General features: G+C 39.2%; 2 protein-coding genes, 2 non-coding genes and 1 pseudogene across 7 annotated transcripts; 3 read left to right on the plus strand and 2 right to left on the minus strand.

Annotated features, from left to right (window-relative positions):
• Positions 1-15,638: 15,638 nt before the first annotated feature.
• MFSD4B (major facilitator superfamily domain containing 4B) lies at positions 15,639-32,589 on the plus strand. The gene is made up of 4 exons (XM_066247768.1): positions 15,639-16,000; positions 18,019-18,187; positions 19,608-19,724; positions 21,683-32,589. The coding sequence occupies exons 1-4, from the start codon at positions 15,953-15,955 to the stop codon at positions 22,894-22,896; spliced, it is 1,548 nt and encodes a 515-aa protein (XP_066103865.1). The 5' UTR covers positions 15,639-15,952; the 3' UTR covers positions 22,897-32,589.
• A 13,056-nt stretch (positions 32,590-45,645) lies between these two features.
• On the minus strand, positions 45,646-232,840 carry REV3L (REV3 like, DNA directed polymerase zeta catalytic subunit). 4 transcript variants are annotated; one of them, XM_066247759.1, is made up of 33 exons: positions 232,379-232,515; positions 221,831-221,958; positions 183,075-183,264; positions 177,823-177,897; positions 171,218-171,378; positions 168,510-168,606; positions 162,826-162,920; positions 162,169-162,273; positions 160,494-160,578; positions 160,259-160,410; positions 150,476-150,595; positions 146,074-146,311; positions 141,134-141,273; positions 135,200-139,361; positions 123,349-124,262; positions 121,362-121,441; positions 119,987-120,112; positions 114,433-114,625; positions 112,775-112,886; positions 104,717-104,832; positions 101,852-101,970; positions 91,753-91,871; positions 82,389-82,530; positions 80,077-80,321; positions 78,383-78,491; positions 76,412-76,618; positions 70,972-71,081; positions 65,715-65,829; positions 58,301-58,438; positions 57,288-57,478; positions 56,035-56,281; positions 53,495-53,704; positions 45,646-46,754 (listed from the first exon to the last, which is right to left on the minus strand). In XM_066247759.1, the coding sequence occupies exons 3-33, from the start codon at positions 183,167-183,169 to the stop codon at positions 46,614-46,616; spliced, it is 9,159 nt and encodes a 3,052-aa protein (XP_066103856.1). In that variant the 5' UTR covers positions 183,170-183,264; positions 221,831-221,958; positions 232,379-232,515; the 3' UTR covers positions 45,646-46,613. The 4 variants fall into 4 exon arrangements, with proteins under 4 accessions (XP_066103856.1, XP_066103857.1, XP_066103855.1 ...); XM_066247760.1 differs by lacking the exon at positions 232,379-232,515 and adding an exon at positions 232,006-232,123; XM_066247758.1 differs by lacking the exon at positions 221,831-221,958 and having other exon boundaries at positions 160,259-160,407; positions 232,379-232,840.
• TRNAS-GGA (transfer RNA serine (anticodon GGA)) lies at positions 152,285-152,360 on the plus strand. The gene has a single exon. It is a non-coding gene; the product is annotated as a tRNA-Ser (tRNA).
• Positions 169,272-169,407, minus strand: LOC136316522 (small nucleolar RNA SNORA5). The gene has a single exon (XR_010727752.1). It is a non-coding gene; the product is annotated as a small nucleolar RNA SNORA5 (small nucleolar RNA).
• LOC136316281 (small ribosomal subunit protein eS6-like) lies at positions 213,570-214,509 on the plus strand (annotated as a pseudogene).
• Positions 232,841-288,358: the final 55,518 nt, after the last annotated feature.

Consider the following 288,358-nt stretch of genomic DNA (forward strand, 5'->3'; position numbering starts at 1 on the left):
CTTCGAGTTTTGGAAAGATCACTACAACGTCGTGATATGTTTACACATTATTGTCTTGGCATGGCAAGAGGTTACAAGAGGAACCTTGAACTCGGCATGGAAAACATTATGAATTGATGTTGCAGACAGGGACTTCGAAGGATTCAAACCAGAGACCGAGGTAGAAGTGTTGGAGGAGATTCTGTCCCTTGGAAAGTCGATGGGTCTGGAGGTAGATGAGGGTGATGTAAATGAGCTTGTCAAGAAACATGAGGAGGAACTCTCAGCTGAGGAGTTGAAGTAGCTACAGGTGATGCAACTTACAGAGCTTCTGCAAGAGATTAGTAGTGAGAAGGAGGTAGAGTCTGAGGAAGTGATTTTTTTTTTTTTCACAGAGACAGAGAGAGAGTCAGAGAGAGGGACAGATAGGAACAGACAGACAGGAATGGAGAGAGACGAGAAGCATCAATCATTAGTTTTTCTTTGCAACACCTTAGTTGTTCATTGATTACCCTCTCATATGTGCCTTGACTGTGGGCCTTCAGCAGACCGAGTAACCCCTTGCTCAAGCCAGTGACCTTGGGTCTAAGCTGGTGAATTTTGCTCAAACCAGATGAGCCCGCGCTCAAGCTGGCAACCTCAGGGTCTGAAACCTGGGTCCTCCGCATCCCAGTCCGACGCTCTATCCACTGTGCCACTGCCTGGTCAGGCCGGAGGAAAGATTTCTACAAGTGAAATTAAAGACATGCTGGCAATGTGGGAGAAGCTTTCAAGTTTCATTGAGAAGAAACACCCAGAAAAAGTTTCAACTGGTCATGCTTCAGCACTTTTTAATGACACTTGTTTGTCACATTTCCGTAACATTTTAAAAGGCAGGCAAAAGCAAACCTCTTTGGATAGATTTTTATTCAAAAGTCCTGCAAGTGAAAGTGCCGAAAGTGCAGCCAAAAAGGCAAAAACAGGTGATGATTAAATGAAAATACATAATGTTAAGCTTAGTTTAAGTTTAAAGTTAAGAAAGTGCATTTTTGCCTGATCAGGCAGTGGCGCAGTGGATAGAGCGTCGGACTGGGATGCAGAGGACCCTGGTTCAAGACCCCAAGATCGCCAGCTTGAGTGAGGGCTCATCTGGTTTGAGGAAAACCCCACCAGCTTGAACCCAAGGTCGCTGGCTCCAGCAAGGGGTTACTCGGTCTGCTGAAAGCCTGCGGTCAAGGCACGTATGAGAAAGCAATCAATGAACAACTAAGGTGTTGCAATGCGCAATGAAAAACTAATGATTGATGCTTCTCATCTCTCTCCGTTCCTGTCTGTCTGTCCCTGTCTATCCCTCTCTCTGACTCACTCTCTGTCTCTGTAAAAAATAAATAAAAATTAAAAAAAAATAAAGTGCATTTTTTTTACAATTAAGTTTTTGTGGTTGCATTTTAAGTAAAGAAAGTGCAGTTTTAGTTTTGTTTAAATAAAGAAAATGCAGTTTTAGTTTACATTTAGTGTTAAGAAAGTGCAGTTTTAGTTTACGTTTCTACAGTGCCTGCATCCCTTCCTCCCTCCCGCCTCCTCCACCATTCACCCTCGTTACCCACACTCGTCAGTCTTCAAGGTAAGAATACAGTACTAAATAACACTTTTTTCTTTTACTTCATATATTTTGTTATGCATTGGTAAAGTATACATGTGTGTTTCTTAATTAAAAACATGTCTTTTTTCATAATTTAGGATGGTTTGGGGATGTTTCATGGGGCTGGAACGAATTAAATTTATTTCAGTTATTTTATTTTTTTAATTTTTTTTTTTTTTTGTATTTTTTTCTGAAGCTGGAAATGGGGAGAGATAGTCAGACAGTGTTTGCTAATGGACTGGGTATATAAGAGAAAGAATATAAAAAACTGACTTCGCCTGACCTGGTGGTGGTGCAGTGGATAGAGCATCGGACTGGGATGTGGAGAACCCAGGTTCGAAGACCCCGAGGTCACCAGCTTGAGCATTGGCTCATCTGGTTTGAGCAAAGCTCACCAGCTTGGACCCAAGATCGCTGGATCGAGCAAGGGATTACTCGGTCTGCTGAAGGCCTGCAGTCAAGGCACATATGAGAAAGCAATCTATGAACAACTAAGGTGTTGCAACAAAAAAATAATGATTGATGCTTCTCATCTCTCTCCGTTCCTGTCTGTCTGTCCCTATCTATCCCTCTCTCTGACTCTCTCTCTCTGTCTCTGTAAAATAAATAAATAAATTCTTAAAAAAAAAACAAAAACAAAACTGACTTCAAGGATTTTGACCAATGTCAAAGAAAGACCAGAAACTATCGTGCTAGAGGAAAAGAAACATCAGTATAGAACTGGGTTCAATTTGAATACCACAAGGGAAGTGGGAATTGATAGCCAAGGAGCAAGGCTGGGGTTGGGGAAGGCAGTCAGTGGATAGAAAATTGTTAAGAGGAAATATCAGAGATGAGGGGAATTCTGGCTACACTGGCCTAACACAATTCTTGCTAAAGGCAGGCAAGGGGATCAGATATCACCAGAGGGAGAGCTGAAGATGAGGAATCCAATCAATCTATCAAGGGTGATCAGATGTTGAGGGTGGGGAATTCTGGCTAAATTAACTTACTAGGATTCTTGCTAAAATTAGGCACTGAATGTGGAAGTCCAAAAGTCAAGGCCTTGTTGGGAAGAGGATTTAGAAGAGCCTGACTACACAATGGTTAGAGCGTTGGCCTGGGATGCTGAGGAACCAGGTTCAAAACCCCAAGGTCATCGGCTTCAGTGTGGGGCCACTGGCTTGAGCATGGGATCATAGACATGACCCCATGGTCACTGGCTTGAAGCCCAACATTTCTGGCTTGAGCCCAAGGTTGCTGGCTTGAGCAAGGGGTCACTCACTCTGCTGTAGCCCCCTAGTCAAGGCACATAGGAGAAAGCAATCAATGAACTACTAAGGTGCTGCAATGAAAAATTGATGCTTCTCATCTCTCTCCCTTCCAGCATGTCTGTCCCTGTCAGTCCCTCTTTCTCTCACTAAATAATAATAATAATAATAATAATAAGAAGAAGAAGAAGAAGAAGAAGAAAAAGAACCTGACTAAAGTTTGGTCAAGACAAGATTCTTTGTCACCTAAACAGCTGGTAAATAGTCATCCCATTTATTCAAATGGAAAAGGAAGAAGCATGAATTCTCCTGGAAAATGGAAAAAAATAAAGGATTCAGGTTGAATGTATTAAGATTATAATATTAGATTCTTTTTTTTTTTTTTTTGAGCAAGACAGAGGCAGAGAGAGAGGGACAGATAGGGACAGGCAGGAAGGGAGAGAGATGAGAAGCATTAGCTCTTAGTTGTGGCACCTTAGTTGTTCATTGATTGCTTTCTCATATGTGCCTTGACTGGGGGACTGCAGCCAAGCCAGTGACCCCTTACTCAAGCCAGCACCCTTGGGCTTCAAGCCAGCAACTTTTGGGCTCAAACCAGTGACCATTGGTTCATGTCTATGATCCCAAACTCAAGCCACAACCCAGTGCTCAAGCTGGTGAGCCCATGCTCAAGCCAGCGACCTCAGGGTTTTGAACCTGGGTCCTTAGTGTCCCAGGCCAATGCTCTATCCACTGCACCACCACCTGATCAGGCATGATATTAGATAATTAAATGATGGCATCAAGTGGGAGGCTGGATAGTCAGTTCAGTGGAAGGATCAGACTCTAGTAGATATAAACTGGGAGCTATCAGTGCATAGATGGTATTTAATACTGTGTAACTGGGTGAGATCAGCTATATATTAAGTATAGGTTAAAGAGGGCCAAGGACTGAGCCCTGGGGGCATCCCACATGCAAAGATGGGGGGAAATAACAGTATTCTGCAAAAGGCACTAAGATGAAAATCAGGAAAGTATACAGCTTCAGAAGCCAAGAAAATGAAAATTCAACATATTTCCCAAATCTGACCACTCTCACCACCTATACAAATCTGACCTAATCAAATAACCTAATTAGACCTCTGTTCTTTCTGCTCTCCATCCTGCTTCTCTCTTATTATTCCAACATATCCACAAAGTACAATCAGGAACCCTGCTTGCTCTCTGCCCTTATTTTCTACCAACTTTCCCTTCACTGATACTGCTCTTATTTCATTTTTCCAATATACTGAACTCATCCCTGCTCTGGGATCCGTATACCTGTTCTCTTCAGAATGCTCTTCCTGCATGGCTGGTTCCCTCACTTCAGTTGGGGTCCTGTTCAAATGTCACTCACAGGAGCCTTCCCTAATACAGCCTTACAAAATAGCCGCCTTCTATTATGCTATCCACTTTATTCTGCTTTATTTTTCTTTAGAGTACTTATCACTATCTGATATAATACAAATGCATTTGTTCTTTGTCTATCATGCCCATGAGGGAAGGAATTTTTGCCCTTTTTTTCATTGTTAGAACGTCTGGCACATACTAGGTAATTAATAACTATATATTTAACAACTAAATAAAGGTTGGGTTTTATATAATTTGCATAGAAATGGAAAGGAAATATTGTTACTGATGTTTCCTCGTTTAAGAACACAATAGTCCTTGTCATTATGGGGATTTCTGCAGAGGTTTTGAAAAATTTCCAAGCAGACAGTAATTAGTAACCTGTGGTAATAGATGACAATGATGCAACAAGAATGGTTAAAAGCCATCTGTAATTTCCAGCTTTTCTTTGTTCCAGGGCAGATCACTATCTAGCTCCATCCAGATAAGTGGCCTCTGTGTAGAACTGAAGGAAGATCAGAGGGCCTGAAGTGGTTCTTTTTTATTTTTTTTTAATGCAGATGACCCTAATTGCTTCTGAAGCACTTAGTACTTTAAGAAACATTAGTCTATTTTTGTTTTCTGCAGAGCCTACAGTAGCTATGCTCTCATTTTTGGTTGCTTTGTATTTATTCTCCTGATAAATTGATTTTGGCTAATAGTACAGCATAGCAAATACTCTATTGATCAATACAGTACAGGAGACTATTACAGTGGGAGAGTGAAAGAGCCTGCAGTCTTAAAATGTCACAATGAATTCAGTTAAAGGAAGTTCTATATTTACTTTAAAAAAAAAAGAAAATGTAATTTAAAAATCAGTGTTTATTTTTAGTAGGAAAATAATCAAATACACTGATGCACTGATGTCAGAACTTTTGAATATTTTTTCTAGTTTTTCAAAGTATAAGGTCTACTGGAAAGTTCTGTCTGTTTTTGGATGACTTGATCATCCAAATTCTTCTGACTTAATTCATGTGGCACCCATCTTGAATATTTCCACACCAATCCTATCTTCCAAATATGGTCCAAAATGGTTTGCTGAGCTGAATTAAGCCTTTCTGCGATCTCCGATGTTGTCAGAAAAGCATCTTTTTTTTTTTTTAATCTTTTTATTATGTATATTTGCAGTTTTTCTTTTTTTTTTTTTTTTATAATTTTATTTTTTTAATGGGGTGACATCAATAAATCAGGATACATATATTCAAAGATAACAAGTCCAGGTTATCTTGTCGTTCAATTATGTTGCATACCCACCACCCAAACAGAAAAGCATCTTGCTCCAACATGGTCTTAACAACATTGTCATCGATCAAAAATGGTCGCCCAGAACGTGGCTTATCAGAAAGGTCAAAATCACCTGTTTCAAATTTTTCGAACCATCTTCTGCATGTCCTATCAAAAACTGTACCTTCACCAAACACTTTCAATAAATTTCTATATGCTTCTGTAGCATTTATTCCTTGTTGAAATTCGTAAAAATTACAGTGGCGTAAATGAACTTTTTCAGTAGCCATGGGTACACTATTGCTTCGCACATAAGACTAACGTAAATCAACTTTGTTTTAGTTAATTTGCTATGTCAGTATGTATACATTAAGTGATAAAAATAGAGAGGCACACATGCGCCAAATAAACATGTGCTTACATGTTGAAACCTGTTGTGATAGAAACGGACAGAACTTTCCGGGACACCTTATATATAGCACAAGTATAAAAGTTATCTCACTGAATTTAAATCTTGTGAGAGTTGGTTTTAATAGACTGGGATTTTAGTGATGAGGTTACAAAATGATCATTTAATTGTTGTAAGGTATGAAAAGTTACAGAATTAATATTAATATTTTAGGAAGCTTAAAGAACATTTTATTAATTTGAGCTAGGCATGCAGAAAGATTTTATAAGTGTGATTTCTATGCTTGTGTGATTAGCATCAAAACTAAGATGGCCGATAGCATTGTACTGTAAATGCAGAGGGGAAGGAGAGTTGGATTCTCTGACCTCCCTCCACGCCTGTAAGGAAGCGAGTGAATAGCTAGCCAGATGCAGGAAGAGAAAAGATTAAACCTTTTCTGATATTGATGGGCCATTTACAGGCATTTGTCCCCATGGAAACAAACTACCCTTTTCCTCCTGAAAGCGTGTAGTAAATGTATTATATATATCTCTGAACAAAGGTTATGAGCTTATGCCATGACGCCCGGCTTTCCCCCCTCCCATGTATAATTAAGAGTATATAACCAGCCCCTAGAATATTAATGAGACACGATTTGGGACTGCTGCCCCATGTAAGATCTGTGCGGCTGGCATATTTAATACATTTCCTCCTTTAATAAAAGTCTTTAAAAACTAATTTGGACTTGGGGCCTCTATGAAAACCTGCGGAATTGTGGATTGGGTACTTTATAACATAATATACTGATGGAGAGATTTATGACACCTCGTTTTTCCATGATAAACTTTAAGTACTAATTAGACATTGATAAGTTAAGAAAATGGTTCCCCCAGACAATAAAGATTGAATAGGTAGGTCCCCAAGAATGATCCATTTAACTTCTCAAACTCACCCAAAGTAATGTTTCAAGTTGGAAGATGAAAAATCTGCCTCCTTCTTGCCATTCCACAAATATGTCAAGATGGTACCATATTAGTGACTAAGATCCAGACATTTTTCTTTTAGACAAACTGTCATATCACTTGTAAAATGGATCCATTTTCTTTCTTTTTTTTTGTATTTTTCTGAAGTTGGAAACGGGGAGACAGATAAACTCCCGCATGCGCCCGACCGGGATCCACCCGGCATGCCCACCAGGGGCGATGCTCTGCCCATCTTGGGGCATTGCTGTGTTGCAACCAGAGCCATTCTAGCGCCTGAGGCAGAGGCCACAGAGCCATCCTCAGTGCCCGGGCCAACTTTTGCTCCAATGAAGCCTTGGCTGCGGGAGGGGAAGAGAGAGACAGAGAAGAAGGAGAGGGGGAGGGGTGGAGAAACAGATGGGCACTTCTCCTGTGTGTCCTGGCCGGGAATCAAACCCGGGACTCCTGCAAGCCAGGCTGATGCTCTACCACTGAGCCAACCGGCCAGGGCCTTAAAATGGATCCATTTTCTTTTTTTTATTTTTATGTTTTTGGGTTTTTTGTATTTTTCCTAAGCTGGAAACGGGGAGAGACAGTCAGACAGACTCCCGCATGCGCTCGGCCGGGATCCACCCACGGGCATGCCCACCAGGGGCAACGTTCTGCCCACCGGGGGCGACGCTCTGCCCCTCCGGCGTGTCGCTCCGCCGCGACCAGAGCCACTCTAGCGCGTGGGGCAGAGGCCAAGGAACCATCCCCAGCACCCTGGCCATCCTTGCTCCAATGGAGCCCTGGCTGCGAGAGGGGAAGAGAGAGACAGAGAGGAAGGAGGGGGGGTGGAGAAACAAATGGGCGCCTCTCCTATGTGCCCTGGCCGGGAATTGAACCTGGGTCCCCCGCATGCCAGGCCGAGGTTCCATTGCTGAGCCAACTGGCCAGGGCCTTAAAATGGATCCATTTTCTTTTTTTTTTTGGTATTTTTCTGAAGCTGGAAATGGGGAGACAGTCAGACAGACTCCTGCATGCGCCCGACGGAGATCCACCTGGCACACCCACCAGGGGGCGATGCTCTGCCCCTCTGGGGCTTCACTCTGTTGCGACCAGAGCCATTCTAGTGCCTGAGGCAGAGGCCAAGGAGCCATCCCCAGCGCCCGGGCCATCTTTGCTCCAATGGAGCCTCGGCTGCGGGAGGGGAAGAGAGAGAGAGGAAGGAGAGGGGGAGGGGTGGAGAAGCAGATGGGTGCCTCTCCTGTGTGCCCTGGCCGGGAATCGAACCCAGGACTTCCACACGCCAGGCCGACGCCTTACCACTGAGCCAGCCGGCCAGGGCCTGGATCCATTTTCAAGGTATCAATAAACCTATATATATTTTCAATTTAAAAACTAGATCATTGTTGGGCAGATAAAATCTATTATGCTCACTTTGTTAAAGATGGCGCTGCCCACGTGGAAGCCCGTCGCCCAGGTGATAATATTATTTGCCCTTCTTGCTTGGGATGGGCATGATTATATTAATGTGTGTTGGGGGAGGGCTTATGCGCCAAAAGGTTTTAAAAGGAGAGATCACGTTGTTCCAGGGGAAAACCGATTACTCCATGCTGTAGGAGAGCAGAATAAGGCCATATGGAGGAGAGGAGAAGCAGCCAAGATGGAGGAGTGCTGAAGAAGCCAGTTTGTGCAGAGAAAAGGAGATGGGAAACAGAGGTGAGTAAGGCTAGTGAGCTAGAAACCTTTGATTCTAGGAAACTCGGATAAGTCAGTAGCTTTGTGAGCACTGAATGTGAGTGGGTTTTGGAGCCCCGTGTATGTTTTTACTTGCCTGCTGGGTGCAAGCTAGGATTAAAGGTAATGGCCCACCAGTTCTTGGCTCCATTGTTTCATCCATCTGTCCGAATAAAATGTGAACCTGCATTGGCCAGGCGGCTGTGATGGTGGCTGTGGGTATTGGCTTTACAATCATCAACATTTTTATTTCTCCTGAATTGCCTTACGAAAAAAATGCATCCTTACTATAGCCCTAAAGAGAAGCCTGCAGGAAGTAACGCATGGTTTAAGCAACCACCTCCCACCTTTTTAAAAGGAGGTGAGTGACCTCTAGAGGCAATTGGAAAAAGTACTGTATCTTGCTGCTTTCAGGAGTCAAGTGGGGAGAATTAGAAAGTGGATCTTCCCATTTAAAGAAGGGTTGTGTTTGGTTTTTTTTTAGTTTAATCAGGGTCAATTACAACATTAAATTAAAAAGAACTTAAATGGCTTTATTCAACAATTCATGAATTGGGTTGTATCCTATCTAGTTAATAGAAAGGTGCTCCTAAAACATTTAATTTTAAAATTAGTTTACTGAACCTCGAGTAAGTATTATTATACTTAATAAATAAAGTAATATTTATTAAGTATATAATCCAGTCCTGTAGGGGGACAGAAATATTAAGACCCGTTGTTTGCCATCTCACTGAGCTTACAACCTACTAGAGAACTAAATATAAGGGCTAAAATAACCATAATTAACAAGCCAGAATGTGTGAGAAAATTTAGGAGTAGCCTAACTACATAGGGATTCAGATTTCTTGGCTAGGGTGTTCAGAAAAACATGAAACAAACATTTATTGAAGACCCACATGCTAAAGGATAAATAAGACACAGCAGCTTCCCATTGGCCCTCTCAGCATGGTAGGGAAACTTCTATGAAGTAGTAGGTGGACTATGAGAATTAGGCATAAAGGAGGAAAACTAAAACAGCCTCAAGGCTGGAAAGAGGATCTGAAAAAGCTTCCTAGAGGAAATAACTCCAAAGCCCATTCTTAAAAGATGGGTAGGAGTAGTTCTGGTTCAGCTCTGGCATCATAAGCCTACTTGAGCCCATATCCCACTGATTACAATGGAAAACTCATGACAAAATGTAAACAACAACTGCCTGAGGACTCTGAAAAGTAAAAAAAAGGTGGTGGTGGTGGTGGTGGGGTTAACCTTTGGAAAAGAAACCTGCAAGGAGATATGTTTCCTGGCTTTTCTTCTTCTTCCTCTTTTTCTTTTTTATTCTTATGGCAGAGAGGCCCCATTTGGCAGCAAGTCTGACAGAAACCCCATCCTTCTGGTCCAGGGAACTGAGGAAAGAAGCCTCTGTGAGCTGAAAACTGATTGAGGCTGGGGACGGGGAAAGAGAGAGAGGTAGGGGTGGATGATCCCTAATTTTCTGTATGAACCACTGTTGAGCAGATAAAATCTATTATGCTCACTTTGTTAAAGATGGTGCTGCGCATGTGGAAGCCCGTTGCCCAGGTGATGGTATTGGTTGCCCTTCTTGCTTGGGATGGGCATGTGTAAAGCCAGGAGCTACGGCCAGGGCCACCACTACAGCAGCCACCTGGCCCATGCAGGTTCGCATTGGATTCGGACAGTCGGTAAAGAAACAACGGAGCCACAAACTGGTGGGCCATAGTCTTTAATCCTAGCTTGCACCCGGCGAGCAAGTAAAAACACACACTGGGCTCCAAAACCCACTCACAGTCAGTGCTCACAAAGCCACTGACTTATCCGAGTTTCCTAGAATCAAAGGTTTCTAGCTCACCAGCCTTATTCTCCTCAGTTCCTTATTACCTTCCTTATCCCAGATACAAACTCTGCACAAACTGGCATCTCACTCAGCACTCTGCCATCTTGGCTGCTTCTCCTGGCCACATGGCTTCTTTCTGCTCTCTGCTCTGCTCTCTCCTCTAATGATAATCTCAGGAACCAAGAGCGCAAGCTCCCTCTCTGTCCCCATTTTATAGTGTAGAAATCCAAACCCTTAATCCAATATACAAAATAGGGAAGTCTCTAATACAAAGTCACTTCTCTGAGGCATGATTGGATTGTACCACCCCACATCAAAAAAGGGTAGGAAAGGCTTAATCCCAAAACCAAGCCCCAGGCTACAAGGATTCTGCCTGCCTTTAGCCCACCCCCAACACACATTAATATCACCTGGGTGACGGCCTCCTCGTGGGCAGCGTAACAAAGTGAGCATAATACATTTTATCTGCCCAACAGCATGATTATATTAATGTGTGTTGGGGGTGAGCTGTGGGCAGGCAGGATCCTTGTAGCCTGGGACTTGGTTTTAGGACTAAGCCTTTCTCACCCTTTTTAATGTGGGGTGGTGCACTCTCATGAGGAATCTCATTATGCCTCAAATAAGTGACTTTGTATCAGAGACTTCCTTGTTTGTATATTGGAGTAAAGGTTTTGAATCTACACTATAAAATGTGGGCAGACCGGGAGCTTGCTCTCTCTTGGTTCCTGAGATTAGCATTAGAAGAGAGAGCAGAGAGGGGAGAGCAGAGCAAGGCCACTTGGAGGAGGCCAGGAGAAGCAGCCAAGATGGTAAAGTGTTGAAGGAGAAGCCAGTTTGTGCAGAAAGAAGGAGATGGGAAATAGAGGTGAATAAGGCTGGTGAGGTTAGAAACCTTTGATTCTAGGAAACTCGGATGAGTCAGTGGCTTTGGGAGCCCTGAATGGAAAGGGAAGTGTTTTCCCATTGTGTGTATTTCTTGCCTGCTGGGTGCAAGCTAGGATTAAAGGTAATGGCCCACCAGTTCTTGGCTCCGTTGTTTCATTACCACCTGTCTGAATCTAATGCAAACCTGCATGGGCACGGCGGCTGTGATGGTGGCCACGGCTACTGGCTTTACAACCACACAAGTCTTGGGTTCACTCCTGAGTTGCACTTGTATGCAGGAGACCCAAAGCAGTCTAGCAAAGGCTTGGACAATGGATCTAATAGTCGAACCATGGCCCAAGTCCCAGATTAACCCGAGTGGTGCATGTTTAAGACAGACCCAGAACATATGGAGGCTTTGAAAACTGAACTGAGGTTGAAACCATCAACCATGAAGGTGGTACAAAACTCATGGTAAGTTTGACCAGGTTGACTGCCTGTTTAAGCAAACATACATTCTCCAGAGGAGGATTTTTTTTAGACTTTATTTATTCATTTTAGAGAGGAGAGAGAGAGAGAGAGAAGAGGGGAGGAGCAGGAAGCATCAACTCCCATATGTGCCTTGACTGGGTAATCTCAGGGTTTTGAACCAGTGACCTCAGCATTCCAGGTTGACGCTTTATCCACTGTGCCACCACAGGTCAGGCCCAGAGGAGGATTTTAATAGGATCCCAAGTCTCCACAGTGGAACTGTCACAATGTCCAGGATACAACAGAAAACACAAAGAACCAGTATATGGCCAGTATCTGTGGCCACCATCACAACCACCTGGCCAACGCAGGTTCCGGTTTGATTCGAATCGATTGAAAGGAAACAACTGAGCCAAAAGCTGGTGATTCACTTTCCTTTATTCTAGACTCACACTCGGCAAGCGAGTAAAAATTAACACACTGGGCTCCAAAGCCCACTCCATTCAGCGCTCACAAAGCTACTGACTCATCCGAGTTTTCCTAGAATCAAAGGCTTCTACCTCATCAGTCTTACTTACTTCTGTTCCCCATCTCCTTCTCCATGAACTGTCTTCTCCTTCCCCCATTCTGCCATTTTGGCTGCCTCCTCCACGTAGCTTCACTGCCCTGCTACACCAAGGGCTCTTCCTCTCTACAAGAAAATGATCACTCTCAGGCCCTGGCCAGTTGGCTCAGTGGTGGAGCATTGGCCTGGTGTGCAGGAGTCCCGGGTTCGATTCCCGGCCAGGGCACACAGGACAAGCGCCCATCTGCTCCTCCACCTCTCCCCCTCTCCTTCCTCTCTGTCTCTCTCTTCCCCTCCCGCAGCTGAGGCTCCATTGGAGCAAGGATGGCCCAGCGCTGAGGATGGCTCTGTGGCCTCTGCCTCAGACTAGGATGGCTCTGGATGCAACGGAGCGATGCCCCAGATGGGCAGAGCATCGCCCCCTGGTGGGCATGCCGGGTGGATCCCGGTCGGGCGCATGCGGGAGTCTGTCTGCCTGCCTCCCCGTTTCCAGCTTCGGAAAAATGAGAAAAAAAAAAAGATCACTCTCTCTGGAAATGGCCTCCTAGCTCCACCTTTTAAAACCTTTTGGCACAGAAAGCCCTCCCAACACACATTAGCATAACCACGCTCCTTTCTAAGCAAGAAGACAATCAGCCACCCCACGTGGGCAGCGGCAATCTTTAACAGGTTGAGCAAAATATCATATATCTTACCTGCTGGGCAGCAAGGAAACTGTGACCAAATCCCAAGGGAAAAGACAATCAACAAATACCAACCCTGAGATAATGCAAAGACTTTAAAGCAGCCATTATATGTTCCAGGAGGTAAAGATAAACACACGTGAGATAAATGTAAAGATAGACATCTTCAGAAGAGGAACAAACTATGAAAAAAAAATCAAGTGGTAATTTCTAACTGAAACGTACAGTATCTGAAATAAATTCACTGGATAGATGCAATGACAAAATGGAGATGACAAAAAAGAAGTAGTGAACTTGAAGACAGATCAACAAATTATACAAACAGAAAAGCAGGCAGAAAAATAAATACTGGAAAAAATAAATCATATGAGCATTGTGGACTCTATGCAACAATATCAAAAAGTCTAACATACAAGTCATTAGAGTCCCAGAAAGAGAGGAGCAAGAGATTGAGGCAGAGAAATTATTTTGAAAAAGTAATGGCCACAAACTCCCCAAATTTGGTGAAAGACATATATTTACAGATTCCAGAAGCTTGGTGAACTTCAACAATTAAATGCAAAGAAAAACCATGCCTAGAAACAAACTTTAAAATCCAACTGCTATAAGACCAAGATAAAGAAGAAAACCTTGAGAGCAGCTAGAGAAAAATGAAACATTACAGCCTGACCAGGCAGCGGCACATTGGATAGAGCATTGGCCTGGGATGCTGAGGACACAAGTTTGAAGCCCCGAGGGTGCTGGCTTGAGCAAGGGGTCACTGACTCGGCTGGAGGCGAACTTCTTTCCCTCCCACTCAAGGCACATATGAGAAAGCAATCAATGAATAGCTAAAGTGTGGCAACTATGACTTAATTCTTCTGATCTCTCTCCCTTCCTGTCTGTCTCTAAAATAAAAGGTCTTTTCTTCTCTGGGGCATAACTTTACTCTGAGATTCTGCAAGTTGATGCCCCGCTCCACAATGGAATTATTTGCAGGGCTTGAGGTGGGAATGTGGTTGAACCCTCAGTTTTGGTGTGGGGAAAATAGCTGTGTTAGGCTTGCTCACAGGTTTACTAGCTACAAGCACTTTGTGCAATTAGTGCAGGAGCACATGACAGCACTATGTAAGGATATAAGTGCTTCCCCTCAGGGGCAATGGGATGAGATCGGGCCCTGCCACTGAGAGGTGCGGTTGATTTCCTGATCCCTTGGCTTCCACTGCAAAAGCAGGTTTTCCTTTCTCTTTGTATTTTCTCTCTTTTTTTTTTTTTGGCTTGCCTGTGTTTGTGAGCCTCCAATAAATTGGAATGGCCCACCATCCTCCAGCTCCACAGTTCCTTTACCATCTGCCTGAATTCAATGCGAATCTGCATGGCCAGGGCATCCCGCCTTACATCTGGTTCCAGATTTCTCCCCTGAGCTGCTGTTAACATTGTTCATGTACAGCCACTGACCTTGGGTAAGTTGTTACTTAATTCTCTATGACTTAATCCTCCTGTAAAGCCAGTAGCCACGGCCAGGGCCACTATCACAGCAGCCTCCTGGCCCATGCAGGTTCGCATTGGATTCGGACAGTCGGTAAAGAAACAATGGAGCCAAAACCTGGTGGGCCATTTTCTTTAATTCTAGCTTGCACCCGGCGGGCAAGTAAAAACACACACTGGGCTCCAAAACCCACTCACATTCAGTGCTCACAAAGCTACTGACTTATCCGAGTTTCCTAGAATCAAAGGTTTCTAGCTCACCAGACTTATTCACCTCTGTTCCATCTCCTTCCTTATCCCAGATACAAACACTACACAAACTGGCCTTTCACTCAATACTCCGCCATCTTGGCTGCTTCTCCTGGCCACATGGCCTCTTTCTGCTCTCTGCTCTGCTCCCTCTGCTCTCTCATGCTATTCATCCCAGGAACCAAAGAGAGCAAGCTCTCGTTCTGCCCCCATTTTATAGTGTAGATTCAAAACCTTTAATCCAATATACAAAACAGGGAAGTCTCTAATACAAAGTCACTTCTCTGAGGCATGATTGGATTGTACCGCCCCACATCAAAAAGGGTGGGAAAGGCTTAATCCCAAAACCAAGCCCCAGACTACAAGGATTCTGCCTGCCTAGAGAGACACACATTAATATCACCTGGGCAATGGCCTCCACGTGGGCAGCGCCACTTTAACAAAGTGAGCATAATACATTTTATCTGCCTAACACCTCCTATCTGTAAAACGAGGATAACAGGAATATGCAGTGTTGTTATGAAGGATAAATGAGAAAGTACACGTGAACACTTACTTGTGAGTTTCAACAAATGTTAAATGACAAATCAATAGGCGACAGATCTAAAGGAGCGAGGACAGGAATTCTAGGAAGTTGTTTAAAGGACAGACCTTTGGGCTCCCTTAGCCTCCTAGAGGCCCAGGAAGCGGATGCCAAGTCATACCCTTGCAATTCTTGGCCCCTATTTCCTCATAACGGTTCCAACGTGTCTTAGCTCCAGTTTGCTCCGCCAGGGGGGGCCAGCCCGCGGGCCTCTGTGGGCTCAGGTGTGCCGCGGAGAGCTGGAGAACGACATCTTGTCTCCTGGCAACCATATAAACTTCCGGTTTGCGGCGAGGCCTTGATTGGCAAGCGGCCACCTTTCCGCTCTGTGACCGCGCAGGCGCGGTATGTGCCAGAGGGCCGAGCCTGCAACCTGCAGTAGCCAGCGGAGTCTGAAGTTACAGTCGTCAGCGTTGACACGGGGCCGCCCAGAGAGGTGGCACTAGCTGGGACAACGGGTCTGGAGGCGCGAAGCCAGGCCTCAGCTGGGAGCTCCCGAGGCCTCGCTGAGAAGCAGGGCAGCAGTAAACTGCCTCTCCCGAGCCATCGAGCTGGAGTTGGAAGTAGAACTCCGCGGGGCCGGGCCCCCGGCTGCGGGGCAGCGCCTTCTCCAGGCCGAGGCCCCGGCGGAGAATGAGCCGAAGGCGGTGGCAGACTCTCGGCGGAGCGGAGGGGCGGGGAGCGTGATGCGCTGGTTCATCACCGCAATCCTCTGTGCTGCCTTCCTGGGGCTGGTGAGAGCGGGGCCGGAACAGGTGGCCTGTGGAGATTGTGGTTTTGCCTCTGCCACTTGCAAACTGTGTGACCTTGGGCGAGTTAATGTGCCCGAGCCTTAGTTTCATAATCTGGAAAATGGGCACAATTTTATTCTTGGCGGGTTATTGTCAAGTGCGAAATTTATTTTCCAGCCCCAGCAAACCTTCCTACCCCTCCTTGGTGGGGTAGGGAGATGCCAAAGGGGTTGCCAGGAAGCCACTGAATCCCCACCCCCCCACCCCCAAATTATTACACAAAGCTGCTTCTCTGGGATTTTCTCTTCCTCTTCTCGCCCTTTATTTTTGCAGATGGGGAAAGAGAGCCAGAGAGGGAGAGGAAGTAGCTTTTCCCTATGACACAGCTAGTTAAGTGGTAGAGCCAGGGATAATATATCTCTTATTTTGCCATGTAAATCCCATGTAAAACAACCCTTCAGATTCTTCAATGTTTTTCTTAGAGCTGACTGCAAGGCTAGAAGCTCCTTTTGCCAATCCCCTTGGCTCCCCGCGATTCCCTTCTTTCAGGAGGCCTATCCCAAATCACTTGTGTTTAATATTGGGATCCTGGGAGTTGGGAGGGTGCGTTCTCTGAGGACAGCCGTGCCATGCCACTTTAGCGGCTTTCTCTAAGCTATAACTGATTCTTAGAATATTTTGATTTGAAGAAAGAAACATTCTTGCAGATGCTTGATGAGCCCTGGCTGTGTCAGATCTTGTAAATGCTCTGAAGGCAGGAACTAATTTAATTACAGCTGGTGCTCAATCTTCCCTCCTTGGTGCTTCCTCTGTGCCTGTACCCAGCCTGCCCCTAGAGCCAGCTCCGGCTGGAGCAGGGAGTGCACCCAAGCGTTTAGAGCAGAGCAATGCAATTAGAATCAATTAGTCTCGACCTGTAGACCAATTAGAAACATTTTTTAAAGTGTCCACGAATTTCCTCATGAAGCCAATTGTGAATCTTATTCTGGCTAAGACTACATTGTCTTTGAGTACAAAATTTAAAGTCATTGTATACATGTGTATGTAATATTTTTGAAGAAAGCCTTATATGATATAAGGCTGTGCTGATGGCATGGAGTTTTCTTTGAAGGAAATCGTAGAAATGTTTAAATTGTTTATCTTCTGCTTTATAAGTGTAATTCAGAGGAAGGACTCCATGTGTATCCAGAAATACTGCTGTTTTAATAGCATCAAGAAATGGGGATAATATTTTGATGGTTTGATAATTGAAACTTTTAATACCTAAATTCTTGTGTTAGCTATTTGTGCATGTAGTATATTTCAAAATACAAAACTATTTCAAAAGTTATTATTGTTTTTCTTTTGGGGGGTGGTGGGGATTGGGTGGTAGTCAAAAGTTATTTTTTAATGTTACATTTTACTATTAATACAAAATAAGCCTTTTAAGGCAGTGGTCCCCAACCTTTTTTGGGCCACAGACCGGTTTAATGTCAGAAAATATTTTCACGGATCGGCCTTTAGGGTGGGACGGATAAATGTATCACGTGACCGAGACAAGCCTCTAGAGTGAGTCTTAGATGGATGTAACAGAGGGAATCTGGTCATTTTTAAAAAATAAAACATCGTTCAGACTTAAATATAAATAAAACAGAAATAATGTAAGTTATTTATTCTTTCTCTGCGGACCGGTACCAAATGGCCCACGGACCCGTATTAGTCCACGTACCAGGGGTTGGGGACCACTGTTTTAAGGTATTTCCCAAAAAGGTAACAATTGTAGCAAAAGCCCAAAGAATGAAAGAATATCTTAAAAATTGGGAGTTGCCAAAACTAGAAAAACAGTAGGAGTTGGCACACAGAAATAAGAGGTTAGCTCTAGTAGTCCAGCATTGTCATTGTTTTTCCTAACCGTGGGATTTAAAGTAATCCCCTTTATTACACTGAAATCCTTGCCTCCCTTTTTAATAGTAAAAAATGCTACCACATATATAGACATTTTAATGACTATAAATAAAACCTTTTGTCTTTTAAAACTTTAGGGCTTGAGTATTGCTATCCTGGGACCCACGTTTCCAGACTTGGCAACAAATGTGAACCGTAATATCAGCAGTCTTTCTCTCATTTTTGTGGGCCGTGCCTTTGGGTATTTGAGTGGCTCTGTGATTGGTGGAGTTCTTTTTGACAGTATGAATCATTTTGTACTTTTGGGTAAGTGAAAACTAATTTTTACCTTCTTTAGAACTTTCAAGGAATTTACAGTTTGTTTTTAAATATGAAACATCTAGTCTGTAGAGTGGTTGACAACTTCAGCGGGTGGTATTGGGTGTCCTCTTGGTCGTTGCTGGGAATCTGTGCTGGGCTGCTCTGGCACGTTAGATTAGCCCTGGAGCGTGTTAGCCGTCCTTGGCCTTCCCGACGCTCATTGTCACTTAGGCCCCATCCTTGGCTCACATACTGGTGTTCCAAGAGCTCTGCTTGTCAGAGTTCAGGGCAGATCTGGGGTCACCATAGATCATAATGAATTCCTTGAACCTGCCCAAGCTAAACCCTGCACTGAGAATGAAGGTGGGGTGGGGGTGAATGATGCACACTAAATTTTTGTCCCTGCTGTCCCATGTCAGTGATGACTCCAGACCTATCTCACCCTTAAAATAGATGGCATAGCTTTTAAGTTACTTTTTAAAGTAAATTGACATGTTTAAAGAAAGTTTGGATTAATGTAATAAAACTGCTTTGGAAGTAAGGAGAATAATTTACTATTGTTGAATAAATAGATAATCCTCTGATTTTCAAGTGGGTTGAAAGAATATACTTCTTTGATTTCCCTCCCTATCCCCAAGTAACTTATTTAATCCATTTCTTCTACAAACTACTATAGTAATTGCATTTTTTTCTTCTTTTTTTACCTCAGATTTAAAATTCTCTTTAGATTCTTAAATATGAAACATTTAAATAAATAACTTTTGAGCTGTCTGTTTTGCTCTACAACTTTGCCTTGTGTTATGGTACAGTTTGATTATTAGCAATGCTAGCAATGTATCCATATTAGAGTAACTTTTATAGTCGGTACAGATTATACAAATTTTGAAATGAAATAACCATTGGTAGAAGCTGCACATCTCAGATGTTGACTTGCTCTCTACACTTTGCACAAACATTGTTTCTTTTTTTTCTTTCTTTCTTTTTTTTTTTTTTTTTTTTGCATTTTTCTGAAGCTGGAAACAGGGAGAGACAGTCAGACAGACTCCCGCATGCGCCCGACCGGGATCCACCCGGCACGCCCACCAGGGGGCGACGCTCTGCCCACCAGGGGGCGATGCTCTGCCCATCCTGGGCGTCGCCATGTTGCGACCAGAGCCACTCTAGCGCCTGAGGCAGAGGCCACAGAGCCATCCCCAGCGCCCGGGCCATCTTTTGCTCCAGTGGAGCCTTGGCTGCGGGAGGGGAAGAGAGAGACAGAGAGGAAGGCGCGGCGGAGGGGTGGAGAAGCAAATGGGCGCTTCTCCTGTGTGCCCTGGCCGGGAATCGAAACCGGGCCCTCCGCACGCTAGGCCGACGCTCTACCGCTGAGCCAACCGGCCAGGGCCAAACATTGTTTCTTACAGCTGACTTTTCCCTTTCTTCTCAGGGGTGTCAATGTTGGCTACCACAGTTGGTCTTTATCTTGTTCCGTTTTGTAAGAGAGCAGTGCTACTGGTTGTCATGATGTCCATCTTTGGTGTTTCAATCGGCATTCTGGATACAGGTAAGTGAGCCTTTCAGTGTTATCTCTGGGAGTAGGGGCTTTCTACTAGAAAAAGTAGAGCAGATGATATTAAATTGTCATTTGCGGACACTGACCTAAGTTGGTTATGGGGTCACCCAGTCAGAACTACCCCTCTGGCAACTACTTTTCTTGTCAAGTACAGTCCCAGTACCTGTTTTTGAGCAGCTGGCCACAGAGTGAATTTAAAGAATTTTGTTCTATGAGAGTCTTGATTTACAGTATCCTAATAGCGAATCATTCCCCATCCCCCATGTGTAATTACAGTGCAGATGAGTGAGTTTTTCTTGTGGAATAGAACTTGATCGTTGTAGTATGGGAATAATTGATGGGTTAATAGGTTAAACCAAGTTTAGAGCCATTATCTGGCTGGGGAATCATAGAAGCAGCTCTTTAATTTAAAATGCACTCCGCCTTTTGAACTAAGAGAAACCTGTGCTATACATTGTTCTCCTTCTATTCCTTTTCTCTCAAAAGTTCTTGCCCTCCTGCAGAAGAGCCTCTCTATGTATCCTGCTCACAAAAACTAGGGGATCAGGGACCGTACAGATACTCCAGTACTTCCAGCCTTTGGTATAGTGCATTTTCACCAATGAAATAAAAGTTGGATGGCCCTGGCTGGTTGGCTCAGTGGTAGAGCGTCGGCCTGGCGTGCAGGAGTCCCGGCTTCGATTCCCGGCCAGGGCACACAGGAGAAGCACCCATCTGCTTCTCCACCCCTCCCCCTCTCCTTCCTCTCTGTTTCTCTCTTCCCCTCCCGCAGCTGAGGCTCCATTAGAGCCAAAGTTGGCCTGGGCACTGAGGATGGCTCTGTGGCCTCTGCCTCAGGCGCTAGAATGGCTCTGGATGCAACAGAGTGACACCCCAGAGGGGCAGAGCATCGCCCCCTGGTGGGCATGCTGGGAGGATCCCTGTCGGGCGCATGCGGGAGTCTGTCTGACTGCCTCCCCGTTTCCAGCTTTGGAAAAGTGCAAAAAAAAAAAAAAAAGTTGGTTTTGCATCTCATTTGCATAATTGAACAACTTTCTTTGACTTGTCATTTGCTTTTCTGATGTTCTTGTTTAATAAAACAATCAAGTTCTTTTTTTATGGCTTCATATTCATTTTGAAATATCCTCTAATTTTTGTGAGCAGTGTAGTATGTTTCTTGATATGTCTTAAAACCTACTAACATAGACGATCTATGTTCACCGCTAAAACTAGCTTTCTCCCCTTCTTCTCTGCTCTACTGTTATTTGAGAAGTCAGGGAAATATTTTATACTTTAGGCTTAGTTTGGTTGTAAAATTATAGGGTGGAATTTATCTGCAAATATTTTCAAAGAAAGAGAAAGAAAATTTAAGAGTCGATGCTGCTTGCCTTTCACCTTGCTAGGTGTATAGATAGTGTAAGTGCAGATGCTAGACAGTAGCCATGTTTCCTAGAATTGGCACAGCAGAATCCTGTAGTGTTCAAATTCCTGAGCATGTATTTTCTATCTGCTGTATACATAAATAATTTTCCTCAAGTGGCTACCAATTGTAAGTACAGAAAGATTTGGTAATTTGGCCATGATCTGATGGTAACATATATTTAAAATATTTATAAATAAATATTTGAGTATTCCCTTCCCCTTCAGCCTGGTGTTAGAAGTGTAGTGTAAAAACCTAGGGCAAATGTGCCTGGCGCAAGGAAGTAGTGGTTTACTAGCTTGTAGAATTTCATCTGTGAATGTTTGATGTTGCAATGCTTCGAGTTCTCTGGTGGTGGTGGTGGCGGCTTAGAGTTCTTTAATGATAGAATTGACTTAGTTGCAACATTTGATAACTTAAAATATTAGAATCCTTTTGCTATGTAAAATAGCAATCCTTTTGCTATGAAAATTACTTCTTTCCGATAGTAATGAACTATTTTTTACTAAGTTACTATGATTAAATAATTTTTCGTATCTTTCATTGGTAGGTGGTAACGTCTTAATCTTGGCTATTTGGGGGGACGAAGGAGCGCCACATATGCAGGCCTTACACTTCAGTTTTGCATTGGGTGCCTTTTTGGCTCCACTGCTGGCTAAGTTGGCATTGAGCACGACGGTGTCTGCTGGAAACCACACAGAGGCTGACTTGAACCATTCTGCCCTCAACCAGTCATCTGAAGCTGACTCAGAATCTCTGCTCGGAGTACCTGACAATATGAATTTACTGTGGGCTTATGCTGTTATTGGTACTTATATTTTTGTAGTGTCTATCTTTCTTTTTGCTCTGTTTTTAAAGAAAAACTCACAGCAGGAAAAAGCAAAAGCAACTGTTCAGAGATCTCGAAGAGCTAAATATCACAAGGCCCTGCTTTGTCTCCTTTTTTTGTTTTTCTTTTTTTACGTTGGAGCTGAGGTGACGTACGGCTCTTACGTTTTCTCGTTCGCGATCACCCATGCGGGCATGACCGAAAGTGAAGCGGCTGGTTTGAACTCCGTCTTCTGGGGGACCTTTGCAGCCTTCAGGGGCCTGGCCATCTTTTTTGCTACATGTTTATGGCCTGGAACCATGATTGTGTTGAGCAACATTGGCAGCCTAGTGTCATCATTATTTTTGGTGCTTTTCAACAAGAGCCCTACTTGTCTGTGGGTAGCAACCTCCGTGTACGGGGCCTCGATGGCAACCACGTTCCCCAGTGGCATTTCTTGGATTGAGCAGTACACGACCATCCACGGGAAAGCAGCAGCATTTTTTGTCATCGGTGCTGCCCTGGGAGAAATGGCTATTCCTGCTGTAATCGGGATTCTTCAAGGAAAATATCCCGACTTACCTGTCGTGTTGTACACCTGTTTGGGGGCAGCAGTAGCCACTGCTGTCTTGTTTCCCGTGCTCTATCAGTTAGCCACCTCACCTCTCAGTCGACAGCAGAAAGAACACAGGAAAAGTGAGGACCAGAAAGCTTTGCTTTCTAGCTCGGGGCTACACGACTATGAAGAAGACAATGAAGAGGAAGATGCAGAAAAGTGGAATGAAATGGAGTTTGAAGTGATTGAAATGAATGATGCAGTGAGGAATTCTGTAATAGAGACATCTAGAAATATCTTGATGGAGCCCGCAGCAGAAGTCTCTAACCAGTTCCACTCAAATGCATTAGTGGTTGAGTTCTCACCAGTTAGTCAGTACCAGTTAGCAAGCCCACTGTGAATCACCTTGCGAGAAACCAGGACAGAAGGGACTGACAGAGAAGATGGATTATTTACTGACTTTCTTGAATAACTGCCAGTTTTCAAGAGGCTATTCAGAGCAGAGCATTAGCAGATTTGCAACATGCTTTGGGGATCAAAATGTCTAGGTCAGAGCATGGCAAACACTAAAAAGTTCGATATGTTCTGTAATTCCCAGAGTCTGTCATAAAGACCACTGGTCTCGCACAGCAGGATCTTGTGGGGCTAGTATTTGGCATGTGGCTGATTAGGTAATATTTTATCGTCCTCACCTCTCAGAGCATGCAAAGAAGGCATTTTGGTTTTGAGAAGTTGGCTGGTGTTTTAGTAGAATGAAACCATCTAGTTGAATAAATTATCAATCAGCATTATTCTACCAGGGAAGTTGAAGAGGGTTGTTTCATAAAACAGACAGAGATTATTATTAACTATCTGTAGTGTTGGACCAAAGAATGCTAATGCCTCATTTGATTTCTGATTTCTTTGAAGAGAACAGAGGACAGGGCCCTCAAGCCTTGATTTGAGGCCTTAGGGCCTTGCGCTCAGTCGCTTAACTTTCCTAGGCCTTATTTATCTCATCTCTTGCTCCGTGATTCTATATGTGAAAATGAGACAATTTTCAAACTAGGAATATATAAATTTTAATGTCTGCTAGAAATTAATATAAGTGCCACTCCATTCTTTATTTCAAATGAGAAGTGAAACAAAATTGATAGTTTCAAGAATGTGTTAGTGATTATGAGTACATGTCAGTTTAAGAGACTCAATGTTTAATACTTTATTTGAATAATCCTCTGAAGAATACATTTTTGTCGATTCTGAGATATACCTTTTTAACATTTTTTTGTTGTATTTTTCTAAAGTTGGAAACAGGGAGACAGTCAGACTCCTGCATGCGCCTGACCGGGATACACCCGGCATGCCCACCAGGGGGCGATGCTCTGCCCATCTGGGCGTTGCTCTGTTGCAACCAGGGCCATTCTAGCGCGTGAGGCAGAGGCCACAGAGCTGTCCTCAGCGCCCAGGCCAACTTTGCTCCAATGGAGCCTTGGCTGCGGGAAGGGAGAGACAGAGAGGAAGGAGAGGGGGAGGGGTGGAGAAGCAGATGGGCTCTTCTCCTGTGTGCCCTGGCCAGGAATCGAACCCGGGACTCCTGCACACCAGGCCGACGCTCTACCACTGAGCCAACCGGCCAAGGCCCTTTTTAACATTTTTAACCTCTCTGAAATCAGAATGTCTTAAAAATTAATGGTCATTTAACATTGTGACAAACTTAATTGATAGTTTTTTTCTGTGTACACATAATGTTGCGTTTTACAATCAGTGTCTTAGATTCAGTGGAATATAGTAACTTATTCAGTTATGGAGATTATTTTTAGCCATTTTACAAAGAAAGGTTATTTTTGTATGCTAATTTTGTCTACTTTTGTTCAGATGAGATTTGGAAATGCTGTGCTCTGACTTCAAATTTGTCTCCAAGTTACTACATTAGTAGTAGGACTATGAATGTGGTCTCCTGAGGACCTTTGCCTACCTCAGTAGCAGAATCTGGGGCTGAGCCTTGCTGTTCCAGAATTTGTTTCCCATTGAGTCTGATTGGCCATCACATTGTATGCTCTGTAAAACAGGCTGCTAGTTTCACTCATCATTAGGCAGTTTCCAGTGATTGGAATACTTGTATCACCCATCTGGGGCTCCTCCTTCCTGAGTTTGAAATACCTAGGAAACCAAAGTAATGATGAGAAAGTGGTTTGGTGGCCTATGAATCAGAGGTCACCAAGGGTACTTTATATGAGAATGGCAAGGCTGGTGTGGGCTGTCCTTTGAAAAATGTCTAGCGTTAATGGCAGATTTTGTTCACTTTACCAAGTTTTATGCAGAATAACAGGTAATTTCTACCTGATTGCAGTATGTCTGCTTCTTTTAAATATACAAATTTGCCCTTGTTTTTTTCTTAAGTGAATTACAGTACTCTTCTTGACCACTGCCCATTCACCTTATATACCTGCCAATATATTAGTTATATAATATGTTAGACATGTTAATAGTCTAACAAATTTTGGAGAGGGCTGGTGGAAAAATTAGCAGTGAAAAGCCTATGCTTCTTGCTCTTCTTATTCTGTACTTTCCTCTTTGCTGGAACGTGGAGATGACCTCTGCTCCATTTATGGCTTTTCCTCGGCTTGTTGGGATTTAGGTAGTAGCAGCTCTTTGGCAGCTGGGAAGCTCACTAGACTAGGGATTCTATATTTAAGGGGAAAAAGATGCAGTTTAGGCAGAGAGGGATGGTAGCAAGAACCTGGCAGAAAATTTAGAAATCCACACTGGAGTATCCACTAGAGTTCCACAAACCAAAATGTGAATGGCCATATGAGATTATAGGCATTGTTCAAGTTTGATCATGTATTTCCATATTGGAAGGATAAGACAGTACAATCTCAAGAATTAGCACTCATCCTAATAACCAGTTTTTAAGTAAGCATCTGCTGATATACAAGTAACCAATACAAATTTTTCTATTACTGCTTTACAAATTATCACAAATTTAGCAGCTTATAATAACATGTATGTTTTTTTGTTTTAGATTTTATTTATTCATTTTTAGAGAGGGGAGAGAGAGGAGGGGGGAGAAGCAGGAAGCATCAATTCCCATACGTGCCCTGAAGCGGTGACCTCAGCATTCCATTGTTCCATCGGTGGTTGATGCTTTATATACTGCACCACCACAAGCCAGGCCAAATAACGGATTTTTTATCTCACAGAGTCCTTGGGTCAGGAATTTGGTTTCAGGAATTTTATCTCATAGAGTCCTTGGGTCAGGAATTTCAGTGTCTCGCAAGGCTGCGATCAAGCTATGGGATAGAGCTGTGTGCCTTTCTGGAGCTTGTGCTCTCTTCCAGACCTGTGTGGTCGTTGACAGTATTCAGTTCCTTGCTGTGGTGGACTGAGGTCCCCATGTTTTGCTGGCTTTCAGCTAGCACCTGAGTCCATTCTTAGGACCTCCCACAGTTCCTGGCCATGTGACCCTTTCCTGGATCCTCGCACAGCCTGGCAGCTTCTCTCTTCAAAGCTGGCAGGAGACCTCTCTCCTACCTAAGAATTTGCTAAGATGGTTTTAATGGGTAATGATGGTAGACAGTTATCTAAAAGAGAAGGTTCCTTGTGTATAAAGGAAGCAAACTGAGGCTGGCAACTTTGGTTTCAAAATCTTGGTTTTGTCAGGATTGGAGCTCTTACCTCAATGCCCTCTGGCTAATTGGCATCTGGGCTATGTTGAGCTTGAGTTGGATTTTTATTTAGGTATAAACAGTTTCATATTGAATAATTTAAAATTTTATAACACAATTTTTACTGTCAAGGAGAATTGTTCTTTATTTTCTAGCATTTTTCTGTGGTTATCTTAATTATGTCCTCTCTTTCTGCCTCATTTATTTTTTTAATTCTTTCAGAGATCAGACATATCCTTTAGCTTTTTGCACTGTGGCTGTTAATTCTTTTTTTAATTTTTTTTATTTTTTTATTTATTCATTTTAGAGAAGAGAGAGAGACAGACAGAAAGGAGGAGCAGGAAGCATCAACTCCCATATGTGCCTTGACCAGGCAAGCCCAGGGTGTTGAACCGGCGACCTCAGTGTTTCCAGGTCGACACTTTATCCACTGCGTGTGGCTGTTAATTCTTTTTTTTTTTTTTTTTTTTTGTATTTTTCTGAAGCTGGAAACGGGGAGAGACAGTCAGACAGACTCCCTCATGCGCCCGACCGGGATCCACCCAGCACGCCCACCAGGGGCGACGCTCTGCCCACCAGGGGGCGGTGCTCTGCCGCGACCAGAGCCACTCTAGCGCCTGGGGCAGAGGCCAAGGAGCCATCCCCAGTGCCCGGGCCATCTTTGCTCCAATGGAGCCTTGGCTGCGGGAGAGGAAGAGAGAGACAGAGAGGAAGGAGGGGGTGGGGGTGGAGAAGCAAATGGGCGCTTCTCCTATGTGCCCTGGCCGGGAATCGAACCCGGGTTCCCCGCACGCCAAGCCTACGCTCTACCGCTGAGCCAACTGGCCAGGGCTGTTAATTCTTGATAGTGTTTTCATGTCTTCCTTTTGGCATATATATATATATATTTTTTAATTTATTCCCCCCCCCAAAAGTGAAAGGAGGGGAGACAGATTCCTGCATGTGCCCCAACTGGGACCCACCCAGCAACCTGTCTGGGGCTGGTGCTCTACTGATCTGGGGTCATGCTTGGCAACCAAGCTATTTTTAGCACCTGAGGTGGAGGCTTCATGGAGTGCCTGGGGCTGATATGCTCAAACCATCGAGCCATGGCTGTGGGAGAGGAAGAGAGAAAGAGAAAGAGAAAGGGGGGAGGGGTAGAGAAGCAGATGGTTGCTTCTCCTGTGTGCCCTGACCAGAATTCGAGTCCAGAACATTCACATATTGGGCCGATGCTCTACCACTGAGCCTACCGGCCAGGGCTGGGCTTATATTTTTATTTTATTTTTTTGTGGCAGAGACAGAGGGACAGATAGAGACAGACAGGAAGGGAGAGAGATGAGAAGTATCAGTTCTTTTTCTTTTTTTCCCCCTTCTTTTTTTTTTTCAGAGACAGAGAAAGGGATAGCCAGGGACAGACAGACAGGAACGGAGAGATGAGAAGCATCAATCATTAGTTTTTTTTTTCGTTGCGCGTTGCAACACCTTAGTTGTTCATTGATTGCTTTCTCATATGTGCCTTGACCGCGGGCCTTCAGCAGACCGAGTAACCCCTCGCTTGAGCCAGCGACCTTGGGCTCAAGCTGGTGAGCTTTTTGCTCAAACCAGATAAACCTGCGCTCAAGCTGGCGACCTCGGGGTCTCGAACCTGGGTCTTCTGCATCCTAGTCCGACGCTCTGTCCACTGCGCCACCACCTGGTCAGGCGAGAAGCATCAGTTCTTCATTATGGTTCCTTAGTTGTTCATTGATTACTTTCTTATATGTGCCTTGATTGGGGGGCTATAGCATAGCGAGTGACTCCTTGCTCAAGCCAGCAACCTTTGGGCTCAAGGCAGTGACCATGAGGTCATGTCTATGATCTCATGTTCAAGCTAGCGACCCTGCACTCAAGCTGGTGAGCCCCGTGCTCAAGCCGGGGACCTTGGGTTTTCGTACCTGGGTCCTTTGTATTCCAGTCTGATGCTCTATCCTCTGCGCCACTGCCTAGTCAGGCCTGGCTTATATTTTTAATTGCAGAATGCTGTTAGTGTCAGGTCTCTAAATCTTGCCTTTGATGGATTTGGTTATTAGTTATTGGCTGGCCTGGAGGAATGTATTGTAGTTGTTCAATGACATGAGTAGTTTAAGGAATTGGACTTTTTAGCTTCTGAGTTTAAGCTTGTTGAGTTTATGAGGTACTTTTAAAAATTTATTTTTAATTGAGATAAAAGTTTCATAACAAAATTTATCATTTTAACCATGTTTAAGTGAAACATTAAGTCCATCCACATTATTGTGCAGCCATCACTCCGCCCTTCACAGAACAGTTTCCATCTTGTAAAACTGAAACTCTGTTCCCATTAAACAGTGACTCCCATGCCACTCTCCACGGTTCCTGACAGCAGTCATGCTACTTGTCATGACTTTTTTTAAAAATATTTTTTAGATTTTATTTGTGCATTTTTAGAGAGAGAACAGGGAGAGTGAGGGGGAGGGGAGGAGCAGGAAGCATCAACTCCCATCTGTGCCTTGACCGGGCAAGCCCAGGGTTTCGAACCAGCGACCTCAGTGTTCCAGGTTGATTTATTTATCCACTGTGCCATCACAGGTCAGGCTCTCATGACATTTTTTTTTTTATTTGAAAGACCAGTGGTGTTTAATTTGCTTTTTTAAATTTAAGTATAGTTGGTATACAATATTATATTGGTTACAGTATAGTGATTTGACATTTTTAAACCTTGCATTGTGACCACCGCACTACTTGTAGTAATCATCTTGTACTTATGAATTTGACTAATTTAAGTACATCATATACGTGGTATCATACAGTATTTGCCCTTTTATGACTGGCTTATTTCACTTAATGTAATGTCTTCAAAGTTCTTCCATGTTGTGGCATGTTAAAATTTCCGTTGTAAGTCTAACTATTATTCCATTTTATGTATATTTTGTTTATCCGTTTATCTGTTGATGGTCACTGACTTATTTCCACCTTTTGGCAATTGTGAATAATGCTGCTATGAACTATGATGTACAAACGCCTGGATCTGCGATTTCAGTTCTTTTGAGTATACCCCACACAGGTAGAATTGCTGGATCATATAGTAATTCTGTTTTTAATTTTTGGGGGTGCTTTCTTTTATTATTTGGTGTAGATTTTGTATTAATCCAGTGTTTCCAGAAGAGACCTGCTACTGGAAGAGGCTAGAGAAACAGGCTTTTGTTGGTATTGCTTCACACTCAGGCAGGCTTTGGACCTGTTATAATCAGCTCACTATCACTCGGGTACTGAGTAAATAAACTCAAAGGCTATGCGAGGCATCCACCTCAAAGCTTCATTATCTGTGCTTCCAGTTTTTGTCGTCACTGCGCGGGCGTCTTAAGAGCTTGCTCTGTCAGGTGCCGCAGACAAGTGCGAAAGGCCCTCCTCCCCTGACCTTGCAGTGCTGGCTGTTATCATCATGTATTTGGAATTTTGATCCCAGTTTTCTGCTGAACGAGTGTTTTGTGCTGTGTGCTTCTTGTTGTAAACTCTGGCCCCCTGGAAGCTGGATCGTGTGGAGTGGGGCACGTGGGCCGGGCTGGGCCTGGAGCCCTCAGGTGCCGGGCCCCATGCCGGAGCCCTCAGGTGCCGGGCTGGGCCTGGAGCCCTCAGGTGCCGGGCCCCATGCCGGAGCCCTCAGGTGCCGGGCTGGGCCTGGAGCCCTCAGGTGCCGGGCCCCATGCTGGAGCCCTCAGGTGCCGGGCTGGGCCTGGAGCCCTCAGGTGCCGGCCCGTGCCGGAGCCGGCTGCACTGTCTTTCTCACAGCAAGTCTGCTTCTCTGTGGGACTTCTTCCTGTCCCTCCTTTCTTCTGTCCCATCTTCTGCATGTCTCAAGTCTAGATTCCTGATGACCGGAGTAGCTGCCCTGGCCCTGACCGGGCAGAGCCCAGCACCAGAAGTTGCTGGTCAGCCTGTGAACTAGCCTCCCTTGGGCCGGTGCCTGCTGCCCTCATCCCGGGAGTGGCTCCCTCTACAGTCCTTCCCCCACTGTTCCGTGTCGGGAGCTGCGTGTCCGAGTGTGAAGTCCCTGTGTGCTGTACCCATAGGAGTGCTGGACTTAGTGAATGCTTGCTAACGGAGGCCCGAGTGGGGTGTTGCGGGAGCAGCTGCGCGAGCTGGAGGCTGAGGAGCGGAGGGTCACCGCGCCCGGCGGCCGTGCGGGAGGCAGTGCGGTGCAGCCGTTGGCAGAGGAGCAGAAGTGTACGGCCAGGAAGCAGCTCACTGCAGAGTGTGTGGCCAAACTTATGTTTTACTATTTCAAGTAAGATTTGCTATGACAAACTTTCTGTTAGCTTAAGAGCCACTGGCTCTTATTATGAAAGGTGTTATCCAGTTCCAGAAAAGTCAGTACAGTAGCAAGCTCTTGCTTCCATGGTGTGTGTTTCTGTTTATTTTCAGTATTTTTATGTGTAATCTTTGGGGTCATTCCTTTTTTTTTTTTTCCTGTGGCAGAGACAGAGTCAGAGAGAGGGACAGATAGGGACAGACCGACAGGAAGGGAGAGAGATGAGAAACATCAATTCTTCATTGTGGCTTAGTTGTTCATTGATTGATTTCTCATATGTGCCTTGAGCAGGGGGCTACAGCAGACCAAGTGACCCCTTGCTTGAGCCAGCGACCTTGGGCTCAAGCTGGTGAGCCTTGCTCAAACCAGATGAGCCCGTGCTCAAGCTGGCGACCTCAGGGTCTCAAACCCGGGTCCTCCTCATCCCAATCCAATGCTCTATCCACTGCGCTACTGCCTGGTCAGGCTGGGGTCATTCTTGACTTAGAGTTTTGTAGAAATTACTGAGCCCAATGCAGTTGAGATTAATATAGTGAAAACCTGCTTAAGAAGGTGACAGTACCACAGTTTGATACTAACCTGGGGGTGGTTCAGTAGTCAGAGGATATGGTGTGGTTGAGCTGCATCTAGGGTTACACCTGTGGGCTAACTGAGCAGTTCTCCTCTATCAGCCCTTTTACTTACCACTTGCAGAGAACTCTACTCTTAGGAGATTACCCCATTCTGAGTCCAAGCACTCTTTGGACCTTTACTCTTGTTGAAGACAGACTCAGAGATGGGAACATTTAGGGAAGGAAAAGTTTACCTTCAAAGAGCACGAGAAATGCTGTCTTGCCAAATGAAACACAAGTTTTTATTTGTTTGTTTGTTTTGTTTGTTTATTTATTTAAAAGAGAGAGAGAGTCAGAGAGAGGGACAGATAGGGACAGACAGACAGGAAGGGAGAGAGATGAGAAACATCAATTCTTCATTGTGGCATCTTAGTTGTTCATTGATTACTTTCTCATACGTGCCTTGACTAGGGGGCTACAGCAGACTGAGTGACCCCTTGCTCGAGCCAGTGACGTTGGGCTCAAGCTGGTGAGCCTTGCTCAAACCAGATGAGCCTGCGCTCAAGCTGGCGACCTTGAGGTTTTGAACCTGGGTCCTCCACATCCCAGTCCAACGCTCTATCTACTGCACCACCGCCTGGTCAGGCTAAAACATGTTTTTAAAAGAAAAAAGCAAGACCTACTAGGGTTTCCAAGTTTGCATTAGTCTGTTCATGGTGGAAAAGTCCCTTTCCCACGAGATTATCATATTCACAAAGGGCCTGACAAGTCTTCAGACATCAGCATAGCAAAGGATGAAACTTTTTTGCTAGGGAGTTCCAGCTTATTGGATGTGACCCTGTTACTTTGGATTTATCTCAGGGTCCGAAGTGTCCCGACTGTGATAGGGGAAGTGCTTAGTCACACTAAGCAGGGCAGAAGGCCATTTGGCTTCTACACCTTCCAGGAGGATCAAGGACCCGAGGGAGAAATGTGATTGCAACACATGTTCTTGTTCCCTGGTCAGGTGACAAGCCTTTGCTCGGGTTGTTTTCACCCTGGCTGCTGTTAGAATCACTGGGAGTGCTCAAAACCTGATGCCCAGCATTATTACTCAACTAGGAATTGATCTGGAGTAGAGCCTGAGTATTGATATTTTAAAAAGCACCCTCAGTAGTTGTAATATGCATTTGAGGTTGAGAACCACTGCTTTTAGCAGTGCAGAGAAGACGACTACTGCAGGGGTGTTAAAAGGTTAGCAGCTTGGTTAGGTCATGCTGCTTTTGCAGATGCTTAGCGTTTCCTGCACCTACCTTCCCTGAAGGAGAGGGGAGAGAAGGGGCTCTCCCATTTCCTGTCGCCTCCTCTGCTGCTCTGTCTGGAAGGAGCGGGTCACTGCTGTTTGACACCCTGCCCTGAGCAAAACCAAACCTGGACCTTTCGGGTTGCCCTTCTAGACAGTTTTCACGGATTGATTTTGATTCAGGAAGCTTAATGGGGTAGCAGTGATCTTGTAGATTTATTTCATCTGGATTTCAGACTGCTCATTGTTTTTGTGGTGGTGCACAGTGTAAAAGCTTGTTTGAATAAAATACTGAAACAAATAAACTGATGTTGGTTTAACATAAGATTCATGTCTCATTTCATGGATGTTTAAAAATTAGTTTGGCATCTTTCTGGAAATTAGTGAAGAATACTTCCAGATTTGAGATTTTGAGGGCTCCAAAATGTATACAGTCGTCCCTCGCCGTATCGCAGTTCACTTTTCACAGTCTTACTGTATTGCAGATTTTTAAATTGTATATATCTAATTTTGTATCACAGATTTTTCGTTATTTTGCGGTACATAGATACTTTTATATATTAATTATTTTTGCTGTAAAATAAGGAAAATAAGTGTGGGAAAGGTTAATGGCAGAGTGTGAAAGGTGTATAAGAGTGTAGGGAGGGTTTTAAAGCCTTAAAATATATATAAAAAAATAAATATAAGGTCGCTACTTCACAGTTTTTGCCTGTTGTGAGGTTCTGGAACCCAACCCCTGTGGTAGACGAGGGGCCGCTGTATGTTCTTCTTTGATGACATCTAACATTTCTGGCCCTTCTGCTTCTCATATGTTTATGATCTAATTTCTAAACTTACAAATTTGCCAAAGAAGCTCGCTGGGTATCTTAGTTAATGTTTTACTTTAATAATTCCCCAGTTTAGACGACTACAGAGATGTGACGGAAGGAAGGTTTCTGAATCGCGGACCCTGGACGCTACTCCCCGCTCCCCTCAGTGCTGGCCGCAGCCGAGTGCCTGGCGCTGGTGGCCGCGGCCCTGCTTGTTTTCCTGTCTTTCTAGAACAGTTATAGTGATCATCTGCTTCTCACTGTTCAGGTGTACAGCCAACTCCCCACCCCTTCACACTTCACTAAAATTTTGAGAAGATGGTTTTAGAAGCAGGAAGAGTGAAAGTGAGAGCCACTGCAGGACCACGTTCACCCTCGTCTTATCTGAGCAGTGATAAGTAACACTCCTCATGTCCCGTTGGACGGCTGCTACCTGTGCACTCAGCACAGAGTTTCTAGACTGGACTTCACTCTGGGCGGGGATCTTTTTGTACCTTTGCCTTCTGCCAGGACTGTGAGCAAGTTTGGGCTTTTCTGGCTCCTAGATACAAAACTCTAGAAGCCTTGGCATTGGGCCAGATATAGAATTTCAAGTATGACCGACTATGTGGTACCCAAGGGTCCCCAACACTTTCCATGAGGAAGCAGGGGCTTGTTCATCACCCCCCCTTCGTTTTCCGTGGATCTGGTTAGGCATGAGAGTGGCCTGAGTAACCACACGCCCTGTCCCAAGGGTCCCCTGAGCTGGAGGGGTGGGCTAAGGGACTGTGTCTCACCGGGACAGACCTGGGGACTGGCTGGGGCCCCTCTGCTGCTTCCCACTGGGAAAGATAACGGTTTCGGAGTGGGAGTTTTCAACTTGCTCACAACAGCAGCCGTTTCATCCTCTCTCCTTGGGGAAACTTGAGTAGATGCAGTAGTACACATGAAAAAACCATAAAACTCCTGTGTGGTGTGGTTAAGAGTGAGGTCTGTAGTCTATCAGCCTAGATAGAAATTTTGACTCTACTGCAGGGGTCCCCAAACTACGGCCCGCATGTGGCCCCCTGAGGCCATTTATCCGGCCCCCTCTGCACTTCTGGAAGGGGCACCTCTTTCATTGGTGGTCAGTGAGAGGAGCATAGTTCCCATTGAAATACTGGTCAGTTTGTTGATTTAAATTTACTTGTTCTTTATTTTAAATATTGTATTTGTTCCCGTTTTGTTTTTTTACTTTAAAATATGTGCAGTGTGCATAGGGATTTGTTCATAGTTTTTTTTATAGTCCGGCCCTCCAACAGTCTGAGGGACAGTGAACTGGCCCCCTGTGTAAAAAGTTTGGGGACCCCTGCTCTACTGTCTACTGCCTTGACCACATGACTTAATTTCTCTGTGCCTCAGTTTCCTTTCATGGTATCAGGAGTGAGACTAAATGAGATAATGTGTGTAAATCACTTAGCATATTGCCTTATACATCCTGTTATGGGCTAAACTGTGTCCCCCCTGAATTGGCCAGTTCATATGTTGAAGTCCTAACCCCCACCATCCCAGACTGTGACTATCAGGCGATAGGGCCTGTATAGAGGCAGTTAAGCTAAAATGAGGTCATTAGGGTGGACTGTACTCCAGTATGACTGGTGTCCTTATAAGAAGAGGAAATCTGGACACAGATAGGCACAGGAGTAATCATGTGAAGACACGGGGAGAAGAGAGCCATTGACATACAGCCGAGGGGAGAGGTTACAGAGGAAACCACCCCCCAGGGTCTTGATCTCAGACTGCTAGCCTTCAGAACTGTGGGAAAGATTTCAGTTGTTCAAGTCACCTGGTCTGTGGTACTTTTGTGGGTTTTTTTGTTTGTTTGTTTGTTTGTTTGTTTAGAGGGGAGGGAGAGAGAGAAAGACAGGAAGGGAGAAAGACGAGAAGAATTAATTCATAGTTGTGGCACCTTAGTTGTTCATTGATTGATTCTTATATGTGCCTTGACTGGTGTTGCGAACCAGCTGACTAGTAATTCCAGGTCCTGAGTGGAACAGCGCGGAATTAAGAAAATATGCTTAAAGAATTAAAGAATGGGTTCAGAAGGGCTCTACAATCACTACTGGCAAGAAGAGAGCATGCCCAAAAACTGCATCTTGCTTTATTTATAAGGCAAAGTGGGCCATTAGCAAGTCAATGAGATCTCTGATCATGTTTCTAAGGCAACTCAAGAATTTTTACCAAGTGCAGAAAACCCCCACCATACATAACATGCATTATGTTACATACATAACATTAACTTTACACAAAACAAGATAGAAGAAACTTGCCTCCAGTCTTTCCAGGAGACGTGCACCACAGCTTAACAGCCTTGAGTAACTTCACAGAACAAGTGAGGTGAGAGGTTGGGCAGACTGTCACCTTACAGCCAATTCCCTGCACCTCTGTCCCTCAAAAATCTAAACTGCAAAAACCCTGTTGGTTTTTCGGTCCCTGACAGACCAGGGGCTCCAGCTGAGCCAGTGACCCCTTACGCCAACGACCATTGCTGGGGTCCAGCCCGGGGGGAATCCAGGGGTCCCACAGGAAGAGACGGCGTCGGCGAAATCGAGTGAGAGAACCAAATTCTTTTCTTTCTCTTTATTCTCTAGTTAGCATTTACTGCCAGGCATCTCTGCCAATGGCTGGTCTAACTTTACTTTTTATGCACACACACTAAGTTACAATCACATGGTATTTTGAATACATCATTGTTTTAGTTTCACTATGGTTACATATTTCCAGATAACAGTTAATTCATATCTATAAGCTACAAATCAGGTGGTAAGTTATTCAAAGTACAGTTATACAATAGCAATAACAATATTGGTACAAACTTCTAAAAGATTAGTACTAATTAATAACTATTTTATTGTTGTTGTGAGTCAAGGGCGCAGAAAGAGATAGCAGACGAAATCATCAAGGACTAGCAAAGGACCACCGCTTGCTCAGGCAAATGGCCTTGAGTTCATGCAGTGTCCTAATTTTTTCACAAACTACAAAAAGCTTGTTTTACTGAGAAATTGGCATTACATCAAGAGTAACTTTTGCTTAAAGATATTGTACATAGAGTGCACCTGCAAGATAGCTTAGAAGCAACATAATATCAGAAGGCATTAATTGCTATTGTTGCTATGGATCCCACCACATTCCTCTCCTTATTCTTGGAAAATACAAAAATCTCATGAGAATGTTTTACTGAGAAAAGCCCAGCAACTGCCTTCAGTCACAAAACAAGTCTCTTAGCAAAACATTCTTTACTTGCCGGCTGTGCTCCCATCCAAGGCCACGCAACGGGCCACTCCGCTACACCTTACCTAAGATTCTATTGTCTAGTCAAATTTTATTTATTTACTATATTCATACACTAGTTAAGTTCTAACTTTATTCTTCTCAGAGTGTTCCACTACCTGTAGGTCAGGTATGCAAGAAGAAAGGAAAGTTTCTCTACTCTACCACATGAAAAGGCTAGGGAGGTAAAGTGATGAATTAAGTGAAGGCTGAAAGGTGCTCTGTGTATAGTTACTGTTTCCTACCTATTCATAAGTCACAATCTATTCTTTCTAACATGATTAATAAGAAGAAATTCTCCTACAAACTTAACCCTTTATGAGGGATATCATAGCCAGCCTCTTATGTTTATGAGCCCAGTTCAAGGGGCTTACAGGCTTTTCTGTGGAACTCACACCCTCTGTCTCATTTCCAAAGAAATTACTATGAATCTACAGGGAAAGCACGGTACTATTATCCCTGTGCCATAAATAATAGCACACACCCAGAAAAAGGGGGGATATAAGGCCAGATTAATTCAAAAAGGTCAAAGGGGGAAGTATCGTTGTGTCTTTCCTCTGCAGTGACTTTGTCAACCCACAGCTATTAGTCTTCACTGCGGTGACTTTATCAACCAGCAGTCATTGGTCTTCTTCTGTTGTGACTTTGTCAACCAGCAGTTGTGGATCTTCTCCTGCTGTGACCTTGTTAGCCAGCATTAGTGGATCGGCTCCCGACAGACCATGGGTTCATGTCTATGATCCTATGCTCAAGCCAGAGACCCTGCGCTCAAGCTGGTGAGCCCACGTTCAAACCAGCGACCTTGGGGTTTCGAACCTGGGACCTCAGTATTCCAGGCCGATTCTCTATCCACTGCACCACCACTGGCTGTGGTACCTTTTTATGGCAGCTCTAGCAAACTAATGTACATACTAAGTGTAAGGTATTTTTCCCACGTGGGAGATACTTAAAGGGGTCCCTCTAGGGAAGTCGGGCTAACATGACGTGGTGAAATCCCACTGGCTGGCAGACAGTCACTTTTTTCCAAAGGGTTCCTGTGAAGCCTCTTTTGGCGCACTTGGTTGTGGGCGGTCCTACCCAAAGTTCGCGGGTCTGAGTTCCCCACGTGACCATCCCCCATTATCCACCGACCTTACACTAAGTATGCAATAATATTAACTACTTTATTGTTATTATTCCAAATCACTTAGCCAAAGAAAAAAATAAAGCAGACCAAAATGGGGAACTTTGATCAGAAAATAGTGCTCACTAGTTTAGTGAAAAATACCATCTACAATAAGAGTTTTTATAACTGTTGTGGCTGGGAAGTTAATGAGGTTATGGGTCACAAGGGCACTTAGTTGTTCTGGCAAGTCAGATGTGTGACCAGGACTTGATGCACCTGGCCTGGCCACTCTCTGCCCAGGGACCCTGTGAAGGATGGACTCCTTTGGACCTGACCAAGTAGCTGAGGTAACAAACCCACTAGCAACAAGAGTGAGACTTAGGCCCTGGCTGGTTGGCTCAGTGGTAGAGCGTCGACCTGTTATGTGGATGTCCTGGGTTTGATTCCTGGTCAGGGCACACAGGAGAAGTGACCATCTGCTTCTCCCCCCCTCTCCCTTCTCTCTCTCTCTCTGTCATTTCCCTCCCACAGCTGTGTGGCTCAATTGGTTTGAGCGCATTGGCCACAGGAGCTGAGGATGGCTCCGTGGAGTCACTAAAAATAGCTTGGTTGTGAGCATGGCCCCAGATGGGCAGAGCATTGATCCCAGATGGGGGTAGTTTGGTGGGTCCCAGTTGGGACACATGCAGGAGTCTCTTTATCTCCCCTCCTCTCACTTAAATTAATTAAATAAATAAACAAATAAATAAAACAAATTTAAAAAGTGAGACTCAGCAAGAGTACATAGTTGTTTTTAATGGACAGTATATGTGTATGGTACATAATAAACTCAAACAGAACAAAGGTGAATTAAATAAATCATTCATCCTTGACCTTTACCCCAACCTTCATTTAGGCAACCATTCTTGTTATTTTTGTGCATCTTCTGGAGATGTGTACATATGTATATAAAAATGAATATAAATGAATATCCTCTGCTTGCTTGCTTGCTTTATTTATTTATTTATTTATTTTTGTATTTTTCCGAAGCCAGAAACGGGGAGGCAGTCAGACAGACTCCTGCATGCGCCCGACCGGGATCCACCTGGCACACCACCAGGGGCGTCGCTCTGTTGCGACGAGAGCCACTCTAGCACCTGAGGCAGAGGCCACAGAGCCATCCTCAGCGCCCGGGCCAACTTTGCTTCAATGGAGCCTCGGCTGTGGGAGGGGAAGAGAAAGACAGAGAGAAAAGAGAGGGGGAGGGGTGGAGAAGCAGATAGGTGCTTCTCCTGTGTGCCTTGGCCGGGAATCAAACCCGGGACTCCCGCACGCCAGGCCGACGCTTTACCACTGAGTCAACCGGCCAGGGCCACTTGCTTTATTTTTATTGAGACAGAATTGACATATAACATTGTATTACTTTTAGGTGTACAACATAATGATCCATATGTATAGTATCATGAAATGATCACAGTAGGTTTACTGAACATCCATCACTACATAGTTATAAAATTTTCTTCCTTTTGATGAGAACTTTTACGGTCTTAGCAACTTTCAAATATTTCATATTGTTAACTCAGAGTCACCCTGTTGTCCTTGAGATCCCCAGGATTCATTTATAACTGGAAGTTTATACCTTTGAGCCTCTTCACCCAATTTGCCCACCTCTGGCAACCCACCAATCTGTTCTTTGTATCTAGGGGTATAGTTTTTCTTTTTTTAGATTCCACCTATGTGATATCATACTGCTTTTCTCTGTCAGATTTATTTCACTTAGCAAAATGCCCTCAAGGTCCATCCTTGCAGTCACAAATGGCAGGATTTCCTTTTTTTTTTTTTTTTTTACAGCTAGTATTCCATCATGTGTGTATGAATGTCACATTTTCTTTACCCACTTATCTGTTGATGGGCACTTAGGTTGTTTCCATGCCTTGACTATTGCAAATGATACGGTGAACGTGGGGTTCAGATATCATTTTGAGAAAGTGATTTTGTTTCCTTCAGATAAATATCCAGAAATGAAACCTCTGGGTTATATGGTAGTTCTATTTTTCATTTTTTGAGGAACCTCCACACTGTTTCCATAGTGGCTGTCAATTTACATCCTACTAGCTTATTTATTATTTATTTATTTATTTATTTATCTATTAAGTGAAGAGAGAGAAAAAGAAGGGGGAGGAGGAGCAGGAAGCATCAACTCCCATATGTGCCTTAACCAGGTGAGCCTAGAGTTTTGAACCGGTGACCTCAGCATTCCAGGTTGATGCTTTATCCACTGTGCCACCACAGGTCAGATCTGTCTTCTTGATAATAGCCATTCTAACAGGTGTAAAGTGATATCTTACTGTGGTTTTGATTAGTGATGTTGAGTATCTTCTCATGTCTTGTCTATTTGTATGTCTTTGGAAAAATGTTTATTCAGATTCTCTGCCCATTAAAAATGTTTATTTTAGAGAGAGAGGAAGGGAGAGAGAGAGAAACATCAATTTGTTGTTCCGCTTATTTATACATCCACTCATTGATTCTTCTAGTGCCCTGACCAGGGATTGAACCTGCAACCATGGTGTATTGGGATGACATTCTAACCAACTGAGCTACCTCACCAGAGCTCTTTGCCTATTTTTTTTTTTTTTTTGTATTTTTCTGAAGCTGGAAAGGGGCAGAGACAGTCAGACAGACTCCCGCATGCGCCTGACCGGGATCCACCCGGCACGCCCACCAGGGGGCGACGCTCTGCCCACCAGGGGGTGATGCTCTGCCCCCCCGGGGGGCGTCGCTCTGTTGCGACCAGAACCACTCTAGCGCCTGGGGCAGAGGCCAAGAAACCATCCCCAGCGCCCAGGCCATCTTTATTCCAATGGAGCCTCGGCTGCGGGAGGGGAAGAAAGAGACAGAAAGGAAGGAGAAGGGGAGGGGTGGAGAAGCAGATGGGCACTTCTTCTGTGTGCCCTGGCCGGGAATTGAACCTGGGACTTCTGCATGCCAGGCCGACACTCTACCACTGAGCCAACCAGCCAGGGCTGCCTATTTTTTAATATATATTTTTTTGTTTTAATTTTTTCATTGATTTGAGAGAGGAAGGGAAATTGAGAGAGAGAATGGAGAGAGAGAGAAGCATCAACTTGTTTCTTTTTTTTTTTAATTTTTTTTAACTTTTATTAATTTCTAGAGAGGAGAGAAAATGAGAGAGAGAGAGAGAGAGAGAGAGAGAGAGAGAGAGAGAGAGAAGGGGGAGGGAGGAGCAGGAAGAATCAACTCCCATATGTGCCTTGACCAGGCAAGCCCAGGGTTTTGAACCGGCGACCTCAGCATTCCAGGTTGACGCTTTATCCACTGCGCCACCACAGGTCAGGCTCAACTTGTTTCAGTTAGTTGTTCTACTTACTGTGTTTTCCTGAAAATAAGACAGTGTTTTTTATTTTTGCTCCTAAAGACGCGCTAGGTCTTATTTTCAGGGGATGTCTTATTTTTCCATGAACAAGAATTCACATTTATTGTTGAACAAAAAAATCAACATTTATTAATATACCGTAGTCATGTCCTCACAAATATCAGCATAACCAGCCAAACTCTGAATTCCATCAAGAATTTCTTGTGACTCTATTTCCATGTACAACAATCTACCCTGTTTCCCTGAAAATAACACAGTGTCTTGTATTGATTTTTGCTTCTAAAGATGCGCTAGGTCTTATTTTCAGGGGAGGCCTTATATTTCTAAGCTTGAAAAAAAATTGTACTAGGTCTTATTTTCGGGGAAACAGGATAGTTGTGTACTGATTGATTGTTTCTCATACATACCAGGCCGGGGATCGAACCTATGATCTCTGGTGTGCTTCATAGATGCTTTATTCACTGAACCACCTGGCCAGGGCTTCTTTGCTTGTTTTAATCGGATATATATATATTTTTTTCATTTATTTTTTTGCTAGAGTTGTATGAGTTCTTTATATATTTTGAATATCAGCCTATTATGTGATTTATGATTTACAAATATTTTCTACCATTTGGTAGGTTGCTTTTTAATTTTGTTGGTTTCCTTTGGTGTACAAAAGCTTTTTAGTCTGATGTAGTCCCACTTGTTTATTTTTGCCTATGTTGCCTTTGCTTTTGACGTCCAATCCAAAAATCACTGTGAAGACCAATGTCAAGGAGCTTGCTGCCTATATTTTCTTCTAGGAGTTTTATGGTTTCAGTTCTTACATTGTCTTTAACCCATTTTGGGTGAATTTTTATGTGTGATTTAAGATAGGGGTCCAGTTTCATTCTTTTGCATATTGCCATTTAGTTTTCCCAACACCTTTTATTGAAGAAACTGTCCCTTTGTTGTAAATTAATTGACCATATATGTGTGAGTTTATTTCTGGGCTATTTTGTCCCATTGATCTATGTGTCTGTTTTTATGCCAGTACCACCCTGTTTTTAATTTGCGCTAGAGTTTAAATTGAGGACTCCAAAGCCTGAGTTCTTTTTACTATTGAGGATACAGACTTCCACTTAATCTCCCTGTTCTTAGTTGTGTACCTCATCTTGTGCTCCTCACTGCCCAAGGTCCCCAAGTACAGTGCCTTGGTGGTTCTCATTCTCTACAGAATAAGCCTAAATGAACTGTGTGTGAGGAGGGGCAGGGTAGAGTGACCTGCATATGTGGAGTCAAGCTGGTCTGTGGGACTAATTGCTCCTTTTAAGCAATCAGTTCCCACTGGGGTCTTCTATACCAAAGCCTGTCTGGAGTTCTCTAACAATGATCAATGTTTGCCTTCTTTTTCGTTTTTGCGTTTGTCCAAGAGAGGACGATGAGGTGGCAAGAAACATCTTTATTTCACTATCTTGAAACCAATGTAAATTTACTTCTCTCCCAAGATTGTGACATACTTGAGGACAGGATGATCTTGGTATTTCTAGATGAGCAAAATTTAGGGCACATATTAGATGCTCAGTAAATATTGTCATTTTTGAATGAGTAATATTTTACATTTGTGTAAATATTTTGTATTCACACACATTTCCATTCATAATGCCTCTATAGGGTAATCAGGGTAGGTGGTATTGTGTTTTCAAAGAACATGACCATTATTGAACTTATTATCTATGACCAAATTAGTTGCTTTTCCTTAGGTTGTATTCCCTTTAGTGATCAGGAGGAAGACCAGGACTTGCAGTTTCCTTATTCCTAGCCATTATTTCCTGGAAACCTCCTTATCTTTCCCTACAACAAAAGGCGCCATGATAGCATCAGTAGCAAGTCAGGTAAAAGACTCACAGGACCTGACCAGTGGTGGCGCAGTGGGTACAGCATTGACCTGGGACACTGAGGTCCCAGGTTTAGAACCCCACGGTTGCCAGCTTGAGTGTAGATTCACTGGCTTGTCACTGGCTTGATTGTGGGATCAACATGATCCCAAGGTCGCTGGCTTGAGCCCAAAAGTCACTGGCTCAGCTGGAGCCCCTGGTCAAAGCACATATGAGAAGCAGTGAATGAACAGCTAAAGTGATGCAACTATGAGTTGATGCTTCTCATCTTTCTCCCACTCTCACTGAAGAAAAATAAAGACTCACAGGCAGTAAGATTAGGTATTTTAATTTAAAAATGCCTTCATCTGTCTTCCTGGTCATATTACCCTTTCTGAAAATATACACAGAAACCTGATTTTATAAATCTGAGGTTCTTCCACAAAATATTTTGTTTTGTAAACCACTCTTGGGACTTGGCCAAAGTGACAAAAGAGCCTTGGGTGAGGGTGTGGAAATGAGACAGAGGCCGTGGATTCAATACTGTCTCTTATGACTTCCTCCTCTGATCCCAAACGCTAGAAATAATCCATGACTATTTTTCTCTATAAACCTATTCATTAAGCAGAATGCTGGGGGTATCAATGGTATCAGACTTCATTCACTTTTATAAAACTAAAAATGGTTAAAGGTAACAAGTCCCATCACATCAGGGGAAAGAGAAAAGGTATTTATTACAGGATACTAAGTACAATGTGCTTAGCAGACTATCCTTCACGGGGCAGTCTCGCTAAGAGATGGGGTCATATTCAGCCTAAAAATAGCTCTTGGTTCATAGCAGGGCACCAATAATACCATTTACAGCCAGTTTTATTTTTATTTTATAAAGTCAAATATGCAAATATTTTAATAAGTACTATATTGATGAGAAATCAATTTAAAAGCTTGATAGGCCTTAAGAAATATTGCTGTTTCAGCTATAATGAAAATGAAAATAGAGTAGATGGAAGACCAAGATGACCCAGCTACAAGACTTTGCTAGCATAAAATGCAGCTCTGGGAGGGATTTTTAGGTCGCAGGGCAACATGTACGATGGTAGGGAGTGTATCTTCTGAGACTAATGAGGGTCGGGCCTATGACCATTCTCTCTGAGTGGCCTGCTCCAGCCCTCACAAGACTACCTTCTTTAAGAACTTTTTTTGTTTTTAATTAGGAAAGAGAGAGACAGGAATGGAGATGAGAAGCATCAACTCATAGTTGCGAGACTTTAGTTGTTCATTGATTGCTTCTTGTATATGCCTGGATGGGGGTGGCGGGGCTCCAGCCAAGCCAGTGACATTGGGATCATGTCAATGAGCCCATACTCAGCTGGCAACCTTGGGGTTTTGAACCCGGGACCTTGGCATCCCAAGTCAATGCTCTATATACTGTGCCACTACCAGTCAGACACTAAGAATTTTTTTTATCTGCTTTCCCCATAAATTGGCCTTCTTCAGACACTGTTAGAAAACTGATCATAGCCTGACCGGGCGGTGGCACAGTGGATAGAGCGTTGGACTGGGATGCGGAGGACCCAGGTTTGAGACCCCAAGGTTGCCAGCTTAAGTGCGGGCTCATCTGGTTTGAGCAAAGTTCACCAGCTTGGACCCAAGGTCGCTGGCTCCAGCAAGGCGTCACTCGGTCTGCTGTAGCTCCCCCGGTCAAGGCACACATGAGAAAGCAATCAATGAACAACTAAGGCGCCACAATGAAGAATTGATGTTTCTCATCTCTCTCCCTTCCTGTCTGTTCCTATCTGTCCCTCTCTCTGTCTCTGCCACGAAAAAACCAAAACACAACAAATAAAAAACTGATCATATAGAATTGAATACTTTATGGTTATTTAGCATTTGCTGATTTCCCACTCTTTATTGGGAACTCTGGGGTAGGGAGAGGAGGCAAAGTGGTAAGTAGCTCTTGTTAATATCTCACATCTAGGGAAAGACACTGGTGGGAAGTGGGCAGAATGAGAGAAAAAGATATTTTAACAAACTTAGGATGTTTAATGAAATTATTTCTTTAGCGTTATTCAGACAATGCAGTTGTGTGTGTTGTATATATGTGTGTGCTGGGTAAAAATATAAACCTTTATTAACAGCTGATCTAAAATGGAGGGAAAATAATTATGAAAGTAACTGAAAGCTTCTTACAAAAAGTTTTTTTTGGTAGAATAGGTCCAAATTTCAATACATTCTCAGGTAACAAAAAATTGGCATTTAAATTTTTAAAAACTAAAAATGTAAATTTTGCTTTCCATCTGGAAAGTCCTAGCTTCAAGATTAATTATATCTAAATTAAAATGAACTCAAAACCTATTAACAAGAAGATTCTTAGGACTCTTAAAAAATGAGAGCTAGCCCTGGCTGGTTGGCTCAGTGGTAGAGGGTCGGCCTGGCGTGCAGGAGTCCCGGGTTTGATTCCTGGCCAGGGCACACAGGAGAAGCACCCATCTGCTTCTCCACCCCTCCCCCTCTCCTTCCTCTCTGTATCTCTCTTCCCCTCTCGCAGTCAAGGCTCCATTGGAGCAAAGTTGGCCCAGGCACTGGGGATGGCTCTGTGGCCTCTGCCTCAGGTGCTAGAATGGCTCTGATTGCGGCAGAGCAACACCCCAAGATGGGCAGAGCATTGCCCCCTGGTGGGCATGCGGGAGTCTGTCTGACTGCCTCCCTGTTTCCAACTTTGGAAAAATACAAAAAAAAAAAAAAAATGAGAGCTAAATTTTTCCTAGACAACTTTTGCTGCCGTTCACTTTAATCCTAAAGTTTTGGTAAGAGAATTTTAATACCAAGTAGGGTATAATCAGTTAAATTTACCTTATTAAAATTCAGAAAAAGTAGGGTAAGAAGTAACCAACATAAGCTTATATTATATAACAGATGAAGATAATACATGTATCATTTACAGCAAGATAAAAACCACACTCCCACATTTCAATTTTATTCAATTTTAATATGGTTTCCATTAACTTTTAAAACAAAATGATTTCCAGTTTAAAAAACAATGCACTGACCACATAATTCCTTCTTCATTTTATACAGTTATACAAATATTCTAAATACACATTTTGTGTTCAAGATGATGGCAAATAAGATTAACTGTACAGTACATAAGGAAAGAAAATATTTTAAGCATATTTAGAAGCAATAGAAATGTCTATACAAAACAAAAATGGAATAAAATTTTTTATTTTTAAAGTATTGCAACAGGCCCACAGGTTTGTAACAAAAATGTCTTTGCACAGTTCCTCACAATGCCCCATTAATAGCTAAAGCAAGACAGCGTTTTAGAAAAGAATGTTTCAAAATGCTACACATGGTACTACTGTTTGCACAGTTTGATCAGAATAACAACTCTACTCTGAGTCAAGCAAATCCTAGAGGAAATATACCAAACAACTTGAAAATCATTTGTATAAAAGTCATTGCACGTTTTACTCAGTTGTTTGAAAAGTAAAAAAGTGTATTTACAAAATATTTTGCAGTCAAAATTATAAAGTGAATGGACATCTCTACGTAACATGTCTTGATACAGACAGTTCAAGGAAAACACATGAATGGTTTTTTTAAAAGAGGTTTTCAGTGCTCTGTCCACAGGGAAGTAAACATGATCTATTCAAATGGATTTACAAGATGTTACACATACTGGAGCAGATTCCACACCGGCATTATAAAACAATATTAAAGGTGAAAGGATGAGGAATTTGTACATTGTAAGAAGTGAGCTATTCAGAGACCAACAAATACAATTTTTAATTTAGTTAGCATAAAAGTCTTCAGTTTTCAGATAACAGACAATGAACATACTTGACTCGATGAAAGTTGAAAAAGCACCATGCACAACAGTTTAGTGGTAAACACCAAAAAAAATAGCACCTGGAATTCTGGGATATTGAGAATCTAAAACTGGTCTAGTAATTGCCGGAGATATGGTGCCTTGGATAATTCTCTGTTTACTCGGGAGAGTTTGAAAAGTACAGGGCAGTTCAGAGAAACACACGGGATATGTCGATCAAAGCAACTTGTGCAATTCTTGCATATCTGAAAGTAGAAGAGAATACATAAAATGATAGGAAAATTCCTATGTAAATGTATAAAGTACAAACTTTTATAACTTCTTTCTGACCCACTAGAGATTACTGGCAGACATCTGACACATAATACGTTACAGAACATTTCATTAATTTTCATCTCATTGAAGCCTAGACTTCATTTTTTGTTGAAACATTTCTAAAGGATATTATTTCACAAAACAGCTCAAAGTTCCCTAAGGATTCAGTTCATTCCTGCCTGAGATCAACTTTCATTTACAGTAGAATGCTATTAAGATCTGCATAATAAGCTTCCCCAAATTACCACTCAAAGGCTGTCTCTTAAATGAGCTATAAACATTTTCAAGATTCTCAGTTTTATCTTTTTATATGCCAATTATAAAAAAGTTATTCATTTTCTTATTTTAGAAGAAAAAATATCTCAGTATGAGAAAAATCTAAGGATGAGAATTTGAGTGGTTCTCAACCCTGGCTATACATGAGCTTAAAAATGTACTAAATGCTTGAGCCCCAGCCTAGACCAATGAGTAGAATAGAGAATGAAATAGCCTGACCTGTGGTGGCGCAGTGGGATAAAGCGTCAACCTGGAACACTGAGGTTACAGGTTCGAAACCTTGGGCTTGTCTGGTCAAGGCACATATGGGAGTTGATGCTTCCTGCTCCTCCCCCTTCTCATGGGAGTTGATGCTTCCTGCTCCTCCCCCTTCTCATGGGAGTTGATGCTTCCTGCTCCTCCCCCTTCTCATGGGAGTTGATGCTTCCTGCTCCTCCCCCTTCTCTTTCTCCCCCCCCCCACTAAAAATCAATAAATAAAATATTAAAAAAAAAAGAGAATGAAATAAGTAGCCTAAGAATCTAAACTTTTTAGGGTTCCTAGGTGATTCTGATGTATATGAAGATCTGATCTGAAGAAAAATAATAAACTGTAAGGCTAATTTTTTTTTTTTACAGAGACAGAGAGAGAGTCAGAGAGAGAGAGAGAGAGATAGGGACAGACAGACAGGAACAGAGAGAGATGAAAAGCATCAATCATTAGTTTTTCATTGCAACACCTTAGTTGTTCATTGATTGCTTTCTCATATGTGCCTTGACCGTGGGGCTACAGCAGACCGAGTAACCCCTTGCTCAAGCCAGTGACCTTGGGTCCAAGCTGGTGAGCTTTGCTTAAACCAGATGAGCCCGCGCTCAAGTTGGCGACCCCGGGGTCTCAAACCTGGGTCCTCTGCATCCCAGTCTGATGCTCTATCCACTGCGCCGCCACCTGGTCAGGCAAACTGTAAGGCTATTTTTAAAAAAGAAGTGTTATTTATAATGATCAAGTTTTAAACAGTATGTAACATCTGAAGTCAAACATAGTTAAAAAGATTCTAAAACATTAACAAATTAACAAGGATAATACTGAGGAACCAAGGGTCAAAAAAATATAGGCTGATTTTTTTTACTTTAATAGTGTATTCAGGCCTTGGCTCGTTGGGTCAGTGGTAGAGCATTGACCCGGCATATGGACGTCCCAGGTTCGATTCCCAGTCAGGGCACACAGGAGAAGCAGCCATCTACTTCTCTCCCCTTCTCCCACAGCCATGGCCCAATTGGCTAGAGCAAGTTGGCCTGGGGTGCTGAGTAAGGCTCTGTGGCCTTCACCTCAGGTGCCAAAAAAAAAATGGCTTGGTTGCTGAGCAACAGAGCAATGGCCCAAGATGGGCAGAGCATTACCCCCTAGTGGGCTTGCCTGGTGGATCATGGTTGGGCACATGCAGAAGTCTGTCTCCTGCTTCACCTCCACTCACTAAACAAACAAACAAAAAAGTTTATAAGTCATTAAAAAAAAAGGAATACTAAAACTACTTTAGACTATCTTTTCAGTTATTTCTCTGATCTATAGCAAATAGCTCCTGTTTTAGGGATGTCTCATAGAGTGAAACATTTTTGTTCTTTGCCTTCATATCTTCCAGTCAACTGATGGCAGTTTTTCTGAGCACAATGGTTATTTTATCTAGTACTATGTACTGCCACAAGCAGACCACTGAGAAATGTGTGCTTTAGTGTGCTCTCAAGCTGTTCTGTGAAGCCTTTTGCTACATGGATCTCTGACAAGAGACTCAAATCTACTCCCAAATACAGAATTTCTGTATTACAGCTCTAAGCACTGAACTACTGCAGCCACACTCAAGTGCCAGGACAAACTGATAAATATTTATGCACTCTCTGTGCTTGTCTGGCGAATGAGCCAGGATGGAATTACTTGCTTTACTAAATTTAACTCAATGGTTAGTTCCTAGATCCTTTCTTTACTGGTGATTGAAACCCTGAGCATTATAACTCTATTCAGTTTACATTTAAAACTTGAAACACTTACTTTTTAGCTCACAAGGAGGCAGACGTTAAAAAAATTATATCTGCTTTAATCTTTATTCTTTCTTTTTGCTATCCTCTGGTTTTCTTATTTTTTCAAAAGTTTTTATCAGATGCTTAATTCATTTCTTTTTTTGTGTTTACTATTAAGTGTTTGAGGTGATGAATTTTTCTGCTATGGCTTAAATGTGGTGTTTAATAGGCAGTGTTAAAATTTCAAAGTAGAAGGATCATTTTATTTTCTGAGTTCATAATTACTAGTTTTATAGCATTGTATTGATAAAATGTTGTGTATTAATAGTTCTACTTTTTGGAATTTACTAAGGTTTTCTTTACAGACTAAGATATGGTCATATTTTTTTTAACATTCCATAAATACCTGAAAAGAAGGCGTATCTCTAACAGAGTTTGATATATAATCATAAGGTCTACCATACTATATAATGTTGTTTAAGTCTTACCTAATTGTTCTTATTTCTATCACTTGATTGGTCTTGGGCTGAGAGAAGTATATCAAAATCTATTACTAATGTTTCTCACTATTTCTCATTCTCTAATTTCTGTTTTCCTACAGGAGACACACATTTTAATTCTCTTTAAAAAAAACCCCGGCCCTGGCCGGTTGACTCAGTGGTGGAGCGTCGGCCTGGCATGTGGAGGTCCCGGGTTCGATTCCTGGCCAGGGCACACAGGAGAAGCACCCATCTGCCTCTCCACCCCTCCCCCTCTCCTTCCTCTCTGTCTCTCTCTTCCCCTCCCACGGCCATGGCTCCATTGGAACAAGGATGGCCCGGGCGCTGGGGATGGCTCCTTGGCCTATGCCCCAGGCACTGGAGTGGCTCTGGTCGCAGCAGAGCGACGCCCTGGAGGGGCAGAGCATCACTCCCTGGTGGGCAGAGCGTTGCCCCCTGGTGGGTGTGCCGGGTGGATCCAGGTTGGGCGCATGCGGGAGTCTGTCTGACTGTCTCTCCCCGTTTCCGGCTTCAGAAAAATACAAAAAAACCCAAAAACCAACAACAACAACAAAAAAACCCCTAAAGTTGGCCTGACCTGTGATGGCCCAGTGGATAAAGTGTCAACCTGGAATGCTGAGGTTGCCAGTTCGAAACCCTGGGTTTGCCTGGTCAAGGCACATATGGGAGTTGATACTTCCTGCTCCTCCCCCCTTCTCTCTCTCTGTCTCTCTCTCTCTTTCCCTCTTTCTCCCCCTCTAATGAATAAAGTCTTTAAAAAAAACAACAAAGAAAACCCTCTAAAGTTAAAAGTATATATCTGTGTGTGTGTGTGTGTGTGTGTATGTGTGTGACAGAGGCAGAGAAAGGGACAGATAGGAAGGGAGAGAGATGAGAAGCATCAATTCTTCATTGCAGCTCCTTAGTTGTTTATTGATTGATTTCTCATATGTGCTTTGACCCAGGAGGCTCTAGCCGAGCCAGTGACCCCTTGCTCAAGCCAGTGAGCGACGTTGAACTCAAGTTGGTGAGCCTACACTCAAGCAGGTGACTGGGGTTTTGAACCTGGGTCCTCTGCATCCTAGTCCAATGCTCTATCCACTGCACCACCACCTGGTCAGGCACAGTATCACTTCTTTTAGGCTGCATTTTATAGGAAATAAGTCCTAATACTGAAGGAGGGTTCTGATTAAATTGATGGCACGGCATGTCCCCAAGGTCCTGGGAAGAGACCCTCCGACGTCACTGGTGCTCCTGCTCACAGCCGCGCCTCTACTGGAAGCCAATAAGGAAGTTTCTATGAGGGCTGGTTGTTTCTCAAGCTGGGAATGCCCAGCGACTTCAGTGGTTGCTCTGACTAGAACCACAAAACTAGTACAAAGTGACTGAAAATTGGTTGGTCTTCACACCAGTGACATATTGCTTCTTTAATTGTCCATTCAGTAGGAAGTTGTTCCTTCATTTGATACATATGCACAGGCCACCAGCACAGGCTGGACCCTGTGCAAGGCAAAGCCCACTCAGCAGTGAGGAAAGCACTGGGTCTCTGGCCTCCCTGGATCCCTGCTGTCCAGTGGGGAAGACAGACACTTCATCATAGTAAAGCCGAAGGCGCTAGGGCGGGGCCTACTGCGGAGAAGGCTTCACTGGTGAGGGGTTTAAGTTTATTCCTCTTCGATGATGACTGGTGGGGACAGAGGAAAGCATTTCAGGCAGAGAGAACAGGATGTTTAAAGGCCAGGACGTGAGAGACATTAAGGTGCATTTCTGGACCTAAAAGAAGTTCAGTATCATGTGGGTGGAGGGTGAAGTGTGACAGGGAGAAGGGAAGACATGGTGATAGAGAGGTAGCAGGTAAGGGTCAGAATGGAGAAAAATATATAAATCATGCTAAGAAATTTGAATTTTATCAGAAGGGAGAGAGTGGGGAAGAGATCGATTAGGATGGTAACAGCAGAAAAGGAGAAAAGTGAAAGTATTTAAGAACCATTTAGGATATGGAAGGGAAGAGGGAAAAGTCAACTTATTTCAATAAGCTAGGCTTCTGCGGCTAAATCAAAACAGTCATACTTTTTAGAGTCTATCATCCTTAATAACATTTGTGTAATGCAGTCCAGATGACTGGCTATAGTCCCTAAAACTTAAGATCTTTCTGCCAACCAACTGTGTGGCAACTAGAATGATGCAGATGAAATAGTCTATACTTTACCAATCCTTAATCATCTTTCTATCATTTGAATTCCTAAATGCCTAGTCTCCTCAGAGATGGAGTCTCTCCCTATTCACCTGTGTGACAGCTAAAATGTCCTATTAAGAGCTGTGGATTGAGTCTGTCTTGGTTCAAAAGCTTCTTTAATTTGAGCACAAGTGGCAGAGCCTGGCCTCTCTATACTGGTGGTTGGGTTGTGTCAGGCCTGTGAGCAGAGGAGCTGCTAGGAGTGACTGCATAGAGCCTTCCCGATGTTAGAGCTAGACGGGAGTATGAAGGAGCGCTGGCTCAACGTCTGATTCTGATAATGAGGAGGCCAAGGGATGTGGCCAATATTATGAACTCTAGACTAGAATCCCGATGTCCTATCAGCATGATTCATTTGCCATTAAAGCACCTGTCTCTCAATTATCTGGTTGCTTTTAAAACATTTTAATAACTACATATTGATCTTCTAAAACAGGACAAAACAAATTCCATCTCAAAACTTTTCTAGCTTGAAAGCTGAAATTAACTTGAAATATGGTGGTATAAGATATAATCATTCTTTTTTTTTTTTTTTTGAGTGAAAGAGACAGAGAGAGGGACAGACAGGAAGGGAGATGAAAAGGATCAAGGTTCATTGATTGCTTTCTCATATGTGCCTTGAGTGGGGGACTACAGCAGAACGAGTGAGCCCTTGCTCAAGCCCGCGACCTTGGGCTTCAAGCCAGTGACCCCATACTCAAGCCAGATAAGCCTGTGCTCAAGCTGGTGACCTCAGGGTTTTGAACCTGGGTCCTCTGCTTCCCAGTCCAATGTTCTATCCCTTGCACCACTGCCTGGTCAGGTGAGATATAATCATTCTTTTAAGTAATACACTACTTTGTTTTTAAAAATGTACTCTATGATTTTTCTTTAGATATCATTTTCCAACTTATTTCAAGATATTTTTGTTGTCTATTTCTGCTAGAACTCCTACTTGAAAAATCTCTCTGCATTTTATGTCTATATCCCAGCTCAGATACTTAGTAGAAGTGTAACATTCATAGGGGTAAATTACCCCTTTGTGTTACTCATCTGTAAGAGGGCTAGAACAGTCTCTGGCACATAGTAAGATTTAATCATGTTCACTGCTAATTTTCTGCCTGGACTCCTAGAATGGCAAACCTTCCAAGCTTACTAGTCATGTGCTAGACAACCAGATTTTATAATGGAAAGTAGATATGGTAGGCACAGCAATGGGGTACTTTTCTTTTTTTTTAATTTTTAAAATTTATTTATTCATTTTAGAGAGGAGAGAGAGAGAGAGAGAGAGAGAGAGAGAGAGAGAGAGAAAGGGGAAGGAGCAAGAAGCATCAACTCCCATATGTGCCTTGACCAAGCAAGCCCAGGGTTTTGAATTGGCAACCTCAGTGTTCCAGGTCAATGCTTTATCCACTGCGCCACCACAGGTCAGGCTTTTCTTTCTTTTTTAATAATACTACTATAAAAGAAACTGAGTTCTAGGTTTTAATAAACATAATACACTATTCATTAAAAACAAAAAAATGATAAAACAAGTTATTTTTAATAAGTTTAGTTCAATTATACTTTGAGATTTTAAGAAGTTTACTAACATAGAATCCTTACTCCACTTTTCATACCAGTTTTATATCTCATACCTTGAGCCTTGACTACATTTCCCTCAATAATCAGATTGTTTAGGATTCTCGGTCTATTGAACAAGGCTGTACCTTTACAAGTTGCTCCTGTTGACGTTCCAACTCTCGAATTTCCTGGTTGAGGATGACTGCAACATGCTGAGGCTGGCTCCGACATTTACCACAGATGCCATGCTGGGTCAGGTCGTCACACACTGGGCAGTGCAAGGTGGTGAAGTACTGTGAAATCGTGCCTTTCCGCCCTTCAGGCTCACTTCGAGAGGAGCTGCTGGCTTTCTGCATCTATAACAACATCAATTCAGAAAGAAGTCTGTGCCAGCTTCATAGCGGTGCCGCTATTCTCATGCTAATGACAGGTTTTCTAAGACATCACTGCATTCATTGAAGAAACACTGAGCAGCTACATAAAAGTTATTAGGTCAGCTTACAAATGCCATTGGCTTGACATTCTTGCTGTAGATGAAATGGAAAGTAGTAATAGCTTGCTGGCATAGATCCAGGACACAGCACTGCAGATGTTGACCAGCACAGATTCTCTGAAGCACAACTTCAACCTCAGCTTACTAGCTTATTCTTTTCCTTGTGGCCCTAAGTGCTTATTGAGAAAGTGAAAATTTTTAAAAAATTTATTTATTGATTGATTTTTACAGAGAGAGGATGAGTGAAAAGCATCAACTCATAACTGCTTCACTTTAGTTGTTCATTGATTGCTTGCCGTATGTACCTTGATTGGGCAAGGCCAGGGTTTTGAACCAGTGACCTCAACATCCCAGGGAAAATAATTTTTTTTTTCTTTTTTTTTTTTTTTTTTTTTCTTTTTCTTTCTGAAGCTGGAAATGGAGAGACACAGTCAGACAGCCTCCCGCATGCGCCCGACCGGGATCCACCCGGCACGCCCACCAGGGGCGATGCTCTGCCCCTCTGGGGCGTCGCTCTGCCGCGACCAGAGCCACTCTAGCACCTCGGGCAGAGGCCAAGAAGCCATCCCCAGCGCCCGGGCCATCTTTGCTCCAATGGAGCTTTGGCTGCGGGAGGGGAAGAGAGAGACAGAGAGGAAGGAGGGGAAGGGGGTGGAGAAGCAAATGGGCGCTTCTCCTATGTGCCCTGGCCGGGAATCGAACCCGGGTCCCCCGCACGCCAGGCCGACGCTCTACCGCTGAGGAAAATAATTTGAATATCAATTTTTTTTTATATTTATTTATTTACTTATTCATTTTTTTTTTTAGGGAGGAGAGGGAGAGATAGAGAGAGAGAGAGGAGAGACAGAGAGAGAGAAGGGGGGGAGGAGCTGGAAGCATCAACTCCCATATGTGCCTTGACCAGGCAAGCCCAGGGTTTCGAACCGACGACCTCAGCATTTCCAGGTCGACGCTTTATCCACTGCGCCACCACAGGTCAGGCTGAATATCAATTTTTATCAGTTTCCCTGACTGCCATCAGACTTTCATAATCTGAAATAACAACAAATGACTGAGCAGATCTAATTTTTTTTTTTTTAACTCAGTGAGGAGAGGCAGAAACAGACTCTGGCATGTGCTCCAATGGGGGTCCACCCAGCAAGCCCATTAGGGGGCAATGCTTTGTTCATCTGGGGCATTGCTCTGTTGCTCAGCAACCAAGCTCTTCTTAGTGCCTGAGGTGGAGGCCATGTAGCCATCCTCAGCACTGGGGGCCAGCTTGCTCCAGTTGAGCCATGGAGGTAGGACGGGAGGAGAAGAGAGAGGCAGAAAGAGAGACAGAAGTGAGGGGGAGGGGTAGAGAAGCAGCCATCTGTGTGCCCTGACCGGGAATGGAATCTGGGACATCCAAACATCCAGCCAATGCTCTATCACTGAGCCAACTGGCCAGGGCCAAAGATCTAATTCTAAGCAGAAAATAAAAACTACTACTCTCCTAGAGTAATGTATCCCAACTTATTATAGTAGATCACTCCTGGCCTGGCACTGAGGATGGCTTCATGACCTTCACCTCAGGCATTAAGAAAAAATGGCTCAGGCTGCAATGGAGCAAGGGCCCTAGATGGGCAGAGCATCCCCCTAGTGGGCTTGCTGGGTGGATCCCCATTAGGGCATCTGTGGGAGTCTGTCTCTTCCTCCCCTCCTCTCACTAAAAAAAAAAAAAAAAAAAAAAAAAAAATCAGATCATTCCTTCAGGCTTCCAACGAGTCAAGATTGCTAGGACTCCACATTGCATGTTTTACTTTAGTAAAATGCTATTTTGACATTATTTCTTTAGTCTGCTTTCTTCCGGACTACATCTACATACTACATCCTATACATATGTTTCTTCAATACCCATTTTGAAGGAAATGTAGCGCTCTCTTTTTTATTAGCTAGTTTACTAAGTTATTTTGTAGTTTAGTGTTTACCACTGAAATTGTGGGAATTATTTTAATATTCTATAATATGGCCAGTGTGAAACCAGCTGGGAAGGTGTTGAGAGAAAACTTAAGTTTCTGTTAGAAAATCAGAAGGGTACAGCCCCTTTACCAGTTTAGGATGACAGTATCTGATTTGCCTCTCACAGCACATAAATAAAACATTTACTTTTACTGGAAATTTTAAGTGAATTCTCTGTATAGTCACCGCTCAGGTACTATTTAGTAGACTTACCCTTGGTAATTCATGATACCAGCTGAAGACATCAATACCAATGAGTGAGAAGACTCTTGCCAGGGGTGGAAGGATTTGCTTGGTGATATAGTAAGTGGCATTCAACCTCAGAGTTGGGTCCTGCAGGACTTCTACTGGGCGTCTTACCAGCTGGATAAGTGGTACTCCAGGGGACCCATAAATGATCACATATGGCACTCGTTCCCCAACTCGAGGCTCAGAGCGCCGATCATAAGTAAGCATTTTCCTATTTAAACCCAAATAAAATATGCATTCAAAGACTGTCATGGAAGGCACCTTTCCAGAAAATTAAATGAGAATTAAACAATAATGAAACAATAAGACATCTACTGAGTGAAATAAGTAAATCAGAAAAAGCTAAGAACTGTATGATTTCACACATGGGGGATATAAAACTGAGACTTGGGGACAGATAAAAGTGAAGTGGTTACCGGAGGAGGGGGCAGAGTAGGGAGGCAGAGGGAAGGGGGGTGTAAGAGGGACAAGTATAAGATGATGGAAAATGATCTGACTTTGGGTGATGGGTATACGATATAACCAACAGTTCAAATGCTATAGAAATGTTTACCTGAAACCTATGTACTCTTATTGATCAATGTCACCCTGTTAAAGCTCATTTTCTAAAAAAAAAAAAAATCTACAAGGGGTGCCTTTGAGTTAGAGTCACAACCTTTTTGAGAACTATATACATTTCACTTAGCTGGCACCAAGTGGATATGCTGTGAGAGTTTAAAACTTACTCTGTCAATCACTGCCAGCTGGAAGACAGTAGAGCTGGTGGGTATCAACTAGCCTAAAAATGTTTTCTATCCCCTAGGAATAAGAACTAAAAATCATAAATCTAACAATGAAAGATTAGAGAACATTTAGCTCGTTAGATAATCTGGTTAGAATGATAGCATGTAAGTGCTTTGCTAGATCAGTATTAAGGATTTCCTACTGATTCTGATGTGAGAAACAATGACTCAGGCACCATTCCAGGTTACAATTTCACTGAATTTAGTTACCCAAAGGGAGCCCAGAAGAGGAGTTCTGAGCTCTTTCTTCCTCCTCAGAGCTCCCAAGTACTGGGGAACATCCATTCACCTTTAGTGAGGCTTCATGTGGGCAGGTGAAGAAACAACTGTGTGTCTGTGCCTATGGACAAGGTGTCTTCATCTATTCTAAACGTTCAGAATCACAGGGCTACGTTTGCTAAGTATTGAGAGTTGTACTGTTGTGTACATCATTACCTTGTAAGTTCAAGGGCAGGCACACAAGCTCCAGGTTTATAAGAGAAACTTCCTCTGTATTCCTTGGCAAAGATAAAGTCCTGTATGCTGGCCTTTCCTTCCAAAAGCTTCATACACTGTCGCTGAACATACTGTTTAATCAAACTTATATCTCTTGTTTCAAATAGCAGCTTCAGAGAACGCTCAAGTATCTTTAAAATAAAAAAGGTATATGCTCATAGATAAAACATCCTCTAGTATGTCATCATTGTTATATTTTCAATTATGGAACCACTAGATTACTTAATCTATTTAAACAACCTAGATAAATAAATTATTAGAAATTGGGAAATATTTTGGATACTTTATATAGCTTGCTATTTCTAAAAATACTTTTATGTTGTTTGGGAAAAATCATATTGGAATGACAGGCAAATGAAACATTTGCTATGTGATGAGCAACATGAAACATTTATGTTTTCGCCCTGGCCGGCTGGCTCCGAGGTAGAGCGTCGGCCCAGCGTGTGGCAGTCCCAGGTTCAATTCCTGACCAGGGCACACAGGAGAAGCACCCATCTGCTTCTCCACCCTCTCCCTTTCCTCTCTCTCTATCTCTCTCTTCCCCTCCTGCAGCCAAGGCTCCACTGGAGCAAAATTGGTCCAGGTGCTGAGGATGGCTCCGTAGCCTCTGCCTCAGGCGCTAGAATGGCTCCAGCAGAAATGGAGCAACATCTCAGATGAGCAGAGCATTTCCCCCTGGTGGGCATGCCAGGTGGATCCCTGTTGGGCACATGTGGGAATCTGTCTGACTGCCTCCCTGCTTCTAACTTTGGAAAAATACAAATAAATAAATAAAATAAAGACTAAAATCAAATAAGTTGTTTTATTAGAAATGAATTCTTAAAAATCATTTAGTTCTTATTATAGTTATAGTCATATAGGCTGTAGTTCCTCCATGTTGATGTGTGCTTAATGATTTTCACCAAATTACTTAGCCACTTATTTCTTAAAGATGAAAACAAGATAAAACTTACCTTAGAAACAGCAGGGCAGGAATCTCTTCTGACTGTTTCTATTCCTTTTGCATCAAATACTGGGTCCTTTTGATCCAATGTTTCATACATGTAACCCACATACCTCTTTTTTGTTTGTAGAACACAGGGCAAATATACCTGTCATGAAATCAACAAAAATGTCTCAGTAAGCCTTTTCCCCTACATGAATATCTTATTTTTATGTCTTTTTCCTTTTTTAACCAATGTCAACCATAGGAAAATTCTACATATGGCTTAGGGCTCAACAAACTCATGATGGAATACTTGGAGGTGAAAGCACCACAATGAGCCGTCTTCACGTCTTTATCACTCACTCCTTGACTTGTACTATCAATTTTGCTCTACCTCAACTGATACTGCTTTCTCAAAAGTCATCAATCCCATATTTCTAAACAATTAAAAATTACTTTAGGTAATACCTACACATGTATTTAAAGTGGATTTCTAACAGATAGCTTAAAATAGTAAGAAGTTATGAGAATATATAATAAAAAATCCTGGTTCCCCCAAACTTCTACTTTAACCTGTTACTGATTTCCTGTATATCCTTCCAGAGATATTCTATGCAAATACATGTATTTATACATATAATGGTAGCTTACTATATATATCATTCTGCACTTTGCATATTTCATTTAATAATTTATCTTGGAGAGAGCAGTCCATTATGTGAGGGTATCACAATTTATGTAGCCAGTTACCTACTATGGGCCATTTAGAATGTTTCCAATCTTTTGGAATTATAAATAATATTCCAACAACCTTGCATGGATTAATTCATAGGCAAATTTACTGAAAGGAATTCCTAGATCAATGGGTGTGTACCCTCTCCCTTTTCTTAAGTTACCAAATTGATCCTTTCTTTGGCCCCCCAAGCTTTATTAATAATCACATTAAATGTAAATGGTCTAAACATCCCCCAAAAAGGGAAGAAATGATCATATTGGATCTAATCAAATAGTGAGGTTCAACTATAAGCTATCTACTAGAAATCCATTTTAAATACAACACAAAAAGGTTAAAAATAAAAAATGGAAAAAGATAAACATGCTAACACTAATCAAAAGAAAGCCGGAGTTGCTATTTAATATCAAAAAGATTTCAGGACAAGAAATATTATAAAAGATAAAAGTATAATGCACCAAGAAGATACATAATCGTATATGCACCTAATAAGAAAACATCAAAATGTATGAAATAGAAACTGACAGAACTAAAAGAAAAATACTAAATCCATGATTATACTTGGAGATTTTAATACCTCTCTTTATTTTTTTCCCTGTTTCTCACAGCTTTTATTGAGCAGAGGAAAAAAATTCTGTATAAGAACAAAGGCAACAGGATTACAGGGGAGGAAAGTCAGGTGATAAAAAGAAACAATGAATGAATAAGGGACTTTCTGCTGAGTGAAGAAAGGGCTAGTATGGGTCACAACATTCTTTCTGTTTTCTTTTTTGTTGTTGTTTTTTCTTTCGTATTTTTCTGAAGTTGGAAACAGGAAGGCAGTCAGACTCCCACATGCGCCCGACCAGGATCCACCTGGCATGCCCACCAGGGGGCAATGATCTGCCCATCTGGAACATTGCTCTGTTGCGACCAGAGTCATTCTAGCACCTGAGGCAGAGGCCATGGAGCCATCCTCAGTGCCCGGGCCATCTTTGTGCCAATGGAGCCTCAGCTGCGGGAGGGGAAGAGAGAGACAGAGAGGAAGAAGAGGGGGAAGGGTGGAGAAGCAGATAGGCGCTTCTCTTGTGTGCCATGGCCAGGAATTAAACCTGGGACTCCTGCATGCCAGGCTGACACTCTACCACTGAGCCAACCAGCCAGGGCCCTTTAATATCTCTCTTAACAATTGACATAAAATTAGAACATAGAAGACTTCAACAACATTACCTACTGAAGTGACATTTCTTTTTTTTTTTTTTACAGAGACAGAGTCAGAGAGAGGGATAGACAGGGACAGACAGGAACGGAGAGATGAGAAGCATCAATCATCAGTTTTTCGTTGCGACACCTTAGTTGTTCATTGATTGCTTTCTCATATGTGCCTTGACCGTGGGCCTTCAGCAGACGGAGTAACCCCTTGCTCGAGCCAGCAACCTTGGGCTCAAGCTGGTGAGCTTTTGCTCAAACCAGATAAGCCTGCATTCAAGCTGGCAACCTCAGGGTCTAGAACCTGGGTCCTTCTGCATCCCAGTCTGACGCTCTATCCACTGCGCCATCACCTGGTCAGGCTGAAGGGACATTTATAGAACATTCTACCCAATAACCAGAATACACATGGCTATTCAAGGTTACATGAGGACATTTACTAAGACAGACCATATGCTGGACCAAATAATAAATTTCAAATTCACAAAGCAGTGAAATCATAGAGTATGTTTTTTTTTTTTTATCACAATGGAATTAGAAATAATAAAAAGGTTTCTGGAATATCCTTAAATATGTGGAACTTAACACACTTCTAAATAACCTACGGGTCTTATCACCGAAGTAAATGAAAAAAATAATAAAAATATTAAAATTTGAAGCTAAAGCAGTGTTTAGAGGTAAATTTATATCTTTAAATGTTTATATTAAAAGTATTTGTTTGAAACCAATGTTTGAAAGTTTCTGAATTAAGAAGACAGGACAAGAAAAGCAATCTAAACTCAAAGTAAGTATACGGAAGAAAATAAAGAGGAAAAATTAATGATATAGTTCTCTAAAAAGTTCAATAAATGGATAAACCTCTAGTTGGAATGATCAAGGAGAAAAAGAAAATTATTAATATCAAAAGTGGAAGAAAGGATGTCACTAAAAATCTTATTGTTATCAAAATCACAAGAAACTATAAATAATTCATGTCCATATGTCAAACTTAGGAGAAATGGAGAAATTACTTGACAACCACAAGTTATCAAAACTGGCATAAGAAAACCTGAATAACTCAATATATGTGAAAGGTTTAATTTGTGATCCCACCTCCAATAAAATTTCTGGATCAGATGGCTTCACTGGTAAGTTCTATCAATCTTTAAGAAAGAATTGTACTAATTTATATACTTTTTCTTTCAGAAAATAGAAGAGGGAACACTTCCAACTCATTTTATGAGGCCAATCTGTTTTTCTTTTCATCCCCAAAGCAAAGACAATACAAGAAAAAAAAACTATAGACTAATATTTATCCTGAACAAAAGCATCACAATTCTTAACAAATGTTTGTTTTCATTGAGAAACTTTGCAGTTATTGCTTTTATGTTTAGGTCTATGACCCATTTCAGGTAAATTTTCATATCTAGTGTTATTTTCTTTTTTTTTTTTTTTTCTGAAGCTGGAAACAGGGAGAGACAGTCAGACAGACTCCCGCATGCGCCCGACCGGGATCCACCCGGCACGCCCACCAGGGCGGTGCTCTGCCCCCCAGGGGGCGATGCTCTGCCCATCCTGGGCGTCGCCATATTGCGACCAGAGCCACTCTAGCGCCTGAGGCAGAGGCCACAGAGCCATGCCCAGCGCCCGGGCCATCTTTGCTCCAATGGAGCCTTGGCTGCGGGAGGGGAAGAGAGAGACAGTGAGGAAAGCGCGGCGGAGGGGTGGAGAAGCAAATGGGCGCTTCTCCTATGTGCCCTGGCCGGGAATCGAACCCGGGTCCTCCGCACGCTAGGCCGACGCTCTACCGCTGAGCCAACCGGCCAGGGCTAGTGTTATTTTCTAAGTACTCTATGCTCTTCACTTTGCCACAGCACCACAAACATACTTCTACCACAGCACTCATTACCACTGTTTTCTTACTCTCGCCCCCCAACTCCCAATTACAGGGCTCACTCTTGCCTGACCAGGCAGTGGCGCAATGGATAGAGTATTGGAGTGGGACACAGAGGACCCAGGTTTGAAACCCCAGGTTGCTGGCTTGAGCACAGGCTCACCAGCTTGAGCATGGGATCACAGACATGACCCCATGGTCGCTGGCTTGAGCCCAAACGTCGCTGGCTTGAAGCCCAAGGTCACTGGCATGAGCCCAAGATTGCTGGCTTAAACAAGGGGTCACTCACTCTGCTGTAGCCCCCTGGTCAAGGCACATATGAGAAAACAATCAATGAACAACTAGGTGCCGCAACAAAGAATTGATGCTTCTCATCTCTCTCCCTTCCTATCTGTCTATCCCTATCTGTCTGTCTCTGTCAAAAAAATAAAAATAAAAGGCTCACTCTTCATTCAGGCAGATACCATATCCAAGTTTTCTCTGAATCTCTTCTAGCATGATTCTTTTTTCTTCTTCTTTTCCAAGTGAAAGGAGGGAAGACAGGGAGATAGACACCTGCATGTGCCATGACCGGGATACACCCGGCAACCCCTGTCTGGGGCAGATGCTCTGCCCATCTGGAGCCATGCTATTTTCAGTGCCTGAGACAAAGGTTACATGGAGCCACCCTCAGCGCTTGGGGCCAATGTGTTCGAACCAATCAAGACACGGCTGTAGGAGGAGAAAAGGGAGAAAGGGAGAGAGAGAGAGAAAGAGAGAGGGAGGGAGGGAGGGAGAGAGGGAGAAAGGAGGGGTGGAGAAGCAGATGGTAGCTTCTCCTATGTGCCCTGACCAGGAATTGAACCTGTGACTTCCACATGCTGGGCCGATGCTCTACCACTGAGACAACTGGCTAGGGCTTCTTCTAGCATAATTCTTACTTCAGAGTAGGTACATGATAAACACTGGGAGCCATCTTTGACTCTTTTCTTCCTCTTTTATCCTTCTTACACCAGTTCTCCTAACTAAATCAACTACTTCTAACTTCTACTCATTCTTCTTTCTCAGTATCTCTTGTCCTTTATTTTTGTCAGTTCATCTCACTAACTAGCTCAGGCTGTGCAGGCTGCGAGAGGTATCCTGTTTTATTCTCTTTCCAATCCCTCTCCTATACTCATATGATGCCACTCCTACCCAAAATAGCTATCCCTAAATCATGCTCTTGTTTGATAAACTTTCCCCAATAAAGTTTAAACACTTTACCTCAGCATTCAAAACACTCTACAATCTGGTTTTAATTTTATTTTTCCAGACGTTTCTCCTGCTAATTCATATTCCCACATTGAGCTTTTCCAACTCCACACCCTTTTTTACATGCTATTTTTTTCTATGAGAATGATTGCAGCCTATGGCTTCTTACTGAAATTCTAACCACTTTCCGAAACACAGTACATAATTACTTCCTACAGAGAGTGTCCCCATCCAGCCAGGAGGACAAAATACCTTTGTACTCTTATAGTGCTTAGGACAGTGGTCCTCAAAATGTGCGCCAGGGCACACTGGTGTGCCCTATGGTATTCCAGAGAAATATGTGCCTGTTGGGGACCAAAAAACCAACAGCATTTCTGGAGTTTAGATTTTTGGGGGACAGAGGTGTGGGGAACTGGCTGTAAGATGACAGTCTGCCCAACCCCCAACCTCACTTGCCTGATTAGGTTGCAAAAGGCTGTTAAGCTGTGGTGCTGGATTGTTTACACTACCCACCACCATGTTCCCCGGAAAGACTGGAGGCAAGTTTCTTCTATCCTTTGTTGGTGTCAAGTTAAGATGATATGTATGGTGGGGGTTTTCTGCACTCCATGCAATTAAGAGTGAAAAGAAAGGAATTCTTCAATGTATTGACGAGGAAATGAGAGTTTGCTTTTCAAATATATGCCCAAACATTGAAGAAATTGCTAGGACACATCAGGCTCATGTTTCTCATAAACACAAGAATGATAAAAACACATTTGTGCCGAGACCTGTCAAATTTACTAAATCTTGGCCCTGGCCGGTTGGCTCAACGGTAGAGCGTCGGCCTGGCGTGCGGGGGACCCGGGTTTGATTCCCAGCCAGGGCACACAGGAGAAGCGCCCATTTGCTTCTCCACCACCCCTCCCTCCTTCCTCTCTGTCTCTCTCTTCCCCTCCCGCAGCCAAGGCTCCATTGGAACAAAGATAGCCCGGGCGCTAGGGATGGCTCCTTGGCCTCTGCCCCAGGCGCTAGAGTGGCTCTGGTCGTGGCAGAGCAACGCCCCGGAGGGGCAGAGCGTCATCCTTGGTGGGCGTGCCGGGTGGATCCCGGTCGGGCACATGCGGGAGTCTGACTGTCTCTCCCTGTTTCCAGCTTCAGAAAAATACAAAAAAAAAAAAAAAAAAAAATTACTAAATCTTACTAAGAATGTATCTATATATATGAAAAGATAACTTTTTTGTCATTTATTTTTTTACCTCTTTTTTATGAATTCTAAAAAGCATAACAAAAAATGTAACATAAAAATGTTTTTTAATGTCAGAATAAATTTAATTTTGTCATATTTATTTCATTTAATTACCAAATTACCATAAAAGCAGCTTGGACTTGATATTTTTCTTCTTTAATATTTGACTCAATTATTATAACATATTTCTCAAAAATTTGTATATAGGGTGCCTACAATTATTTGTAGGATTTTAAATGCACCCTGACTTCAAAAAGTTTAAGAACCACTGGCTTACGGTACCTGCTCTTATGAGCTGCTATAGTTTACAATAAAAGGAATCATTTATATACACTTCTAATCTTTCCTTTTAGATTACTGTCTCTTATAAGGCAGGACTGTGTTGTAGGCTTCTTTGCATTCCACACCCCTCCTAGCTATGTATCTTTTATATAGAAAGAACTAAATACATATTTCATATCTAAAGTAAAGTAAAAATAGTCAAAGGTCCTTCTGGCAGAGTATATTTTTCAAAGAAATAATATCTCCCATTCCACCTGGTCTTTGTACAATGTGACTCTAACATTCTTTCCATTAACTGTAGATAGGATATGATGCTATGTGACTCTGAGACTAGGTCACAGAAAGCAGAACAGCTTTCGTCTGTTCCTCTTTGGGAGTTCATCATCCACGTGAACTCAGCCATCATGCTGAGGAAGAACAAGTAGCCCCAGGGAAAGGCCACGTGTAGGTGTTACAGCTGGCAGCCCTAGCTGATGTCCCAAGCAGTAGCCAGCATCAACCCCAGACATGACAGTGAACATGCCTCAGGTGAGTTCAGTCCTAGGCTTAGGCTGGGTCCCCTCCAGCCTCTTAGGTTTTCTCAGCTGATGACTTAGACACAGTGGAGCAGGATATGCCATCCCTGCTGCAACCTTTCTGAATTCCTGAGTCATAAAATCTGTCAGCATAATTAAACAGTGGTTGTTTCACACCATTACATTTTGGGTGGTCTGTTACACAGCAATAGTTAACTGAAACAATATTTTCATTTCTTTATGTAAAGGCATTACTTAAATGATTTGAGAAAATTATAACACTTTAATAGACCTGTATACTGTTACTGATTCTGAAAATATATTGAACAAATCAGAAAAGTCTAGAAGCTATGTGAATTTTATATGTTATCATTAGTGTTACATTTTTCTTACCTTTTCAAACTTCAATTTCACAGGTTTTGGATTGGTAGCAGTTACAGCTTCAGCAATTTCCTGACCAATCTTAAAGGACTGTTCCTTAGTAGCTCCTTTTAGTAGCACAAACATACTAGAGGGTTAAAAATAGAGTAGGGTAAGGAGGAAGTCATTGTAAGAAACAAGTTTCACCAAGAGTAACTTTCCTAACACACTGTTTAATACTAAAGAACCTCCCTAAACACACACATTCGTCCAATATTAAGTTGCTTCCTAAGTACTCTGGTTTTATCACACTTTCCTTATGCATCATGGTATATCTTGTTACAACTCAATATCTAATATTGCTAGTTCAGTTACACAGAGACCAACTCAGTTATCACAGCTGCCAATAAGGTCCTGGGTCATTCCTAGACATTTATGGATTTGTATGACACACAACTAGGTCAAATCGTAAAATAAGAGAAAATATGAGTATAAAGAAATAGAAAATGTCTTTGTGAAGTAGAAGAAAATTTTTCTAGAACCACCCAACCTAAAAAAGGCACACATATTATTTTGTAATACGTTTTTGAATACTTACAAAACATAAAAGGACACAAAGAAGAAAATAGCCATCAATATCATCTTACCATTCAGATAAAAGATACTCCAAACCTTTTATGTACATCTGTAAATCTTTTCTCATTTGGGGTCATAGATCATATACTATTTGGTAACGTTCTCCTTCATTTAATGGTATATTGTGAACATCTCCCATGTCATACTTAGTTCCTTTATATTATTTTAACAGTTGCACTGTCTTTCAATGTATGGATATATAGTAGTATAATTTAACCAAACTCCTATCACTGAAAATTTAGGTCATTAAAAATGTTTTCTAATATTTCATATATAATTGGTACACCTGATTGTAATCTTAGAATGAATTTCTATAAGTGAAATTCCCTTTTTTTTCTAAATTAAGTGAGAGGCGGAGAGGCAGAGAGGTAGACAAATAGACTCTCACACATGCCCCAACCAGGATCCACCTGGCAAGCCCCCTACAGGGCGATGCTCTGCCCATCTGGGGCTGCTGCTCCATTGCTTGGCAACTAAGCTATTTCAGCACCTGAGGTGAGGCCATGGAGCCATCCTCAGTGCCTGGGGCCAACTTGCTCGAACTATTCAAGCCATGGCTGCAGGAGGAAGAGAGAGAGAGAGAGAGAGAGAGAGAAAGAGAGAGACGGGGGGGGGGGGATGAGGAGGGGGGAGAAGCAGATGGCTGCTTCTCCTGTGTGCCCTAACTTGGGACTTCCACACACTGGGCTGATAAAACTGAAGCTGGAAACAGGGAGAGACAGTCAGACAGACTCCCGCATGCGCCCGACCGGGATCCACCCGGCACGCCCACCAGGGGCGGTGCTCTGCCCCCCAGGGGGTGATGCTCTGCCCATCCTGGGCGTCGCCATATTGCGACCAGAGCCACTCTAGCGCCTGAGGCAGAGGCCACAGAGCCATGCCCAGCGCCCGGGCCATCTTTGCTCCAATGGAGCCTTGGCTGCGGGAGGGGAAGAGAGAGACAGAGAGGAAAGCGCGGCGGAGGGGTGGAGAAGCAAATGAGCACTTCTCCTATGTGCCCTGGCCGGGAATCGAACCCGGGTCCTCCGCACGCTAGGCCGACGCTCTACCGCTGAGCCAACCGGCCAGGGCTGAAAAAACTGTTTTCTTAAAATTTCATGGTAAATGGTGTACACTAAAAATATTTTTTGAAAGATACTGTCAAACTGAATTCCAGAAAGATTATTCCTGAGGTAGGATCCCACCAACAACACATGCAAGTCGAGAAAAGAATTTCTAATATGGATAAAAAATACTCAAAAGTAACATAAAAAAATGTATTGGTCATTTTTTCCTAATATAATCCAGTTAACTTTAAAACAGCACTTTAGCCCTGGCCGGTTGGCTCAGCGGTAGAGCGTCGGCCTGGCGTACGGGGGACCCGGGTTCGATTCCCGGCCAGGGCACACAGGAGAAGCGCCCATTTGCTTCTTCACCCCCCCCCCTTCCTCTCTGTCTCTCTCTTCCCCTCCTGCAGCCAAGGCTCCATTGGAGCAAAGATGGCCCGGGCGCTGGGGATGGCTCCTTGGCCTCTGCCCCAGGCGCTACAGTGGCTCTGGTCGTGGCAGAGCGATGCTGTGGAGGGGCAGGGCATCGCCCCCTGGTGGGCAGAGCGTCGCCCCTGGTGGGCGTGCCGGGTGGATCCCGGTCGGGCGCATGCGGGAGTCTGTCTGACTGTCTCTCCCCGTTTCCAACTTCAGAAAAATACAAAAAAAACCCCCCAAAACAAAACAAAACAAAACAAACAGCACTTTACATTTCAGTATACACTGCAATCTGAGATTAACAGAAATAATGGCTAATAAATCTTTAATTCGAGAGATAAAGTTGATTCTCACTTATAATTGTAGTATAAATACATCAAATATGTAGTAGAAATGAACAATATCTTGAAATATGACACCTGGCAGTAGCTCCGTAGATAGAGCACTGATCTGGTGTATGGATATCTGGGGTTTGTTTCCTGGTCAGAGCACACAGGAGAAGTGACTATCTGCTCCCCCCCTTCTCTTTTCCCTCTCGCAGCCAGTGGCTCAATTGGTTCAAGCGTGGCCCTGGTTAGTCTGAGAGTGTGTTGGCCTCAGATGCTAAAAATAGCTTGTATTTGAGCATCAGCCCCAGACAGGGTTGCTGGGTGGATCCTAGTTGGGGCACATGTGGGAGTCTGCCTCTCTCTCCTCCTCTTATCTTAAAATAAAAAAAAATATATGACTTTAAGATTTTTGTTTCTAGTCTTGGAGCCAAATAAACCAACCTTTTCTTTTTTTTTTTTTTTTTCCTTTTAAGTGCAGAGGAAGGGAGATAGTGAGACAGACTCCTGCATGTGCCCCAACTGGAATCCACCCGGCAACCCCCATCTAGAGCCAATGCTTAAATCAACCGAACTATCCTCAGTGCCCAGGGCCGACACTTGCACCAGCTGAGCCACTGGCTGCGGGAAGAGGGGAGAGAGAAAGGGGAGGCGGGGGGGGGGGGGGAGAAACAGATGGTTGCATCTCCTGTGTACCCTGACGGGGAATCGAACCTGGGACATCTATACACCAGGCCAATGCTCTATCCACTGAGCCAACCAGCCAGGGCCCAATCTTAAAAGTGTTTTTATATTGGACTTGACTCTCCTTTGGTTTCTTTCTTTTTTTTTTTTTTTGTATTTTTCTGAAGCTGGAAACGGGGAGAGATAGTCAGACAGACTCCCGCATGCACCCGACCGGGATCCACCCGGCATGCCCACCAGGGGCGATGCTCTGCCCCTCCGGGGCGTCGCTCTGCTGCGACCAGAGCCACTCTAGTGCCTGGGGCAGAGGCCAAGGAGCCATCCCCAGCGCCTGGGCAATCTCCGCTCCAATGGAGCCTCGGCTGCGGGAGGGGAAGAGAGAGACAGAGAGGAAGGAGGGGGCAGGGGTGGAGAAGCAAATGTGTGCCCTGGCTGGGAATCTCCTATGTGCCCTGGCTGGGAATCGTCCTTTGGTTTCTTTAGAAAAGTTCTTTCTCTGCCAATACTGGAGGTAGTACTTGTTTTAGAGTCTGATAGGAAAAGCTGAAGAAAAGGAGTATTTAATATTCAATATTAGTTAAGGTCTTCAATGATATCAATCTGAGTTAATTTTAATATACATTAAGGCAGAACAAACAGGCCTTAGATAGTTATTTATAATATTTTCTCTTAAGATCCATCTGATATTATACCAGTATAGCCTTATTTTAAAAAATAATGTATAATATTTATTTTTGAAAACTTATTTTTAACCACAGATTTTGAGGCTTAGTAAAAAGTTAACTATTCACAGCTTTGGCAATTTTCAAAAACAGTTTATATATATATATATATTTAAATTTAAATTCAAAGAGATGTAGCTATATGAGAAATTATTCACATTAATAAGGGGTGATGGGTGTGCCCTGGCTAGTTAGCTCAGTTGGTTAAGAGTGTTGTCCTGAGCCTGACCTGTGGTGGTGCACTGGATAAAGTGTCGACCAGGAATGCTGAGGTTGCTGGTTCAAACCCTGGGTTTGCCTGGTCAAAGCACATATAGGAACTACTAAGAGTTGATGCTTCCCACTTCTCCTCCCTCTTTCTTTTTTTCTTTCTCTCCACTCCCCACCGTCCCATCTAAAAATCAACAAATTAAACAAACAAAAAAAAAGTGTTTTCCTGAAACAACAAGTTGTGGGTCTGCAGGTTCGATCCCTGGTCAGGGCACACACAGGAAGTAACCAATGAATGCACAACTGAGTGGAACAAATGAATGCTTCCCTTGGTTAGTTAGAGTGTTGTACTGGAACATGGAGGTTGCTGGTTCAATTCATCAGAAAGAGCAAATACAGGAGCAGCTCGATGTTCCTGTCTCTTTCCCTGCCTCTCTCAAAAAGAAAAAAAAGAAGGGAGGCCGGTGATGGGCACATAATGCAATCAAAGTTCAAATGCTATAGAAATTTTTACTTGAAACCTATGTACTCTTATTAATCAATGTCACCCTATTAAATTTAATTTCTTAAAAAAAAATAAAAACCTGTTTCTTTAGGCCCTGGCCAGTTGGTTCAGTGGTAGAGCGTCGGCCTGGCATGTGGGAGTCCCAGGTTCGATTCCCGGCCAGGGCTCACAGGAGAGACGCCCATCTCCACCCCACCCCCCTCCTTCCTCTCTCTCTCTTCCCCTCCCGCAGCCAAGGCTCCATTGGAGCAAAGTTGGCCCGGGTGCTGAGGATGGCTCCATGGCTTCTGCTTCAGGCACTAGAATGGCTCTAGTTGCAATGGAGCAACGCCCCAGATGGGCAGAGCATCACCCCCTGGTGGGCGTGCCGGGTGGATCCCGGTCGGGTGCATGCGGGAGTCTGTCTGACTGCCTCCCCGTTTCCAACTTCAGAAAAATACAAAAAAAAAAGCATGTTTCTTTAAATGATTAGACTCCTGTTACAGTTTTTACAGATCACTATCACTTCGCTGCCTGGAGGGATGCCATGGGAATCCCCACAGTCTTTTTGCTCAGGACACTTAAATTTTTTCTTTCTTTGGATAAATAAGGACCTGATCTAACTCTGATAATAAAATCATAAGAACCAGAAAGGACTTAGGCAGAACTCTGTTTTAGGAAGTGTTACCCTTAGGCCATTCTAAGCACTGAAATGAATATCGGAAGAGATATAAAAAGACAACTACAAAACAGAAAGTTCATTACCTGTCAGTATCACCATACACAACCCTAGCACCCCATTTCTTGGTGTCATTCACCAGTTTAATAGCTCGTTCCAAGGTCTCCCTGGCTTTGTGAACAATACTATCACCAACCTGTTGGTAAAAACACATTGGAAAGAATTTTTTAACATGGGTTAGTAAAGTCAATTAACATGTAATACTTAATTTTAATCACTAAACATTTCTAAAAATAAAGGGAAAAGAATATAAAAAAAGAAACCAAATAGTCATCAGTGTCAGAATTCTGTCTACAAGAACTCAAGAAGAAAATGAGACGAAGAATTTAAAAGAAGGAGCCCATCAACGTGCAGACTTGAGGTAGTATGTTAGTAAGTATAGGGGACTGCACTTTCACTAGGTACACAGCTCCATTCGATTCCTGGAAGAACAAATCTTGTTTATTCAAGGAATTTTAAAATATGCCTTTATTACCAATCAGGCAGGAAATTACTCTGTGGATATGCATGGGTGTGTGTATGTGCAGCTTTCAAAATTTTGTTGGAATGTTATGATGATTTCTTTCAGTATCATTAAAGTTAATGCTGAATTGAAATCTCAGTTATCTGTTACATAATTTTTAGATAATACTAAAACAAGGAAAAGTGTATATATATGATTGGGAAATATATTACAAGTATTCAATTTAAATCAAGTAGGCAGGTATATTAGTCTAACAGCAGTTCTTTCATTGGTAAGTGGTGAGTTTTTTGTGTGTTCGTGTTTGTGTGTGTGGCAGAGACAGAGAGAGGGACAGATAGGGACACACAGACAGGAAGGGAGAGAGATAAGCAATATCAATTCTTCTTAGCGGGTTCCTTAGTTGTCCATTGATTGATTTCTCCTATGTGCCTTGACCAGGGGGCTACAGCAGACCGAATGACCCCTTGCTCGAGCCAGCGACCTTAGGCTCAAGCTGGTGACCTTGGGGTCTTGAACCCGGGTCGTCCGCGTCCCAGTCCGATACTCTATCCACTGTGCCACCACCTGGTCAAGCGGTAAGTGGTGAGTTTTAACAACAATCGTGGCATAAGATGACACAGTATACAGGATTGCTGCTTCATTTATTAAACTCATTAATCTAAGAATTGTGCCCATCAGCACAAATGGAGCACTGCTTTTTAGAATTTTAAAGTAAGAATTATGTACGTTTTCTCTCATGTTAAGCAGAAAACATTATAATGATCCTTCCCCTTTCGTTGTAAGAAGAATTAAATGTATAATTAAATAGTATTAAAAAGGATGTTTGAAGTTGCTTTATAAAGAAAATATTAAGTATATGAACAAAGGAATAAATTTAAAAAAACCTATAGCAGAAACTTAAAGGTCTCTCTTGAGACCCTTGGTGCATTAAAAAAACTTGAAAATGTCAACTATAATCTAATACATTTAAAAAGTCATGTTATCTAATTGAATTTAAGTTTTGTTTTTTTATTTTTTTGGTGACAGAGACAGAAAGGGACAGATAGGGACAGGCAGACAGGAAGGGAGAGAGATGAGAAGCATTAATTCTGTTGTGGCACCTTAGTTGTTCATTGATTGCTTTTTTTTTTTTTGATTGCTTTCTCATATGTGCCTTGACCGGGGGGCTACAGCAGAGCAAATGACCCCTTGCTCAAGCCAGCGACCTCGAGGTTTCGAACCTGGGTCCTCTGTGTCCCAGTTTGATGCTCTATCCTCTGCACCCCCGTGTAGTCAGGCTGAAATTAAAGTTTTAATAAAATATTTAATCTTTCATCTGTTGCTACTTTCAAACAAGATACACTTTAAAATATGTGATGGCAAATAGTGGATAGGTAAGCCATCTAGGGTCAGAGTCAAATATACTGTTAAGATACATGCAGATAATGATCATAAATGTCTGCCTCCTGCTCTGACCCACTTAGTTAAACCTGGAAGAGTCAGAATTCTTGCAGCTACTCTTGAAGATCATGCAGTGTGAAGGATTCAGTGGCATGAGGGTGAGGGGGAAGGAGAGAGGGAAGGGAGAAAGAGTGGTAATTATAACTGAATCTGATGCTTTGTGTCATTATTTCTAATTTGGAAAATATTAGTCCAGTACAGAGCTAAGAGACTGTATTGGTTTCACAATTTAGACAATGGTTGGGATGCTGAAAAGTCATGATAAGAAAAATATTTAAAGAAAACTTCTTTGAAAAGAAATAGAGCGCAGGCCCTGGCCAGTTGGTTCAGTGGTAGAACACTGACCCAGCGTGGGGAAGTCCCAGGTTCAATTTCCAGAGAGGGCACATAGGAGAGGCAACCATCTGCTTCCCTCCCCTTTTTTTCTCTCTCTCTCCCACAGCCAAGACTCTATTGATTCAGGTGCATTGGCCTTGGGCGCTGAGGATGCCTCTGTAGAGCTCCCACCTCAGGTGCTAAAAAAATAGCTTGGTTACGAGCATGGCCCAGATGGGCACAGCCTTGGCCCTAGACAGAGTTGCTAGGAGGGTCCTGGGCACATGCAGAAGTCTGTCTCTGTATGTCTCCTCTTCTCACTTAAAAAAATAAAACAAAAGATGGAGTATACCCTGACCAGGTGGTGATACATGGCTAGATCACTGATCCAGGATGCTAAGGACCCAGGTTCGAGATCCCGAGGTGGCCAGCTTAAGCTTGGGCTCACCAGCTTGAGCACAGGATCATAGACATGACCCCATGGTCACTGGCTTGAAGTCCAAGGTTGCTGGCTTGAGCAAGAGGTCATTGGCTCAGCTGCAGCCCTCCCCCCCATCAAGGCACATATTAGAAAGCAATCAATGAACAACTAAAGTGCTGCAACAATAAACTGATGCTTCTCATTGCTCTCCCTTCCTGTCTCTCTTGCAAAAACAGAAGAGTATTTATTTTATTTTCACTTATTCCTTCTCTGATATTCTTTATTCTTTATGTAGATCTGAGTTTCTGTCTCTCTAAAGAAAGTATTTCTTACAAGGCAGGTCTACTTCTAACAAATTCCTTTAACTCTTGTTTGTCTGACAACATCTTCATTTCTCCTTTACTTTTTGACCAGGGGTAGTCAACCTTTTTATACCTACCGCCCACTTTTGTATCTCTGTTAGTAGTAAAATTTTCTAACCGCCCACTGGTTCCACAGTAGTGGTGATTTATAAAGTAGGGAAGCAACTTTACTTTATAAAATTTATAAAACAGAGTTATAGCAAGTTAAAGCATATAATACTAATTACTTACCAAGTACTTTATGTTGGATTTTCGCTAAGTTTGGCAGAATAAATCTTTATAAAACAACTTATTATAGTTAAATCTATCTTTTTATTTATACTTTGGTTGCTCCGCTACCGCCCACCATGAAAGCTGGAACGCCCACTAGTGGGTGGCAGGGACCAGGTTGACTACCACTGATTTTGACCAATAATTTTGCAGGGTACAAAATTCTAGGTTGGAGAATTTTTTTCTTAATACTACATATTTTCCTCAAGTTTTTCTTTTGTATGGTTTCTGAGAAAAAGTTGAATGTAGTTCTTATCTTTGCTTCTCTATAGGTAAGGTGTTTTAATCCTCTGGCTTCTTTCAGGATTTTAAATTAATTTTAATAAATATAATTCAAGATCATATTTGTTGATTTTCTGTGTTATAAAATGATATCCCTAGGCTTAGGGGTTTTTTTTGTTTGCTTTGGGGGGGGCATTTATCTTGCTTGGTATTCTCTGAAGTTTTTTTTTTTTTTACAGAGACAGAGAGAGAGTCAGAGAGAGGGATAAATAGGGACAGACAGACAGGAACGAAGAAAGATGAGAAGCATCAATCATCAGTTTTTCATTGCCACACCTTAGTTGTTCATTGATTGCTTTCTCACATGTGCCTTGACCGTGGGCCTTCAGCAGACCGAGTAACCCCTTGCTCAAGCCAGTGACCTTGGGCCCAAGCTGGTGAGTTTTGCTTAAACCAGATGAGCCCGTGCTCAAGCTGGCGACCTCGGGGTCTTGAACCTGGGTCCTCCACATCCCAGTCCGACGTTCTAAGCACTGCGCCACTGCCTGGTCAGGCTCTGAAGTTCTTGTATCTGTGGTTTGCTGTCTAACATTAATTTGGGGAAATTCTCAATGTGGTTTTTTCTGTTCTTTTTTCTCTTTCCTCTTCTGGAATTTCTATTACATGTATGTTATACCTTCTGTAGTTGTCCCACAGCTTTAGGACATGCTGCTTCTTTTTTTGTTCTGTTTTGTGAAAGAGACAGAGACAGAGAGAGACAGAAAGAGGGACAAATAGGGACAGACAGACAGAAAGGGAGAGAGATGAGAAGCATCAATTCTTTGTTGTGCCACTTTAGTTGTTCATTGATTGCTGTTTCATATGTGCCTTGACAGGGGACTACAGCAGACCGAGTGACCCCTTGCTCAAACCAGCAACCCTGGGCTCAAGCTGGTGAGCCTTGATTGAACTAGATGAATCTGCACTTAAGCTGGCAACGTTGGGGTTTCGAACCTGGGTCCTCTGTGTTAAAGTCCAATACTCTATCCACTGTGCCACCAGGACATGCTGCTTCTTTTGGTCTTTTTTTCTCTTTATTTTTCAGTTTTGGCAGTTTCTATTGAGTTTCTCAAGGTCAGAGATTCTCTTCTCAGCTCTGTCCAGTCTAAATAAGCCCATCAAAGACAGTCTTCTTTTCTGTTTTAGTGGGTTTTTCTTTTATCCCTAGCATTTCTTTTTCGTCCCTAGAGTTTTCATCTCTGCTTACATTGCCCATCTGGTCTTGAATGCTGTCTGCTTTATGCATTAGGGCTCTTAGCATCCTTATCATAGTTGTTTTGAATTCATAGTCTGATTATTCCAGCATCCCTGCCATATCTGAGTCTGGTTCTGATGCTTGCCTTGTCTCTTCAAACAGTGACTTTTGGCTTTTAGTATGTCTTTTAATTTTTAAAATGGTATCTGATTTTACCATTGGGTAAAAGAAGTGAGTTGAGTGCTAACTAGGCCATCAGTAATGTGGTGGTGAGGTATGGAGTGGGGAGGGGTCTATAGTCCCCATGAGCAGGTCTCAGTCTTTCAGTGAGCCTCTAGCTCTGGACTGGGGACTTCTCATGTGCTTCTTAGTCTCTCTCAGCCTGCAGCCCCTTTGGTGGGACAGCCCCAGTGGGCTGGAGAGTTTCCCTTCCTCCACACAGATGGCTAGAGCAGGTGGAGTTAGATATTCCTTTTTCCCAGGTCACTTAGCTGCTGATAAAACTCCAGCATGTTAAAAAATTAACCTCTGGTTAAATATGCGGGCAGAACTTAAGAAGAATAGAATGCTCTGGCATATTTCAAAACAAGTCCCAGTTTGAGAAAAACTGATCCTATGTCATGGACATGAAACCTTTTTCTCTAAAGTTTCAAAAGAAAACAAACAGCTTTAGTGAATAGGTTTTCATTTAATGCTGTTTTAGTCTCTTTTGAAAAAACTATAGAATTGTACCACTTACCTCAATGCATGGCATTCTCCCTGAAAAATTAGCAGCTGTATAGCCAAATGTGACGTTTGCTATAAGCTTAAGTCCTAGCTGACGTGCATTGAGCATTCGTGACAGGGCTCTGTCTTGTTTGTAAGCCTTCATTGACTGCTTCACCATGAGTCTAGTCTTCAAAATCTCTTCAAGCATTCTTGGTAGCACACCCTTTCTTACTGAAGGCTATCATAAAGGAAAAAGAATGTTTAAAATTCCTCAAACATTATATTTAGATAATTAAGAAGGAAGCACACAGTATAACAATGGCCAACTGTCATTAATTGATACATATTAACAATAGAGTGGCCACAGGACCAATGGCAGTTTATACAAAATCATCACATTTTCTTTTGCTTTGCAGACTTTTTTCCTAAAAGGTTCCTATAATCTTTATAAATCTAATGAAGTACTATTTTGTGAGTTCAAAGACCTCCAGGGAGGAGGATGTCAACCAGTGCATAAGAAGAGACCATACAACAAGTCAGAGGGAAATTTTGTTCAAAACTGATCCAAACCCCCACTCTTTCAGAAAGACACATGGGATTTGCATCACTTATAACAAACCTCAGTTTTTAAAGATCTCATCCTAATATGACCCCAGTAATCTGCATGGAACTCCATTTATCTACCTTGGAAGAATGATGAGCTGGGTTGACTCTGCTGACATTCAAACCTGTAGTTCCAGGGACTCTAGGTATTTCAAATCTGATGCTTAGACCACTAAGCCATCCCCTCCGGCCTATATTTATTAGCAATCTGGAAGAGGGGATGAATAGTGAGGTGATAAAATTTGTTGATGCCAAAAAAAAAAAAAATCATTTGTATTAATCAAGACTAGGGAGAATTTATGAGAACTCCAGTAGGAATGTAAACCACAAAACAGTATTAAGTTTAAAGATGATTCACAGACACGTGCAAGGTAATAATGCATGTTGGACTGAACAATTAAAACCTCAGGTATAGGATAATCACACTGATATTTAAAAATCTTATTTTCATTAAGCTTTATACATTGGGTCAAAATGTAGATGCAAGTTTTAAAAATGCTGAAGGGAGATAATGTAATAAGCTGCTAGAAATGTGACAATGAAAACATATTCTAACCTCTAATTCATTCTGTGTACCTTCTAAAGAAGCCATAATGCTTATGTTAGGACATAATATATGTGATAAGATGAAGACACACTATTTTCCCAAAAGGAATTATCATGAGTTATTTGGTAAAAGTTTCCCTTATATCTAAATGGCTAATTTTAGGGTACTCTTCAAACATAGCACCCTCTTTCTAGTGAAGAATGATGCTACTTTTGCTAAGTACACCAGAATGAATTTGAGGACTAGTGCTACCATCAACCACCCTACTGTCCCATGATTCTAGTACAGACTCACTGTTGAGGATATTAAAAAGGAGAGGCAATATAATATCTTCCTAGATCTCTCCTATTTGTCTTTATTCATTAAGAGGCTTTCCTCAGTCTCTTTTGAGGGGAGATAAGGGTGAGAAAAAAAGAGACCCTATTATTAGTTTGGATATCTTCTTAGAAATGCAATCAATAAACAAGAGTATCATTCCAAGATAGTCTGAATTTAAAATAATATAGAACTATTAGAGTTCATCAAAGCAATTTAAGTCTTTATAGGTTAACATCACTGTGATCATCATAGCTATTTAAGTGCCAGATTCTAACAGAGGGCCAAAGGTGTACATGTACATTTCTTTCAATATTTCGTTGAAAACAAAAATCTAACAATTAAAAGATTAAAAAAAATTTAATGAAAAACAAGATAACTTAAAAAAATGATTTCTTGGAAAATTCCTATCTTTAACTTTTTGAAATTAGTCAAGCAAACTTTTTTTTCCTCTACTATAGACCAACAACATCTAAACCATTAGCTCTCTAAAAATTAAACCATAGCTGACACCTTTCATTTACAAGAGAGTATTACCTTGACAAAAGCTATTCCATTGGGGGACACTGTGACATCATGCCTAATTTGGTAAAGTAAATCCGGAGGTACTCGTAGAGAGGTACAGCCAAACTTGAACTCATCATACCTGTTAAGAAAAAAAACATAAGCAAGTACTTTCTCAAATCACAGAATAGAGAGTCTAAGCAATTTTAGGAATCTTTCTGATTCCATTAGAGATTTATTTTCTAACATCTAAACATGATACATGTACTTAGTAATACGTTTATCTAATTATCAAAAGCAGTTCTTCAAATATTCATAATTTGTTAACAGAAATACTTCTTAAATGGCACTTTCCTAAAATTTATGGGTAAAATCTATATTGAAATACCAAATTTCATCTTAACATGTGATTACCTTACACTAAATTTCTTTCTTTCCTTTTTCTTTCTTTCCTTTTTTCTTTTCTTTTTTTCTTTCTTTCTTTTTTCTCTCTCTTTCTTCCTTTCTTTTATTTTGAGAGAGAGAGAGAAAGGACAGGGACAGCAAGGGAGAGAGGGAAGACATGGATGAGAAGTATCAACTTATAGCTGCTTCACTTTAGTTGTTCATTGATATCTTCTCACGCGTGCCCTGACTGGGGTGGGGGTGCTTAAGCCAAGCTAGTGACCCCCTTGCTCAAGCCAGTGACCTTGGGGTCATGTCTATGATCCCGTGCTCAAGCTGGTGTGTTTGCACTCAAGCCAATGAGCCTGTGTTCAAGCTGACAAGCCCATGCTCAAGACAGAGACCTTGGGGTTTCTAACTGTGACCTTGTCCCAGGTCAATGCTCTATCCACTGCACCACCACTGGTCAGGCACTTTACATTAAGTTTCTTAAGGAAAAATTTAAACCTTAAATAAAAAGACTGTAAATAACTTTCCAAATTTCTGTTCTTAATAAGATAGTATTCCCAATACAATTTCTACAAATACTTTTTAAGAAGAAGATAAAACTGTAACATTTAGTTTTAAATACACCAAAATCATTAAGGAAGACTGTCTTTTATTTTTTTTACTTATTGATTTTAGAGAGAGGGGAAGGGAGGGAACAAGGAGGGAAAGAAAGTTTGATTTGCTGTTCCACTTATTTATCGCATTCACTGGTTGATTCCTGTAGTGCCCTGTCAAACCTGCAACCTTGCTGTATCTGGACGATGCTCCAACTAAGCTCCCCGAAGGACTCAAGACTATGTTTCTTATAATATGAGAAAAATATCTACTCCTTTGAGTTGAAATGTTATTCTCACTCAGCTTATAAAATCCATTGACATGAATAGTTAAAACATTTAACAATGTACTTTAAAAAAAATCAAACTATTTCTAGGAAAAGTCAAGGGTCAAGATCATAATCCTCAAACTGACCCACTGAAAGGTGATTAGATCAACAAATTAAATATAACTAATTTAAAAAGAGAACACAGATAAACATGGGGAGTGCAACAGATAGCTACAAAGTTGTTGTGGTCACAATCTTCTTCATATGTGTCATCCATCCATGATGCTGAATTAGTCAGATGGTGATCCATGTCAATGACTAAGGAAACTAAAAATACCAAATCAGCTGTGCTACACAGACCATGCATTCATCTTGCTCATAAGGACAGTCTCAAATGCAATGAGACACTCAAAGTCTAATATCAGTAAGAAGTAAAAAGCACAATATAATTGTAAATATGAAAAAAACTTACTTTCCCAAGTTCTCCACATGGCCAAGGCAGGTGGAAAAACAGTAGTTGTATGCAATCACAATAGAAGGATATAGTGACTGGAAGTCCAAAACAAGCACAGAGTTGCTGTAGAAGCGAGATTCAGGCTCCATAATTAGGGGGACACACTGTGGGGCTCTCATCTGGGACCTCTGCTGTACACTAGGTGTTACAGGAATATAGTTCATTGGTTTGGCAATACGCAACATCATTGACTCCACACGGTACTGCGGGCAGAGAGATGAAGGTAGAAAGAAAGAAATAGTTTAAATATAAATATACTGGTCTTTCAAATATGTGATAATCATTGGGGGGATGTTTTGTTCTTCAGAAGAAAGCTGCATGACTTTCTTACAATAGAGTTACATAGTATTGGTTAGTCAGCTTTTAGGTGCCTGGAGGGAACATCATAAATCCTTTCCATATTCCTTTAATTTTTATAAAAACTGCAAAATATGTCAAAAGGCTTACATCATAAGCCAATACTGAGAAGACATATACAATTAGATTGCTTTTATATTTAAATATAGGTTGATCACAATAAATAGATGTAGGAGAAAGCTGTACTGTTTGCCAGCTTATTAAAAAAGCTGGCCAATAATTATTGAGAAACTGATTTAGGTAAATCTGAGAATGAAACTCAGGAGACTTGAGATGATAAATGTTATCCCAATTTTTCAACAGGAAACATAAGGATTCCAGAATTAAAGGCAGTCAGCTTAATACTAAAAAAATTGAATCAAGCAGTTGATTGTTTATAATAACCACTACTAAGCATTAATTTGGAATATTAGATTGAAAAGCATTTGCAAGAATTAGCATGGGTTCACTAAAATTTTCTCGTTTTTTTGTTTGTTTTATAGTTTTATTTAGAAAGTTACATTTACATTTAATGAGGTGACACTGATCAACAAGTGTACATAGGTTTCAGGTAAACATTTCTATAGCATGTGAACTGATGATTGTGTTGCGTGCCCATTCGTGTGGTTTTAAGGTATCCAACTTTTTTAAAATTACAAGCCAGTTCAAATAAATTTTTTTTTTTTTTGTATTTTTCTGAAGCCGGAAACCGGGAGAGACAGACTCCCGCATGCGCCCGACTGGGATTCACCCAGCACGCCCACCAGGGGCGACGCTCTGCCCACCAGGGGGTGATGCTCTGCCCCTCCGGGGCGTTGCTCTGCCGCGACCAGAGCCACTCTAGCGCCTGGGGCAGAGGCCAAGGAGCCATCCCCAGCGCCCGGGCCATCTTTGCTCCAATGCAGCCTTGGCTGCGGGAGGGGAAGAGAGAGAGACAGAGAGGAAGGAGGGGGGGTGTGGAGAAGCAAATGGGCGCTTCTCCTATGTGCCCTGGCTGGTAATCGAACCCGGGTCCCCCGCACACCAGGCTGACGCTCTACCGCTGAGCCAACCGGCCAGGGCCCAGTTCAAAGAATTTTTAAAACCTGTGGGGGTATAAATAAATAAAAAACATAGCACATAAGCAATAAAAGTAAATAAACAGGCAATGCCAAAGTAGTTCGAGTGCTATTTTTGCTATAATTACTGAATTCATAGATTGGGGGAATGCTATAGACATAGAGTAATTAAAATAAAAGATGAAGTTAAGGAACCTGAGTGATTTAATGTATGTAGTATCCCTGATGTCCAACACAATGTTTATTTGACACATTAAAGCTCTTCAAATAAATATTTATTAAATGAATACATGAAGGCAATTTCAGCAAGGCATGTGACAAAATCTCTCATATCCTTGGAAAATTAGAAAGATATGAATTAAATGGCTTCTAACGTCTCACTTTTCTTTAATAACATTAAAAAAATGAGAGTCCATTTATATTGATTTCCAAATCCTCCTTTTTAAAAAAATAAAGTTATTCGTTGGGAGTTAGAAAAATCCTAAATTAGGAATGTAAAACACAAGAGACATAGCCTTTCTTTGCTATTTCCTCAGTTCAAAGGGGCCTTTGAAGGCATCCTTAATCACACTAAGAATATTTAGGAACACAGTATCATCCTTAAGGGCATAGCCATTTATTTTTTTAATACCATGAAAAACTTAGCAATGGCTAGAAAGCTGATATGGAGAAAAAAAAATGAAGTGGAGCTATTCAGTGAAATTAAAAGTTTTGCAGAAAATAAAACATGATTTGATCAACCAGCTACATATATCAGTTGGTACCATATAGAAAGTTCAAAAATATAAAATCACCTCAAACATCTCAGAAGTATGTCACTCCCACAAACTTTCAAGTATACAAAAAAACAAAACACCAAACAATCAGATTTCCTACCTGTGAACCCCTTGTCAGTACATGTAAAAACTGAATGCCAAAGAGTCTAGCCATTTCACTGGTTTTTCCAATCAGGTCCAGCTGTTCTAACATTTGCAGATTTCCACGGACACGGCTGATGTAATGATCAACCATTTTCCACCTGTTAAAAGAAAACCCATTCTGTGAACATTAGGGAAAAACTGGGACACTTGAATTAGTACTGTTTTCATTCTGTCAAAACATACATATTAGTAGTGAGATTATTTAAGGAATAATGATGTATGGTACAGTATGTTAAGGAGTTAAACGTTAGACAACTTCAGATATTTCAAAGACATAAAACAGTGAAAATATGTGAAGTCTGAAATAGTGCTGTGATAAGGTGGTAAGACAAAGGATAACTATTTAAAAATTTTTTTTTGGTGTTACTCTCCTAGATGCTACTGCTGTTGATGCAGTAATTATACAATTATATATAATTTATTATATCTATAGGTTTCTTTTTTTTTAAGGACATAAAAGTTTTGGATTATTGTAAATACCAATCTAAAATATAAGCATGAACTATCTTCTCAAAGGAAGAAAGATAGTAATGTAAAGACTTAGAACAATCAGAAAAATAATTTTAATGACCATACAAGGGGTAAATGTATATACATCAAATAAGTATTTTTTATAAAACACAAATAATGTTTTCTTTGATTTAAACTAAAAAAAAAAGAACTTACCTTTCTACCCTACCATTTTGTTAATAAAACAAACAACCTTCACCAGAGCCATAAAAGGGAGCTTTGATTTAATAGTTATTAAAATGCAAAAATGATCCAAAGTTATACTATAAAGCAGTGGTTCTCAAAGTGTGCGCCAGGGTGCACTGGTGCACCCTAGAAGATTTCCAGGTGTGCCCTATGGTATTCTAGAGAAATATGTGCCTGTTGGGGACCAAAAAACCAACAGGGTATTAGGAGTTCAGATTTTGGGGGGACAGAGGTGTGGGGAATTAGCTGTAAGCTGACAGTCTGCCCAACCCCCAACCTCACTTGACTGATTAGGTTGCAAAAGGCTGTTAAGCTGTGGTGCTGGATTGTTTACACTACCCACCATGTTCCCTGGAAAGACTGGAGGCAACTTTCTTCTATCCTTTGTTTGGTGTAAAGTTAAGATGATATGTATGGTGGGGGTTTTCTGCACTCAACACAATTAAGAGTGAAAAGAGAGGAATTCTTCAATGTACTGATGAGGAAATGAGAGTTTGCCTTTCAAATATATGCCCAAACATTGAAGAAATCGCTAGGACACATCAGGCTCCTGTTTCTCATAAACACAAGAATGAAAAAACTTAACACATTCGTGCCAGGACCTGCCGAATTTACTAAATCTTACTAAGAATGTATCTATATATATAAAAAGATAACATTTTTGTCATTTTTAAATTTTTTAACCTCTTTTTTACGAATTCTAAAAAGCATAACTCAAAAAATGTAACAAAAAGTGCTTTTAATGTCAGAATAAATGTAATTGTCATATTTATTTCATTTAATTACCATAAAAGCAGCTTGGATTTTATATTTTTTTCTTTTGGATTATTGTAAATACCAATATTTGACTTAATTATTACAACATATTTCTCAGAAATTTGTATATAGTGCGCCTACAATTATTTGTAGGATTTTAAATGTGCCCCGACTTCAAAAAGTTTGAGAACCACTGCTATAAAGAATAAAATTTATTCACTTAAAGAATATTAAGGTTCAAACATATTACAACTTTTAATTATATGGTTTTTAGAACAATGCAGTCACATAACTGCTAAACATTAAAAGTTGGAAAATCTGTCCCTATGATACATGATGAATACATATAGAACAACAAAAATAAACATGAAATGAAAACAATCACCTTATAATTTAAAAGACAGATAATAACAAGTGCTAGTGAAGATGTGGAGAAATTATAACCCTCATACAATCTGGTGGGAATATAAAATAGTGTAGTTGCATTAGGAAATAGTTTGGCAATTTCTCAAATTGTTAAATATACAGTTTCTATATAACTCACCAATTCCATTCATAAATATGTATCCAAAAGTAATGAAAACATGTGCCTACATAAACTTGCACACAAATGTTTTTAACAACATTATTCAATACAGCCTCAAAGTCGGAATAACCCAGTGTTTACCAACTGATGAATGGATAAACACAAAATGTGGTATACACAGATACGAAGAAATATTATTTGTCAATAAAGGAAAATGAAGTACTGACACACGAGTGACTTTGTCACATAAGGCAACATACATTTCATTTATATAAAATGTCAAGAATAGGCAAATCTATGAGCTATAAAGATCAGTGGTTGCCTAAGGCAAGAAGGAATCGGTAGAGAAGGGAGGGTTGGAAGGTGATGACTAAGAGATGCAAGATTTCTTTTCGCGGTAATGAAAATACTCTAAAATGTATTGTAGTAATGGCTGTACAACCCTATGAATAAACTAAAAACCATTAATTGTATACTTTAAATGGGTGAATTGTATGGCATATCAACTATATATGTATAAAACTGAAAAAGAATTAAGCAAACAAAAAACAATCTACTCTATAAATACTCAATTAACAAAATAGGCAAATACTGTTTGTTTACAACATACAGTTTCAAGTGTATATATTTTTTATCGCTCTTGAGAATACCATTGTAGGGTTATAATAGTTTATTTAATGGATTTGTTCTTGAATATAATTTATTACAGGCCTATCTCAGAGATACTGTAGGGTTTGGTAACAGACTACCACAATAAAGAGAGTATAACAATAAATTGAGTTGTAATTCTACTCTACTCTATTTGAGGAGATAGATTCTCACATGCATCCTGACTGGGATTCACCTGGTGAAACCTGTCTGGAGCCTATGCTCTGGCCATCTGAGGCAATGCTCACAACTGAGCTATTTTTAGCGCCTAAGGCAGAGGCTCCATGGGGCTGTCCTCAGAGCCCTGGGCCAATGCGCTTGAATCAATCAAGCCATGGCTATGGGAGGAGGAGAGGGAGGGAGGGAAAGAGGAAGGGCGAAAGAGAAAGAGAGAAAGAAGGGGGAGAAGAGGAGAAGCAGATGGTTGCTTCTCCTGTGAGCCCTAACTGGGAATTGAACCTGGGACTTCCACATGCTGGGTCAACATTCTACCACTGAGCCAACCGGCCAGGGCCAGATTATTTGTTATAGATTATTAATATAATCCTTCAATAATACAGATTTGCCAAATGTAAATATGAGATAATGTATTATATGTGAACTCAATTAGTCCCTTTAAAATAAATCAAAATGGCCTGACCTCTGGTGGTGCAGTGGATAAAGCATTGACCTGGGAACACTGAGGTTGCTGGTTCAAAACCGTGCACTTGTCTGGTCAAGGCATATATGGGAGTTGATGCTTTCTGCTCCTCCCCCCTTTCTCTCTCTCTTTCTCTCTCCCTCCTTCCTCTCTAAAATGAATAAATAAAAATAAAAAATAAATTAAAAAAAATAAAACAAAATGGACATAATGGCTCATCCATCTATCTAAAAGTTCACTAATCCTTTCTTCTGCTTGATCTAGGCTACTGCTGAACACCTTTAGTGAATTTTTCAGCTCAATTATTGTTTTTCAGCCCCATGAGCATCTTGGTTTTTTTTTTTACAGGGACAAAGAGAGAGTCAGAGAGAAGGACAGATAGGGACAGACAGACAGGAACGAAGAGAGATGAGAAGCATCAATCATCAGTTTTTCGCTTTGACACCTTAGTTGTTAATTGATTGCTTTCTCATATATGCCTTGACCAGGCACCTTCAACAGATGGATTAACCAGCGACCTTGGGTCCAAGCTGGTGAGCTTTTTGCTCAAACCAGATGAACCCGCGCTCAAGCTGGTGAGCTTGGGCTCTCGAACCTGGGTCCTTCTGCATCCCAGTCTGATGCTCTATGTACTGCACCACCACCTGGTCAGGCTTGATGAGCATCTTTATGACAGTTATTTTTAATTTTCTATCATATAAATCATATACTTCTCTTCCATTATGATTAATTTCTGGAGATTTATCTCATTCCTTTGTTTGGAATATCTTTGCCTGATTCTTCATTTTCCTTGACTCTGTGTTGGGTGTCCTACATTAGACAAAGTTGGCACTTCTCTCAGTCTTCATGAACTAGCCTTAAATAGAAGACCTCCATCAGTCGTCCCAGCCAGAGACTGGGTAACTCTATCAACTCTTTCCCTTCTCCGGGAAAAGCAGTCAGTTGTGGTTGGTCACTCTGTGTTGAGCATGAAGGGGAGTTATGGTCTGCTAATCTAAACCACTGTGTCTCTCCCCCAGATTGTGACAGACCTGTTGAAGCTCCAACTCTGGAAAAGATGCCAGTTTTTTGGATGGTGCAGGAGGAACTGGGCACAGGGTGCATGGACCAACTCCCTAGTGGTAAGCTGAGAGTTGGGGTTTTTCATCCACCTGCTCTGTGCTGAGCAGCGGGGGAGAATCTGTGGTGTCTACTAGCTCACACCAACAGCTACACTTGGCTCTGCCAGCTAGATTCTGTCAGACCTGTCAGAGCTCCCCTGGAAAAGCAAGGGTACTAGACACACAAACCAACCCCTCCCTCTCTTGGAGAAGTTAAGAGGTAGGTACCTTTTGCTGGTCATATTGGCTCTGGACCAAGGATAGGACTCTGGCAAGAGGGTGTCCTGAATCTCCCCACCAGCTTTGGTTAGTTTGGTTCTATGTTCATGCAGGGTACAGAAAATTTTCAGTTACTCTCTGGATTTTTCACAAAGAGAACTTGTGAACTGTTGTTGAATCAGTGTGTTTGTGGTGGGAAGGAGGTTCTAGGTCTTCCTACTCTACCATCTTGCTGACATCACTCCGTATCTTTCCCAAAATTTTGTTCAAAAGTACTTAAAAAGTGGACTGTTTAAATTTTAAAAAAGTGATTATTTAAAAAAATATATCACCTTCATTCCTGGTTTCTAGTCCTATCTGGCTAGCCATGTGGTATAAAAACAGAATGGGTAATTGTGGCTTTTGGAAAAAAAATAAACATAACATGACACAGCTGAATTTTGTTAGCTAATTTGTCACTTTTATAATAAGCAAATACAAGTTTTGATTTGAGGCAGAAGAAGGAAAATATAATTATAAAATACAAGCTACTCAGAATAGGCCTGGGAAGGTGTTGAAATGATTAAACTTAAGGCATCTTCAGGACAGGGTATATTTTGGGGGATAAGGCATCTAGAAAGAGGTTAACAAAAAAGGAGATACAAGAATGCCAAGTACAAACTCCCTTATTTGAACTTTTTCTACATTTTGGCTCAACACCCAGGAAATTAAGAAGAAAACTTTTTTTTTTAAATTTTAAAAATTTATTTTTTACAGAGACAGAGAGTGAGTCAGAGAGAGGGATAAACAGGGACAGACAGACAGGAACGGAGAGAGATGAGAAGCATCAATCATTAGTTTTTCATTGCGCGTTGCAACACCTTAGTTGTTCATTGATTGCTTTCTCATATGTGCCTTGACCGCGGGCCTTCAGCAGACCAAGTAACCCCTTGCTGGAGCCAGCGACCTTGGGCTCAAGTTGGTGGGCTTCTGCTCAAACCAGATGAGCCTGTGCTCGAACCTGGGTCCTCTGCATCCCATTCCGATGCTCTATCCACTGCGCCACCGCCTGGTCAGGCTAAGAAGAAAACTTCTATCTTCTTGAGCTACCATGAAAAAGCAAATGTACCCTTTGCTACCATGACATAATATTCAATAACTATTTCTTGGACAGCAGATGAAATCAGGATGTTATTGTGAGTTCTCTAGATTAGTAATATTAGAAATTAGGAAAGGTTTTATAGGCTGATTTGGAATCTAATCTTGGCACATATAATATTTTATAGAAAAATGTGTTCTAAGTCACAAGTAATGAAACTTTGGGAACATAACTCATTCATACAACTCAGGGGCTTCCAGGAGACCCAAATCTAAATTTACAAAAACAAAATAATAATCCAGAGCACCTCTGTGCTTTACAAACAGATTTAATACAAGAAATCCTCGGCTTGCAGTTATTCTCATTTATGAGTCAAATTACAATATATATGTATAATATATGTATATATACATATTTCCTTAAAACATGTAGACAGCAAATGCAAATTAAAAAGTATGATTTACTTTCTTGGTAAGAATTCACTTATATTTAAAAATACAATTATCTGATCTTCCAAAGTATCTCCAAAAAAAGAATGCATGGTCTCTTCATGTAACATAATCTATTTAACATAAATGGTTCTAAAGTCTAGTCCAAGTCCTTTATGTAATATGTTAGGTCCTGTTCTCCATTTCACTTAGCAAAAACAGAATTACTTATCATTTTAGATAATACCTAATTAAAAGTAGCAAAATATGCATTTATAGCATTCTACGGCTCATAAACAAACCACTGAATGTAGTTTCAATGTTAAGTTTAGTATCAAGTTTTATTTTATTTATTATTATATAACTTCTCCTAAGGAGCCAGGAAAAAAATTACAGAGTTCTGCTTCAGATGTAGAAAGCTCCAAAAGAACACTACTCCAGTTTAACAATGGCAAAAAGTTGGATAACCTACAAAATTATAAGCTTTCTTGGGGTCATCAGAAAGTTAAAGGTAGAAGAGAACTAAATTTCATAGGGTGACAAACCCATTCTTCTATTTTTTTTTTATTTTTCTGAATTTGGAAACGGGGAGGCAGTCAGACAGACTCCCGCACGCACCCGACCGGGATCCACCCAGCATGCCCACCAGGGGGCGATGCTCTGCCCATCTGGGGCGTTGCTCTGCTGCAATCAGAGCCATTCTAGTGCCTGAGGCAGAGGCCATACATAGAACCATCCTCAGTGCCTGGGCCAACTTTGCTCCAATGGAGCCCTGGCTGTGGGAGGGGAAGAGAGACACAGAAAGGAAGGAGAGGGATGGAGAAGCAGATGGGTGTTTCTCTTGTGTGCCCTGGCTGGGAATCGAACCCGGGACTCCCGCATGCCAGGCCGATGCTCTACCACTGAGCCAACCGGCCAGGGCCGGTGACAAACCCATTTAAGGATAGACAGGACACACAACCTAGTTTGTGTTTGGAGAGAGAGGCAGCTGCCATAAAAGCAGGTAAGAATGAAGCAGTTAAATTTTTAATAAATTGGCCCTGGCCGGTTGGCTCAGTGGTAGAGTGTCGGCCTGGCATGCGGAAGTCCCGGGTTCGATGCCAGGGAACACAGGAGAAGCGCCCATCTGCTTCTCCATCCCTCCCCCTCTCCTTCCTCTCTGTCTCTCTCTTCCCCTCCTGCAGCCAAGGCTCCACTGGAGCAAAGATGGCCCGGGCGCTGGGGATGACTCCATGGCCTCTGCCCCAGGCACTAGAATGGCTCTGGTCACAACAGAGCAACGCCCCGGATGGGCAGAGCATCCTCCCTGGTGGGTGTGCTGGGTGGATCCCGGTCGGGCGCATGCGGGAGTCTGACTGCTTCCCCGTTTCCAGCTTCAGGGAAAAAAAAAATTTTTTTTAAATAAATCATTAAAGGTCATATATGAGCTAGCATGATAGCTAGCACTACTGGGAGCCTGGGCACTAGGGAGTCTTTTCCATGGGTCTCACCAAGTGCTTGTGAGAGACTGGTTGGTGGCAAGGCGGGGCACATAGGAATGAAACCCTGCCAACTTCCTCCACCCCTTCTCTCGTCTGAAGCAGAGCCTTGAGTTGCTGTGGGACTGGCAGGAAATGGTCCAATCTCAAGGTTTATACAAAGTTTCACTATATCTGGGGAAAAGACAGATCTAGCAGATGGTTTGCTGCTGGGAGAGGATCAGTAGTAAAATCTGTACCTCAGGGAAGGGTAGGAGACTGCTCTTGTTTCAGCCAGGGGCCTTGGACTAAGTAACAAGCTAAGTTTGTCTACCATTAAGTAAAGTAGAAAACTGTCCCAGAAACACTGCTGCTGAGGAAGGAGTAAAAGCAAAACCCACCATCCCCCAGGGAGTCAGGAAACCTGCTTGAGGCCAGGGCCGTGCAGTGGTACAAGGCAGAGGTCCAGCGCCACTGTGGGAAAGTGGGGGTGCCGGGGGAAAGCCTCAGCCTCCTACTCTGGGGACCTGGAGTGCCAACGCCAGGCTCAGACTTGGGCAGAACGGAGCAACTCTCCCTGCCTACACTATAAGCTTTACACAGAGTGACAACAGCAGTCAACTGTCCATTAAACCTGACTTTGAAAAACAAAAATGTACTGCATACAAGTGGAAAAATGAGAGTGACTACTGATTTTTCACTAGAAACAACAGAGGCCGGGAGAAAAGGGAATGTAGTCTTTAAAGTTATGAAAGAAAAATAAAATCTCAACCCCTGAATTAGACAGTGAAACTATTAAAAAATAAGGGTAAGAGAAAGTTATTTTCAGAACAACAAAGGCTGAGACAATTTGTTGCCATTAGACTTGCACTAGAATTGTCAAAAAAAAAAAATTTAGCAGTTTTGCCTGACCAGGCGGTAGCACAGTTGATAAGAGCGTTGGACTGGAACGTGGAGGACCCAGGTTCAAGACCCGAAGGTCTCCAGCTTGAGTGCGGGCTCATCTGGTTTGAGCAAGGCTCATCAGCTTGGACCCAAGGTCGCTGGCTTGAGCAAGGGATCACTTTGTCTGCTGTAGCCTCGCCGAACAAGGCACATATGAGAAAGCAATCAATGAACAACTAAGGAGCTGCAATGAAGAATTGATGCTTCTCATCTCTCTCCCTTCCTGTCTGTCTATGTGTCCCTTTCTCTGACTCTCTGTCTCTGACACACACACACACACACACACACACACACACACCAGCCATTTTTTAAAATGTGAAACAAGTAACCATATGACCTAGCAATTTCACTCCCAGAGAAATGAAAATGTATGTTCACACAAAGACTTGAATACAGTTTGATTCATAATAGCCTCAAACTAGAAACAACCCCACTGTCCATCAACAGGTGACTGGATAAACAAACTGTGGTAATTGAATATATTTACAAATAAAAAGAAAACTACTGGTTTATGCATCAGCATGGTTGAATCTCAAAAAAAAAAAAAAAAAGCCAGAAACAAAGATTGTAAATCACTACACAAAGTTCTAGAACTGCCAAAATTAATCTATAGTGATAGAAATTCAGTTTGTACTTACCCGGGCAGTTAAGGAATAGGTAGGTTGACTGCAAAGCTCTTTAAGGGAATTTTCTGATTGGGGTAGTGGATACAGGGTATCTGTATTTTTCAAAGTTATCACACAATATACTTTAAATATGTACATTTTCCTGTATATAAATTATAATTCAACAAACATATTATTCTCTTTAGAGTTATAAAACATTACCTGTATAGATCTGTCTTGTTATCAAACCAATCTGATAAGACTCGGAAGGTGAAGAGGGGAAAACGCTGATGAAGAATGTGAAAGCTCACGTTTTCAAAGGTGTAATTAGTTAGAGCCACCTAAAAAAAAAGCAAGACTCCATTATAATAATGCTGGTATTTATATACAAATTGGTTCTACAAGATTCTAAATATTACTTCTAACCTTTCATAGGAGATATGAAAGCTACTTGCAATAATGATATGTGTCTATGTACATATAGCTTATTGGACAGAAATGTTCATAATAAACTAATACTTAATTGGAAAAAAATCTGCTTTGATGATATTCAACTTGGTCATGTAATACCTACTTAATAGATCCCAATTTTTATTATTTCTTTTTATATTCTATGCCAATACAAATAAGGATAGACAGAAGCATTGTTAAGCAAGTTAATTTTTTATTCTTTCCATACTTACTGTTTGGTCCTTGATTACATGTTGATTAATGAGATCCTACAGATTCAAGGATGAACTATTTGGTTAAAGGCAGGCATTAATCCTGCTCCCAAGAATTATGTCAATACTAAGACCCAATACAAGGACGTAATGGAGTTAATTTCATCCCAAAAGCAAAAGATTAAAGGAATATAGCAGAAATGTTTTCCCATCTTCAAAATATGTAGGTAGAAGCTATGTTAATGGAAAAGGAATACTGAAAAAAAGTCCAAATACATAAAAAATACATCTAGACAGTATCTCGGAAATACCCACAAGACAGCAATTTAGACAATGGCAGGCATTTCAATGCAAAATGGAAATTAAGGAACCAGCAATCCCCATTCTTAGGTCAGCCTGGGATTGTGAGGACTAGTTAAAACAATGCTTTCCATATTTGTATATTATATTACAATTTAAATTTTTTTCTTTTGCTCAGTTGGTTAGAGCATCTTATGATACACCAAGAGTGTGGGTTCGATCCCGGGTCAGGACACACACAAGAATCAACCAATGGATGCATAGGTAAGTGGAACAACAGGTCATTGTGCCTGTCTCTCTCCCTTCCTCTTTCTCTAAAATCAATTAAAAAATATTTTCCAGGTCTACAATCCAGCAAGTACAAAACAAGGACTAAATATTAAGCTCATCTTAGTGTCTTACTTTATTTTTAATTTCTATCAATCTACAGAACAACAGCATTGGAATGTAGCATATTCACAGCATGTGCACACACACGTGTGTGCACGCACACACACACTCACACACAGTTTTAAACTCTGTAATGAGACTATTCTAGAGTCATGGGTATAAAGCAGGTACTAACCTCCTATTTTAGAAGTAAATCACCCCTCCTCCCAAAATCAGTATGGGCCTGAAATTCTTCTCTCAAAAACAAATGACTAATTCACATTATTAAATTCCCTAAGTAACTCTTTTACTTGCTAATATTTTCATTTAGTTTAAAAAAATTTCCATTTAGATTTATAGAAAATGGAGTTAAACATCTGATCTCAGGTAGTTACAAAATTACCTAATTAATAAAGATTATATTTAGACTAGATCTAAACTTCTGCTAGAGAGTATACATCTTCATTAAAACAATTAAAAACTCATACAGAAAAGATCACCTTGTCCTGCTCTCAGAAAAAATTTGAAGTTTGACATTCACAGCTTAATGTTGACCTATACAGATTAAGTAGGGGATTTTATAATCTCAAACTAAATTTAAATAAAATATATATATTTTTTGTGGCAGAGATAGAGAGAGTCAGAGAGAGGGACAGACAGGGATAGACAGACAGGAAGGGAGAGAGATGAGAAACATCAATTCTTTGTTGTAGCTCCTTAGTTGTTCATTGATTGATTTCTTATATGTGCCTTGACCGGGGGGGCTACAACAGAGTGACCCCTTGCTCAAGCCAGCGACCTTGGGCTCAAGCTGGTGAGCCTTGCTCAAACCAGATGAGCCCACACTCAAGCTGGTGACTTCAGGGTCTTGAACCTGGGTCCTCCACATCCCAGTCCAACACTGTATCCACTGCACCACTGCCTGGTCAGGCTAAACTTAAATAAAATCTTAGAAATGCATCCCAAAATCTGACGCAGATGACAAACATGTTCTGGGTTGATCTTCTAACAGAACAATTTCTTAAATTGGATTAAGACTAAACACATATTATAACCTTATATAACACTCTACTTGGAGTCTTTTTGATGTCACTGAAGCATAAAAATGCAAAACTATAATTTCAGTTATGATAAATTTAAAGGAAGGAAACAAGAACTCTTAAAATTAAGATAATCCATTTTCAAAATGTTCTAATCTTCAGAGTGATTTACTCTAGAAGTTGAAATATGAATCTAAAAACATGAATTAGGAGTTTGATACTTGTCTTAGGCAGAAATCTGGGTAAGTTAAACATTGGGTAAATGTACTTTGAAGATCAAAGTTAGAATTGATACAAATGAAGAAAGTGTTCAGTGTCCATTTGTTTTACTGATAAAGGAATAGGGTGAAAGAGATATGGCTCTACTTTTCCATTCATAGAGTTACCGTGCAAAACACAATGGTTAATCACTTCAGAAACAAACTTACTCAGCACTGGGAGAGACAGTCAGAATTAATGCAGGAGAACACAACATAAATATGAAAGAAGAAAAATGGCAGCTATAAGTAAGCACCTGTGCCTATATCCTCCACCAACTTATCCCTGCAGTTGGTCCTCATTTCCCTGGAGTCTTCAATTTCAAAAAACATTTTTATTGACATATACTTTACATAAAGAAATGTATAGCCTGGCCAGGTGGTGGTGCAGTGGATACAGCATTGACCTGGGATGCTGAAGACATAGGTTTGAAACCCTGAGCTTGCCGGCTTGAGCATGAGATCATTGACATGATCTCACTGTCACTGGCTTGAGCCCAAAGGTTGCTGGCTTGATGCCCTGCCCCCAGTCAAAGCGTATGAGAAGCAATCAATGAACAACTAAAGTGCTGCAACTACATACAAGTTGATGCTTCTCATCTCTCTCCTTTCCTTTCTGTCTGTCTGTCTCTTTCTTTCTCTCTCTCACACATACACACACACACACAAGAAACAAAAAACAGCCCTGGCCAGTTGGCTCAGTGGTAAAGCTTGGCCCAGCATGTGAAAGTCCTGGGTTCGATTCCCAGCCAGGGCACACAGGAGAGGCTCCCATCTGCTTCTCCATCTTCTCCCTCTCCTTTCTCTCTTTCTCTTCCCCTCCCACAGCCAAGGCACCACTGGAGCAAAGTTGGCTCAGACACTGAGGATGGCTCCATGGCCTCTGACTCAGGGGCTAGAATGGCTCCAGTTGCAAGGGAGCAATGCCCCAGATGGGCAGAGCATCACTCCCTAGTGGGCATGCCATGTGGATCCTGGTTGGGTGCATGCGGAGGAGTCTGTCTCTCTGCCTCCATGCTTTTCACTTCAGAAAAACAAAAACAACTGCCCCCCAAACAAAGAACACAATGTTAAAGTGAACAACTCATAAATGTTTATGTGTGTATGCACACACCACGCATGTAACCCTCTCCCATGTGAAGATAAAGAAAATTTCTAGGATATTGGGATGTTCCTTCTGTGCCCTTTCTCGGTGAATACTCACCAAAGTGAACCACTGAGATTAGTTCTGCCTATTTTTATTTGTCACATAAATGGAGCCATTTAAAATATACTGTTATCTGATTTCTTTTTCTCAACATTATGGCTGAGATTCATTTATATTGTTCAGTGTGGCACTGAACAATACATTTCATTCTTTTTCACTACTGTGTGGTACTCCTTTGTTATCGCTGCTTACTCTGTACCCTTTGTAGTCCTTCCTTTTCTCTCCTCTCTCCCTACCAGGACTGAACTTTTCCCTTTCTTTCCTTCAAATGCATATATCATTTATGTCTCATTTGGCTCTTATATGGTGCCTGTAGGGTCAATGAAGATGCCCTATCTAATCCATATAACATACTGCTCACAAAAATTAGGGGATATTTTATATTTTATACTTCATATTCATTTTGAAATATCCCCTAATTTTTGTGAGCAGTATATATGTGATACACACACACACATATGCACTCACATGAACATGCTCTCTATCCTCTAAGAACTTATTATATATTTTACTTTGTATTTTATACATAAAATACATTTGTGTGCATACATAAAAATTTATGAATTGTTCACTTTAACTTTGTGCTGTTTGTTTTTTATTTGTTTTCTGTCAGAGAGAGAGAGGGGCAGACAGACAGGAAAGGCGAGAGCATGCCCATAATGACATCTTACTGGCTATGAGGCTTTGTAGGCAAGTCACTTAACGTCTGTGAACTTTAGTTTCCTCATTTAGAATAATATCTCCTTTGTTGCCTTACTTAACTTGCAAGTTTGTATCAAAATTTAAAAATGACAAGTCTGTAAAAGTGTTATCAATGATAAAACATATGAATGCAATGAAGTGTATTATTTTACCTCTTTACATAACCTTCATTGCCCATCACATTATCTTAACTGCTCACAAAAATCAGGAGATCAGGGAACGTGCAGATAGTCCAGTATTTTCAGTCTTTTGTATAGTGCATTTTCACCAATGAAATGAAAGTTGGTTTTGCATCTCAATTGCATAATTGAACAACTTTCTTTGCTTTTCTGATGTTCTTGTTTAATTAAAAAAAATTAAATGCTTTTTTTATTGCTTCATATTCATTTTGAAATATCCCCTAATTTTTGTGAGCAGTATATTTTAAAAGCACCCGACATGCTTCTTTTTCTTTTTTTGACAGAGACAGAGAAGAGTTAGAGAGAGGGACAGATAGAGACAGACAAACGTAAGGGGGAGAGATGAGAAGCATCAGTTCTTCGTTGCAGCTCCTTACTTGTTCATTGATTGTGTTTTCATATGTGCCTTGAATGGGGTGGGGTGGGGAAGTGCGCAACAGCAGAGTGAGTGACCTCTTGTTCAAGCCAGTGCTTCAAGCCAATGACCTGTGGGTTCAAGCCAGCGACCATAGGGTCATGTCTATGATCCCACGCTCAAGCTGGTGAGCCCATGCTTAAGCCAGCGACTTTGGGGTTTAAACCTGAGCCCTCTGGGTCCACCACTCTATCCACTGCACCACCACCTGGTCAGGCTGACATTCTTATTAACAGACTGAAATTATAAGAGGGAATATTAGAACCAGATTCTGTTGCCAAACTAAGATAATGGGAGGCTTACGTGCTTGTGTGGAAGCATCTGAACTTTCTAGTGACTCTGTTGGGAGTGTTCTCTGCTGGTTCTTCCTTATCTTATCTGACTAGTCTTTCCTAGGCTCTCAATACTCTGTCTACTCCTCAAAATGTTTTTCTTCACAAAAATGTGTCTCTGGCTCAATGTTCATCACTCTCTCTGTTTGCAACTCATATTTGGAATTTTCCTATTTAAATGAATGTTGGATATCTTCACACAGATATCTGTCTGATAACTCATGCTCTATATTATTTTTTTCAATTATTGATTTTGGAGAGGGAAGGAGAGATAAAGAGGGAGAGGGAGACAGAGAAGGGGGGGAGAAGCAGGAAGCATCAACTCCCATAGGTGCCGTGACCAGGCAAGCCAGAGGTTTCGAACCAGCGACCTCAGAGTTCCAGGTTGATGCTTTATCCACTGAACCACCATGGTCAGGCCCATTCTCAAATTCTCCTAGATAATTATTTCATACTGTTCTCTCCTCTAATCCCAAAAATATTCCTTCACTATACTCTTCAGCTAAGAAAAGTGATTCTTATTTCACCGAGAAAACTGAAACAATCAGAAGTTCCAGATTCCTATTGCCACATCTACCCACCTTCCAGCATCTGTACTCATATAATCTGCCTCCCTGACTGTTACAATAGAGAGAAACCAGCTATATACTCTTACTTGATCTAACCCCAGGCCCAAATCTATGCATTAGAAATGGTACTTAATAAATATTTGTTGAACTGAAACAGATCTTTCCCCAACCTCCTTGACAAATTCTTTTAAGAATTTCTTTTTAAAAAATTATTTATTTTAGAGAGGAGAAAGAGAGGGAGAGAGGAGCAGGAAGCTTCAACTCCCATATGTGCCTTAACCAGGCAAGCCCAGATTCTGAACTGGTAACCTCAGTGTTCCAGGTTGATGCTTATCCACTGCGCCACCACAGGCCAGACCTACTTGGCAAATTCTTGAAAAGCCTGGATTAAGTTAATCTCCAGAAGGCCTCTAAATATCATTTTCAGGGGAGAGTAATATACTTTCTTTATTTTTTTTTTCATTTTTCCGAAGCTGGAAACGGAGAGGCAGTCAGACAGACTGCCGCATGTGCCCGACCGGGATCCACCCGGCATGTCCACCAGGGGGCGATGCTCTGCCCCTCTGGGGCGTTGCTCTGTTGCATCCAGAGCCATTCTAGCGTCTGAGGCAGAGGCCACAGAGCCATCCTCAGTGCCCGGGCCATCTTTGCTCCAATGGAGCCTTGGCTGCGGGAGTGGAAGAGAGAGACAGAGAGGAAGGAGAGGGGGAGGGGTGGAGAAGCAGATGGGTGCTTCTCCTGTGTGTCATGGCCGGGAATCGAACCCGGGACTCCTGCACGCCAGGCCAACGCTCTACCGCTGAGCCAACTGGCCAGGGCCGAGAGTAATATACTTTCATTAAAGTAGTCACCAAATATGGCATGAACACTATTTAATAAGAACTGTATTTGTTATTAAGGATTCAAAAATCCAGAAGATACAGCAGTAATTCTGTTGAAGTTAAGCAGAAGAATATAAACTAGCATATTAAAAAACAAACAAAAATTTAAAAACTCAAACTAGGCATAGAAAAAAATATCGATTCAACTGTAAACTATATCTGGGGGGTGCAACTACTGAGTCAATGTCTTAGAAATAATAAGATTTCAGGGGGTTACAGCAGAGCAAGTGACCCCTTGCTCAAGCCAGTGACCTTGGGCTTCAAGCCAGTGACCACGGGGTCATGTCTATGATCCCACGCTCAAGTAGGTGACCCCGTGCTCAAGCTGGTGACCTCAGGGTTTCGAACCTGGGTCCTCAGCGTCCTAGTCCGACACTCTATTCACTGCGCTACTGCCTGGTCAGGCTTACTTTTTTTCTTTTTATATACTCTTTTGCATTAATTTTTGTATAGTAAGTATGTTATTTTTAATAAAAAAATATTGTTAAAACAAACTATAAAGATTAAAAGAAAATAATAATCGAGGTTTTAAACTGCTAAGTGTCATGAGGGAGATACATATAAAAAATTAAAGATAAAAAGGATCCTTTGAAACTATAAATCCAGAAATTCTCTAGTATGAACAAAATTCTCAGGGCCAGCTTCTGTCCAAAGTTATAATCCTTAAAGTTCCAAAACAGTTTAAGATACAAGACATTAGTTCCCAAAAGTCTATTCAGGATTTCATGGAGATTTACAAATTGCAAGGAGAACTTTCAGTCAGGGAAAAATAGTGACACACTAATTTACCGGCCTGTCTAGAAGGGGAAAATTATACAACTCATAACTTTCTCACAGTTGTTCCTTACACTTACAAATAAAAATCAGACATACTATATATTTAGCCTTGAATTAGAGAAAGGCTTTGACTCTGAATTTTCAGTAAGAACTAAAGAAAGCCCTAAACTTAGGCCCTGGCTGGTTGGTTCAGTGGTAGAGCATTGGCCTAGTGCAGTGGTAGTCAACCTGGTCCCTACCACCCACTAGTGGGCATTCCAGCTTTTGTGGTGGGCGGTAGCAGAGCAACCAAAGTATAAATAAAAAGATAGATTTAACAATAGTAAGTTGTTTTATAAAGATTTATTCTGCCAAACTTAGCGAAAATCTGACATAAAGTACTTGGTAAGTAATTATTATTATATGCTTTAACTTGCTGTAACTCTGCTTTATAAGTTTTATAAAGTAAAGTTACTTCCCTACTTTATAAATCACCATTACTGTGGAACCAGTGGGCGGTTAGAAAATTTTACTACTAACAGAGATACAAAAGTGGGTGGTAGGTATAAAAAGGTTGACTACCCCTGGCCTAGTGTGTGAACATCCTGGGTTTGATTCCCAGTCAGGGCACACAGGAGAAGCACCCATCTGCTTCTCTACCCTTTCCCTTCTTGCTTCTCTCTCTGTCTGTCTCTCTCTTTTTCCCTTTCTCTCTCTCCCCCTCACCCCTCCTGGAGCCATGGCTTGGAGTGAGTTGGCCCCAGGTGCTGAGGATGGCTCCATGGCCTCTGCCTCAGGCACTAAGAAGAGTTTGGTTGCTGAGCAATAGTGCCACACCCCAGATGGGCAGAGCATCACCCCCTAGTGGTGGGCTTGCGGAAAGGATCCCTGTTGGGGTGCTTCCCCTTCTCTCACTAAATAAAAAGGAAAGAAAAAAAAATAGCCTTAAACTTTGAAAAATGTTTAATCTCTAATATTTTATTTTAAACTAATAATGGTAATTGCTACAACTGCCTCTTGGGTCTTCATGAATGAAAAGATTCCTAAGATACAATACTTTGATTCTGTGTTCATATCAGATAATATCAGAGACTGCAGTTTGAAATATATATATATTATATAATGGAATATATAATGAAATTTACAATGGAATATACAAATGAAATACACCACAGTCTCTGTGCTGTGTCACTAGAAATTATTTAAGTCATTGGGGATTCTTATGCTCTTATAATATTTTTAAAAAAACACAACAGAATAAAATTATCCTCAAAAAGATGCATATATCACATATTTTGAAAGATAAAATTTTTTTTTTTTTGTATTTTTCTGAAGCTGGAAACGGGGAGAGACAGTCAGACAGACTCCTGCATGCGCCCGACCGGGATCCACCCGGCACGCCCACCAGGGGGTGATGCTCTGCCCACCAGGGGGCGATGTCTGCCTCTCCTGGGCGTTGCTCTGCTGCGACCAGAGCCACTCTAGCACCTGGGGCAGAGGCCAAGGAGCCATCCCCAGCGCCCGGGCCATCTTTGCTCCAATGGAGCCTCGCTGCGGGAGGGGAAGAGAGAGACAGAGAGGAAGGAGAGGGGGACGGGTGGAGAAGCAGATGGGCGCTTCTCTTGTGTGCCCTGGCCGGGAATCGAACCCGGGACTTCTGCACGCCACTGAGCCAACCGGCCAGGGCCGAAAGATAAAATTTGAACAATAAACTTTAGGCTTATAGTGCAAAGAGAAAATAAGAAAAATGGGAACATCTGAATTTAATAAAAAGGATATATTTCCTTACTTGAAAGAATTACTGTATGATAATGTCCAAATAGTTACAGAGGGCATGCTTGGAAAGTCAAGTGTTTTACATAAATCTAGAAGAGCTAGCATGATCATAGTGAATAATGAGGAGCACTGATTGAAGACTAGAGCTTTCTTCTAAATATTAACATTTTATCTGATACTATACAAAGTCCCAAATTTGAGAATAGACCAATTTACAGTAGGTATTGTTTTTACATTTCAGTAAGAGAAATCGGGCAAGTATGCTATATAATCTAGAATCCAATGATCTTACATTTTTGGTGAAAATTACTTCTCTGAGTAGTTGAAAATTAATTAGACAATTTGTAGAAATTCATACTACAAAAAATTCTTACCTGGGCTCTCAAAGCCTCAACTGGGTGCCACAATCAACTATGTAGTAGTATGTTTCCAATTTACCTTTTTAGTCTGACCCAGTTTCTAAATATCTTTAGTACATAAAATTCCTTCCTCTACCTAGTCCAAATTTTCCTTACTGTAATAAATGAAAAAGGCCAACTGAATTCATCTGACCTTAACTGCAAAACTGATTTAAGTGTAAAAAATGATAAAATATTACAATTCAACACATATTATTTTATGATAGCTAGAGATTTTCTAGCTACTGCTACCTTGGACAAAAAAAAATTAAAATACATCAATAACATTAATGTTAACTACTTCTGTAGCTTTGTATTTTAGAAAGTGGTTATTTTGTAACTCTAAGTATAATAACAATAATTCACAAAGACATAGAGTTTACATAGTAAACTATACTAATACTATACTATACTGATTAAATCATTATATTGAGCTAATCTGTTATTTCCAAACATAATTTTAGCTAAAGTACCTTACCTCATTTCTCATGATTCTCCAAAGATTCAGTGTAATTCGACCAACAATATTTATCTCACTCATTGTATCTGATCCATAGTCATCTCTTTCAGATGCAAATCTGTTCTCAATTTTGTCATCTGTAGAAATGAAAAGAGATGGCATCAGGACTCATAGAAACCATATCCAAGCAAATTATGTGTAAAAAAAAAGAAAACAGAGTAAAGAGGGACAAATATATGATGGAGGAAAATTATTTGACTTTGGGCGATGGGCACACAACACAACCAACAGTTCAAATGCTATTTGAAATGTTTACCTGAAACCTATCTATCCTTTTTGACCAGTGTCACCCCATTAAATTTTTTTTTAAGTGAGATGAGGGGAGATAGAGAGACAAGAGTCCTTCATGCACCCTGACCAGATTCATTCAGCAACCCCATCTGGGGCTGATGCTCTGACCATCTTAAACCGATTTTTACAAACGAGCTATTTTTAGTGCCTGAGGCAGAGGCTCCAGGGAGCCATCCTCAGTGCTTGGGCCAAAGTGCTTGAATCAACTGAACCATGGGGGGTGGACAGGCAGATGGTTTCCTTTCCTGTGTGCCCTGACTGGAAATCGAACCTGGGACTTCCACATGTTGCGTTGACACTCTACTGCTGAGCCAACTGGCCAAGGCCTAAATTTAATTTATAAATTAAAAATAAAATCTGAAGAAAAAAAAAAAAGGTGATTGCTAGGGACTGGGGGTGGGGTTGGGGGAGGGAGGATAAGAAATTGGTAAAAAAAAGAAAATGAGAATAAAAATTAAAATGACGATTCAAGATGAAATGTAATTCAGTCTATTCTATTTAAACTTAAAGAACCATTATTTTGACTAATAAAGTCTTTTTTCTTTACTCTCTCAATTGTGAAATAAATGTATTGAAAACTCTACCTATTTTAATAATAAAAAGTGTGGACATATACACACACATTTTAAAAATAATAAACACTTTTTAAATTTGGTAATTTCTTATGCTATTTTAATGAATAAGGCTACAGCACTTGTTTGGTGCTAAAATAAAAAATGTCTATTGTTAAACTGGTCATTTCTTAGAAAAAAATAATGGAGTTTTTAATTTAAACAAGTCTTTAAAAATTTGTTAACAGTTAATGATGTTCATATTCAGGATGAAATTCTCTTAACTGTATACAGAGATAATAGAGTTCCTCTATTAGCAAAGAGAGTTCTGAGACTAGTTTCTTCTTCTTTTTTTCTCCTTTTCCAATGAGTCTAGTTTTTTATATAATGATTTTACTAGAACAGAAATTAAAATGTGTTTCTCTTATATAACATGGTATATAAATGTTGATTAGTGGCTCGAATAATAAATACATTTATCATACGTTGAATGGTTATTATGTTCTAAGAACTTTACTAACATTTATTTTAATACAACCACTTTACTATGTTAATACACTTTCACTTTGCACTGTGGTAAATTGTACTCAGAAATGTTTTATCTTGCCTCAGGTTACGTAGTAACAGAACTACACCAGGGCTACCTGATTCCAAAGACCAAGTACACATACCACCTCACCCTTCTTTGTTTTAAAGAGATAATGTTTGAAAGATTTTTTTTCCCACTCAACAAACACAATGTTTACCATGTTCTCATGCTTTAAGTACTTCACAATTGCCCTAAGTTGTATTATCAGATGAACTGAGCTATGGGTAGGTTAACTAACTTGCTTGACATCACATAGCTAGTAAGCAGTGTAGCCAGGATTTAAACCCATGCAGTCTTTCTCCATAATCCATGCTCTCTGCTGTGCTACCTCCCTCCACAGGCCCTTTCTACTGTACCATGTTGCCTCATAAAGAAGGTTTCAGCAATGATTTTAAAAGAACACAGGCTTTCATTCACTCTTCTGATCTGAACTTATATTTTACCTGTTACAACTAATTAGTAAGTGCACCTGAACACTCATGTTGCTTCTCCTAAATATTGGGATAGAAACCTATCCCAAATGAAATATTAAAAAAAATTGATATATACCACAATTCCTATCACTTGAGATATAGGAGCTATAAAAGATTCATCGCTGAAAAACTAAATTTAAAGTAGGTATCTTTTTATTCCAAACTTTCGCAAAGGTAAAAAATATTTACTGTTCTTGCATCTTTTAGTTTCAAATTTTCCTTTTTAATTTACCAACACTTAAGACATTTTATTGAAATCAACCTCTCTCAAAAGATCTCTTTATTAGTTTTTTACTAATTTTGTATTTGGTCTGTTAGCCTCCTAAAGTATATTCTACTTTGTCCTAGTCTGACTTGTGGGGAGCCTTTAAAATAAAGTTCTTAAATATTTTATAGTTACATAAAAAAAATTTTAAAGTGCTTTATAAACTTAATTTTGATATGACTCTCATTATTGCCCTTCCCCCCTTAAATCAGAAACAGACTTGGGGAACTGCCTAAAACACAGAACTAGACAAAATAAAATTATGGTACATCAAGTCAAAGAAATGCTATGTTCTTCATAATGATTACAAAGACTATCTTATAATATAGAAGAATACTTATAAGATGTTGGGTGGAGGAAGCATAATAAAAATGGGATATATGTATGATTAAAGTTACATAAAAAATAAAAACCTATATATATATAATGACAAAAAGGTAAAAAACAAATATACTAACATTATATAGATAGTAGTGAGATTGGGTGTTTTTTCTTTTACTTTTCTTGATTTAAAATTTTTTCTGTAATGGACTTATGATATACCTAGAACTTAAAAATTTAATATTAAAAATTAGGCTACAATAGTACTTTTCAACATCTTTATTTACTTTGTAATTTGTAGTTGAACTGAAAAATGTTCACAATGCTACATACCAGGCACCCGAGAGATCATCTGACATAAGTCCACACTTAGGGCAGCAGCCCTTTGTAAGAGGTAACCCCAGGAGTGCATCTGAATCTCATATCCTAGCAGAATATCAGGATCATACCTAAAGAAGGAATGAAAAATTAAACAAAGACTACACACACATTGAAGTTTTGAACCAGAATTGTTTCTTTGTGATAAAGTATAAAAATAAAAATCTATATTTCATGTTTCTCAGATGGGGAAGAGATGACACAATGGTCCTACAGAATTTCTATACAGGAAGGAATGGGGCGAATGCAGCTCTTGTTTTGAAGCTACTTTTATAAAGCAAGTAGTTTTCTCTTAGCCTGTGTATTTATTTGCTATGACTTGGGAAAGAAGATGATAGCAGTTGGGGTGGGAGGGAGGAATTACCACTGACGTGTAGGAGTGTGGGTGTGGTAGAGCATATAGTGCAGCTGGGGCACAGTGAAGCATGAGCGCATGTGTGGATACTGTATTTCTTTTGTGTGTGTGTGTGTGACATAGAGAGAGACAGAGAGGAAGGGAGAGATGAGAAGCATCAATTCTTCGTTGTGGCTCCTTAGTTGTTCATTGATTGCTTTCTCATACGTGCCTTGACTGGGAGGCTACAGCAGAGTGAGTGACCCCTTGCTCAAACCAGATGAGCCGCACTCAAGCCCACGACCTCAGATTTCGAACCTGGTTCCTCCATGTCCCAGTCCAATGCTTTATCCACTGTGCCACCGCCTGGCCAAGCTGTATTTCTTTTTTAAGATTTTATTTATTGATTTTAGAGAGAGGAGAGAGAGAGAGAAAGACGGGTGGAGGGCAAGTGGGAAGCATCAACTTGTAGTTGCTTCTTGTATGTGCCTTGACTGGACAAGCCCGAGGTTTCAAACCAGCGACCTCAGCATTGCAGGTCAATGCTTCAGCAACTGCGCCACCACAGGTCAGGCTGGACACTGTATGATGAAAAGATTCCCCCAGGTTATTCAGCTGCCACTTCTCTACCTCCCTAAACTACACTGTCCTTAATAGTTGTAAGGCTGAGAAAGAAAATGAAAATGCCTTCCATTTTTCAATTTTAGTAATGATGTGGTCCTCACATAAACTAAGGCCTCAGTAATGGTAAGAGGAAAGTCTAAACTTAAGAAGTCTAAATTTAAAAGGAACCTGACTCAGTTTAATGGAAGACTGAAATGTTAATAGGGTGAGACTAATGCAGGGAAGATAAACAACAGAAACTTGGAGAAACCAGGTGCTCATTGTGGTCAAGTTGTACTGTTAAGTTGAACTGACAATCTGCATTCGATCAACTCAGAAGGAGCCTTGTTGGGGTTCCTCTTATGACTTCCAGTGACTACCATGGAAAAATATGTGGGAAAGAGAGGAACTGATTACAGTCATAAACTGAGAGCATATACTATAGTAAAGCTATTAAATTAGATGTTCTAGATTACTCTGATTATTGTATTCAGTGGTGGGATTCAAATAATTTAACAAGTTCTCTGCCCTAATGACCGTTTTAAGTATTTAAAAACTGATATACCGAAAGGTAGTTATTTCATGCATTTAATACTTAAATAAGAATAAAAGAAATATACAAAACTAGATTATAAGAGAGTTTTAAAATGTTAATGAAAAAATATTTTAAAATACCTGACAAAAAACAAAAACAACAAAACTGTTATTTAAAGATATTTCCACCTGACCAGGAGGTGGCTCAGTGGATGGAGCACTGGACTGGGATGCGGAGAACCCAGGTTCGAGGACCTGATGGTGCCAGCTTGAGCATGAGCTCATCTGATTTGAGTACAGGCTCACCAGATTGTTCCCAAAGTCGCTGGCTTGAGCAAGGGGTCACTTGGTCTGCTGTGGCCCCCTGATCAGGGTACATGTGAGAGAGCAATCAATGAACCACTAGGGGGCCGCAACGAAGACTTGATGCTTCCAATCTCTCACCCTTCCTGTCTGCCTGTCCCTATCTGTCCCTCTCACAAAAAATAAAAAATGGTAAAAAAAAAAAAAAAAAAAATTTCCATATTGCTTCTTGATTGGCATCCTCCCTTGCAATTTTTTTCACCTATGGATGGAATAAATATTACTATGAGCGCTTAGAATATGCTGTTGCATAGATGGACGTTAAAAAAGAATAAGGAATGTAAATTTGTGATTTCCACATTGGGCGGCTGCCTAGGTGTCTACCTTAGAGAGAACCCAGATTACAAGTGCCATTTTAACAACTGGTTTGCCAAACTCAACAATTAGGTATCGGTTCTGCTGAACCGGTGTGAAAGGGCTGAATCCCACCACTGATTGTATTGTTTATAAAAGCCAAAAAACAAGTGAAAGACTCCAAAAATTTATAAATTTGGGTTTTACATAACTGATTATAAAGTCACTCTAAGTTGTGGAATTGCAGACTGTCCAGATTATGTCACTTAACGCCTGTAGAATCACCCAATGTCTGCAGTATAGAATTACAGTAATTTACTGACAGAAACTACATATAGCTACCCTGAAAGTCTGTGGTGTAACAATGGATCATGCGCTGATCACCAGATATACACTGCTCATAAAAATTGGAAGATATTTTATATTTTCATATTTATTATGGAAATATCCCCTAATTTTGTGAACAGTATATTTTAAGAATTGGTTTGCTAACAGTTTATACTTTCATAGCTACTTTCTTTCTTTTTTCATAGCTATACTTTCTTAAAATGGGTGTTGAATGGCTTTAGTTTTTATAAGAATGCTACAAAAATATCTCATTTTTAGTCCTGGAGGATTTAAGAAGCTCCTATCAAAAGAAGTAGATTTGCTTGACCAGGCGGTGGCACAGTGAATAGAGCATTGGACTGGGATGCAGAGGACCCAGGTTTGAGACCCCAAGGTCGCCAGCTTGAGCACGGGCTCATCCAGTTTGAGCAAAAGCTCACCAGCTTGGACCCAAGGTTGCTGGCTCAAGCAAGGGGTTACTGGGTCTGCTGTAGCCCCACGGTCAAGGCACAGATGAGAAAGCAATCAATGAACAACTAAGGTGTTACAACGAAAAACTAATGATGCTTCTCATCTCTCTCCGTTCCTGTCTGTCTGTCCCTATCTATCCCTCTCTCTGACTCTCTGTCTCTGTAAAAAACAAAACAAAAGAAGTAGATTTAAGCTTCGGTAATGTCATTCTTTGTATTTTTCCTATTCTTCAAATTCCCTATCAAAATACAGTTTATAATGTAAATTTTAATATCTGGTGATCTGCTTGTGATCCACTGTTATACACAGACTTAAAGAACAGCCCAGAACTTACCTGGAGAAAAAGATAACATATATAGTATTATCCATCTGCTTTTCTCTACATAAATAGAATTGAAATTTCTTGCCTGACCTGTGGTGGCGCAGTGGATAAAGCGTTGACCTGGAAATGCTGAGGTCGCCGGTTCGAAACCCTGGGCTTGCCTGGTCAAGGCACATATGGGAGTTGATGCTTCCTGCTCCTCCCCCCTTCTCTCTCTCTATCTCTCCTCTCTCTGTCTCTCCCTCTCCTCTCTAAAATGAATAAAAAAAAAAAAAAATTAAAAAAAAAAAAAAAAAAAGAAATTTCTGAGAAAATCACTTAATTTAATAAAAAATTACTGATTAATTAAAACAGTCAAATGAACCTTTTTACCAACCTATAAAAGTAAAAAGTGGCCTGACCTGTGGTGGCACAGTGGATAAAGCGTCGACCTGGAAATGCTGAGGTCGCCGGTTTGAAACACTGGGCTTGCCTGGTCAAGGCACATATGGGAGTTGATGCTTCCAGCTCCTCCCCCCTTCTCTCTCTCTGTCTCTCTCCTCTCCCTCTCTCTCTCTCCTTTCTAAAATAAATAAATAAATAAATAAATAAATAAATAAATAAATAAGTAAGTAAAAAGTACCGCATGGCTAGTAATTTTGGAACCAAGAGGAGGATTATGGCATGAGCATGAAGAAGCAATAGAAAGTGAGGCAATATGTAACAATGAGGCCAATTGTTAGTCTCAGAAATCAAAGGCTTAAAAAGGTACATTAATTCTCAAAAAGGAAGTTCAGAAAGATCCTAGGGCACTCAAGAAAATAGAAATCTCCCAACATCCTTCCAACTCATTAGTTTTTTAACAAGACATCTAATGTAACACATCATTAATAGCAACTTCACCAATTCTCATTTCCATTGAAGTTTGACTCTTCTCAGAGTAGTCAAAGATGAACTCTCTGTATGACAAGTGTATCTCCCTGTAAATCTATGTAATGTTTAAATTTGAGAAACCGGAGTATAAGGATTGTCAGGGATAGATTAGGATTCCTTTATACATACACAAAAGAACTCATGCAGTTGATTCTTGGGTAGTAAAAGTAATTTAGAACAGACATTACAAAGTGGCCACAGATAACCCTAATCTTAATTTGGAAGCTTGCTGGAGTTGTGTGTGTGTGTGTGTGTGTTTTTCCAAAGTTAGAAGTGGGGAGGCAGTCAGACAGACTCCCGCATGCACCTGACTGGGATCCACCCAGCATGCCCATCTGGGGCATTGCTCTGCCCATCTGGGGCATTGCTCCGTTGCTGCCTGAGGCAGAGGCCATGGAGCCATCCTCAGTGCCGAGGCCAACCCTGCTCCAATGGAGCCTTTGCTGTGGGAGGGAAAGAGAAAGATAGAGAAAAAGGAGAGGGGGAAGGGTGGAGAAGCAGATGGGCGCTTCTCCTGTCTGCCCTGGTCAGGAATCGAACCTGGGACTTCCACTCGCTGGGCTGACACTCTACCATTGAGCCAACTGGCCAGGGCCTTGCTGGAGTTCTTATTATATACATTTCTAGGTATAGGTTCAACAGGAAGATGATGTCAGATTACAGAGCCCTTCTGTTACAAATTTTACAAAGACAGTTCTTCTAATTTCTTCATCTGAATTTCCTGGATTCATAAAACATCTTATTATTGCAATAATTATTCCAGTTAGCTATATGCTTTGTTGTGGCAACTAATAGATAACAAAGTTAGGTTAAGTATACTTGTTTTCAATAATGTTTTTTTTTTAAATTTTATTTATTGACTTTACAGAGAGAGAGGGGAGAGAACAAGAAGTATCAAGTCATAGTTGCTTCACTTTAGTTGTTCATTGATTGCTTGTTGTATGTGCCTTGACCAGGCAAGCCCAGGGTTTTGAACCAGCAACCTCAGCATTCCAAGTCAATGCTTTATCCACCGCGCCACCACAGGTCAGGCATTCAATAATATTTTGATAAAATTTTTTCTCAATTAAAAAGTTGTCTATTTTGCCTGGTTAGTGATGGTGCAGTGGACAGTGTCAACTTGGAATACTGAGGTCCCAGGTTCAAAACCCAAAAGTCGCTGGCTTGAATGTGGGCTCACCAGCTTGAGTGTAGGATCATCAACATGAGCCTAAGGTCGCTGGCTTGAGCCCAAATATTGCTGGCTTGAAGCTCAAGGCTGCTGGTTTGAGCCAAGGCTATTGGCTTGAGCAAGGGGGTCACTGACTCAGTTTGAGCCCCTTAGTCAAGGCATGTATGAGAAGTAATCAAGTAACAACTAAAATGAGGCAACTATAAGTTGATGCTTCTCATCTCTCTCCCTAAAAAAAAAGTCTATTTTATAAACTGCTACTGCTTAGAGATGAAGGCTAAAAAAAAGTTACCTTATGCTTTTCTTAACTGATTAAATAGATTTTGTTCTTTTAGCATTATGTAGTTGTCTCAATATTTTTCAGTTCTATTATGTATACTTATTTTCTGACCTAGAGGTTGTTTAGTCTTGAGACACTTATATTTGATAAAATATTTATTTGAAGTTCAAAATTCCAATGATTCCATATATCTTCTGTGGAAACATTTGGTGACAATAACAAAAGCTTGGTAACTTGTTCTTTAATTTTTGTAAATTTTATTCAGTCCATCAGGTTTTCTTAAAGTTATGGAAAGAATAAGTTTGGGTAGATGAGATTAGAGGTGAAGAAAAAAATCAGAGAAAATGAAAGTAGCAGAAACATGAAAATGATTTTATTTGCTTAGACAAAGAAATGTTATTTCACAACTAATATTTTAAATAACCTTCTAACAACCACACAGGTAAGAGCTGAGGGGGCTCTACCTAGGGCAGTGGTAATAGACATGGAGGGAAAGGAGTGATTGTGAAAAATAACTGAGGTTAAGTGAATAGGCTATATCGTATGGATGTAGGGAAAAGAAAAGAATAAAAGCTTATATTTAAATTAGAGAGATTGTAAAAATGTAAAACTGTTAACAGTTCAAGGAAATATAAAAACAGAGAAGTGACAGTGACAAGATAAGATTTAGTTTTACTTATTTAATATCACCACTTTCTATTACTTTTTGTGTTTGCCACCTGAGGAGGTAAATATTAAAAATGTAAAAATAAAGATAATAAAACTCTCAAATAAGCATCTACATTTTATTCAATTTTATAGTTAGCATCTAGCATTGTATGTTATACACAGTGTTAACATTCAAGTACTGACCAGGCTAAGAGTTTCATGTGCATTATTTCACTTAATTCTCACATCTACTACCCATTTTACAGATGAGAAAACTAAAGCTTAGAGAAGTATATAACTTGCTCGAGACAAAAATCCAGAGCTGGCTGACTCCAAAGTCTAGCTCTTTACAATGTTAGAAGTATAAGAATGAATAAGCTTTTAGGGGATTGTTTGGACCAATATATAAAGAACATAGCAGAGTTGAAAGCTGAGATTTAAGTACTTTCTTCTCCTTGTAATAATCACATGATCTTTTAGAGTAAGAACCAAAAGTTAGTTTTATTTTGTTTACTGCATTTTTTCTTAATGACTAGTGTAATTCATGTTACAGATATTTAAGAAAGAACTACACTTGCAAATAATTGACAAAATTCTCCCTTTAATAAACTTCTTGGGAATATACCTAAAAAGGAGAAGACAAGCATACAAAGCCCAGGGACATTATTGGATTTGTGTTGGCATACAAAACAGTATTGACGGCAACTCTCATATTTTCCTTTTAAGCTGCCTGAAGACATAAAAATGTGGGCACAAAAGCATCTGACATGTTGGTGACAACCTCTGTGAGAAAATAAAAGTTAGGATAGGAAAACATCCAGTTACCAGTGCTATACATATTAAAATACATGCCTTTTTCCTTCCTAAAGTAGTGGGTAAGTAGCATGTCATTTTTGATGATCTGACATTTAATTTTGTTTTGTTGAAAACATTTACTGGTTTCTAATTTTCAGAATGGTTTATGTTAACCCCTTTTTGGATTCGATCAGATGCTGAATGCATAGCATATTTTTAATGTGGAATATTGTCACAGTTTTAAAGGCTCTATAAGAGTTCAACTATAGGAAGTTCAACTAAATTTTACAAGAGTGCAACTATCGAAAGAGTTGAGTATAACAACATGCTCAAGGGCAGCTTTTATCCACACATCAGGATCCACAGAGTATTTTCTAGGCATTTAAGAACCGAAAGCTGGCAGTGGGCAGAAATCTCAAGATCCTAGAAAAAGTGAAGCATTTAATAAGAGTCCATTGCTATCCAGAATAACACTTGAGAAAATGCAAAAGATCCACTTAATTATACATATTTTATTTTTAAATTAAATTTATGAACAGATTGCATTTCAAAGCTTTTGAAACTACTGGTTTGTTTAGAACTAAAAAACATTTTCTTAGAAAAAATTTTTTTGAAGTAGTGGCTGGTCTCCAAGGTAGAAGTCTATTTAATGAATTAGTTCACCATTATTTCCCCACCACAGAAAGATTATGCTAAAATCCAACTGGGAAAGCCAAAGGCTAAGCTAGTATTTTTCTTTCACTGAACCCACAATCTTGAGAATAGAATATTCGTTTTCTCATCCCTAACCTGATGGAGGTGGTGGGAACTGAGGCAAAAGCTTTCCAGGGATAACTCTACTTTCAAGGGCAACAGAAAGGGTTTCGTCCTCCTTTCTATCTTCATCTATATTTATCAGCAACAGCATGAAAGGATTCTCTGAACAAAAACTTGGATAATCAGAAAACACAAAACAGTACCTTTTTATTATATCTGCAATTTCTTGAAAAAGTGCCTTCTCATCAGCAGCATAGGTAACTTCTAGTCTTGTAATTCCAGATCTAATAAGTAATGGGGTCTTATATCTGATATCTAAAAAATAAACAGAATGTTTATAATATATAATTGTGTAAGTACTACTACTCCTTACTTTTAAGTGAAACTATGCTACTGAAATACTGCAAATTAAGAGAGCATTACCCAAAGTACATACAGAATTAACCCAATTTCTTGAAAAAATTCAAAAAACAAATTTCATATTTTCCATTATTTGCCTGAAAAGTCTACATTCACAAAACTCCCAGATAATGTGTCACCCAAAGAGAAATTTTCTTATGTTATTTCTGTTTTTACTCTTCCTATAGGAAGAGCTTTGCTTAGTAGAGGATATTTTAATCAGTGGTATGCTGGAAAATGTTTAAAATTACCTCTGGGTGGGTGGGTGGGGGGGCTCTGATATGTATTTCCACAATGTAAAAGACTTCTGACCATGGTTGATTTCAAACTACCCAGGTGACATCAACTAGTTCAAAATCATGAAAGTGTTATGAAAAAATTCATGGGAAAAGGTCCTGGCTGGCTGGCTGAGCGGTTGAGTGTCTGCCCCACGTGTGGAAGTCCTGGGTTCAATTCCTGGTCAGAGCACACAGAAGCACTCATCTGCTTCTCTACCCTTCCCCTTTCTCTCTCTCTCTCTCCTCCCCTCCTATAGCCATGGCTCAGAATGGTTCAAGCAATTTGTCCCTGGGCCCTGAGGATTGCTCTATGGCCTCGCCTCAGGCACTGAAATAGCTCAGATGCTGAGCAACCAAGCAGCAGCCCCAGATGGGCAGAGCATCGCACTGTAAGGGGGTTGCTGGGTGGATCCTGGTCGGGGCGCATGTGGGAGTCTGTCTCTGTCTCCCTGTTTTTCACTTAAAAAAATAAAAAGTTTCACGGGGAAAAAGAAAAGCCATGAAATATTCATTGGCTTATGAGCTGGTACAAGCCAGCTCAAGCACACCACTGATTAAAACTGCAAGTTCCTATAAAGTTTTGTTCTGTGCTAAGACTTCTTTCTCAGTTGACTGAATTCATGTACTACCATTTAGAACTGTAGAGGGACATTTGGTATTGTATAAAATGCCTTATATGGTATAATATATAAAAATAAAGGTGTATGTATTTAGAAAAAGGTATAAACAAAATTAAAGATTATATCTTAAAAAGTCTCTTATAAATCATTAACTTATAATAGTAACTTAACTTCTTAAAGCAAACAGAAACTGTATTAGCAGCAAAATACTAGCACTGCATATATAAGAAAGACTGTCCATCTAACTTAGAGGTACATAATCATTTGGTTTCGGTATCAACAATTTGTATTTTATACAATAATACTTAGAGAAAATTATTTATTCTAACAGAAAATTTTATTAAGATATTTATATTGTATTGCCTCTGACTTCTGACAATTATTGATGCAAGAATAATAAATCCAGGACAAAGCTAAACCAAACTCTTCCTACCCCCACATCTCAGCAATTTAGAAAGAAGTTCCTTATACTTGTGTGGTTTAGATTCTCCAACACAGAGATTGCCCTATTTAAAGGTTCATCCTAGGACACAAAGGTATAAAATTAATAAAAATGAACACTACCTTGACTGGAGACTGTCTTGTCTTTATCGATCACTATTACACCTGTGAGTTCTGTTTTGTCTGTATCTGGCAGTGGAGTGTCAGAAGAGATGCAGTAGAACAGAGCACAGATTGGGTCAAATTCAGGATCTGGTTCTAAGTCTCGTCTAGTTCGAGCATGTAACTCCACACTAATTAGGGTAAGATTTTGTATCTATAAAAGGAAATTAAAATATGCTTTTAAACACTTTTAAGATTTGCTGAAAAAGTATGTTTCACTAAGACTCCCAAGGAAATATGCATGTAAAATTACAAAAAAGAGCCAAAAGGGACACAGTCACAGTTTAATACTCTACAGATTAAAACTAAAGATTTCTATTTCTAAGATTAAATTAAATCAATAATTTCAAGTCAATACATATTCAAACTATTTGCTTAAAATACATGCAGTGTTTTTCAATTTTCTTAATTCCTGTTTGAAGGACTAGTCCAAGAAGTTGTATATTCAAACCAAAGTTTGTTATCTTTTACTTTCTACTCAGTTAACTATAGTGTAAACTAAAAATATATTTTTATATTTTAAACTGAAAAAAGAGATTTAAAAAATTTGGAGCTCCTACTTACTAATTCTTTACTATTGAGGGGTACTTAAATTTAGACATATATATAAAGTAGGCAGATTGTTATAGTTTTTCCTGAAAGAATAATTATAAGAATACTTTGGTATTGCCTGACCTGGGTGGCACTGTGGATAAACTGTTTACCTGGAATGCTGAGGTCACTGGTTCAAAACCATGAACTTGCCCAGTCAGGGCACATATGAGAAGCAACTACTACAAGTTGATTCTTCCTGTTCCTCCCCCCTTTCTCTTCCTCTCAAGTCAATAAATAAAAATCTTTAAAAAAAATTGTGTGGTATCAATTGTACAATAGTCAAATTTTTGCCCATTCACATTTTTCTTTGACATATAATACAAAAAATCTATTATTTTTTCTTATTTTTCCTATGCTAATAAAAACTTTTCTTATCTGTAATCCTTAGTTTTCTTACCAAAATCAATAGACAGTAAGTAAAAACCCTGGGAAAGAAAAACAAAATATAATTATACCTGGAATTATAGCCATCATTGTACCAGCAAAGTACGTACATATATCTGGTAATGAAAAATAGTAGACTACACCTGACCAGGCAGTGGCGCAGTGAATATAGCATCAGACTGGGACGCGGAGGACTCGGGTTTGAAACCCCAAGGTTGCTGGCTTGAGCCCAAGGTCGCTGGCTTGAGCAAGGGGTCACTCTGTGTGCTGTAGCCCCCCCCCCCCCCCGTCAAGGCATATATGAGAAAGCAATCAAAGAACAACTAAGGTGCCGCAGTGAAGAATTGATGCTTCTCATCTCTCTCCCTTCCTGTCAGTCTGTCCCTATCTGTCCCTCACTCTGTCTCTGTCACACACAAAAAAAGAAAAATAGTATACTATTATGATATTAATAATTATTTAGATATTTAATATTTAATAGAGGATTTGTGTTTCATATATATCTTGAATGCCAACTGTTGAAAATATGTAAGTGCAAGGCTCTCACTTATAATGCAAACAGAATTTGGTAACTCTTTTTGGAGAACAATTTAGAAATACCTCTCAAAATTAAATTAAACAGATCTTTTATGCAGCAAGTCTACTCTTGAGAATATATCCTGAAGATATACTCATACATTTAGCCAAATTATATGCACAAGAATATTTACTAAAGGTGCTATTTCCAGTCTTTTATAAACTGTAAAAGACTAAAAACCTAAAAAGTCTATCAGTTGGGAATTGGTTTCAAAAATTAGTGATATCCACAAAGACCATACACAATGGAATAATCTATAACTTTTAAAATTTTCAAAAGAATGAGCCCAATCTATTATATATGCTCTAATATGGAAAGATCACCATAAAACACGGATAAACGGAAGAAGCAAACATAACAGAATTTCTATAAAAAGAGATAAATAACATAGAACTCCTTATTGTCTGCAGGGAAGGAGACTGCTTATCTGAGGTGAAGGGGAAACTTACTTTCCATTGTAAATCTTTTTGTTCTGATTAAATTTTTCCCTATGTACATGTAACACCACATGCATTCATTGTAAATTTGTTAGTAAATTCATAAGTACTTTTTAAAATATAAAAACATTAATCATGCATGTATAAGGTATAAGAAATAATAAAAATATCCACAAGTCCACCACTTTTCTTAAGAAATATGCTGCTGTTTCTATTTAAAAAACAAAACAAAAAAAAGATGAGAAAAAAATCAAACCATTAGGGGGAGCTCAGGGAAAGAACTTTTAAATGCATCCTCTTCAGGACTGATTTTTAAAAAAATAGTAAGCATGTATTCATATAGTAACTACAAACATGTAAAATAGAAAAACTCTTCTTTAAACTGCAACAAAACAAAACCCCTCCAGTTTAATTAGAAAAATATGAACATGTACAAAGTCTATGAGGCAGACTGAAGAAATTTCAAGTTAAAATAGTCTTGGAGATTTACTTATTTACTAGGACAAATTTCACATTCAAATTTTGCTTTTTTATTCCTTGATATAAAATGTATATATTATGATCTTAAGGGACATTTTTTTAAAGCAAATATATGAGAAGAAGAGACAGAGATTTACTGAGTGTTAACTAGGAAAGAGATAGGTGAGGAATGGGGACAAGAATTACAACTCTTTTTTCTGCACTATTTATAAGAGAGAGATTAACCCAAAGTAATGGGAAACAGAAGACAAATGCTATCTATGAGCAAGCACAATTTCCTAGGAAAAGGAATAGAGCCCACTGCAGATTTTGGTTTCATTCCTAATTTGACCACCAGGTGGCTGTTCAGAGTGTGCCCTGAGATTAAGAAAGCCTGTGCTGGGTAGAAGCCTGGAGCAACTTGCCAGACCACCCAAGTGATTTTAACTTCAAGGCTCATGATTTTTTATTATTATTTTTAGATTTTTTATTTTCTTTTATTGATTTAGAGAGAAGAGACAGAGAGAAAGAGAAAGGCAGGGAGAAAGAGGAATGGGAAGCACCAATTTCACAGTTGCTTCTTATATGTGCCTTGACCGGGCAAGTCAGGGGTTTTGAACCGGCAACCTTAGCGTTCCAGTTTGACACTTTATCCACTGCGCCACCACAGGCCAGGCACTTCAAGGCTCATGATTTTGAAATGGGGTTATGTAGAATAAAGTAACAGTAGAAGAAATTTGTTTTTCAAATAAGAGTAATCAAATGTAGCAAGTCTTTTTCTAAGGTCTATCAAATTTGCTTTAATAAATACACTTTAACAAAGTATTTTAATTTTGAGTGTGTACTTGATAAAAAAAAGTATATTCCTGAGTTCATTAATTAATTTATCTGAGATTCAGAGGATAATACAGGGCCAGGTATAAAGCAGAGACAAAAAAATTGCTGTTTAATGAAAAAAATGTACAAATAAATATTTAGGAAGTTAGACTATATTCCAATCTAACTCTAAAAATGTATGATTCTTAGTTCAAACTTAGGGTAAAATGAAAACTGTATTTATGTTTTTTCTTAGTCTATGATTACTCAATCCTTAGAACAGTTTAAGGTAGAATTGACTTCAGAACAAAAGAACAAAAAATTGAAATCTCAGGGAAAAGGCATAAAACAACCGTATAAAACAGCATTATCCAATAGAAATACAATGAATGTAATTTTAAATTTTCTAGTAGTTACATTTTATTTTATTTTTTTTAATCTATTCATTTTAGAAAGGAGAGAGAGGGAAAGAGAGAGGAGAGAGACAGAGAGAGAAGGGAGGGAGGAGCAGGAAGCATCAACTCCCATATGTGCCTTGACCAGGCAAGCCCAGGGTTTCAAACCGGCGACCTCAGCATTTCCAGGTCGATGCTTTATCCACTACGCCACCACAGGTCAGGCTCTAGTAGTTACATTTTAAAAAGTAAAAACAGGTTAAATTAATTTAAAGATATTTTCATTTTATCCAATATACCTAAAATATTACACTTTTTAGGAGGTAATCAATATAAATGGTTGTGAATGAAATATTTTACATTTTTTTCTATTGAAAAATTTCTTCAAAATTTGTGTACATTTTACATTTATAGCAAATCTCAATATGGATGCTAATTTTTTTATAGAATACTTGATCTGTAGTTATGTATCATAAAATTTACAGTTAAAAAAGTAGTTTTAGGTCCTGGCCGGTTGGCTCAGTGGTAGAGCGTCGGCCTAGCGTGCGGAAGTCCCAGGTTCGATTCCTGGCCAGGGCACACAGGAGAAGTGCCCATCTGCTTCTCCACCCCTCCCCCTCTCCTTCCTCTCTGTCTCTCTCTTCCCCTCCCGCAGCCAAGGCTCCACTGGAGCAAAGTTTGCCCAGACACTGTGGATGGCTCTGTGGCCTCTGCCTCAGGCGCTAGAATGGCTCTGGTCGCAACAGAGCAACGCCCCAGATGGGCAGAGCATTGCCCCCTGGTGGGCGTGCCGGGTGGATCCCAGTCGGGCGCATGCGGGAGTCTGTTTGACTGCCTCCCCATTTCCAGCTTCAGAAAAATACAAAAAGAAAAAAAAGAAAAGAAAAAGTAGTTTTACATCCCTAAGTTGTTCCAAACATATTACTTAAATGTTTTCTAATAATGAGTTAAATATCAAGCCTTGGTCAGATAACTTGGTTGGTCAGAGCATTGTCCAGACACACAGAGGTTTCTGGTTCAATTCCTGGTTAGGACACATGCAGGAGCAGATCAATTTTTGTCTCTCTTTCTCTCTTTCCCTCCTTTCCTCTCTCTCTAAAGTCAATCAATAATTTAAAAAATAAATATAAAAAATGTATCAGTTTTTAAATATAAATTAAAATTTAAATTCCTAGACATAAGTCAAATGTTATGTTCTCCATAGCCACATTGATAGTAGCTACCATATTGATAGCACAGGTATAAACAATAAAAATATAGTCTTATTTCCACTGTACTGCCAGTCAGATATGTGCTATTGAGTACAACTATTGAGTTTTCTCTAACAGAGATAAATTTATAGTGACTCAAACATATTCTCCAGTCCATCCTATGATTGATGTACATTTAAAAGACAACCTTCCGGTCTTGGGCACATGGTTTGTACAGTGTAGGTAACTGGGTTATATAGAGACTATGTGAACAAATGAATTGTAGCAAGCACTAATCCACTGACCCAAGTAGAAAATACATGTAAATATTTGTAATGTGATATAACAGCCTAATATAACAATCTAGAATAAAATATTTTTCTAATAGTTAAAAAATTACTTTCTAATTTTAGCTTCTATAAACCGAATTTCAGTTAATAAAAGATTGAAAATTGTGAAATGACAAAGCAGCCTCAATAACTGACAGTTGCTTTAAAAATTTCTCTAACTTTACATGAATATATAAAATAGTAAGAATTATAACAGAATTAACAGGTATAGAATTCAATGTATTACTCCCTCAGTAAAAAATTTCCATACTTGCTCCAAAGCATAAAACATAGGTGTTAAACAGGGTACATGTCCTTATTGTTGCAATTTTACCTCATGTAAAGCTTTTGCATCCTGCAAGTTTTGTATGCTGACTTTGAAACCATAAGTATTGTTTAAAGATGGTCCATCGATCTGAGATGTTTCCTTCTTTGGAGTATTTACTGCTGCAAATTGATTCTATTAAAAAACAACAACACATAGCCAGAAAAAAAAAAAGAGCAATTATTTTCTTTCTTTTGTCTTCTTATTCCTACTTAAATAATATATTTTATGTGTTTGGTAATTCATGATAAACTAATATCTCTTTAAGTCTAAAAGAAACCATAAGTATTTTATTAACATTCTTTTCATACTAGTAATTCAAGATACTGGAACTGGACATATGTGGAAATATGTGGTATAATCTGTAAGCAAACCATATGTTGATCTTTGAATTTATAAGCTCCAAATACTGAAAATAATAGTCTTGTAGAGACTCGACATTTAAACACAAAGACATTTATCTTGACCTTTATTGGAAATATGACAAGCAAGCAAGTTATTATATTTACCTGCAATGAGTTTGGTTAAAGTTTATAAAAATATCTGAAATTTTGGGTTTGTATTTTACCCTAACACAACAGGTATCTAAAAGATGAGTTAAAACATAAATAATCTTTAGAAAGAATAAATCTATTTTTTTAAAATAATTTTTCTAATTTCCAAATTTAGTCATATTTATGTTCACAACACACTGCTACTTGCTTTTAATATAAATAGCTTGTAATTCAACAATACTGCTTTAAAAAGAAAAATTTTTTAAAGTATAATATAAAAATACTAAAATATGTTTTATGTAGTTTATGATATTTATGAGAAGCAGATAATATGGAAGTGATTTCTATCATATATTTCCAAGGATACATTTTTCACACAACCATATATTTTAAGTTTTACCATACTTTTAGTATTTGAATAAAGATAGTTTTGATTTTCCAGTCTCAATAGTAAATAATGTTTTTCTTTGTTACTTAGTAATACCAACTGGAAAAAAATCAATAATGTTATATTTGAGAAAAAATAAACCAAATAAAAGGATATATTTTTGGTGGGATCAAAAATCACTTACTTGAGCTCTGCTGTCATTGGACTGTTCTGATTTTGCCAGTAATCAGTTAATGAATTTGTATCCTCATAATCCACATTTTGGCTATCATATTCACTTTCTCTGTAATATTTGTATTTACATATAAGAATCTTTAGATCCCAACATTAAAAAAGACTAAAAAAAAATTAGGCAATTTCTTGTTTCAAAGACATGTAAATAAAATGATGCAAAAATATACTAAAATTTAAAAATACTGAGACACAAAGTTATCAATTATCTCACTGAAATCTAATAAGTATGGATCTTCCAGTGATCTTTAAATACGTTTAGCATAGTTACCTTTGCTTGTGTTAAGAACAGTCTTCTATGAATGTCAGTATTACTCCCTTTCTTATGACTCAATTTCTGAGTTTTGGGTTCTGTAGAAAAAAATTTCATATTTTATATATAAAAATTACGATTCTGTTTTTAAAAATATTGTTTTTCTAAATTCTTAAGTAACATTCACAAGTATTATCCTATAAATTCCCTCCAAAGACTTGTAAAACGAATTCAATTCAATCTTCTGATCCCCACCAAAGTAACTCTAAAATTTTATTATTTTAAGTAAAAATGTTTAATGAAACAACTAAGTAGAACAATGAGTTGATGCTTCTTTCTCCCTTTGCCTTTTTCTCTCTCAAATCAATGCAAAAATGAAAAACATTTAGATTTTAATTGTTGTTTCATTCCTTAGAGATTATATTAGGGAGTCATTTAATTCACTTATTCACTTATTTATCAAGTATTTATGATGATGAAGAAAAGACACAGTCTATATCCTCACAGGGTCTAGAGAGAGAATCAGATATTTATCAAATACAGATAGAAAGACAAAATTATAACTGGATAAATACAACAACATTAGTTGAGGATTTTTTATATAGTCAGGAGGCGAGGAAGGCTTTTTAAAGCTGAAATAGAAAGATGGGATAGTATTAACTAGGAACAGTGTGAAGATTTTCCGATTACTGAGTAAAAGACTTAGAAATTGCTAAGGGTAAATAAGAAGGCTAGAAGACCAGCTGAAAGACGATGACACCTTGGCCTAAGGTTATGGTGGTAATGGTAGAGGTAGAGAGATTAGTGTAATTTAGGAAACTTAATATGCAAGGAAACTAAAATGATGCGGTAATGAACTGGAAACCACAGGACGGGCGATGAGGGAGCTGGGTAGGTGTTAACAAATAAGTTTCATGTTTCTGACTTGTGTAACTCAGTCACAGAGAGATGGTGAATCATTGAAATGAGGAAAACTAAAAGAGGACCAGATAGATTTCTATGTGTGGGCATGTGTGTTAAGTGCTTGGTGGTGAATGTATGCAGTGAGATCTTGAATTGACTTTAAAAAATACTGACCTTGTGGTGTCTTTGAACCTTCAAATAGAAATGCCAAATAGGCAGCTGGATATAGTGTTCTGAGGCTTAAAAAAAAAGAGTTCTGAATGGAAATTTAAATTTGTGAGTTATCTGTAGTAATCCTGTCAGCAGGAATTATATCATTTAGAGAGAGAATATAAAGTCAAGTAAAGAAAGCTTATGGCTAAGCCGTAATAAATCCCAACATTTAGATAATAACTGAGAATGTGAGATAAACATCAAAGGAAAGCAAGTTGAAAGAAACAGAGTAGAAGGGAAACCAAGGGGAGAAGAAGCTCTAAGAAGGAAGGTGTGGTCAATAGGACAATGGCTGCTTATAGGGCATGTGATAGGAAGACTGGAAAAGCATCCATTGGCTTTAGCTACATGAAGGTTGAGAATCTTTGCAAGAGCTGGTGAAATTATGAGGGCAGAAACCAGATAGAGTAGGCTGAAAAATGAGTATGAGGAAAAAATGAAATTGTCACATTAAAGAAATCTAAAAACTCTGGCTTTAAAGAGAGGAAAAAGAATAGAAGCTGGTGGGTCTAAGGTCAGAGCACTTGTTTGGCTTTGTTTCCATTTTAAAGGGTGGGAGAGACTTGGGTACATATTAATGGGGAAATGGGAATGGAAAAAATGGACAATGGGAAGAATCAAGTTGAGAAGAAGTTTTCTTAGAGAGGTGCTATAGTTCACCCAGAAGCAAAAAGATAGGATGAAAACCAATGTAAGTATATTTCACAGCAGAAAGAAAAAAGTTTCTATGTGATGGTGTCGTTCCACATGATAAAACAACAATACTTTAATGAGGTGGGATAGAATTTCATTTAAAAAGCTGTCATTTTCACTACCATAGTTTAATATTGTTTTCATTTTTAATTTTCAAAGAACAATTATGAAGTCTTTCTGTTACTTATAAACTTACCTGTTGACACAGGACTAAGGCCAGTTGCTTCAGGAAGCCTTTCCAGAAGTTTTCTCTGTATGACTGGTGTACTATGAAGGCAAACTGATTCACATATCCCAGTTTTTGCCCTAACATGAATTGGAGATATCACTAGAGGCTCTCGAGGTTCACTGCAGGGGCTTTTCTGTATACCACCTTTTAATGGCTTTAAGAAATTCTCTACAGTCATGGAACATAGTTTCTCTACTGGTGATAAGGGTCGGTCATCTCCATTAAATGTTTTGGAATCCGGGGATGTTACTTGTTGCCAAGGCGGAATTACTGGAGAATCAGGGGAGCTGTAACTAGCATAACAGTCATCATCATCATCTTCATCTTTCTCAGGATCATTTGCAGAAACAACTGGTGGCAGCATCTGACTTTCACTTGCAGTCTGACAGCACCCTGTGGTTGGAACTTGTAAAGCAATCTGAGGATCATTAACATCTTCCTTGGTATGTGCTGCAGTGGGGAATATATGTGGGGTTGTATCCATCTGTGGAGGCACCGCAGGTTTGTCATCTGGACTAACTGAAGGGCTGAAGTTCTCAGCAGATTTTATAGCTCCAGCTAGCTCAGTTTTAGACAGTTTCTTGGAATGTTCATATTCTTCTTTGGCTTGAAGCCATACTTGAACCAGTTGTCGACTTGGGGCACATTTACAAGGCATAATCACAATTTTTTTATCTTCCACCATTTTATGGCTATTACTTGACCCTTTATTGACAAATGCTTGGCCACTGCGAAGAGGTGAACCTGGTCTTGGGTTCTGAGTCATCACTGAGAATGCTGTTTTCCACAGACGAAGTCCTTCCAAGGAAAAGTCTCCCTCAAACTCAGCTAGATCATTTGGAAGTCGAGTTTCTACCATGAGAAGCCGTCCGCCGATCTCCCTATAAACAACATATTTTAGAACTGTTTTGTCTCAAAGAGCAATTACCGAAATATTTAGTCCCTTTGGAGTCTTAAAAATGCCTATCCCTTACTTCCCTTTCCACACCCCTACATACACACATTTTATACAGGTATACAACTACTAATTTCCTTGGGAAAATCATCATTAATATCAGGAAAATAAGGCATTTTTAAATGCCCACAAAAACTTTTCTTCAATAAGATGGCACAAACTCATCAGATTCCTTTCTTCTTATTTTAAATAACTTTCCATTGTCACCACATATAAATAAAAGTGATAGAAGAATTTGTCATTGGAGGCTATCTCCCTGGATTTTAACTATAGCCTCTTTCTGCATTCTTTAGTATCTATAATAGTTTAGCAAAGCCAGCCGGTTCAAACAAATCTTAGTGTCCATCTGCCTTTTCCCCCCACCCCCTGCCCCAAATCCTTCAAACTTAAAAAAGGTCACAGTTGAGGTAAATTACCATAATTCTTTCTCCTTTTTACATGGCAAGATTTAACATTAACTAAAAAACTTAAGAGGAGTTGGCCGAGCCCACAGAATGCATAGCTTAAATGCTATTAATGTATGTGTAGGTGGGCAATCACTAATTAAAAGGTAGCCTAGTTTTGTTTCCAAAGGGTTTTTTTTTCTTCCTTTCAGTATGTCTTTCATGGATATGAAGAAAGTTCTTAATTTTCTTCAATTACTTCTCTTTGGGCATGGTTTCCCAAATGTCCTGATCATCCTCTAGATGAAACTCGATGAACTGGATTCATTTTTTCTGATTTGGAGTTGGAGGAAGAGCATCAGGGTTACCACAGTTCCTTTTCCCTTTATATGGAAAGATTTTAGCCCTTACTAGTTAACTCTAGGTGCAACAATTCAGGTAGTCTGTGAATTTTCTTAATAAATTAGTCCATTATGAATAGTTTTCATAATGATCTACTGACATAACCAGGACCTAGCACCTTCCCTGTACCTAAATAAATTAGTCCATTATGAATAGTTTTCATAATGATCTACTGACATAACCAGGACCTAGCACCTTCCCTGTACCTACCTCCCGGCTATATGAAAACAAAAGCAGAATTACTGCTACCAAAGGAAATGAGTACATATGCTGTGACCATACCCAACTTAGTATTTTGATACAGAAACCATAATGAAACCAAAAATAATAATTGATGAGGTATGGTAAATTTAGCTCTCAAGTATTTTAGCAGCATGGTAATTGCTACCACTCATGTCAAAATACATGTCAAGAATCTTAAAATTTTTCAGTAATTCTACTTTTAGGGCTATAAGAAATTCAACAAATGCTTTATAAAGAAGAAATTAATCACATAATTATCTAAATTGGCAAAATAGGAACATTTCTGTACAATAATACACATGAGAATATTATGCAGTCATTAAAATATTTAAAGAAACTCATAAATTTAGAAAATGTTTATAAACATGTTAAGTGAATAAATCTGGATACAATTCTGTGATTACAGTAACATCACTTTTCAGAAAACAGGATAAAAACTGTATACATTTAAAAAAAATCTAAGAGAACCCATTAAAATATTATTAGTAATAACAAGGTAGAGAAATTGTTTGATTTTTGTCTTCTTTTATATCTCCAAAATTTTCTATAATGAAGACAGAGCTTTATATAAAAAAACAAAACTGTTTTTCAAAAATAATGACAATCATCTTTGCTGCAGAACAAATGTCCGAAGTTAGACAACTATATAGCAAGAGTTAAGGAATAGTATATAAGTTAACTAAGAATTAAAAAGATGTTAAGGCTGAGGTAGAAAAAATACCTCAATTAAAAAATATACCATAGGATGACGTCAGAGTAATGGCGGGGTAGGAAGCGATACCGATAAATCTCCCCCAAAACTCAACAAGATCTTCAACCAGAAACAGAAAAACCTATACTTGGAGCTTCCAGATGCTTCGCAATACACCCAAAGGTATGACTGAGTGAAAAATTGGCTAAATATATAACCAAAGCCCGAAGGAAAAAGGGAGTAAGAAATGCTCCGCCTTCCTCACTAACCTAAACGGGGCGGCTTTCTCTGGTAACTGTGAATATAGAAACTGAGGCGGGCAAAGGGGGTGAATAGATCCAGGCCGCCGCGGCACAAATGGCCAAACCAGGCTGTGGCACACAGATCCAAGCCGAGGAAAATCTGATCCTGTGGCAACCCGGGCAATACAAGCTAACACTCGCCCCAAACCCAAACAAAGAAAGACAAGCGGAGCGGCCATTTTACCCGGTCTCCTGGTCGGTGCACAGTTAGTGGGCGAGAATTTCTTCCTAGGCCCCGAGAGTGGGTGCCCGTGTTGCCCCACGGAGAGGCAGGGTCAGAGGCCTTTCTGTGGGCCGAGGACAGAGTCTCTGGGCAGCCCCAGCGCCCTGGGAAAGCCACGCACGGGAGGGAGTGAGAACTACTTCCAACGGTGGAGATTTTCCGTGCTGGTGAGGGTTTCATTCAGAGGGAACCGCGGCCGGCCTCATATCCTGGTGTGCGCGCGCAGATAAGGAGTGAGCGATTCCTCCGAGTGCCTCCGCAGTGCGCGCCCGTGTTATCGCAGAGAGGGGCAGAGTCAGGGGCCTTTGTGTGGGCCAAAGCGGAATCTCGAGCCGCCCCAGCGCCTTGCAAAAGCCGCGCACGGGGACGGAGCGAGACTCAATTCCAACGCTGCAACTTTTCCCTGCGGTTGGGGGTTTCACTCAGAGCGTGAGACTGCTGGCTGGATATCCTGGTCGTAGACAGTGAGTGAGAGTTTCCTCCAAGCGCCCCCCAGAAGTGGGCGCCCGCTTGTGTTACTGGACAGAGTGGCAGAGCCAGTGGTCTTTGAGTGGGCGGAAAGCCCGCCTGATTATGCTAGCAGCTCTGACTGACTGAGCCTTACCCAGAGCCCTGTGCTGAGTGGAAATAGAGTGGGGAGTTGCCAGCTCTTTGAGCCTCTTACTATCCAGGCAGAGGCAGCAGCAACCCCATAGCTGGATTATCAGGCTACTAATTGAGGAAGGAAAGACTAGGAGAAAGGCTCCAGGAACACGGACTCTCTCACTGTCGGAGCCTATAAATGCTAATGAGCCTCGACTCCCACGAGACTAAAGCACAATACATGACATTGCCATAGAGACTTATCAACTGCAAGCCTCTACCTGAGCGTGCCAAAGGGGCAGAACCCGGGGTACAGAGTCACCGACCAGGAAGAGGGAGAGAAAAGAAAAAGCAAGAAGATAACCTCTCAAAATCAAGAATAATCTGCAGACTTTATAACCTATCACATATTATTATATTTGTTCGTTTGTTTCTCTTATCTTCATTCTTGATACTTTTTTTTCTTCCTCCAATTTGGCCGATTAACTCTCTACTGGTCTTACTCTCTCCTCTCCTTGAACTACACTACCCATAAGTGTTACATCTCCCATTATCTTTTCTCTTCTCTTCCTTTCTCTCTATGAGGGTTGCACCCCAAAACCCTTAACTCTCTCTCTCTCTCCTTTCTTTTTTCTTCTTTTAGTGGTTCCCTCTTTTTTTTCTCTCTCTTTCTTTTCTCCCTCTATATTAGTTTCTTCCTTTCTCCTTTACATCTCCTCTCATTCAAACCTCAATAACAAACAAATTATCTTATCTGGGACTCAAACCTATGTTTGTGGCATTTTGGGGGGTTTTTACTTCACCTTTTTAACTCACTAGCAGTGCTCCCATCCCTGGCTCTCCATATTATCTAGTTCTTGTTCCACTAAATACAATAGTAAGTTTTTAATTTGTCCCCCCATTTTTCCGTTTTCCTCTTATTCCTCTCATCATAACTCTTGGACAACCAACACCTAAAAGCAAATCATTTTATTCTTGACCCAAATTTTTTCCTTATTTGCTTTTTGTGGGTTCATACACTCTTTTTTTTTTTTCTTTTTTCCTTTTTTTTTTTTTTTTTCTTTTTTTCTTTTTTGCCCCTTTATTACTTTTCCCCAATTCAGGCCCTCCATCACAGGCATTGTTTGTTATAACTCACAGTCCACCACAAGATTTTCTCAAGAAAGAGGGGAGAGGAGAGGAGAGGAAAAAAGGAGGGGGGGAATAATTTCCTTTTTTTAAAAATTTTTATTTTATTTTATTTTTCTTTATTTCATTATTAATTTTTTTTTAAAAAAAACAACTCTTTTCGATTTTTTATTTCTTTTTATTTTTTTTAACTTTTTATTTTTTATTAAATCTCATTAATACTATCAACAAAACCACCCTCAGATGCCATTAAGGAAGAGAAAATCGAATATCATGGATACAAAAGAAAGAGAGGTAACACAGCTAGATGAGGAAAAATCTATGGAGAAAAAATTTAATATATTGGAAACCTTGGAGCTAAATGACAGAGAATTCAAGATAGAAATCCTAAAAATCCTCCGAGATATACAAGAAAACACAGAAAGGCAATATAGGGAGCTCAGAAAACAACTCAATGAACACAAAGAATATATGTCCAAGGAAATTGAAACTATAAAAACAAATCAAACAGAGATGAAAAACTCAATTCACAAGCTGAAAAACGAAGTAACAAGCTTAGCTAATAGAACAGGTCAGATAGAAGAGAGGATTAGTGAAATAGAAGACAAGCAACTTGAGGCACAACAGAGAGAAGAAGAAAGAGACTCAAAAATTTAAAAAAATGAGATAGCCCTACAAGAATTATCTGACTCCATCAAAAAGAATAACATAAGAATAATAGGTATATCAGAGGGAGAAGAGAGAGAAAATGGAATGGAGAACATACTCAAACAAATAATAGATGAGAACTTCCCAAGCCTATGGAAAGAACTAAAGCCTCAAGTTCAAGAAGCAAACAGAACACCGAGTTTTCTTAACCCCAACAAACCTACTCCAAGGCATATCATAATGAAATTGACACAAACCAACAGCAAAGAAAAAATTCTCAAGGCAGCCAGGGAAAAGAAGAATACAACATATAAAGGAAGGCCCATTAGATTATCATCAGATTTCTCAGCAGAAACTCTACAAGCTAGAAGAGAGTGGACCCCAATATTTAAAGTCCTGAAAGAGAGGAACTTTCAGCCACGAATACTATACCCATCAAAGCTATCCTTCAAATACGAAGGAGAAATAAAAACATTCACAGATACAGAAAAGATGAGGGAATTTATCATGAGAAAACCCCCACTCCAGGAATTACTAAAGGGGGTTCTCCAATCAGATACAAAGAACAAAAAAAAACAGAGCCACAAGTAAAAGCTCCAAGAAGAACACAATAAAACCAAATTTAAACTGTGACAACAACAAAAAGAAAGAGGGGGAGAAGACGGAGATTAACACTAGCAAAGGACGATGGAGTGCAAAAGTACTCACAAAATAGTTCGCTACAATGAACAGGGTAGGGACCCTTTTCATTACTCAAAGGTAACCACCATTGAAAAAACCACCACAGAAGCACATGAGATAAAAAAGATAGCAACAGAGGAAAGATGTATGGAATACAACCAAATAAAAACAAAAGATAGAAAAACGAAAGAGAAGGATCAAACAAGACACGAAACTAACAGAAAGCAAGATATAAAATGGCAATAGGGAACTCACAAGTATCAATAATTACACTAAATGTAAACGGATTAAACTCACCAATAAAAAGGCACAGAGTAGCAGAATGGATTAAAAAAGAAAATCCAACTGTATGCTGCCTACAGGAAACTCATCTAAGTAACAAGGATAAAAACAAAATCAAAGTGAAAGGCTGGAAAACAATACTCCAAGCAAATAACATCCAAAAAAAAGCAGGTGTAGCAATACTCATATCGGATAATGCTGACTACAAGACAGGAAAAGTACTCAGAGACAAAAATGGCCATTTCATAATGGCTAAGGGGACACTGAATCAAGAAGACATAACAATTCTTAATATATATGCACCAAACCAAGGAGCACCAAAATATATAAGACAGCTACTTATTGATCTTAAAACAAAAACTGACAAAAATACAATCATACTTGGAGACCTCAATACACCGCTGACGGCTCTAGATCGGTCATCCAAACAGAGAATCAACAAAGACATAGTGGCCTTAAACAAAACACTAGAGCACCTGGATATGATAGACATCTACAGGGCATTTCATCCCAAAGTGACTGAGTATACATTTTTCTCCAGTGTACATGGATCATTCTCAAGAATTGACCATATGTTGGGCCACAAAAACAACATCAGCAAATTCAGAAAAATTGAAGTTGTACCAAGCATATTTTCTGATCATAAAGCCTTGAAACTAGAATTCAACTGCAAAAAAGAGGAAAAAAATCCCACAAAAATGTGGAAACTAAACAACATACTTTTAAAAAATGAATGGGTCAAAGAAGAAATAAGTGCAGAGATCAAAAGATATATACAGACTAATGAAAATGACAATACGACATATCAGAATCTATGGGATGCAGCAAAAGCAGTGATAAGAGGGAAGTTCATATCGCTTCAGGCATATATGAACAAACAAGAGAGAGCCCAAGTGAACCACTTAACTTCCCACCTTAAGGAACTAGAAAAAGAAGAACAAAGACAACCCAAAACCAGCCGAAGAAAGGAAATAATAAAAATCAGAGCAGAAATAAATGAATTAGAGAACAGAAAAACTATAGAAAAAATTAATAGAACAAGGAGCTGGTTCTTTGAAAAGATCAACAAAATTGACAAACCCTTGGCAAGACCTACCAAGGAAAAAAGAGAAAGAACTCATATAAACAAAATCCAAAATGAAAGAGGAGAAATCACCACGGACACTGTAGATATACAAAGAATTATTGTAGAAAACTATGAAAAACTTTATGCCACTAAATTCAACAACCTAGAAGAAATGGATAAATTCCTAGAAAAATACAACCTTCCTAGACTGAGTCAAGAAGAAGCAGAAAGCCTAAACAGACCTATCAGTAGAGAAGAAATAGAAAAAACCATTAAAAACCTCCCCAAAAATAAAAGTCCAGGCCCTGACGGCTATACCAGCGAATTTTATCAAACATTCAAAGAAGACTTGGTTCCTATTCTACTCAAAGTCTTCCAAAAAATTGAAGAAGAAGCAATACTTCCAAACACATTTTATGAGGCCAACATAACCCTCATCCCAAAACCAGGCAAGGATGGCACAAAAAAAGAAAACTACAGACCAATATCTCTAATGAATACAGATGCTAAAATACTAAACAAAATACTAGCAAATCGAATACAACAACATATTAAAAAAATAATACATCATGATCAAGTGGGATTCATCCCAGAATCTCAAGGATGGTTCAACATACGTAAAACGGTTAATGTAATACACCATATCAACAAAACAAAGAACAAAAACCACATGATCTTATCAATAGATGCAGAAAAGGCTTTCGATAAAATACAACACAATTTTATGTTTAAGACTCTCAACAAAATGGGTATAGAAGGAAAATATCTCAACATGATAAAGGCCATATATGATAAACCATCAGCTAACATCATATTAAATGGCACTAAACTGAAGGCTTTCCCCCTTAAATCAGGAACAAGACAGGGTTGTCCACTCTCTCCACTCTTATTTAATGTGGTACTAGAGGTTCTCGCCACAGCAATCAGACAAGACAAAGAAATAAAAGGCATCCATATCGGAAAAGAAGAAGTAAAGGTATCACTTTTTGCAGATGATATGATCCTATACATCGAAAACCCCAAAGAATCCACAAAAAGACTACTAGAAACAATAAGCCAATACAGTAAGGTCGCAGGATACAAAATTAACATACAGAAGTCAATAGCCTTTCTATATGCCAACAATGAAACAACTGAGAAGGAACTCAAAAGAATAATCCCCTTCACGATTGCAACAAAAAAAATAAAATACTTAGGAATAAACATAACAAAGAATGTAAAGGACTTATATAATGAAAACTATAAACCATTGTTAAGGGAAATCGAAAAAGATATAATGAGATGGAAGAATATACCTTGTTCTTGGCTAGGAAGAATAAATATAATCAAGATGGCTATATTACCCAAAGCAATATACAAATTTAATGCAATTCCCATCAAACTTCCAATGACGTTTTTTAAAGAAATAGAGCAAAAAATCATCAGATTTATATGGAACTATAAAAAACCCCGAATAGCCAAAGCAATCCTAAAGAAAAAGAATGAAGCTGGGGGCATAACAATACCCGACTTCAAACTCTATTATAGGGCCACGACAATCAAAACAGCATGGTATTGGCAGAAAAATAGACACTCAGACCAATGGAACAGAATAGAAAGTCCAGAAATAAAACCACATATATATAGTCAAATAATTTTTGATAAAGGGGCCAACAACACACAATGGAGAAAAGAAAGCCTCTTCAATAAATGGTGCTGGGAAAACTGGAAAGCCACATGCAAAAGAATGAAACTGGACTACAGTCTCTCTCCCTGTACAAAAATTAACTCAAAATGGATCAAAGATCTAAACATAAGACCTGAAACAATTAAGTACATAGAAGAAGACATAGGTACTCAACTCATGGACCTGGGTTTTAAAGAGCATTTTATGAATTTGACTCCAATGGCAAGAGAAGTGAAGGCAAAAATTAATGAATGGGACTACATCAGACTAAGAAGTTTTTGCTCAGCAAGAGAAACTGATAACAAAATAAACAGAAAGCCAACTAAATGGGAAATGATATTTTCAAACAACAGCTCAGATAAGGGCCTAATATCCAAAATATACAAAGAACTCATAAAACTCAACAACAAACAAACAAACAATCCAATAAAAAAATGGGAAGAGGATATGAATAGACACTTCTCCCAGGAAGAAATACAAATGGCCAACAGATATATGAAAAGATGCTCATCTTCTTTAGCTATTAGAGAAATGCAAATCAAAACGGCAATGAGATACCACCTCACACCTGTTCGATTAGCTGTTATTAGCAAGTCAGGTAATAGCAAATGTTGGAGAGGCTGTGGAGAAAAAGGAACCCTCATACACTGTTGGTGGGAATGTAAAGTAGTACAACCATTATGGAAGAAAGTATGGTGGTTCCTCAAAAAACTGAAAATAGAACTACCTTATGACCCAGCAATCCCTCTACTGGGTATATATCCCCAAAACTCAGAAACATTGATACGTAAAGACACATGCAGCCCCATGTTTATTGCAGCATTGTTCACAGTGGCCAGGACATGGAAACAACCAAAAAGCCCATCAATAGATGACTGGATAAAGAAGATGTGGCACATATACACTATGGAATACTACTCAGCCATAAGAAATGATGACATCGGAACATTTACAGCAAAATGGTGGGATCTTGATAACATGATACGAAGTGAAATAAGTAAATCAGAAAAAACCAGGAACTGTATTATTCCATACGTAGGTGGGACATAATACTGAAACTAAGAGACATTGACAAGAGTGTGGTGGTTACGGGGGGGAGGGGGGAATGGGAGAGGGATAGGGGGTGGGGAGGGGCACAAAGAAAACAAGATAGAAGGTGACAGAGGACAATCTGACTTTGGGTGGTGGGTATGCAACATAATTGAACGACAAGATAACCTGGACTTGTTATCTTTGAATATATGTATCCTGATTTATTGATGTCACCCCATTAAAAAAATAAAATTATAAAAAAAAAAAAATATATACCATAACTACTGATAAAGTCAAAGCTCCCCAAATAATGGAAACAAATGTCTAAGAAACAGACATTTATATATTCTGGCAGTGAAATAAAGAATCCCATTCCTGTTAAAAGACCACATGGAGGTATTAAGCAAAACCAAGTAACAGTGTGTTGGGGGTAGGGTGGGGTGAAGTTTCTGTCCTTCACTTAAGTCCTTAGAGGTGGGATCTTCTACTCTATCAGTATATTTATGATCACATTTTCTTACCCCTTTCTTAAAGTACTCCTGCAAGAATTAGTGCTAATCTGCTGGGTAAAAGCCTGGCATTCATTGAATCTTATTCCCTAGGGTCAGGAATACAGTGCTCTAAAGGTCAGTGCATACATGCAGTGTGGCCTTTTCCCTTAGTTGGCTCTTCACATCTCTTTCTACAATTTAGACTAAGCAGGAACTGTGCCTGCAATTCTAGCCAACCTTTGCTTCTGACTGGGTGGCTGAAATGACTTGCCTCTCTCTCTGAAACTGTTTAGGTAAATGGGATCAAAGACACAGGGGACACGACTAAAAACCATCACTTAAAGCTGGTTGAAGACATGTTTCCCAACTTAGCTCTTACCAGATACACTCTATCTTGGTGACACAGGTGGTATACAAATAAACCAGTATTGTGATTCCTGCCCATTTTGTTGTTAGCTGTGTGTGTGTATATCTGTTTATCATTTTTCTGAAAAGATGCTTAAGAAAGAAGAGATAATGGGGGTTCATTCTATCTTGTACCCTTAATAACTGTACAAACTAACAACAGTAACAATATGACAAAAGATGTGGCAACAAGAAACAACTTAAACTTCATTTAGAGATATATCATAAGAGTACTTAAAATACATCTATGCTTATTTTCAAATTTTTAAAAATTATGAGTTTACCATTTTAGAAATAAATACAATTTTAAAAATAATTATAATACTTTTAAAGTATCACAAAATCCTTCTTAATGTGGCATTCACAGAGAGCCTTTTTGCATCTCTAATTCTTACTGGAGACAGTGTTAAATAGCAGTTCCCAAACCAACACTCATCAACTTAAAAGAAATTTCTCCAGGTGAAAGCATGCAGCTATTCTGTGAATTTTCTTAGTAAGTCCATAATTATGAATAGTTTTCACAATGATATACTATTTACAAATATAATAACAGTCAGAAAACTAGTAGTCAGGTACCAAATGTTATATACATTATAGTTATTCAGAGAGACCCAAGGGGAAAGTATAATTCTGATTACCTGGGCTTTTCTGGAACATCAGAAGGATTACTGCAAAATGGTTCCTTGTAAATAGTTTCTGAAAGGTCATGATCCAATAGGGTGGCCATAATTTCTTCCCTACTTGGTGGGGACATAAGTGGTTTCAGAATGTGAGCAGTTCGAGGGGTGAAACTGCCATTTTTAGATTGTGAGGGAGAGCTGGTAGACCTTGGTGAACTATCAGGAGTTGGTGTCATTATATCATTATTTCTTGAAACATACAATTCCAAATCCTCAGAGGCGGCATCCACAAGTTCACCATCAGGGGAGGACAGTATTGTAGTGAAAGTGGTATTAACTGAGTCAAGAGACTGTCCCATTTCTTTTCTGGTATGACTTTGAATCCAGTCTGAATTACCAGACTGTGAGAGGCTAAAAAACACTTCTTTGTTTACTGAACTCCTATTCAATCTGGATTTTTCATTTAGACAGTCCTCTGCCTGCTGGATACAGAAAGAATCCATTAGTGAATTAGACCGAGTCGATAGAGGATGGAAGCTATTTTTCCACTGGCTGTGGTGATGATTCTCATTGCTCTCCACGGATGATTTCTCAAATAGTTCGGGACTTAGAGTACCAGATATAATCCATGAGGGTGAGTCTGAGGCATGATGTTTGTCTTCATCACACTTCTGGTTATCATGACTTAAAAATTCAGTTTTTTCTATAGTTTGTCCCGGGAAAAGATCCTGAACTGCATCACTTAAGAACTTCTGAGGCAAATTCTGATCAGCAGGGACAAACTGACTCCCAGAATAAAAGCTACAAAATCCAGTTTGACCAATTGTATTAATGTCAAAATTATAATTATGTTCAGGAGACAAGCTATCTTCAAGTGAGTAACAACTTTCAAAACCTGGATCTGAAAAAAAGATGGGACTATCATCTGACAGGGAGTTATCCAACTGGCTAGAATTTTGTAAATTTAGGGAGTCTACTTTAAGAAGTTTGGGGATTTTTTCTTTAGGTTTTGTACTTCTGGGAGTTCGGGGTTTCCTTGGAGATGTTACTGATCGTGTTCGTTTAATTGTTTTGTTATGCTCTAAGGGAACAGAAATATTTTTGTTTGGTTGATGTTTATTAGATAATGGGTCTTGCATAATATTTGCATTTTGTGCTTTTTGCTGTCTTTTCTGTAACAATTCTTTTAGAACTGCTAGTCCAGACTGTCCTTCACCAAATGCTGAAGGTGTTGATACATTTTGACTTTTACACTGAGAAAATGCTTTGGTTTGTGAAATTGCTTCTGACAATGACTTCTGTTTTACCCTTTCAGGTTTAAAATTTGACACACCTAAAATAAAGCCCCTCTGCTTTTGTTCCCATGCTATTTGTTTGATTGGACTTCTCAGGGAAGTTACAAAGCAATTATTAGGCATTTGGCTTTCCTCTGATGCTGCATTTCCTGGAGAACAAGTGTCACTGTGCTTTGACTGTTCTGCCATGCATACAACCTGCTGCTGACTGTCTTTGCAATGTAAAAAATTAGGGGCATATGCCTGGTCTGGCTTTGATTCTAGGGAATTACGATATTCACTGAACTTTCCTAGAGATGAAAAATAATTCTTTTGTGTATTTGCATTCTCTTCTGTCTTTGGAGACATTATACCCGAAGATATCTGTGTATTCTGTGCAACCTGAGACAAATGGTTGGAAAGGTCAAATATATTTTTTTGAATCAAGGTTGACTCCTTGAGAGTAAACATAGCACTTTGATTATGAGACCTTTGAGCATTAATTTTTGAGACTTCAGATCCCAAAGAATTACAAACAACTGATGGATGCAAATCTTCTTGAGGACAGGGGAATGTCTGCAAATCTACAGGCTTCTTGTTTTCTGAGAAAGAAAAGCAGCCAGATACATTCTGTTGTGCATGAATTCCAATGGTTTGGGGAGTGGAAAGGGGATGATCTATAGCAGAGCCCATTACTGACACATCTTTCTGTTTAAAAAGTAGTTGAGAATCTCCAGAACTATGTGAGGTCTCAGACACATTCTGATGTTTCAGCAAAAACTTAACTTCGGCACCAGACTGAGATTTTAGTTTTTCATCTTTAAGTGTTATGTGCTTTCTCAATGTACTTTTCTCATTTGTTTTTTGTTTCTGTCTTGCTCTCGGTTTCTTTTTCCCATCATCTACTACTTTATTTGTCTGATTTCGTTTGTTCCTTTTCTTAGTAACTACAGAGGAATTAACAAGCTTTGTTTTTGATTTCTTCACCTGCGTTCTTGTTCGACTACTTTTTTCTATACGGGAATTACCCGTCTTACTATGATATACATTAGAACCCTTAAAAAGCATTGCTTCTTTATCTGCAGCAGCCATAATTTCTTCAGCTCTTGGATCTGTGGGAGACCAGCAGCGAGGTGGAGAAGAATTTATGGGACTTGTGCTTCTCTCAGAAAGAAAACCTAGTTTAGACATTACATCACTATAATTCAAGTCACAGTCTTCAGCTTCAGCAGTATAAGATGGTGAAGGAGGAGAAAGAATAGCATGTGAACGTTTTTTCCGGAAAGACAGAGTTCTTTTAATATTTTCACTATTTGTTCTCTGTTTACCAGGTTTTTTCTTAGCAGATTTATGTTTTGTTTTTCTTCTGTGACTTTTCTTTGGTGTTAGTGGATAAATGGGATATTTGGTTGCAGGGGAGTCAGGAACTTTTGGCCAAAAATCCTTCAAAGGTGCAAGCTTTTTATACAGTTCCATTTTTTCCTCTGTTAATATTACTTGTTTTTCTTTAGAGTCTATTTTTCCTAGCTTCACAAGCATATTTTTTCTCCCTCTAAACCTATTAATAATAATATATTTTATGATGACAGGGGGCAGCTTCTTAGACATTTTTCTTCGTTTTCGAGATTTGAGAGGTCCATCTAAACTTTCACCAATTTCCATGGGATGAGGTAGGCTAATTTTTGAGTTGTGTGTTACAAAACATGACTCACTATCTTCAGTCTCATAATTTACCTTGCGTTTGGCTCTAAGTGTGTATTTATTTCCATACAATCCAAAGGACTGCTCAGTTTCTAAGGTTCCATCTCCAAAGTGACAGTCTATATAACTATCTGTAGGTGTTTTATTTTCAAAAACTCCGTGGGTGACTTTAGTTAAATCACTGGCCAGTACATTATTCTTCTCAGAATTACTGTTACAAGGATAACTTTGTATATAATTATCTTTTGTGGATCCAGTCTCGCTAGTTTTGGTAGAAGTCTCTTGATGAACTACAAGTTTCTTTTTATTCATTTTTAATCGGGATTGTTTATTACCGGGTTGTAGTTTATAAGTAACAGGAGAGAGTTTCTGTGGTCTGCTGAGACAATTAGAAAGAACAACACTGGGAAAAAACATATAATGTGCTGCTTGCTGGCTGAGGTTTGGCTTCTCTGTTTTATGTTCTTGAAATTCTTCATATCTAATTTTAAGTTTATTTAGTCCACTTTCATCAGCAATGCTATCAAGAGAATGTACCATAGTTCTATTCTCCCCTGAGCATGACAGCAACTCACAATTTTCAGTTAATGATGAAGGAAATAAACTATTTAGAGCTGTGCTGTTTCCTTTTCCATTTGCTTCAGAAGATAATTTATTTTTTGAATGACTTAAATCAGAAAAGTTGAAAGAATTTTTGCCCAATGTACTTTCGCTAGTGTGACGGTTCATATGTATAAAAGGGGCATCCTTATCAATTTTTCTAATGTTTGTATACTTTCTACTTGGTACTTGTCTTGTAACAGATGGAATATCTTCTTCATAATCAAAAATACTACTTTCACGGGAAGATACTGGAAGGATATCTTTCTTACTACTTTCTTTATGAGAGTTTTCTGAATGGACAGTACTGCTTAAAGATCCAGGGTATTTCATAGAGTAAGTGCTTTCATTTGTAAAAGAAACAACTGAATGATCAAGACCTTTTTCTGTACTGTTTGGTTGTGAAAGGTCTTCAATTAAATCTTCCTTGTTCAAAACATGGGAAGAAAGGGCACTTGTGTGTTTACACTGAAAGGTAATCTTAGCAGAAGATGAGGGTTCTAATGTAGCAGCATCTTTGTGAAAGATGGAAGGTTTTACTGATAGCTTGCTTGTTGCAATTACAGAAGAGTGGGTTCTAGAATTTTCGTTGTCCAAAGGATTGTCTGAAATAAAGTGGAAAAATAATTTATTTTACCTCCACTCTTAACTTTTATAATATTTTCTGATACCATGATACAATCATCATAAAAGAAATTATATGTAATTAAGTTTGTATGTTTAATATGGTTATCTCAATAAAAATTACTCATGCCACTAGGATAAATTCAATGTAAGTAATAAAGAGTTAGTTACATTTGATTATTAGTCATTATTATTATTACTATTATTTTGTGAGAGAGAGAGACAGGCAGACAGAGAGGGGCAGAGAGGGACAGAGAGGAAGGGAGAGAGCTGAGAAGCATCAATTCTTCTTTGTGGCACCTTAGTTGTTCATTGATCGCTTTCTCATATGTGCCTTGACCAGGGGGCTCCAGCAGAGCAAGTAAACCCTTGCTAGCAGCCTTGGGCTCAAGCCAGTGACATTAGGCTTCAAGCCAGTGACCATTGGGTCATATCTATTCACACGCTCAAGCCAGCGACTGCAGGGTTTTGAACCTGGGTCCTCTGTGTCCCAGTCTGACGCTTTATCCACAACACCACTGCCTGGTCTGGTGGTTATTAGTCATTATTTTAAACACATATTCCTTTAATCAGGTTTTTGGAAGAATAATGGAAAAATAATGTCACCTTGAAAATTTTTCATAAAACAAAACAATATGCTTCTTTTCATTATCATTCCAAATCAGCTGAGCATATTTCTTTCTTTTTTTTTTAAGTGAGAGGAGGGGAGATACAGAGACAGACTCCCACATGCTTCCTGACCAGGATCCACCCAGCAACCCCCAGCTGGGGCTGATGTTCTGCCCATCTGGGGCCACTCGCAACCAAGCTATTTTTAGTGCCTGAGGCAGAGGTTCTACTGAGTTATCCTCAGAGCCTGGGGCCAACGTGCTTGAATCAATCAAGCAAAGGTTATGGAAAGGGGAAAAAAGAGAGAGAGAGAGAGAAAGGTGGGGGAGAAGGAGGGGAGAAGCAGATGGTTGCTTATCCTGTGTGCCCTGACTAGGAATTGAACCGGAGATGTCCACATGCTGGGTCAATGCACTACTGCTGAGCCAACCAGCCAGGGCCAGCTGAGCATATTTCTTAAAGTTTCTTATGCTAGTTAAATGTTAACATGATAAACTGATCAAAGTTTATGAAGTTTCAAATCAGTGATTAACAAATGTTACCCTTTTAAAAATGAGAAAGAGCCTGGCCGGTTGGCTCAGTGGTAGAGCGTTGGCCTGGCGTGCAGGAGTCCCAGGTTCGATTCCCGGCCAGGGCACACAGGAGAAGCGCCCATCTGCTTCTCCACCCTTCCCCCTCTTCTTCCTCTCTGTCTCTCTCTTCCCCTCCTGCAGCCAAGGCTCCATTGAAGCAAAGTTGGCCCGGGTGCTGAGGATGGCTCTGTGGCCTCTGCCTCAGGCGCTAGAATGGCTCTGGTTGCGACAGAGTGACGCCCCAGATGGGCAGAGCATTGCCACCTAGTGGGCGTGCCGGGTGGATCCTGGTCAGACGCATGCGGGAGTCTGTCTGACTGCCTCCCCATTTCCAACTTCAGAAAAGTACAAAAAATAAATAAATAAATAAATAAATAAATAAATAAAAATGAGAAAATAATTTATATACATATTCTCAAAAGAAAAAATTCTGGAGAAGGACAAAACATAACAGTATTGTTTTAGCCTCACTCAGCCAACTATACAGAAAGTGTAACTATAGTTTTAAAATAAAATATATACTATTTTAGCTTCTAAAGTACGAAATGTTCACAGTAGACTTGTTTACTTACCACTGTTTTCATCTGCAGTTCCATCTAACTGAGGTATAGAAAGATTGGCTAGAAGCAAACTGTTATTACTCCATTCCATTTCTTCTTCTGATGAATCATCTTCTTCAGTTGAGCTTCTGTGGGTATTTCGGCACAGTGATCTAGAGAATATAAGATTCGCTAGTGAGTATGACCACTAGTCATATCCTTTTTTTGTTAGAAAAACCATGACAGACTCAAATAATCTGCCTACATAGTAGTAAAACTGAATTTAAAAAGATTTGAAAACTGTAACTTTAAAAAGAAAAGCAGCTTTACTTTGCTTCAGTATCGTGTCCTACAAAAAGTTATTGTAAACAGATTTCACAACTCCTTTCATATGAGCTATACAGAAGACACTATCATGCTGGTATTTACAGCTCTACAACACCATATCTAATCACGTTTCTCCTTACAGCTTCCTCTCATTCTATCATTAGATATACACATATAACAGCTTGGGAAAGAGGAAACCCAGTAATTTCTAAAAGGGAGGTGTTTGACATACTTTAAGAAGCCTCCATAAATACATGATCATTGCATTATGAATTGGAAAGGAAAAACAAAAAGGTGAGCAAAGGTCAGGGATAAAAGACAAAAAATAACATGAATTAGAGAAGGCTAGGAAGTAGTAAAGGTGTTGTTGAGTTAATCCAGCAGTGGCTATAGTTACTGAGGAATTCAGATGGACTGTTAAATCCAGATGGATACTCTAAGTTTTACTTCATATAGATTTAAGCTTTTTCACTATATACTAGCTTGATATTTTCCCTTCTATCTGAATGGGCAAACATTCTTTCTATCCATACCTAACTTGTCCTTTTTATTATCTCAAAAATTTGAAAACATCCTTTTATTACTCATGGAATAATGTCTCCACTAAGCCGTTCCCAAATCAGTTTGTCCTAATATCATTCTTTTAAAAACTGAAAGAGTTATTAGAGGTCATCTGGCCCAACTTTCTATCCCATGCAAAAACCTTATTTTTAACAGACCCCATATAGTAACCCCTACTTTTATATTCTCAGTATGACAAGCTTGATATCTCACAGGATAATTTTTTCCATTGTTAATGGCTCCAATTGTTAGTAATTTTCTTCAAATATAGTAATTTTTCTATATTACACAAAAATCTTTATATGCAACTTCCATATAGTCTTCATGCTTTTGTCATCTATAGCCATAAACAGCAAGATCTATGCCATTTTCTACATAATAACACTTAAAATATTTGAAAGCACTTATCATTTATCCCATGATTCCTCTAATTAGACCAAACATCTATTTTTTTCTACTGTTATTCAAAAGTAAATATTCACACATTCTTCTAGTTTATTTCCTCTTCTTTCTCTTTCTCAGTATTCTTGAAATATGGCACATACTCAAGGCAGAATATACCATCTAGTATACATGTAGAATTCAGTGAATCCTTTTCTAGACATTATACTTCTATTACTCAATCTGTCTAATATACATTTATTAAATGTTTAGGTTTGTTTTCCCCAAAATTAATCTGTATGTGGTTTTCATGGAATTGGTCCAAACAACACATAAGCATTAATTAGTCATAATATAAACCATACCTTTTATTTATTTAGGTTGACACTACTGGTAGCAAGTAGTGACTTTGTAAGAATTTTATACTGTACATTTGAATGTGTATCTATCTATTTAATATATGTAAAAGAGTATAAACTAAACAAGGTATAATCTAAGATACTGTAGAAGAAAAGCTAAAGGTATACTGAAGGTAAAATCAAAAGAACAATACCAAAATAAATCAATGAGAGAACAATGAAGAGAAAAACAAATGACAATTAGAAAAAGTGAAATGCCACAAGATCAAATAGAAATATCAGTCAACCAACTTTGCTAAAATGTGAAAAAAGAATACAATTTATTATAGCAAGACTTAAATACATCAAATACTATAAAATAAAATCCTAAATCTATTAAAATAACTGATACAGCAGGTAGCCAATAATTAAATTCACCCTTTTGGTAATCATAAATAACTACAGACTTATTGTGCTTTTTTTTTTTGTTTTGTTTTGTTTTTTTTGTTTTGTTTTGTTTTGTTTATATTTTTCTGAAGCTGGAAACGGGGAGAGACAGTCAGACAGACTCCCGCATGCGCCCAACCGGGATCCACCCGGCACGCCCACCAGGGGGCAACGCTCTGCCCCCAGGGGGCGATGCTCTGCCCCTCTGGGGTGTAGCTCTGTCGCGACCAGAGCCACTCTAGCGCCTGGGGCAGAGGCCCAGGAGCCATCCCAGCGCCCGGGCCATCTTTGCTCCAATGGAGCCTCGCTGCAGGAGGGGAAGAGAGAGACAGAGAGGAAGGAGAGGGGGAGGGGTGGAGAAGCAGATGGGCGCTTCTCCTGTGTGCCCTGGCCAGGAATCAAACCCGGGACTTCTGCACGCCAGGCTGACGCTCTACCACTGAGCCAACCGGCCAGGGCTTATTGTGCTTTTAATAAAGTGAAATCCATGTTTTTCCCACAGAAATTGTTAAGCCCAGAATGAATTAAAGTTCTATCTAGTCTATATTTGTGAAGCTAAGTGATTGAATCTAAGCACATGATTCTATATACACTTTATTAGGCATCATCTATTTAGTTTCCATGTTTTTGAATCTATATTCTGTCATTCAAACCAATACCAATATCCAATATTTATGACAATCGCAATCCAATGTAGCATGATACTTGGCATACAGTAAGCATTTAAGTGGTTTGTGAATGAATGCAAAATCATGTAAATTCTCTGTGAATCCACCTAATCAGTCATTACTGCCATGTACTCATTTTATCCACACAGGTATTATGTAAGACTTTGTTAAATGTCTGGCTGAAATTAAGACTGAATACAATTATTACATTCCCCTAAGTAACCATACTTTATTTGTTTGTTTTTATTTATTTATCTTTTAACATGTCTGAGCCGAGTCCCAGAGCAAGTTCCACAGCTCAGCCAAATGCAGTGCACACAGGGGACCCACAGCTGACAGAGCACAATTCTTCACAGAGGCATGGCACTAAGCAAACATACTTTAAAAAAAATATAAAGACAGTAGAGTGTGACTTGATTTCATGAAAGGTCCTGATATTCTCTGCTTACCATTTTCAATGCCCACAAAGTATTTAATTATCATAATTATCACCCCTATTGTAGGAGAATAGAACTGGAAGCAAGGAGACCAGTTAAAAAGTTTGAATCATAGTATTCTAGATAAATGGTAATAAAGGTCTAACTGGGATATTACCTTAGAAAGGAAGGGAACAGAAGAACAGAACAGAGGCCATGGAGACAGAGTTGACTTGATAGGGCTTACCAACAAACAGGGGTGTAAAGGAGGGCAAATCAAACATGACACCGAAATTACAAACTTTCAGAACTTTGAGAAGAAAGTGGTGTCATTACAGAAATAAGGAACAAAGAAACAAGAACAAAGCTATTTTATAGTATTGTCTATTATCATTTAGGATGGCCTATGCTCCAAAAACGGGTGATGTGATTGATTCATTTCCCAACAGGATATTTCATAAAAAAATTTATCAAGTTTATTCAAAAATATCAACAAAATTTATAGAATAGCTAAAATGATTAGGTAATATTAGCAAAAGGCATTTTATGGTACCACTGAGGGTCAAATCAGTCAAGAAATCAAACACTGATTCTGTCTGGACTAGGTAAAATTAGGTCTTCGAAGGTCAAGGAGCTGAGTCTAAGGATTTATCACTGTGACAGCAAAGGGAACTGAGTATACTGTGAAAATATAAAAGAGAGTGTTCTGATTTCTACCCAGATAACAAGAAAAAGGATATAAATTTTATTTTTATATGAGCTAGTATTGAGAAACTAGAGTATATAAACTGTATGTATATATGTAATATATGTAATCAACATACAGATGAACCCATTTCACCTTTCAATAATGGCTTTGAGGGGGATGAAAATTTCGAACACAGACTTTAGATGTTTTAGTATTGCCTACAGACATTTAAATGAGACACACACTTAGTATTTCAGGCTAAGAGGCCTAATTCTTTCTACATACAGAGCATATAGCTCAGTCACAGACTCAAACCAATAAAGCTCACATGAGATTGATTTAGAAAACCACAGTGCCATCTTATTCATTTACCTTCAGAAATGAACAGTATCGAGTCTGCCTCTAAGACTTATTTTTTTTTTTTTTTTTTTTAAGTGAGAAGAGGGGAGATAGTAAAACAGACTCCTACATTTGCCCTGACTAGGACCCACCTGGCAATTCCTGTCTGGGGCTGATGCTCGGACCAACGAGCTATCCTTAGTGCCCAGGGCTGATGCTAGAACCAGTTGAGCCACTGGCTGTGGAAGGGCAAAAGGGAGAGAAGGAGGAGAGGGAGGGAGGGGGAGAGGGAAGGAGAGAGGGAGACTGAGAAGGAGAGGGAGAAAAGCAGATGGTTGCTTCTCCTGTGTGCCTTAACCATGAATTGAACCAGGACTTCCACTCACTGGGCCGACACTCTTATCCATTGAGTCAACCAGCCTGGGCCGTTATTTTTAAGATTTAATTCCTTTAGTCTAATCAGACCTAGAAGCCAATCCTTGTCTTTAGGTTGATTCTATAACTGTTGTTCCAACCCATAATGGTTTAACTCTCAGAGGGCATTCTTTTATTCAAGCTCTGGAATAAAAGGCATATCTACTTGCCCCACTTACTACTGATGCATATTAATACTGCATATATCAATAGATGATTTCTAAAAGTTAGGTTTATGGGGAAAGGAGAATTTGAGGAAGGTGGTCAAAAAGGTACAAACTTCCAGTTATAAAATAAATAAGTACTAGGAATGTAATATACAATATGATAACTATAGTTAACACTGCTGCATGATATATTATATTAAAGTTAACTAAAATAATGAAAAAGTTACCTCTTTTTGGCACAATGTTCTTCAATATTGCTGTCCCATCTCTGAGACATAACCAAACTAAGCTCCATTTCCTCTTTTTCAATCTGTGGTTCATTTTCTTCATCATCACTATTTTGGGGGTGGTTAGTGTTTCCAAAGGAAAGACATGGCGAGGGCATCCTATTTCTCTCCCCATGATATCCATCATTTTCCAGACCAGCAAGAAGATGTACCAGAGCCTCATCAGGACTACTGTCCACTATAAAACAAGTAAAATATCACCAACAAATAACTTACATTTTCTAAATAATTTAACAATTATGTCAATTATAACATATAAATAACAAAGTATTTTTATAAGATTTTTGTATCATCTGCATTAGAACTGACTGTGTTCTTATTAAAAAGAAGATTCCCAGATCCCATCTCATATTGACTAAACCAGAATTATTTTTAATTTTTAAAATATTTTTTTAAATTACAGTTTATATTCAATATTACTTTGTATTAGTTTCAGGTGTACATTTTTAATCAGAATTTCTGAGATAGGACCCAGGAATTTCCATTTTAATAAGCTGCCTAAGATCTTACTGCATAATTAAGTTTGAGGAGCACTAAACCAAAATGGTCACAATGTTCAAAATAAATACAAAATGTATAATAAATATATAAATTAATGCTAAAGAAGTGCCTTAAAAACAATACATGTAAATACCTTATCCTTTACTTAAGCTGTATTTAGCTTAAGGATAGTCAAATGAAACCTATAGTTGAATAACACAAGTAGCTTTAAAAGTGGTTAATAGATTACTTAAACACCTGAAGTTCCCGAGATACCACTTCATATGCACTAGGGTTGCTAAAATCAAAAGATAATAACAAGCATTGACAAAGATGTAAAGAAATTGGAACCCTTATATGTTGCTGATCAAAATGTAAAATAGGCCTGACCAGGTGGTGGCACAGTGGATAGAGCGTCGGACTGGGATGCGAAAGGACCCAGGTTTGAGACCCCGAGGTCGCCAGCTTGAGCGTGGGCTCATCTGGTTTGAGCAAAAAGCTCACCAGCTTGGACCCAAAGTCACTGGCTCGAGCAAAAAGCTCACCAGCTTGGACCCAAAGTCACTGGCTCGAGCGGGGGGTTACTCACTATGCTGAAGGCCCGCAGTCATGGCACATATGAGAAAGCAATCAATGAACAACTATGGTGTTGCAACGAAAAACTGATGATTGATGCTTCTCATCTCTCTCCATTCCTGTCTGTCTGTCCCTGTCTATCCCTCTATCTGACTCTCTCTGTCCCTATAAAAAAAAATAAATAATAATAATAAAAATAATGTAAAATAGGCCTGACCAGGTGGTGGCGCAGTGGATAGAGTGTCGGACTGGGATGCAGAAGGACCCGGGTTCGAGAACCCAAGGTCGCCAGCTTGAGCGCGGGCTCACCTGGCTTGAGCAAGAAAAAGCTCACCAGCTTGGACTCAAGGTCGCTGGCTCCAGCAAGGGGTTACTCGGTCTGCTGAAGGCCCGCAGTCAAGACACATATATGAGAAAGCAATCAATGAACAACTAAGAAGTCGCAACGCGCAACGAAAAGCTAATGATTGATGCTTCTCATCTCTCTCCGTTCCTGTCTGTCCCTGTCTATCTCTGCCTCTGTAAAAAAAAAAAAATCTCTCTGCACACCTAGCCCAAATTAATAAAATGTTCTTTAAAAAAAAAAAAAGTAAAATAGTACAACTGCTTTGAAAAGAATTTTGGCAGTTGGTCAAAATGTTAAACATAAAATTACCATAGGACCCAGCAACTCCATTCCTAGGTTTATAACCAGAACTGAAAACATGTCCACACAAAAACCTATACGTGAACAATCATAGCAGCATTCTTCATAATAGGCAAAAAAGTGAATATAACACAATATCCATAAATTGAAAATGGATAAACAAAATATGGCATATCTATAAGATGAAATATTATTCAGCAGTAAAAAGAAATGAAGTATTGATCCTATAACACCAATGAATCTTGAAAACATCACACTAAGTGAAAGAAGCCAGAAACACTGTATGATTCTATTTATATGAAATAACCAAAACAGGTTAATTAAGAGAAAACAGATTATTGGTTGTCAGGGGCTGAGATACAGGCAGAATGGGGAGGGACTGTTAACAGATATGAGATTGCTTTTTGGGGTGAAGAAAATGTCCTGAAATTATATAATGGTAATGGTTGCATTACTCCATGAATTTACTAAAAATCACTGACCTATACATGTTAAAAGGTCAAGTTTTCAATTATATCTTAATAAAAGCTATTATTTTTTATAAAGATCATGAAGATGGTTTGTTCTAGTCTAGTATATCTTTTTCTATGTAAAAAAGATAATGTATTCCCTATATACTAAAATATCAAGTTTCAGGTTTTCTTTGTCAACATTAAAAAAATTGGTTCTGCTCTGGCCAGTTGGCTCAGCGATAGAGCATCGGCCCAGCATGTGGAAGTCCTAGGTTTGATTCCTGGCCAGGGCACACAGGAAAAGCGCCCATCTGCTTTTCCACCCTTCCCCCTCTCCTTCCTTTTTTCTCTCTCTTCCCCTCCCGCAGCCAAGGCTCCACTGGAGCAAAGTTGGCCCGGGTGCTGAGGTTGGCTCTGTGGCCTCCACCTCAGGCACTAGAATGGCTCCAATTGCAGCAGAGCAATGCCCCAGATGGGCAGAGTATTGCCCCCTGGTAGGCATGCCGGGTGGAGCCCGGTTGGGCACATGCAGGAGTCTGTCTGCCTCCCCACCCATTCTCACTTTGGAAAAATACAAAATAAACCCCCCAAAACTTGGTTCTATCATGCTATCAGATTAAGGCAAAAAAGAAGGTATTTGTTTATAAGAGCCATTTTGGCTAGAATCTATTTCTTAAAACTAGAATTGCAGTGTTTTATTTTTCTTGCCTCATACTTAAAAAAAATTAATACTAGTAAATGGATTTTAGATATTTGACTCTCAGGTCTGTGATTAACAGAATGCATTTTTTTGTAAACTTAGGTAAGGTGAAATTATATCTGCTGATGATATATTTAATTTGTGATAAAATAAAGATATGCCTCTCCTCCTTTTCAATTTCTTAACTTTCTCAAAGTTCTTCACTTTTAACTTTATTTTTTATAACTAGAACTTAATTTAAGAATATCTATCTATCTAAATATATATATTCAGATTGAGAAATAAAACATTTTAAAGTATAAACATCAGTTCTTTTTTTTTTTTTTTTTACAGAGAGTCAGAGAGAGGGATAGACAGACAGGAACAGAGAGAGATGAGAAGCATCAATCATTAGTTTTTCATTGTGACACCTTAGTTGTTCATTGATTGCTTTCTCATAAGTGCCTTGACCGCAGGCCTTCAGCAAACTGAGTAACCCCTTGCTCGAGCCAGCGACCTTGGGTCCAAGCTGGTGAGCTTTGCACAAATTGGATGAGCCTGCGCTCAAGCTGGTGACCTTGGGGTCTCAAACCTGGGTCCTCCTCATCCCAGTCCGATGCTCTATCCACTGCGCCACCGCCTGGTCAGGCAACATCAGTTTTTTTAATGTGGTCTTTGGATCATTTCTTTCTGCATATGCCATTCATTCACATTAAAAAGAAAAACAGTTCCCTACTCCTATCTAAAACGTTCTTGAAATAATGACTATATAACTATGCGTAACACTGTAGAGAGCTATGATCACATTTGATGCTGTATCTTATTTAATAGAATAAAAATGAAAAAATAGAAAGGAAAAAAAAAAGTTACTTCACCAAGCAAAATAAGAGACATGAAGTCAAATAATACCTTATTTTCTGCAATAAAATTTTAAATAAATTTCTGGGGAAAAAAAATCAATCACTTAGACTAAATTACTGAAATGAAATCAAGAAAATGGCATTCAAACACACTCAGAAATAACTGTCATTGTGTTCATTGCTAGCCAAAAATTAATCACTTAAGAAGAACTGATCAGGAAATTTTCTGATACCAAGAAAGAATCAATTATGATAATTTATTCATATACTTAACTTTGGATAATTTTAATTCAAAATATGCCATTTCTCCCCTAAAGCATATGGCTTTCCCTCCAAACAAAGTTAAACAAATGTGCAAAAATCACTGCACATTTAAATATTCAAGGGAAAATAAAAGACAAATGGTCTTATTTAAATAATAAACTTCATTAAAAAAAGATTATTTTCTTTGACAATTGTTGAGAAAAAGCTGTGTAGAAAACAAAGCTACTTCATTTAATGAAGTTTCATCTTTATACTATGTAGTAGAGTACGAATTTATTGAACATGCAACGTTAACCTCTTCAAATCAAAGAAAAAAATAATCCCTTCACATATGCACTTTCATTGATTTAAAACACTGAAAATTTATGGTAGAATTGTTACTTACAGAAAACTGGTGACTCACTCAGCCTTTGGGTCAAAGGCTGAAAAGTCTGGCTATTTTCCATGAGGTTCAAAATTGCTTCTTCATTAATAAGAGCTTCCTCTACTCTGTGTTTAGTGTGACCTTAAGATAACAAAAATACAAAAACATTAGAGCAATGGCCTAAGTTTACTATTTAGATTTTCTGTAAATTAGAAAGCATTACAGTATAAACCTATTTAAAAATCTAAAATTTTATTTAAAACTTAATAAAAGACACAAGAATATCTAACCAGTCACATGGAGTAATTAAAAACCTTTGAATCTGTGAATTACTAAATACTTAAAATCTCTTTAGCCTATTCAATCCTATCTAGTTTGTATTTATAGTCATATTATACTCTGACAAAAATCATTGCACATTTAAATATTCAAGAGAAAATAAAAGACAAATGGTCTTATTTAAATAATAAACTTTATTCTCTATGGCTTAAAAAATACAAATTCATTTTATATTAATTTTGTATTTCTCAAAATTTCACTTCATAAATTACATCTTTCAACATGACTTTTACAGAAAGTCTACTAATGTAGAGAGGAATTAAATAATTTTATAAATAAAGATAAAATTAAACTTAAAATCTAGTCAAAGGGATAGATAAAGAATAAAAGCAGATAGTAGTAGTACGGGTAAAAATTATTGTACAGCAGAAAAATGTCAGGCAGTTATAAGAGAGCTAATTGGAAAACAGTTCTATTTTCTGCTTCTAGTATTCAGACTTAAAATTAAGTACTTTCAAGTTTGTAAAAGAAAATTAAAAGCTTCAGAAATATTGTTAACAAATCCTAGACATAGCTGGGCTAATAAAGAATTTTTAACAAAATAAAAAAACAAAGAACTGTGAAAAATAGCTAATCTCAAAGCAAGACAATTGAGAGGATCGTAAAAACAAAATCTGATCCTATGAAATTAAGAATACACAAGACTGGCTAGAATAATCAAAATAGAAGGTATAAATAAATATTGATAGAAATAAAAGGGGGAAGTGCCAAAAGGTAAAAGAATGTTAAATTCTATGAATTTTACCAAATACATGAAAAAGTCAGATATAAGAGACAATTCCTTACGAAAAATATGATATAAAAACTGATTTAAATAGAAATAGAGCCTGACCAGTGGTGGTGCAGTGGATAGAGTATCGACCTGGGGTGCTGAGGTCCCAAGTTTGAAACCCCAAGGTCGCTGGCTTGAGTGTGGGCTCACTTGGCTTGAGCACAGGCTCATCAGGTTGAGGATGGGGTCACCGCTTAAGTGTGGGAGTATCAAAATGACCCCAAGGTTGCTGGTTTAAGCCCCGTGGTTAAGGCGAATATGAGAAGCAATCAATAAACAACTAAGGTGATGCCAACTATGCTTTGATGCCTCTTCTGTCCCTCTTTCTCTCTCACACACACACAAAAAAGCTTGAAAGAACTTACAATAATTATGAAAACTGAAGTAGTAGTTTAAAATCCATTACCTTTACCTACCACCACTCCAACACAAAATCCACCCACAAAAAATATATATACTAGATCTGGATGGTTTTACAGATGAGATCTATCAAATATCCAAGAAACATTATGATAGCAATCTAATAAAAATTCTTTAATTTAAAGTAGAAAAAGAGAAAAACCTCTACAACTCATTTAATGGAACAACTCGGTGGATCTTTATGAATTATTTTAAAAAGTTAAAGTCCTAAATAAAATATTAGCAAAGTACACATAACAATGCTTAAAAAAAATCCACATTGTAAAAAAGGAGGGTTTATTTAAGAAGCACAAGAATGGGCCCTGGCTGGTTGGCTCAGTGGTAGAGCGTCGGCCTGGAGTGCAGAAGTCCCGGGTTCGATTCCCGGCCAGGGCACACAGGATAAGCGCCCATCTGCTTCTCCCCCCCTCCCCCCCTCTTTCCTCTCTGTCTCTCTCTTCCCCTCCAGCAGCGAGGCTCCATTGGAGCAAGGATGGACCGGGCGCTGGGGATGGCTCCTTGGCCTCTGCCCCAGGCACTAGAGTGGCTCTGGTTGCAACAGAGCGACGCCCCAGAGGGGCAGAGCATCGCACCCTAGTGGGCAGAGCGTTGTCCCCGGGTGACCGTGCTGGGTGGATCCTGATTGGGTGCATGCAGGAGTCTGTCTGACTGTCTATCCCCATTTCCAGCTTTGGGAAAATACCAAAAAAAAAAAAAAAAGCAGCACAAGAATGGTTTCACATTAGAAAATAAAAAAATATTTTAAATACCACATTAACAGAGTAAAAGAAAACAATTGTTTCAATAATTCTGGTAAAATTTAATTTAATATCCATTCATGATTAAAATAAAAACAAACTTCTTAGAAAACAAGGAATAGATCTACCAATATCCTATAGTAAATTTCATGCTTAATGATGAAATATATAAGCATTCCAGTTAAAGCTAGAAAAAGGACTATTACCATTTCTACATTTCTATTTAACATTATTCTAGAGTTGTTAAGGAGTGCATTAAAATGATTTTTTGAAAGTATGAGAAAGAGAAAAGTAAAATAAAAGTTATTTGCAGATGATGACTCCATACACAGAAAATTCAGTGGTAAAGACATATAAACTATTAGCACTAATAAAAGTTGCTGGATATAAGATTGATATGCAAAGGTCAGTGAAGTTCCTAAATAGCAGCAATAAAAGACGTAATTTTTGAAAGCTAAAACATACAATTGAAATAATTATAAGAAACCTGGAATATATCTAACAAAAGATACACAATAATTTTACAAAAAAATTTCAAAGCTTTATTAAAAGGCATGAAAGAAGACCAAATAAGAAATATAGCACGTTCAAGGATAAAATGATCTGATATTGACCAGAGATTTAAAATGGTCCTAAATCAACCAATGAAATTAAAGCAGTAATAAAAAAAAACCTCCCAATAAACAAAAGTCCTGGACAGGATGGGTGTACAGGTGAAGTTTACCAAACAATTAAAGAAATAACACCTATCAGTCTCAAACTATTCCAAAAACATCAAAAAAAGGGAAGACTCCCAAACTCATTTTATAAGGTCATTATCCTGATTCCCAAACCAGGCAGCAATACTACAAAGAAAGAAAATTATAGGCTAATACCACTAATGAACATATCATATATGCAAAAATCCTCAACAAAATATTAGCAAACCAAATTCAGCAATACATTGAAAAGATTCCTAGGATGCAAGATTAGTTCAATATCCACAATTCCATTAGGTGACACACCACAAAAACAAAATGAAGAATAAAAGTCAACGATCATATTAATAGATGCAGAAAATGTATTTGACAAAATACAGCATGCATTTATGATAAAAACTTTCAGAAAAGTCGTTATAGAAGGAACATATCTCAACATAATAAAGGCCATATATGACAAACCTACAGACAGCTAAAATCATATTCAATGAGGAAAAACTAAAATTGTTTTCCTTAAGATCAGAAATAAGACAGTATAACTATTTACATCACTCTTATTCAACATAGTACTGGAGGGCCCAGTCATAGCAATCAGACAAGAAGAAGAAATAAAAAGGATAAAAATCAGTAAGGAAAAAGAAAAGCTGTGATTACTTGCAGATGACATGGTACTACATATAAAGAATCCTAAAGATTCCACAAAGAAACTAGTAGAACTTATAAATTCACAAGAGTAAGGACATAAAATAAATACTCAGAAATTGGTTGTATTTATATACACCAATAATAAACTATCAGAAAGGGAAACTAAGAAAACAATGTCATTTACAATTGCATAAAAAAAATACATAGTAATAAATTTAACCAAGGAGGTAAAAGACCTGTACTTGGAAAATTATAAGACACTAAAGAAAGAATCTGAAGAAGACACAAATAAATGAAGCATACACTATACTCAAGGATAGGAAGAATTAACATAGTTAAAAAGTCCATGCTATTCAAAACAATCTACAAATTCAGTGCAATCCCCATCAAAATATCAATGGTATTTTTTATATAACTAGAACAAATAACCCAAAAATTTATATGGAACCACAAAATACCTCAAATAGCCACAGCAATCTTGAAAAAGAATAGTTGGAGATATCACACTACTTGATATCAAACTATACAAAAAGGTTATAGTAATCAAAACACAGCATAAAAACAGGAACATAGATAAATGGAACAGAAGAGAACTCAGAAATAAACCCATACCTTATGGTCAATTAATATATGACATAGGAGGCAAGAACACACAATGAGGTAAAGATAGTCTATTCGATAAACGGTGTTGGGATAATTGGAACAGATACATACAAAAAAATGAAATCAGACCACCTTCTTACATCATATACAAGAATGAAATCAAAATGGGTTAAAAACTTAAATATTAGACTCACACCCATAAAAATCCTAGAAGAAAATACAGGTAGTAAAATCTCGGACATTTCTCATAGCAGGGTTTTTTCTGATATATCTCCTCAGGTAAGGGAAACAACCAAACAAATGGGACTATATCAAACTAAAAAGTTTTGAACAGCAAAGGAAACCATCAACAAAATGAAAAGACAACCCACTGAATGGGAGAATATATTCACTGATACATCTGATAAAGGATTAAGAGCCAAAATTTATAAAGAACTTATAAAACTCAACATAAAAAATCCAAACAATCCAGTTAAAAAATGGGCGAAGGACCTAAATAGACAGTTTTCTAAGGAGGACATACAACAGATGGCCAAAAGACATAAAGATGCTGAATGTTACTAATCAGAGAAATACAAATCAAAACCACAATGAGATTATCACCTCACATCTGTCATAATGGTTATCAACAGATCAACAACAAGTATTGGTGAGGATGTGGAAAAGAGGGAGTCTTTGTGTACTTTGGTAGGAATGTAAATTTGGTAGGAATGCAGCCACTATGGAAAACAGTACAGAGATTCTTCAAAAAATTAAAAATGGAACTGTCTTATGAACCAGGAATTCTACTTATGCATATATATTCAAAGAAACCCAAAACACTAACTTGAAAGAATATATGTACCCCTGTGTTAACTGCAGGGTTCCTCAACAATAGCCAAGATATGGAAGCAGCCCAAAGGCCCATCAACAGACAAGTAGATAAAAATGTTGTAGTGGTACATATACACAATGGACTACTACCTGACCATAAAAAGAATGCAATCTTACAATTTGCGAAAGGATAGATGGATCTAGAAGCTTTTATGCTAAGTGAAATATGTCAGTCAGAGAAAGACAAACACCACATTATTTCACTTAAATGTGGAATCAAAGAAACAAAACAAAAAACAAAATTGAAGCAGACTCACAGATACAGAGAAGAGACTGATGGTTGCCAGAGAGGAGAGGAATGGGGAGGCCAGGTAAAAAAGGTAAAGAGATTAAGAAGAATAAAGTCATAGTCACAGGAATGTAAAGCACAGCACAGGGAACATAGTCATGTAATAACTATGTGTGGTGTCAGGTGGGTACTTAAAATACTAGAGGAATCACTTTGAAAATTATATACATGGTTGGCTAGCCACCTATGTTGTATACCAGAAAGTAATAAAATATTAAATATCAACAGTAATTGAAAAATAAAATTTTAAAAATGTTCCTAAATTGTTCTATAAATACTGTAAATTCCTAATAAAATCTCAACAGGGTTCTTCCCTTAGAAATGAAACAATCTGATCCTAAAATTAACAGGGGAGAGCTTTTTAAAAGATAGAGTAGACAATTTTGAAGCCAAACACGAGAAGATCTGCCCTTGATATAAATCAATACTAAAGCAACCATATATAACAGTACCATATTAACAGAGGGCAGTAATTTTCAACCTTTTTCACCTTATGGCACACATAAACTAATGACTAAAATTCTGTGGCATACCAAAAAACATTCTATTTTTTGCTGATCTGACAAAAAAAAGGTATAATTTCAATTCATTCACATCGGATAGCTACTGTTGTGTTGGCTGTTGTCATTTTTTTACCAATGACAATTTAAGGGAAAAAAGCTCAGTGCCCCTGACTAAAATACTAGTTAGGTATTGCATGTTTTATTTATTTATTCTGTTTATTAAAATTTTTTATTGAATTTATTGGGGTAACATTGCTTAATAAAGTTGTAAAGGTTTCAGGTGCACAACTCCACAATACATCATCTGTACACTGCATTGTGTGTTCAACATCCTAAGTCAAGTCTCCCTCCATCACCATCTATCTATACCCTTCTCATCCCGAACTCTCCCCTTTCCCTTCAGCAATTCCCATACTGTTGTCTGTGTCTGTTTTTCTTCTTTGCTTAATTCCCTCACCTTTTTCACTCAACACCTCCCAAGGTACTGCATGTTTTAAAAATTCTTGCAGCACACCAGTGTGCAGTGGCACCGGTTGAAGATTGCTGACATAGGAAAACATGATTGAGGTGGGGGTATTGAGCAGAAAAAACTGAATACCTAAATGTGAAAATCCAAATTATAGGCTTACATAAGCCTTAGAGGTGAAAACTTTCATTAAATCAGGTAGAAAAGGACTCATAAACCAGGTATGACACCAAACTACAAAGAAAAAAAATTGTTAAATTTGACTTTAAAACTGAAGATACACAAAGCACCTAAAAAAATAAGAGGAAAAAAATGAGAAAGAAAGCTAAATTTTTTTTTTTTTGAAGACTTCTAAAGTACAAGTCTAGATAGGGAAAAAATATCTCTACAATATATGATTGACAAAGGCTTAATATCTAGGAAATATAAAGAACTTCTACAAATAAGAAAAAGATTAGTGAGCAAATAAAAAATGAGCAAAGAACAATAAGCAATTTAAAGAAATTCATATGCTCAAACTTATTAGTAATCAGAAAATACAGGTTAAACTAAGGAGATACCATTTCAAAGAATCAGAATGGCAAAAATATTTTTACATATGATACCATAAAATGTTGAGGATGTAGGGAAATATAAGGTCTAATATATTGTAAAAATATAAATTTAAGTACAATAATTTTATAGAGCAATTGTATAATACTGGCATCACTACAATGTGATATTTTTTTACTATTAGCAAACCTCAAAATCTAAAAAACCAAGCACTAAAAATAAAAGGGTTTATAGAAATAAAAGGTTAAGACAAAATTTATGCAACTTTGTAACCAGAGCACTAACAAAATCAATAATTGGTACAGGGGAGATACATCAGTCTGTATCTAGGGGCTGTCATAGGAGATATTAAAAGTGCACAGAAAATAACAGTATGAAAAAAATGGTACATTCTGATTACAGAGTGCAGCTGGCAGATGATAAAATAAAGAAAATGGAAGAGCTCTGAGTCAGCAGACCGACATAAAGGTGAGCTCAGGTAATGGTGCAACCTGCCATTAGTCAGAGATGGCACAGTGCTGGGATTCAATTCTTAAGGTGGGAGGAAGGTCTGGGCTTAAGTGCTTATTTTTAGTTGTTGAACACAGTCAAAAGCCCCTGTTTACATGGGGCAGTGAAATAAAGGGTTTTTCCTTTTATGCTGAAGGCTATAATTCTATTATTTCTGCTACTCTGCTTCTTCTTGACTAGAAAAATTGCACATGAAACAACGTGACTTCTAAGTAAAACTTTCATTATCTTATTTCCCAATCATGTATAAGCTAATTGCATTGCATTACAGTAACCCTGTTAGAATACAACGGCACAATACAAATACCTTAGGAAGTGGCAAATTATGCTTCTACATTATCTTTTGTGGAGAAACTCTTACACATAGCCACAAGGGGACAGATATAACACTGCTATTAACAGTGCAAAAGTAAAAATCACCTAACAGTTGTAGAGAAACAGATAAACTTAGGTAGTTTTACAAAGGAGCACTAATCAGTAGCTAAAATGAATAACCTAGAAATTTTAAAGTTATAATATTGACATAAATTACTCAACATCATTAGGAATGAGGAAAATATAGTAATAATACCATAATATGAGGCAAGTTCATACACACTAGGATGACTATATAAAAAAAACAGCTAAGGCCCTGGCTGGTTGGCTCAGTGGTAGAGCATTGGCCTGGTGTGCAGGAGTCCTGGGTTCGATTCCTGGCCAGGGCACACAGGAGAAGTGCCCATCTGCTTCTCCACCCCTCCCCCTTTTCTTCCTCTCTGTCTCTCTCTTCCCCTCCCACAGCCAAGGCTCCATTGGAGCAAGGTTGGCCCGGGTGCTGAGGATGGCTCCATGGCCTCTGCCTCAGGCGCTAGAATGGCTCTGGTTGCAGCAGAGCAACGCCCCAGATGGGCAGAGCATCGCCCCCTGGCGGGCATGCCGGGTGGATCCCGATCAGGCGCATGCAGGAGTCTGTCTGCCTCCCTGTTTCCAGCTTCGGAAAAATACAAAAAAAATTTTAAAAAATTAAAAAAATGAAGAAGACAGCTAATAACATGTTAGTGAGGATGCAGGGTCACTACAACCCTCACATATTGCTGGTGGGAATGGAAAACAGTGTAGTCACTTTAGAAAAGTTTTGATAGTTTAATAAAAAAAATCAAACACAAATTTACCAAATGACCCAAGTTTCCACTCCTTGGTAAATACTCAAGAAAAATGAAAATATACATCCACACAAAGACTTACAAATGTTCCTAGCAGCATTATTCTTAAGACCAAAAAGTGACAATAACCCAAATATATATATATCAACTAGTAAATGAATTTACAAAATTATGGTATATCCATACAATGCAATACTATTCAGCAATAAAAACACTGACAGATACAATGTGGATGAACCTGAAAACTTAAGTGAAAGAAGCAAAACACAAAAGACTGCATATTGTACTTCATTTATATATATTCAGAAAAGTCAAATCTTGAGACAGAAAAGTAGATTAGCAGTTAATTAGGGCTGGAGGTGGGAACAGCTGTGACTTCAGACACAGAATCTTTTTTTCCCCCCAAAGTTAGAAGCGGGGAGGCAGTCAGACTCACTCCCGCATGCGCCCAACCAGGTTTCACCCGGCATGCCCACCAGGGGGCGCTGTTCTGCCCAGCTGGGGCTTTGTTCCACTGCAATCGGAGCCATCCCAGCGCCTGAGGCAGAGGCCATAAGAGCCATGCTCAGCGCTTGGGCCAACTTAGCTCCAATGGAGCCTTGGCTGCAGGAAGGGAAGAGAGACAGGGAGAAGGGAGAGGGGGAAGGGTGGAGAAACAAATGGGCACTTCTCTGTGTGCCCTGGCCAGGTATCAAACTCAGGAGTTCCACACGCAGGACCGATGCTCTACCACTGAGCCAACTGGCCAGGGCTAGACACAGAATCATTTGATGTGAAGAAAATGTTCTAAAACTGAATTATGGAGATGTCTGCAGAACTCTGTAAATTTAGTAGAAATCATTGATTTATAAACTTAAAATGAGTGAATTTTATGATATATTATGAAAATTATACCTCAATTAAATTGTTAAAAATATGCTCAAGGAAAAAAGCAAGTTGTTTAACCTATAACAAGTAGAATACTATTTATGTAAAATTTAAAGCCTAAAATAACTATTTGTTGTGGGCATACATATATTTAAGAAAATATAAAATCATACATGGTAACAGTGTGCACCAACTTCAGAACAGTGCTTGCCTCTAGGAGGAAGAAAAAGTAAAGGAACGGGAAAGAGGTTTTTGCTATATCAGTATTTATTTCTTAGGAAGAGAAAAAGAAACATTTAGCAAACTCCACCAAATACTAATATCCCAGTGCTTTATATACAGATGTCTGTTAAAGGTATTTTCTGCACACCTGAAAAGAAAATCTCACCTTTGCTCAACTCTGTGTCTTTGTGGACTTCTACCATATTAGCTGGTGTACACTGAAGACCTTCAGAAGACAGAACCTCAGAGTGCAATGTTAACTCAGCAGAGAACTCCTGGGATCCATCACTGTAGTCCACAGATCCTGATAACATTCTGCTTAATTAAAACATATCCTTTATAACAAACTAGATAACAAAGCAATAAAATAGTTCTGAGATCTTTAATAAATAACCACTTACACAGAGAAATCATGCTGTTTGAGAATTTCCTGAAGTCTCTTCTGAAATTTTTTTTCACTTTCTGTTGCTGGCACAAACCTGTGATCTTTGAATTTTAAAAGTGCATTAAAAAATGTAGATAGCAAACGAATGAAATATTTTCTTTTCTCCTAGAATAGCTTTTTTTTTTTTTTTAAATAATTTTATTTTTTTAATGGGGTGACATCAATAAATCAGGATACATATATTCAAAGATAACAAGACCAGGGTATCTTGTCGTTCAATTATGATGCATACCCGTCACCCAAAGTCAGATTGTCCTCTGTCACCTTCTATCTTGTTTTCTTTGTGCCCCTCCCCCTCCCCCTTTCCCTCTCCCATCCCCCCCCCCCCCCCCCCCCCCCCGTAACCACCACACTCTTATCAATGTCTCTTAGTTTCACTTTTATGTCCCACCTACGTATGGAATAATGCAGTTCCTGGTTTTTTCTGATTTACTTATTTCGCTTCGTATCATGTTACCTAGATCCCACCATTTTGCTGTAAATGTTCTGATGTCATCATTTCTTATGGCTGAGTAGTTAGAATAGCTTTTAAAATAGCAATTTCCTACCCTACTCTTAATACGTGTAACACCACCTGACAGTAGTTCTATTATAAAAAACAACCAAAAGAGAAATGATTGTCACAGAAACTATATAATTAAGCACTTAAAGTCAGTTCAGGACTAAGTTCTATAATTATAACTTAAATCTAACACAGAAAAATACTGTTCTTTACATATACATGTATCATATACTCTGAACCTTATAAAATATTGCGTTTGCCCTTATAAAATACAATTATTTCTAATTTAAAAGGCATTCAAAAGTTACCAATATATTTTTAGTGTCCAAGCACTATAATAAAAATTTGAAATTTTAACTGGACTTCAATATGGGCTTACTATTGTATTTCAAATACATCTGCCTGTGAATTATATCTTTTATTCTTTAACTGTTATTTTAAATTTTTTGTTGTGTCCATGGTATTTATTTAAGCCCCTAAAAGTCTTTTTGAAGTAGCAGGGTTTAATAATAAATAAAATGAGTGTTTTCTTCAGAGCTGTACAATATGATCAAATTGAGAGTTTATATGACATACCTAGAAAATTTGGGGGTTGTATTTCATGGGTACATTTTCAAAGCTTAATGAGTTAAATACAGTATTTTTTAAATTATTCTTTTCTTTATTTAGAAAATTAAACTAAATGGGGTGACACTGATCAAAAGAGTACAGAGGTTTCAGGTACAGATTTCCATACCATTTAAACTGCTGATTGAAACACACGGTATTTCTAAATTGGGATTCATGATCTTCTGTAAGTATTCTACAGCTCATTTGGAAATATAGAAAGTTAGAACATACTAGAGAATGAAAAAGGAGCAAAAACATGGAACAGGAGGACAAGGCGGGATGAAAACAAAAGACAATGAAGATGTCAATTTCTTATGAAAAAAAAACAATGAGCAATACTTTGGAGGTAAAGAATAACTGGTTCAGAGCAATGACAACAGAAAAAAGGAAAAAATATATATAGAAAATTTAAAAGTATTCTGAAAAGTAAAATAGAAGGATAAGGTAAAATCTCAATGTCTTAACCTCTTCCATTAAAATATCTTGTTTTAAAAAATCATTAGTACTATTTGGTTTATACCTTGCGTTTCACATTGGCTAATTTGAGAACTTTCATTTCTGTTTCTCCGCCGTTGTTTTTCATCTTCCCATATGGCCTGTAGACCAGGATTTCCACCAATCTGAGCTGTAATCACAACAGTACTTCACTACTACAAGGTCAAAGTAAAAAATACCTGCCTAAAGAAAGAAATCCAAACTTCTAAAATAAATACTGCCTCTTAAGGAAAACAATTCCCTACTTTGTGTAGTAAAGCAAACTATCTTTATCTACAGTTCTTATGTTAGTACTTTTTTAGTTTTATCCCAGTGGTTCCCAAAACCCAACAAGTGAGTAAGATTCAAACATTTGATGATAGCCAATAGACCTAAGTGTCCCCTCCCTGATATATAACCTAAAAATTAAAAGTCAGATTATATTAATATTTAAAATATTGGCTAATTTATTTAGCATTACATTTACTTTAGGTTCATGACTGTGTAAACATACTCATACGAATGAAAATATAAGTGAAAAAATAATGACTATTTCATCAGAGGTACAGAAGCAATCTTTGAAACATTTTTCATTCTCCTTCTATAACATCTTACATCTGTAATAATGTTTTCTTCCTTACTTTTCCCACTATACTTTGGTCATTAATCTAAAAACATATATTGAGAATAATAGTATATATACCTTCAATGTCCAGCCGATTTAAGATATCAGCAGCTACAGCATCTACTTCTAATTCACATGTACTCTGTGGTTCAACACCTTCCAGTATTAAGGAGCTGTATTAAATACAGACCAAAAAAATCACAATAATTATGTAAGAGTAAATTTTCTGAAGATTATTCTTATATGATTTTTCACGTTTAGGTGGTAAGCAGAAAGCCAGTGCTATATTAATTCACAAGTATTCATGACAATTAATATTGTGTATATACATATAACAAAATAAAAAACAGGAAGTGAAAAATACTCTTATGTTGACAACTCAATTGAGATCCTTTTGCAGTACATTCTGTATATTTTAGTTCATTATATTTTATACATAAGGAACATACAATATTTCAGTATGTGGCTCATATCCAGGACAGAGTGGGATAACAACTGAGAGATTCATCAAAAACCATAAACAGCCTGACCAGGCGGTGGCGCAGTGGATAGAGTGTTGGCTTGGGATGCTGAGGGCCCAGGTTCGAAACCCTGAGGTCACAGGCTTGAGCACATGCTCATCTGGCTTGAGCATGGAGTTGCCCGCTTGAGCATACGGATCATAGACATGACCCCATAGTCACTGGCTTGAGCCCAAAGGTCACTGGCTTGAAGCCCAAGGTCACTGGCTTGAGTCCAAGGTCGCTGGCTTGAGCAAGGGGTGGCTCACACTGCTGGATCTACACCCCACCCTGTCAAGGCACATATAGGAAAGCAGTCAATGAACAACTAAGATGTTGCAACGAAGAATTGAAGCTTCTCATCTCTCTCCCTGTCTTTCTCTGTCCCCCCTCCCTCAAACAAAACAAAAAAACAAAAAAAGAACAAATCATGTACATATATAAACATTTACCCAGAGGTACCTTTCTCAGAAATCATAGTTTTTAAAAAAATGAGGAGGATATGCAACAAGAGATGAAGGGAAGAGAGTATCCTGAAAAATGGGCAAATGACACTGTTTTTCCTGCCCCCAACTACTGCTAAGCTGAAAAATTCTTTAAAATTCTCCATAACTACAGACTTGAGAAACCACATGTTCAATAGTGGGATCATAGCTAGGAAATGCGGTAACACCACAGTCATTACTTTTTATGAGAACTACAGAGGGTTGTTCCCACTAATGTTCTTTGACTCAGAAGTTTTTGTTTTTCATCAGAGCCACAAAAAAAGATTAGGACACCACATAACTGTCCCTGCTTGATAGAATAAACATACAACTTCTAGGGTGAATCCCAGTTGACTCATTTCAAAATTTAGATATCCAACCAATACTGACAACAATTGAAAAAGAGAGACCATGGTATTACTAGAAAGTGGGTGATAGCAGATTCCATTCACATTTGTATTTGAGACTTTTTAAATGTTTTATGAGAAACATCCTAACAAAACATCATTTTCCATAGCGTATCCCTAAGGAAATTTTGATGGAACATTAGAAAAACTATTAAATAATTAATTTGTTAAATCACAGAATTTATAATTCAAAGAAAGATACATAGATACATACACACAGATACAAACTTACATATGCATATTTTTAACATTAATCAAGAAGAAACATACTAGCCAACCAATCATAATATATCCCTTTCACTTTCAGAAAAATTGTTGTTAGTCTTCATTCATTCATTCATTCATATAATTTAACAAAATTAATTTTGCCATAAAGTGATATACCAGATAAAATAGTTTATGATCAATTTTCTCCTTACACTAAAAAGTTTCACATATTTTGGAAAAGTTATATTGTAAATTTCAAGGGTGAATTTCCCAGGAGTAGCACATTTGTGACAAAAGCAGGGAACAGCATAAAAAAATATACAATCACATAGTAGAAATTTATAACTATATCTCACCCTTATTACAAAACTACTTCAGACATTCAGAACAGGTGTTCCTAGAGAAAGGAAGTATAAGGTCTACCGGAAAGTTCTGTCCGTTTCTATCACAAGTTTCGACACATAAGCACATGTTTATTTGGCACATGTGTGCCTCTCTATTTTTATCACTTAATGTATACATACTGATGTAGCAAATTAACTAAAACAAAGTTGATTCACATTAGTCTTATGTGTGAAGCCATAGTGTACCCATGGCTACTGATAAAGTTCATTTACACCACTGTAATTTTTACGAATTTCAACAAGGAAGAAATGCTACAGAAACATGTCTGTCGCATCCACCATATTCCCCGGACTTAGCACCCTCCGACTATCACTTGTTTTTGTCCTTACAAAATTTTTTGAAGGGCAAAAAATTCAAAAATGAAGAAGATATCAAACAAGCACTGGTTCAATTTTTTGCATCAAAAGATAAAACATTTTTCAAAAATGAGATATACAAATTGCCCTCACGCTGGCAAGAAACATTAATAATAATGGCAATTATATTATTTAATAAAGTTTATTGATGGTAAGAAAAATTTGTATTTTGTTTTATTCCAAAAATGGACAGAACTTTCCAGTAGACCTTTAATTTTCAGAATTAAAACTTTCCAACAGAGAGCCTGACCAGGCAATGACACAGTGAATACAGTGTCAGACTGGGATGCAAAGGACTCAGGTTCAAAACTTCCAGGTTGCTGGCTTGAGCACAGGCTCACCTAGCTTGAGTGCGGGGTCATAGCTGGCTTGAGTGTAGGATCATAGACATGACTCTATGGTTGCTGGTTTGAGCCCAAAGGTCACTAGCTTGAGCAAGGGGTCACTCGCTCTGTTGTAGCCCCCCAGTCAAGGCACATATGAGAAAGCTATCAATGAACAACTAAGGAGCCGCAATGAAGAATTGATGCTTCTCATCTCTCTCCCTTCCTGTCTGTCCTTATCTGTCCCTCTACTGGTCTCAAAAACAAAAACTTTCCAGTAGATAGAAAAAGTGTGAGTAAAAAATGTGAGTCAGCAAATACATGCAGACCATTCGATTTTAGCCATAAAAGGTACATAAGAAATAATAATGATAGACAACTATACCTTTCTGACATTTCTGTTCACAGCTGAACAGTCCTAATTAGAATCAGAGAGGATGGAGCTCAGACATCTATAATTTTAAAAATCTCTTCAGATCATTCTGAAGAATAACCAGTGTTGAGATGACTACAGTAGATTCAATTTTTGTGGATTCAACACTCTGGAAAGTGATCCTGAAGGTCCATGATATACAGTAATTGATAATGAGCTAGTAGATAAGGTTAGTACAGTAGCTAACTCAACACTCTCATATCATTACAACTTTGTTGCTCTCTGTTATGGCCCTTGTGATAATGTTTGTGAAAGGTCATAAAACATTTCTTTGTTAAAAAAAAAAAAGGTACACAGAAGAAAGTGCTAGCACTGGGGACATAAATAAGACTAATAAAATCTAAGAGTAATGATTTATGGCAAAATTTTTGACATTATATACTTGCACTTGATAAAATTAGATCTTTGTGTTTAATATAAGCATCCCCAAAATAGAAAATATGAGATAATCTGAGACAAAAATATATAGCTATCTTATACTTATTTTAAATTCTAATTCTGAGTATCTAATTTAGTTTTATTAGTTTGCCTATTCATATTTTTGTTTATAATTTGCTAACTCAAATATACAGGGTCCTTAAAAACATTCTAGAATTAAAACTTTTCATTATAATACATGCAGTTTCCCCAAACTTACTCCTAATCAGTGAAGCTTTACTATATATAATCTTATAACCTAACCAGAAGATGTGTGTTCAAAAAGGGCTTCAAATATAAATAAACTTTGACTTGAGCATGCAAAAAACAAGTTACTAAATGTAGAACTTTGAAAACCAAGGAATCTAGTGAATAGGTAAATCCTTGGGTCAAGCTGATTTGCTCCAACTTTAGAGAGAGAGAGGGACTATATCACAGGCATAAAAAAAATGAGACAACATATAGCTTGTCGGTGACTTGGCTCTGGACTGATTAGAATTTGATGTAGTAAATAATGTTCTTTAAACTTAATACCATTTCAACATTATTATAAAAACAATTCTGCTCTGAGAGGGAATCAAGAAGTACATGTGTATGTGTGTATGTGCTTATCAAAAAGTTCTAAAACTAGTTAAGCTGAATCAAGAGGTAAGGCAAGGCACTGTCCATATCACTTTAAAGTCTTATTCTAATATAACATTCCAATCATAAAACAATGTATTTGTATCATTATTTAGTGATATTTTCTTGATTTTATTTATTCTTCTTTCTTTCTTAATTTTAGATATTAAAAAATGCCCAAGTAATTCTATAATATGAAAATTCTGTTAAGTATATATTAGGATCTTAAAATACATAAATTAACATCAAAATATTTTATGATAGTTTATCTTCAATTGATTAATTCACATTTTCTTGTCATAAAATAAAAACAAAAGTCATTAAAACACTTTTTCCACCTTGTATTCTTCATAAGAATAATGTACTTAAAAAGCATCAGGTGACATGAGTAATGAAAAGAGGAAAACCATAACCACCCTGCCAAATTCCAACTAATCAATAAAAGGACCAAGAAGGCCTGGGCAATGTTTTGTGGTATAAAACAGAAATCCCTCTGAGTTCCATGTAGATAAAGCTCTTATTAATAATTTTTATATGACTGATTATATATATGCTTTGTGGTAGAAAAATCTAACTACTATTTGGAGTATATTACATTCCCCAAAATAAATAGTCTAATAAAGAATAAAATAGTCAAAAGAAATCACAGATTGTATTATTCATACTCAGTATGTGAACCCACTTCCCCCCAAATTTTTAATATTTAGAAATCTAAAAAATTATTTTTACTAAAAATATTTATTATTTAGGTTTTCAATTGATATTTTATTACATGATCTTTACTTGAGAAGTTATAGGATATGCACAATGAAGAAGAATGTTGGAAAGAAGTATAAAAATTTATATCCAAATTCCTTTTATTAGATAGGTAATAATTAGATGTATTTTCTTTTTTTTTTTTTAAATCTTTTTTTTTTCTTTATTCATTTTTAGAGAGGAGAGAGCGAGGGAGAGAGAGACAGAGAGAGAGAAGCGGGGAGGAGCTGGAAGCATCAACTCCCATATGTGCCTTGACCAGGCAAGCCCAGGGTTTCAAACCGGCGACCTCAGCATTTCCAGGTCGAGGCGTTATCCACTGCGCCACCACAGGTCAGGCACTAGATGTATTATCATGGTCTCTTTTTAAACTTTATGATTCTGTGTAACATACTAATGTTGAGGTTTGCTTTTTTATTATTTTTTAAGTGAGAGGAGAGGAGATAGAGAGATAGACTCCTGCATGTGCAACCACGATCCACCCAGCAACACCTGTCTGGGGCTGATGCTCAAATCAACAGAGCTATCCTCAGTGCCCAGGGCCATGCTCAAACCAATTGAGCCACACTGGCTGCAAGAGAGGAAGATAGGGAGAAGAGGGAGAGAGAAGAGAAGTGGAGGAGATGGTCATTTCTTATATGTGCCCTGACCAGGGATCGAACCTGTGGCATCCACACACCAGTCTGATGCTCTATATACTGAGCCAAACAGCCAGGGGTAGATTTGCTTTTTTGAAAACTTTATATATTAAGGTATCAAAATATAAGGTTAAAATTAAAATATGATAACCACTAATTTCTGAATATAGTAGAATATATGTAAATAAATTTTATTCTCCTTTAGAACATTAACCTTGGTATTTCATTTTCTTCCCACCGAAATAAGGTACCAGTAAGAGAATGTCCTGGTAGCTGATTCTTGTAAGATCCAGTTGCACGCAATGGATCACCTGGGAATAGAAAAGTGAAAGGGAATAAGTTCTGACTTTTAACTTGCAAATAATTACTCTTTAAATAAAATAATATATAACCTATATGACCAGTTCCTAAAAATTCATACACACCTTGGAATGTATATGCGTGGTTGAGAGTAATGGTTCTTTTCAACTGCGATGTCAAAAATGTAATATAAAATGCCTCTGTCGCATTCAAAATATTTACTCTATATAAGTACTTCTATATACTTCACCACTAGAGCAATCAGTGATTTTCATTTCATTTGAAAACAGGTTATATAACTGAATACTGAGACAAAATTATATATGCATATATAATATTAAAATTTCTAAATCCTTTTTACTTTTGAATTTACTTCACTTTCAAAAGTAAGACTACAGCCTGATCTGTGGTGGCGCAGTGGATAAAGTGTCGACCTGGAACGCTGAGGTCGCCGGTTCGAACCTGGGGCTTGCCCAATCAAGGCACATTATGGGAGTTCATGCTTCCTGCTCCTCCCCCTTCTCTCTCTTTCTCTCTCCTCTCTCTAAAAATGAATAAATAAAAATCTAAAAAAAACCCTTTTTTTTAATTTAAAAAAAAAAAAAAAAAAAAAAAGGTGAGACTACAGTATTACGGTGTGTCTATCCGTAAAGTCATGGTGCACTTTTTTTTTTTTCCATGTCCACAGCTAAACTTATCCCCAGGTCCCAGGGCAGGAACCCAGAGCCCATGAGCAGTGGAGCTTGCTGTAGCAGCCATCTAGGCCAGCCCCTGCTATGGGGGGAGCAGGGGCTGAATTTGACTTGGCTGCGGCATGGTGCACTTTTGACTGGTCACAGGAAAGCAACAAAAGACGACAGAAATGTGAAATCTGCACCAAATAAAAGGAAAACCCTCCCAGTTTCTGTAGGATGATGTGGCAGCATGTGCGCATGCGCAGATGATGACGTAACACCGTGGATAATAGAAGCCTAATCTTTCCAATTCAGAACTTCTGCCGTGCTATATTTTCACAGTTGGCCTGAGCCAGCTGAGGTCTAATTGTTCTAATTTCTTATCTATTCTTTACAAAATATTTACTTTCACTTCAAGTTAATTAGCATTTGCAAGCACACTATATAACATTTCTAAGCAAAGATATACTTAGTGTATGTTGATCACAATATCATTTGAGAAAGAAAGTTCAAATTCAATAAAAAAATTTTTTTAAAAAGAAGGCATGTTGTGAAAGGTTTTTTCACATAAAACATTAACAGTGTGTCCGTAAAGTCATGGTGCACTTTTGACCGGTCACAGGAAAGCAACAAATGACGATAGAAATGTGAAATCTGCACCAAATAAAAGGAAAACCCTCCCAGTTTCTGCAGGATGATGTGGCAGCATGTGCGCATGCGCAGATGATGACGTAACACCGTGTATACAGAGGAGCAGCCCACGGCCATGCCAGTTGAGATGTGGATGGTACAGAGGAAAGTTCAGTGTGTTCTGTGGCTCGCTAAATTCAAATCTGTGACCAAAGTGCAACGTGAATATTGGCGTGTTTATAACGAAGCGCCACCACATAGGAATGACATTACTCAGTGGGATAAGCAGTTGAAGGAAACTGGCAGTTTGGTGAAGAAACCCTGTTCTGGTAGGCCATCAGTCAGTGATGAGTCTGTAGAGGCTATACGGGATAGCTACCTAAGAAGCCCTAAAAAATCTGTGCGTGAGCCCACATCGAACTGCACTGAATAGGTATGAAACTGGGAGGGTTTTCCTTTTATTTGGTGCAGATTTCACATTTCTGTCGTCTTTTGTTGCTTTCCTGTGACCAGTCAAAAATGCACCATGACTTTACGGACACACTGTATATTATTATCTTCTAAGGAAAAATGTTAGGTTATGCACATACATATAATATATATTAATATACCATAAGGTTTACCATCATTTAACTGGAATCTGTCTGAAATAATGACAAAATAAAATACAAAAAATAATTCATCTATTCTCTCCATGATTTCAGTACACCTCATCCTTTTTTTATATAACCTCTTATCTTATACAAAACAAAACAAAAACCCAAGGGCTATTTAGTATAATGAATTAAGATGTAATTTTATTTTATCATATTTGCAATTTCCCTGCTTTTAATTCCAACTAAAATTCATATATTTCTGCCTTCAAATTGTAAAAAATTTCAATAATTTGAAAAAAATCTCTTCTAATCATCATTCCAATATTTATCTAGCTATTATAACTAAAATAAATGGCTTTCATATAATATATTTGCTAACTCAACTTCTCTCATGCTTTTCACCAACTGAAAACAAACTTTGCGGGGTTTCTTTTAGAAGTACTGAAAATGTTCTACATTTGATTGTGGTGATGGTAGCATAACTCTGTCTAAAAACCACTGAATTTTCCATTTCAAATGAGTGAACCATGTGCTTTGTGAATTATGCTTCAAAAAAGCCGTTACCAAAAAAATTTCATCTCATATACTTTGCCTAATACCATTATATATATTTTACTCTTTATCCACTCAGCGCTTATTATATAAATATATATTATTTTACAAATCATCAATTATATAACCTGTTTCAAAGCTTTTATTTTCACTTGAAAAATCAACCTTACTTTTCCTTCTTGCTTTTCGGAACTTGACAGCAGCCAGATTTATTAAATTCATTCCATACAGATTGTAGTCAATGAAGAGCTGTAGGAGGTAGGGAATATGCGCTTCATGAGGCTGATAAAACTTATTCATTATGGCTCCACTTTGCAAAAGTTCACATATCCTAAATAAGGGAAATGAAGTTGTACCATAAAATTGTTTCCCAGAATATTAAGTGAATAATGATTATACTAACAGAGAACAAAACACATATTAGCGTATAAGTTTTTTACTTCAAGTTTATTGAAAGTTTGTATTTTGTAAGAAATTACAAGTTTAAATCAAGGTTTAAAGTAAGCCAGGTGCCCCCAAAATGACAAAAAATTTAGATGAAAGGTATTTTAACTTTTAAGACCAATATTAATTATATTGAAAAAGTCAAATGTCAAAAAGGTTTTTATTATTTATTTTTTTCTGAAAGATTTTTTATTTATTGATTTTACAAAGAGAGGAAGGGGAATGAGAATTATCAACTCATAGTTGCTTCATTTTAGTTGTTTATTGTTTGTCATATGTGCCTTGACTGGGCAAGCCCAGAGTTTCGAACCAGCAACCTCAGCACTCCAGGTTGATGCTTTATTCACTACACCACCACAGGTCAGGAGACAAAAGGTTTTTTTGTTTTGTTTAGTTTATTCATTTTAGAGAGAAGAGGGGGGGGGAAAGACGGGGGGAGGAGCTGGAAGCATCAACTCTGATATGTGCCTTGACCAGGCAAGCCCAGGGTTTCGAACTGGCGACCTCAGCATTTCCAGGTCAACGCTTTATCCACTGCGCCACCACAGGTCAGGCCAGACAAAAGGTTTTTAAAGTAAGTTTTTTCTTTTAAAATTTCAGAAAAATTTTGACAAGATTATACAAAAATTCCAAAGAAGGAAATATGACTCAATCCACTACTCAAGAGATGTTACCATTTTAATATTTTTGTCCTCTGAGTTGTTTTCCTACAGATAGGCAATTATAAAATAGTATTAGTGCACCGAGATAGTTTCTACAATGCCTTCCTGAAGAGAAAAAGCCTCTAAGTAGGAGACTAACCAGTAAACTGGAAATATTTTTTGTCTGTACAGAAGAAAGAGTATTTCATGCAAATAAAACTGTGCATACAAAGGGTAATGAGAAAACATAGCTCATTTGGAAACTGAAACCACTGAGTGAGAGCTGGTGACAGAAGTATGGTGAGAAGGGATGGCTAGAGAGGTAGTAATGTGAAGTCAGACCATGACCTAGTAAGACATTTCAAGAGATAGTGCGATTTGTTTCTGAAGTGAACGGGAAGAAAGTGAAATGACCAGGTTAGCTACCGAATGCACAACACTAGGGAGTAAGAGGCTATTGTGAAAAAACTAAGATGATGGTAGCTTTAATAAAGATTATGGAAATGTGGGAGCCTTGGCTGATTGGCTCAGTGGTAGAGCATTGGTCCGGCATATGTAAGTCCCAGGTTTGATTCCCGGTCAGGGCACACAGGAGAAGAGCTCATCTGCTTCTCCACCCCTTCCTTTCCCCTTCTGTCTCGCTCTCTCTTCCCCTCCTGCAGCCATGGCTCAAAAGGTCCCAGCAAGTTGGCCCTGGGCGCTGAGGATGGCTCCAGGGCTTCTACTTCAGGTGCTGAAATAGCTTTGTTGCTGAGCAAAAGAGCAGCAGCCCCAGATGGGCAGAGCATCCCCCAGTATAGGGCTTGCCAGGTGGATCCAGGTTGGGGCGCATGCAGGAGTCTGTTTCTGCCTCCCTGCCTACCACTTAATTAAAAAAAAAAAAAAAAAAAAGATGATGGAAATGTGTTAATTCAGCAGACATTCAAGAAATAAATGGTCAGGCCTTGATGGCTAACAAGATGTGGAGGATAAAGTAGAATAGTGGTTGATGATAATGCCTAGATTTCTTGTGTAAGTAGCTGGCTGGTGGTACAGCATTTACTGAAATAGAATGGACTGAAAGAAAACAGGTTGGGGGATTTTTTTTTTTTTTTTTTGGAGGGGGAATAAAGATAAACTGAGTTTAGAAATACTGGTTTAGGTATAATGGTAGATTTTTATGAAAATATTGGAAATGAATGATAATGAAGATGAAGATAAGAATAATTTTATTAACACAGCAGAGGCAGCTAACATTTTTAAGTACTAAGTACTGGATACTGTGTTAGGTGCTTTATTTATTGACTTTTTTTCTGTATTTTTCTTGAAGCCGGAAACGGGGAGAGACAGTCAGACAGACTCCCGCATGCGCCCGACCAGGATCCACCCGGCACGCCCACCAGGGGGCGACGCTCTGTTGCGACCAGAGCCACTCCAGCGCCTGGGGCAGAGGCCGAGGAGCCATCCCCAGCGCCTGGGCCATCTTTGCTCTAATGGAGCCTTGGCTGCGGGAGGGGAAGAGAGAGACAGAGAGGAAGGAGAGGGGGAGGGGTGGAGAAGCAGATGGGCGCTTCTCCTGTGTGCCCTGGCCGGGAATCGAACCCAGGACCTCTGCACACCAGGCTGATGCTCTACCACTGAGCCAACTGGCCAGGGCTATTTATTGACTTTTTATTTTAAAAAATTTGTATTGATTTTATGAGAGGAAGGTGGAGAGAAAGAGAGAGAAAGGTGGGGGGGAGACAAGAACACTGATTAGTTTCTGTATGTTGTTTGAGCAGGGATCAAACTGGCAACCACTGTGCTTTGGGGCGATGCTCTAACCAACTGAGCTTACAGACAGGGCTGTGTTAGGTGCTTTAAATGCCTAATTTCTAGTAATCCTTACTATAAACCTATGGTATTATCATCCCAATTTTAGAAACATAAAAACTGATTCTTAGATTAAAAAGTCCAAAATCATACAAAGTGAAAGAACTAATATTCAAACTAAATTTTCTCTAACTTGTAAGTCCTCACTCTTAACTATAGTGCTATTCTATTTACCCAGTAGATTATTTAATATATTAACCAGGAGCTCTGGAGGGAAAGCTATTGATATACATTTAGAAGTCAAACACATAAAAATTAACAAAAACTAAACCAAACCATGGGAGCCAATAGGTATAGACATGGAAAGGAGTGGAGAGGAAGGTTTTTAAAGGTTAGCAACATTGTCAAATTTAAAACCATATCAATAGTGAATATGGTTTTAAATTTTTTTGTATTTTGTTTCATTTGGAAAATACAGAGCCACTAAGTTAGATCTTCTAAATGTTGATATATTTCATTAAACATTATTTAAAAATTTGTTAATATCATCATCTGTTTCATCAGAATCTTTAAGTATGGGAAAGCTGTTAAAGTTCACAGTACCAGTCAAGTTTTCCAAAATTCTAATGTTTGCTTAAAAGCTCAAATTTTATCATTGGCAAAAAATACTATGTGTTTTCTTCTTTAGGTGACAGGCTCACTTTGTTCATTTTTTTGGAAAGATATCTGTTAAATAGTTGAATCACTATAACTTGTCTAATTATCAGTTGTTCTTTCAAGTTAAAATTACTCCCATTAACAAAAAGTGGTTTGTTCAGCTTGCAACTAAAAACAGTCATAAAAAGTGCTTTTTCCTTGAGACATTCATTTATAGTCCTTAAGCACACAGAAAATGAGTTTCATGCTTACTTTCACGTTGTCACATAAAATATTCAGATGTATATAAAAGGGTCAAGGTTTAATAAAATTAATAATTTTACAATACCCTCATAAATTCTCTTAAGTAAAACTGGCTTTTATCTTTTGCATCTGTATTTAGTAGTGAAAAATACAGCAACTACTACAGTAGTCCCCCTTATCCACAGTTTCGCTTACCATGGTCTGATATTAAGTGAAAAATTCTAGAAATAAACAACTCTTAAGTTTTAAATTACATGCTGTTCTCAGTAGCATGATAAAATCTCTAGCAGTCCTGCTCTGTCCTGCCCAGGGTGTATATCATCCCTTTGTCCAGAGTATCCATGCTATATATGCTCCTACCTGTTGGTCACTCAGTACTTGTTTCAGTTATCAAACTGACTGTCGTGGTATCAGAGTGCTTGTGTTCAAGTAACCCTTATTTTACTTAATAATGGCTCCAAAGAGCAAGAGTAGTTATGCTGGCAATTAAGCTATGCCAAAGAGAAGCCATAAAGCAGGGGTCCCCAAACTACAGCCCGTGGGCCACATGCAGCCCCCTGAGGCCATGTATCCGGCCCCCGCCGCACTTCCGGAAGGGGCACCTCTTTCACTGGTGGTCAGTGAGAGGAGCATAGTTCCCATTGAAATACTGGTCAGTTGATTGATTTAAATTTACTTGTTCTTTATTTTAAATATTGTATTTGTTCCTGTTTTGTTTTTTTTTACTTTAAAATAAGATATGTGCAGTGTGCACAGGGATTTGTTCATAGTTTTTTTTATAGTCCGGCCCTCCGACGGTCTGAGGGACAGTGAACTGGCCCCCTGTGTAAAAAGTTTGGGGACCCCTGCCATAAAGCATATGTATGTAGAGGAAAAAACATAGCATACTGTATAGGACTTGGTACTATCTGCAGTTTCAGGCATCTACTGGGGGGGGGGGCTCTTGGGACATATCTCCCATGAATAAGGGGTGGGGGTCTGTGGTTTGATGCCATTACCCTGATTTGGACCAAGATGTCAGCACTTTTATCCACCACCAGTGACCAGAGTGAAAAAGGCAAATCACATCTTAGTATTATTATGAAAGTAATTTTGACTGTGCAGATACCCTGAAAGGGTCTCAGAAATCTCCAGTTCACACTTTGACAACCACTGTTCTAGCTTGATGGGTTCTATTTTCTCTCTGGGCCAGGAGGCAAAGCTTCAGGATGGACTTAACAACTGAGTAAAGGGGGTGGAGAATGGTTACGAGAGACTGAATCAGGAAAAGTAGAAGTAAGGCAAGTCAGAGAATGACCCAAGTGAAGCTGAAGATCATGAATTTACAGTGGCATCAATATACTGTGATATTTTTGTATTTTGCGGTAATCAGAATGAGAATTTAGTAGAAAGAAAGTACATAAATAAATGGATAATCCAGAATTAATAGTTTCACTTGGCAGAAAAAAAAGGTGAAAAGATAAAGAATAGAATCTAAGATGGAAAGAAAAATTAGTTGCAGGAGGAGGCTACAAAATAGGAAGATAATAGTAGCAGGGCTAAAGAGTATAAAAGCTAAAGACCTTGGGCCAGAGTTAAGAAGATAGAAAAGAGACAAAGAATCTTACCAGAACCATGAATAGGTTCTAAAACTGATAGGTACACAATTCAGTAAATATCCTAAAAATCATTAAGTTATGTACACATATAATGTGCAAATTTTGTGACGTCTAAATTATATCTCAAAAACTCGTTAAAAAAATGGAAGATTGAGGTAGAAACCAAGATGTCTGCATTTAAAATCTCAGAAGGTGAGACAAGTTCTAGGGTATGGTCAGGAGAATAGGTAGTTTAAGGAAAATGGAAATCAAGATCACAGGAGATTTATATTTCAAGCAGAACTATAACTGATACATTATTTATAAAAGACTACTGCAAATTTTATTCCCGGCTTCCCCTTAGCACAACTGGGGATAAAAAAGAGAAACAAATGATTGAGATTTACTCTTGCCACTGTGTACGTAAGAGAGGGTAAGATCCACAGAGACTGCTCCATCGATATGAGAAAGTGTGACTAGAGGAAAACTGGTATGAGAAACATCACTGCCTTAAGTACCTATTCTTGAAAATTGTTTTGGTACCCCACGTAACAGAAGCTGTTTGGGGGCAGGTAATAGAGAACAGTAGTTTTCACTGGTTACCAGAGAAGGCAATAACCACTGTGATTCACTGTGCTCAATGGCCTAATTTAGCATCAACCTCATCTCCTCAGTGATGCCTCTCTTGGTACCTAAACTGTCCCAGGGGAAACATCCAATTTGTATCTTACCAAAAAGTTACCTTTTGGAATCTAGTACCTACTGGCAGAGAGGCATCTTTGGAAGAACAACACTCAGAACTTCTCCAAAGCTTTCCCCTGGCTTGTCACCACACAGAATGAAAACACTTGTTTTGAACCCTAGAGGATGACTGAAGTCTTCTCTATATGTGCTCTTCCCACCCTCCATAACATAGGCTCTAAGATAATTGAAAGAATAAGCTATAGGTCATAAAAGAGACTTAATGAGAGAAGAAAGGAAAGCAAACAGACACAAAAACAAAAAATCCAGTATATAAAATTTCACTAATGACTAATAAGGAGTCAAAAGGATTGTCAGATCTCAGAGGCCCATCACCCTGGCCTCACTCTAACACACTTCTCATTGCTTGGAAACTGAAGAGCTGACTTCTTTTGGTATTGAACATCTGGTCTGGCCAGCAGGGCACTAAGATCATACATGGCAGCTATCAGATCTCCTTATCTACTTCCACAAACTCTAAATCTAAGACAGTAAGAAGCAGTTAGGGGCTATAAACCAAAGCCCTTTTACCCTTAAAAAAGCCTTCCTACTCAAATGTGTACATATTATGTTCTCTTTCTTTAATAACGCTACAAGTTATATAAGACTTTGTTCTAGATTTCTCTTTTTATTACTAAAATACTTAGGAGATAGTTATTTTTATTTCATTAAACTTTGTACCTTTTCACCATTGCAGGATTATAAAGATAGATCTTCATAAAGTGTCTTTCCTTTTCATGATAACCATAGAAAGGCCTGAAATAAAAGAAAAAAAAAGATCAAATTGTTTTTATCATTCAGAGATGAAATAATGTAACTTACTGTCTAATTTGCTGGCTTAATTCTTACTTGTATTAAATATTATCCTCAAATTCCCCCCAATCAAACAATAACTCCTTGGCAATTAAACCTACCACAGGTTAACATATGAAATATTGAAACCTGGTTACTTCTTTTAAAAAGTTTAAAAATACCACTAAAACCCCCAAAAAAAACTAGGAACAAAAAAGGAGCAGCAAACTATTTTGCACATTAATTTCAATCATTATAACTCCTTAAAATTGGCTATTTCCTCCTTACTCTGACCTTTCATTCAGGTACCATCTTTCACTTCTCTTTTTTTTCTGTCAAAAACTAAAGCTCTTCACCTACAAAGTCTTTTAATTAACAGCATTTATATTACTTTCCTTAATCATCTATTTACTAATTATGCAAGTTCATTAAGCAGAGACAATATACCTATTATGTATATGTATACCTATTTTTAGATGAAGCCTATGAAAAGTTTGTAAATAGAAATTTAAGAGACTAAAAAATTAGAAAAAAACTTATTAGAATACAACTTCTCTCTGTCATGTCTCACAGTCTAGTGGAAATCAAATACAGAAGAAATTTGGCAGTGGAGTCATTATTTGGGGTTCATTTAAACAATTTTTTTAAAGCAGTTTCAGCCCTTAAAGCCATCTGTATGACTTCTATAGAGCAATTTCTTTTTTTTTTTTTTTTAAATCAAACTCTTTACCAAAGTCTAAAAGGCTCTTTATGTCACCCTTGCCACTCACTCTAATCTTATGTCATACCATTCTTCCTTTCCCCTCCAGCCATTCTAAACATTTCAGCCCCTCTAACTCAATTGACTCCAGAAATAACTTCCCATTCTGTTTCCTCCGCCTAGAAAGCTTTGCCCAAAACCTTTGCATGACTTGCTTTCAATCTTCACTCAGGTCTCTGCTTAAACCCACCTCCTCAGAAAGGCCTTCTCCGTGGATCACTACCTACCCCATCTTTGCTCCACCCTTCTTTGCTTTTTTTTAAATAACACTTACCACTTCCTGTCTAGTTTGCTGCTGTTCACCCCATTTTGTTGCCATGAAGAGAGGGTGAAAGAAAGACATATTACATGAATAATAATCTCTCTCTCATTGCCAAAATTCAACTCTTTAATCTTCCTGCTATGATATTTTTCATAATGATAAATATAACTCTTTGTATGGAGACATGACTTATCTTTAGCCAGATAAATGGGGGAGAAGGGGTTAAATCTGCATTCTGCATTGATGTGGTCCATGTTATCTTTTGTTAACAATCTTTATTTTTTTAAATGTAGAATCTCATAATTTCAAAAGTTGACTATAAATTAAGATTATCATACCTCTAAAATTCTTTATAAATCTAGGATTCTGCTTTCTTATCAATTGTGCCAAATTATAGCCTGAGAGCTCAAGAAATTCAGTTTTCTGCTTCTTTCAGACAAGAAAACCTCTGTATAATTTACCCTGCAATCCTTATTTCCTACTGTTGGCTTTAATTGATGTTGGCAAAAAATTTCAACAAGGAGACTCTTTGTGGGGAAGAAAGTAGAATAAAGAACAATTAGAGGGTATTCTTATGCTTAAAAAATTATACATACTAATTAGAGTTAGTTCTTTAATATAACAATGAGAAGGAAAATAAAAACAAATAGGGAAAATCTCAATTAACTTGGATTAACTGAGAATCTCATTATAGTATATTTTGTAGAATCATGGTAGCTAAGTATCAAAACTGAAGCTGTCCTACTTTGGCCACATTATGAGAATGCAGGGCTCTTTGAAAAAAATGATAATGCTGGGGAAAAAGGAAGGCAGCAGGATGAGGGAAGACCAAATATGAGATGGATTGATTCATTAAAAGAAGCCATAGTATGAGCCTACAGGAGCTGAGCAGGGCTGAAGACAGGACATTGTGGACTTCATTACCTGTAGGGTTACCAGCAGTCCAAGCTGATTCAATGGCTCCTAACACACAGTGGCAAGGAACCCCAGAAACACGTCTAAGCTCATGTCATGGCCTATCTGTTAGCCCAGTCTCAGGATAATGCATAGCCTAGGAAGACCGGAATTAAACCTTGTACAAATTTTAAATTTGGTGGCTAGATGCAACCTTGTCTATCATAAAGAAGTAGGGAGTACTGAAGGAGTAAAGAAGTCACAGGAGCTAGAATGTATGATAAGGGAAAAGGAGATCTAAGTAAGAAAAAAAGCCAAAAGGTACTGAAATAGGAGAAAAAGGAAAACAGCAGCCATTAATTAGGCTGAACAACAGCTCATCTTTTGCCCCAGGTAACCAGACTTGCAACTCAAAAATACTATGGCAATGCCTTTAACAAACATCCATCAAAAATATAGAAAGATTGGTGATTATTCATTTCATTAGGCTGTTTGAAGATTCAACTTTGAAATAAGAACACATATAGGGAAGTTTTTAGAAACCATTAAACATAAAAAAATTAGAATATAAAGCTGGTGATTCTCTTTAACATAATTGTTGCTGTCATAAATGGATTTGAACTTTTACCTCATTTATTTATTCAACCGAATAGTTATTCAGCCCTATCAACTAACTGCTCTACACCATACGAGGTGCTAGGCATATAATGACGAATAAGACAAATATGGTCATTTTTCTCATGAAGCGTACCTGATAGTGGGAGACACACATAAAAATTAAGTGTGTAAACAAAAAAAATAATTGCAAACTCTATTAAGTGCTAAAGAAAACAGAATAGATGAGATACAGAATACCAGTAATAATCGATTTTAAGTAGGGAAGTCAAGAGAAAACTCTGAAGGAGTGAAGGATCTGAAGGACTGGAGAAGAATAGAGAACTCAAGGCAAGGAAACTGCATACACAAAGGTGGGAAAGAGCTTGGCAAAGCTGAGAAACTAGAAGACCAATGCTCCTGGAGACAACATAGTGAACCAAGCTACAGAGGTAGCAGGGGTCAGATCACATAGGCTGTGGTTAGAAGTTTAAATTTTATTCTATGAACAATATGAAGGCACTCAAGGATTTTAAAGGATTTTAAAAGGATCCAATTTACGTTATGAGAAGAGTAATTTTGCGGCTTTGGAGTCAAGAGTAAAAGGGAATTCAATTAAAAGGATACTGTGGTGTCCAGAGGAAAGCCGAGATTATATAGAAGAAGTATACAGACTTAAGATCTCCACTGGGATTTCATATAGACATATCAAACTCATTATGTTTCAGTATAAACTCCAAATCTTTCCTGCAGCCTGCTCCACAATCTGCACCCTCCTCTTTTAGTAAGATAGACTCAAATTCTTGTAGTCACCCTTGATTCCTCTCAAAGCCCTCATCCAATGAGACAGCCAATCTTGCTGCCTCAACTTGCAAAATAGATCCAAAAGTTGACCACTTCTTACTACTCTCCTGCTATTTCCCCTGCACTATGTCCTTTGCTAGCACAAGCCACTGGATTTTTTCACCCAGATTAATAAAACAGTGTCCTAATGTTTTCCCTGCTTCTATCCTTATTCCTCTATGATCTATTCTTTTCTTTTTTTAAAAATTTTTTATTTATTCATTTTAGAGAGGAGAGGGAAAGACAGAGAGAGGAGAGACAGAGAGAGAGAAGGGGGGAGGAGCTGGAAGCATCAACTCCCATATGTGCCTTGAGCAGGCAAGCCCAGGGTTTCAAACCAGCGACCTCAGCATTTCCAGGTCGACGCTTTATCCACTGCGCCACCACAAGTCAGGCTCTATGATCTATTCTTAACAAAGTTGTTAAAGTAATCTTTTCCAGTTAAAGCTAGACCATAATTGCTCAAAATCATATAACAGCTCCAAGTAAAAGTCAAAGTCCTTGAAACAGCCTATGGTAGTGGTTCTCAAACGTTAGTATGCAACAGAATCATCCAAAAAGGCTTACTAAAACAAAATACTGGGCCCACCAAAGTTTCTGATTCATTAGGTCTGGGGTTAGATCCAATAATGTATTTTGATTAAGTTCCCAGATGTGTTAGTTCAAGGCTTCTGAGAAGTAGATGTCAAAATGTACAAGAAACTTATTAAGGAAAATACCTGTGACAGAAAATGAAGAGGGACCCAGGAGAGGCTAAGATAGCCCTCAGACTTAGATACAGGTCTGATCCCAAGTAAAAGAGAGAGGGATATAGGGACGATTGGTGGAAGTGTCATCTATGCAGTGTGACTGATGGAAATTCAGAAAGGCTGTCAGAGTTCTCAGGTGTCTCCCAGGAATAGGCCTGCCTTAGTATCCTCGCCATGCTTAGTCATGACTGGGAGTAGTTTATGGAAAGGAACTTCAGCAAATAAGAGATAGATGGATTTTAGTGCAGCAGCTGGGGCTGTTGTTCAATCATGCTTATTATATTTGGAGATCTGAGAGGTACATTCTCATGGCTATCAAACCAAGTAAAGTTGATGTTGATAATCCTGGAAACCATGGCACGGAAACCATACTTTGAGAACCATTGGCCAACATGATCTCCATCCTCTCATGTCTCTCTAACCTCATTTGTCCTACACTCCTTTCCCCACTCCATTCCAGCCACCTGCCTCCATGCTGTTCCTACTCCCTCACATTCAAGTCTTTATTCGAATGTCAAACTGCTAGTCAATAAGACCTGCCCTTTATTACCCTATTAAAAACTGTCACCAGTCTACCTGCCCACCCTACACTGCTGATATTTCTTTTCTTGCTCTACATCTTTTGTTCTATAGCACTAATGATCATGTAATAAATAAATTTATCTCACGTTATATCTATTGATTATTTTGTTTCCCATTTTAGAATGTAACCTCCATGGAGACAAAAACCATTATTTTGTTCACTAATATCAGAGCAGTGCCTGGCACAAAGAGGTGCTTAGTTAATATTTGTTGAATGAGTTACATGAATTTTTACAGTTTTAGAAAGCAGATAAATGGAAAAGGTTAAAAAAACCACTGTTAACCATATATATTTTATTGTAACAAAAATTTATAGCAAGAAATTTGCTCCAGTTCAATCAGGTTAGAAGTAAAAAAAAAATGAAGAGTATATTTTAATTGGATATTTTTTCTTTTAATTAGAATGGCAATAGAAACAGATAAATAAAAATTTTAGAAAATGGTATCATATACTTACATTCCTGATACTAATGACACTTTGAACACGTGCTGAGCAGTGGAAGATGGATTGCCTAAAGCCACATTAAGTGCTCTGTCGATACTGAATGCCATCTGAGAAAGATAGCTTTCTGGCTGCTGTCCATAACCATCGTATGGCACATAGAGGTAAGGAAAGATGCCATGTAGATGAAGACATGTCTTCTGACCTAAAATGTAACACATTATTAAGTTTAGTCGGGAGATGCATTAAAAATGTTTAATAATACAAAGCTCAAAATCACATCATTTAATTGTTCTAATGACAACACAGATTATCTAAGGTAAGGGTTAAATAAATTTAACCCATAGGTAAAGCCACTTGTATTAATTACATTTTACAATAAAACATTTAGGAACATTTTATAAATACAAGCATTATGGTATGATTTAAATAGCAGTTGTGGAGAAAATATGTTTGACTATTTCATACTCAATATCTAACTAGTTTTATGTCACTGAATTGCCCTATAATACTATTTGGTACAGTGTTAATGACACTTACAAAAGTTCACTAAAAATTGACTAAACAGATCAATGAATATATCTTAGCAAGAATGTTTTCAAACAAGAGACTTTTCCTACGACAGACAGGTCTAGGTGAAAGGAGAAAGTAAAAACAATTCCAGTGTGTGGAGTTCTGCTATTGGGGGAAGAGAAGAATGAAAAATAACTCCCACAAAAATCAAAAGAAAATCGCTACCAATCAATTGTCTGTAATGGACTTCTGAATATCTAAATTGCCTATTTGATGGAGTGGTACACAAGGAGACACAACAAGAGAAGAAACAAGCATGCACACTTCGTGGAAGCCACTATATCTGGCAAGGTACAGAAGGGATAAATGGTGCTGACTTGTCAACAATCAGCACAGCCATGATGAAGAAAGTAATATGAGTAAGAACTCACAAAAGAAGTGCCACAGAAACAGTAATGTATCTCTGACAAGGTTAAGCAGCAACAGCAACGACAAAAAGCAGACCCATCCTTACTCTCATGAATCTGGCAGAGCTGTGTGGAAGTGGTTCCTGTCCTCTGAGCACTGTCCTTAGTTCCCCTTGGGCCCATACTATTCATCTAATTCAAGCAGGAGAGCAGCAGTGATGGACGAACACGTCCATTTTTCTCATGCTGTCACTCACTATCACTGTACTCTCCTGCCAACACAATCTCAGGCTTCTTGCCCACTCTCATCCTATTCTGTTTAACTGGTCTTCTTCTTTTGATAGGAAAGGAACTATTTGACTACTATTTCCTAAATATAATTTAGAATGATTTATGTAAAATCTATAGAAATAGTTCTGTGTTCTACTAATAACTGTTTACACTTTTTATTATGAATAATATTAGTTCATCTTACTCCGAAGGTACAGTTATAACATAATTAATAAATCTGGAAGTTATTACATAAAGTAGAGCAAAATTGGAAAGATAAGTCACAATGTAATAAGATCAATACCTTTTGAGTGCAGTATTCTGATTTGAACTATTAACTTTCATACTTTTAAAGAATTACAAACTATCTTGCTGTTAGACCAATTTCAGTTTCTATTTTTAGCCACAATTATGCTACTTAGTATCAAAGGAGTAAAAAATATTTTTTTATGGTTGAATATAGTCATTTTGGTTTTTTTTTTAAAGTTTTTATTGAATTTGTTGGGGTGACATTGGATAATAAAATTATACAGGTTTCAGGTATACAATTCTAAAATCCTATAATACATCATCTATTTAAAAGGGGGGATAAATGGTGATAGAAGGAGACCTGATTGGACAATGAAAAAATATTTTCAATTAAAGGCAAATTCTTTGGCTATTTAGTTTCATTTCTAAATACAATATGGTACTATTTTCTAAATATTGCAGTTTTTGAATTCTTCTTTTCTTTTGAGAGACAGGAAAGCAAAGACAGATTCCCGCATGTGCCCAGACTGGGATCCATCTGGCAAACCCCCTACCAGGAGATGCTTTGCCCATCTCGGGGCCACTGCTCTGTTGTTCTGCAACCAAGCTATTTTAGCACCTGAGGTGAGGCCATGGAGCCATCCTCAGCACCTGGGCCAATTTTACTTGAACCATTCAAGCCATGGCTGTGTGTGTGGGGGGAGAGAGAGAGAGAGAGAGAGAGAGAGAGAGTTGGGGGGTGGGTAGAAAGCAGATGGTGGCTTCTCCTGTGTGTTCTGACTGGGAATCAAACCCAGGACTTCCACAGGCCCAGCCAACACTCTATTGCTGAGCCAACCAACCAGGGCTGAATTCGTCAAATAGAAAAAATTCAAATTGTACTGACAGTGAGTCTTTTTTTTTTCTGAAGTGAGAAGCAGGAAGGCACAGAGACAGACTTCTGCATGTGCCCGACCAGGATCCACTTGGCATGCCCACCAGGGGGCAATGCTCTGCCCATCTGGGCTGTTGTTCTGTTGCAACCGGAGCCATTCTAGAATCTGAGGGGAGGCCATGGAGCCATCCCTAGCTCCCAGGCCAACTCTGCTCCAATGGAGCCTTGGCTGCGGGAGGGGAAGAGAGAGAAAGAAGGGAGAGGGGGAAGGTTAGAGAAGCAGATGGGAGCTTCTCCTGTGTGCCCTGGCTGGGAATCAAACCTGGGACTTCCACTCGCCAGGCTGATGCTCTACTGCTGAGCAAATTGGCCAGGGCCAGCTTCCTTAACCTTAACTTCTCAGTTCTTATTTTGTACTGTAAACAACTGTTTCTTATCTGACTCTCCCATTTGACTGAAAATTCTTTGGAAGCTGGTAGTGTTTTTAAATGATCATAATATCTCCGGGACCCAGCACAAACACACAGTATATGTTAAGTAAATATATACTAAATGAACGAACAAATGCTCTACAAAACAGAGTAACTGTTTAGGAGAAAGAAATGGCATGACATTCTTTACTACCTGAAAAAAAAAATCTATAAAAACAAAGGGACTCTGAATACAACTAATGAAACTACCATCAGGGTTACTGTAAAATGTATAGGTATTGTATGTCCCCAGCTTATGGCACTTTCCTACCCTGAATGACCCAAAGTCCTATGCAATGCTGTAGTTACTGCATTCACACAGATGTTCCTTCCTTTGATTCCCCAGCACCTAATGATGGTTCAGTGTCTTACCACCCTCCCTCAAGAACAACCACCTGAAGAACAAATAGAGCACAAAAAATTCTTGGCAAAGCACCAATGACTTTAATATAAAATAGTATCACAGAAATGATGGGAAATGAGGTAAAATAATAAATTCAAAATGATAAATTCGAGAATGTGTAAAAATAAATGGGAGAGTCAATTTCTCTTTAGCATCATCTTCTATTATGGTAAAATTTGTAGTTCTGTAATAGCATTGCTTTATCTTGACAAAGATATAAACCACTCCTATTTATTTCCCTCCATCAGCTCTATTTCTCAAAAATGTGTGGAGTCACATGCTATATAGTCCCTGATAAACTAGTCTACCTTGACTCCATTAGTTAGGATTAGGTTCAGCTGTGAGAAAATGACATAAAATCAGTGGCTTAGGCATTAAACTAGAGGTTTCTCTAGCATAAAAGAAGACCAGAGGTAGGTAGTTGGTACTGGGACTCAGATTTAGTGGCCTAGCTAAGAGGCACTTAAGACTTAAGTCCTGAGGCTTTTTTCCTACATTCCACACAGTTTTTAAGTAATGTTTTCATAAAATTACCAAAAGCTATGCCATTGTGGAACACTGCAAGATGATTTTTTGAGATTGGTAAAGGATTTAGAATACTAGCTATTTCTAGGCACTATGTGGATGCAAAGAAAGAAAATATCGCTACTTTCTGAATGTCCTCTTTTACTGCCATGTCAAACTAAATTAAGGCAAGAAGTCTAGTAAGAATAAAGATTATTTTGGGGGAAATAAGCCTATCTACATAGGTTTCAAAAATATTTTAAGTCTAAATTTTCCAATTTAACTGATGTTGCCTAATTCAAAAACTACAACAACGTTGTTTCAGGAAAGCTCCATGAAAACTTGTCACAGCGTAACTGATTTTTTTTTTTTTTTTTTTTTTCTGAAGCTGGAAATGGGGAGAGACAGTCAGACAGACTCCTGCATGCGCCTGACCGGGATCCACCAGGCACGCCCACCAGCCCCTCAGGGGCATCGCTCTGTTGCAACCAGAGCCACTCTAGCGCCTGGGGCAGAGGCCAAGGAGCCATCCCCAGCGCCCTGGCCATCTCTGCTCCAATGGAGCCTCAGCTGCGGGAGGGGAAGAGAGAGACAGAGAGGAAGGAGAGGGGGAGGGGTGGAGAAGCAGATGGGTGCTTCTCCTGTGTGCCCTGGCCGGGAATTGAACCCGGGACTTCCGCACGCCAGGCCGACGCTCTACCACTGAGCCAACCGGCCAGGGCCTCCTAACTGCTGATTTTTAAAGACACAATGGCAAAACTCTGTGGAAATGGCTACTTTCCAACTATGTGTAAGTAAGGACTCTATAACTAACGCAGATGCCTTTGAAACAGCCAGTACTTGGGTGCTCTGAATCTAATCTTTTGCAGAACTTAGTATTATACTAAACATTAAGTCCTCTATATTCCAAGATTTATGTTATTTTCCCACATTTCCTTCTATTTTTTTAAGTACCTGGGTTTGGTCTCTTAATTAAATTGGGCATCTAAAATATTATTAGTTTATTCATAGCAACGTTAACTTTATTTCTGTAGATCCATGTTCAATGAACAGAAAGATTAACACATACCATTACTGTATTCCAGGGTCTGCAAAGTTTTTTGTGTCAAGTGGCAGATAGAAAATATTTTAGGCTTTATGGGCCATGCTATCTCTGATACATCTACTTAACTCTGCTTTTGTAGCCTAAAAGCTGTCATAGGCAGTATTTAAGTGAATAGGCATACTGTGTTTCAATAAAATTTCATTCACAACAGGAGGGATTTGGTCCATGAATAGTAGTTTGCCAATTCCTGCTCTGACTAGACTCCTTCATTATCCAGAATGGGAAGTTTGCTGTCTTCTTTTTCTTGCCTTTTTTTTTCTTAAGCAAGCTGATTAGTAACCACAGTCAAAATCATGCTGGCCTAAGAGTATCTATCTTAGGAGATTCAACAAGAAATGCTTATTTTGTAATTTGCAAACCCCACTTCCCAAATCTCAAACTCAAGTTACACAAAATTTTAAATAAAACTCTACAGAACTAGCAAAAAAAATAACTTGTTTACGTGAACAGGAAAATTTATATTTATAGAATTTTTCAGATTTTCTTCCTAGAATATCTTTTCTAAAAGTTTTATACCACCATCATTAACTCAATAAGCTTCCCTCTAGTCTTTCTTTGCTTCTTTCTAAATTTTCACTCCATCTTTCTTTCCCCATCCCACAAAACTGCAAAATGAACCAAACAAAACTCCTCATAGTCATGGTAAGAAGGCAAGTATTATAATAACGTATTCTCATTTTCAAGTCTTAAGAATGTACTTAGTCCTAGAAATTACATTTTCAGAATTTATTATAGGCAAAATAATTAACAATATATATGATGATTTAGATATTAAGATGCTAAGATAGTATTACTAATAATGGTAGAAAAGTTGAAGACAATACAAATTTCAAAAATAGGAGATTAAATAACTATGGTATACTGGTATCACAAAATAGATTTATGACTCATACTTAATCCTGTTTGCTGCCTGTTTTGTAAATAAAGTTTTATTGGACTACCCCACACCCATTTAGAATGGTCTAGGGCAGCTTCTGCTATAGGCTCTACTCAGAATTGAGTAGTCACAACAGAGACCTTATAGCTCTGAAAGCCTAATATATATACCATATGGCTTTTTACAGAAAAAGCTTGCCAATCTTAGCAACACGTGGTGTTGAAGTATATATTCTAGCATGAAGCAGTGTTTGTACTATATTTCTGCTGACATTGAGGTTTAGTTCAATTATAAAACTATATATAAACATTAAACCAGATAAAGGGTAATTGTTTTTCTTTTTGCATATAAAGAAAAGTAAGATAGGCAATTACAGTATGGTAATTCTATGTTCAGAAGAATCTGACTAAGATTGTGAAAATACAGGAAGGCTTTCCAGAGGTAGCAACAAAAAAGCAAAGTGAGAAAGAATGTTGCAGTATATACAGAAACCTGCAAGCAAAAGAGAACAAGACATGGTCTGTCTTGTCACAGGAAAGATATAGTTAGGATAGAGCAAGGCGTGCAATGAAGAGAAAGGAAAAGTGTATGTATGTGTAATTCAGGTGAGAGTTATCAGTAGAGATGGAGAAAATATTGAGAAAGATGTTGGGCACAGAATCAAGAGGTAACTGACTGGATATTGGGGGTAGGGTAAAGAAAGAGGAATCAAAGGCAATCTAAAATTTTGATTTTGGCAACTGGATGAATGGAAATGTCATTCAGAGAAAACTGAGAAAGAATAGGTTGATTTCTGTTTTGAACTTATGGAATTTTATGTCTATAGAATTTCTAAACAAAGATTTACATTAAGTACAATTAGGTACACAGATGTAAAGCTTATGAGAAAGATCGAGGCTAGAAAAGAAAGATTTGAAAGTATGAGTGACAATGGGGTAATCAGGAAAAATAGACATAAGAAGGGACCTAAATCACAAACTTAAGAAATATTAATATCTAAAGGAGAAATACAGGATTTATTATGTGGGATGTGAGAGAATGAGCGCCTGAGAAGGGTACCAGGCAAGAAACAGAGGTAACAGTGAACAATTAAGCATTTAAGTACGTTAGCCATGGAACCAGAGTTCTAAGGATCCAATAGAAATACAGTATATAATAGAAAAGCAAGCAATAAGAGACTGGACCAAACTGGAAGCAGGATGCGGATAAATGTATGCGGATAAAGGTATAAAAGACTGGGAAGAGGCACTTCCAGAATGGCAGAGGAAGGGCCTTTATAAACCCGCTCCTCGAAAAAGAACAAGAATACTTGCAAATACTGTCAAAATCAACTTTCTTCACTGTAGGGATTAAAGGTTTGTAACAATCTAAGTAGTGTTTATTCAGAAAAACTAGTTGACTCTTAACAAGAACAGTAAACTTTGTGGTATTTTAACTTGTCCTAATCTATCCCCCCGTTCCCCAACTCCAGAATAGCCTTGAAAACCAAATTCTTGTAAGTACAGTAGCTATGAAAATCAACAGCCAAACAGGAACGGCAGAGCCCAGTATAGATTTGGAGTTCTCCAAAGCCCCAGGCTTAGAAAACTATCACTTCCTGACCTGCTTCGATAGCTTGCTGAAAAGCTCCACTTTCAGGGCTTGTCTTTATTTGATCAGACCCAGAGCTCACTCTGTGTACAAAGACCTATCCACAGCATTTTTGTTGAAAATAATCAGCAGCAATTGTTTAACAACACAGTTGTCTAAGGGAATTTTGCCAATTGCAGCTAACAAGAGTCTGGACTACTTAAATAGAAAAACCAAGGACTAAATGTCCATGAGGGGCTTTGAGAAGTCTAACACTGTCCTGGGAATTTAGAAGGCTACACACAGGTGTGTAGAACTGTTGTATGCTCAGGAAGACCCGAGAAGCCCCTAATCTTCCACTTCTGGCTAACCCTGAGGTTTAACTCCAACACACAAAGTCAGAGCCCCTCCATAAAAGCTGGAAGGATACCTACTGGTTCAAGATATTTAAAGATACCTCTGCACCATGGTATACTATTCAGCCATAAGAAATGATGACATCGGATCACTTACAACAAAATGGTGGGATCTTGATAACATTATACGGAGTGAAATAAGTAAATCAGAAAAAAACAAGAACTGCAGGATTCCATACATTGGTGGGACATAAAAACAAGTTTAAGAGACATGGACAAGAGTGTGGTGGTTACGGGGGGGTGGGGGAGGGAAGGAGGGAGAGGGGGAGGGGTGAGAGAGGGGCACAAAGAAAACTAGATAGGAGGTGACGGAGGGCAATCTGACTTTGGGTGATGGGTATGCAACAGAATTGAATGACAAGATAACCTGGACATGTTTTCTTTGAATATATGTACCCTGATTTATTGATGTCACCCCATTAAAATAAAAATTTATTTATAAAAAAAAAAGATATCTCTGGTCAGCTAGCTCAGTAGAGACTTCAAAGAACAGTGACTGTACCAAATCAGCTCAGGAAAATCACTAAAGAAACAGCAATACCAACAACAGAACAAAAATTCTGAGGGCAGGGAGAAATATGATTATCTAGTGTTCAACAAAAAAAAAAAATCTAAAACATACAAAGAAATGGAAGTATGACCTATACATAGAAAAAAAAAAGTAGTCAACAGAAACTGTCCCTGAAGAAGTCCATTTGTCTTACTAGACAAAGACTTTAAATAAGTATTATAAATATATCAAACTAAAGAAAATCACCTACAGTTTGATTTCTTGAACACATGCATCATGTCTTCTTGTTCTTCCTATTCTCAATGCCTAGCAGAGAGCCTGGAATATAGTAGGTGTTTAACATATATTGGAAAAGCACGTATAGTATAATATACATATATTATATTATATGTATATTATGCTATAATATAAATATATATAATATATACATGTATTTAGTCTGTGTACCCAGTTCTTGGCACAGCGCTCCTAAAACCCTTGGAATTTGCTTTAGGAGTATTTCTTTATTTTTCGTAATGAACTCCTTTCAATCACACTTGAATACATGCTAATACAGGTGTCCCCAAACTACGGCCCACAGGCCACATGCGGCCCCCTGAGGCCATTTATCCGGCCCCTGACACGCTTCCAGAAGGGGCACCTCTTTCATTGGTGGTCAGTGAGAGGAACACTGTATGTGGCGGCCCTCCAACAGTTGAGGGACAGTGAACTGGCCCCCTGTGTAAAAAGTTTGGAGACCCCTGTGCTAATGAGACGACTTCTGGTGGGACCTTTAGAGAGCTTTGCAAGAGGGTCTGGTAGCTAAGAAAATCAACCATATGATTAGAGGGTTGGAACTTTTAACTCCGTTCCCTCCAACTTCACATCCAGGAAGGGGAGGGTCTTTAGATTTAGTTCAATCATCAGTGGCCAATGATTTAATCAATAATGCCTTTGTAATGAAACTCCTGAATAATGAGGTTTTGGGAAACTTTCTAGTTAATAAACACACAGAAGATGGTGCATTCCGACTCCACAGAGACAGAAGCATCCCAGCTCAAAACCCTTCTGAACCTTGCCTATATGCATCTGTCCATCTGACGGTTCATTTGCATCCTTTATAATGAACTGTATTTAAGTAGAGCATTATCTTGAGTTCTGTGATTGTTTTAACAATTTATCAAACCTGGGGTGGAGGAGGAGGATTGTGGGAATTCCCAATTTTGCAGTCAGTCAGACAAAAGAAAAGGTAGCCTGGGGACCCCATTTGTGGAAAGCTAGCATCTGAAGTGGAAGTAGTCTTGATCCCTTACTCTGTGGGGTCAGCACTAACTTCAGGTAGTGTCACAAATGAATTAATTTGTAGAATACCCTTAAGTTAATTTCAGAGAATTGAGTATTGTTGGAAAACTGACACAAATGAACATCTTTTTCAAAATGAGTAACTCCTATAAGGGCTTCCAACTGAGTCTAGTAGAAAATTTGACTAACCGGACTAAATTAAGGACCAACTTTCCATATTAAACAATAAAATATACAGCAAAATATAACAAATTATTTTATGTCAAGAGTATGATGAATGACATGTCCAAAGTTCATATGTAATTTAGTTTGCAATCATTATTATAGAAAGTAAATCAGTAATTATCTTGACTTTCACAGTGGCTCTGAACCTCAGTCTGGGTACTGTTTCAAGACTCAGACCACGTTATATGGTCATATTTTTCTAAAAAGCCTAGCCTTTTAAAACTTAAACTGCTGAAAGTGGTTTCAAGCCAGAAATCCCCCCCCCCAAAAAATATGTGTACCTTTAAGACTAAATGTCATAAAATAACATGTTTCTTAGCCTTTGTTATAAAAACTAAAATTCTGATTCATAAAATATTGTTTTAGTTTCAGACATTTTAGCCAGAATGGTTACACACACATTAATCTTTTTGGTACTTCAATTGAAAGATAAGTAATACACCTGACTGGGCGGTGGCAAAGTGGATAAAGTGTCGGACTGAGATGCGGAGGACCCAGGTTTGAGGTCTCAAGGTTGCCAGCTTGAGCGTGGGTTCTTCCGGCTTGAGGGCAGGCTCACCAGCTTGAGCTGTCACTGGGTCACCGGCTTGAGTGTGGGATCATAGACATGACCCCATGGTCGCTGGCTTGAGCCCAAAGGTCACTGGCTTGAGCAAGGGATCACTCAATCTGCTGGAGCCCCCCCTCCCATCAAGGCACATATGAGGAAGCAATTAATAAACAACTAAGGTGCCGCAAAAAAAGACTTGATACTTCTCATCTCTCTCCCTTCTTGTCTGTCTGTCCCTATCTGTCTCTCACTAAAAAAAATAAAAAGAGTAAGATAAGTAATCCAAGATCTTGAAGTAAAATAACCAGATAATATTGTGAAAATTCACCTAAAATGATTTAAAGCAATAATAATAGCTAATCAAAATAAATTTACTGTCCAGTCAAATTTGTATATAAATGCCTGAATTTTCTTTCAAAGACACATATATAATGTTATATATAGTAGATTATACAAATCTGGTTAATTGTCCAACTATACTTTCTGTTAGCTGAACACTAAAAGACCTTAAAATTTTACCTATCCACGAAAAAGTAAAAATTTTACCAACCCACAAAATAAACTACTTGGAAATCACACTTGATAATGTACTTGTATCTAAAGTAAACAACTCTTACAACCCAATAATAAACAGACAACCCAATTTTAAAACAGGAAAGGATCTAAATAGATATTTCTCCAAGAAGATAAACAAATGGCCAATAAGTATGTGAAAAGATGCTCAGCATCAGTGGTTATAACTGAAATGCAAATCAAAACCACAATGAAATACTACTTCACACCCCCTAGGTTGGCTATAATCAGAAAGTCAGATAATAACAAGTGTGGAGAAACTAGAAACCTCATACACTACTGGTAGGAATGCTAAATGGTGCAGCTGCTTTGGAAAACAGTCTGGTAGTTCCTCAAAAGGTTAAACCTAGGTATCACATGACCAATAATTCTACTCCTGGATATATGCCCAAGATAAATGAAAACATACTTACACACAAACACTTGTATATGAATGCTCACAGCAGCATTATTCATCATAAACAAAAGGTAGTATAAAAATAACAAATGTCCATCAATTGATGAATGGGTAAATATAATGTGGAATATCCATACAATGTGGAATAATTATTCAGACATAGAAAGGAATGAAGTACTGAGCATATGAATGAACTGTGGAAAGATGTTAAAAAAGCCAGACAGAAAACATTACATATTGTATGATTCTGTTTATGTCAAATGTCCAAAATAAAGTTTATAGGGACAGAAATATTATTAGTGGTAGCAAGGGCTGGTGGTGTGAGATGGAATGGGTAATAGTAAATGCTACTGAATATAGTATTTCTTTCTAGACTGCCAAAAATGTTCTAAAATTGACTGTGATGATAGTTGCACCACTTTGTGAATATACTAAAAATGATTGAATTGTATACTTTAAATACATAAATTGTATAATGTGTGAACTATATCTGAGTAAACCTGTTCTATATTTTTCACCTATCAATACTCCTTGTTTTCTTTTGAGGTGTCTAATGAAAAGACCTAACTTTGAATACATGTAGAGTTAATGTATTCATTAAAATTAATTGTTGGACTTGTATCATAAAAATAAATTGTGAACTAAATGAGAAAAATACAAATTCTAGTCACTAAAACAACTTATACATCTTTAAACCTTGAATTGCATTAAGATATTTATATTTTGTCAAAATACAGAGAGATGTTTCACTTATAGTAAAGTGATTATTACCAAAAAAATTTTAAAGATTAAGAACTGTCAATGAAAAAAGTTCTTTTAGACAATAAAAACTTAATGACAAAATAAACAAACAAAAAACCTTAATGACAATTAAAAAACTACTACACTGTACAGGAGTATGCAAAAGTAGGCTTACCGTTGTTTATCTAGAAAAATATATAACACAATAAATTGTTCCACATACTCACAACTATAAACCTACTTTTGCCGCCACCCCCACCCCCAGTATTTAATATTGCTCTGCCAAAAGGTAGAAACAGAACAGGCTCCTTTCATCCCTCATTTCCCCTCTCTCCAAATATCATACAACTTTTATATATGAATTAAAGGGAAGTTTTCTTAGGGCTATGTTTATTCACTTAGTCTTAGAGTATCAGACTTACATGGCCAGTGGTCCTACTAAGCGTAGAACTGGTCACCTGGAGGACTGAATAGGACAGAGTGATAAACCATGAAAATTACAAATGTGACTAAGTTTTAGGCAGAAACATATTGCCAAAGCTATCAAAACAACGCAAACCAGAAGTCAGTACTACAACATCTTTAAAAAATTTTTTTTAAAACTGAATATTTTAGTGGTTGCTCTACAGTTTACAGCATACAGTTACATCTAATCTATACTAACTGTCAAATAATTATGTTGTACTTCAAAGGTATTTAATACAGCTACCTTTTAAGTTTTCCAAATTCCTCCCTGCTATCCCTTATAATACTACTATTATTCATTTCACTTATTCATAGCTATAATCATCCAATAAACTGTTTCTATTATATCAATTAAAAATTAAAAATCAGCCTGACCAGGCAGTGGCACAGTAAATAGTGCTGGACTGGGTCCCAGAGGACCCAGGTTCAAAGCCTTGAGGTTGCTGGCTTGAGTGCGGGCTCACCAGCTTGAGTGCAGGGTCACTGGCTTGAGCCCAAGGTCGCTGGCTTGGGCAAGGGGTCACTCGCTCTGATGTAGCCCTGCCCCCATCAAGGCACATATGAGAAAGCAATGTGTCTGTCCCTATCTGTCCCTCTCTCTGACTCTGTCTCTGTCAAAAATAAATAAAAAATAAAAAGGTTTTATTCTACCTTCATTTTTCCTTCTCTAATGCTCTTTCTTTATATAGATCCAAGTTTCTGATATCCATTTTCTTTTTCTGAAGAACTTCTTTCAACATTTCTTACAAGGCAAGTAACATTTCTTACAGATGACAGATTCCTTCAATTTTTGTCTGAGAAAGTTTTTATTTTTCTTTCACTTTTGAAGGATAATTTCAAGGTATACAGAATTCTAGGTTGGTGATTGTTTTCTGTTAACACAAAACATTTCACTCCACTCTCTTCTTGCTGCATGATTTGTGAAGAGAAGGCCAATCACTAGCCTTCTTCCTGTATGGGTTAATGTTTACTCTCTACCTTCTTTTAAGGTTTTCTCTGTCTTTCGTTTCCTGTAGTTTGAATATGATACGCATAGGTGTAGGTTGGTATTTACCTTATTTGGAGTTCTCTGAGCTTTCTGGATCAGTAGTTTGGTGTCTGTGATTAATTTTGTAAAGTTTTTAGCCATTATTACTTCAAATATTTTTTTTGCTCCTTCCTATCTTCTCCTTCTGATGAGCCCATCAAAGGCATTCTCCAGTTCTGTTACAATGTTTCTAATTTCTACTATTTCCTTTTGATTCTTTCTTAGAATTTCCATCTCTCTGCTTCTGCTTACATTACTTATCTGTTCTTGCATGTTGTCTGCTTTTTTCATTAGGGCCCTAAGCATATTAATCATAGTTATTTTAAATTTGCAATATGACATTTCCAAAATTCCTGTTACATCTAACTAGGAATTAGGATATATTTACTCTAGCTATAGGTACCAGGGGCTAAAATTTTTAGTATCCTTATTTTCGTCTCTCCTCTGTCCCTGGATTTCCCTTTAAAGGTCTTAAATAGAGGGCAAGCCCTGCAGTTCTTTCATCTATTACTATTATTATTATTATTATTATTATTTATTACACAGGAGCCCTGTAGACCTAGTGGTAAACTGGGAGTGGGAGTGGTAGGGAAGGTTCTATAATCCTATGATTAGACCTGGGGCTTACAATGCTGTGGCCATCACAAGTAACTCTCAGCTTCCCCACTCATCAGCTTAGATGAGACAGACAGCAAAGATAGTGGGAGCTAGAATAGAGTTGGGCAATTCCCTTTTCCCAGACTGGTTCTGTAGCAGTTTCCCTGATGGGTAGGTGGAGAACAGAATGCTCTGAGGACATTTCAAAATGGTTATTATTCCTCTCCCTCTTTTGGAAGCATGAGTTTTTTTTCTCCCAATCTTTACTCAAAAAAGTGTGGGAGCTCCCCTAAGACTGGGCCTCCATGAGTTTTTAACTGTCAGGCTAACCCACTCAACTTCAAGCAGTTCATCAGTTACAGGTTAAGCTTTCCTACCAGTTTCTGGCTCCATCAGCTTCTGTGTCCAGAAAACTGTGATTCTCTGAATTCACCTGTCTCTCCAGGTTTGCGGGCATTGGTTTACTCTGTGACCTCAATTCTCTGATAGATCCAAGAAGAGTTGTTGATTTTTAGTATGTTCAACTTTGATCTTACTGTGAGGACAATAGTGATGACTTCCAATTTCTTTCATGTCTGAGTAGAAAACAGAATTCCTGTGTCCTTTTGATATGTTTCCCTTCATTCTTTGAAGAAACACTTTCTCAGTTTTGGAATCAGTAAGATGTTCCAGGTTCATCTTGTGCTTTTTCTGACCCAGCCAAAGAATTAGCTATCTCTCAAGGAAGTCTTGGTTCCATTTAGTCAAAAATGTTATTTAGAAATCAAGATCTGGACACCAAGTGTGATCACTGCTATGAGGATATCAATACTTTTAGAACCTCTAAGCACACAGAGCTAGGAAATTTATATAGTTATAACACACACACATACACACACACACACTTATTTATATGCTTATATTTATCTATCCATCCATCCACCTTTCTGTATATATAACGAAAACTAAGAGGTCAATTCCAACCCAACACCCCAGAGACATTCTAGTTGTCCTCATGTCCATGGTTCCCCTTGTCCAACAGTAAGAAACCTAGATCCCATTATCCTAAATATATTTACTCATTTATACAAGCATACAAAATATAAAAAGTTTAGAATTACTACCACTGAGAAAGACATATCTACTAACTAGAATTTATGCTTACCGTTATTTTTTGAAGGGGGGAAGAGTGATAAAATATTCATGTTGTAAAATGTAAAAATACTAACTATATTTTGACAAATATGTCTATCTTTATCATAAAACATTTCCCATTTCCATTACCACTCAAAATCCCTCATACTACTTTTCAGTTAATCCCACCTTCTCTGAGGCAATCACTGTTCTGATTTTTCACAGCAGTTTTATCTAGCACTTCATACAAATGGAATCACACTGCACACAGATTTCTGTACCTGAAATCTTTTGCCCAGCACAGTGATTTTGAGGTTTGTTCATGACAGCACATGCATCGTAGTTCATTCTTTTCTATTGCTTCAGATTAATTCCTTATATGGACATATCAGTTTGTTTGCCCATTTTATATATGAGAAAAAAGGTTCAGAGTACCTCAAGTCACACAGTTAACTGATGAGAAGAATTCCAAAGACCTCAGAACCAGAAGTACACTAAGCTCTTGATTCTTAGTTGCTGTTCTCCAGTGGTTTTCAACCTTCTTACACTTGGGGACCAGTGAAAATAGAATTATTTTGGGGACCACTAAGGCAGAAATTACCCTGAGAATAAGCAAAATCGACTAAGATCATTTGGTTTATAATTTCATACAACATCTAAGTGGTTGACTCTTTTGTGGACTGGTCCATGGAACAGTGGTTGAAAACCACTGTTTTTCATTGTACCAAAGCACAACCTCAAAGAAGTTAAACTCCAAACCAAAAACCTTCCAGGGATATAGCTTTTTCTTTTTTTTTCTTGTGGAAGAGACAGAGAGAGTCAGAGAGACGAACAGATAGGGACAGACAGACAGGAAGGGAGAGAGATGAGAAACATCAATTTCTCACTGCAGTTCCTTAGCTGTTCATTGATTGATTTCTCATTTGTGCCTCAACCAGGGGGCTACAGCAGACCGAGTGACCCCTTGCTCGAGCCAGCGACCTTGGGCTCAAGCTGGTGAGCTTTTTGCTCAAACGAGATGAGCTCGTACTCAAGCTGGTGACCTCGGGGTCTCAAACCTGGGTCCTCAACATCCCAGTCCAACGCTCTATCCACTGCGCCACCACCTGGTCAGGCCAGGAATATAGCTTTTATCAAATGAAATTAGTGGCCTTGACTGGTTGGCTCAGTGGCAGAGCGTCGGCCCAGCGTATGGATGTCTTGAGTTTTACTCCTGGTCAGGCACACAGGAGAGGCAACCGTCTGCTTCTACACCCCTCCCACTCCCCCTTCCCTTTCCCTCTCCCTTCCCTTCTGGCAACCACAGTTCAAGCTCACCCTGGGCACTGAGGATGGCTCCATAAAGCCTCTGCCTCAGGCCCTCGGTTGCAAGCATGGCCCCAGATGGGCAGAGCATCAATCCCAGAAGGGGGTTGCTGGGTGGTCCCGGTCAGGGCTCATGCGGGAATCTGTCTATCTTCCCTCCTCTCAACTTGGAAAAGAAGGGAAAAAAATGAAATTAGTAATTTATAAGAAAGTATCTATTTATAATGATAAAACTTTTAAAAATCGCCACTATAATATTCTCCAATAAATAGAAAAGGAAAAGTATAAAATTAAAAACTCATTGGACCAAAAGCATTTTTTTTTTAAACAGGGACAGAGAGTCAGAGAGAGGGATAGATAGGGACAGACAGGAACGGAGAGAGATGAGAAGCATCAATCATCAGTTTTTCGTTGGGACACCTTAGTTGTTCATTGATTGCTTTCTCATATGTGCCTTGACTGTGGGCCTTCAGTAGACCGAGTAACCACTTGCTTGAGCCAGTGACCTTGGGTCCAAGCTGGTGAGCTTTTGCTCAAACCAGATGAGCCCATGCTCAAGCTGGTGATCTCGGGGTCTCGAACCTGGGTCCTCTGTATCCCAGTCTGATGCTCTATCCACTGCACCACCATCTTGTCAGGTCAAAAGCAAACATTTAAAAATATTTAAGAATATCTACGCCCTGGCCAGTGGATCAGTGAATAGGGCATCAGCCTGGCATATGGACATCCCAGGTTCGATTCCCAGTCAGGGCACACAGGAGAAACAACTATCTGGTTCTCCCCCCCCCTCCGCCCTTTTATCTTCCCCTTCTTCCTCTCTTCCCCTTCTGCAGTCAGTGGCTCAATTTGTTCGAGACTGGTCCCACGCACTGAGGGCAGCTCCATTGAAGCACATCAAACTCAGGTGCTAAAAATAGCTTGATACTCGAGCACTCACCCCAGATGGGGTTGCAGGGTAGATCCTGGTAGGGCACATGTGAGAATCTGCCTATCTCTCCTCCTCTCACCAAAAAAATAAATAAATAAAAAAGAAATCTATACAGTATACAGTTACCAACACTGACATTTCTTCCATTATCAATACTCCTTAATCCTCGCTTCTGTGAATGCCCATTCCAAATTAACTTGGTGTTTCTCAAATAATATCTCCTAAACATTTACCCTATATTCTGTTTTGAATGAAAATAATTTATATGTTCACCAATTTTTCCTACTTAATCTTATATAATGCCAAGGAGTACCTAATTCTAGCATTTCTAGACAATTTTTCAGCCTTCTGAGTCTTATTCCAAGTCTGCCAAATCATCCATTTTTAAATCTCATATTTAGAAAATCTAAATCCTTAAAATATAACAAAAAAGACAGTTCTTTAACCCATAAGCTTTAAGCTCGTTGTCAGACCACAACTGATTTAGTTATTCTGATCTAATGAGGAGACTTTTTCTGTATTATCAAATACTACTATTTTCCTCCCATGATGAAAGTCTGTGGTGACACCATTCAAAATGTCCTAAGTCATTACCACGGATGAAAAAGCCAAAAGTAGGGAAATACCAAGAGTGGGACTGCCATTTGATTGGACTATCCAACCACCTCTTCCACTGCCCCAAACATATATGCCAGGGGTCCCCAAACTTTTTACACAGGGGGCCAGTTCACTGTCACTCAGACCATTGGAGGGCCGGACTATAAAAAAAACTATGAACAAATCCCTATGCACACTGCACATATCTTATTTTAAAGTAAAAAAACAAAAAAAAAACGGGAACAAATACAATATTTAAAATAAAGAACAAGTAAATTTAAATCAACAAACTGACCAGTATTTCAATGGGGACTATGCTCCTCTCACTGACCACCAATGAAAGAGGTGCCCCTTCCGGAAGTGCGGTGAGGGCCGGAAAAATGGCCTCAGGGGGCTGCATGCGGCCCGCGGGCCGTAGTTTGGGGACCCCTGATATATGCCCTACCTCTTGGTCAAATCTAGATGAAGTTCCTGAAGTAACTAGAACTTGATGTCTTCCTCAGAGGCTATAAACAAATCTATAATCTATTACAAATGATGTATAACCCATAAGGTTCCCCTCTAGCAGGTTTCCACAACTCTCAGGTATTACAAAATAGTATCTACCTCACAAGAACAAAGTAAAATATAAAGTGTACTTGCTGAGTACCTATATTGATTTGAAATGCTCCCACAATAAGTCATGGGTAAGAGTAGTATATAGCCTTTGTGTTATAATGCTAATTCTCCAGACATGAAAACAGATCAACTTTATATTTAAGCAATCTATCACATATATGATGACTCAAGAACTTAGTCTATAACACAAAATGAGTTATATGAGAACTGATTTCTCTTATTTCATTTACAAGTCACAATCCTTAGCTCCTAATTTATGTGAAATAAAATGTCAATTATTATTCTGAGTGAAGAAAAGTAAAACTTCAAGGTGATAAAAGCATGAATAGAATTCTATCAAGAACAAATGACAGTTTGATTACTAATAGCTATGGCAAAGACAGCTGTTTAGAATTTGGGTCACCTTTTTGGTTTTAGGTTCTGAAAATTCCTGTGAACATTTACTTTCACCCAAAACAAAACAAGAAATTTTGATATAGCCCAGATAACATGCCTAAGAAGCTAGCCACAAGTTTCCCCAACTCTAAGTCTAATGAAATTAGACTCACATGAAAGACAAAAAAAAGGTCAGGGATGTAATGTCACTTGCTCACTATTCCTTTTCACCATTAGAAAAATTTTACAAAGCAGGTTAATGTTTAAAGTACACTTTCCTCATCTGGCAAAGAGAACTTAACACTTTTCTTCCTACTTCTGAAATATTGTGGCCAAAGTGCAGGGGGTTTATGGAAGGCAATGACTAACCCAGAGAACTAACAAGTAGTCATGCAACAGAGCCTCTCATCATTTCTAGGAGTTAACTAAATAAAATGGCAATAGGAAAAGAACATAAGTTCTTAGAACATGGGAAACTGCCTTGGAAGGAAGGAAAAATAAAAACTTTTGGTCCTAGTTAAAATGTCAATGAGAATATACTGTCTAAAGAAAAAAGTGTTAATAAAAACACGGGTAAAAAAATTAAAGGTGCCTGACCAGGCGGTGGCGCAGTGGATAGAGCGTCGGACTGGGATGTGGAAGGACCCAGGTTCGAGACCCCCAGGTTACCAGCTTGAGCACGGGCTCATCTGGTTTGAGCAAAAGCTCACCAGCTTGGACCCAAGGTCACTGGCTCCAGCAAAGGGTTACTCGCTCTCCTGAAGGCCCACGGTCAAGGCACATATGAGAAAGCAATCAATGAACAACTAAGGTGTCGCAATGCACAACGAAAAACTGATGATTGATGCTTCTCATCTCTCTCCTTTCCTGTCTGTCCCTGTCTATCCCTCTCTCTGTCTCTGTAAAAAAAAAAAAAAAAAAAAAAAAAAAAAATTAAAGGTATGAAATAAATTTACAAATTGACATATTAAAGTTGCCCTATACAAAGCTTATAAAGAAAACTTCTAAAATATTTTCTGGCTTAGTTGTTCTAAAGAAATTAGTGGAATATGCCAACAATCGACCAGACATTTTTATTGACTACCTAATATTTATAGGTGATGTGGATTTTTAAATGAATTAAAATACAATATTCTCTTGCCTTTACAGACCTGAGAATGAGGTGGCCACTAAGCTACACTTTAAGGCATGACAGAGATGAAAACAAATGCTTAGGGAGCCGAGAAAAAGAAAAATTCATTAGAATGGGGATGTAGCAAAAAAGGCTTCATGGAAGCGATACTTATCCTAGATTTTAAAGGATGGTAGGAATTTAATTGGCACAAACAGGAAAAGAAGATTAGAAAAGGTAGAGCAGGAAAATATGGAGGTTAACAGGATATTCAGGAAAATCCAAGCATATAAGTGGGGCTGAAATATAGGGCTCACGGTCAAGAGAAAAATAGGAAAAGGAAAGCCTAAAAAAGAAGACTGGAAAGAGTTCAAGTAAGTCCCTAAACACTACAAAAAAAGTTAATTTTTAGCAGTGGGAATTCAATGATTCTGTGTCATAGAGACACATAATCTAGGTTTTTACTATCAGATGAATCTGTTAAGTTTCATTTAACAACTATGCTATCTTCACAGTCATCAATCCACCAAATCTTATTGAGATTTAGAATCAATAAATGCTGAGGCTAGTTAAATGCAAAACTTTAAAGCAGATCTAGCTGCTCAACATCCAACATGATTATAGATAAATCGTGTGACCACATAACTTGTCATCCAAATCAGGATTATTAAGAATAAAGGAGGGCACCATTAATAATCATGTAAATTAGAATTATCTCAGTCACACTGGGATGGTTACCTTAATTAAAACATTCCCTAAATCATAGGGACTTTTTATTTCTTAGATCCTCTTCGGTGGCAATATCCTACTGTGGAGCAGTAGGAGAATCTAGCATTTGATATTAAAATTAGTGGCTATGAGATTTTAAAGATATAGACACATATTAAAAACAATAGATCTATTCTTGTAATAGCAGCAGAGACTTAAAGGATGAATAACTTCATGCAAATTTGTATAAGACTTCTTTGCCTTAACTAATAACAACTATGTATACTGATTACTAATGTCACAAAACCTTTTAGACTCAGATGGTATCTCCTGAGCTTTTGCGGTTTTTATATTTGAAAACAAGTTAATTTTCAAGTACACCTACTATCTCAAAGCATATTATTTTTTGTTTTAACATACTGAAGGGAAAAAATCTGTTTTTATTAGTAAATTACAAAAAACACTGATTGGTTTGCAAAAGACTGTTATGTGGGTGGTTGCAGCACTTGACCTTTAGCACTCTTGCCAAATATCACACTCCATGTGTTATGAATCACCAGTAAACCTAGATGCCCTCATATGAGATATTTCAAACCCAACCAGAATTAACTAAGAAACAAAACAGTCCTGTGGTCTTAATGAATGAAACCAAGTAGTCTTAAAATGTCAGGACTTTAGGAAAGCAATTTAACCTCTTTCTAAATATTAACTTTGGTCAAAGTCTAGGGCCTGATTAAAGAAGGTCTTGACAGTGCAAAAGGAAATCAAACTTTTTTCATTAAAAAAAAAATTATATATATATATTCACCTTATGACATATCACTGGTGCTTTGGACAGTGTCTGGAATGTAATATATGCTCTGTAAATGTTTATATATTATTTAATAATCAAAAAGTAAAATGTCTGAGCTACCTTGGTATAAACATTGTATTTACTGAGTATTAGCTGAGACTTTACCTTAGAATTTATAAGTTGGTATTTCTTTCATAAAAACTTATTTAAAATTTACTTTAATTATATTATTAAGCATGGTCATGTCACTACTGAACTCTGCTTACCCAAGATTAATATCAATTTTCTGGCTCTTTAGGGCCATTCACCTAAATACCTAATTTGATGACATTAATTATAAGGACTAGAGCTGACATAATACAAGGACTAGAGCTGAAAGATCATGTACAGTTAATACTTTGGCAAGTGAGAGCCAAGGGCAAGTGGAAAGAACCCTGCAGAAGACACTGGTGTGCAGGAAACAGAATGCAAGAGAAGCCAGACCTGTTTGTACCATGAGATAAAAATCTAGAGAGATTTCTCTGCATTATAGTAGTAAATCTCCTTATCATTAGAGCTCTTTTGAAAGGGCTTCTGTTCTTCGCAACTAAATGATTCCTGACTAGAAAATGGATGATAAAACATTTTGGAGAGGAGTTAATACTTGAGATGAATCTTTAAAAAATGAATAGACAGAGCTTCCATTCTAGATGGAGTAATAGGGAACAGATTTATCCTCCTGCCTGAAACAACTAAAAAAACAAAACAAATACATGAAACAATGGTTTTCAGACATTGGACAACTAGTATAGGAGAGTAATCCCAAGAGAAGAAAACAAAGTGAGCCTCCCTCCAACAGCTCTATGCTTAGAGTTTCCAGGGAGCAGAGGGAGACGGAACCCATGTAGAACCCAGCAACTCCAAGTTAAGAAAATAGATCAAACTGTTATTACAATCTGCCTAGTGGAGTACCAGAGAGGATAGAGTTGCAGAGAGAGAGAGGAATAAATCTGCAGAGGATCACCCTCTCAAATCTTTACTGAGTACTATCAACACATACTTGTGAAGAATCTACCCGAAGCAGTAAAAGGAGTAATTAGAAGGAGCAGAGGAAACAATCCCAGGGACTTAATGACAGGAACAATCTGTTTCATTCACGAAAGAAAAAAAGCTCACACTTCACAGGACATCAGGTAGAATAATCATAAAGTTATTGCCTCAACAGTAGAGCAAAATTAGCCCTAGATAAAATTTGCTCTGGTACCACTTAACCAAGCATAAAAATAAGCATTGAAAGTATCAAACTATTTCCAAAAATAAGCACTGAAAGTGTCATACTATTCCCAGAATAAAACTCAGGAATATTTCTAGAAACAATGGAAACAGAGAGTGGATCTGAAAACCCATAATCTACAATGTCAGGGTTTTTTCAACTGTTTAAATTAGGAAATAGTGCCTCTTCTTTTTTTCAGTAAATATTTACCAAAACCCTACAAGATATCAAAAAATAATTATGGAGAAGAACATATTAAGCTAAGAGAATACTATCTTTTTCACTTTTCTGTGTGTGTGTGTGTGTCCACAGATATATATAAGATCAAGGTTCCGACTGCATTTAATTAATTAAGAGTCTTCATTTTTATAAGAGGAAAAATAGCCTGACCAGGCGGTGGTGCAGTGGAGAGAGCGTCAGACTGGGATGCGGAGGACCCAGGTTCGAGACCTCGAGGTCGCCAGCTTGAGTGTGGGCTCATCTGGTTTGAGCAAAGCTCACCAGCTTGGACCCAAGGTCGCTGGCTTGAGCCAGGGCTTCTACTATAGCCCCACAGTCAAGGCACATATGAGAAAGCAATCAATGAACAACTAAGGTGTCAAAACAAAAAACTGATGATTGATGCTTCTCATCTCTCTCTGTTCCTGTCTGTCTGTCCTTATCTTTCCCTCTCTCTCTCTGTCTCTGTAAAAAAAAAAAAAAGAGGAAAAACAATTTTCTCTTCTGGTTCTACACTTGCAAAAGTAGAGCCAGAAAGAGTAATAACTGTCAACAGAAGCCTGACCTCTGCTCCTGAGGGTACTATGGGTCTGTTTTGGGAGTTTAACACTAAGCAAGCCCATGATAGGTTTACATGATTTTTTTAAAAAAATATGTACATATTGGGGTTTTCTGCCCCCCCAAAAAGCAAATGCTTCATGCATTTGGCTCCTAGTCCTTTTATGTAGCTACTCTCCAATATTAACTTGGAGATGTCTCCATTTCAAAATCTGCCAGCTACTGAAACATGGGTCATGAAAAGGAATCTTACTAGGTAAAGTTGAGATCACATAAGAGTGCTTATAATAAACCAGTTCCCCCAAACAACTCTTGTAAAGATACTAATACCCATTCTACAAAAATAAGCTTCAGATTTCAAATATAAGAATTTTTTATGATTACACTTTCAGACACTTGAATCAGAGATATCCAAATATTTTTTATTTTGTAAATCTGGAACACTGCAATTGATATGTGAAAAAAATTAAAAGCATATACTGCTTTCCTTTCAAGATAATAGTCCTTTTATTCACCTACCACGTAATTTAACAAACTAGCTAAATCTCTTTTATCATTTTGGATAATTCAAGGCATCTGTATATACTCAAAAGTTTTTCCACAATTTGATATTCTTTTCTTTTCTTTTCTCTCTCTCTTTCTCTGTCTCCGGAAAGAGAGAGGGATAGATAGAAACACACAGGAATGAAGAGAGATGAGAAGCTTCAATCATCAGGTTTTTGTTGTGGCACTTTAGTTGTTCATTGATTGCTTTCTCATATGTGCCTTGACTGTGGGGCTACAGCAGATCGAGTGACCCCTTGCTCGAGCCAGCGACTTTGGGTCCAAGCTGGTGAGCTTTGCTCAAACCAGATGAGCCCGCGCTCAAGCTGGCGACCTCGAGGTCTTGAACCTGGGTCCTCTGCATCCCAGTCTGACACTCTATCCACTGCGCCACTGCTTGGTCAGGCACAATTTGATATTTTCAAATTGTAAGTTTACTTTATCTTAATTGGTTAATTAGTTTTCCATGGCCTAACTTTTCTATATGTAAAAATTTCTGTCCTTTAAAAGGCATTCCATTTATATTTCCAAATCACCTTCTCAGTTAATAAGACTATAAAAACTAAACAAAACATGTTGATTTCTTACTTGTATTATACTTCATGTCTATTTAAGTCTACACAGTCCTAGGAAAATAAATAAACATATTTGAGTCTAGCTATTTGATAATATTATTTTTATTGCAAATTAAATAGTTAATATGATATAATAACAAACACATTTCAGAATAAAAATTTAATGACTTTCAAGTGATTAACATATAGAATAATAAAAAAAAAACCTTTGATATATAAAACTTTAAAACATAGCTTACTTAGTTCTTAGTTTATACATCATTAGAATTATTTCATCACATTACATCTTTACAACCACCACAATCCTGGGCATATCTTGTGGTCCCCAGATCGAACTAAACCATTTTTAGCTGGAACATAAATTATTATGAACTTATGTTTTACTAATAATCTGTTAAAAAGGTATATGCCTCTATATTAAAGCTTTATCTTCTGAAATATCAATACTTCAGTAATAGCAACAAAACCAATACCATCAAAGAAGTCTCCCTAAAAGATAAATCTGATCATATCAGGGGAAAAAATGTAGAAGAAAAACCTAGAGCAAATCATACAAGAGCTATGAGACAATATCTTATGGTCTAACATATATGTAATCTTGAAATCACAGAAACAAAGGTCAAGAGAAACACATGAAGAAATGATGGCTGAGAATTTTTCACATTAAATAAAAGATACCAAAGCAAAGAAACAAGATGTACAGAGACCAAACTAAAGAAAGTAGATATATTATATTTAAAAACAAAGACATACCATATCCAAAGAGAGAAAAATCTTCATGACAGCCAAAGTCAAAACAAAACAAAATTTTACACACAGAAAATCAAAGGTAAGAATTACAGCAAAATTATGCAAGACAGACAATAATAGAATGACATCTTTTAAGTGCCAAAAGAAAAAAAATGGCAATCTACAATTCTAGTCAGCAAAAATACTTCATAAAAATAAAGGCAAAATAGTCTTTCAAAAAATAAATATGAAATAATTCATTACCACCAGACTTGTCCTACAATAAATGTTAAAGGAAGTTCTTCAGATTGATGAAATATGATATCAGACAGAAAACTATCCACAAAAAAGAAATCAACATTCAAAATGGCATAAATGAAAGTAAATATATTACCTTATTTTTTATATATAATTGCTCTAAAAGATAACTGTCTAAAGCAAAAATAATAGCAATTTATTTGTGTGTTGATAGCACATATAAAAGCAAAACGAATGATAACAAAAGCACAAAGGATGAGAGGGAAAATTGAAAGTACACCATTATAAATTACTTATAGCTATGTGCTATTATATGAAGAAAGACTGTGATTAGTTACAAATATATTACAAACCCTAGGGCTGCTTTTAAAACAATTTCATAAAAAATAAATTAATAAGCAAACAGTGGAAAGAAAAAGAATAAAGAAATACTCAAGTAACTCAAAAGAGGAAAAAAGCAAAAATAGAATAGAAAACAGCTAACACAGTGATAGATTTTAGTCCAACCATATTACCAATTACATGAAATATAAACAATCTAAATACACTAAAAGATGGAGACTGTCAGACTAGATAAACAAATCAGCCCAGCTATATTTTTCTGTCTACAACAAATCCATTTTAAATGTAAAAACATAAATGAGTTGAAAGTAAAAGTATAAAAAAGATATGTTGGGAGACAATTCTCCAAGGGTGTCTCTGTTGGGGTAGCCTGGCCTGCAACCATCTCTCCAGTTCTTCATTATTAATAGAAAACAAAGTAGAGATCCAGGAATCTCATGTCTATTGCCAGCATCTATTAGATCTTTGGCATGTTAAATTGTTAGCTCGTAAGAACGTAAACTCTCAGACTCTTCACAATTCTTGATGTGATATACCATGTAAACACCAATCAAAAGAAAACTGGAGCGGTTATATTAACACACAAGGAAGACTTCAGAACAAAGAATATTACCAGGGATAAAGAGCCCATTTCATCAAGAAGACATAATAATCCTAAATAGTCACGGACCTAACAAAACTTCAAAATACACAAAGCAAAAAATGACAGAACTGAAAGAGAAACAAACTCACAAATGGGAACTTCACTCCTTTCTCAATATTTGATAGAACAAGCAGATGATAAACACATGGAAAAATTCAACCTTATTAGTGAGATAAATTATACAAAAACATAATGAGGCCCTGGCTGGTTGGCTCAGTGGTAAAGCGTGGGTCCAGCATGCGGATGCTGCAGGTTCAAATCCTGGTCAAGGCACACAGGAGAAGCAACCATCTACTTTTCCACTCTGCCCTCTTCTCTCTCTCTCTCTCTCTCTCTCTCTCTCTCTCTCTCTCTCCCGTAACCCCTACTGCAGCCTTGGCTCTACTGGTTAGAGCACATCGGCCTGGGTGCTGATGATGGCTCAGTGGAGCCTCTGCCTCAGGTGCTAAAAATAGCTCAGTTGTGAGCATGGTACCAGATGGGGGTTACAGGGTGGATCCTGGTTGGGGCACATGCGGGAGTCTGTGTCTATCTCCCCCTCCTCATTTGGAAAAGAAGAAAAAAAACTCAAATGAGATACCATTTACACCTACAAGAATTAATTTAAGACTTAAGAAGTCTGATAATTCTAAATGCTAGTGAAAATATAAACTATCAGATACTGCTGGTGAAAGTATAGGTTGGTAGAGCAATATGGAAAACAATTTGGCATTACCTAACAAAGATGTGCACACCATCCACAGTAAAACCATAAGTTTGTATACACATGCAGTAGCAGACATGTACAACAGTTTAATAACAGCATTGTTAATACTTGGGGATAAAAAAGCAAGAAATAACACAAATGTTCATAATGGCAGAATGAATAAATAAAATTGTAGTACAGCCATATAACGCATTTCTATACAGCAGTAAAAATGAATGAATTATAGCTATATAACAACATAGATGACTCGCAGAAATATTGGGGGGTCATATACTCAAATAGCTCCAAAAAAATAAAAATAAGCAATATATTGTTTAGGGATATATATAAGGTAAAACTATAAACAAAAGCAAGTAAATAATTAACCAATATTAGGAACCAAAATTAGATAGGAGAGGAGGAGGCAATCAGTTACTTCAAAGATATCTGGCCTGACCAAGGAGGTGGTACAGTAGATAGAGCATTGGCCTGGGATGCTGAGGACCCAGGTTTGAAACCTCAAGGTCGGTCGCCAGCTTGAGTGCAGGCTCATCTGGCTTGAGAGCGGGATCACAGACATGACCCCATGGTCTCTAGCTTGAGCCCAAAGGTCGCTGGCTTGAGTAAGGGGTCAATGGCTCAGCTAGAGCTCCCCACCCTCTCCTGCCACGGCACATACAAGAAAGCAATCAATGAACAACTAAGGTACCATATTGAATAACTGATGCTTCTCATCTCTCTCCTTCGCTAAAAAAAACAAAAGATATTTGTAATGTTCTATTTCTCATCCTGGGTAGTAGACAGATGTTTTCTATATTATTCCTTAATATATACATATGCTAAATAGTCTCATATTTACTATATATTTATAGTTTAAAATTCTTATGAAGAATAAGTAATAATACAGATTCATTCAGCAAATATTGCAAACAAAATAAAAAATAAACTCATGAAATACAGATACAACACCACTTGTTAGGCCCAACCAGACGTTGAGATTCATGCGACCCAAACAGGCCACACTAGACATTGATTATACTTAGCAGGATAAAAAACATGAAACATGCTAACAAGGAAGTATCAAGTAGTTACTCATAGCCATTCAGGGGATATTCTCGTTGGCACTCCCAGGTAGCAGGTCAAGAGTAAGGGAATGCAATCACAAGGATTGGTGGAGTGGCTACCCTACATTGGAAGGACCAAATAGCAAGCTATATCGTATATATTCAGTCCCATAGATACTGCTTCCTGAGCCTTACAACAGGACTTGCTCAATTATGAGAGTTATCACACTCAGGGAAGCCCAAAGCTGTAATTAATATTCCACCAGTATTTACAGTTCATTCAATCCTCCCAGTTTATATGTAATTTTTTTTTTTTTTTGTATTTTTCTGAAGCTGAAAACGGGGAGAGACAGACAGACAGACTCCCGCATGCGCCCCACCGGGATCCACCCGGCACGCCCACCAGGGGGCGACGCTCTGCCCACCAGGGGGCGATGCTCTGCCCCTCCAGGACGTCGCAATGTTGCGACCAGAGCCACTCTAGCGCCTGGGGCAGAGGCCAAGGAGCCATCCCCAGCGCCCGGGCCATCTTTGCTCCAATGGAGCCTCGGCTGCGGGAGGGGAAGAGAGAGACAGAAAGGAAGGAGAGGGGGAGGGGTGGAGAAGCAGATAGGCGCTTCTCCTGTGTACCCTGGCCGGGAATTGAACCCGGGACTTCTGCACGCCAGGCCGACGCTCTACCACTGAGCCAACCGGCCAGGGCCCAGTTTATATGTAATTTAATAATCATGAATCACTTTTACCAAAAGCAATGGTACTTAATTACATAACTGATATTCTATCTTTACCAGATTTCCAGGTGAATAAAGCTAGTAAGGCCAAAACTGACCAGAGAAAAGAAATGCTGTTATTAACCATACTCACAACAAACAGGGAGATTCAATTTAGAATGGTACTAAGCTAAACATGTATTTAGTTTATTGAATCTGAGATGCCAATGACTATAAGACACCTTTAATTTTTGCACTAAGAAAAAAATGCTGCTAGCTTGTAAGACATAGCTCAATTACTAAAATATAACAATGGGAGGGAAATGTACTTCTTAAAATCAATAAAATACATAATAATCCACCTCCCAATTTCCCCCTAAAATATCTAAGATATACAGCCCTACCTTGGAAAAAGAGTCTGCTCCAAATTAAACCAGATGCCTACTAAAAACTTTCTTAGATGTCTAAGGTTGTATTCTCCCACTCATTATCTCTCTTCCTTCATTATTCTAAAAACACACTTCTAGTTTTCTCCATCCCTGGACGTTAAATTAGTTTCCACCACTGATGAAATCACCAAAGTCCTAAGGACCTTTACAGCCTGGAGACTTACAGGTAAAAATAAACACACACACCACACTGTCTCAGGTTATCCATGTATAAATTCACTTCTACAAAACGGAAAGACTGTATGTAGACTGTGAAGTGAGAACAGGGGAAAAAAAAACTCTTAACATTCAATCTAGTAGATGCACACTGGATGAAGTAGGTTGTGCACAATTATTAGCTTCCTACAACTTGGAGGGCAATGCTATCAGTTTACGAGCAGAAAATGAAGATGACTGAATGGCCTTTCCATACTTTGCCTACTGCAAAACACCAGAATTGGGTAAAAAGCCTCTTGTTCATAGATGGTTAAGCATGGGACCTATACAAACATTCAGCAGCACAGATAAAACATCTTATAATGCCAAAGAAGATAATCTGGGATAATTTACATCGAGAAATGGAAGAAATGTAGAAAGCTGTTGTGTGTTCTCAATAAAATTAAAAAGTTTCTGTGAAACATCTTTCATAAGGAAGACGATCAGTTGAAAAGACCAAGAAGGAATAAAAACACAATGGACATATGCAGACTAAGGTATATAGGAACTCAAAGAGATAAGAAAAAAGAATGTAAATAAAACCAAAATCCATACCTGAAATGAGAAAAATCAATATTTCAGAAAAACATATCAGTAATGTAGAACATGAAACCAAAAATGTTTACCAAGAATATGAAAAGATAAAGAGGGAAGACAGGTATAAAAAAGCAATGTGGCTCTTTTTCGTGCCATTTTGGAGGGTTGGCTGCTTCAGGATGAAGGTGAACATCTCTTTCTCAGCCACTGGCTGCCGGAAACTCATTGAAGTGGATGATGAACGCAAACTCTGTACCTTTCACAAGAAGTGTATGGCCACAGAAGTTGCTGCTCACGTTCTGGGTTAAGAATAGAAGGGTCGCCTGACCTGTGGTGGTGCAGTGGATAAAGCGTCAACCTGGAAACCCTGGGCTTGCCTGGTCAAGGCACATATGGGAGTTGATGCTTCCAGCTCCTCCCCTTCTTCTCTCTATCTCTCTCTCCCTCTCTCTCTCCTCTCTAAACATGAATAAAAAAAATAAAAAAAGAATAGAAGGGTCATGTGGTTTGAATCAGTGGTGGGAATGACAAAAATGACTTCCCCATGAAGCAGGGTGTCTTGACCCATGGCCGTGTTTACCTGCTACTGAGTAAGGAGCATTCCTGTTATAGACAAAGGAGGACTGGAGAAAGAAAGGGCAAATCTGTTCAGGGTTTGCACTGTGGATGCCAATTTCAGCGTTTCAATTTTATCATTGTAAGAAAAAAAAAAGAGGGTGCAGGGAAAAAGATATTTCTAGTATCAGAGATACAACCACTGTGACATATCACCTGGGGCCCAAAAGAGTTAGTACAATCTGTAAACTTTTCAACCTCTCTAAAGATGTCTAATAATATGTTGTGAGAAAGCTCTTAAACAAAAACATAATAAACCTCGAACCAAAACACCCAAAATTCAGCATCTTGTTACTCCATGGGTCCTACAACACAAATGCCCAGCATACTGCACTGAAGAAACAACATACTAAGAAAAACAAGCAAGAGGTCTCAGAATACGCTAAACTTTTGGCAAAAAGAATGAAGGAGGCCAAATGAAAACACCAGGAACAGACTGTCAAGAGGTGTAGATTGTCTTCTCTGAGAGCTTCTACATCTAAGTCTGAGTGCAATCAAGAATGACATTTCCGGCCCTGGCCGATTGGCTCAGTGGTAGAGCGTCGGCCTGGCGTGTGGAAGTCCCGGGTTCGATTCCCGGCCAGGGCACACAGGAGAAGTGCCCATCTGCTCCTCCACCCCTCCCCCTCTCCTTCCTCTCTGTCTCTCTCTTCCCCTTCTGCAGCCAAGGCTCCATTGGAGCAAAGATGGCCCGGGCGCTGGGGATGGCTCCATGGCCTCTGCCTCAGGCGCTGGAGTGGCTCTGGTCGCAACAGAGCAATGCCCCGGATGGGAAGAGAATCGCCCCCTGGTGGGCGTGTCAGGTAGATCCCGGTCGGGCGCATGCAGGAGTCTGTCTGACTGCCTCCCCGTTTCCAGCTTCAGAAAAAATACAAAAAAAAAAAAAAAAAAAAAGAATGACATTTCCTAAGAATAATAAATAAGACCAGACAACAAAGCTCAAAAAAAAAAAAAAAAAAAAGTGATACAATCCACAAATACAGATTTTTTTTAAAAAGCCTGACAATTGGAATAGAAGCAATAATCAAAGGGACAGATAACAGAAGAACAATACCCAAATAAAAAGCAGCAGCATCACTATTATCAAAAGGATTTTCTTGTCTCAGTCAAAAATTAAAAGACATCAGAATAATATTTAGAGAATTTTAAAGAAAAAAGTCTGAGATACAAGAATATTCCATATTAAGCCATGTTGTCATTAACATGTGCATGCAGCAAAAGGTCATTTTCAGATATTCAAGCTTTCAGAAAAGTAACCCACATGTGCATCTCCTGAAATACAGCACCTGAACACATGAGGCAATCGAAAAAGTAAATCAAAACAGGAACTCAAGAATTGTTCTAGTGTTGTCTAAATATATTAGTGGTTATGTATGCTCCATATACATATGGAGTTGAGTCCAAATTTCTCTATTGAACTATATAAGCTAAAAAGGTTTTTAAAGAAAAGATACATAGTTTAAAACATTCATCATTTACGTTAGTTTTAAAGATTAACTTAAGAAGCTGAGTGATAAAAAGCTAACATAAACAAAATTCCTTGCATTACACGTAAAATACTTAAAAATAGTGACAGGTAATGATACATCACGAAGAGTCAAAGTAAAAAGAAACAGGAATGATTATGACATGGGATAAGAAATAGGATTCAAGAAAAGAATTAAAAAGTCTCTTGTTTGATAAAAGATTTCTACAGTGCTACTCAAATGCAGACTATGAACTAGCTGTTACAGGTCTGCAACACGACAAAACTTGAAAGTACTTAAGTTGCCTGTTTAATATAATAATAAAAAGAGAGCTTGTATTTTGCATGTTGGTTTTTCCCCTCATCTTATTTTTCTAGTAATTACTATTAATGTATTTTAAAAAGTATCAGACAAAAAACTGATTCTTTACCACAAATATACTACTTACAAAAATTAGGGGATATTTCAAAATAAATTTTAAGCTATAAAATATCCCCTAATTTTTGTGAGCAGTGTAGTTTGAAAAGCACTGCTTAAAGACATATCAGTGGTGAAGTTTTATTTGCCAAATGACTCATCAAAATATACAAAATTAAAAACAATTAGACAAAATGGCAATTAGACCTATAAGGCAAAAAATAAAGAACAAAATGGAAGTGGAAAGAATCCCCTTCCATGAAAGATTAAATTGTTTAAGAAACATATACAGAAGATAAAAACAAGCTACGATCAGTCATATTTTCTTCAGGAAGCCATCTACTATAAGATGCTCCATCAATTTAATATCAGCTTTTCAGGAGGAAAAATTACTGTATTAAATGTATACATTGTGTAATGTATTACAGCCTCCGACATGTTAAACATTCCTTTTATTTTTGTATTTTTCTGAAGCTGGAATCGGGGAGGCAGACAGACTCCCGCATGCGCCCGACCGGGATCCACCCGGCACACCCAGGGAGCGATGCTCTGCCCATCCGGGGTGTCCTCTGTCGCAACCAGAGCAGTCGCTCTGTCGCAACCAGAGCAGTCGCTCTGTCGCAACCAGAGCCAGTATAGCGCCTGAGGCGCCATGGAGCCATCCCCAGCGTCAGAGCAAACTTTGCTCCAATGGAGCCTTGGCTGCGGGAGGGGAAGAGAGAGACAGAGAGGAAGGAGAGGGGGAGGGGTGGAGAAGCAGATGGGCGCTTCTCCTGTGTGCCCTGGCTGGGAATCGAACTCGGGACTTCCGCACGCCAGGCCGACGCTCTACCACTGAGCCAACCGGCCAGGGCCTGTTAAACATTTTTTATAAAGGATTAATCAAGAAAACAATAGTATGTCAACAATTTGATCTTAAATGAAAAGCTTCTTGTTATTTATAAAATATTGGTAATATAACAGACTCTAAAGAATACCTAGATAATTTTGAAAAATTAAAAACTATGTAAAGTATGGCAAACACTAGCTTTCAACCACTCCCTACTATAAATCACATAAGGATTCCTGGTTTTGCTTTTGATGCTGCCTCGTAAAATTATATATGAAAGGTCTGCCAACTTTAAAGACTTGAAAAACAAATTAAATGACTCAAAATATGCTAAGCTGTCCAGCCACCCAGTTCTCGGATCCTTTTATATAGAAGTTAAAGGAAGAACTCAAAGTATTTCATGTCAGATGCTGCACAGGTCACAGATGCCTCTGTTACCCTTTCTTTCCAACTCACTACAATCTTACTTAAAATGTAGGGTATTGCCTGACCAGGCAGTGGCGCAGTGGATAGAGCGTCAGACTGGGATGCGGAGGACCTAGGTTCGAGACCCTGAGGTCGCCAGCTTGAGTGCGGGCTCATCTGGTTTGAGCAAAGCTCACCAGCTTGGACACAAGGTCGCTGGCTCGAGCAAGTGGTTACTCGGTCTGCTGAAGGCCCACAGTCAAGGTACATATGAGAAAGCAATCAATGAACAACTAAGGTGTTGCCAACGAAAAACTAATGATTGATGCTTCTCATCTCTCTCCGTTCCTGTCTGTCAGTCTCTATCTATCCCTCTCTCTGACTCTCTCTCTGTCTCTATAAAAAAAAAATAATTAATTTAAATGTAGGGTATTATTTGAGTAGTAGTTAACTATTGCTTTCTCAAAAACCTCAGTCTTTCTTCCATGAGGCCTAGTGAACAAAGGCTAGCCTAATCTACCTACCCTAATATAACCACATGGTACAGACTGGCTGAATAGGTAAAGGATTACATATAAATTAGAGCACTGTTTGAATCACTACCATGGTATGTGTTGTAAAACTCAAAGCAACATTAACAATTTATTCCATGTGGCAAAGTATTTTCTACCTATGCTATACAGTCTCATCATCTAGAAATCGTTCTCCAAAGGACGATCCTAATTCTTGGACTATCTGTCAAAAGGAGTAGTCTAGTGATAGAACCAATTAGGAGAAAAAAAAGTAAATCAAAGATAGGATCCTTTAGGAACTGCTCATTTTAAGCCACAGAATTTAAAAGGTTAGTTCTCTAAGATGTGCTAAAGTCAGGATCTTTTTCTTTCTCTTCCATACCTAATATTTAAATCTAACTTCAACTAAATGTGATCTAAAAGCCTCATTGGCACTATAAAAGCTCTTCATAGAATGAAAAAGTTATTTAAATAAAAGGTATTTACCATAAAAATAAACAAATGGAAAAAACATTTGCAACTCAATTCACAGTCAGATTTTTCTAATATATGAAGAGTTCCATGGAATTAAAAAGCAAAAGACCAATTGGCCACAGGAAAATGGGTGAAAGATAAACAAGGAGTACACCAAAAAGGAAATACAAATGGCTCTCAAGTATACGGAAAGACACTAACTCTTGCTCATAATAAAAAAAATGCATGTTAAAACTACACTGAGATCCATGTTTTTATCTATTAAATTGGCAAAGATCAAAACATTTGAGAACATAATCTTGGTGAAGACATGAAAAAAGTCTCATATTGCTGGTGGGAGTACAGATAGAAACAACCTTGTATTACAGTTTTTTTACTTAATGAAATTCTTATAAGACATTTTTAAAATGCAATACACAGATACTGAGCCTAGTATAGGTTGTTGATCATTTTCAAAAATGTGTTTTAACTGTCTGCTTTTATAGAATTGTTTATATAATAAAGCAGATAGATAGCAAGTTTAAGAAACTTGGATAATGAACACAGTAGTCCTGCTTAGATGAAGCAGGACTGCTCACCTCAGGATACCTTATTGTGCAGTTACTGGGTGCTCAGTAGATATCTGTAGAGTGAATGGTACCAGTAATGGTGCAAAGGAATGACGAGAATAAAATAAAACAACAAATAATTAACTAAATTTATTTGAATTGTTGAATAAATTGCTTAAAGGGCACCGTTTCCTGAAAAATGAGTCAGCCAGCAACGGTGGTATAGTAGATTGTTACAGTAGTGACCCCCCCTTAGGGCTTGACTATGTGATTTGATTTACTTGGGCCCATGGTACAACAAAAAAATACATGGAGTTTGCCTTCACTAGCTGCTCCTGTAAACCCTAGAACTGCCTCCAGATGAAGGGAGCCTCCTAGAGACACATGGCCCTCCAACACCCCAGCCAACAGCCAGCACCAATGTCCGGACCTATGAAAGAGGCCTCCTATTAGCTCCCAAATGATGTATCAGCTAACTGCAGCCACATAAACCAGCCCAGCCAGAAGCAGGAACAGAGATGAACTAAACTCAGCCCAGAATGAGCAGCTAAAAAATGTCTACTGTCTTAATACCACTAAGCTTTGGGAAGGTTTGTTATGCAAAAACTGATTCAAGTGGGAGGGTAATAGGAATTGGTGGTCAGGGAAAATTTTTGCTTTACCTGTTCAGTTTTTAAAATTTCACAATGAGAACATATTTATATATGACTTGTCTAATTAAAGTTTATAAAAATATTTTATATAAAATTAATATTAAAGTTCTACCATCACCTTATAAAGATACAGACATATAACAAAATAATTCAGTCCAAACCGGAGCATGAATTAGAGAGGAGACATTAACATTGCTCAGAAAAAAAAAAAGTGGGTCAGTACAGAGTAACAGGGTACATTATCACATTAAAAAAAGTATTCAGTAAGAATGTATTCATGTTCATTATGTCTCAATAATGACTATTATTAAATCCGGAAGTATTAGGAGACACATATCTCATTTTGCTTCTCCTCTTCTGTATAGGCGAGTAATGGCCATTCAATACATATTCCCTCATTTTAATCCTCACATGCTATGAAATAAACATATGCTGAATGTGGGCAAAACTTAATTGACCTATCCATGCCTCACTTCCTCAATTGTAAAATGGGAATAATAGTACTACCTATTTTATTGAGTTGTTGTGAAGATTAAATCACTTAAAACAGCATAGAGGAAGGGTTCAATAAATGGTTTATCATCTCTGTTAGTAAAATGATGTAAAATTAAAGTCTTTTTAGCCTGACCTGCGGTGGCGCAGTGGGTAAAAGCGTCAACCTGGAACACTGAGGTCGCTGGTTCGAAACCCCAGGCTTCCCTGGTCATGGCACATATGGGAGTTGATGCTTTCTGCTCCTCTCTCCCTCCCTTCTCTCTCTCTCTGTCTCCTCTCTCTAAAATGAATAAATAAATCTTAAAAAAATAAAAATAGTCTTTAAAATATTTTTTAATTTTAATATATTGTGTTAACACAGATTCAAGTGTCCCACTCAATATAACATCTTCACCCCCACCTCCATGTCCTGCCTTTGCCACCCTCCCCCATCACCCTCCCCCCTTCCCTCTGGGATTTGCTGTCCTGTTATCTGTTATGTTTATATAGATAATTTCACTAATCCCTTCACCTTCTCTGATCCCACCCTCTCATTCCCTTAAATTAAGGTCTTTTGACTACCCTGACTTCTATTTTAAAATCACTGAGCATCATCAACCAAAGAGTAATCATCAATATTAATTTAAAGATCTTTCTAATGACTTCATGAAACAAATGAAAAGACAATGTTAAAACAAAATAAAACCTGGAAGTATACACAGCAAAAAATATGGTGAAGAGTACTGAAACTTCAGGCAATAATGAATTCATTCAGTCCACATTCTACAATCCTAAGTAGGTTTAAAAACCACAGGTTTCAATTTTTGTGTGCTACCAACTCACAAGAGGCTAAAACAAGCAGAGAGCAATAAATCCTAGCAGTCACCTTTACTGTGACCTCTGCACACACACTTTCAACACATTCTACAATCATGTAAAAGAAAAGGCATTACTGATGGCTATGGAAAATAAGGCTCTTTCACAAGGTTGCACTTAACCTAATCTGCAGCATTGGAAAACTGTAGTTACACCTTGATCAATGGCTTTACACTGCTGCTTCTCAAGACAAGATCAGTCCTGGACACTTTTCTGTCTATGCGCATGCACGCAGGCACGTGCACACACACGCACGCGTGCACACACTCACACACATCAACATTTAAAAAAAAGAGTCCTGGGTGGGATACTTACAAAATAATCATCAATTTTATAGAAGGTGTTTTAAACATGTAATTAATTACATAGCCTGTAGACATGTGAGTCAGTGACCAAATATAAAAAGCCTTATGCCACAATGTGCAGGTATTTTTGTTTGCCCTATTGTTAGGAATGAATAAATGCTACAAAAATTGTTTTTCATTTCAATTTAAGACAAACTATTTTTTAAGTGAGGTAAACATTTTTTCTTTTTAAAAAAGTTTTTATTGAATTTATTGGGGGTAACATTGGTTAATAAAATTTTATAGGTTTCAAGTGTACAATTCTGTATCATCTGTATATTGTATTGTATGTTCAAGTCAAATATTTTAAAGAGTGCTTATATATACAGAAGTAATGTGGCCGATTCTGGCATTAGAAGGGTAAAGTACAGCTATGTTACTATATATATCAGACATTTGCTGGTAATTGTATTTAATCATCATAATCCAAAGAAGTAGAAATTTTTAACTCATTTTATAGAGGAGGAAGTTAAGGTTCACAGAAGTAAAATAACTTTCTCTGTGTCTCTCAGCAGTACATAGCAGTGTGGAGAGTACTGAGGGGTGCGGGGAGGCACCAGAGGGTATTGGCATGTGACTTATTCCTTTAGACAAACACAACACCCAGTGCAGTTAAGTTCTTTATCAGCCATGTGAAAGGGGGCTAGGGCTATGGGAAACCAAAGAGATAATCTTTTAGGAATGGGCAAAGGAGCCACAGAAGGCTTTAAAAAGAGGTTGACATTTGAGTTGTTACTTTAAGGATGAGTAGAATTTAGCAATTTCAATGCCAAGGCTCACCCCCACCCCCCTCATCCCCAATATATTAACCAAAATGAATTACTTACTTGAAACTGAGAAAAACAATTTTGAGAGAAATCTTCCTCAGATATATTACTCCATAGTTTTAAAACAAATAATATGATGACAGTTTAATTTTTAGGTTGCTTTTATGTGGCTTGTCTTGGTTTTTATTCTGAAATGAAATTTAGATTAGTCATTTTCTTGTTCTGAGAAACTAGGAGTATGCCAACATGTTTTAACTTCACATTTTTTCACATTTCAACATGTATTCTTACTTACAAAGTCTTTCATTTAATCATCTCAAACAAAACCTAATTTAATATATAAATTACTTTGAAGTGCAACTATATATGCAGAATAAGATTTTTTTAAATTCTTGTTATACTTCCTTGGTAATTGTAATAAATAGAAGAAAAAATAGAAAACTCTTGTTATGTTGTTATATATTACACAAGCATTTTTGAGGTAACACGCTTTCTTTTGTTTTTTGAATTGTTTTTTATAATAAATGTTCTCTCAACCCAAAGAAAATTTAAAAGTTGCCCCCAAGGAAATTGACCTCAAATTCTTAATATTTCCCACACTATCATCTAAAAAGAAAATAGAATTGGACAAAAATAAAACCCTAAAATTTCCAGTGACAATTATGACCCTTTCTTCTAAGAATTTACTTTGCTAGGTATATATTCAATTTCTGCTGCAGAGAACAGTCCAGTGCGTCAGTACTAATTAAGGAACAAAATATTTTCCATAAAAAAAAATGAAATGTTTAAAAATCTAGAGAGAGCTTGAAGAAACACAAGAGATCACCTAGAAAAGTTAAAAGGAATGACCCCCAAAACCAAAACAAAATACCATGCACACACCAAAAGGTTAAACAGACTGTCATAAAAGGATTTCCCTTAATTTTAATTTATTTTTGTCTCAAAAATGCACACTCCTGCCTTTATCTGTATCTTACTTACCTAGGCACTATAAATTAACACAATTTTACCCAAAGTTTACTGTATCTTAACTCCCATTATTTCCTCTCCTATTAGTATCACTGTGATTAAAATAGCAGCCATGACAATATACCAATCTATGTCCCATTATTTTAATAAATTTCTAAATCTCTCCTTAAAATACGTAGGACTAATGACAACATTCTTTGAGGACTATTTAACCTCAACCAACCTACTTAAACCCAAATCATTTTCCACTCATACTTTAATTAAACAAATTTTAATGCAATCAATAGCAAACCAAGAGGTTTACTTAATTTTAGCAACCAAAGGAGAACTTGAAAGTTATCCTAATAGAAATGTCCTTTTTCTTTGGAAAATTTTATAAATACAATTCTAGTATCAATTTTTATGCATCTTTCCTAAATTCCTCTTCCAATACTCTAACCTTTATTATTATTTTTAAAAGGCATTAGCTACAATCATCATAACACAAATCCGACTATAATCTATTCTATAGAAAAGTTTTAAGCACTATTGGACAGAGCAGGCCCTCAAAGATTTCTAAGCTGTGAATATGCAGTTCTTTTAACAGTTCCTCTAAAGTTCTGTATGCTCTTCTTTCAACTATCATTATCTTCCTCCAATTATCCCTCAGGTTTTGGGGGCCAATGTGAGGCAGTGGAAGCTGAGCATTAAGATCCCCAGCCCCACACCAACAGACGTGGGACAAATCCCTGAGCTTGCCTATCTAGATATCAGTTTTCTTTATAGAAAAGGAAAGGATTTGACCAGAACAGTGTTTTCCACCTTTTTCACATTGTAAATAATATTTGTTTAGCACACTGACCGATAGGAGGGCATCTGGAGGCATAGACATAATACTTGGTGAAAAAAATTATCACTTTTTAAAATATATAATTACAGGAAAAAAGAGTTTAAATTAAGTTTGTAGTAATGTGAATTAATTTCAAATCCAACCTTTTTGACATTAGGGACACTATTTCAAAATAACAACGATGCTTCATTTTTTGCAGAACATACATACACTATTAGGCAGCCACCATGCAGCAAGTTAAATGGCATATCAGATATGCAATGCTGGGAGGATCCAATACAGGCAAAAACGAAGATTCAGGCCAAGAGCTGCCCCCCGAACCCCGGGCAACAAACATCTCTGCTACCCTTTCCTCTCATCACCAGTGGGCTGCACCTTGCACTGGGGACAGGCTCCTCAGGCATCAGGAATACAAACTCCAATAGCAGCTCCAGGATCCTTTCTCCACAAGTGGCTAACACACTCTGTGGCTGGCTGAAGTCGATTCCAAAAAGTAAAGCACCTCCTTTAATGCACTTAAAATATTGAAAGGAGTAGTAACTGCTAGCTGCTTATTATACTATCTTCTTACCAGAACCCAACAGCCTTCCTTCAGATCCCACTCCACTAGAGCCATCTTCCATTCCAGTAAGCCACATAACATTATCTCAAAACTCTTTTTTTTTTTTTGAACTTGCTTATTATTTATTTATTTTAAATTTTTTTTTTTTATCTCAAAACTCTTAATAGAAGACCTCAAAGAAAACTTAAACAGTATCGCAGTAATCATTTGACAACTGATTAGAACTACCTATGGTCTTTTAGTTTTGTTCTTCCTTATCAAATCCTGCAAACACAAAACTTAAAAAATTAACTTTGAATAGGTATTACATACACAAGGCAAAAATCATTTAAAAATTACCAAACAGTATACTAAAAAATGTAGTCTCCTACCTTTGTCCTCTAGGTAAACAGTTCTCATTATTACCAAACTCATGTATCCTTCTAGAAATATTTTTATATAATATGTTGATTTTTACATGTAAATATATATTTTATTTATTTTAAAACCACACAACTGGCAGGATACTATAAATGGAGTCTTGCATCTTGCTTTTTTCTCTTAATGTATCTTATATATATCATAGATTCACAATGTTGCCTCATTTTTAAGGACTGCTGCCTAGTATTCCACTGAATAGCTATACCATCATTTACTTACCCAATCCCCTACTGATTTATGTTCAGATTGTTTCCAATCTTTAGCAATGACAAATAATGCTCCCACAAATATTCTTACATGTTCATTTGACACATATATAAAATCTTTTAGAAGATAACATTCTTGAATAAAATTACTAGTTCAAAATATATGTGCATTTTTAATTTTGCAAATAATTTCCAAATTGCTTTCCATAGGAAATGAACACTTCATATTCCCACCAGCAATACCAATTTCCCCTCCCTCTCACCCTCCAAAAGTTATACTATATAACCAATCCTTCCTAATTTGTTAATAAAAGGTATGTTGTAGCTTCAATTTACATCTTCATTATAAATAAAATTGCACATCTTTTCATATGAATTCTCTTTGCTCATTATTTTCTAGGAGTTCTTTTTACATTAAGATAAATCAGTCTTTTGTGAAAAGTGTACACTTAAGATTTACCAATCTGCTTCTCTTTTAAAAAACTTTACGATTTTTTCCCTCTAGACAGAATTTTAATGTTGTAAAATTCAGCAATACAGCCTCGGTTCTATTTCATACTGTGAAAGGAGTTCATCATTCCTAGATTATATTAAAAATAATGATCCTAAGGCTCTGGCCAGTTAGCTCAGTTAGTTAGAGCATCGTTCCAAAACACCAAGGTTGTGAGTTTGATTTCTGGTCAGGACACATACAGGAAGTGATCAATGAATGCACAACTAAGTGGGACAACAAATGAATGCTTCTTTCCCTTCCACTCTCTTTCTCTCTAAAAATCACTCAACACAAAATTATTATTGTACCTTTTTTATTTGTTTCATACTGAAACCTTGTGACTCATCTGGTAGCCAACTTTTTATTTTTCCAGATGACTAATTCACTATCTTCCTATCGATAATTCTTATAATATACTAAATTTATATATATATTTATTTATTTATTTCTGGTCTCTGCTCTGTTTCATTGCTGTCATGTGCCAAAACCACACCACTTTCCAAAACATTTTTTTTTTTTTGCATTTTCTTTTGCATTTTTCTGAAGCTGGAAACAGGGAGAGACAGTCAGACAGACTCCCGCATGCGCCCGACCGGGATCCACCCGGCACTCCCACCATGGGGCGACGCTCTGCCCACCAGGGGGCGATGCTCTGCCCATCCTGGGCGTCGCCACGTTGCGACCAGAGCCACTCTAGCGCCTGAGGCAGAGGCCACAGAGCCATCCCCAGTGCCCGGGCCATTTTTGCTCCAATGGAGCCTTGGCTGCGGGAGGGGAAGAGAGAGACAGAGAGGAAGGTGCGGCGGAGGGGTGGAGAAGCAAATGAGCGCTTCTCCTGTGTGCCCTGGCCAGGAATCGAACCCGGGTCCTCCGCACGCTAGGCCGACGCTCTACCGCTGAGCCAACCGGCCAGGGCCCAAAACATTTTAAAATCAGTTTACATATAAATGAGTATAATAAAACAAAAAATTACTGGCTTGCTTTAATGTAAGAATCATTCTGGCCTGAAATGTAAGAATCATTCTGGTGGGTGCAGTGGATAGAGCGTTGGACTAGGACTAAGATGTGGAGGAACCAGGTTCAAAACCCCAAGGTCGCCAGCTTGAGAATGGGCTCATCCAGCTTGAGTGTGGGCTCGCCAGCTTAAGCGTGGGCTCACTAGCTTAGGCACAGGGTCGCTGGCTTGAAGCCAAAGGTTGCTGGCTTGAGCAAGGGGTCACTTACTCTGAAGTAGCCCCCAACCCCAGGTCAAGGCACAAGTGAGAAAGCAGTCAATGAATAACTAAGGTGCTGCAACGAAGAACTGATGCTGCTTCTCATCTCCCTTCTTGTCCCTCTCTCTGACTCTCTGTCAAAAAAAATCATTCTGCAGTTCCTATGTTGAAATTTATATAATCAAGTTTAACACTATCATCATGCAATTATGCATTTTGATTGACACTTATTTTGGTGCTCAGCATGAACCTCAAATCTTTTTTTAACTCTATTTATGAACCATATCTAAAAAACCAGTTTTTCCTTAATTTTGTACATGGTCAGTTTTTTATCAAATTATAAAATTACTACATGTTCTCTGTAGAAAATCTGAAAAATATAAAACATACCTCCCAAAGATAAACAACCTTTATATTTTGGTGTATTTTTTCTGTATATTCAATAAGTAATTATTTTGTAAACTGATTTGACAGCCTTTTTCCATATTACTATATATTCTTCTAAAAAATGATTTTAACAACATATTTTCTATTATATGAATATGCCCAATTTGTGTAACTGTTTCCTAAGTGTTGGACATTTGGGGTTGTTCTCTGTGATGACTATCATCTGCTGATTAATTCATGAAATAAATGCTTATTTCAAGCACTGAGGTAAGTAAGCTTTGACTGTATAATAGCAAGCAAAAATGAACACATAACCAGCATTTAGGGAGGTTATTGAGAAAAAAAGGTATTAATCTCCAACATGTATAAAATTATAACTATAGCAAGTGTTATGGAGGAGAGTTTATGGAGCTTTGATAGTCTATGATAGGGAAGGCTTCCCTGAGGAAAGATAAATCAAAGTTTAGGTGAAGGAAAGTAAAAACATTCTAGGCAGAGGGAACAACAGGTACAAAGTCTCATTGTGGGAGGGAGTATGGTAAGAATAGGGGACTGAAATAAGGCCAATATGGCTAGAACACAGAGCAAGGCAAGAGGAACATGGTTCAAGCCATGACTGGATAGAAAGGCAGGGGCCAGACTATGCAAGACCTCTTAAGATGTGTAAATGCCACCACACAAGATATATAGCTTTGTCCTTATCCTAAATGCAACTGAAAGTTACTGAAGCATATCAAGTGGTAGGGTGATATAATCAGGTTTGTTAAAGATCCCTCTCATTAGTGTAGAAAACATTAGAAGGGAACAGAATGGATTAGGGTAGGCCAAGATTAGGAGGCTATTGCTGCAAATGCATCCAAAAACAGTAGTTTTGACTAGGGTGGTAAATGAACAATGAACAGAAGCAGACGGATTCAAAAGATAATTAGACTTTGCCAAAAGACTTACATTCATAGATTAAATTCCCTAAAACTGGAATTACTGGGTCAAAAAAGAACATTTTTAAGGATTCTGACATGCATTGTCAAGCTGCTCTGCCAAGAGCAATTTTTGCTTCATCTGTAAATAACCTTGTATCTGTTCCTCTATGAGAATTAAAAAAAATTTTTTTTAAGTCCTTTAGAATGACTTAATCCATACTTCCTTCATGAAGCCTTCCCTGATTCCCCTTTTTTGCCACTTGAACATGTCACTAAACATGTCCTTCTTTGAGCCTGGCTCTTACACACATTTCTACTATACTCCAAACTATGTTTGACGTATGTTTACATATCTTTCACCTACACCACACTGTAAGCTTCTGGTGGGTAAAAGTTGTTATAACGACGGCACCTAAAAAAAAAAAAAAAAAGCCCAATATTACACAGTAGGTTCTCATTAATTGTTTACTGAATGAGTGGAGCCACATATTACCAGATTATACTGTGTTCATAGATTTAAGAGGGCTCTTGCTTAAGCCTCTGACTTAACTGATTGTTATTTTAAATCAAAAATAATACAAAAAGCTAATAAAAATTTGCTATTCAGAACTTAAAATACCTACTAAATAGAGTAACTAATTTTATGGTAAACTGCTAAATCTCAGTAGGTGCTCCTGAATCTAATAATTATATCAAATAGGTACAGTATTATGTAACCTTAAAAAATTTTTAAATTGTTTAGTAAATAAAGGCTATGAACAAACAAGATTTTATTAGAGAAATTATTTGTAATCTGATTGATAAATGCTATAGTTTTTAAAATTGTAGTCATCTCAAACTTATTTAACAATCCACAAATTTATGAAAAAGGTAAGGTTATTAAGCAACTATGTAAGTTTACAGAGCATTTCAGAATGATCAAGTTCTTAGGTTGAAACATTTGATTTCATGTTTTACAGCTAGCTCCTAGAACATCTACTAAAATTTTCACTAGCTGGAGAGACTTAGGTAGAGGACTGGCAGAATTCCTCTCAGTAATCTTAAAGACAAGCAGCTCCCTCTATAGTCTGTTTGACCTACTTTAATTACTTGCTTTGTGACCATCTCACCCACACTCTTCTATTTACTCCTACTCTGGATCTCAGCAGGGAGGCTTTCTGAAAGGGTAATTCAGTTTAACCTGGTGCTGAGAGAGCCATCCAAACTCAACACCGAGTTACATCAAACAACTATGCAAGACTTGGGATGTGGAAACTGAACAGCTTCCCAGGTCCACCCGAGTCAGTTCCTCACAATGAAGCCTGAAAATATAGAGTCCTATACTTATTTATAACCTTGCTTCCCTCCATTAAAACAAGTTACCAAAACACTGTTACACTGCTCAGTAATATCATATTTCCCCATGTTTAAGACGCTCCCACGTATAAGACGCACCTTAATTTTGGAGGTCTGAAATTTGGGGGGGGGGGAAGTATTACATAAAGTTATTGAACTCAAGTTTTATTCAACATAAAATTCATACAACTCCTCATCTGCGCAAAAAAAGTAGGAAATGCAAGTTAAAAAAATCTACAACCACTGTGTAAAACACACCCAATTTTTAGACCCCAAATTTTTCAAAGAAAGGGTGCGTCTTATACATGGGGAAATACGGTACATTGTTATGTCAAAACAATGTTCAAAACATTTTAAAAATGACTAAAAGAAAAGAACAAGAGTTTAAAAAAAATTCTACCACTCACATGAGAAAATTTAACTGATTCTCCCAGGAATCGGTATCTTCAGTCAACAAGAGTTTTAAGTCAGTCAGGATTTACCATTCAAATTTTAATATGACATTTTTTAAAACACCTTTTCAAATTCCACAAACTTAAGATATGGGAGCTTTTAAAACTAAGAAACTTAATTTATTTCTTAAATTACTCAAGGTATCCTCATAAAACAGGACAATCAGGTCAACTGAACTGTTTTCTAAAGTAGAAAAATACTTGTCATGAAATAACAGAAAAATTGAACTAGTAAGAATGTAATAAACCAATTAGATCAGAATTTTTAATATAAATCTGAAATCACCACTTTTGGGGGAAATTTTTTCTACTGCCATTTTTGAGGATCTCATTTGTAAAGCAAACTCAGTTTTAAAACATCTTGTCTCCAAACCAAGAGAAAGAATTAAGGACTTCCAAAATTAATTACTATATATGACTTAAGTGTGGTACTTTATTAACATAGGTTGTCAGGTGTACAATTTTTCATATTTTACTAATTCGCGAATCTATAAACATAGTTTATACTATGTATAAACAGTGTCTTCATTAAAAATCCTAGTATTTAGATTTTTACTAAGCCAGATTGACCACCCTTTTTAATTATTTTCAAGTTTTATTTTACTGGGTGGACTGAAATAGTTTTCTTTGGGGAAAGAATTTAGAAGCAAATAACTGTACAGTTTTTGTTTATGTTCAGTTAAGACTAATTTTACTAGGAGTTTCTGACATGCTAAAAATGCTGGCTTGATTTCTGAAAGCTGTACACTCTAAATGTATTCCAGTGACTTCAAATTTTCTTAACCTGTTGAGAAATGTTTTTATCTGTGAAACTGAACTATACTTAGAGCAAACTCAATTTGATAATCCTCAACAAGATGAAGTTTGGGTTCCTCTGTATCAAGTTTTATATTCTCAATGTATGTACAAAAAGTCTTATTTTTATATTCATTTACGTTATATATTTCAAGATATATTTTTTAAAAACAGTTTGGGTTATTTTCGGTAGGGGTGGGGGGCAATCTGTGTAGGATGTCCAGGAAGGGAAGAAATAAAGTATTTGTCATAAAGTAGTTCACATGTAAATATATTTTTAATATTGAGAAAGATGAAAGTATAATATATTCTTTATTTTTAAAGAATTTTTTTATGTAATAGAATTATTGCTAGCTCACAGTGAAGTTCATTTATTTCCACAAACAAAATTTTCCTATAAAACAGCTTGAAAATCACTCAGAGGTACATATTTAATGATTTGTGTAGAGGAAAAAAAAAAGTAGGTGTAAAAAAAGTATTCCAATCATACAAAGTGTAATACAGTACATAGAAATGCCACAGTATATCCTATGAACATGTCCATTTATAAATTGGAAAGCTGACTTAACAGAAGTATATCAAAGTCACTATCTTAATTCTTTCTTTGCACCTGAAGTAAGAACCAACAATATATTACACTGAAATTCCAATTAGAAACAAAGACAGCACCACTATATTTAAAAGGGCAGAAAATCTATCCTTCAGAACATTTTACACTTTCAACAAATTGTTAACAGCACTAAAATTCCCCATCTTACAAGTCCATATCATCAAAATCTTTTTCACTATTTTAAAAAGAAAGACTACCAAATTTCTCTAACTACAACACTGTCATTTTTAACAAAGAGAATTCACATTAAAAGATAAATGCTTGGAACGAATGCTTGTGTTTGAGGAAGCAGCAGTATTATCGTGGTAATCCACAGAAACTGACTAGTAATAAGATGAATGGTGATTAGGGCAAGGAGCATCAAGTGGGAAATGCTATCTAAAATCCCACAGGACGATACATTGGCTAGAAAATCCTCCCTTTCTGGAGGCAGCTCCGTTATTTCATGTAGGCAGTTCAAAGCACGTAGAAAAGCAAAACAACTAAAAACACCTAGCAAATTTGGCCCCAGCTCTATTTATATTATCATAAACTCCCAAAAGCTTTTGAGAAAGTAGCTTCTGTCGCTGCTGTCTCCCCACCTTGTTTTTCAAAATAGTTTTTTGTCGGCATAGGAACATTTAAAATGTTCGTGTTGTTCAGTTTAGCTGTGGTCCCTATGGAATGTATTAAGTAGCAGGTTGTACGCCGGCCACCAAAAACACACACGTCCCGCTTCCATGGACGCACATTTCCCTGAACGCATTGCACCTGAACACGCCGCCCCGTCCCCAGACTCCGAGTCCGTAAACTCTAAGGAGTCACGACCTACACACACAGCAAGCAGAACACGGTCACTTCAATGAGAAAGATTATCTGGCCCCAGGCGCCACTCTTCAGCTTATACAGCATCTCCGGAAGGGGCAGAGAAGAGCGCTGGGGAGGGAAGGAGAGGAAGAGCGACTGACAACAGAGCTGACACTAGCCCACTCCTCTAACAGCCATTTCCAGAAAAAGGCACTAGGGAGACGGAGGGGGAGTTCGTGGTCCCACCAGCGACTGACCTCAGAGCGGGCCGTGCGAACCCGTTCACGCAGGACAAGGCGCGGCCACCTGGCCCAGCAGCCGGGGCCAGAGCGGTGCTCGCGGGCGCTCACTTCCCTTCCCGCGACCCCGAGCGCGGCTCCGGCTCGCGGCCGCCACACGCCGTGTAAACACCAGGCGCCCGCCGCCTCCCCGCGGAGAGGCGCAGCGCGCGCGCGGACCCACATTTTTGCGCCTCTTGTCACGCAAGAGAGGAGAGGCGAGGAGGGCGGAGGGGAGAGAGACGCGGCAGAGCTCCGCCGAGGGGGCCGGCGCCGGCGGCGTGCGCGCGTGTGCGCGGCAGGGGGGGCACCGGGCGCCCGCCGGCTCCCGCCCGCGCCCCGCGCCGCTTACCTGCCGGGGTCGCCCCGAAGACTCGCACTACCGGCACCTTCTTGACAGGGGCCTGGTTGAGGGGGGACTGGCAGATATCCAGCCCCTGCAGCGGGCTGGCCATGTAGTAGTCGGCAGTCACTATCCTCACTGAAAACATGTTCGCCGCCGCCACCACCGCCTCCTCTTCACTAGCGACCTGGCAGCGGCAGCAGCAGCAACAGCGGCAGCAGCTCCTTCCACAGCGGCGGCCACACCGCGGCGGCGGCGGCGCCCCCTCCCCTCCTCTCCTCAGCTGGTCCCCCTCCCCTTCCACACAGACACCGTGAGCGGCGGCGGGCGGGGCGGTGCTGCCACGGCTGCCGCCGCCTTTTCAAGAGCACCCGGTGAGGGACAACAAGAGACAAGCCCTCGCGCTCTCGTCGGTGCCGGTGCTGGTGCTGCCGCCACTGCCGCCGCCGCCGCCGGGAATCACACGGGCTCGTAGGTCCCAGGCTGCAGCTCTTGTTGCCATGATGATGATGTCACGGACGCAACCACTGGGGGAGGGGAGGAGGCTGTGTGTGTGTGTGTGTGTGTGTGTGTGTGTGTGTGTGTGGCGAAGGGAGGGTAGCGAGTAGTTGGGGGAGGGAACGCGGCGCGAAAGGGAGGGAGCGGGCGGGCGCCCGGACGGGACACCCAGGCCGAGAAGGTGTTTTCTCCCCCGCCCCCCGGACACGCTACGAGGGAGGAAACGGGCGGAAAGACAGGCCCGCGCCCGGCGCGGGGAATCGATGACTCGGCCAATGGGCACGGCCACCTGGGTGAGGGGCAGCAGAGAGGGCGTGGAGCGCCGATGGCATGGATGGGCTTTGTGGGGCTTGCGGGAGGGGTGGCCAGTGTTTCAGGGTCGTTTTGGCGGCTAGGCGGGGTTGGCCGGAGCTGCGGCGCTCGCCTCGCCGACCGCCATTTCACTTCCCGCAGAGAAGGCGGGGGCAGCCGCGGAGACGGCTTTTTACAAGGTAAGGAAACCGACTCGCAGGAGGAAGGAGGCGAGGCGCAGATCTCGTGCCGCCACTGCCTCGCGGGAGGGGCGGGGACGCGCGAGCGCGGGCCTCGGCCTATAAAAGGGCCGGCCCAGCGCTGCTTCTCGAACGTGCCGCGCACTCCGCTTCGCGTTTGTTCCCAGTTCTGCAGTACCTGCGGCCGGCCTGCTAATGAGGCTTTTATCTCGCTCAGCTCGGCTCGCCTCTGCTTTGCCGGGAGTCGGCAGAGGCGGTGCACAGGAATGCCCACTGCCCGGCTTTTCTCCCGCCCCTTTTCCTCGGTGCGCACCTCGGGTCGGCAGGCTGCGTCCCTGGCGCGCGCGTGGACTTGTAAGGACTTGTCAGCGGCTGGCGGCTTCCCTCCTCCCCCTCCCTCCCCTCCAGAGGAATGTAGGATTAACAGCCCTTCCCAGAAATTTCTAGCCAAAGAGAAAGGCCAGTAGTGAAAGTCACCGCATTAGATGCGTACTCCCAGTGTTACTCATTAATAGGTTGTGCTAGGTTTTATTAGACGAAGGCTTAAAAAGGGTGGGGGAGGACCGTTACACAAAACAACTTTATTCAGAGAGTGGGAGCTAAGGGTGCAGTTATGAAATCGAAAAAAAAGGGGGGGGAGGGTAAACTGCTGTATTGGCCGTTATATCGGAGCCGATAGGTTTGGGGTTTTTTTTGTCTGACTTGGTTGCCAATGTTTGGCGTGACCTTGAACAGATAATTTGGTTTTTAGGCCTCAGTTTCCTCATCTGTTAAATGAGAGTTTCGCTTAAAAATCCATAACGATTTCTTCCCAACAAGAAGATGAAAGCAATAGGAGGCAGAAACCATGGTTTCAAATTAGAAATATGCCACTGAATTAGGACTTTTGACAGTCATTTTCAATCTACCCAAATTAGAGATAATTCTTTCACACTGTCATACAGGTGTCTTTTAATGAATAGTAGGTTGCCATTTGAAGTGGTGTGAGAGATCCTCGTTGGAAACCATTGTGGTTCTTCAAATAGAAAAATCAAAGGACATAAAGGAACAGATCGCTAGTAAGAAGCGTCTGTAAATTCCATAACCAATGCTAATAAGAATTTATGTTCCAAGGGATTTGAGACTGATTACCACAGTAAATTAGCCTGCAGTTTTCAACCTCAGAGCATGATTATAAACATAGGTGGCAAGATTTCTACTGATATATGGGAAATTACCTAATAATAGTTTTAAGAGGCAGAATCTCTTAAATTGATTTGTTTTAGAAGGCTATTGAAATGAGTTTAAAATAGAATTATTGTGTTAAATTGCATTTTCTGGCAAAATAAGTATTTTGTACAAGCTGAATGTCAGATGTACAATGCCAGTGATTCTCACAGCATCCTCTGGCAGTGTAGTGTTCTTTAAGGTTGAATATTTTGGCCCTGGCCAGGTGGCTCAGTTGATTAGAGCGTGGAACCGATTGCCATTGATCCTAGTCAGGGCACATACAAGAATTAATAAATGCATAAATAAGTGGAAAAACAAATGAATTTTTCTCTCCCACTGTCTCCCTCTCTCCCTTTCTCCCTTCCCCTCTCTAAAATCAATAAAAAAAATTTTTCAAAAAGCAGGAAAAAATGCCATATGTACTAAAATTTAAAGCTTTTTCTGTCTGCTGTCATCTCTACCTCAACTTGTGACTTTTTTTCTGCTTGCTTTTTAACTAAAGAACAATTCAAATTTTACATTATTAGAATGCATTTTACCATTTACTTTTATATTGTGTAATACCATTTATAACTGCAAATATAAGAGTATTTAACTCATACGTGGAATCACCAAAATTACACAATTCATATTTCATAGCTTGGACATACATATGTATTTTGTGCTTATCAGAACAGTGTAAATGCTGCACAAAACCAACTTAACTTTTTATTTCCCTTCTTGATATGCACATATCCTACCAATTTGAGTAAGGAAGTACTGAAAGGAAAAGGAACTGAATTGCCCTACCATACCCCTTCCATATTTGTCATCATTTTCAGTGTGAAAGGTAGTACAAGGAAGAAACACACACAAGAAAGAATATGATGGGATTCTTTAGTCACTTATATTAAGATGCCATGGCCTTCTTACTACACCTGAAGCAAGTTCTGGTTCAAATAGAAAGCATGGCTTCTTGGAGCTGACAGCACCTCTATTAAATCAGTCATAGATATTACATGTTTGCCTTGTACTCACTTTGTGACTCCTTGAGTTCCTATACATGGTAGGGCCACCAGAATCCTGTGCTATGAAGCATCATGATTGTATGCAAATTGGGTGGCAAGGAAGAAAGGACACACACATTGCCTACTCTTTGCGTGTATGATCCTTTGTACCACTGGACTTCATTTGTTAAACAGACGTTCAAACATAAAGGTATTAAGATTTTCAAAATGATAATTGCAGAGCATTAAACCAAGCACTGGACCCTGTATGACCACATGGGCACAGCATGCCCATGTTTCTCAAGGAGCTCCTCCTGGTATTTTAAATGAAACACTTCATTGTGTGAGATATTTAACATTCCTGGTCCCTAAACATTACATGCCACTGTGACAGAAATGCCTCCAAAGAGTTACTGCTCTCCACTGAACTCCCAGAGTGGCTGGACTTGACTGTCTGCTGCTAGGAACAATAATCATTACAGATCCAAGAAAGGTCATGTGCAGCTTTTGATCTTTATTCTCAAGCAGAGTGAAGTGCATAGTTAAGCTACAATGATTTAAAAATTCTCATACCTAAGAAAGCATAATTATAATGGGACTTTTCCACCATTGCCAGAAAAATGATGCCACCTACGTTGGTGATGAAACAAGTATTTGGGTTGAAAGTTTGAAGTTGATCAGTGGGTTTTATGTGTCACATGCATATAAATGGTAATTGACTCCACATTGATGGTAATTTCTGATATTTAAGAAAAAGGATCAGAGAACCACAGAAAAGCAATGGGAACCATCTTACTTTTATTATATTTATCAGTTGAAGGGGAGGGGTAAAAGGAAAACTAAGGAAGTTATAAGAAACTATGGTACTTTTGGCCCTGGCCGGTTGGCTCAGCAGTAGAGCGACGGCCTGGTGTGCGGGGGACCCGGGTTCGATTCCCGGCCAGGGCACATAGGAGAAGCGCCCATTTGCTTCTCCATCCCCCCCCCTCCTTCCTCTCTGTCTCTCTCTTCCCCTCCCGCAGCCAAGGCTCCGTTGGAGCAAAGATGGCCCGGGGCGATGGGGATGGCTCCTTGGCCTCTGCCCCAGGCGCTAGAGTGGCTCTGGTCGCAGAGCATCGCCCCTTGGTGGGCAGAGCGTTGCCCCTGGTGGGCGTGCCGGGTGGATCCCAGTCCGGCGCATGCGGGAGTTTGTCTGACTGTCTCTCCCTGTTTCCAGCTTCAGAAAAATACAAAAAACAAACAAAAAAGAAACTATGGTACTTTTAATATATTAGGTTTTGATCTTTTATTGTCTCTATTTTTTTTAAGTTTTAGTTCTTGATTTAAGAATATTAACACCATGCATATTAGAGCTAAAGCAAGATATCCCAGACCACTTAATTTACTTTGTTCCTATATTAATACCTATGCAGAGATTAAAAGCTCAAGTTCTGTAGACCTGGCCTTGCCTTTGCTAACTCTGAATCTCAGTTTTTTCCTCAATAAAATGGGGATAGTAGTATATTAGCTTAGGTTTTAAGTCATTTCACCAAAAACTAATTCATTAAAAGGAAATTTTACCAAAGACTACATTTGTTAAATTCAAGACAAATATTTACTAAAACAAGTATCTGGTAAAATATAACTTACTGATTCTTTGGCAGATAAGATTTTAGCAAAAGCAACTGTTTTCCATCCCCATTAGGCATATTATAAGGAGGTACTGCAAACTAAAACGTGCTTAGCAAAATGTTCAATAAATCTTAGCTATAGCCTAGCGTGCGGAGGACCCGGGTTTGATTCCGGCCAGGGCACACAGGAGAAGCGCCCATTTGCTTCTCCACCCCTCTGCCGCGCTTTCCTCTCTGTCTCTCTCTTCCCCTCCCGCAGCCAAGGCTCCATTGGAGCAAAGATGGCCCGGGCGCTGGGGATGGCTCTGTGGCCTCTGCCTCAGGCGCTAGAGTGGCTCTGGTCGCAACATGGCGACGCCCAGGATGGGCAGAGCGTCGCCCCCTGGTGGGCAGAGCGTCGCCCCCTGGTGGGCGTGCCGGGTGGATCCCGGTTGGGCGCATGCGGGAGTCTGTCTGACTGTCTCTCCCTGTTTCCAGCTTCAGAAAAAAAAAAAAAATGAGAAAAAAAAATCTTAGCTATAATCTCTACAACATCCTGACTTCAAGTCTTGCGCATTCTCTCTTCTGAATATTCCTATTCCTGTCTACATAATTATTGTCCTTCTGTAGGCTTAACAACCTTTAGGTGGACATAGCAATAGTCATTTACTTGGTCTTTTGGCTCATTCCCCTCTGAACTTAACTCACTGCTGAAAGGGTGAGCTGTCTACCATGTAAATTTTAAATTATCATCTACAATATATTTTACCTTTCCCATTGATCCTCTAGGTCCAGGACCGCTGGAGTACTTGTGGGAAAAGCATCAAATCTCTATGCCTTTGCCTTTCTAACTGGAATATCTTCCTTCTTCATGCCTCCTGTCAAAATTTCTATTAATCTTTCAAGTGTTAGCTAAAATGCCACTACCTGTGTAAAAGTTTCCCTGATTCCTCCATGTGGATTTAGGTGTTCTTTCTAAACTTTCGATGTTTTTTGTAAATTCTTTCGCTATCACTCTTACATTATTATAGCCGTTTGTTAATCTGTCATTCTAATAAACTAATGTCCTTGAAGGAAAGGACTATATCTTTTTTATTTTTTATATACTAGCTCCAGTATAGTGCCTAGAATGTGTCTTTAACAATTATTGAATTAAAAAATTAAAAGATCTATTTACAACCCTCTCTCCTACTTTACATCTATTTTACAGATCTAGAAGCTGAGGTCCAAAGAAATGAAGCTATTTAGTGAGAACCTATGCCTTTTAACTTCAGATCTATTACTTTTACTCCTATACTATAGAGAATCTGAGTAGCATCTATACACTTTCATTTTTTTTGTAGGAAATAGCCTGTCTTTCCATTTATCTCTAATCGAGGCACTAGGCAGAAGGGCATAGTAATTTGAAAAGATTTTTTTTCTTTGTTCAATTAATTGCTGTTTTAGTTTTCTAGTAAATTCTGTGAAATTCAAGGTAAATTAGTCTTTGTGTCATTTCTTTCCTTTACTTTCATAGAACTCAGTTTTCTTAACTACTGTAGAGTTGAATGTCTGATATATTTAGCTCAGTGGTCCTCATCCAGGGCAATTTTGGCCCCCAGGAGACATTTGGTGAAATATCTGGAGATATTTTTGATGATTGCATCTGAAAGAGTGCTACTGGTATTGTGGTTGATAGTCCAGGGATGTAGCTAAATAACCCTCATAACAAAATTATTTGGTTCAAGATGTCAATAATGCTGAGGTTGAAAAACCCTGATCTAATCCAAATACAGTGTGTCCGTAAAGTCATGGTACACTTTTTTTTTTCTTTTTTTGTATTTTTCTGAAGCTGGAAACGGGGAGAGACAGTCAGACAGACTCCCGCATGCGCCCGACCGGGATCCACCTGGCACGCCCACCAGGGGCAACGCTCTGCCCCTCCGGGGCGTGGCTCTGCCGCGACCAGAGCCACTCTAGCACCTGGGGCAGAGGCCAAGGAGCCATCCCCAGCGCCCGGGCCATCTTTGCTCCAATGGAGCCTTGGCTGTGAGAGGGGAAGAGAGAGACAGAGAGGAAGGAGGGGGGGTGGTGGAGAAGCAAATGGGCGCTTCTCCTATGTGCCCGGGCTGGGAATCGAACCCGGGTCCCCCGCACGCCAGGCCAACGCTCTACCACTGAGCCAACTGGCCAGGGCCAAGTCATGGTACACTTTTGACCGGTCACAGGAAAGCAACAAAGATGATAGAAATGTGAAATCTGCACCAAATAAAAGGAAAACCCTCCCAGTTTCTGTAGGATGATGTGGCAGCATGTGCGCATGCGCAGACTATGATGTAACACCATGTATACAGAGGAGCAGCCCACGGCCAAGCCAGTCGAGAAGTGGACAGTACAGAGGAAAGTTCAGTGTGTTCTGTGGCTTGCTAAATTCAAATCCGTGACCAAAGTGCAACGTGAATATCTGCGCGTTTATAACGAAGCGCCACTACATAGGAATAACATTACCCGGTGGGGTAAGCAGTTGAAGGAAACCGGCAGTTTGGTGGAGAAACCCTGTTCTGGTAGGCCATCAGTCAGTGACGAGTCTGTAGAGGCTATATGGGATAGCTACCTAAGGAGCCCTAAAAAATTTGTGCGTGAGCCCACATCGAACTGCACTGAATAGGTATGAAACTGGGAGAGTTTTTCTTTTATTTGGTGCAGATTTCACATTTCTATCGTCTTTTGTTGCTTTCCTGTGACGGGTCAAAAGTGCACCATGACTTTATGGATACACTGTACTTATTTATACAAACCTTCATCCAGTGTCTTGCCTCTATGAAACCATGATGGAAAACAAACTCATTCACTTTCAGAAGAGATTGGAAGCCCTAAGTAAGTATGGCAAACTCTGGAGGTAGTTATTAACTCCACCTACTCGCAAAACACTTTATGCAGGTTTCTCCAATTTATTCATAGTACCTGCCTAGGTATAAGATAGGCACATATGTATTGCCTGAATGGTTGATGACAATACTTTTTGGCTAAAAGAATGGAGTTTTCTCCTTTTTTTTTTAAACTAAAGGGAAGTCAAATTAATCATTATGGTGAGAGCTGAATTCCTCTCTGCTCTCATCTTTTTATCCAATTAATCTTCTCAGTTACAAGGAGAAGCAAAAATTATTAAAAACAACTCTCAACTCTCCTACTTCCATAAATTATCAGTAATAGTTTTAAGGAAGAGACCAATGAGCCTATAAATTAAAGATGATGTTTGAGGAACAAAAAATCAAAGAGGCTTTCAGAATAGAGCAATATTAGAACTGAAACTTAAGCTCTCCAGGACCCTCATTTAAATTACATCTGCAGAATTTGGTATTAGAGCATTTCTAGTGGATTATGGCTAGAAAGGAAGAGCCCAAGCTCAGACAGAGTAAGGTCAGATTAAGTTCCCAATTTAATCAAGATACAGAATCTCAGAAACAAAATGTCCATATAGCAGTATATCTCAGGGTAGTTTCCCCTGGCCCCACAGGCCCCACTGCACTTTCCACAGTTTAAATCACGTTCCAGGAAAACTTCCATTAATAGATCTTGTTACTGACAGTGAGCTCTTCTAGGTTTTGATCCTCATTTTACATGCACATTCCAGGGGCCAGGAAAGACTATTTTCAGGTGTGTGGATACAGACAAACACTTTATCAATAAAATGTATTTTTCCAATTTCAAAGGTTTTACATGCATAGCATAGAAAATATGGAAAACCATTACAAAATGTATGGGGTACTCAATCCTATCCAGAGGCAGTCATTATTAACATTTTAGTCCATTAAAAATTTTTGCTTATTGATTTTTAGAGAAAGAAAAAAAAACATCAGTTTTTTTATTCTACTTATTCCTGCATTGATTGGTTTATTCTTCTGTGTGCCCTGATGGCCAACAACAAGCGTTTTGGATTTTACATTATTATAAATATCCCATTGAGCTTTGCATCATTTTGGATCCCTACCCTTACTGTTTCAAAGAACTTACTTTATAGTTCATTATTTGACATCATCAGTTCCTGCTACATGCTGTTTCTCGAACTCTTTAAAGAAGAGAGAATTGTACATGCATGATATTCTTCCTGCCCAGTTTGCTCTTCCTCTCTCTACCTCTTTTACCCAGTTAGTTTTATGCTTTAGATTTTAGGTCAAAGGTCACTTCAGGGAAGCCTTCCTAAACTCTATATTTGATTATGTGTTTCTATTACATACTCTGATTGTATTGTTTCTTTTTTCCGTAGCAGTTACCTCTGATTATAGTAATCCATTAATTTGTGTTTTATCTGATTAATTTCTCCCTGCCCCCCCCCTGGACTGGAATACTACAATCTGGATAAGTAGTGATTATAAGACTGTTTATAATGCATTATAAGGTCAATTAATGTGATTTCATTTGCCATCACTGACAAAATGGGTTAAAGCTTGAGATTGAAATACAATTAGACCAAAAATTCATATGTAGCAGGCATTAAGCTAGGTGCTAGGAGTATGCAAGTGAAAACGAGTGTGATTTCAGCCTTCATGGTACTTACAGTCTAGTTTGCCAAACATTTTCTGTAAAGTAACAGATAAATATTTTTGGTTTTTCAGGCTACATGGTCTCACAACTGTTCAGCTCTGCTAATGAAACACAGAAACAATCATCAACATAAATGAAAGAATGTGTCTAGGTTTCAATAAAACTTTATTTAATAAACAGACAAGGAAGGATGGTTTGACCCATAGACTATTGTTGACTGACCCCTGGTCTAGTAGACAAGACAGCCATTAAAACAGATTATTTGAGATGATGAATACTTCAAAAGAAAAAGGGTGTAATAAGGTCACATGGCAGAGCTGTCTAAACTAGTCTAGGGAGAGGAATAAAGATTTCTTTAAAGAACATGACGTTAAAATTTAAGGAAGAGCCTGACCAGGTGGTGGCGCAGTGGATAGAGCGACGGACTAGGATGCAGAGGACCCACGTTTGAGACCCCGAGGTCACCAGCTTGAGCACGGGCTCATCTGGTTTGAGCAAGGCTCACCAGCTTGAGTGCAGGGTCGCTGGCTTGAGCAAGGGGTTACTTGGTCTGCTGAAGCCCCACAGTCAAGGCACATATGAGAAAGCAATCAATGAAAAACTAAGGTGTCACAACAAAAAACTAATGATTGATGCTTCTCATCTCTCTCTGTTTCTGTCTGTCTGTCCCTATCTATCCTCTCTCTGACTCTCTCTCTGTCTCTGTAGAAAAAAAAAATATTTTAAGGAAGAAGGCAGTTATCTGGATAAAAATAGGGGTAACAGGCTCAGTGAAGACCTAAGCATGGAAAGAGCAAGAATAGAAAGAAATTCCTTCTGAAGCTTGGCAATTGATAGAGAGTGGGAGATGAAATTACATAAGGATATAGAGTGAAATAAAAGACAGACTTGGAGTATTGAAAATTTTTCAGAACCTAATACTTTCCTAGAGGAAGGGATGCCAGCAGGAAAGACTGAGAAGGAGCACTCAATGAGACATAGTGATAGCAGGAAGTTTAAGAACTTACACTCTAGCTTCCTCTTCCACCTGAATGTATAGGATATGTGGGTTGGGAAATAATAGCCTAAAGGCTATGGTGACCTTACAGAGTAGTAGGGTAGAGAATAAAAAGGTAAAGGAATCAGGAATAATAGAGATAGGAACACATTGCTATTATATAGGGAGTATACATGGTATGTAGTAAGTGCTCAATAATTTGATAAATGAATGGAAGGATAAGTATAAGAATTTAAGAGGGAAAGGGTTTCAATAACAAGTTGGTTAATAGTTTTGCATGCTTAAAAGAGCTGTTTTTGTTTGTTTTCAGCAAGAGACAGAGAGAGGGACAGACAGGAAGGGAGAGAGATGCGAAGCATCAATTCTTCGTTGCAGCACAATGAAGTTAGTTGTTCATTGATTGCTTTCCTGTATGTGCCTTGACTGGGGGGCTCCAGCCAAGCCAGTGACCATAGGGTCATGTCTATGATCCTATGTTCACACTCAAGCTGGCGACCTCGGAGTTTTAAACCTGGGTTCTCTGCATCCCAAGCTGACACACTATCCACTGCCTGGTCAGCCTAAAAGAGCTGTTTGATCAAGGCTAGTTTCTTTGACTATCTCAGAAAGGATGCGGGTTAAGTCTCTCTTGATGCCATAATGCAGAGTAAGTCTGACCTCTAATTCCTACCCTTAGGAAAAACTGACCTGATACTTTTCTTGAGTAGGAATTCGATGAGTAGGAATAGGGAGCTTCCTGTGTCAGTACATGCTCAAAATAAAAATATAAAATATATGCAATATTTTTCATAGATTACAGTGATACCAGTTCAACTGTTTTCTCTCTGTCACCTATATTAAAATGTCTTTTTTGTTTGTTTTTTACAGTGATAGAGAGTCAGAGAGAGGGACAGATAGAGACAGACAGAAACGGAGAGAGATGAGAAGCATCAGTCATTAGTTTTTCGTTGCAACACCTTAGTTGTTCATCGATTGCTTTCTCATATGTGCCTTGACCATGGGGCTGTAGCAGACCAAGTAACCCCTTGCTCAAGCCAGCAACCTTGGGTCCAAGCTGGTGAGCTTTTGCTCAAACCAGATGAGCCCGCGCTCAAGCTGGTGACCTCCGGGTTTCGAACCTGAGCCCTCCTCATCCCAGTCTGACTCTATCCACTGCACCACTGCCTGATCAGGCATAAAAAGTGTATTTTATTATTCTAAACTTCTTATATAGTTATTTTTATTTTTTATTAACCTCTTGTTGATATCTATAAACTCATGTTAGATTCTATGGGTGATTAAAAGTAATGTAAGATATGGCTCTAGGTTCAAGCATTATGTAATTGACCAATAAATTATAAGCTTCTTGACCTTAGGGATTATATTTGACATTTCCTTTTTTCCTTGCACAGTATCAGACATGGTTGGTACTGCAGAAATATTGATAGTTTTCCCCTGCTCTCTGCATTGTACCATTCAGTGAACAAATGGTGTCCATCTAGCTACTTCTGTATGACTTGGATGAAATACTGATTTCTGAGGCAAACAATTATATTCGGAAGCTATCAGTAACAGTAATTTCAGCTTAAAGGTAGAGTTTCTCTGTGTAAAGGTCAGCTTGTCAGTAAATAGCATATCACTACATTCTTTCAAGATTATAAGATACCTTTGAAAGTCTGTTTTCACACATTAAAAAAAAAAGAGTATTGGGGAACTGTATCCCGTGTTGTCACCAGATGTTTTTAAATCAAAGCTGAGGTAATGAGTTGTAATTTGTTTTAAAAACATTTGTTTTCACAAATTTATGAGAGCAGAGAACTGAGATTTTTCTTACCTAAATTAGTAGGTAGTTTCACTCTATTCTACTTTAGCAGAGAAAACCTAGCCTTAGGATAAAAATGTGAAGTAGAGGTTCTTGACAGGTCTGAAAAGTGGAGCAAAGATTAATCTTAAGAATTAAAGGCAGCCTGACCAGGTGGTGACACAGTGGATGGAGTGTCAAACTGGGACTTGGAGGACCCAGGTTTGAAAACCCAAGGTCACTGGCTTGAGCACGGGCTCACCAGCTTGAGCATGGGGTCCCTGGCTTGAGTGTGGGATCATAGACATGACCCCATGGTTGCTGGCTTGGGCTGAAAGGTCGCTGGCTAGAGACCAAGGTCTCTGGCTTGAGCAAGGGGTCATTAGCTCTGCTGGAAACCTCCCCCCCCCCACCCCATCAAGGCATATATGAGAAAGCTATCACTGAACAGCTAGGGTGCTGCAACAAAGAATTGATGCCTCTCATCTCTCTCCCTTCCTGTCTGTCCCTCTCTCTGACTCTGTCTCTGTCAAAAAAAGAGAGAATTATAGGCAACCGTACTCATTTTTCTTAAGCTGCTACTTCTTTCTCCATTAGTATGAACCATTTTTAGACTAAAAGCTCATAGGTAAGGTGGAAGCATTCCCTTTCCAGATCTGTCTTTACTAAGCCATATCCAAAGCCTTTGAAGAGTAAATTTATTAAAGACTGTGACACATGGCCTGCAGCTTTCTTAATTCCTGTCCTCATCCTGAGTGAATTCATCACGCAAATAGCCCACCAATTACCAGCCTCAAGTTTCCTTAACATGCTCGTCTCCAGTGATCTTAAGCCACTTGCTTCTATTGTCACACCCTGGAACTTGTCATACACCCAGTCTGTTTCACTTCTAACCTTGTAAACGCAGCCTTCACATTCTCTGGCCAGAACTTTCATCCTAGCTCTCTCACTCAGTTACGTTACTCCTCCCAGTACAATACCCTGTTTCCTGAATCTCATTTCCAGTGCTCTTTCCCACTCTGTTTCAGCCTCTCAGCCTCCTCAGACTTCTCTGACTTGGGACCTCCAGTCCACAGAGTTTTCTTTCTTCTCCCCATCAGCCTTCTCCTGCCTTCAGTTCCTTTGATTTCCTGCTGCGTTCTTTTAAATTACTTTACCAATCTCTTGCCAGGAACCATATCTCTTTTCCCCTGTTGATTTCCTATCACCTGGCAAAACCCCAGCTCTAACTGGGTGCCCGTACCCAGACTTCTGAGTGCACCCAGGCAGAAAAAGTAGCGTTGCTGTGCAGATCATCATTTAATACTGCACATTCAGGACCACAAACTTCGGCTAGATCATTCTCCATACTGCTGAGAAGGGAAGGTTATCTTTTTCAATGTATTAGTCTCTACTATCTGAACCTCATATTCCATATGCCAAGGCAGAGTATTATAAGCTCTCCTTTTAATACCAAAAATTAATCATAAGCTTAATCATTTTAATTATCATTACCCTCTCTCTGGCTCAAACTTACCTTTTGTGCTTGCTTAATCTGTTTTACTTTATAGTTCTGAGGCTAGTTCTCCCAATAAGGTAAGTTTCTAAAGTTTTAAAAATATTTGATCAGCCAAAAAGAACATGTTTCAAACATAATGGAATTAAATGATAATTGAAGGAATATCACTCCTAGGAATATTTACCCCTTTCGGAGAGGCTTTTAGGAATCTAAGTAGTCTCTAGTTGTTGTAGCTCAGGGCCAGGGGCTTTACTCTCAGTTCTCTTTTATTCTTACCTTTTCTGACTTCTGTTTTCCAGCATTTCTGACCACACAGATGTTCTAAAAACATCCTTTTTCCACCTAAAGTAACAGGGAAAGCAGTGCTATTCAGTGGGGAACTGTGGTGGGTACTGTTTGGCAGTGTAGCTTACTGGTTAAGAATTTAGGCTCTGTGGCCCACACTTAACCTACTGTGACTTTGGGAAAATTATTTTCTGAGCCTCAGTTTTCCCATTTATAATTATACAGATAATAATACTGGTACCTATCTCAGTGTTGTGAGGATTGAACTATATAAAATGAGTTAATACCTTAGAACTGGTAAGCACTCAGTAACTGTAAGCTATTCTACGTTTAGAGGCAGCCCATTTTCTAAAATACCTTTATTCCTTAAAAAGAAGAGAATAATGATGAAAGCTAGGAGCTATTAAAATTCCATTGATTGGATATAAAAAGTACTTTTAGAATTGCAAAAGACCCAGGAAATTATGAAGCTTGTTGGTTCTTGACCAGTAATATCCATCAGAATCACTTATGAAGTGTAGTCAAGCTACAGTTACCCATGTCTTCCTTTCCCACATCTACCAAGTCAGAACGTCCACGGACAATTTCAATGCAGTCTCCCTTGCAAGAATCACTGGGATTTGTCTTTAGTTTTAATGATGAGGAAATTGAGACTTAGAATAAATGACTTGCCTAAGAATCCTCAGAGTAAGTGGGATCCTAGTCACCTAGCTCCTTGCTAGGTATTCTATTTTTCTATATTGCTTGCTAAATATATTAATTTTTAAAGACACTGATATGATAGTTTATCCTTCTCTCAGTAATACAGTATCAGGAAGAATATAGGCTTTAAAAGAGTACATTGTTCAGCATTTAATTCAAAATAAAATTTATTTTACAATTCATGCAGAGTACTATTGCACATTTACCATGGGATTTGAAGTGAATTTTGCTGTGCTTTTCATATGGACATTAAACCCTTTAGAGTTCTTAATAATAAAATGTGCATTTCTTATATTTAGCATATTTTGTTTTACATGTTTTTATTAAAACCTGTGTAAAATATTCTTAGAAGTGTGCTATATGAACAGTTAATGTAGAAAAATCAGTGGTTATTAGGTACAGTGTTCCTTTTATAGCTTTACTGATTGGTAGATTAAAAGTCTAAAATATATTTTGATATTTTGTATTTGGTAGTGGGTTGTATGGCCAGTAATCGTGGCCACCATCATCGTGGCCATTCACATGCAGGTTCTCATTAAATTCAGACAGATGGTAAAGAAACAGTGGAGCCAAAAAATGGTGGGCCATTCCTTTATTAAAGTCTTGCACTGGCCAACAAGCAAACACACAGGGAAAGCACTTCCCTTTCAGTCATTCAGAGCTTCCAAAGCCTTGACATATTCTCTGGTTCCTCCTAGAATCAAAGGCCTCACCAGTCTTAGTGGAGCTCGCAAAAGCCCCTCATCTCTGGTTCCCCCCTGCCAACATGGCTTCTCTCTCTACAAAACTCTGAAACCAAAACCTCTCCTCCAGCAAACATTAGCAAGACAATGGCCCTTCCCAAGCAGGAAGGCAATCTGCAATTTCACAGACATATACCTGGTGCTGCCCAGCACTCTTCTCTGACAATAAAAGTGAGCAAACTAAAAAAATACAAATTTTACAAACTCATTTGCCCAACATGGGTACTACAATATTATATCTCTTAAAATATTTTTTGGCCCTGGCTGGTTGGCTCAGCGGTAGAGTGTCGGCCTGGCGTGCGGGGGACCCGGGTTTGATTCCCGGCCAGGGCACATAGTAGAAGCGCCCATTTGCTTCTCCATCCCCCCTCCTTCCTCTCTGTCTCTCTCTTCCCCTCCCGCAGCCGGGGCTCCATTGGAGCAAGGATGGCCCGGGCGCTGGGGATGGCTCCTTGGCCTCTGCCCCAGGCGCTGGAGTGGCTCTGGTCGCGGCGGGGTGATGCCCCGGAGGGGCAGAGCATCGCCCCCTGGTGGGCAGAGCATCGCCCCTGGTGGGCGTGCCGGGGTGGATACCCGGTCGGGCGCATGCGGGAGTCTGTCTGACTGTCTCTCCCCGTTTCCAGCTTCGGAGAGGTGCAAAAAAAAAAAAAAAAAAGTAAAAATATTTTTTTATTTATCCATAATACAAAGGAATTAAATATATATTAGAACTTAAATGTGAACTTGTGCAAATTTGTGAAACAAATTAAGGTGACAGGACAGAAGCAAGAAAATGGAACTCGGATTAAATCCAGCTCTCAATGCAAGTCTACTTACATGTCACTGTATTTGTCGTAAGATTCATTTCCATGTATGTGTTTCTTTGTTCTAGCATGTGAAATAGCTGCCAACCCAACTTCTGATTCTTAGGCAGCTCCATTTTACTAACAAACCAGTGAGTTAAGGGAAATGGGGTACAAGGGACAGTGACCAATAAGAACCTGGGATACGCCTTGACTGGTGGCTCAGTGTATAGAGTGTCCGCCTGGTGTATGGCTGTCCTGGCTTCAACTCCCAGTCAGGACACACAGGAGAAGTGACCATCTGCTTCTCTTACCCTCCCTCTCCTCTTCGCACAGCCAGTGGCCTGATTGGTTAGAGCATGGCCCCAGGCTCTGAGGATAGCTCAGTCTAAGCACATCAGCCTCAGGTGCTAAAAATAACTCAGTACTCAAGAATCAGCCCCAGATGGGGTTGCTGGGTGGATCTTGGTTGGAGCACAAGCAGGAGTCTTTCTCACTATATCCCCTCCTCTCACTTAAAAGAAATAAAAGAACCTGGGATGGTGGGTCATAGATTTAAAAATATTGAGAATGTTAACAGGTATAATGTAGGGTAGGATAGACTCCATGGAAGAAAAACATTCCAAAATACGGAACCAAACCAGTGGTAGGATTCAGCGAGTTTGCACCAGTTTGGCAGAACTGATACCTAATTTTTTGTGGAGTTTGGCGAACCAGTTGTTAAAATGGCACTTTTAATCAGGGTTTTCTCTAATGTGGGCTCCTGGGCAGACACCCAATGTGGAAATCACACATTTACTTTCCTTATTCTTTTTTAATGTTCATCTGCACAACAGCGTATTCTAAGTGCCTATAGTAATGTTCATTCTGTCCGTGGATGAAAAACATTGCAAGTGACGACGCCAATCAAGAAGCAATATGGAAATATCTTAAATAACAGTTTTATTGATTTTTGTCAGGTATTTAATATTTTTTCATTAATATTTTAAAACTCATAACAATCTAGTTTTCTGTACTTTTTTTTTTTTTTTTTTACAGAGACAGTGAGTCAGAGAGAGGGATAGACAGGGACGGAGGGAGATGAGAAGCATCAATCATTAGTTTTTCATTGCATGTTGCAGCGCCTTAGTTGTTCATTGATTGCTTTCTCATATATGCCTTGACCGCGGGCCTTCAGCAGACCGAGTAGCCCCTTGCTGGAGCCAGCGACCTCGGGTTCAAGCTGGTGGGCTTTTGCTTAAACCAGATGAGCCCGCGCTCAAGCTGGCGACCTCGGGGTCTCTAACCTGGGTCCTCTGCATTCCAGTTCGACACTCACTGCGCCACCACCTGGTCAGGCTGTGTACCTCTTAATTTATTTATTGATTTTAGCCAAAGAGGAAGGGAGGGAAGGAGGAGGGAAGGAGGAGGGGAGGGAGGGAGGGAGGGAGGGAGGGACAGGAACATCAATCTGTTCCTGCATGTGCCTTGACCGGGGATCAAACCAGCAACCTCTGTGCTTCAGCCCGATGCTCTACCAATCAAGCTATCTGGCCAGGGCTTGTGTACCTCTTTTATTGTTCTTATTTGAGTATTAAATGTATGAAATAATGAACTACCTTTTGGTATATCTTTTTTTATACTTAAAACGATCATTAGGGCAGAGAACCAATTATTAAATTATTTGAATCCCACCACTGAACCAAACCAACAAGAGCATAAAAAGTAAGTTATGTTTAAAAACCTCTTTTATCTAGATAAGGAGTAGAAGAAAGCCTAGGAAAATTGGTTGGAACCAGGTTGTGGAAGATTTTGAATACTGAGGAGTTGAGAGTTGGCAAGCATGTACTGGGGAGTCAGAAGGTTTTGATCAGAAAATGATCATTGGCTTGACTTAGCAGTGGTATACTGTACAGTAAGGACCTGGTAGGGAGGAGACAGGCAGGCAGAGACTGCAGACCAGAAAATCAGTTAAGATACCATACTGTACAGGTATGTCTTGTTTTGTGCTTTGCATCATTGTGCTTCACAGATGTTGTGGGGGGTTTTCTGTTTGTTTGTTTGTTTGTTTGTTTTACAAATTAAAGACAGGACTCTCCACCAGCAAAAAGATTAATACTTGCTTTATCGTGATACTTATTTTATTGTGGTGGTCTGGACTTGAACCCGCAATATCTTTGAGGTATGTCTGTAATCTGAAGTAGGAAGGGCCTGGAGACAAAGACTTTATTCATTTCATTAAGTGCCTATTATGAATGAGGTGCTGGTGATAAAATGAGGACTAGGTCCTTGTCATGAGGGAATTTTTAGTCTTGTGAGACATTGATATCTTAAAGGCTCCTAGAGAGATCTCTATGTAAAATTTTGGGACCATGCTAACCCTTGTTCAATCACTACAGTCCTCATTTAACAATGGGATGTGTTCCCTATCTTCTAAAACTACTTTTCTGTTTTATCAGTCTGCTAACATAAAAGTATCCCAACCACTTGTACATAAATAAATGCAATTTTTACTTAAAACAAGACAGGAACACTACACCAGACAAGGCAAAGAAGAAAATGACATGCGCTTTAAAGAGTTAACTAAATATGATGCGGAGAATGAATTGGAGGTTAGATTAGGGGCAAGGAAACCAGTTAAGAGGTTAGAGTGTCCCTGGCCGGTTGGCTCAGCGGTAGAGCGTCGGCCCAGCATGTGGATGTCCCAGGTTTGATTCCCGGCCAGGGCACACAAGAGAGGCACCCATCTGATTCTCCACCCTTCCCTCTCTACTTCTCTGTCTCTCTCTTCCCCTCCCACAGCCAAGGCTCCATTGGAGCAAAGTTAGCTGGGGTGCTGAGGATGGCTCCATAGCCTCCACCTCAGGTGCTAGAATGGCTCCAGCTGCAACGGAGCAACACCCCAGAGAGGCCAGGCTTTGCCCCCTGGGGGTATGCCAGGTGGATCCCTATCAGGCGCATGTGGGAGTCTGTCTGGCTGCCTCCCCACTTCTAGCTTCAGAAAGGTATGGAAAAAAAAAGAAAAAGCAGTTACAGTAATAATTCATCCACTTGATTATGAAGGCCTGAATGAGAGCATGAAATAAGGAGTCTTTGGTGGCTGCTTCCATCATAATCCTTTCTATCGCTTCCGTCTAGCACAACTAAGGGGTGGGGAAGGGACACTTGTTTAGAATTGAATCTTGAACAAAGGGACTCAAAACAAACAAACAAACAAAAACTATTTACTTCTTCAGACTTGGAGGTAATTCTCCTATTGTCAAATAGTCTCTTTTCTGGTTCCTTTCTTATTTGGAGCATAGTTCACCAGTCTTCACATTGGATTGGTTCTGTGAGCTCCCTCATAAATTCTTGTTTTTGTTTTTAGTTAGCTCAAATTGAAGGTTGTGGGTACCTGGGCAGCAGCTATGCCTGGGCGTCCAGGGGGAGCTTAAATCCAAGGAAGGCCAAGCTGCAGCAGCAACCTCTGCTCAGGACTTGACTCTTAGGGCTTGCAATTTCAAAACCCCAATTAACCCTTTGTGATGTTTGTGACAGCTATGGAAAACCAGGTGGAAACTGGTAGTTAGAAATGTGAAACTAGTATAGTGGTTCTCAAAGTGATGCATCAGCAGCATCTGAGAACTCATTAGAAATGTAAATTCTCCTTCCTCACCCCAGATTCACTGAATATGAAACTCAAGAAGTGGGGCCCAGCAATCTGAATATTAGCCCGCTGGGTGATTCTAATGCATGCTGTTGTTTGGGAACCAACTGAACTAGAACTTAGAAGGGAGATTGGGGTTGGAGATAAAGATGTGAGTCAAATGTATGATAGTTGGCTGTTGGGAGAATGGAAGAAAAAAGGTGAACCCCTGAAGTAGATGAAACAAAAAGATTAAGCTGAGTGCAATACAGCCAAGGAGGGGGAAATTCAAGCGAGGTATCAGGTGATCTACAGCAGAGTGGTTTTCAACCAGCAGTCCACGGACTGCTGCTGTTCCGCTAAACTAGAGTTAACCACTCGGATGCTTAAAGATTATAAAGTCTATAATTCTGGCAGACCGGTTCACACATCTGCAGATGAAAAACACTGCTTTAGGCTGTACTCTTTTACTTACCTGTCCTCCTCCGGGACTATCTGGCTTGTGCGGACATACCTTTCTCATGGAGATAGAACAGTTTTTAGAGGACAAGCAGAAACTAGCCTCCAAACTGACACGTTGGCACTTCTGCTTCATTCTGTCAGCCAGAGCAGGTTGTGTGACCAAACCCAGATTCAGGAAGTGGGGAGGTAAAATTCACTTCCTTAGAGAAATTGCAAAGTGACATGGCAAAAGGCACAGGTTAATGGAAGGGTGAAGAATGGGGACCATTAATAGCATAGTAGGGGTGACCTCAGTATGGTTCAAAGTGAAAGGGAAGGAATGTGCAGAATGAAGAAGAAAATGAAGAGAAAGAGAAAGATCAATACCATAGGTCAGAGAATTAACCTTTGGAAAAAGAAAGGGCTCTTCTGAGAATAAAAAGGGAATTTGACTGAAGTAGATTTAGATTAAAATACAAAATTCCCAGTAAAATTGGAAATCTGGGTAAATGATAAAGTTTTTAGTATTAAGTATGCTTTATACAATATTTGGTAGGCACTCGGTATATAGTGTGCTTTTTTTTTTTTTGACAGTCAGAGAGAGGGACAGATAGGGACAGATAGACAGGAAGGGAGAGAGATGAGAAGCATCAATTCTTCGTTGTGGCTTCTTAGTTATTCATTAATTGCTTTCTCATATGAGCCTTGATGGGGGCGGCGCTACAGTAGAGTGAGTGACACCTTGCTCAAGCAAGCGACCTTGGGCTCAAGCTAGTAACATGTGTCATGTCTGTGATCCCACACTCAAGCTGGTGAGCCCACACAAGCCTGCCATCGTGGAATTTTTGAACCTGGATCCTCCACGTCCCAGTCCAACGCTCTATCCACTGCTCCACTGCCTGGTCAGGCACTATTTTTAAATTTTAAATGCCATTTGAATATTTCTATAATGCAATATTTGGGATATACTTATAATAAGATATGATTCCTTGTTTATTTGAAATTCAAATTTAATTGGGCATCCTGTATTTTATCTGACAACACCTTACTTTGGATAAATTTTAGATAACTCCATGGTAAGATAATTAACAAAGGAATAGATGGGTGCATTTGGGGATTTAATCTGGGAAGAAGTTTGGAACAGCTGCTGTGGATGCTGCAACAAGTCAATGAAAGGATTGCTGAGCAGCAGTGAAGGCCCACTTAACAACAGGCAGCATGAATTTCTTTCTTTCTTTTTTGGATTAAATCAGCAGTAATGTTTCACTGCTGGGAAGAAGTAACAGCAACAGAGATTGCTTGTGCAGGCGACTACCTTGGTTTGACTTCAGCAAGAGAGGTCTAGACAGGAGTTTGGGGCATACTTGAAATAACTAGGGTTCCAGTTTGTCTGGGATTCAGGTAAAACCAGAAGGTGAATTGGGATGGAGAAGGTGAACAATGAATGAATCAGAGAGATGGAAGTTCACAGACAAGAAATAGAATTTACAATATTGGAAGAACAGTTCTGTGTGATTATGGGATTAAAAATCCAATTTTATATTATAGAACTGGAGCTAAATTAAAAGCAAGAGCTCTGGAGACAAGGTACCTGGTTTTAAGTGAAATAGAATAGTATGTCTGGTATACTGTAAGCCCTCAGATGTTTGCTGTTTTATTATTTTAAATACTACTTACATGTCTATAATTAATAATTGTGAGTGCTTTAGAGAATATTACTTTAAATACAAATGGCAAGTATGCATGTTTACCACCTTAGCTAATAAATACTGTTTGTTAAATACATACACAGCTACCTGTTGAAGTTGGAGCTAATGCAACATTTACCATTTAATGTTGTTTACTGTTATTACAAGAAAGTCATTATCATATTCAAGTCATATCTGTCTCCTCATTCCCTCCTAGGTGACCATGCTTTGGGATTTTCATTGTTTGAGTAATTCCTCTGGGCTCTGCCACCCAGCAAGTTAAAGAGGACAAGATTCCTCCTGGGGGATTGGTGTTCTGGGAATGTGAGCAGCTTGTTTTAATGGGATCTGGTCTACTATTAGTAGCTCTAGTGTTGATGGTTATGTTGTTTTTAGTTTCTTCCATCTTACACAGTTACTGGTATATAAAGATTTTTGAGCCCGACTTGTGGTGGCACAGTGGATAAAGCGTCGACCTGAAACGCTGAGGTCGCCGGTTCGAAACCCTGGGCTTGCCCAGTCAAGGCACAGATGGGAGTTGATGCTTCCTGCTCCTCCCCCTCCTCTCTCCCCCCCTTCTCTAAAATGAATAAATAAAATCTTAAAAAAGTTTTGAAAAGTGAATGTTTTATGAGGATGTTTTACTTATTTATACAAAGAAAAATTAAAATAATTTTAAAGTAATTACTTGCATCATAATTTTCTCTTTTGAAATAATGAAAGTATTATTGATACTGTCTGGAAAGAAAATGAAGACATAGGATATGGCTATGCTCTAAATGTTTTAAAATAAGGTGATATTGTCTGTTTGAATGGAGCCTTCTAAGGAATTATTGCAGTCCCATGCACATTGACTTAAATACATTCTTTATCTTTAAAAGGAAGCAGAATAGGATCATTGAGTAAGTCACATGTGTTCACAGCCGTGTCTGGTGTAATCAAATACTATACAAACACATTATTCTCTAGTCAGAAGGGTAAGGGGACATTTGAAGAAGGATTTGCCCCTGCAGAGACCTTTTTTTGTTTAAAGAACAGTGCAGTGGAAGACCACACAGTGGAAGATAACCAAATATCGTCCATGCCTTCCTCCACTGTTACACATTCTCATTTTCCTTTGTTCTTAAGGACATCTGTTGTAAGGATTATTCTGTAAAACTCAAAGGTATGTAGCAGAAGGCATATCACATTTCACTTATTGTTGTCTACAATAATTATTGCTCTTTTATATTGTGTCATTGTAGGTTTTTAAAATATTTCATTTATGAAAGATATGAAGGGATGTAGAAAATTTATTAGTTGACTGTAGATATCCAAAGAGTAAATGTTTTAATTCTGAATTTAATAAAATTATATTTTAGGAATTCTAATAGACTTGGTAAGCTACATCTAAAAGAGCTAAATATACTAACAAAGATACTTTACAAAGGAATTTAGGCCTGACCTGTGGTGGCGCAGTGGATAAAGCGTCAACCTGGAAATGCTGAGGTCGCCGGTTCGAAACCCTGGGTTTGCCTGGTCAAGGCACATATGGGAGTTGATGCTTCCAGCTCCTCCCCCCTTCTCTCTCTCTGTCTCTCTTCTCTCTCCCTCTCTGTCTCTCCCTCTCCTCTCTAAAATGAATAAAAAAATTTTTTTTGTATTTTTCTGAAGCTGGAAATGGGGAGAGACAGTCAGACAGACTCCCGCATGCGCCCGACCGGGATCCACCCGGCACGCCCACCAGGGGGTGACGCTCTGCCCACCAGGAGGCGATGCTCTGCCCCTCCCGGGCATCACTCTGTTGCGACCAGAGCCACTCTAGCGCCCGGGCCATCTTTGCTCCAATGGAGCCTCGGCTGCAGGAGGGGAAGAGAGAGACAGAGAGGAAGGAGAGGGGGAGGGGTGGAGAAGCAGATGGGCGCTTCTCCTGTGTGCCCTGGCCAGAATTGAACCCGGGACTTCTACAGGCCAGGCCGACACTCTACCACTGAGCCAACCGGCCAGGGCTGAATAAATTTTTTAAAAAAAGGAATTTAATTTTTCTTTTATTAACTGCAATGGATATTTTAAAACATGGTATAGGCATTTGAAAGATACTCTTTTTTTTTTTTTTTAAAGGATTTATTTTTTATTTATTTATTTTTTTTTTTACAGAGGCAGAGATAGACAGGACAGACAGACACGAACGGAGAGAGATGAGAAGCATCAACCATCAGTTTCTCGCTGCGCATTGCGACTTCTTAGTTGTTCATTGATTGCTTTCTCACATGTGCCTTGACCGCGGGCCTTCAGCAGACCGAGTAACCCCCTGCTGGAGCCAGCGACCTTGGGTCTAAGCTGGTGAGCTCTTTGCTCAAGCCAGATGAGCCCGCGCTCAAGCTGGCGACCTCAGGGTCTCGAACCTGGGTCCTTCCGCATCCCAGTCCGACGCTCCATCCACTGCGCCACCACCTGGTCAGGCTGAAAGATACTCTTAATTATGAACTGTGGTGTGAGACTTTGGAGTTTTCAAAATAGGTTCATATTTCAAATGTTTTCAACATTTTGATAGCTGTTTTGCTGCCTATATTATAGATGTGATTAAAAATTCATGTTTTTAGTTCTTTTTAGGGGTTTTATATTGTCTCTCAATTTTGCCTTAGCTTAGATTGATCCTTTGGGGATTTTTAAAATTTATATTTGAAGGTCTTATTCTTTCTGTTATGAAAAATTTCAAGCATATGCAAAAATAGAGAAAATAGTATGATGGACCTCCAGGTTGTGTTTGAGCTTTAAGTGATATGTTAGTGCAGGTATTGTGGTATTGCAGCAGGTGCTCAGAAACTCAAGAGGCACTTGGGGCTTAAAGCACATATGAATGAGTTTAGGTAAATCAAAATTTTAAAACATGTAATCATTTCCCAACCTATGACAGATTGTCTTTCAAATGTTTGTTTGTGGTCAGCCAATTTTTGGACCTATCAGTGTGTTTCTCAGAAATAATCTTAACATGGCCATCAGCTTTTCAGGCCAACTCTTAGTAACGTTTCTAATTCACAGTTAAGGGAAACCCACATGCCATTTTTTACATACTTTCAATGAGAAAATGCCTCGTTAGCATTGGAATACAGGGAAACCATCACCAACCACCTTTCTATAAAGAATGGGGGATGAGAGTAGGTAGTCAAGCTCTCCTATAACAGAGGTTCATGTCCATGATGGTTTCTTCTCTCAGCAAAACTAGCAGGAACTCAGAAGGTCATAGGACTGTGTGTTTGGGGGGGGGGGTGTACTCCGAACATAACATTCTGAAATTATTTACCATTTCTTCTGCTAGTGGAGTTTGGTTTTATGCTTTTTTAAAGCAAGGCCTATTTATTAAAAAAAAAAAAACTTTCCTTTATAAAACAAATACTCTATGCTGTATTTAAAGTTTACATTTTACAGACCTTTAAGAAAAAGTAGGCTTCTGATTATTTTTTTTAAGTCTCTGACATAGGGGGAAAATTATTTTTATTGGCTGAGATATACCTAAGACAACAAGAAAAAGATTCCTTACTGTTAAAACAAAAATTGAATATGCCAACCAGCTCAAATCAGTTTGTTGAAATAATGTTTATAGTGAACCTATAACTAGTATTAACCATGTAGAGTATCTGGGAATGGCATATGAAAGCAAGAAGATGAAAATGGGCTCCATTGCTCTTGTCATACCAACCTCTACTTTTCCTCTTTCTTCCCAATTGCTCTTAAATTCCTACTCATTCAACATCCTTCTCTAAATAAGAACTTGGAGCCATAGATCTATGCTAATCAGCTTCTCATTTTGTACACATAATATATATAAAAGGAAATAGAGCAAATTAGGAATTCTAAATATTACAATGTTCTCTGACCCTGAGATAGTCACTTAACATCCCAGGATGTTTAGTAAAATGAATGATTGAAATGAATCAGTCCTGCCTGACCAGGTAGTTGCACAGATAGAGCATCAACCTGGGAAACCCTGAGGTTGCTGGCTTGAGCCCAAAGGTCGTTGGCTTGAGCAAGGGGTCACTGGCTCGGCTAGAGCCCCCCCTCCCAGTCAAGGCACATGAGAAAACAATCAATGAATAACTAAGGTGCTGCAACTATGAGTTGATGCTTCTCATCTCTCTCCCTTCCTGTCTATCCCCCTCTCACTAAAAAAAAAAAAAAAAAAGTCCTACTTCTACTAGTTCTAAAAGTCCCATCCGTGAATAGTCACCCTAGATCCTGGAAAGTCTTCAAATGCTAGTTTAGTGTGGTAATTATGCTATCACTTAATATAATCTTCAATCTCCCATCCTCCTCCCTCCCAGAGAATGTATATGCTTGTGAGTGACTTGACAGCAGGCCCCCAAAACTAACTAGCTTCATTTTCCAGAGAGTAATGCTAGGACTCTATATACAAAGTAAACCAGGTATCCTTTGTGATGAGTCCACTGAAGGTCTCACAGCATAGTGTAACCACAACCTCACTGTTGACCCATGCCTCCATTAGTTAAAGAGGGACCGCCTATTGTGTAACTACTTCATTAATGAGTTACTTTACATGTGTTACTGTATTAATCCTCACAGTCCTGAGAAAAGGGTATTGTCCTCATTTTGTAGTTGAGGAAATTTATCAAGACTGTTAGTGATGAGGCTACTGAATGGTAAAACTAGATTCAAACCTGCTATTGAGGGGAATGAACCACAGATCCCTTATCTGAACTTTCCCACCAAACTAGCTAAAAAAAGGAAACCAAAAAGCCTTCTTGGGGTTAGCTTTACACTCACCAGCAAATCGACGCTAACCTCCTAGCCTTTCTGAAGTCTTAGGTGAATGCCCGACAGCTTTCACAAGACTCCTGCAGCTAGAAACTCAGTCATCTCTAACCCAGACGAGGAAGCTCTGAGTTTAATATGAAGACACTGCTCCAGAAGAACCCTTCAAGTGTGAAATCCCTCTCTGCCCTCTGGTAGTGCTGAGAGTGCCAGAGGACAAGTTTTTTGCCAGCTAGTGTGTAATGCTGGTGGCCAAGGCCAGGCAGGTCCACACTGGATTCGGGCAGGTGGTAGAAAAACTGAGGAGCTGGAAAGCATTGGGCTATTACCATTTAATAATAAAGTCTCACAACGGCAGACAAGCAGACAAGCAGGAGAAATACCTCTTTTCATGACAGCAAGCAAACGAACAGGAAAACAACCCCTCACAGGCAGGCAATCCACAATCTGCCATCTGTGCTGAGTGCAACCACCCGTAGCCTTACATAGACTATGCACACATGGTGCTGCCACGTGCTCATGCGTTAATCAAGCAAAGTACATGCAGTCGGTAAACCAGTGAACAAGCCTAACACAGCTGTTTTCCCAACACAATGTAATTCAAGGAAGAACCTATGTGGGAAAGCTGGTCTCCCCAAAATTGGTAAACAGCCTGCACAAAATGGAGTCAGTATGGACAGGTCTGCTGCATTAAATCCGGCCATGCATAACTAAGGGAAACAGACAGGATCATGTGCACTTATTGTAGGTGACCTTCACTTACGTAACCTCTGTAATCATGGTTTGGTATCACTTTTGTGTGATTTTACTATAAAACACCTGTGCACTGTGTCAGGCTACTGCTGTTGCTGCTTGGTACTGTTGTTGTGGCTGCAGTCCAGTAGAGCATGTCCTATATTCCTATAGCTCCGTGCATCCTCTTTCAGCTCCCAGCCCCTTGCAGCCTCCGTCCTTTGCCTCCGAACTTGGACCCAACAACCTACGTGAAGATGTTAGCTCAAGAAGAATAGAAATAAAATCCAAGGAACTGGACTTATCAGGTGGTCCTACAAAGGAAATGGCAGTCTCACAGAACTTTCTTCGGTATCAGTACCTTTAGCACCTTCAAAGATAGCTACTTCTAGATCGCTGAATTCCTAACCACTGATGCAGGTGAGACCAAATTTAAGATATTCAGGCTCAGAAACTCCCAGAAATAGCTTAGGGCAGTTCTCAAGGTATGTTCCTGGGACCAGCAGTGTTAGCCTCACCTGGGAACTTGTTAAAAATGCAAATTATTGATCATCTCAGACCTAGTGAGTCAGAAGTGGGGTTGAGGAATATCGGTTTTAACCAGGCAATACTGATATACACTGTCCTGAGAATATGAAGTATGATTCCAGGTTCTCCACTTTAACCTTGCTAGAATCAACTTGCAACAGCTGTCTGGGGCTAGACTGTGCCCTCCCACCCCACCACCCAACTCGAACTAGTCCTGTGGTTACAGTTAGGTGACTTTCCAATCAAGAGTACTGCCTAGCCCTGGCCAGTTGGCTCACTGGTAGAGTGTCAGCCTGGCATGCAGGAGTCCCGGGTTCGATTTCCGGCCAGGGCACACAGGAGAAGCACCCATCTTCTCCACCCCTCCTCCTCTACTTCTTCTCTGTCTCTCTCTTCCCCTCCTGCAGCCAAGGCTCCATTGGACCACAGTTGGCCCGGGCGCTGAGGATGGCTCTGTGGCCTATGCCTCTGGCGCTAGAATGGCTCTGATTGCGGCAGAGCGACGCCCCAGATGGGCAGAGCATCGCCCCCTGGTGGGCATGCCAGGTGGATTCCGGTCGGGCACATGCGGGAGTCTGTCTGACTGCCTCCCCATTTCCAACTTCGGAAAAATACAAAAAAAAAAAAAAAAAGTACTGCCTAGTTGCTAATTTTTATTTTTCTTGAAAACTCCTAGGAAAATCTTAAGTGGATAGCAGATGATCAATAATGATTGAATTGAAATTTGAAAACTCATTGTTTATGATAAGGAAATTGGAAATAACTTAAATGTCTATTAGTAAGGATTTGATTAAAAACAAATTCTGAGTATTGGGCTCAACACTGACCGTCACGATATTCTTATTGCCTAATACACTAGTAGCAGTCAATATTTGTTGATTAAATGAATAAATACAGTGTGTGCGTAAAGTCATGGTGCACTTTTGACCAGTCACAGGAAAGCAACAAAAGATGATAGAAATGTGAAATCTGCACCAAATAAAAGGAAAACCCTCCCAGTTTCTGTAGGATGATGTGGCAGCATGTGTGCATGTGCAGATGATGACGTAACATCGTGTATACAGTGAAGCAGCCCACGGCCATGCCAGTCGAGATGTGGACGGTACAGAGGAAAGTTCAGTGTGTTCTGTGGCTTGCTAAATTCAAATCCGTGACCAAAGTGCAACGTGAATATCTGCGCGTTTATAACGAAGCGCCACCACATAGGAATAACATTACCCGGTGGGATAAGCAGTTGAAGGAAACCGGCAGTTTGGTGGAGAAACCCCATTCTGGTAGGCCATCAGTCAGTGAGGAGTCTGTAGAGGCTATACAGGATAGCTACCTAAGGAGCCCTAAAAAATCTGTGCATGAGCCCACATCGAACTGCACTGAATAAGTATGAAACTGGGAGAGTTTTCCTTTTATTTGGTGCAGATTTCACATTTCTATCATCTTTTGTTGCTTTCCTGTGACCAGTCAAAAGTGCACCGTGACTTTACGGACACACTGTAAATATATATTTATATACATTTAAGTCCTGAAGTATAATGCATCCTTTAAAAAAGATGTTTTCTAATAGAATCTGACTCCGACATAGTTACCTAAAAATCTGAAAGTCAGTGTTTATAACATTTATTTGTAATTGCCCCAAACTGGAAACAACCCAAATGTCCTTCACCTGGTGAATAGTGCTAGCTAGGAATGCATTTAGGGAAGTAATTAAGGGGAACTTATTTTATGTTAGTGTTTGAATTATTTAATTGTAAGAATTGATTGGTGGAGATGGCAAGTAATTTTGATTTCCCTTGTTATTATTTGTTGTTTCTGATTTTTCTATATAAATAAATTGGGCTTTTGTAACTAGAAAATACAAGTTATTTTTTAAATGGGAGGGAGCCAGGAAGCATATTAACTCATAAAAAATTTATACAGAGTAGAAATGAAAAAGTTATAATAATATTCTTTTTTAAATTGTTCTTTTTTTATTCATTTATTTACTTTTTATTTATTCATTTTAGGGGGGGAGTAGCAGGAAGCATCAACTCCCATATGTGCCTTGACTAGGAAAGCCTGGGGTTTCAAACCAGCGACCTCAGCATTCCAGGTTGATGCTTTATCCACTGCACCACCACAGGTCAGGCCTATAATAATATCCTTAATAAAGTTTCACTGGCAAAAGAATTTGGATATTCTCTCTAGAATAATGCTTCTCAAACATTTTCCATACAGTCAACAGAGTGCTTGTCAAGATGCAGATTCTGATTCTAAAGATTTGCGTTTCTAATAAGCTCCTAGTCCACATAACACTTCCAGTATCAGACTCTAAAACTACACTGTCAAAGGAGCAGCTTGGGCAAGGGGCGTAAAGAGGGACAAATATATGATGACGGAAAATGATTTGACTTTGGGTGTTGGGCATATAATGCAAACAACAGTTCAAATGCTATAAAAATGCTGGCCTGAAACCTATGTACTCTTATTGATCTATGTCATGCAAGAGCAGCCACCAACTAGCCACATACAGTTATTAAGCACTTGAAATATGGCTAATCCAAATTGAGATGGAGAAGTGTAAAATATGTAACAAAAATACAAAATATCTTTACAATTGTTTTGTTAACTCCATGTTGAAATGATATTTTTGAACATATGATGTTAAATAAAATATATTATTTCACTTTGTTCTTTTTACTGTTTTAATGTGACTACCAGAAAACTTGGAGGTTACATTTGTGGTTTGTATTTTTGGCTTATGTTATATTTTTATTGAACAGCACTGATCTAGAATAACCCTTAACAGGATTTTAATTCACTCTGGGTCTTAAATCACCAACATAATGCAGGAAAATGATTAACACCCCATTACTGACAAAGTTTTGTATACTCGCATAAACATTCCTAGGAGTTCTTAAAATCTAGGGGTGGCAATTGAGACAAAAAGGAATCACCTTTAGGTCAGGAAAGGAACTTTGAGGTCATCAAGGTCAAACCCCTTGTCTTATGGAATTGTTTATCAATTTGACAAAGATGTATTCAGAACTTTATCTGTAAGAACTTACTTAGGTGAGGTGCCTAACCCAGAGGAGCCCTGAATGATGGCGGTGGTCTGTAAGGGCACCCCACGGGGCGAGGCGTGCTGAGAGTGCTATCCGCAGAGGCAGAGACCAACACAGAGCTTTCCTGAGGAAGAAGATGAGCTCTACATAGCAGGGGATTAACTCAGGCTTGCTCCAAGTTTCCCCAGGTTTTACAGCTTCTGTTTGGTATTAATGATGCAAATAAGGCTCTAGGATTAACTGTTTATTTAAATAATCAGTGTAGGCATACTGTCCTTTCTCACGCAAAATACATACACTACTATAAGAGAGCAAAGAAGTTTCTACCTGGGAAGCCGGAAGTCAGAGTGGTTGATGGCAACAAGGTGAAAGGAATGCAGCAGCAGCCCAGTCAACCTTCGGTCGTATGTGCAAATGAGAGCTAAGAATTGCCGAGATGATTAAAAGCTATGAATAAAACAAAAAGCTCATTTCAGAGATTTTTTTAAAAATGTATCAGGAATATTTTATCCCAGAAACATGGCTGAAATTTACTTTTGAGTATATTTTCTTTCTGTGAGGAAATGACAAATTTTGGATAAATAAAGCATTTCAGTGACTTATGATTGTTTTTGTTACTTCAAGAGGTAGTATGGGCTGAAAATAAGAATCACCCTTTAAATTTTTTTGGTTAGAGTGTGAGTCCTGCCCATAATGTTTCAGCTAGTTATATTGTCATATTAAAGAAATCCAGGTTGTGCCTGACCTGTGGTGCCGCAGTGGATAAAGCGTCAACCTGGAAATGCTGAGGTCGCCGGTTCAAAACCCTGGGCTTGCCTGGTCAAGGCACATATGGGAGTTGATGCTTCCAGCTCCTCCCCCTTCTCTCTCTCTCTGTCTCTCTCTCCTCTCTCTCCCTCTCTGTCTCTCTCCTCTCTAAAAATGAATAAATAAAAAATAAATAAAACTATGAAAAAAAAAAAAAAGAAATCCAGGTTGCTCTGGTATGCATTCTCACCCTGAAGAGAGACAGCTTCAGAGGACAAGCTTTCCTCATTACCTTTGTAGGCCCAAAGGCCCTGGGGTCATGGGTTGGATCTAAGCTGAACATTTGTATCATTCATTTTCAACAAGTATTTTATAAATTGCCCATCTGGAAAAAATCAAACCTACCAGAGGAGGACTGGATGGGCCTTCCCAAAAGAGTAAACAACTGATGAAAGAGGCTCAGAACTAAACTTGAAGTAAGCAGAATAAATAAATTGTAACTGCTTTCCTTTGTCTTTAAGATTGATTGAAAGAGCATTTTTAGAACTTAAATGTTCACTAGGAACCAGTGATTTAGTTTGGTTAATTTTTGCTTCATTCATACCAAAAAGTAGAGTGTATTGAGTCTTTGATTGGTTTTGCACTTTCCTAATGATTTTTTTAAACATCTCATTTCCAAACATGAGCAGTAATTCTTTCTAGGAAGTGGCCTAATTTTCTTAAATGATACTCTGCACGCACACACACACATACACACACACACATACACACACACACACACAGAAAACCCATTATTACATCATTGTTAAAAATGTGTCAGTTGTAAAGAACCTGTCCTTTGGATCAACATGTCGGGGAGTGCAGGAGATTCTTGTCTTGGAATACCTGTCTTAAAGATTCCATAATGGGGGTTTGGGCTGATGCGATATTTATAAAAAGTTTAGATTATATATGTAAATGTGGTCTAATAATATTGTAATTTAGATGTGATTTTTTTTCTCAAATACAGTTTTAGGAGAATAAGATGTTTTAGGAGATCGATACATTGCTCATGTCTCCTAAACCACCAGATTGCCTTTCTGTTTTTCTGACACATGAATAGAAAAAAATATAAAAGAATAATTAGTCTTCTTGTCACCTCATCAGAGGTTTTATAGATTTATAATTTGATGAATAGCATATTTATGAAAAAATTTATACTCTTATTTATTTGAGATGATTTTATTATATCTACAAGCTATGAAAAAAACCACTTCATCTAAGCTTTCCATGTCAGGTGGTCATCAGAAAGCTGCATGGTCTTTTTGTGGGGGAAAATGTAATAATCTAGCCTCCTAAATATGCATTTTTCCCTGTATGACATTAACTTCTTCCTTAAAATTTTTTGATTCAGCTATAATTTTAAGGTAAAGGGAAATACACATAATAAGTGCATTTAAGTATATAATACACTAATTCTTTTTTGAAAGTAGTCTTGTAATAAAGAAGAAATTCAAAATAGAAAACCTCAATCTAATATCTTTGAAAGTAAAAGAAAGCCAACATGTTGCTCACATTTAGCTATATATTTCTGAGGTACATTACCCTTACTAGAGGACATACTTTCTCTCCAGAATAGAATATGTATGAAAAGAGGGATTGACATTGATAATTACTTGGCTTCAAAGTGATGTTTTCTTCATATGTACATATTCTGGAGCAAAATGGTTAGAGAACTGTTTCAAAAGTATCTTGGTTTGAAAAGACTGACCATGGAAAACTTAATCCATTCTCTTACTCTCCTAATTCATTGTTTCATACCTTCTTCAGAAGCCAATACCTCCTCCTTCACCTTCTTTTCCAACCTTTGTTTCCTATTTCCCTAAGAAATGGGAATAATCAGAAAGGACTTACATACACCTCTCACCACCACCACCACCACCACCACCACCGTCGCCTACTGGTTGGTATCCATGCCCACATTCCCTCCTCTCCTTCCTGTAACTATGAATAAAATGTCCTTATCTCGAAATCCCTGTGCCTTGTGCATTGGATCCCTTCCCTTCTTCTACTTAAAGGTAGCAGCAATTCAGCAACTTTCTTCTCTCTCTAGCATCATCATTCCCACCCTCTCTATTGGATCATCCTCATTCGCATAAAGCTTATGACTATCGTGGAAGCAGCTATCAGCTCTCTCCTGGATTCTTGCAGTAGCCTCATAACTGGTGCTCTTTCAGCCTCTGCTTCCCTTCAATCCATACTCATCACAACAGCCAGAATGATTCTGTGAAAATCCAAGATCTTGTCACTTCTTTGCTCAAAACCCTCCAGAGGCCTCGCATTTACTGAGTACAGGGGTTCCTCAGGTTATGACACAGTTTTGTTCCTACAACAGTGATGTAATCCAAATGTTGGTGTAAGTCAAAACACACCCTAGCCTAAGTCACTTATGTATCCTAACACAGTTGTAAAATCATAATCTAGAATGTAACACAACTAAGCTACAGAAAAAGGAAAAGGACATAAATATACGGTTACTGTAATAACAGAAAAAATGACAAAAAGTGAGTATAAAAAAAATTTCCTTGGCCCTGGCCGGTTGGCTCAGCGGTAGAGCGTTGGCCTGGCGTGCGGGGGACCCGGGTTCGATTCCCGGCCAGGGCACATAGGAGAAGCGCCCATTTGCTTCTCCACCCCCCCCCCCCCTCCTTCCTCTGTCTCTCTCTTCCCCTCCCGCAGCCAGGGCTCCATTGGAGCAAAGATGGCCTGGGCGCTGGGGATGGCTCCTTGGCCTCTGCCCCAGGCGCTAGAGTGGCTCTGGTCGCGGCAGAGCGACGCCCCGGAGGGGCAGAGCATCGCCCCCCGGTGGGCAGAGCGTCACCCCTGGTGGGCGTGCCAGGTGGATCCCGGTCGGGCACATGCGGGAGTCTGTCTGTCTCTCCCTGTTTCCAGCTTCAGAAGAAAAAAAAAAATTCCTTACCTTTATTCCTGTGGTTGGCTTGCACACTGGAAGGGGCATTGTAAGGTGGGAGAGAGTGAACTCTTGGGAGGAAGCTGAAGAGGCAGGAGAACCTGCAGAAGGTGCTGGAGATACTAGATCAGGTGAATCAGGATTGCCTAAGTAATATGCAGGAGATGCTGGAGGTGATTCTACCTGCACTACAGGTGTTTCATCTTGAGAAGTAGCTGATGTAGAGGATACAGGATCAGTTATAGGCTTCTCTACTTTCTTAAAGAATTGTCCCAGGCTTGTCTGCGTAATGCCAACTCCCTCACTCATATGCCGCATTACTGCATATTCTTCTGCCGCATGCAACCAAATTAGTTTGCCCACGTAGTCCATAAGTATGATGCTAATGGCATAAGCCAAAACACTCACATCTCAACTTTTAAAAGTTTTTATGGAGCCGTGGCCGTTTGGCTCAGTGGTAGAGCGTCAGCAGGCTTATGAACATCCTGGGTTCGATCCTGATCAGGGCACACAGGAGAAGCAACCATCTGCTTATCCATGCCTTCCCCTCTCCTTTCTCTCTCTCTTTCTCTTTCTCTTCCCTTCCCATAGCCATGGCTGGGTTGGAGCAAGTTGGCCCCAGGCACTGAGGATGGCTCCAGAGCCTCTCCTCAGGCATTAAAATAGCTCGGTTGCTGAGCAATAAAGCAACAATGCCAGATGAGCAGAGCAACCAAACGGTGCCGCAATTGGCCCACCATGAAAGTTGAAATGCCCACTAGTGGGTGGGAGGGACCAGTTGACCAGCACTGCAAAAGTGGGCGGTTTTTATAAAAAGGTTCGCCATCACGGCTATAGGCATTCCTCTTCCTTTAGAGCAATTGTGGAATTCTCGTACACTTACAGAGAAAAATACTGTGAAACAAAAAGTGTAAAGTATATATCTTAATTCTTTTTTATTTTCAATAGCTTGCTATTTAACAAATTTTTAAATTAAATTCAATATTTATACTTACTCTTTTTATGGTCCCTATTCAAAGATGATCTGTGAATTTACCTGTAAGCACTGCTTTAACTGCCTTGTACAGATATTTATGTTGTGTTTTCATTGTCATTTAATTCAAAATATTTTCTTGTATTTTTCTCTTTTTTTTTTTTTTTTTTTAGGGTGAGAGGAGATAGTGAAGCAGACTCCTCCCTCATGTATCCTGCCTGGGCTCCACCCAGCAACCCTATCTGGGGCTGATGGTCAAGAACTGATCTATTTTTAGTGCCTGAGGCTGATATGCTTGGACCAGCTAAGCTATCCTCAGTGCCCAAGACCATGCTTGAACCAATCAAGCCACTGGCTATGGGAGGGGAAAAGAAAAAGAAAGGGGAGAGGGAGGGAGGAGAAGCAGATGGTCGCTTCTCCTGTGTGCCGTGACTGGAATCAAACCCAGGATGTCCATAAGTTGGGCAACACTCTATCCACTGAGCCACGAGCAGCGCCTATAATTTCTTTTTTGACCTATGGGCTATTTAAAAAAAAATTGTTACAAATTTCCAAATATTTAGTCATTTGCCAGTATATTTTTATTGATTTCTGATTTAATTCCATTTTGTGGTCAGAAACTATATTTGTATAATTTAAATCCTTCTAAATTATTTGAGACTTGCTCTATAGCCCAACAAATGGTCTTTCTTGGTGACTGTTCTGTGTGCACTTGAAAGGAAATGTGTATCTGCAGTTTTCAGCTAGAGTGTTCTATAAATATCAATTAGACCAAGTTGTTTGGGTTGATAGTGCTGTAAAAGTCATCTATATCTTTGCTGATTTTCTGTCTACTTCTTCTATCAATTACTTTATCAATCAAAGAGGAATTGAAATCTCTATTGTGAACTTCTGTATATTTCCTTTCAGTTGTTTTATTTTTTATTTGTATTTTAAAGCTCTATTGTAAAGTGCATACACATTTAGAATTGTTATATTTTCCTGATGATTGACCATTTTATTGTTATGAAATGTCCCTTTTTATTTCTAGTAATATTCTTTGACCTAAAGTATATCTTGTCTAGTATTAATTTTAATATCTATAGTGTCATTTCAGTTTTCTTGTAATTAGTGTTATATTGTGTATCTTTTCAAACCTTTTACTTTTAATCTCTATATTTATGTTTGATATGTATTTCTCATAGATAGTAGACAAGTTAGGTCTTGCTTTATTATCCAATCAAGTGATATCTGCCTTTTAATTGATGTGCTTAGTTCATTTACAGGTAACATAATTATTGATATGGTTGGATTTAAATCTATCTTGCTCTTTGTTTTCTATTTACCCCATCTATTCTTAATTCTTTTTTTTCCTTTTTTTTTAGCAAGAGAGGGACAGAGAGGCTGGAAGGGAGAGAGATGAGAAGTATCAATTCTTTGTTGCTGTGCCTTAGTTGTTCATTGATTACTTTCTCATATGTGTCTTGACTGGGGGGTGGGGGGAGCCTATAGCAGAGTGAGCGACCCCTTGCTTAAGCCAGCGACCTTGGACTCAAGCCAGTGATCATGGAGTCATGTCTATGATCCCACGCTCAAGCCGGTGAGCCCTGGGCTCAAGCTGGTGAACCCGTGCTCAAGCCAGATGAGTTTGTGCTCAAGCCAGTGACCTCGAGGTTTTGAACCTGGATCCTCTGCATCCCAGTCTGACGCTCTATCAACTGCGCCACCACCGGGTCAGGCTATTCTTAATTTTTTTCATTCTTTTCCTGCCATCTTTTGGGATATTTCAGTATTTTTATTGTTTTATCTTTTCTATTGTTTATTAGCTATGCCTCTTTGTTTTAGCTTTTTAATGGTTACTCTTGGGTTTACAACATGCATCTTGAACTTATCACAGTCTACTTTCAAATCATGTTATACTATTCGTCTTACAACAGGATACTTCCATTTCTCTCCTTCAATTTTTATTATTGTTTTCAGACATTTTACTTTTGCATGGATATTGTACACTTACAATACATTGTAATTATTTTTATTTTAAGCAGTCAACAATGTTTTTAAATTTTATTTTATATTTATCCACGTATATATTATTTCTAATGTCCATTCTTTTGTGTATATTTGATTTTCCTTTTGGTATTATTTTCTTTATCCTAAAGAGAATTTCTTGTATAATTTCTTGTAGTCTAAGTCTGCTGGCAACAAATTCTCCCACTTTTCTTTGTCTGAAAGTGTTTTTCTTTTGTTTTCATTTTTGAAGGTTATATTTTGAAGTTGAAAATCGTTTTTGTTAACACTGATACGTAAAGACACATGCAGCCCCATGTTCATTGCAGCATTGTTCACAGTGGCCAAGACATGGAAACAACCAAAAAACCCTTCAACAGATGATTGGATAAAGAAGATGTGGTACATATATACTATGGAATACTACTCAGCCATAAGAAATGATGACATTGGATCATTTACAACAACATGGATAGAACTTGATAACATTATACTGAGTGAAATAAGTAAATCAGAAAAAACTAAGATCTGTATGATTCCATACATAGGTAGGACATAAAAATGAGACTCAGGGACGTGGACAAGAGTGTGGTGGTTACCAGGGATGGGGAGGGGAAGGGAGGGGTTGGGGGGATAGGAGGGGCACAAAGATAACCAGATAGAAGGTGATGGAAGACTATATGACTTTGGGTGATGGGTATGCAACATAATCAAATGTCAAAATAACCTGGAGATGTTTTCTCTGAACCTATGTACCCTGACTGATCTATGTCACCCCATTAAAATTAATGGAAAGAAAAAGAAAATAGTTTTTGTTGTTGTTTTATTTCAACATTTGTCTTTTAGCTTGCTTATCTTCATTCCTCTGTATATAGTGTCTTTTTCCTCCCCTCTTGCTACCTTCAAGTTTTTTTTTCTTTATTATTGGTTCTCAGCAACTTGATTATGATATTCCTTGATATGGTGGTCCTGTGTTTATCCCTTTGAGGTTTATTGAGTTTCTTGGATCTGTGAATTTAGTTGTCATCTAATTTTGGAACAATTCAACCGTTTTCTCTTCTTCTGAAGTATATACTCTTTGATATTTTCCTGTTGATCACTGATGTTTGTGCCTTTTTTTTCCTCTCCTCTGTGCTTCAGGTTGTATAATTTCCATTGCTTATTTTTCAGGTTCAATGATCTTCTATATTGTCTAATTCTCTGCTGTTAAGCCCATCCACTGAAATTAAATTTTTGTATTTCAGATACTGTATTTTTTCACTCTAGAAGTTATATATGATTCTTTTAAAAATTATTTTACTGTCCCTTTTGAGACATCTTATTTCTAAATTATTTCATGTTTTCCATTATATCTCTGAACATATTTATAACAACTATTTATTTTACCTTTTTTTTTTGTATTTTTCTGAAGTTGGAAATGGGGAGGCAGTCAGACAGACTCCCGCATGCGCCCTATCAGGATCCACCCGGCATGCCCACCAGGGGGCGGTGCTCTGCCCATCTGGGGGGTTGCTCTATTGCAACCAGGGCCATTCTAGCACCTGAGGCAGAGGCCATGGAGCCATCCTCAGCGCCCGGGCCAACTTTGCTCCAATGGAGCCTTGGCTGTGGGAGGGGAAGAGAGAGACAGAGAGGAAGGAGAGGGGGAGGGGTGGAGAAGCAGATGGGTGCTTCTGTGCGCTCTGGCCAGGAATCGAACCCAGGACTCCTGCATGCCAGGCCAATGCTCTACCACTGAGCCAACCGGCCAGGGCTAACAACTATTTATTTTAAAGTTTTTTTTTCCTATCAATTCTACCTTCTCTGTCAATTCTGAATCTATTTGTACTGATGAATTTTATCCTGGCTATGAGTTACATTTCCTTGCTTCTTTAAATGTCTAATAATTTTGTATTGGTGCTAGAAATTATGATTATCATGCTGTTGAGTGTCTAGATTTTCTTGTCTTCCCTTCAGGGGTATTTTGTTCCAGCAGGCAATTAATTTATTTGCAAACCAGCTTGATCCTTTCAATGCTTGTTTTTAAGCCATGTTAAGATGGTCTAGAGTAGAAGTAACTCAAGTTTTGTTTTGTTTTTTAAAGGCCTGAGAGTATTTTAAGCTCTTTAAACTAATATGGTCTTTTTGGCATATTTTCCCCCCAACAAGTTTGTCCTAGACTATCTTTCCACAAGATATGTAGAAATGCCATGGAAGATTGTCTCTTGCTGGAATGCAAATGCTTCCTAACCCTGTGAAAGTGTTGCTCAAGTCTTAGATCCCCAGTAGTTCTTTCTCGGAGAGTTGTTTCTCTGAGTAGTTCTTTGCCTGGCCTTATGGAGTCCTACCTTATGCAAATGAACCTTTAGTATTCAAACAAATGCTCAAGATGACTCTTATGAAGATTTCTGGAGCTCTGTCTCTGAACATTTTTCTCCTTTTTAGTGTTCTGTTTCTCAAATTGTAGTCACCTTCCTGAGTTCCAGTGTATCCTAAGCTCAGCACAACTACTCAGCTCTGCTTGAGTTCTCTAGCTTTGTGTGTCACTCTGCAGAGCCTTAGGCAGAAAGCTTGGGCATTTGTGGAACTCATCTCATTTGTTTTCTTTCTCCCAGGATCATAGTCAATATACTGTCTGTTGTTCTGAAGATGGTTGTTTTATATATTTTGCCTACTTAAAAAGTTTTTATAGTAGGAGAGCTAATCTGGTACCAGTTACCCATTGCCCAACTGTCTTTTTTAGCATTAAAACTTCCTTTTATGTTTTGAAATTTTGATTTGCACAATAACTTTGGGAGATGTTTTTGTTGTCATACTTTCTTACCCCATTTCCAATTTGATGAATATTTCCATCTTCCCTTATCCCAAACCCATACCCCAGTCCAGAACAAGATCTTAAAATTATTTTAATGGGTGCCTGCTCCTTATTGATACTGGGAATATGGCCAGTCCAGTAACTGAGCCAGCTGATACCTCAGTTCAGTTGTTCTAGTTTTTTTGTTTTTTGTTGTTTTTTTGTCCTTTTGCTTTCCTGGGTTCACTGCTTCTAATTAACAGCTTTAGGCAGTACATTGGCAGCAGTTTTATTCAGCCTCTTTTTATGGGGCTGTGGAAAGTTGGTTGCCCAACCATTGCTGTTTTTCCGGAACTAAGGGGTTTCTAAGGACTTGGGATTTTCAGTACTAAAACAAGAAGACACTCCTGGGAAATTAGGTCAGTTGGTCTGCCCAGATCCCGGTTTTGGTCTCATATTGAGTAGGCCTATTTAGTTCCAGTATTCCACAGAGCTTTATGTTTCCAGTTGCCACTAGCTGCTTCAAAACCCAGACCCAGATAGGCTTCAGATTTAGTCCAGCTCACTGCTTTGCATTTCTCTTGTGTTTCTGGTCCACAAAGATATTTATCTTCTTTTCTGAACCCAGCAATGACTTTTTGGTTTTCTCTTTTTCTGTTTTATCTATCATTACTAAGTGTTTACAGCATACAGGATAATTTGAAGCAAGCATAAACTCATTGTGCCACCTTGACTGTAAAATCTATTGATTCTTTTTCAATTTGACATTGTCCTGGTTTTGGAAATAATGTTCTTTAACAGCTTGCTTTATTTGGAAACCCTCCCAGCTCTTCCAGTCATCCTGAGGGACCCCCCACATCACAGAAATTCCAATGAAATGTAGTCATTCACCATATAGTGATTCTATTCTTTTTTGGAGGGCATCATAACTCAGTACTTGAATTAGGATAGGATAAAGGAGAAACAACATCCCAGCTTTGCTCTAGCTTATATCTTTAAGATTTTTGGAAGACATGTGGATTTTTAGACCCTTTGTAATAACTTTAGAGCCCTACCAAAGAGTTACCTACCTCTCAAATTGGGCAAAAGCAGCAGGAAAGCCTTTCTACTTCCTGGTTTTTGTTTATTTGTTTTGCCTTAAACTATGCTCTGCCTGTATTTTTTAGATGTGATTTTTTTCAGACAATTTTCAGTCTTTGTTCCTTCATTCTGTTGACAATAGCAATCCAATTAATTGTCTTGTAGATTTACACTGTGATTTTTAGTAAGCATCTTAAATATTTCTACTGAATTAAGGAATTTTCTAACACAGGGTTTTCCCCATTTCAAAGCCACATATCTAAATATCATGTAAACCAAGCTTCTGTCATAGTACAAACTAGTAACGTAGCAAAACTACTTCCTAGAACAAAGTAGTTCACACTAACTATCTTAGGTCTACTTAGAAAAATATTCCCAGCACTCAGCTTCGGTCTTCTGCTTTTATTTGCAGTGTTAGAAATGTGTATGTGGCCATCCTCATTTAGACATTTTAAAACGGTTGTTGCATGGCATCATCATTAAAAGCCAGTCTGTTTTTAACAAAAATAAATATGTGATTTAACTATTCATATGATGGAATTAATTCCTTTTTGAAGGTTATTTAGTAAAAATCAAATAGTTCAAGATATGAGTATCTTACTATTTTGCTTATTTGTTTTGTTAAAGAAACTAGTTGGAAAAACGCCTTGTTTGGGTATCTTAAAATAACTCCATAGGTAGCTGGTCTGGGATTCCTGACTTGGGGTGTAGAAACATTACAAAATGCCTGACCTGTGGTTGCACAGTGGATAAAGTGTTGACCTGGAAATGCTGAGGTCGCCGGTTCGAAACCCTGGGCTTGCCTGGTCAAGGCACATATGGGAGTTGATGCTTCCTGCTCCTCCCCCTTCTCTCTCTCTGTCTCTCTCTCCTCTCTCTCCCTCTCTCTCTCCTCTTTGAAAATGAATAAATAAAATTTAAAAAAATAATAAAAAAAGAAAAAGAAAAAAAAAAGAAACACTATAAAATGAACTGGAGAGCTATCATTTAGTAATTGAGAACACACTTCTGTTTATTTAACTAGGACTGAATACTGCCCAAGCAAGTACTCTGCTAAAATTAGACACTGGGGTAGATCCAATAGCAGCACAAGTTATAATCCTTTAGAAAGTTAGTCTGTTGGTTCAAACCAGGACGCTGCAATGTGAAAATGTAAGTCATCTATAAAGCCATTATACCACAGTATATTCATTATAGGACAGTAATTGGGTTTTGTTTTATTTGTTTATTTGCTTTCCTTTCATATATGGGAAATACATTTAATTTCAAAATGAAATTTAATTTTCTAATGCTCTGGCTCCATGACCCCTAATGTGCGCATATATATATATATATATATATATATATATATGGAAGTATGTAATATGTGAGTACTGTGAACAGCATACTAGAGCCTTTAGGTTTTAGAAAATTAATGGGAAAGGTAATGTGCTCTAGTGGAAAGAGAATGGGTCTTAGAGCAGACAAACCTGCCTGTGAATCCCAGCTTCACCATTCTGTCTATAACTTGGCAAAATTATTTAATTTCTATAGGCCTCAGCTTCCTGATACTAGTTAAAACAAAAATCAAAACAGGTACTGAAAAAATGTTTCCTCCATCCCGATCCTATCACCATCATCAGAAGACATTTAGGCAAATAGCTAAATAGACAAAATTTTTAATGAAATTTAACTTTGATGCCTGCATTAGTTTGTTAGGGTTGCCATAACAAAATATCACATACTGGGTTTAAACAACAGAAGATTATCTTCTCACAATTCTGGAGGCTGGAAGTCTGAGATCAAAATGTAAGCAGGTTTGCCTGACCTGTGGTGGTGCAGTAGATAAAGCATCGACCTGGAACACTGAGGTTGCTGGTTTGAACCCTGGGCTTGCTAGGTCAAGGCACATAGGAGAAGCAAAAGTACTACTAGTTGATGCTTCCTGCTACTCCCCCCACTCCCTTCTCTCTCTCCTCTCAAAAAGAAAAAGAAAATTGTCAGCCGGTTTGATTTCTAAGGCCTCTCTCCTTGGCTTGCCGTTGGCTGCCTTCTCTCCGTGTCTTCACATGTTCATTCCTCTTTCTGTGCTGTTGTCTCCTTATCTCCTCTTCTTATAAGGATACTAGTCATTTTGGGTTGATGACCTCATTTTAGTTTAGTTACCTCTTTAAAGGCCCTATCTCCAAATGCAATCACATTCTGACTTCTTAAAGGGTAGGGCTTCAACATGTGAATTTGAGGTGACACACTTTAGCCCATAACAACACATACGTAGCATAAACTATGTGATACCAAATAAAAAAGTGATGCTTGCTTAGGAGAAAAACCAAAAGTAAAACATGTGCATCTTAGGTCTTCAACTATTAATACTTCATTGTGGGTACTATTAAATAACCCCTAGAGTGTTCATTATGTGTTAACATTGTTCTAAACTATTTACACATCTTTAGTTAATCTACAGGAGCTAAGCACTATTCTCATCCCCATTTGATAGAAAAAGGTTAAGTAGTTTGTTCAGAGTCATATAACTAGTAGTGGCGGGATAGGGTTTGAACCCACAGTCTGATGCCTCAATCTGTACTCATCACTGTATTATACTGCTCCTCTCAATGAGAAGCATCCCATTTGACCCAAAGAAACAGAAAATACAGAAAAGGGGCTGTGATGGGTAGAAGAGAGTAAAGAGGGGATAAATCATAATTTAAGGAGACTTGATTTGGGGTACTGTCTCTTTCTCTCTTGCTCAAACAAACAAACAAACAAAAAACCAAAAAATAATTACTTAAAGCCATTATATGGCCTAAAACATATACAAATCAAGGTTGCACATGACAAAGCATATTATGAGTTCAGAAACAGGTGGGCAAGGCCTTAAACTATCATTGCTAAATTGCTTCCATTTCTTTCTTTCTTTTCTTTTTGTGACAGAGACAGAGGGACAGATAGGGACAGACAGACAGGAAGGGAGAGAGATGAGAAGCATTAATTCTTCGTTCTGGCACCTTAGTTGTTCATTGATTGCTTTCTCATATGTGTCTTGACTGGGGGGGTCAAGGAGCAAGTGACCCTTTGCTCAAGTCAATGAGCTTGGGCTCAAGCCAGTGACCATGGGGTCATTTCTATGATCCCACGCTCAAGCCAGTGACCCTGTGCTCAAGCTGGTGAGCCCACACTCAAGCCTGCGACCTCGGGGTTTCTTACCTGGGTCCTCTGCGTCCCAGTCCAACACTCTATCCACTGCAGCACTGCCTGTTCAGGCAATTGCTTTCAGTTTTAATGTTCCAGGCTCCAGCTACAAGTTTGTCCTTAGAAATCACTACATACTCTCAGTAATCTGGGAGTACCTATTGTGCTTGCAGCTAAGAAGCACATAAGTTTGCTGATTAGTATTTTGCCTATATTTGAATCCTAAAAATAACCATCTCATGAGAACAGGATGAGCTGTGTGAAGATTATATTCCAGTGGGTTAGAAATGGAAGGTACATTTTTTTCTCTATCCCCTTTGCCTTTCATTTCTAATCACATTTGCCTCTCCTTCGAAGCAGAGACGGCTATCCAAATGACTGCAGCAAGCAGCTGTAGAATCTTCCATGGCATCTGCTCCTTTGTTTTGCAGATTTTGTCCCATCCTCTGCTCCCAGTTGTCCTTGTCATCCTTTCAGAATCGCCCACTGCCCAATTCTGCCCATGCCCCACCTGGGCTCTGGCTATGTCCCTATAGTGATTTCAGGGGATTTTACCTGGTGTCCCCTTGTCTTTGCCATTCTTTGTGGTAAACAGTTAGTAAAAATATTTTTACTCTATGAAAAACAGCTGGAAGGGAGAAAAGTCTACCAGCCAATATATAGCTGCTTGCTGCTGCCCCGGAAAGTTCTGCTGGTCGTTTTCGGTGATGTCCTTTTCAATGGGCTACCATATCAGTACATTTTAAAGCTATAATTATATATTTGCATGAGAGATTACGACTTTTTGAGGAGAAACCCTGCACAGGATTACTTTGAGAGAAATGTTTTATTCATCCTATGCACAGTAAACGGCTATCTCCAAGGCTGTTCCCAATAACTTTGCGCAGTGCTACGGACAGGTGGAGCCACTCCCACCATCCCTCTCTGTGCACAGTGAACCATTACAACCGGCAGCTGTGGAACTCTTCTTCTCCTCCTCCACCTTTATCTCTGTCTTCCTCTCCATGTCCATCTCCTTCTCCATCCTCCTCTTCTCCTCCGCCTTTTCTTCCTCCTCCTGCTTCTTTTAATGTATAGTTGAGCATAACCTCTCTAAGGTAGATGGTGGGAGCTAGTACAGGACAAGCTCTTTTGCATACTATGTGAGAGGAATTTCTGTTCCACAACTTTTAGGGAAGAGGCAGCTCCTTTGGACTGGTCCTTTTAATTTCGCTTGATTTTGAACACTCTGAAAATGTGCTTGCATTCTTTGTCTCTTTTTGAAAAAGCTATTATATTGTTTTAAAAATACATATTTTTTTTTAATTTTTTTATTTATTCATTTTAGAGAGGAGAGAGAGAGACAGAGAGAGAGGAGAGAGAGAGACAGGGGGGAGGAGCTGGAAGCATCAACTCCCATATGTGCCTTGACCAGGCAAGCGCAGGGTTTCGAACCGGCGACCTCAGCATTTCCAGGTTGACGCTTTATCCACTGCGCCACCACAGGTCAGGCCAAAAAAATACATATTTTAGACTTCAGGCAACAGATTATCCAAATACTAATTTAAAACAATATTATTTAATATATTTGATTTATGACACATTACATGTACCAAGCATAGGAAGCAGGTAAAAACAAATTATTATATATGTTTTTACTATATTGGCAACAGATTGGTCTGCCTTAAAAACAATATACATCATCTTTACCACTGTTCTCTGAAAATAATTAGGGGTTAACAAAATATAAATTGTACCTGTCAGAACTGCCAGTAATATCTTCAATTTTCATTGACTCTACTCTCCCTTCTCGCTCTCTCTTAGAGTAATGTAACAGCAGGACACTTTCCACAGTAAAATCAAAAGTCACAGAATGGAAAGGAAGTTAATAAAATTTCTTTCGGGTCTGTAAGGGAATGGGCCCTAGCAAACAGCATGTAAGTATGCAGACAAAGTACACCTAAAGTAGGCATCAAACAGGCACCAGACTAGATATGTGGGTGTCGAGTGTGCATGTGCTAACCTGCCCATTTTATCACATAAATATGGCAGTTTCGGTACCTAGCAGTAAATACAGTGTGTCCGTAAAGACATGGTGCACTTTTGACTGGTCACAGGAAAGCAACAAAAGACGGTAGAAATGTGAAATCTGCACCAAATAAAAGGAAAACTCTCCCAGTTTTATACCTATTCAGTGCAGTTCAATGTGGGCTCATGCACAGATTTTTTTTTTTTTGTATTTTTCTGAAGTTGGAAACGGGGAGGCAGTCAGACTCCCGCATGCGCCTGACCGGGATCCACCTGGCACGCCCACCAGGGGGCGATGCTCTGCCCATCTGGGGCGTTGCTCTGTTGCAACCAGAGCCATTCTAGTGCCTGAGGCAGAAGCCATAGAGCCATCCTCAGCACCTGGGCCAACTTTGCTTCAATGGAGCCTTGGCTGCGGGAGGGGAAGAGAGAGACAGAGAGGAAGGAGAGGGGGAGGGGTGGAGAAGCAGATAGGCGCTTCTCCTGCGTACCCTGGCCGGGAATCGAACCCCGGACTCCTGCACGCCAGGCCGATGCTCTACCACTGAGCCAACCGGCCAGGGCTTTAGGGCCCTTAGGTAGCTATCCCGTATAGCCTCTACAGACTCATCACTGACTGATGGCCTACCAGAACGGGGTTTCTCCACCAAACTGCCGGTTTCCTTCAATTGCTTATCCCACTGAGTAATGTCATTCCTATGTGGTGGCGCTTCGTTATAAACACGCCGATATTCATGTTGCACTTTGGTCATGGATTCGAATTTAGCGAGCCACAGAACACACTGAACTTTCCTCTGTACCGTCCACCTCTCGACTGGCATGGCCGTGGGCTGCTCCTCTGTATACACAGTGTTACGTCATCATCTGCTCATGCGCACATGCTGCCACCTCATCCTGAGGAAACTGGGAGGGTTTTCCTTTTATTTGGTGCAGATTTCACATTTCTATCATCTTTTGTTGCTTTCCTGTGACCGCTCAAAAGTGCACCATGGGCCCTGGCCGGTTGGCTCAGCGGTAGAGCGTTGGCCTAGCGTGCGGAGGACCCGGGTTCGATTCCCGGCCAGGGCACACAGGAGAAGCGCTCATTTGCTTCTCCACCCCTCCGCCATGCTTTCCTCTCTGTCTCTCTCGTCCCCTCCCGCAGCCAAGGCTCCATTGGAGCAAAGATGGCCTGGGCGCTGGGGATGCCTCTGTGGCCTCTGCCCCAGACGCTAGAGTGGCTCTGGTCGCAACATGGCGACGCCCAGGATGGGCAGAGCATCGCCCCCTGGTGGGCAGAGCGTCGCCCCTGGTGGGCGTGCCGGGTGGATCCCGGTCGGGCGCATGCGGGAGTCTGTCTGACTGTCTCTCCCTGTTTCCAGCTTCAGAAAAATGAAAAAAAAAAAAAAAAAGTGCACCATGACTTTACGGATACACTGTATGTTAATGCCTTCTTTTTTAAAAAATTTTTTTATTGAATTTGAACTTTCTTTCTTAAATGATATTGTGATCAACATACACTAAGTATATCTTTGCTTAGAAATGTTAAATAGTGTGCTTGCAAATGCTAATTAACTCGAAGTGAAAGTAAATATTTTGTAAAGAATAGATAAGAAATTAGAACAATTAGACCTCAGCTGGCCCAGGCCAACTGTGAAAATATAGCACAGCAGAAGTTCTGAATTGGAAAGATTAGGCTTCTATTATCCAAATCTTATTAGAGGCGTGAATCCCCTTTGAAACATCCCAGTGAAGTGGTCATTGTGCCCTGGTTTTGCACTTTTGGTGTAGTGATACTTAACTGCCTACCAATGCAACCACCCTCAAGTTCTTCTTAGGGAAGATGTAGTTATCTGAACCTATACATTCATTTGCTTCTTTTTTCTTCCCCTTCAAATCACATAGAATAAATCCAATTCTTTCTTATAGACTTTCAAATATTTGAAGACAATCATTATGACTTATAACTGTCCTAAAACTGAGCCATTACTAACCAAGGCCGGTCTCCTAAACCAGTCAGAGCCAAAATTATTGTCAGTCCACACCACTCAGCAGCTGAAAGATCCTTTTCAATAGTTGATTGGTGGTGGTGCTTCTCAGGTGATGGGCCTGTGGCGTGGCTGGGTGGTGTTGATGAGCTACTACTGAAGCCCCTGGAGCCTGAGAGGGGAGATCCTAAGTGTAGAGAGCCCCAGAAAAGAACCCTGATTCTTAAGCTGGTGGCAGCAAAGGCAGGAGCTGCAATGCTTGACCCGTGCCAAAAAACAAAACAAAACTATTAATTCATGCCACTGACATTCAACCAAGCCAATAATTTTGGAGTTCCATTTCCACCACCCCCTTGCCACTGGCCAGTTGCATGCCTTTGGGCAATCCTCCCCATCATTCCAGACTTCCCTCTGTGATATTCAAAAACACATGTTGCTTTTCAGTCTAGAAAGGTGGCCTCCTCTCCTGGCTTCAGCTCAGATTTCATTTCTCCAGGAATGCTTCCCTGACTCCCACCCCCACCCACCCTGAGACTGGCCTCTGTCTTCTAGTGCACCTTCTCTAGTACTTACTTCACTGTGGTTGTTTTTTTTTTTTTTGTATTTTTCTGAAGCTGGAAACGGGGAGAGACAGTCAGACAGACTCCCGCATGCGCCCGACCGGGATCCACCCGGCACGCCCATCAGGGACGACGCTCTGCCGTGACCAGAGCCACTCCAGCGCCTGAGGCAGAGGCCAAGGAGCCATCCCCAGCGCCTGGGCCATCTTTGCTCCAATAGAGCCTGGCTGCGGGAGGGGAAGAGAGGAAGGGGGGTGGGTGGAGAAGCAAATGGGCGCTTCTCCTATGTGCCCTGGCGGGGAATCGAACCCGGGTCCCCCGCACGCCAGGCCGACGCTCTACCGCTGAGCCAACCGGCCAGGGCCTACTTCATTGTGTTTTAATTGCCTGTTCACTCGTCTAGCTCTACTGTACTGGAAGTTCTTTAAAGCTAAGACTCAGTCTTGGTCCCCAGCACTTAGCTCAGTGCCTGGTGCCGACCAGAACTCAGAAAACATTTGTGGAAAAAAATAAGAAAGGGAAGAAAAGACAAAAGGGAGAGGATAAATAAGAAAGTTGAAGTACATTATCACGATAGCCTCAAGTAGCGAAATTCTACAATTCTTTGTACTTACGTTCTATCTTTAATGTCAACTTAAGACTTTCAGAAATTCAAATTTTCTCTAGTAAAAGGATGCATTTCAAATGGTCATACCAAATTAGAAAAACTATAAATATATATTCATACATATAATTTTAGGTTCAAGATTTAGAGTTCATTTAATAAACCCAAATCTTATTTTATATATATATATATATAAGTAAACTGAGACACAATGAAATTAAGTTATATGCCCAAACCTGCCAGTTAATAGGAAGATGAGATTTCAAACTCTGATCTCTCTTGTTCCTAAACTGGGAGAGTGGTCTCTAGTCTTCTCCCTTTTTCAAAGAGCTGCTACAAACTTGGCTACAAATGGAAGTGACATACATTTTTCCCTTTTATGTGATGGTTATATCAATCTACAACTTTCTGGCTGTAAATTAAACTTTGAGAAAAACCCTTCTCTGCTCTTATGCAAGCTAATGAAAATTAGTCCTCTTTTCTCCCAGAAATGTCAGAGCGTGCTACAATGCCACATGAAGTGACTCCTGTAAATTGTTTGCTTCTTGTGAGTTGCAGTCATGTGCATTGCTTTCAGCCTGGTTGGGTATTCAGACTCAAGATTCTGGTGTTAAGCCATAGGATAGTGCTGCCATGAGACCAGCGTGGTGAGCAGCCCTGAGGTAACAGCTGTAAGGTGACCCAGTGCAGGCTTGAGGCCAGGACCCAGTACTCAGTGCCAGCAACCTGAGCCAAACATTGGAACTGATTCCCAGGCCACGGAATTGGTTTCAATTAAAATTTTAGATAAAATGATTTTTTTTGTTTACCTCAAAGAACCACTTACATTATACAATCGTAGGAAAACTGGACATTTTGTTATTTTACAGTACTTAGAATACTTTTCAGAGGCCAATACTAGGTGAAGGAGGAGAAGGAGGTAGAAGATTATTTAAGAAGTCATTAAATATTTCTCGAAAGCAACAGTTTTCATACGATATGCGACCTGAGAATCTTTCTTTTTCTATTTCTTTGAATTTGCTGTGTAAATTGTAAAACTACTTAATATGTAAGGTGCTATTGGACTAGAAATGGTAGAAATCGTGGTCCGGGGGATGGTGTTGATTAAAACAAACTCTGGACTCAATATCTGAATTTAGAACCAGGCTTCCCCACTTACCTAGCAACTGATCTTGGGTAATGTACTTAATCAGAGACTGTGTTATATACTGGAGTTTCCAACCTGGCTCTGGTAAACCACCTGCATGCTTTTAAAAAGTATCCCTGCCTGGGCACCAACCCAGACCAATTAAATCAGACTCTGGGGGTAGAACCGAGGCAGGAATAGTTTTTGAATGCTCCCTGGTGGTACTTATGTTAAGAACCAGTGGCATAGTGATTAAAACTTTGGATCTAAAGTCAAACGGCTTGGGCTCAATCTACAGAGGGGCCATTTTGTGATATCTGACCTTGGATAATTTACTTAATCGGTTTTAGCCTCAATGTTCTCATGTGTAAAATGGGTTAATAAGAGCCTGACCTGTGGTGGCGCAGTGGGATAAAGCGTCGACCTGGAACACTGAGGTTGCTGGTTCGAAACCCTGGGCTTGCCTGGTCAAGGCACATATGGGAGTTGATGCTTCCTGCTCCTCCCCCCTTCTCTCTCTCTCTCTCTAAAAATCAATAAATAAAATATTAAAAAAAAAAAAAGTTAAAAAAAAATGGGTTAATAAGAATTTAGTGTAGGGTTGTCAGAGAATTAAATTAAGTAGGTTGTGTAAAATAACTGGAACACTTATGACATAGTAAATGTTCAATTATAGCTGCTAGTGTTATTATTATCCATAATTCCTTTAATTCATATTGGGTTTAAGACCCAATTTGACCCTGTTCACAATGCTGCAGAGAAGACTGAAAACTCAGAAGCATCTTACTAATGAACATGAAAATAAATACATGGAAAATCCTATAAGGTTAAGTATTTGTATGCAAACTTTTTGTCAGATTTTGAGTGAAAGGATAAAGTTCAGGGTCTTCACTGACAAGCCCCTACTGGACCTTAGTATTTATTATTCCTCTACATCACAGAGTCTTGTTAAAAGAAAAAAAGTGAAACTATGTAAACACAGAGGCAATCAAGGGAGATACATATTGGAAGGAGGACAATGGACGCTGGAGCCTCTAGCTGGAAAGATATTTCCTAACTCAGTAGTCTGTCTCAGTACGTCTCAAACTTTAGTGTACACCAGAGAATCATCTGGGTGCTTGTGAAAATATAGATTGCTGGGTCATACCCTAAGAGATTCTGGGGGTATCTCTGGGATAAGGCCTAAGAATTTGCATTTCTAAGAAGTTCCCAGGTGGTGCTGATTTTGCATGTCCAGGGACCACACTTTGAGAATCACTGGTGGCTAGATGTGTAGCTGTTGCTAATCTGGATGCTCTTAGGCCCTGTTGGTTGTTCAGCCTGCTTTCCTATCTGCACCCATACAGAGTTGATGGCCACCCCAATAATCTCTCTCTCCTGAAGACCAAAATACTGCCATAGAACAGTGTTGGTTTCCTGTTCAGTAGTCTCTTCTTAGTCTGGAGTCTTGAATTACCTTTCTTCTGCCCCTTGAAGGTTGCTTATTGTGCAGTCTTAAGATCCAACAGTAGAGTTCCATGGTTCATTTCAGAGAATGTTTGGGTATACATCTTTGCCCACTGACCTGCCAACACCTCTTCAGCCCCATCTACCAGGGCTCTAGCACTTCAAGACAGAGCCCCCATCCAGCAGCACAGAATGAACGTTTTTCCACAGAAGCTTCTTACTCTAGCACAGGTTGAAGTAAAAAATCTGGGATTTTTGGGTTTTGGTTGTAGTCTCAACCTTTTTGGTTTTGTTTGTTGTTGTTGTTTTTTGAGAGAGAGAGAGAGAGAGGCATTAACTTGTACCACTTTAGTTGTGCATCCATCGATTACATCTCATTAAGTGCCTTGATTGGGAATCCAACTGGTGACCTCAGGTTCGAGCCAGCGAACTCAGGTTTTGAACTGGAGACCTTGCTGCACTGAATCAATCCTCTATCCACTGTGCAACTCAACTTCTTTATTTAAAATACATCAGGGCACATATGAAAATCCAGTACACCATCCCCAAGGTAAACATACAGATCAAACTCTATAACAATCCTGGATCATATATGTTATTAGAAATTTGGGATAATAAAGGGCGAATAACTCAATATACCCACACTGAAACTTGCCTCAAGACCATTTTATTCTAATAACTTCCACAATTTCTGTTAATGTCATTTTTTAAATCATAGTTAGCCAGAGTCAAAACTTGGGCATGACAATCCTTAATATTTATTGAGTAGTGAATCCTCTCAACAAGTGTATGAATGGATACTATTCTATCCATTTTATACATGACAAAGTTGAGGCTTATCATGGTTACAACATAGCTAGAATATAAGCTCCAAATTCTGTCAATTTATTCTCTGATATAGCCCAAATGCCTGGAACAATGCCTAGTCCAGACAGGTCTTCAGTATATATTTATTGCATGGAGGGTTATACAACAAATACATGGGATCTAGAATTTGAATCCAGCATTGGCTTAACAACTATACCATATCTCCTCTTTCTTCAACTATGGCTTCCCTTTTGTCATTCCATAAACTCAACCCCACCCAAATCAGCTATGAGTCCTGGCAAGTCTATTGTCATCATATTTTGTATTTGTCCCCTTTTTTCTATTTATGCTGTCACCAGCCTAGTTAAAGTGATTGCTATTCATTTCCTTAACTATTTCTGTCCTATCCTCACTTATCATCTTCACAAGCCCCTGTGCTGCCTGCACAACTTTTACCAGGTGATTTCTTTTATTTTAATTTATTATGTTTACATAGATTCTAGTGTTACCCCGAATGCATCCCCCTCCCCCGTATTCCCCTCAACATGTCCCTTGCCCCCCTCCCCATCATGCCCTCCCCCCTTCCATTCAGGTTTATCTCAGCCTATCATCCCCTTTCCTCTGTCCTCTTTTCTTCTGGTCCCTTTGATCCTTCCTCTGTCTCAGTTCTGTTCCTCAGTTCACATTGTTCATTGGATTCCTCAAATGAGTGAGGTCATATGATATTTTTCTTTTTCTGCCTGGCTTATTTCACTTAACATAATAGTTTCCAGGTACATCCATGTTGTCGCAAAAGGTAAGATTTCCTTCTTTTCATGGCCCCATAGTATTCCATTGTATATATGTACCACTGCTTTTTAATCCACTCGTCCACTGACAGGACACTTGGGCTATTTCTAGATTTTGGCTATTGTGAACAATGCTGCCATAAACATGGGGGTGCATTTCTCCTTTTGGAACAGTTCTATGGTGTTCTTAGGGTATATTCCTAAAAGTGGGATAGCTGGGTCAAAAGGCAGTTTGATTTTTAATTTTTTGAGATATCTCCATACTGTTTTCCACAGTGGCTGCACCAGTCTGCATTCCCACCAGCAGTGCAGGAGGGTTCCCTTTTCTCCACATCCTCGCCAGCACTTATTCTATGTTGTTTTGTTGATGAGCACCATTCTGACTGGTGTGAGGTCATATGTCATTGTGGTTTTAATTTGCATTTCTCTAATGGTTAGTGATGTTGATCATTTTTTCATATGCCTATTGGCCATCTGTATGTCCTCTTTGGAGAAGTGTCTATTCATTTCTTTTGCCCATTTTTGGATTGGATTGTTTGTCTTCCTGGTGTTGAGATTTACAAGTTCTTTATAAATTTTGGTTATTAACCCCTTATCAGCCATATTGTCGAATATGTTCTCCCATTGTGTAGTTTGTCTTTTTATTTTGTTGTTATTGTCTTTAGCTGTACAAAAGCTTTTTAGTTTGATATAGTCCCATTTATTTATCCTGTCTTTTATTTCACTTGCCAGTGGAGATAAATCAGCAAATATATTGCTGTGAGAGATGTCGGAGAGCTTACTGCCTATGTTTTCTTCTAAGATGCTTATGTTTTCATGGCTTATATTTAAGTCTTTTATCCATTTTGAGTTTATTTTTGTGAATGGTGTAAGTTGGTGGTCTAGTTTCATTTTTCAGCAGGTAGCTGTTTAATTTTCCCAACACCATTTGTTTAAGAGACTGTCTTTACTCCATTGTATGCTCTTACCTCCTTTGCCAAATATCAGTTGTCCATAGAGGTGTGGGTTTATTTCTGGGTTCTCAGTTCTGTTCCATTGATCTATATGCCTGTTCTTATGCCAGTACCAGGCTGTTTTGAGTACAATGGCCTTGTAGTATAACTTGATATCAGGAAGTGTGATACCTCCCACTTTATTCTTCTTTTTCAAGATTACTGAGGCCATTTGTGTTCTTTTTTGGTTTCATATAAATTTTTGGAATATGTGATCTATATCGTTAAAGTATGTCATTGGTATTTTAATTAGTATTGTATTGAATTTATAAATTGCTTTGGGTAATATAGATATTTTAATGATGTTTATTCTTCCTAACCATGAGCATGGTATATGCTTCCATTTGTTTGTATCTTTCTTGATTTCTTTTATCAATGTTTTATAATTTTCCGAGTACAAGTCCTTAGTCTCCTTGGTTAAATTTACTCCTAGGTACTTTATTTTTTTGGTTGTAATAGTGAAGGGGATTATTTCCTTAATTTCTCTTTCTAACTGTTCATTGTTGGTGTATAAAAATGCCTCTGATTTCTGAGTATTAATTTTTTTTTTTTTTTTTTTACAGAGACAGAGAGAGTCAGAGAGAGGGATAGACAGACAGGAATCGAGAGATGAGAAGCATCAATCATTAGTTTTTCGTTGCGTGTTGCAACTCCTTAGTTGTTCATTGATTGCTTTCTCATATGTGCCTTGACCGTGGGCCTTCAGCAGACTGAGTAACCCCTTGCTGGAGCCAGCGACCTTGGGTCCAAGCTGGTGAGCTTTTTGCTCAAGCCAGATGAGCCCGTGCTCAAGCTGACGACCTCGGGGTCTTGAACCTGGGTCCTTCCACATCCCAGTCCAACACTCTATCCACTGCGCCACCGCCTGGTCAGGCTGAGTATTAATTTTATATCCTGCCACCTTGCTGAATTCATTTATCAGGTCCAGTAGTTTTTTGACTGAGACTATAGGGTTTTCTATATACAATATCATATCATCTGCAAATAATGATAGTTTTACTTATTCCTTTCCAACTTGAATGCCTCTTATTTCTTCTTCTTGTCTGATTGCTGTGGCTAGGACTTCCAGGACTATGTTAAATAAGAGTGGTAAAAGGGGGCACCCCTGCCTTGTACCTGATCTTAAGGGGATTGCTTTTAATTTTTTCCCA

The sequence above is a fragment of the Saccopteryx bilineata genome, chromosome 12 (assembly GCF_036850765.1).
Source record: "Saccopteryx bilineata isolate mSacBil1 chromosome 12, mSacBil1_pri_phased_curated, whole genome shotgun sequence".
Classification (NCBI taxonomy): domain Eukaryota; kingdom Metazoa; phylum Chordata; class Mammalia; order Chiroptera; family Emballonuridae; genus Saccopteryx; species Saccopteryx bilineata.

Bases quoted from the DNA above. Each gene is read 5' to 3' on its own strand.
- MFSD4B (XM_066247768.1), top strand. From the start codon at position 15,953: ATGCGCTGGTTCATCACCGCAATCCTCTGTGCTGCCTTCCTGGGGCTG. The intron at 16,001-18,018 runs GTGAGAGCGGGG...TTAAAACTTTAG, and splicing joins GTGCTGCCTTCCTGGGGCTG to GGCTTGAGTATTGCTATCCT. The intron at 19,725-21,682 runs GTAAGTGAGCCT...TTTCATTGGTAG, and splicing joins AATCGGCATTCTGGATACAG to GTGGTAACGTCTTAATCTTG.
- REV3L (XM_066247757.1), bottom strand. From the start codon at position 232,517: ATGTTTTCAGTGAGGATAGTGACTGCCGACTACTACATGGCCAGCCCG. The intron at 171,379-177,822 runs GTACAAAGTTTA...TCCCTTATTTAG, and splicing joins AATCCTGCAATGGTGAAAAG to GATATGTGAACTTTTGCAAA. The intron at 80,322-82,388 runs GTAGGAAATCTG...CTCTGCCCGCAG, and splicing joins TACTGACAAGGGGTTCACAG to TACCGTGTGGAGTCAATGAT.